We start from the raw sequence: 288,358 nt of genomic DNA, 5'->3' as shown, positions 1-288,358 counted from the left end.
TATATTTGACTGTAGAGGTTAAAGACAGGGTTGTGAGGGTTTTATTTTATTTTTTATGTTGAATTAGACTAGTTTAAAAATATTCCCTTAACGTTCAAGACATTTATAGCAAATTATTAGATTGAAATCTAATATAGTTTTACAAATAAATGCAAAAGTGTAAGTGCAAAGGTTGTCCCTGTAACGTCAGGCATTTTGCAAGGTTTGGGAGAGAAAAAGAGGGATTATAGAGTGGATAATGTCCATACATCAGAAATGCCATGTGCACAAGGGTGACCTTGTTTCTCAAGCTGAGAATAAAAAGAAAAATGGCTCTCCCTTTTCTAATGCCTTTTTTAGGGATAGATGAGGTCTTTTGTGTGCTTTTTGAGATGGAGTTGGCCTGGAGATTTTGCTGAAACCTAGCAAACCCACTTTGGATGCGTGTGCCGGATGTCTGCATGTTGCCCGCTGTCAACTTTATTTTATTGGTTTAGTCTAAAAAATTCATTAGGTACTTACATACATTAAAGCACAAAATTCTCGGCCGGATTTAGTTTGAGGCTATGTCATTATTGAGACGCTGCTGATGTTCGCTATAAAAGGTATTTTGACAGAGACTTTTTATACTATCTTGAATTCATGACTCTTCAGGATGTGTTAAACAGCACTAAATAAATCACATTTACAGTACACTGCATTGGGTGATTGTTCTTCTGTAGTCAGTCTGTTATCTAGACAGCCCACAACTCATCCGGATCCCTGTGCCGCTTCAAAGCAGTGAACTGCAAGCCTTCATCTCTCTCTTTCTCTCTCTCTCTCTCTCTATCTTTTTGTATGTGTGTGTGTGTCCAGGTGACCGCTGTGCCATTGACCCCTCAGGGAACCATAAGAAGGACAGAGAGCCAAGACACTCTCTTTGTTTTGCCTGCAGGCTATGCCAGTAATGAATGCTGACAAAACTCATAAATTCCTAATAGTGGGGCATGGCCGGTTCTATTTTTCTCATAGATCAGCACAGTGTTGATGCCAAAATGCAAAGAGTGTTAACAAGTTATTTTGTCCCACAACTGAAAGAGGCACAAAAACGCCTCGGATGCACAAAGAGCAGGAAGGCTTTAGAGCGTTGCGTCATCCTCAATCACAAAACCCGGAATGAAATATGAAGCAGAAAATCATGGGAATACTCTGCGAGTGTTGTGTCCAACAAGTTCATAGAAGGTTCAGCTTTTCACAGTATGCTGTCACAATGCTCCACAAATGTTATATAATATGGATTGACTATGGAGTGTTTTTTGAAATGCAATACAGCAATTCTGCTTGGATGTCATACAATTATTGACATCAGCAGCAGTTTGCGATTGTGTGGTAAAGGTCTTACCCTTAAACAAAAGTAATTTATCACAGTTCACTTATTCTATAGGTTACAATCTGGGGATTGTTTTAAGTAGCCCTATAGAAAGTGGTCAAATTAATAATTTCTCATTCTCAGGCATTCCTCGTTTGGCCTCGCAACTCTTATTGAGCATTTTAGTTAGAAATATTTGAGTTTGAAGTAATATCATTAACCAGAAATTACATGTTGCAGCAAAATATTACATAAAAAAACACACAAAAGAGCTGAGATTAGTACAAAAGACTAGAGACTAATTTCAGATATTTAGCCATGAGCCATTTCATAACCCACCTTTACTTGTTCCAGCTCTTGTAGTTTTTTTTACAGAAATGAATTAAATTCCCTTAATTGCCTTCGCTATCAAACACGATCTTGGCACATGATGAGTTATTTTAAACTAGCCTGATCTGGCAACCCTTTTGTTAACTGTCTGTCTGATGCTCCTTCTCTTTCCAAGAGCATGAGGCAGAGTGAGATCTGCCTCATGGACCCTCTAAAAGTTTAGTGTTTATCACAACAATAATGATTCTCTATAGAGTGAGCTGGAAAAGTGAACACGCTGCATTTGAAATGACAATGTTTTACAAAATTCCAGGTTTTGTTCAGAGAACATTATGCTAACCTTACGAATAAATGTCTACCAATACGCAAGATTTGTAATTAGTGAAGTTTATTATTAATTATGTTTGAATTTTTTACATTTTTTTATGTCACGAGAAAAGTGCAAGAAAACATGGAAGTCTGTCTAGCTAAGTGTTGTTATTGATTTGATACCACAGTTTATTTCTTGAATCGGATAGTTTAAAAGGTGTTGGTTAATTTTGGATAACAGCAGCATGGCAAATAACAGGCTTTTATAAGAATGTACTAGTTCTAATAGGTTTTTAATGGCAACAATGAACACGAAGACAATTTTTCCACATGGTGAAGTTTCCCATGGAAAGATATGCAATGAATAGAAAACATGCTGCTGAAGTAAATGTTTGACTTCAAGGTAGTAGTTGCTTTACATCTGGCCACCGTACTAGTGAATATTTCCATGCCATATATATATACAGTATATATATATATATATATATATATATATATATATATATATATATATATATACAGTACAGACCAAAAGTTTGGACACACCTTCTCATTCAAAGAATTTTCTTTATTTTCATGACTATGAAAATTGTAGAGTCACACTGAAGGCATCAAGGGCTATTTGACCAAGAAGGAGAGTGATGGGGTGCTGCGCCAGATGACCTGGCCTCCACAGTCACCGGACCTGAACCCAATCGAGATGGTTTAGGGGTGAGCTGGACCGCAGAGTGAAGGCAAAGGGCCAACAAGTGCTAAGCATCTCTGGGAACTCCTTCAAGACTGTTGGAAGACCATTTCAGGTGACTACCTCTTGAAGCTCATCAAGAGAATGCCAAGAGTGTGCAAAGCAGTAATCAAAGCAAAAGGTGGCTACTTTGAAGAACCTAGAATATGATATTTTCAGTTGTTTCACACTTTTTGTTATGTATATAATTCCATATATAATTCCACATGTGTTAATTCATAGTTTTGATGCCTTCAGTGTGAATCTACAATTTTCATAGTCATGAAAATAAAGAAAACTCTTTGAATGAGAAGGTGTGTCCAAACTTTTGGTCTGTACTGTATATATATATATATATATATATATATATATATATATATATATATATATATATATATATATATATATATACACACACACACACACACACATTCACTTCCAGTAATCCAGACACAGATAACAGATGTCTTTTTCCTGGGTGATGCTTGAATGCTTCGATGACGTTGTAGGTGTGTCATATTTCCCTGAAGTTAATCCAAAATATGACTTTATTACAAGAAATCAAGGACAAAGGAAAGACTTGTGATGCATTTTTTTTCATTGCCTCTAACAGCCAAAAGCTGCTTTGAGGAAAAAACTAGAAATATTTTATGAGCACAGCCTCAGCATCAAAAGTCATATTAGTAGCATCTGCAGAATGATAACCCTGTAATATCTCAATTCTGGCAACGTCCTCTGATATGTCCTTTTAGACTTCTTTTGGCCATCTAGACCGCTTGTTGTTTTGTGTATGTATGAGTTATTCTATTAATTTACTGCTGCCAGAATGCAGATGTTCTTTGCTTATCAAACTCCCATAAGCCGTCACCAACAACAGTTAGTCTTGTGATTACTAATATTTAATACTGTAGTTTAATAGCTTTCATAGGTTAACCTTGCTTTTTGTATTTACTATGTATACATTTTTTTAAATATATTTTACCATTTGAAATGATTTCACAATTATTATTTTTGTATTAGTCATAGAATGTCTTCACAGTATCTTTTTTTATATCTATCTTATTTTATTTCAATCACCACCGCAACCGTTACACAATGTCCAGGTCAAATTTGACCCCTTTTGGCATTTGTCAGCAGTAAACTTTCATTAAGTGCCATTTTTCTAAGAGTGAAATTTCCCAATATGTGCTCAAATAAAACAGGTTACAGCTGGGTTAGGTTACAAATCTTTGCACATTAAAGCTGGTTTTCTTCTCTTTGATAAATTCTTATCTATCAAATGGACCCACCAGCATGAATTTAAAAAATTGAAAACAGTACCGGTAGTTTTCTGTAATCTTGAAACATCATGCTATGTCTGTGTATATTTTTATAGAACAATCGTGACAGAGCTCAAGGGGAACCTTGACACTGTCACAAGAACTACCTTCGTTCCCACCACATTTGCTCAGATTCCTACTGAGACAGGCACCTGTTGGTCATTTTCTCCCTCCCTTCCCTTTTGCTTCAACCTCTTTAACTGCCAGCGACAATATTTAATGCATAATTTCAAACATGATGTTTTTATTAGCATATTATATCATTATAACAAGGTGAAAAATGTAGGGCTATTTAAAAAAAAAACTCTCTTTCTTTCTTTCTTTCTTTCTTCTAAATTATATTTTAATGTTTTAATTAAAACTTTAATAAGGAAAAAGAAAAAAACACAAATACATACAGAAAACCATAAAATAAACACAATAATAAAAAAAAAATGCAATTATAAAGCACCTGATATACAGTATGCTAATGCAGTATGCATTAATTATATTGTATTAATTTAGCTTCATAATAAGTTATATATAAAATGAGTGGGTCCTAGTAATGTGCTATTGATGTGTGCTTTTTATTTATTATTGTTTCCTTACAAATCACTGTAAATGAAGAAAAACTTAGTCATAACTTTAATGCACACACACACACACACACACACACACACACACACACACACACATATATATATATATATATATATATATATATATATATATATATATATATATATATATATACATAATGGTTATGGCTGTATTAATGATAAATAGCATGCAATTTCATTTCATTTTTAGAAATGTTTAAATAATTTTGTGTGATATTTTTGTTGTTAATAATAACAAACTAAATAGAAGCAGCTGATGTAATGTTAATATTTTTTGCTTCATTTTTATAATTGTAATTCCATTAAAATGTTTGTTTGTTTAAAAAAACTTACATAATTGAATCATTGTGCAGGTTTTTAATGCAAAAAGATTGTATTGCTAGCAGCTTGTAAACGATTCCACGAAATATAGTGTGAATTGTAAAAATGTATTTCATATAAATCACTTGAGTCTACATAGACATGCCTTATACTCTTTTTTCTTTTCTTTTTTTTTTTTTAATAACATGACAATGCTCAAACAAATGTACATGACTTGTAAATGATTAGGCTAAGGGTGGCAGCTTAGTGGTCTTAGATCATGTTACATCTTCATTTCTATGAAATCCATCACAGTAAATGACCCATGTGATTGTAAACCCTCATCAGAACAGCAGAGTAAATCCGCAGTGCTGTTAATACGCATCAAGAGCCAAAGTTACTTGTGCTTCCAAATTGATTTGTGTTTTCATTTGTGCAGAACTAATGGGAAAATGCACCCAGACAATACTATTGACTAGAGCAGGCTGGTCTCCCCGATTCAACTAATCAAATATCAAATACTTGTGTGTATGAGTCTAATTGGCGACCTGAGCTCATGTGAATGGCAATCAATCAGGACTGAGTACTCTAATCGAAATGTAGATCACAATGCGAACAACAACAACAACAATAGTAAAAATAATAATAATAATAATAATAATAATAATAATAATAATAATAATAACCATTAGCATTATTTCTTTGCCAAGAATAACAAACAAGGAGTATTTCGACTGGTCTTCCAATTGCATTTAGTTTAATTTCTTCTTTATAAAAGTAACAAAATGCAGGGTTCTATTCTCTACAGTGTGTGGGAGTATCCTGTCGCTTTCAACAAGAACGCAACTTGAGTAACAGCTCCCCCTTGTGAGTGAGTGTATACTATAGAAAATGACATGCCACAGGCTAATGTGCACAGGTGGGATATAAATGAGATTAGTTAAGATTAGTTTTACTATGTTTAATTAGTTCATTCATGTTTTTCATTCCACTGCTCAGTGGCAGGTTAAATTAAAGCTGAGAGACACTTTAAGAGGCCGTCAGCAGTGAATAATCAATAATCAGAAGCAGTTCTAGGTCAGAGACACCTGCTGATTAGATTTTGTGTGTAGTGTGTAGTAATTCAGAGTGATCACAATTTATCTTCATTCTGATGTTTGATGTGAACATGAAACACTTGACCTGTATCTGCATGATTGTAGGCATTGTGCTGCTCTTACATGACTGGCTGACTGGATAAATGCATAAAGGAGCAGGTGTACCAGGATAGCAGCAGATCTATGACGAAGCCTCCATAGATCAGAACCGGTCTGTCCAGCAGAATTGAATTAAGAAATTAGAAATTGAGCTAAAGTCAACATCTTGCACACATTGTCATGTTGCTCAAACCATTCCTGGATTATTTTTGCACTGTGGCAGTGTGCATAATGCTGCTGAAAGAATCATGGCTATTAGGGGTTACTGTTGTTGATGAATAGGTGTGCTTGGTCTGCAACAATTTCTAAGTAGGTGGTATGTGTCAAATTAGCATCCACATGAATGCCAGGATCCAAAGTGTCCCAGAAGAACATCGATCAGAGAATTACACTGCATCTGCAGGCTTGCCTTCTTCCCATATAGCTTTCTGGTAAGCAACTCACACACAGGATGTAAAAGAAAACATAATTCATCAGGTCAGGTCATCTTTGTACATAGCTCACGTCTACTGTTGGAATCAGAATGGGCACTCTGAATGGGCGCAGCAAGCTGTGATCCATTGTATGATCTGACACCTTTCTATCTCTTTTAGTAAATTGTGTTACAGTAGCTCTTTTGTGGAATGGGATCACACCAGACACACTTACTTTTTGCTCCCCACATGCATCAATCATCCTGTCGCCTGTTCATAAGGTGTCCTTGCTTGCGATAATAACCACTACTGGAAACACACTACAAGACCTGCTGTTTGGGAAATGATCTAGCCCATTTATTTAGACAAGAACAAATTGGCCCTTGTAAAAAAACATGTTCCTTTAGCATTTTTCCTGTTTCCAACACATCAAACTCTAGAACTGTCTATTTGCCAGCTAATAATCATCTAATTGCAAAACACAACAGCAATTTTGGGGCCCTGCACTGATGCTTCGGGCAAGGAGGCCGGGTGTGCAGTCTGCATTCGATTTCATCTTAAAGGTGGTCACTGGAGTTAAGGTTAGGACTCTTCCTTTTAAAACTTAGGCGAATCAAGCTCTTTTTAGACCTTGTATTGTACACAAGGAAATTCTTCTTCTTCTTTCGGTTTCTCCCATTATGGGTCACCACAGCATATCATCCGTCTCCATACCCCTTGTCCTCTACATCTGCCTCTTTCAAACCAACTACCTGCATGTCTTCCCTCACCACATCCATAAATCTCCTCCTTGATCTTCCTCTTTTTCTTCTTCCAGGTGGCTCCATCCTCAGCATTCTCCTACCGATATACCTCATGTCCCTCCTCTGTCCTCGTCTGACCTCAACCTGTCCAACCTGTCCATCACCACTGCAAACAGGAAAGGGCTCAGAGCCGATCCTTGATGCAGTCCAACCTCCACGTTGAACCAGTCTGTCGGCGCTACTGCACACGTCACCCCTGTCACACTGTCCTCATACATGTCCTGCACCACCCTTACATACTTCTCTGACACATGTGACTTCCTCATACAATAACACAACTCCTCTCTTGGCTACCATCTCGTAAGCTTTCTCTAAATCCACAAACACACAAAGCAACTCCTTCTGACTTTCTCTATACTTCTCGATCAACATTCTCAAAGCAAATAATGCATCTGTAGTGCTCTTCCTCAGCATGAAACCACACTGTTGCTCACAGATGGTCACCTCTTCTCTCAGTCTGGCTTCCACTACTCTTTCCCATAACTTCATGGTGTAACTGATCAACTTTATTCCCCTGTAGTTACTGCAGGTCTGCACATCTCCCTTATTCTTCAAGATTTGTACCCGCACACTCTTTTCCATTCCTCAGGCATCTTCTCACCTTCCAAAATCTTGTTAAACAACCTAGTTAAAAACTCCATTGCCATCTTTCCTAAATATCTCCATGCTTCTACCGGTATGTCATCTGGTCCAACCGACTTTCCACACTTCATCCTCTTAATCGCTGCTCTCACTTCCTCCTTACTAATCCTATATGCTTCCTGCTTCACCATCTCCACATCATCCAACCTTCTCTCTCTCTTATTTTTCTCATTTTTCAGCTGCTAAAAAATACTCCCTTCACCTTCTCAACATACTCTTCTCACTAGTCAACACATTTCCATCTTCATCCTTTACCGCTCTAACTTGCAGCACATCCTTCCCAGCTCGGTCCCTCTGCCTGACCAATCAGTACAAATCCTTTTCTCCTTCTTTAGTGTCCAAATTTTCATGCAGCTCATCATATGCCTTTTCCTTGGCTTTCCTTTTCATCTCCTTGTACTCCTGCCTACTTTTCTCATCTCTCTGCCGATCCCAATTCTGTTTTGCCAACCTCTTTCTCCTTATGCTCTCCTGCATTTTTTGTCAGGTTGAAATGTATTTGGACTAGGCTTGTTTCAGTGAACTAAAATTGCCACAGGATACAAATACATTTTGTACAACTGTAAGCTTTCAAATATATACACCCACACCCACACCCACACACACACACACACACACACACACACACACCACTAAGGCACCCTAAAGACTGAAACCTTTAAGCCCTGTCTCATGGAATACTTTCAAGACTTGACGTTGTTAATAAGCCCTAAAAGTGATCATTTGTTTTAGTCCCTCACAAGACATTCCTCTATATTTCAAATTGGCTCTTTCAACATAGCACTTCCCACTCACTATGCAGAAATGCAAGATACAAAAAAAAGAGTCCCAAATGTTATCTGTGAAATTTCTTTTTCCATTCCGATTCAATAGAAGGTCAGATATTTTGTTTCGGCAAAACAACAAAAGACCACACTAACAAACATGAATGAAACACAATAAGGAAAGCATGTATTGGCACATCATATCACATAATGTAGAATGTATTGTAAATTATAGACTACATTGATTTCCACTAAAATTCAAATATCCCTATGTTTCAGTCTCTTCAATGTTGCATTCAAATCACACTGTTCTGTACTAAATAGGGACCCAGAACATATAGCACATGAACGCGATAGATATTTTTTAGCAATACATATAGAGGTAAGGTAATCAAGATTGATCCTTGTTGTTCCCATTTAATAAACAGCATGCTACAGTTTAGCAAAAGATAATTTTATAAGAATTGCATGCTGTCCTGTAGTTAAAACATTAAAATGTTTTTTTGTTGCAGTGAATAAACACTTTCTACTTTTCTACTTTAACATTCTAATAACATGCCATTTGGGACAAAGCCCAATGTTGACAATTTATTTATTTATAATGACATTATTGTATTACATTTTATGTGTGCTGATTTCAAGAATATGATTCATCCTGCAGCACCATATCCACAGAACATCATTACCATGACTGTGCATGAACAGTAAGGTGCCATGCACTATGACATTATAATACATGAGTCATAGACATGTGTGTGACACACATACACACACACACACACACACACACACACACACACACACACACACACACACACACACACACAAACAAACAAACACATATATATACATACACATTCTCATTTTCTCATTATGATTGCAATTTATGTGTATAGGTGTGTATACAATTCACTCATTCCCTTGTATACAATTCACTCATGAATATCACACATGGTGTGTCACATGACTGTATTTTGTGGCCGTTCAGTTGTGTAGTTGCAGCTGTACACAATCCTGATCTTACAAGACACAGACAAGAAGCTCTATGTTTAACCACACAATCACATGTAAATGCACATACTCACAAACACATACACTATATGAACAAAAGTTTGTTGACAACTGACCATAACATTCGTATGTGATTTTTAAAAATCCTTAAAATCCTTCACTCCAACGCATTGTCAAGCTGAAACGGGTTTGGGTCTAGTTCAAGTGAAGAAAAAAGTTTATGCAATTGCACACAAAGACATTGTCAGGGACCCACCTGCCACGCCCCCCTCAGTAGCTGTCACTCTGCCTTCGCTCTGCCAGCTTTGATTCCCAACAGCTGTGACTCGTTAAGGATAGGACTATATAAACTCACGTTCTCGAGTCACAGGCTGTCGGTTCTTGAAGGTCATGCTGGTGATCCCGTGGATCCTCAACCGCCAGCCTTCCCCTCTGGTTCTGTCTCCTGACTCCGTCTCTGAGGATTACTCGTTTGTGTTGGAGTTTACTTTCGCTTTGGATTACCCTTTTCCATTGGATATTACTTTTCTTTTCCATTGGGTATTGCTTTCCTTTGAGGATTACTCGTCCCGTGGCTCTTCATGACTTGTGTATATGTTTTGGGTAAATAAAGAATGATTGAGTTACTTGTGCTTCCGCGTCATGATCGCAACCCTGACAACTGTGTGCCGCCAACTTTATGGTAAAGGAAGAACCATGTACAGAATGGCTGGAAAAGTCAGGAGTCCATAAACGTTTGCCTATATATTGTACCTTAAGACAGAGAGCCTCAAGTAGCTGAGAAAAAAAATGATATCAAGTCAATTTATACATTTATTGTAGATCACACTCATATTTTCTTTTTTAAAGTTGAAATACAATTAATTCACCAGAGCCCCTTTGTGTAAACATGTTACACTGCAAACGACAGACACAAACCGCATTCAGTATGACAGGGCCATGGATGTACTAATTCTTGATGTTGTTGCAGTTAATAATAAAAGGTGTATAGCGATGGTGATGAAGATTTCACAACAGAAGTTTATACTCAATAAAATATAACTTACAAATTTTAAACAAACCCAAAGAACAAGTGTTATAGCAAAAACCTTTTGGAATAGTGAAATTACAGTTTTAAATCAGTATACAGTATAAGTTGTAGAATTTATAATGCAGAGAAGAAAAATGTATGAATTAGATCTTGAAATAACTTCAAATAACTGGAAGTGTATAAGTTCAAACTCTAGGACTTACACTAAGTCGTACACTATAGCTACAAGTGTATTATAAGAACAAGTCAGAACGCTGTTGTGTTTCTGTATGTAGACTATTGTGACTGTGTTTTTAGCTGCTGGTGAGCAGGGGGTGAGGGGAAGTGGGGAAAGTGTGGGCACTTTGCTCGGCAAATAATTCACACACATCTCACAGTAGGATTGGAGTTCATATATAAAAAAGACATCCCAAATACAACCTTTTTAATAGTAAATCAATGTATACAATGACCACAAAGAAATGATAACATTTAAACCTATAAAAATAAAAAACCCTGATCCCTGAGTGTACCTATTATTCATTAAGCATTAGTGTGGAGTAATACATCACAAGCAGGAATAAAATAGTTTTTTATTTCATGTAAAGTTTGGTCATACATTACCCACAATGCCGTCTGATTACCTGCTGATAGCGGCGCTAGTAGGATTTTGCTACCAACAGAGAGCAGCAGCATTTTAGTCCATTCCTCTAGTCCCACCTTTTATGTAAATCCTGCTCAAACAGATTATGTTTCAAAGCTTCACCTTTCACGCTGATACCGTCGTCATGGCCCATCACGCTCGTCATCTCATACACGACTAGAACCTTGCTGAGCTGAATCTCTCCCATAGCTCACCCACGTTGCCTACCTGCACTGCATTCTGAAACTCTGAATCCAATATGTGTTGTCAGATTTCTCATTAAAATGACACAGCTGAGAAAATGGTGAGCAAAAAACGAAGCACTTTTGTTTCTAGGTGTACTTGTTCAATTATATTTGAGATTGTTGACATTTACATTATTTGGCAGATGCCCTTATGCAGAGCGACTTACTTATCTCATTCATACAACTGATCTGCTACAGGGTTAAGGGCCCTGCGTAATGAGTGGCGGCTTGGTGTGACTGGGATTTAAACTCATAACCTTCAGATCCAAAGTCCAATGCCTTAACCGCAAAGCTACCACCTCCCCATTGGGGACCCTCATTTTACGGTTACAATGTCAACGTCATTGTAACTGCACTAACAATATCCCTGTGTGAATTCAGAGGGGCAGATAAGCAATAATTTCTTAGTATAATAACAGAGATATAGACAGAATTGCTAATCGCATTACAAACCATCAGGCATCTAGCTTTAGAATTGTACTTTACCTCACTTGCAAGTAAAAAAAAAAATTAAAATCTAATGATTGCACTTTTTGCTTCCTGCCCAACTTGTCCATTCCACTATCCAAACTTGGTTCCAGGAACAGATAAGGAATGTGTCCTTTTTTTTTTTTTTTAGTATCCTTTTCACTCAAAAATTCAATAATATGCTTAGGGAAACTAATGGTTTCTCAGCAGAGAAAATATTGACAAGTATATTTTAGTAGGCAATGATATGGGTTGTAAAACAGTGACAGATTTAATGATCACCGGTGCATATATTCGACTGAAAGGACACTTCAATGTGAGGATAGAAGGAAGTTTAGTAATGTAATATAAAATAACATAAATCATTTTGATGACCCGTTTACCTTGTGCAATGGTACTAATATAAATTATGTCCAAGGAAAGCAAGTAAAGCTTGCACGCGTAGGCTATATAGCACGACACATGGCTCGAGGCAACATTATAACGAGACATGACATGCCAAGAAAATTAACGACTCTGCTTTTAACTACTCAAGGTGATGGCTCTGGCACATCCATTTGTGCATTCGTCTTTTTCACTTCTTCCTGATACCTTTTCTACCATTTAAAATGTCTTCGTTATCTTTGAGTGATGAAATAATGACATTCAAATAAAGACAGATAGAGAAAGAATTGGCTGTGTTTGTTTTTTTATTGGTATAATTTGCATCTGAAAATGAATTCTTTGTATCTTTATTATAATACAGAATTGGCACTATGTTTTTTTCCCAGGGCATTATTTCTGTGCAAAATTATTTGCATAATATTAATTACCCAGCATTCTGTCATAATGTATGAGCTTAAGTGAACATCTGTGCTTTTTTTTTTTTTTTTTATATTTGAGAACAAGTACAGTAACTGCCTGGGGGGTCAATCCCTCGCCTATGACTATAAAGATGGCTAAACTTTCAATGAATGTTTGCTTTTTTACATTCATCAACCTGCAAATATATAACTTGGGCATTTAGGATTACAGAAGCTTAGTAAAGTATTGTTGATTGGCAGTTTATCATGATACACTGTCTCACATATAAACAAGAGTTGCTCAACACCTGACCATAAGATTCTTATTTGCTTCTTGAACATTCTGTTCCACATCTGATGATTATTTGCTGTTATAATAACCTCCACTCTTCTGGGAAGATGTTCCACTATATTTCAAAGTGTGGTTGATGAGATTCGTGCACATTTCTACTCATTCAGCTAAAACGGTGTTAGTAAAGTCAGGTATTGATGTAGGGTGAGAATGTCTGGGATGCATTCAACAATCTAATTCATCCCAAAATTGTGCTCAATAGGGTTGAGGTCAAAGCTCTATTGTAGGCCATTCAAGAGCTCTTACTCCAACCCATGTAAACCATATCTTCATGGAGCTGGCTTTATACACAGGGGCATTGCCATGCTGGAACAGGTTTGGGTCTCTGAGTTAAATGGAAAATTTAATGCTACAGCATGCAATGGCATCATATACAATTGTGTGCCTCCAAATCTGTGGTAAGAATTTAGGGGAGGAAAAAAACAAAATGCTGGTAAAGTCAGGCATCGTAATACTTTTTCTATATAGTATAAGTAAAAAAGAAAACATGATAACAAAATGTTAGCTATTTCCAAAATTATGTGAGCCCAAAATGTTTTAATCATCTTACACAAATCCCATTGAGCCATGTCTTTAATAAACTTTATAACTAATAAAAAAGTGACCTTTCCACCTTTTACGAACCTCAATATACAATTACTATGCAATACATATTAGGTGACACAAGCAGTTATAATATACTGATTTTTATCTGATGCATTACTGAGAAACATCCTAAGCTAATCCATAATTTCACTTGTATGAGTATTAAATTATCCTTTACTGTAAATGTGCAAAATCATAAATGTCTTTCTGGAGTTAAAAAGTCAGAGTAAACATTAATTAATAAAATGGACTAAATTTTCGAATTAGATAATAAACCAAAATCTATAATAGCAAATTTTATTGGTCTATTATTTACCGAACATTCTCTCAACTTTATTTCATAATGTAATTAATTAAAAATGTTGACTTTTAAGCAAATTCTCTAGCACTGTGTTATAAAGGATTTATGCAACCCTAATGCTCGTTCCAAATTTCATATAAATGTTTAATTCAAAGAGTATTTATATATATTGTGTATTTTTATGTACATACTTAGTTATTGTACTTGGAGCCTAAAAGCATTTACTCTTAAATCAGGTCCAGTAATAGACTCCTGTCTGAAATGTTTTAATGCCTTGTGGTTTATTACACCATGTCTGGCAGAGATAAACATTAGCTTCATGGCTCACAAAGTGGAACGGCAGTCCTCTGTCAATTTGGTGGTAACAAGTTCTTTCTCATTCCCCCTCGAGACCATTTTATCTTTTTTCTTCTTTACTCAGCTGCCACTCATATCAGGCAGGGGGTAGTGGAGAATGGGTTGGTACTAATCTATTTGTGGGACAATACTGGCAATAAAACCAGCTCAAATTGTCATGGATTAACCCACCTCTGCTCATTATAGCGAAGTCTTCTTGTGGGAGCGCAGAAATTTGACCTAAGACAGAGATAATTTAAGGTGCTGACGGAGCCCAAGTGAGTTATATTCTTATCTAATTGGCACCAGGTGACCTACATCATCCCTCAAGGTTCGACTCGATGGCACTGCAGTTAGTTCAGAGAAGCACACAAGTCTAGAACACAAAAACAGCATGCATTGTAGGTGAGAATGGTGTGCATTTCATTATAACATAATTTTATATATCTATATGTGCATATCCTTTACAGAATTACATTCACTCACTGGCAAATGTTAAGCTTTAATGGTCTTAACAAAAAAAAATGACTGGTCAAAAAATTGCCACGAATTAAACAAGTGCACTCGTAAAACCTCCTGTGCCACCATTTACTGGTTTACTTTTTGCTGCAGCGAAGTGTTTAAGGGGGAAAAAAAATAAAAACATGGAAAACTTCAAAAGTTACTGATTCAAACGTTTGTTGTAAATGTTAAACTGCAGAAAACAAACATGAGTCTGGTCATATAATTTTCCTAAAAATATTGATAGTTTGGTCATTATTTGGTTTAACCATGATGCAGCCTATCAAAGGTCTGATAAGCTCATAATTGGAACCAAAATGGATGGAGCAGGCAGAGATCAACAATATTTGCTAAATTCTTGTTATTTTCGGACTATTTCTACATATTTTTCTAATTGCTTGCATAAAGAGCAGTTTCCGATACACTTGAACATTAAGTGAAGAAATCCAGAGATAGAGATTGGGACTTGTGAATTGGTTTCACTTTGGAACTCTGGATTGACATGAGTCAAGAATGTATATTTCTTTGTATGCAGGTGATGCTGCAATATTAAGAAATACTGTTAGAACCTGGTACGGAGTTTATGAATTGACTCAAAACGTCTTAGACATATGCATTCAGAGATGGCAAAATACGAGGGGCTTTCAAGTCAAACTGGGACTTCCGAGATTATAAAATAAAAGATTTCAAGGAGTGGAAACTGCATTTATTTTTCAACCTACTCCCCTGCTACATTTAGACATTTATCCCAGCAGTTAACTAATGCTTGAAAGATTCGGCCAAGAAAGATTTGTCAGTATGCCGAACCATCATAGAACAGTCTGCTTCACTTCATCAATAGTGATGGAATGCTAACCTCCAAGGAACTCGTTGATTATCCAGGATCAGGTGTTCCACACACTGAATGTTCACAGGAAAGACTGCTGTGGGCTGGAAACCATCATGACTATTACCATGTTATTCAGTGTGTGTGTGTGTAAGCCAGCACCTGTCTATAAAGAAATGGTCACAAAATATTGTTATTGTACACATTTTTAAAAAAGGAAAGAAAGCAGGATGAGATCAGTGTATTAGAACTGTTTATTAGAATTGAAAACATGAACCAAAACTGTTATTAATCGTTTGTTTGAATAATACATTTCTACTTTCTGACATAAAGACTCCAAGACTCTAAGACATTTTTACTTCCACAGCATTTTTATTCAATATTCCAGTTCATGTTGGCCATTAACAGGATTAAGGCAACATACTGTAACATCTTTAACATCAATTTTAGGAATTAATGAGTAATAGCTTATGAAGTTTTTGAAAACAGGATAGTATGAGAATGGTAAAATTGAATTCAAATGAAAATAGAGGCCATCTAGCTTGTCTTAGGATAAGATGCTGCTCTCTCTTTCTTTCTCTTTGACCTACAGAACATTTCCTCTAAGGTTTGCTTAATGGTCAACAAACCTTTTTTCTCAATGTCAGGCTAGAAAAGAAAGCAATTGGATACATATCAGCAGGGGAGCTCTGAGATAGAGAGAGCACACCACCAACCACCTTCTCAGAGGTACCATCTTCAAACATGAAGGGCAAACTGGGGTCAGGATGTTTGAGAGTAGGTGGTGTGGTTAATGTTTGCCTGAGAGCTATGAAGTGTAGCACTGTTCAAGACATTGATTTTGCATAAATCCTACCAGGACCTTGCTCACTTTCTAAAAAGGAAAAGTCAGTGTACTGTCTGCTGAGATTAGCTAAAATGAAATGATACAGAATATAGAATATACAAAGCAAATGCTCATATTGACTTGTTTTTTTTTTTTTTTCAGGTACAAAAGGTACAAAAATCTTCCATAAAAATGTACAATGTGAATGCATCTTCTACTGGACTCTAACTCTGGGGCTCAAGGAGACATTACTTCTTACTAATAGATACAAAGATTTTTTTGATCATCTGATAAAAGTGGAATGGAATTCAGATGGGGTAATTCGGCCCTCCTGTCATTTTCGATTTGGTACACTGTTCGAGTTCATGACACTTCAGATTGCTCAGAAAGGCTGTATGAGGCCTCCATACCTAATGAGTGCAAAGCAGAGAATTTAATTTGCTTTCTGCAAAGAAAACTTGTGTTGTGTAATTATCTGAGAGCCAGAAAAACTTTATCAAATGGCAAAGCATGACATTTTTGAGAAATGATAATTAGACGGTAATGTTAGCTTTTTCTAGTGGGTGAAGTTTACACAGCATCTGACACTCGGCCATTCAGACACGGGTTAGAGAAGGTGCCTGTGAATATACTTAGATGTGTGCAGTGTGTCAAGATGGGCTTTTGTATGAGATCAAGTTAATGGTGAAAAAAGCAAATAAATAAAACAAATGCACAGTAACACATCACTGACTTAACTAAACATTCATTGGGCTAGGTACTATTAAAATTAAATAAACCTGTTACATTATTGTAATATGTGTGTTTAAAATGTAAAACATATTAAATACTATTGATATTTATATACATTTATAGGACTTTGCTAAAATTAATTGTATGACATTTATGGCATTTGGCAGACGTCCTTATTGAGAGCGACTTCATCAATAAATACATTGGATTCTGGTTCACTAGGATACAGACTAAGACTACCATTAGTCTAAAGCAAAAATCGTTAGAGATTTGGCTGTTCAAAACATCGTCAAATTTCATTCCATCACCTCTGTGCCAGGATAGAGAAAAGTTTGGAAGCAAGTTTTCCTTGTACCCAGAGGGATAATGGAACTAGTTGAGCAGTGACTGAGGATCAGAGGAAGAATCGTGCAGTATGGGCTGAGTGGTACAGGTGAGCGGTACAGGTGTGCTGGTTCATTTTTGGCTTTGTAAGCAAGCATCAGTGGTTTAAAACTGTTGGCTGTTACAGGAAGGCAGTCTAGAGAAAGTAGTTAGTGGTGTGGGAGAACTAAGGAAGGTAGAACACAAACCATATGGCTATGTACTTCATGTATCCTGATTCTCATGATATTCCCTTTCATGTATACCTTTTTTTTAATCAAACTATAGGAAATTTGTGTATGTACAGTATATATCTGGCAACAAAATTCAATTATATAAAAATTTATTATTTTATAGGATTGTACTATAAACAGCAGTAGAGCAGTGCATTGGTTCTTAGAACAATATTAGCAAACACTATGGATAGTAGGATATTTAACTTTTTTCAGCATCTCATCTTCATGTATACCTTTTTTTGTTGAACTATAGAAAGTTTGTGTAAATGTATTTAAAATGTAAAGAAGTATAAAGATATAATATAAAGATATATTTGACAACAAAATACAATTATTTAAATATTAATCATTTTATATGATTGTACTGTAGTACAGCAGTAGAGCAGGAAAATATTATCAAACACTATACATAATAGGATATTTAACTTTTTTCAGCATCTCATGAGGATTCATACATAAGAAGATGGCAGTGAGTGCACAATGCGAGGCCCAGAGTCTCTCCAGAGTACATATGTTTACACATATGATCCGAGAGAGGAAAGGGAGTCCAAAAACAGTCAGAGGTCAAGAGCCGAAGAACAGAGCAATAGAGGAAAATCCAATCCGAAATCGATGGCAGGCAAAAATTTAAAGAAACTGGGAGATCCGAAACCAAAGCAAAAACTTTTCATGAGGGGAAAAGATAGGCTGGAAGGTCTTAAATGGAGGGCAAAACCATACAAGGCAATCTGGCAGCAAGCGCATGCAGTCTGAGTTTATTTATACAGAAACAAGATGGACGCGGACGTTGTTCTTGCGACTGGCTGACAGTACCCCCCTCCAGGGCGGCTCCAGAAGGCCTACCAGGTTGCTCCAGGTGGTCCCGGTAGGAACAAGTAATGAGGTCAGGGTCCAGAATATGGCGGGCAGGTGCCCAGGAGTGTTCTTCCGGGCCGTAACAGGTCTGAGGCGGGAGACATGGAAGGTTAGGTGGATGCGTAAAACTTTGGGGAACTTGAGACATACTGTCACGGGGTTTATGACCTTGAAAATGGGGAATGGACCCATGAAACGAGGGGCAAGCTTCATGCACATGGCGTTGAGGGGAGGCCCTTCCTTGAGCCTTTTAGTCTGGCCATTGGACTGAGGATGAAACTTGGAGGAGAGGCTGACAGAAATCCCCAGAAGACGGCAGGACTCCTTCCAAAAATGGGCAGAGAATTGGGGGGCCCGATCAGACACAATGTCCCGAGGTAAACCATGCAGGCGGAAGACATGTTGGAGCAGGAGCTGGGCAGTTTCTTTGGCAGAGGGAAGCTTGAGTAGGGGAATTCATTGACCCATCTTAGAAAACCTATCGACCCCTGTGGCAGGCAGCACTCAGGGACAGGTTGACCGACAGTGGCCCGCTGGACATTCTTCTTGATTTTCAAATTAAGTGCTTTCAAGATTAAGTGATTTCAAGACTCGACGACTGCAACTCTCTGCTGGCAGGTCTTCCCCTGAACGCTATCTGTCCACTGCAAATGATCCAAAACGTAGCTGCACGGCTTGTGTTCAATCAGCCCAAGTTCTCCCACACCACCCCACTGCTGCGCTCCCTTCACTGGCTACCAGTAGCTGCACGTATCAGATTCAAAACACTAATGCTTGCCTACAAGGCCAAAAATGGACCAGCGCCATCTTACCTTAGTGACCTATTCACATCTTGCACTGCACCACGCTGTCTAAAATCCTCCAGCACTGCTCAACTGGTTTCACCACCTCTCAGAATGAGAGGTAAATACACTTCAAGGCTCTTCTCTGTTCTGGCACCAAGGTGGTGGAATGAACTTCCCCTAGATGTCCGTACAGCGGAGTCCCTGACTATCTTCAAGCAAAGACTGAAGACCTACCTCTTCCTGAAACACTTAAATTAGCACTTTCCAAGTTCGTAGAATTCTAGGGTTATAATAATACAGTGGAACCTCGGGTTACGAATTTAATTCGTTCTGGTACTTTATTCGTAACCTGAAAAGTTCGTATCCCGATACAAATTTCCCCATAATAATGAACAGAAACTTCGGTAATTTGTTCTGGACAACCAAAAATATTACTTAAATAAAAATAAAGCTAATATTCACTAATATTATTTACTTTTAACATGTTATATTAAAATCATACCACATAAAAACATACAAAAGAGGAAAAGATCTTTACCGGTACTTTCCTTTGAGAAGACTCGCTGCAGGAGGCGGCGTTCGTAGAAGGGGAGGAGGGAGAGTTATTGTTTGAAGGAGAATCTTATTATATTATATTATTTATATATTATTATATATTATATTATAGAATATTAAAGACAGTGTTATTAACACGAACGCTGAGACAATTGTTGCATTAGAGGGAAAATGAGAGCTGTTTCTTTAAGGCTACTATCAGTTGGTATTGAAGTCCAGAGTGAAATTCATTATGGGAATTGTACTTCGGAAAAGACTGTAACCCTGCTAATCTATCTTCATAAAAACAAGTAAAGTGGTTATGCATCGGCTAATGTTGTCCATCTCATCATTCCACGAGCATCAACTAACGAGTTGTTACGCTGCTGCCGGGAAAAGTTCAAGCGGATAAGTAACACGATGCTCTCGCTAGGGACACAGGACGCTAACTGATGTGACGAGCTGCATGGATAGAGCAAAAACAACCGACTTGCCTGCGATTTTTTGGTGAGCGACGTTCATATCCCGATATATTGTTCGTAACCAGGGGCAAAAATTTTGATGAACTGCGATTCGTAACCTGAATTATACGTATGCCGGGGCGTTCGTAACCCGAGGTTCCACTGTATAAAGTTTGTAATATGGCGTACCAGTGTAGATCATTACTAGAGATTCAAAGCACTTTTGTACGTCGCTCTGGATAAGGGCGTCTGCCAAATTTCTTTCTCGTCGGGGGAGTGCAAGCGGCACAAGGCATCAGGATTCCCATTTCGAGACCCCGGCCAGTAGGACAGGGAGATGTGAAACCCCCCAAAGAACAGTCCCCATCATTCTTGGCCTTGGGCTTCGGCGTTTGGCTGTCCACAGATATTCCAAATTCCGATGATCGGTCCAGGCAAGGAATGAAACTTCGGACCCCTCCAGCCAATGACGCCACTCCTCTAAGGCCAACTTGACCGCCATGAGCTCTCGCTCTTCAACAGGGTGGTTTTGGTCAGCTGGAAAGAAAACGCACAGGTACAGGTGGTTGTTCTGGAAACCTCTCTGGGACAGAAGGGCACTTACCCCCAGGTCAGAGGCATCCACCTCTACCATGAATTGAGGGGTTGGATCCGGAAGAGACAGGGCTGGGGCTGAGGTGAAGAGACTCTTAAGTTTGGTAAAGGTTCAGTCTCTGGGTTCTAGTTGTAGGCCTGACGTATGGAGGTGAGTAGGTGAAGGGGGGTCTCAACGGAGCTATAGACCCTGATGTACCGCTGATAGAAACTGGAGAACCCCAAGAACCTTTGCAATTGCTTTCGGGTGGTGGGTTGGGGCCAGTCCTTTACCAGCTGAATCCTGTCTTGGTCCATCTGGAAATTATCGGCCGAAAAGACAAATCCAATGAAGGAGGTGCTGGATACATGGAAATCGCATTTCTCCACCTTTACATATAATTCATTCTGGAGGATCTGCCTAAATACCGAACACACATGCTGGAAAACATCTGGGGCAATGGGTACTGGTTTTTGACTGTTAACCCCCGATAGTCGATGCAAGGACAGAGGCTCTTGTTCTTCTTTTCCACAAAGAAAAACCCAGCACCTGCTGGACAGGGCGACAGGTGAATAATGCCAGCAGCAAATAAGTCCTGAATGTATTGGGTCATGGCTGCCCGCTCGGGTGCTGAGAGATGATTGAGCCGGCTACGGGGTGGCATGGGTCCCGGCAGGAGATCAATGGCACAATTGTAAGGCCGGTGAGAAGGCAAGGAAGAGACCAGAGCAGCCCAAGGCAGTAGTAGGCATGAGGAACAGAAGTGAAGTCGGGGGGAATCTCCGGAGAGCACGAGTCCGGTATAGAGGAAGATGGAGTAAGGCAGTGGAATTGGCAATAAGTTCCTCATTCGAGAACCCGACCACTGGACCAGTCTAGGTGAGGGTTGCGCTTGCGGAGCCTGAGGAAAAAGAGGGTTAGTTTGGCAAGTGGCCCTGTCTATGGGTGCCAATCCAGGGCCCGGACCTGGAGGATTTTCAGTAATGGCTTAGTCTCCAGCCCCAGCTGGTGGGCAAGGTCTAAATCCATGAATTCAGTGTCCGCCCCAGAGTCCACAAAGGCTGCCAGCGAAAATTCCTGAGTACCAGAATGGATACAGATTCGAAATAAGGGCTTGGAAGGGATTGATAGAATGTGGCTTACCATGGCCCCCTCCCTTTTGCCCTTTTGCTGGACACAACACAGCCATGTGCCACAATAGAGACAGAGCCCCTGGGAATGGCATCTCTCCTTCTCCGTCTGGTGGGCCAGAGGCGGGTGGTAGATCTGCTCCAGATGGAGCAGATCAATCTTGCTAAGCAATGTTCCCGTATTCGTCAGTAAATCCGAGTGGCCAGGGCGATTAAGGCATCCCCAAATGAAGGTGTTATATAGAGCAGTGCGATCGCACCCACTGTCAGTTGTGTCAGTGCGGAAATCTGCAGCGTACTTGGCCACTGAAGGCTCACCCTGCGAGGAAGAGAGCAGCAAGTGTGCGGCATCCTGTCAAAGGGTGGCTGAACTAAAAACCTTGCGGAGTTCCTCAGAGAAGGTAATGAAGGTAGAGCAATGCAAGAACTGATTCTCCCACTCGGCAGTAGCCCACCACAAGGCCCATCTGGAGAGCAAGGAGATGACATAGGCCACCTTAGCCTGCTCAGTGGAAAAAGAGAACAGTTGGAGAGTAAAAATCAGGCTACATTGTGCCAGGAAGGACCAACAAAGTTCAGGTTCTCCCTAGAAGCGAGCCGGCGGAAACAAGGTGTGGCTCCTGGGGAGAAAAAATGGCCGAAGTTATTTCCTGAAAAAACGCCCGAAGTTCTTTCCTGAAGCCGCTGCTCATGGGTGGCAGAGACCTGGACCAGGGCATAAAGGGTTTAAAGGGCATTAAGGGTTTTAAGGGCATTAAGGGAGAGGAAAGCGAGTCCGAAAACAGTCCTAGGTCAAGAGCTGGAGAACAGAGCACTCTTTGTGGTTCTGGGCCCGCTCTCGCTGAAGCACACTGGTTCCTTTGGGCTTACAAAGGAACTCAACCCAAAGTGGGGCAGCCACTTGGTCCTATGGAGTTTCCCTCCATGACATCTGCAACATTGCTGGCTGGTCTACCCCACTGACCTTGGCAGGTTTTATAACCTTGACCTCCTTGCCACTCCTGGCCCCTCTGTTCTTCGACCCAGCTGTGCTCTTACACACTAGACAAGGATTGGTCAGTTTGGACTCTCATTCCCAATGCGTTGTTGACGCTGCACGAGTTCCTGTAGAGAACGTCTCCAGGTTATGTATGTAAGCCTGGATCCCTGAGAGAACAAGACACTGTGTCTCCAGGCCACACTGCATCTCTGCAGTGCTTTCTTCCTTTTTCAGAAGCTAGCGCTGGCTTCACTGCATATGCTTTCATTGCTTCCTGGTCACCCTGCCGGTGACGCCTCGCTTTCCATTGGATGGATTACACACGTGATGCAGAACGTGGACAACGTTGAAGCGTTCCCAAATCGTTTCATTTCCTCAGGGAAACAGGGTTACATACTTAACCTGGAGACGTTGGGTCTTCTTTTTCTTGAAATGAAAATCGAAACTGTATTGTTGTAAACCACATTAAGATTTTATCATCACCATCTTTCAATTTATGACAACTAATCAGTGGTGAGGATTAAGATCACAAGTTTGTCAATGCTATCCCTGTGGTGCATAAGCATGAATTTAAAAAGCAATGCAAAAATCAACAAAATAAATACTGGCTTGGTTATTTCAATTCCTTGGTGTGTATATTCTTATTAAACTTTGCTACACCACTGCTAAAATTACAAACAAATTTTTCCATGATCCTCAGTCAGAAAAAAATCTACAAACCTAGTCAACTGATTTATCATTTAAATTCTCTGTCTTTTGTATTGCAGTCCACTGACTACTGATCAAACTGATACAACTTTTTGACCTTTCTTCAATTAGCATATACAAAGAAAGTGATGAATGTGTAAGCATTAGCGAGTAAAAACAATGTAAATTGTTTCTAATTGGTGATTTGTTAAGTTAATAAATATCTTAACATGATGTTTAGGGATTGAAGTGGCTCCAAGTTAGAAGGTCATCGATAGGCCAAGGGCTGGGCCATGATGGAGTTACATGTTACTTTAAAAAAATAAAGATAAATGGGTTCTGTTGCTATTGATTTATTAAATGAAAATAATTTTTTTTTAATTTTAAGATAATAGTGGCAGATGAGTAAAGGTTGGTTAATAAAAAAGAAGGGCGTTACCTAGATACCTAGAAAAAAGAGTATAAAATGACTGTGCATGTCTGTGTTTTTAGGAATTCTTTGACATCACAACTCTGAATTCTATACTTAGTCTATTATTTTTGCTTGGTGTTTTAACTTTGTTACAAAATGTATTAATTCTGTTTTCAATTCACCATGACAACAGTTTTTTTCAGTTTGTCTATACTATAGCATACCTTGAGATAATCCTAGGCTAAAATACTTTGTAGATCACCCAACCTTGCTTACTTTTCACTCTCATCATGCGTCACTCTTTGATTGTCTGATTTGATCGTTTTTTAATAAACCCAACATTTCCACTGAAACCCTGGGAGATCTCTTGACAGTGCTGATTCTTAGCCAAAGTGTATTATTTTTTATCTATTCCCCAAACTAATATTCTTGCAGCAGGAACATAACTCTAAAATAGTTTCAGAGTGCATTTCTTTTTATTTTTGGGAGGGGGTGCAAAATTTCAGGTACAGTGACTGACACTTTGCACTTAAATTGGATGACAGGTGGAAGGTTGTTAAAATGGAAAAAAGCTATCAGGCCATGGTACATTTCAAATTCAAATTAGAAGTAGTAAAACTATGTAATGGTAGTATGACACTACTTCCAATTTACATTCCAAATTTGCTGTCTCTCATGCGTGGTGATGTGTTTAATAATAAAAATGTGAAATTCGGCACAGCGAGTTCAGTTGCTGCCTCACAGCTCCAGGGTCTCTGGTTTGACCCTTAGCTTGGGTTACTGTGTACATGGAGGTTCACATGTTCTCTCCTAATCTACATGAGGTTTGTCTGAACTTTCCTTTTTGTCTCTACCTTTTACATCAGCTTAAGTGTACGATATTCTGGCAGCCCATCCAGGATATATTTATCCCTTGTAACCCAGTGTTTCCAGGATAGACTCCTGATCCTGAACCCTGACTAGGACACAGGGGTAACTAAATAAAGGAAGTTTCTTTTTAGATAATGCATTTTCATTTGATACAGTAGTTTACATGTGATCGATGCTATACGCCTTTAGATTGTCAAAATATAAGGCTTTTAATTGGTTTAACAATAAATTATTAGACACGAAATGTGAGTATTCTAAAAGATAAAGTATAGGATAGGTTTCACATCATACCTAAAATTATCATGAGTTCTATTTTTGTGTACTATGTAATTATAGTCTACTATAGAAACATGAATTTAACTATATATACGTAGCTATTTCCAAACCAGTTCACTGAAGTAAAAAATGAAAGAAGGAAATGGCAGGATGTGTATTTGTTTAATTCTTGCTCATTATTTAAGCAATGATTTCATTGTTCAGCTTTACTATTTAAAGCTTTGTGTTTACCCATTTTGGAATTGGCCCTTATTGCCAAGGAGTGTATATTCTATATTAGCAAATTTCCTGTTTTTTTATTCCAAGAAACTGATTTGGAAGCACTGAAAAGCTCACAAGCTTGTGAACTGAAAATATAGACGATGACCACCTTTTCATCACCAGATGAAAGCCACTTGAGTGCCTTTAAATAGGAACCTGTGGTAAATAATTCCCTTTAAAATCCATGTCTCCGTTGCTCTTTCTCTTTGTTATGGATTTTTTTACTACATAGAATTTTGGATGCTGTTCAGTTTAACAATTTCTTAATTGAAATACACTTGATATGCATTAAAGCAAAATATGACCCTGAGCTGTCATTCATGCCATTCCCATCTAAAACTTCATTTCCCAAAATTCTATGCCATCATTCACAAAGAAACAAGCAATTTTGAGGACTGTAGACACAGTAGTCATTCAAGGAAAGACATGAAGCAGGTGAAAGTCACATCATGTTTACTTTCCTTTGGCATCAGTGCCCATCAGTGCCAACAGCAAAGAATTGGCAAAAACCAGTTGGTGCTCCCATCTACTATCTGGAGAAGTCTGTAATTTTTGGAAATATTTAAATATTTGGCTATGGCAGGAGGCAAGTTGTTTGCTGAAAGGTGGAGAGCAGTACAGTGATGAATGTCTGCAGGCAACAGTGAAGCATGATATTTCCTCACAGAGCCCTTATCCCAAAATCATTGAATCTGTCTGGGATTACATGAAGAGACAGAAGGATTTGAAGCAGCCAACATCCACAGAAGATCTTTGGTTAGATCTCCAAGATGTTTGGAACAACTCATTGTTGAATACTTTCAAAAACTGTGTGCAAGTGCACTTAAAAGAACTGATGCTGTTTTGGAGGCAATGAGTGATCACACCAAATATACATTTATTTTGGATTTCTCTGAAAAATTCATTATTATCTGGACCTTTAAAATATTCTTTAAAATATTTGTACTATTTTATAGTACTTTTTTACACCTGTCTAAAACTACTGCACATATATACACACTATTGTGTTGCATTGGCTAGTTTTTCCATGCAAGATTTGACAGGCACCTTTTACTACTTTAATCATTAGAATTAACCTTGCTATTGGTGCAATAGAGAGTGGAAATGTGCTTTTTCCACTATAAATGTCAGAATTATTTGAAAGGAGCTTTTCCTGGAAAATGATAGGCCTGTTCAAATGTGTCTCCAATTGAAAATGGCTATAAAAATGAAAAATAAATCAAGGTTTTGTGGGGTGTCCAATCTTATGTGCAAAGGTCTTGTGCAGTTGCAGACTTCCCTTTTCACCAATTAAAATATAAAGTGTATTTCAATAATTTGAAAAGAGTCGATAATGGGAAATAGGACATACTGAATAAATTGAATCATTATTGCAATGCAACATTTCTGCATTATACATCTATGTTCAAGATACACTATATGAACTAAATTATTGGAACACCACCATATTTCCTCAAATTTTTACCACAAAGGCACACTATTGTAAAGGATGTCTCTGGGTTTGAGTACCATTAAATTTTTTCTTTACTTGAACTAGGAGACCCAAACCTGTTCCCAGCAGGGCAATGGTCCATGCACAATACAATATGGTTTACAGGGGTTGGAGTAAAAGACCTTGAGTGGCCTGTTATAGAACTCTGGCCTCGACCCTTTTGAACTCTCAAACACAAATCTCCACAAGCACACTCCAAAATCTAGTGGAACATCTTCCCAAAAGCGTAGAGCTTAATATAACAGCAAATTTGTTTTGAGATATTTAAAAAGCACATACAACCCAGTCAGCAAACAAATTTGGCCCAGATTTGGCATTCATCTGGCACAGCTGGCATTCATCCGGCACTGGCATACAGCATGTGGGCCAAACATGGCCGGGTTTGGCAGAGGTGGTACCGTTTTTAAGGCGGCTCACAAGACATGAGCCAGATGTCATTTAGGACCAGTTATGGGTCTGGAATCCAAACCTGGTCCACACTAGGACCATAATTCATTGCGGTATGTGGGCCAAGCAAAAGCTGGTTGTGTGGGCAGGAGCTGGGCCAGAGAAAAATTGCTATGTGGGAATGTGGCAAAACATTGTTTATTTCTTCTCCACTAACGAAAACAGATTGCAAAAAAGCCATCACTAGGTTATGTATGTAACCCTAATTACATACCCTGTATGTAACCCTAGTCGAAAAAACACTTTGGGAATGCCTCGCTCTAAATCACGTGTAAAATCTGGCCAATAGGCAGTCATGACGTCATTGGGGGGCGACATCATGCAAACCAGGAAGCTACAAAATGGGAGCGACATTAGCATCTGAAAAAGGAAAGCGCCGCAGGGATGCAGGGAGTGTGGCACGGAGACGCAGCATCCCTCAGGGAACTAGGGTTACATACGTTACCTAGAGATGTTACATACGTAACCTAGTGATGTTACCTTTCAGGAACTTGATTGACACAATTATATAAGTATACAGTACATATATGTGTGTGTCCTGAGAAGTTAGGACATGACTAATCATGAGCCAAACTATGTGTGCACACATTTGGAAAACCAACCAATGACAGGACGAAAGCATAGACAGAACCAAAACAAAACCACATGACAAAACAAGCTCAAACTGATGGATGGCAAAAAAGTAAGCTCAAAGAACACTTAATACACTGGTAAACTCAGATGCGGTTGTTTGCAACACAAGGAACACAGGTTGGTGTGATTCTTATGATATCCAGAGAAAATTATATCGCTAATTATGATTTCTGACAGAATTTTAAACTAGGTCAAGTTGTTTCTTTTTTTCTATTGCAAAAGGCCATAAAACAATATTTAAGGCTTGTAAAATAAATAAGTAACTGCAGTATCTTAAATAATTCAGCTTGAGTTGATGATGTGTTTGAGAAAGAGAAGGAGCAAGCACATGGTGGACAACTGCTGTTCATGTTTCCCTCAGCAGAGGATGTCAACCCTTAAATGAGATTCTGCATTTCTAGCTGACCTTGGTATCTTTTCTTTTTCCAGTAAATACCAGCTGGCACAGTCCACATGCTGCACTGCCTTCCATCTGTTAGACATTTCTTCTACTGTAAAGGTTTGATTATGACGGAAGATCAAAACTTTATAAACTACCAATCATTTGTAAATTAGCTACACTGAAAGGCTGAATTGCATTAAAGTGATTTCAGAGACATGATCTACACATTTTTATACCATGATTTGTCTAAATACCAAATATTTATTGGTGTGTGTGTGTGTGTGTGTGTGTGTGTGTGTGTGTGTGTGTAAGCACATACATAGTGCATTGTTATATATTAACACGCATCTGTATAAACAATTGTAACCATGGTAACATACAGTTACAGCTGCAAACAGGATAAGGCAGCTACTACTGGCACAAGGTATTAACACCAACAGCTTTATTATTAGTAGAGGCGTGGCACAGATTCACATAATCCACCAATGTTCTCTCTCTCTCTCTCTCTCTCTCTCTCTCTCTCTTAGTACTATTTATAGAACTATTAAGAAATGTACTGTATATGAGATATGGTATCATAAAGAAAATAAAACATTATTTTTATGTATTCAGTTTTGCACTGCATACATCAGTTAAAGTTTTAAGTATAAGCAGGCATTAATAACCTACATCACAATCGTAGTCATGGATTCTGCCTTACATATAAACTTTTTTTTGTTCTTAAAACTGTTTTTATTAGTGCTACCTAGTTACAACAGTACTTCATTCATGAAGCAGCATGCATGAATCCCGTTGTCATCCTTTATCATTTGAAAAACCAAAGAACCCAAAAGAGACAGATGGTTCTGGCCCTGTAGAAATAGATGTAAAAAAAAAATTAATAAATAAATAAGGAATAAGTAGTATAAAAAAATTAACTGGACTTATACTCACCCGCCGGTCACATGTAGTTAATTATACGGATAGTCAAATTAAAAAATCCCCTGTTTCACTACTTTCATCACAACAATCTGTTTGGAAATGCTGAAAGAAATGAGGCTAATGACTGCTATTTTAGTAGAAGAAAAAAGTCCTTATAACTACAGTTTGCATCATCTGTTGCACACTGTCAGTGAGTAGACATCAAACAAGGAAAAGCCCCTGATTTCCACTGTTAATTATGATTGAATCTTTGATGTGTTAGGGCTGTTTTCAGGCCTGTCCAATTATTCAGAAGTGTTAACAAAGATTGATAGCATCATGAATTTTGCTAAGTACCTATGTGTTGCATTTAAAAACTTGTTGACCTTGGTTAAAAAAATGTTCTTAAGAATCTAAATAGAAATGCATATAAAGGATCATAAAACATTCTGCACGTTAAAGTAGAGCAGAATCCAAATCCTATCTTGTTAGGCATTTTTTCAAGAGACTTCATTCTGTTATTTCATTATTTAAATGTTTCACTTATGTGACAAATTTATGTGTGTGTGTTTGCATACAAAAGTATGTATATCCACTACCATCTGTCAAACACTACAGGAGTCTTTGCTGGTGCACTAGCAGACCCAAGAACAGTTTTTTCAAATCAGCTGTCAGCCTGAATTGAACTCTCAACTCTGAAGATGCTGAAGTGTACATAACCATAATGACCCGATCTGTACAAAAAAACCAAATAATAATCCATACTCTGCATTGAAATTCCTGTTTGCACTCTGTTGGCTCTTGTCAATTGCTCTACCATATTACTTACCTTATACAGGTAGTCCCAGAGTTGCAATGGTTAAGTTTTTCAATCTTAAAATGCCAATAGCTATACAAAAACAATTGTAAAAATATAGAAATTTTCAGGCTGCATTTTAAGTTTCATATGATACATTGGAAAGCTGCCAGGATGTACGCATCTCCTGCCTTGTGTGATGCCTTACTCTCACCAGCGGTCGAAATTAAATGCACTAAATGGGTATATGTATATACATACTGCACTTTTATCTGTATTTTATATATATATATATATATATATATATATATATATATATATATATATATATATATATATATATATACAGTGCCCTCCACAATTATTGGAACCCCTGTTTAAGATGTGGTCGTGGACTTCAAAAAATTCTCCTTTTTTTTAAAACATAGAACCCAAATGCAAAAAAAGAGAAAAATCCAACCTTTTATTTAAGTACATTACTTTGGTGGTAAAAAAATCACACATTCAGAAAAAAAAAAAAAATTGAAATCATGTGTGCCACAATTATTGGCACCCCTGATGTTAATACTTTGTACAACCTCCTTTTGCCAACAAGACAGCACTTAATCTCCTCCTATAACATTTCACAAGATTGGAGAACACAGAGAGAGGGATTTTTGACCATTCTTCTTTGCACAATCTTTCTAGATCATCCAGTGTCCTGGGTCCTCTCTTATGCACTCTTCTCTTCAGCTCAGGTTTTCGATTGGGTTGAGGTCTGGGGACTGAGATGGCCATGGGAGGACCTTGAGTTTGTGACTGCTGAACCACTTTTGTGTAGATTTTGCCACATGTTTTGGATCATTATCCTGCTGAAAGACCCAATGACGACCCATCTTCAGCTTTCTGGCAGAGGCCATCAGGTTTTTATTTAAAATATCCTGGTACTTCAAAGCGTTCATAATGCCATGCACCCTAACAAGGTTCCCAGGGCCTTTGGAAGAGAAACAGGCCCACAGCATCACAGATCCTCCACCATACTTCACGGTGGGCATGAGGTGCTTTTCGGCATACTCATCTTTTGTTTTACGCCAGACCCACTTAGAGTGTTTGTTGCCAAAAAGCTCAATCTTAGTCTCATCTGACCAAAGCACACGATCCCAGTTGAAGTCCCAGTACCGCTTAGCAAACTCCAGACGTTTACGTTTGTGAGTGTTAGTGAGAAAAGGCTTTTTCCTTGCATGCCTCCCAAACAGCTTGTTGGCATGTAGAGAGCGTCTGATGGTTGTTTTGGAGACTCTGTGACCCCAAGATGCCACTCTTTGATGCAATTCTGTGACGGTGAGCTTGGGAAATTTTTTTACTTCTCTTACCATCCTCCTCACTGTGCGTTGTGGCAAGATAAACTTGGGACCTCTTCCAGCCTTGTTTGTCACTGTTCCAGTTGTTTTAAACTTCTTAATGATTCCTCTGACTGTATATACCGGCAAGTTAAGGCGAGTGGCTATTTTCTTGTAGCCATTGCCTGACTTATGAAGGTCGACACACATCTGCCTTACTTGAATGGTGTGTTCTCTTGTCTTTGCCATGTTGACAAATGGGTAAGAGAATTAGGCCTCTGTGTCACGTCATATTTATACCCCAGGAAACAGGAAATCATGAATTACTAATTAAAAGTCCCTAGATACCCTGACCAACCTTAGCAACTACAGAAAAATATATATAAAAAAAAAAAACAATTAAATTTTTCAGAGGAATTGTTAGGGGTGCCAATAATTGTGGGACACATGATTTCAAGTTTTTTTTTTTTCTAAATGTATGATTTTTTTTACCACCAAAGTTATGTATTAAAATGAAAGGTTGGATTTTTCTCTTTTTTTGCATTTGGGTTCTATGTTGTTTTAAAAAAAAGGAGAATTTTTAGAAGTCCACGACCACATCTTAAACAGGGGTGCCAATAATTGTGGAGGGCACTGTATATATATATATATATATATATATATATATATATATATATATATATATATATATATATATATATATAATACAGATATATTATATACTGAACAATTAAAAATAACAATGAATCTAATCTAAGATATTTTGTCCTCTTCTGGATTAATAAAACATTTAGCATTGATAATTATACACTGAATTGATTAAGTTTTAAGTAAAAAATGAAAAATGTTAAGTATTAATATGTGCATGGTGATCCAGAAACTGTATGTCTAGAACTAAATCTGATAACTTACATGAACCAAGGTGCAAACTTAAATGATGCAGCGCAAATTCAACTGATTGATAAAACTGCTCATACACTGCAATTTTTACATTGTCGATTGCTTTGTTAATCCATAATTAGACCAGTATATACTATCTCCTGCACCCTACATCTAAGTCTGCAATGTTACAGAGAATGTATGAAGCCAAGTTCGGATGTATTATAACGCAATAGTTTCCAAGGTTCAGCCACTGGGATCTCATGCCTAACAGCTCTATCACATTACATCCACCAATGAAGTATTGATCTGAGTCTGTCTGAGTGTAGAGCATTAACTTGTAAAGCTGTTTATTGTAACCTTGCATTGTACAGACAAATATGATAGATGTCTGTGTAATGCAAGGATTTTTTTTTATTAATTGCTTTCCCAATCTTGAAGTTCTCTATGTCTGGTCAGTAGAGTGAGATTTAACATGGTCACATTGATAAAGACAAAGGAAAGAACTAAGCCAAAGCTAGCCAAAACACTCCTATCAGCAAGAATGTCTCCAGGTTATGTATGTAACTCTGGTACCCTAAGGAAACAAGACGCTGCATCAACCACGCTTTGGGAACGCAGCCAAAAGTTCCTGACACAGGATGCTCTGGGGAACTCGCCGGGAGCTGGTCCATTCACCCTGCCACGCTCAGTGCTTCAGGGCACGGCCAGCTCCAGTGAGCACCCTCCTCGATTTCCGCCTGGTATTGTAGCGGACTTGGAGGGCTTCCCAGTAGGCTCCTAGAGCTGCACCAGGGTGTAGCTCTGGCTCTAGGCTAACCAGAGGTCAGACCTGGTTGCCCTTCTCTAATACCCTCCCTGGAAGATTCCTCTCAAGTGGGATCGTCTCTCTCAGGCTGGGGGCACAATAGTCCACCCCCGCCCATAGCTGTGCAGACTGGGGCCACTGATGGGGGCCCTGAGATAGGAACCTGGGATCTCTCCAAACATCCAAGGCACGGGTCGGGGTCAGCATCTTAAAACTGAATCTCAATAGTGAGTGGTTCAGCTGACATAGATCTATGTCAGCTGAACCGCTCTGTTTCTGAACCTTACAATTTCCTTACAATTTCAATTTACTCTGTTTCTGAACCTTACAATTTCAGGATTGTGCTAGCTTGTTTTTGAGGCTGCGCACACCGAGCAGCCCCATGAGAGCTGTGTGGGAGAAACCGCTGAAATGCTGCCAACTGCTAACTGAAACCTCTAGATGACCGCATTAACAAAGTTGTCGAATAAGCCAGTCAGCACCAAAGGGGTGTCGAGCAACATGGCCCTATCCCTAGGCCCTTTTTCCCTCTTTCCCTGTCAGAAAGATCTGAAAGTGTGAGCCATAAGTGTCTTTCAGTCAAGACGAGGGCAGCCATAGACCGACCAATGGCCACAGTGGTCTCTTTAGGGGCCCTAAGGGCCAGAGCCACCATACGGCAGAGCAGCTAGATCTCTTGGCTGCCTGAGATGCCACCCACATCTAGCAACAATGCCATGGTGTACAGGCACACCTGCTGAGGTGTAAGTCTTGCCCACCAGCACCGAAGTATTTCGAAGCGGCTTGGTAGGCATTATCAGAGTTTTCAGGGAAAAAGAAACACCCGGGCCGACAGTGTTGGAGAACACAGAAGTCTTAGGATTAAAGAGGCAGGCTGAAAAAGGCTTAGCCCAGGAAAAAAAAGGCAAACCTGATGTGGAAGCTGTGATGCAGAAAGCGCTTGTCAAGCTTACTAGACTGGCGAACTTTCTGCTCATCGGCCAGCCAATCCAAGTCTAGCTTGGCTACAGCACAGGTAACAACCTCCAATAGCTCCTTAAACCCCAGCTCGCAGAGCGTGCCCCCCCTCCTCAGAGGAAGAGAGGCAGAGCTGAATGCTCTCATTGCAAGCGTAAGAAACGGCCAAAAGGTGTGCTTCCCAGACTTGCGAGTGAGTGCTGGACCAGGCAGATCGGGTAGGTACAAGCCTGTTTCTAGACCCTTTGCCAGGTCCATCTGCGAGCCCCAGGAGCTAGCGTGCTGCCCGCCTCGGCAAGTGCAGGGCCAGAACCACAAGAAGCAGGGGCACCCTCCTTGAAGAGTGCCCACTGGTAGCAGATCGTTCGCATAGACATGCGAGCGCAATCTGAGCAGTCGGCTCCCTCGAGAACCGACTTAGCATGCTTTGCTCCCAGGCAAGCCAAACACAGGCTTATAGATATCGATATACACACATAGAGTGCTTCATGCACAAACAAAAGCCAGTGCCGGCTTCAGGCCATGTGCTTTTTATTGCTACCTGGTTCGTGACATCACCCCGCCGGTGACGGCGCACTTTTTATTAGACTGATTACACACGTGATTCAGAGCATGGACAGCGTGGAAGTGTTCCCAAAGCGTTGTTGACACAGCTCAAGTTCCTGAAAGAGAACTACATATTTAGTGAGACCTTCCTCCTGAACAACATTATAGGTGAACACCACAATCAGTCTTTGGTTAGAAACACACAAATGCTTGTTGCCGGCTTGTTTAGTGCATTGTTTAGCAATGCAGGAGCAGCAGTAAACTTCCTTGATGAAGAAGAAGATACATTTCTGAAGCTTTCCATACTTTGAAGTCAATTGGGGATTGGTTGGATCCACATCATCACCATTCACTCTCACCTTACTGTATATTATGGTCTACTCTATACTTTCTTGTTCACTGTCATGGTAACAATGATTCCTCCAATTCTCTTTTTTTTGGCTAATCAGCAAAATCACAACTGTAATTTCCTCAGTGTCACAAATTACCATACAAAAATATGTCCAGGAGGCATTAACATTGGTGTATTACTGTGTACAAACAAGATTCTGGATGTTTCTCTAGTTTGAGAATACAAAGATGATAGACATAGAAAGCCTAAATCAATTATTACCAGAGTTGGAAAGCAACGAATTACATTTACTTGCATTGTTGTAATTGAGTAGGGTTCTCTTTGGGTTTTTTTTTTCTTCCTAAAGTAGTTTTTAAAATCTGTATTTTTACTTTTACTTAAGTATGTTTTGTTTGAAGAATTGTGCTTAACCAAATTTTAAATCATATCCATTACTGAGTAAAATTTTTAAAAATAATCCAAGGGGGAAAAAAATCGCTCCTTCGGAAACCACTGTATGATTGATTGCTGCACGAAGACCAAACATGCTAAAATCACAAGAAATGAAATTGAGATGGACAAGACACACACCAATGATGCAGACCCAGCTAAAATCGAAATGTCGTCAAATCAAAAGGTGTTCAGTGTGTGCGCTTACTGTCTGAATTATGAATCTGCAATCTCTAATTATTATAAATGACTTTATAACAAGAGATTTTTTGTTGCAAAAATACAAAACTCACATTAGACTTTATCTTTTTTTTTTTTTTTGTTATTGCACTTTGATTTGTAAAGGTGTTACTTCAATTAAAAACAACTAGTTTGAGATTTATATGCCCTAGTCCTTTTTGAGCTACACTAGAATCCCCACCAAACATTTACCTAAGTAGAATTTTAGACTAGTATCTTTACTTATTATTAAGTAAAATTTAATTGAAGTAACAATAGTTTTACTTGAATAGAATAATTTATTAATCTTTCCACCAGTATTACATATATCAAGGAATATCAAGTACTACTGCAGTGCAAAGTGAAATGCAAATTAAATGGCAGCAATTAAAGGTTGTTTTAAAGCAGAGATTCCTGATGCTTTTTTCAGTCATAGCCTGTTGCCCTTAGATATTTATTTGGAGCAGATTTTTATCGTTTTAGAGCGATATTAGTATTATTGTTATAATAAAAAGGCAATACAATTTACATACAGTACATGGATCAAGCTTCAATCACATTGCAGTGTTTTGCTGCAATGATTGCTTGGATTTCAATCAGGTTGGGTGTGCTCGAATCTGCATCTTTGAAATCAAGAACACATTCAAGTAATTTTATTGAATTGAAATTCAGCAGTGGATGATGACTTAGACCTTAGAACTACACATAAAAATGCAGACTGTGCAGCGACATCAGTGTGAATTACATCCTCATCGTCTGGTTAAGGTCTGAAAACGTACACTACACTTTATTTGCACAGTGTTTATAATTTCAACAGTGTATGCAAATGGGAAGAGTATGACTCTCTTCATTACTTCTTGTGGACACTGAAGGTAACTGTTAATGCCTTATGGACTAGCTAAGATATTTCAGTCTTCCAAGGCTTCCTTATTAAAGCATTGCATTATATGCTGAATAGATTTGTAATTGGTAATTATCAACATTATTGTTTTTTCCCCTTCCAAGACTGAACATATCCTCCTAAAGCACAGGCACTAGAAAAATTTCAATTAAGTCAAATTATACCTTTTGCCTACTGTGATTGCCAGTATTTTGGTAATACACTGGTTATCAACTCTGATATTTAAAATGTGGACTGGATATGGTTCTTTAGAGCTACTGATTATACAGTAGATCCTCACATCGCATCTGAGCTTCCAGTTTTACATTAGTCAAAAACTATTACAGTGGTAGAAGTGGTAGGGGTTGAAAGTGTGAAAGTTCACACCAGCTCCCACCTGCTCCCACAGTAAGCTATCAGCATGCATAGAGTTTGTGTTCGTAAAGAAACCAAGCGGAGAATTGAAATTTGGACGAGAAGCTAATGACAAAAGAAAACATGCATGAGAAAAAGGTAGTAAATATAAATGAACACCTCTGACGAAAAAACTGTATTCCAATGGAATCAGCAATTACATTGTGAAATAGATGAGGATGTGTTGTAGCAGCAGGTATCTAGCGGTGCTTTATTCGAACATTTCCAAATGTCTGTATTTGATCAATATGCACAGCAGGGGCAAGCGTTGTCATTACAAGCAAAATCAAAAACCTAACAAGAGTTTCAGGAACATAGACTGTACATTAAAATCGATGTACGCATAATCAGCAACATTATAATGAATAGCTGAAGCAAAGGAAAATAATTATAGGCCAGATCTAGAGAAAAAAGCTTGGGAAATGGAAATAGGGCTCTTTGTCAGCAGTATGACATGACCTTTGTGCAGCAATGGCTCATTGTTCTTATTCTTTTGATTAAGGCAGTTTGATTTGTAATGTATGTGATAATAAAATAAAGGGATGATACCCTGACTGGGATAAATTTGTTAATTAAATAATTAAATGAGATGAACTTTTCGCACTAATGAGGACTCATTACACACACTTAACTGAAATGGCAAAATCTGTAATTCAGACTTTAACAATGGCTCTATAATCACGAAGAAAACAGACCTGAAAATAATTGTGTAATTCACCCTGGAGACTTGTGTTCAATTAGGTTAATGTAATTTGAGTGATCGCTAGTATTACATGTCACATTATAAAATGTTGACCTGTTGTTTTCCTACTTGATTATAAAATCCAGCTTTTACAACAACACGCATTTGGAAACCTGCCAAGAAATACATCAATATAATTTAGTTTATAATCGTGTTCAGTATAAATAGACTTTGAGCTATATAATTATGCAGTGCATACCAGCTTGATTTTCCGACTGACTTTTCAAGCTATAATAAACCACTTAATATTTTATGCCTTTTATTATAAAAACGCCGTCACATGACGTAGAGAGGTATGGATAAACCATATAAGACATGATCACTAATGCACATGCTTTTGCATGTATTATATAATATGTAATATATATGTATGTATATATATATAAATAAATAAGTGTACTGAATATTGTACTGAAATCATGAATAAAACATGAACATATAAATAAATCAATGTCTAAGGAAACATCAGAGTAACTATGCTATAGCTTTGAACTATAATCAGTATCACCTACATTTTATTTGCCAGTTGGCACTTTATAAGCTAACAAAAAGTAATTACAACTTTCCATGCATATGCTAATAAAATGTACTTTCATGACCAACAGAAGTAATTCTACCTTTGTGAAAAAATACAGGAAGTGCTTGGCAGTGCAGACACTTTAGTACCATAGTTATGCATACTGTGACTTTTTTCTGCATATAAAGTATATAATAGAAAGTCGTCTAGGAAAGACTGTCATGGCACCATAATCATTGTTAATAAACATCATATTGATTATTGTTTGGCCTTAGCTATAGTTAATACTACATACCATACAGTATATTCATTTTCACTTCCACTTAATAATAACTATTGGAATTATAACACTGAACTATTAGTTAATTAACTGACCATTCAAAATATCTTGCAGTATTAACCATAGCCTTAAGGACAGGTCAGCGGCGAATAGCCATTCAGCTGATTTAAGTTAACAAAAAAAAAAAATATATATATATATATATATATATATATATATATATATATATATATATATATATATATATATATATATATACAATTTAAAAATGTATCACTCTGTACAAATGTGCTAAGCAGAAACATATCTCAGAATGCACAACACATTAAAGCTTGAAGCTGATGGGCTAGGTTTCACACTAGGTTCTGTTCCTGTCAGCCAAGAAAAAGGCCTGGCAATCTTTTCTTCTTCTTGGATGAAAGGACTGAAACCTTATGTGGTCTGGTTATACGAAAAAACTGGCAGTGAAGTGTAATGTATATATATTACGGGCCATGTTGTGTAATTTATATATATATATATATATATATATATATATATATATATATATATATATATATATATATATATATATTCTGGGGCAATGTTGCATGTTTGTCAATGTACCTAAATCACAATGTCAATTAATTAACATACAGGGTATGTAATACATCGATCAGGCATAACATAATGACCACCTGCCTAATATTGTGTTGGTCCCTCTTTTGCTGCCAAATCAGTCCTAACCCATTAAGCATTAACAACATTATCTTCGTCAGCTTTTTGAGCTATATAACTCATTTGTTGGATCGGACCACACGGGCCAGCCTTTCGTTCCTCACGTGCATCAATGATCCTTGGCCGCCCATAACCCTCTCATGGTATTCTAAGCACTGCAGTTTTGGAGATGCTCTCACCCAGTCGTCTAACAGTCAAAATTTAGCCCTTGTCAAACTCACTTAAAGCTTTACACTTGCCCATTTTTCCTGCTTCTGGCACATCAACTTTGAGGACAAAACGTTCACTTGCTGCCTAATATATCCCACCCAATAACAGGTGTCATGATGAGATTTTCGATGTTATTTATTCACCTGTAATATTGTTATAATATCAACTCATGCTTGATCAGTGTAGATTCAGTTTGTGCACCACATAACCATCTCTCCACGCTTTTGTTTAATGTTTTATCCACTTCCTGTTTATTAAGTGACATCTGATTGTGGAACTGAAATAAATTGACACTGCTTCTGTTTCTGTAAATGCATTTGTAATAGAATAGATATTCTATTACATAGAATATGTCATAAAATTACATATAATATCAAAATGGCATCGGGGTATAAAAATTTTTTTTGTTGTTGTTTAGGAAGTGGGAAGTGTCAGAACATGTCAATATGCAAATTAAAGTGGTGTGCACTATTTCGAACAGCTCGTGGTCAGCGGCACATTTAATCGAACGCCTCTACACATAATGGTTATGCAAATATTTACTGATTTCATTGAACTATTGCAATAATTGCAACATTCCATTCTTGCAGTGGAATAAAGTATGAGTATTGCAGGATGTGCAATAAAAGACATCTTTTATGGTTTCTCAGAGAGGTAATTCTACTTCTACCGGTCAAGTATGTGCACTGGCTTTAGAATATGTTTTACTTACCATTTGATATAGTATCTTTTATTAAATTGAATGATTATGCAGTACTACTAGCTCAAAGTAAAGAACGAGTTCATCTGATACTTATATCTAGGTCTAGACAATACTCTGTTACGATTTTTCCATATTTATACTTTACTGGAATATTATTACTTATACATTTCCAAGATACAAAACACATTTTAACTCCTTACATTTATATAGACCTTTATAGTACTCTTTACAAATCGAAAAGGCATTGACAGAGGAGATCCTCTCTCACCAATACAAAGACTTGCTATATACTATATGAAAATAAAATGGGGTCATTAGAACAAGTTAATCATCAAAAATCATCCTAAAACACCATCTACAGTGACCTGCTTATGCTACACAATGTAGAACTAGAGATATCCATGTGCATTAAAATATGGATAAGACACCACACTGCAGTGCTGAGGATGAGCACCTCTGGCCTTGCCTCCAAACAAGTAACAAGTAAAATGTTTCACCATGTTGGCGTAAGCAGAAATGACGCAATTCTTTTTGCCTTAGCAGTATGAACTCCATCTAATTTGAAAAGCACACTGACGTACCTTTGCTAACAATATCGGGCTATATTTAACAACGTTAGCCTGATTTTTCCTTTTTTCTTTTGTTTTGCTAATGCCAGTTAGCATCAGTTCAAGTAAATTGGCTAAGCCAAAGCCAAGTAAAGGTATAACTAATGACTAAAACTGCAAACAATTAACAAATAATAAACAAGCTAGTTTTTTTTAATTATGTAAATATGACATTCACTTGTTAACTTAGAATTTCATCAGAAAAAAAACTAAAAAAATATATATAATTGAGTACACTGTAATGTCGCAATTTTATTTATTTTCTTACTTTCATTACATTCTGGTTGGTTATTTAGCTGAGATGGTTCATAGAAATCGTCTCATAAGCTGGTGATTCTAAACAAAACATCAGTTTACAGTCAAATTACATTCGTTTGTCTGTGAACTAGAAATTCAGTGAAAAAATAAATAAAGAGATGCTAAAAAATGCAGGATACGAATAGTTACATCACAAGATAAAACATTTTATGAAACGTGAAAAAAACAAACAAACACCTATCATACAGATTCTTTCTCACAGTCTTATTGCTCAATCTAAACAGAGAAATCTTACCAACAGTGCTGCATAAAGGGGTTATAAATGAATTATAACAATTTTTAAACCCAGATGAATGCTATACCATTATGTGCCAGACCTTTTCAAAACTAAAGGGTTAATCACAGTCACAAATATAAATTATATTAATTAAATAATTAAGTGAAAGACAGAACAATGTCGTTTTTTTCTATGTTTTCCTTTAATAATATGCCACACAATTAATACTGATTTAAATGGAAACACTTTCTTTAATTATACAGTACAGACTAAAAGTTTGGACACACCTTCTCATTCAAAGAGTTTTCTTTATTTTCATGACTATGAAAATTGTAGATTCACACTGAAGGCATCAAAACTATGAATTAACACATGTGGAATTATATACATAACAAAAAAGTGTAAAACAACTGAAAAATGTCATATTGTAGGTTCTTCAAAGTAGCCACCTTTTGCTTTGATTACTGCTTTGCACACTCTTGGCATTCTCTTGATGAGCTTCAAGAGGTAGTCACCTGAAATGGTCTTCCAACAGTCTTGAAGGAGTTCCCCGAGAGATGCTTGGCACTTGTTGGCCCTCTTACCTTCACTCTGCGGTCCAGCTCACCCCTAAACCATCTCGATTGGGTTCAGGTCCGGTGACTGTGGAGGCCAGGTCATCTGGCGCAGTACCCCATCACTCTCCTTCTTGGTCAAATAGCCCTTGATGCCTTCAGTGTGACTCTACAATTTTCATAGTCATGAAAATAAAGAAAATTCTTTGAATAAGAAGGTGTGTCCAAACTTTTGGTCTGTACTGTATTTGCTAATTTCCTTGCAATATGTTAAAGCAAGCACTCTTCATTTTTATTACAATATTTTTTGGCACATAACATTATCCTTAGGAAATGACTGCCTTCACAGGAAAGACTTTCAAGTAATTTCTCATCATTTTATACACTTTCATGCATTGCCCTGTTTTGCTGTCTGCATAAGACTCGGTTAAATGCCTTAGTGCTAATCAGTCTAGTGTGATATGTTTTCTCTGGAAAAATATACCACAGTAGACTTTTCGATTTCCATGTACAGTATTTGGTTGGCAATTTATTTGATAATGAAAGTATTACTGTGCAGATCATATAGACTCCAAGTTTTTTTTTTTGCATTTATTGACATTGTCAATATCACTGTATGATTAATAATTGTTTCGGAAACACTCTGGCACTAGTGCAGAATTTTAACTGCTGAGTTCCTGCTTCCCCCAAACTATGACAAATGAGTTGAACACTCTTTTGACTAAAATTGCATAGCTTGTAATATTACCCAATTTTTTTTTTTTGTTTTTTTTTTGTTTATTTTTTTTTTTTGTGCACACTCAGCAAATGTAAACTTTGAACCAAAACGTTTATGAGGTATCAGTACATGGAAGTATCCTCTAGGATGCTGTCCCCATTAATTACACAATTATTAACAGCTTATGTGGTAAGCTTCACCTGGATAATGAGCAAGGAAATATGTGCTAGTGAACATTTTGCCTTGAAGTTTCCATTACTGCATACTTACAACCTACCTATGAGTAATGTTATTGCTGATCACTTATTTGCAATTCACGATGGCATGTATTCTGTTTTATAGAATACTTATACTACACTGAATCACTGTCAGATTCATTTCTGTTTTCGCTCGCTTCTAATGAAAACACTTTTCTTACATTTTATTACCAAATGAACAAATGAAAAGAAAAAAAAAACCACAACATTTCTGCCCTCTACAGAAGAGAAAATCTAATTACAAATGGCCTGGTACATTACACCCAATCCTACAAACTGTAATTATTAATATTCAGTAAATAAAGTACACCACTGTGCAACAATAAATTGGTCAGTCAGTACTTATAGTTACTTGTCATCAAGGAAAATACATAAAATACACAAAATACAAAATACAGATTTTTGATGCTATAAATACATGTTCATTTCTTTTTGTAGTACATAAAATAGTCTTCAGTAGGAAGTCTGTAACACTGAATATTCATCCTGACCTGCATAAATAAATGCTGCAAATAGTCAATAACAATTTGAGTGAAAACAAAACAGTGATCTTTATAGCACAGCTGTGTACACTGTAAATCAAGTTTAAGTATTCGCTGAAGCAGAAGTGGTTTGAATCCTTGTACAAAGCAGGTTTGCCAGTCTTGGTCCTCAGGTGTTGCTTCATTAGAAGCAGTTTTAATATTTTTCCACACAATTGAGAAAAAAAGTGTTGCAAATGTGTGTTAAAGCAAGATCTTACACCGAAAAGGATTAAGGAGTGGTGCTGGTCAGGATTAAACATAGGATTTGTCTTAAACCAGATGCCATTGTCTTTTTTTTCTTCTTCTTCTTTTTTCGGCTTCTCTTATTAGTGGTCGCCACAGTGGATCATCCATCTCCATTCCCCTCTGTCCTCTACATATGCCTCTTTCAACCAAACTACCTGCATGTCTTCCCTCACCACATCCATAAACCTCCTCCTTGGCCTTTCTCTTTTCCTCCTTCCTGGTGGCTCCATCTTTAGTATTCTCCTACTGATATACCCCATGTCCCTCCTCTGCACATGTCCAAACCTTCTCAGTCTCGCCTCTCTCACTTTGTCTCCAAAACGTACTCCTGATATTTTACATAAAATGGCTGATGAAGGCTGTGGAAAGCAGATCGTCAATTAAGAGCAAATGTATTTACTAAGATGTTGTTGACACTGGATCAGTATCAGACAATAGTTCCACTATGTAGTATTGTATTGAATAAATGGAACGGATGGCCAACATCAGACACGTGGCTGAACCGCTAAGATCTAACCAGCAGATGGAAGCAAATACTTGCATGTCAAATAGTGAACCCAAGCCTTGCTTTTTGACATTGCTTCATGCTGTTTTTATATATACATATTTTACAACATATAAATCTGCCAATAAATCACAGATAAATGTGCTATAAAATTATTTTAAAAAGTTACATTATTATTAAATAAAATTTTTGCCAATTTGGGTTCATTATATGAATTTCAATATCCAAAACTGCTTTCCTCTTTTCCTGCTCCATATAATTTCACATAGATTTTATGAGAGTGTGCAGGTAGAAACTGTTGCTGAAAAGCAAAAATTAACTGCATTGCTCCTGCTCTCCTCTGTGAAAAAAGCAAGAAAATGTAATTCCACCTTACATTGCATTACACTCACATCAGTGATTGCAATTGTGTTATAGTGAAATGCAATCACTTTTATCATATCCCCAAGCTGCACTGTGGGGTGTGGCTATAATCAGAGAAGCGCCTTAAAGGTGTTATTTTCAAGGAGAGATTGCTGTCCATATTACGGAAAGCTCTTTACAGGTTGTTCATCCCTCTCACTGCGGGATGTTTATGGATGTTTATCAGATTTCCGAGACTTTTTATGAAAGCTGGTTTCGTCCCAAAAAAAAGCAGAGAGTAGCTTCGCCTATATGGGTTCACTCAGAAAAGATGAAAAGATACCAAGAGTGTGTTTGTCTTCGATAAAAATATAGTTTATAGAATTTGAACATTTGAAACAATAAAACTTTCTTTCGGCTTCTCCCATTAGGAGTCGCCACAGCGGATCATCCGCATGTTTGATTTGGCACATGTTTTATGCTGGATGCCCTTCCTAATGCAACCCTCCCCATTTATCCGGGCTTGGGACCAGCACTGAGAGTGGCTGGGGTAGGTTCCCTGACCGGGGATCGAACCCGGGCCGCAGCGGTGAGAGCGCCGCATCCTAACCACTAGACCACTAGGGAAAATTTGAAACAATATTATTAGGTAATTCTGTATTGCATATTGTTTGTTTTTTCATTCTACAAAATAGCAGAAAATAGTACAGTAAAGATAACCCTTGTAGGGTGTGTGGGGAGTGGGTTTTATATCTTGGTGCAGACCAAATGGCTTCACGCAATGAGAATATTTGAAGGTTTTGTCCTTGTTGAGCCTTGACATTTGGCAGGTCCCCATGAGGAAACCTTTCTTTGTTAAATAAACTGCAACTAATTAACTCGATTTATAATAATGTCAGTGGAAGGTCCTCACAAGGTTGGTAAGGCAAATGTGTGTGTGTGTGTGTGTGTGTGTGTATATGTGTGCACGCAAGCCAGGTAGCAGTTGATAGTCTAAAGTTCACCTAAGCTATATCAAGGCCAGCAACTGGCCCCTTGAGGATATGGCTCTGACACAAGGTTAATACTTAGCAATAGAATGGAAGAATTCTATACCTACATAAGATCCAAATCACAAGAGAAATGGAAACAGTTCTGCGAACAGAAAATCTCTGTTTTGCAATATAGTGCCTGGATTTGAACCTTATTGAAAGCCAGGAGTTTGAAATATACAGAGCAGTCTGCCTGAACAAAGCTGGGAATATAAAAGAGCACTTCAACTGGGGGATGCTTGAGCATAATATCAAGCTGCATGAATGTTCAAGATCCCTTTATAAGTGTCTTTTAACCTTGGAAAGCTTTGTGTATAAGGAGAGATGATGACATATTCCAGATCTGCTATTTGTGATCATTATGCATTCTTTATTTATTTTTTGGTCCGTAATCCATGAGTCAGTAAATGGGTTTTGTCTGAGAAAATAGCATGTTCCTGTCCAGGTGAATGTTCACAAACCATACTATTCCAAAAAATAACTATTTACATTATAGTTTATGTACGAATTTTCTTTGTAAAACTTCCAGTCCCCATGTTTTCCTTAAATCAATTTCATTGACGATCTTTATCCTCCTTGATCATAAAAACATAACATAAATGAGGTTGAAATGTACACATTGTACTTTAACATATAATAACTAGAAACATTTATATTATTTACTAGCTGTGTTTTTCTCCCCTTTCTTTCTTATAAAGCACAGAAAATCTAAATGATTTCCAGCAGCTGCAAAGGGAGATGATCTGCAAATACCACTGCAAAACATCCTGCAAAAAAAAAACTGAAAAGAATCAAGCAAGCTTTCAAGACTTGGCAAAGGGCTTTGGCAGTTTCACAGTGTACCCGTTTCAACTTCCGATCACATTATTACATCTACTGTATTTCAATAACTTGCTCATGAACGATGGCAGTGGCTTAGGCATACTTCTTAAATAGAAGCCACTTTGTCAATCTAATCCTGTGTATGTTCAACAAGCTACTGCCACAATGAACAAGCTTTTTATGGTGTCAACAGGAATTTTTTTTAATAACAAATGTGCATGGATTTCTGAGTTGGTGGATTGTATTGAATTTTACATAACCCTGTATTTATCTATTCTTTTAAAGATGTTGTTGGGGTTGTTATGCATTTCATTTGAATAGGATTATATCACACATTTAGAAACATTACATGCTTACGAAACAAAAAATCAGTCTACACTTCGGTGAAATTCTTTGAATAGATAATTTTAATTAAAAAGTGTTAACATTAAGATGTGAGACACTTCTATCACCAGCCATTAAATATTCAAAATGGAAAATGCTCATACGTGTGCATGTTTTCTTTTCTTTCCTTAGACCAGCAAAACTTTACTTTTTTATTTTAAGAACTATACTGTATTAAAAACACTATCTTCCTTCAGCATGTAGTGTTGCTGCCTCATTGATCCCAAGTCCAGCTGCAGATTTTCTGGATGTCATGATGGACTGGTGTGTGTTCCCACCTCAGACTCAGTGTTCCTCTGATAGGTTCATGATCTTGACCTGGATAAGGTGTGTGAAAAAACCTTGATAAACATGTTCTGATTTGCATTTGGTAACCTGTAGCCACTTGATAATAAATTGCATATAGTACTCAAGAAAAAAAGCATGTCATTGCATAACCAAGCTGCTGTACAATTCAATAACATTTCAATTGTGCATGATTTCCGATCATTTAAAAATAGCGAAATGAACAAAAATGCACATAATTTTCCACATAAAAAAAATGTAGTGGTGCTTGGACTATTTGGAGCCTCTGATCTATGAGGGTAACATTGTTCTTTACTGGCCAGGTCTCATGGAGGTCTCCTAAGGCCGGGGCCCTTTTAGAGCTGGAGACAAAAGAGAGTATCAGTTCATTCATTCGTGAGAGACTATTTACACACTGAAAGATGAGATGAAGAGAAAGAAGAAACAAATCCTTCAACACTACCATTTTCTTTGTATGTGTCTAGTCTGCTAAAGTACCAGTTTTAGACCAGCACGAATCCCATTCTGGCCCAGACCGTTTTTAGGTGCTATGTGCTGGTTAAACTGGTCAGACAATATGGCGATGCTAGATCACTAGCACAACCTAACTGGTAAAGCATCTCACAAACAGGTTACTCGAAGATTCGTCGTTTTAAAAACACAGTGGCCATAAAAAAAATAACACAAAACAATATTAATCCACAAAGCCATTGGTATTTATGTGCATCTAATAGCCTGCTGTATTCAAAACAACAGAGCTCGTGCATCCATCTTCGTCTGGAAACCCACTCAGCCTGTTTGGGATGGACAGGTTTTTCCCAAGCTTCCCTGTTTAACAACAGGGTTTTGCATTTGTAAGTGCACTATGTAGTGAGGATAAGACATTATTCCTTTTTCTCTGTAGTGCAGGAGAGGAAGGGAACAATGAGCTGTTTGGAAGTGGTGCCCCTTCTGTGGACAGTTTCCCAAGCTTCCCAACGGATGAATGATTGGGCGGATTGGATTCTAAAAAAAAAAAAAAAAGTGCGTGCGCGCGTGCGCGTCTACGTGTGTGCGTGCGCGCGCGTCTCCTTGTGTGAGCGCGTGTGTAAATATATAAATATATATATATATATATATATATATATATATATATATATATATATATATATATATATATATACACCTATATGTGTCCGTGCGCGCGCGCTACGAAAAGCAGCCTGCCCTGCTTGCGAGTGTGCGTGCGTGCGTGCGCGCGCGCGCTTTTACTTCTTGCTTCCTATAAGCCGCAACGCCGCCGCTGCTTCTTTCCAGCAAACGTTTCATCGCTTCCACACAACTCCCGAGTTCATCTCGCGCTCGTTACAGGATTATTGCACTCCCTAGTCGCATGCATGCAGGAAAAGCGAGTCATGGCAATGTTTCCGAGCAAGGAGATCATCGTGATGCTTCTTTGCCTTGGCAGTGCAGGTAAGAATCGCTTTAAATGAAAGAAAAAAAAAAAGAAGAAGAAGATGCGCAATGTTCTTGTTCACTGTACGTGAAGAGAAAATGTGGCGCGATGCATCGCTGTTTTGCGTTTAAACAACAAACCAATACGTTAAGTGATCTACCCGAGCTTGATGGATGTAGAGGAGAGTGGAAGGTGCACGAGCGGACCTGTTTGAACGTGCGTGTGTGTGTCACACACCACACACACACACACGGACTGCATCCACATCGCACTAGCTTAGGTTCATCCAGCTAGCTGGGGCGCTCAGTGTGATGCTGGAGGGTTCAGATGATTTCTGATGTTCAGCAAGAAAACGGGGTATTGCGATGGACGTTATCTCTGTACTTAGCACTGGGTTTGCACACAGGTCTGCCAAAAAAAGCCTCATTTTCCCCTCTTTATACAGACATTTTCTCTGAATAATCCCTGTTTTTTTGTAAACCGTGACCAGATAAATGCTCTTACCTTGTAGCCAACTTTGGGTTCGTTATTCTGAATTATATTTGGAAGTATAATATAGTATACAAATGATCCTACTTGAACCATCTTCCTTTCTATTATCCCAACAGCGTATTTGTTTTTTATTTATTCATTTTGTTGTTGTTTATTTGTGTGTTAAGATAGTCCGAGTGTGTGTTTGTGTTTAAATAGCAGTAGCTACTCGGGTGTCGCGCGCACGAGTAGGATGATGATGATGATAATGAGGAGAAGGGTGAAGATGCAGGTGACAATTTAGACGAGGTCCCGCTCGCGGCACGCGCGCTCACCAGCCAATCACAGGTCGCAAGATTTGGGCGGGAACGATCGCCTACTCGTCACGTGGCCGGCACGTGATGCTGGTGAGACTATAAATCTAGTTGAGAGAGTACTGATGATTTTCAGTCGTGCTCAATAAAACCAAAATAAACAAAGTTTGAATAGTGAACAATTAAAACATGAGAATTGAATTAACATTAAAACATGAGTTTTACGGCTCATGAAATTGTTGCTTTAAGTAAATACCTTGTTGCAGATTGCATATGAATCTTTAAGCTTTAATGTCGGACAAGATTGATTTTGTAATGATATCTTTGAGCTCCATTCCCCACGATTCTGTTGGACTACGTCTGTGCAGGTGACCTCACATGTCAACCTTCAACTTGCTAATGCTAATAACTCCATTGAAACCATTGCAGCTTGCTATCTCAGATCAACAGCTACCCAAGCAAAGACCACATAGCTTTTATGTTTCGACATGTTGGCGATAAAAATCAATGCAGTTCGGTGCAGAGACTCCCAATGGGAGTGAAGACAGTAGAATGCATCTGAAATGCATCTGAGTTTTAGAATCAGTTGTAATTGTGAACATTAAAAGCTAAACGTACATTAGCATTCAAACATGAATCCTGTCAAGTCAAGTCAAGTTTATTTCTATAGCGCTTTTCACAACAGACATTGTCTCAAAGCAGCTTTACAGAAATTAACAGTTAAGGTGAATGGTGTGCATTTATCCCTGATGAGCAGTCATGGCGACTGTGGCATTGAAAAACTCCCTTAGATGTTATGAGGAAGAAACCTTGAGAGGAACCAAACTCAAAAGGGGAACCCATCCTCATTTGGGTGACATGAAGAGTGTGATTATAATCTTTAATCAATACAGAACACTGGAGAGTGAGAACTAACATGAGCACTGGCATTTAAGATTATAAGTAATGTTCTTTCTATCCTGTGATACAGAGCATCAGTTTATACCTTAATGAATGCTTGCTTGAAGTAAAACTCCATCTTCATTGAAAATGGCATATTAATGTTTAATGTTTAAAGGCGGCCAATATTGATTTTGTAATGCTGTTCGGAGCTGCCTCATAAGTTACACTTCTTTTATTGATAAGTTGCAGGTGATCTACGTCTGTTTTTGTGACCTCACACTTTGCTCAAATATGTAAGGCTGTAAAGCTTCAAATTGCTAACACTAATACTGTAACTCCATCGAATCCATGAGCTTGCTTTCTTACAGGTCGCCAGTTACCCGAGCAGAGTCTCTGTCAGGCGACAAAGCGAGCGGAGAGCATTCATTTTCAACGTGTTGGTGATCGCCGTCATTGCAAAATGGGAGAGTTTAGAATAGTTTGACTTTAGAGAGCAGTTTGGTTCAGAGACTGGGAGTGGTAGTGAAGACAGTAGAATGCATGTGATCAGTCTCAATCAGTTTCCAGAATTAGTTTGAATAGTGAAAATGAAAGAAAAACCATACATGCATCGGTTTGCACCTTGTGAAATGCTCACTCGAGGGAAAAACTTTATTGCAAAATGCATATTAATTAAGCTTTAATGTCAGCCAAGATTGATTTTGTAACGACATTCTGAGACGACTTTCATAGTTTACCTTTCTTTAATCGATAAGTTAGTTTATTTTTACTTCAGTTTCCGTTCTCCACGATGCAGTTGTGCTCTTTTTATGACTTCACACTTGGCTCAAACCGGTCAGACTGTAAAGCTTCAACTTGCTTAATAATAATAACTCTATTGGAACTATAAAATGGCTACACTGCATTCTGCATTTAACTTTGAATCCAGTTGAAAAAGTTTGACTTTATGGAGTGATTTGTTGCAAAGACTAGCAGTGGGAGTGAAAATAGAAGCGTGCATGTGATCAGCTTAAGAATTAGTCTCCAGAATCAGTTTTTAATAGTGAACATTGAGGCATTACCAGTCGTTAACATTAAAACATGAATCCTATGATACAGTGCATCAGTTTACACCTCATTAAATGCTTGCTTAAAGGAAAATTCCATACTGATTGTAGCATGCAGATTAATCTTCAAGCTTTAATGGTGGCCAAGATGAGCTGACTTTAAAGTTTACTTTTCTTTCTTTGATAAGATTCACTTTGGGTTACATTACGCTTGTTTTTGTTATCGCACACTTTACTCAAACAGGTCAAGCTCTAAAGTATGGCTGCGGAAATTGCATACAAGAATATCTGTGAAAACTAAACCCATTTAATGCATTTAATTGCCATGTTACATCAGAATGCTAATCATATATATATATATATATATATATATATATATATATATATATATATATATATATATATATATATATATATAAAAAGTAACAATTGCGGGAATGGCGAGATAAAAAAAAGGCGGAATGAGGCAAACTGCTTCCATAGTGCTTACCTGTCTAGAGTGCTCCAGAGATTGGGGTGGTGCGTCATTAATAATGGTCTGTCGGGAAACACAGTGCCTCGATGCATTTTTCTATTCTAATTACTTGAGATATTCAAGGAATCATTTTAGCCCTACTCCAAAGCTTCAACTTGCAAATAACTCCATTTAAACCGTGGGGCTTGCTACTGTATCTCACAGGGCATCATTTCCCCAAGCAGATTCTCTGTCATGAGCTATGCTCACACAAACAGCGATAAAGCGTCCAGAAGGCATTCATTTTCAACATGTTTATTGCAAAATGAGAAAGATGAGAAAAGATTGACTGTATGGAGCGGTTTGGTGCAAAGACTATCAGTGTTTCGGGGCTTTTTTAGATTTGTTGAGCGCTGGTGGTGTCACCCACAGATAAAAGTAGGAACATCTACTGTCAGGGACTGGTGACTGGAAGCGATAAAATCACTGCATGTGTGAACTGTATGAAATAGCTACATGACATTCTGCATTCAACCATGAATCCTGTGTTCCCTGTTAGATTTCTCATTAATGTGAAATTGCTGGAACATGGTGTGAGAAGCAGCTCATCTTTTGTTTTTGTTCTCAAGAGCAAACAGCAAAGGCTAATAATTGGAATAATGATAAGATCTCACCGACCAACGAATTAACACTAAAGACGTTACAGTTTCAACACCAGGATGATATTTTTCTTTCACCATTACATTTAAGGAATAAAGTTAGGATTTTTTTGAGCACGCAGATCTACGATACATGAATATGTGCAATGAAATTGTCCCTATTTTTCTTTTTTTTTTTTTTTCTTAGCATCATGGCATGAAAGGTGGAAGGTAGTTATGTGATTGCTTTTCCCAGAGCTTTAAGGATGAGTCATCTCGGTGATGTAATTCTGTAAATTACCGGTGAGTTGTTGTGGGGCTTTTAATTAGCTCTGATAGAGGCTGTGCCTTCTGACCATGGGCCTTTCCTGATGCAAAACAGTGACCTTTGTCTAGATCTCTTATCCCTGATACAGAAAACTAACGACTGAATTATGTGAAAGCATCTCAGCATAAAGATGGTATAGTAAGTTTTCTATTGAACACTGTCTGAATTCCTTTTAAGATCATTTTTACCTTTATGGCACTTTTGGGAACAGATGGGCAAATGTGTTCTGCTTGTTATAATTGCACAGTCTCGGCTATCCTCGACTCCGTATTCAGAAAGGCATATACAATTTACACACAGGATGACGTCTGAAACAGATCTGTGTCTAATTAACGAAGATGTTTTACGAGATTTAAATGAACTGCCATTTGAGTGTGAACAATGAATCAGCATCAGCTGTGTGGACGTAAGCGCCCACCCACTGCTCCCTTATTTATGACATATGCAAATAAGATATCATATACTGTACAACTAATTTGCAGATCACCTCAAATTTTAGCAGCCTTTGTTATGGTGAGCCAGTTATTCAACATCTGGCAAAAAAAGAAGAAGTGGAGTAAAATGTGTTACTGTGAAGCTGAGTTAAGTGGTGCTTGTGTCCAGGGTTAGTGGAAGGTACCATACAAGTTAAGCACAACATGAAATAAAACAATAGAGAAATAGATATTGTAATGGGTTTTGTGTTTTGCAACGTTTTACAGAAATGAATATCGGATAGCACTGTTGGTTATGGCAGCGTGTTTTGTGTTGGGATATTTGCGAGCAATGTGTTAATAACACTCTCCAACCCGATTATCAAACGACAACTGAGTGAATCTCATTTTAAAGAATGGCACTCCATTGTTCTTGTGCAGTTCCAGAGATTTGTTCCAGAGAGTTTTTGCTTGCAGCTTCAAATTTGTAGTTTACTTTCCTCAGGTTTAAGTTTGCCATTCTTGTGCAAACCTCTAGGAAACAGGGTTTAACAGCACTTTATTGTCATTGGTTAGTGGGATTTGGATTAACAGTTTCTGCAAAGACAGACTTCTGCGAATTTTGGAGAGCAGTCTTAATGCATAGTTATAGAGTTTGTCATTTGCAGTGGAAATTACTTACTGACTTACAATATTAGTTTGGAATTAATGTATAAGGTTCAGGTAGTCACCTACGACTCATTACTTAGTGAATTAAAGGCTTAATGAACAGCTCCTGGACGTCGAGACTTCCGTGGCGTGAATTTCTCGATTAAGCAGCTCATTAATATGATCAATATATTTTACTAAAACGTGAGTGATTATTTGTATACGACTGTTAGTTAATGATCCAGTTTACAAAAATTTGGTGGTTAAAAAAAAAAACAGTTCACCGGGTTAAAGAGGTGAAAAAACCTTGCTAGCAAATTTAGATTTCCTCACACAGTGAATGTAACACTATGCAAGTCTAGATTTGGACAAAATTGAAAATATAAAAAGAAATCACTCCCACCCACATGGTGTGTTTCACATTTTGGAAATAGATCACGTTCGAATTTTCATTTCATATTATTTTTTTGGAAGTACTGTCTTCTAAAACAAATGGTAGGTGTAGATGTCAGAGTCTTTTCTTAGAGCTGTCATCAGATGTCAGAGCTCTAGAAGGCAAGGTCAACTATATCTATAACCAAAAGACTTTGAGGGGAAAGATTCTGTCACTCAGATAAAGACATATATGATGTATTAGAATAAGATTAACATAAACATAATAATTTCCTATTGGGAGAAGAAATGTGAGTGAGCATTTCTGTGATATAAAACGTATATTATGCTTGTCATAAATATTAAATCAGTGGTGAAAAATGTACAACATGACTGTTATTATACATCAAGAATGACGTATATGGTTTTATTTGCAACCGTTATCAATAATGTAATATAATATAATTTACCCAAAGCGCACAAGTGACTTAAGCAAAGGCAAAGACTCAAGATATTGTCTCCTTGTTGAAGATTCTTACCTGTAGCATAAGCATAGCGTACCGTTAGCATAGGATGAGGAGCAGAGCTTAGAGGCATGCGATGAAACGCCATCTAGTTGAGCAGTAAAGCAGAAAAATTACAGTATAGATTTCATTCTCTCTCAGCAGCACTTCAATTTTCGTTAAGCTACATAGCTCACAATAATCACTTTCTAAGTTGTCCAGAGTGCCACAGAGAGCTTTGTAATCTCACTCTGAAGAACTGTACAAGAAGCTCACTGATGGATCAGAACAGAGAAAACGCTTTCCTTTTCAATAATTGCTTGCATTTTGCAAGTAGGCTAGCATTGTATGGTTGCTTGCTAGCTTGGTACTGTGCTCTGAACTTGTATACTATACACACATCGATACACACATCGTTTTATAATTTAATACACACCACGTGTTTTTTTTCCTCCATAAAATGCACCCCTTGTAGTAGAAAAAACTGAGAGACCTACCAGAATGAAAAACAAATACAGCATGATATATTTATAGAACATTTTACCGATGGCAACAGTCTGCTGGAGTACAGCCTTAACCATAATGCATTTAAAACACTGAGAGTACATTTATAATTCGTTTATGGATACATTTTTTGTACTCACGGCTGGATCACATCCATCTTTGATTTCTTTTAAATAATGAATTCTAAAAAAACGAGTAGTTCCAAATCTGAAATTATCCGTGCATGACCACCTGAATGGAACCGCAGTAATGGGTAAGTAAGTATTACAGTACCTCTAACTACATTTGCAAGCTAGTTTACTGTAAGTGAAAGGGAGTGTGAGTGTGAGAGAACGTGTGAGTGTGATTTTTAATGGATATTGATGTATTTTCCAGCGTACTTGGACACAAGTAAAAAGGAAAAACAAAAAGTGCGTAACAAACCAAAACGTGTCTCACCTTTTCAACTTAGTGCGGTGGCCTGGAAAATGGTGAAGTTTTGATGTTTTGTGCTCGATATAGTTGCGAAATGGAACCGACTTAAATGAGTTTCCTCTTTTTTTTCGTTCGCATTTTTGAAATCCGGTTAGCGCTAAAAGCGAGAAGAGATAAAATTGCATTTAAATATTCGATTCCAAGAGTGGCGCAGGAGCATCTGGGAGATTTTGAGAGTCAATATCAGATTACAAACGGAATTGATTATGCTAATGTCCGGTTTCACTATTGCATGCAGATAATAGCGCTGTTAGGGGGAAAAAAAACATACTGGTTGAGTAGCTTGGGGGGATGGGAAGTAAAGTGTGACTTGACACTATGGGATAGAACTTGCGAAGTATGAGCGAAAAATCTGTTTAAAAAAAGACTTTTCTACAAGCAATTTGTACAGATGAATCATGAACAATACAATCAAGGTTTGGAACAGTATGTTCAGAAATGTCAGTTTTGATTTTGTGAATTCAGTGAGCATGCTCCAGGCATGGTCTTGTCTAGCATAGGGAAGCATTAATCAAGGTTAATAGACATCTATAGCAGCCACAGCTGAATTCATGCAGGTAGTCAGTGAACTTCCCAACAACGGGCTGCTCCATAGCTTCCTCCTACCAGTAAAATATTATTAGTGTCCAAGTGGATGTCTTATTGTACCTCACCCACCTAGGAGAACCTTGCTAAACATCTCAAGATCCAAACACAGGGATAAAGGGAATGAGTGGATTATTTCCATTTTCAGGCAAACAGAAATTAAATAAAAACAAGGTCTCTACTCTGGCATAAGATTGAAGTGATGGCCATAATGTCAGTAGCTTCCATCAGTGACCATGCGTAATCTTTATTTTATTATTATTGGTTGAAGGAAGCCTTTCTGTTTCTAGATCAGAATAGATAAAGTCTTGAAGTGTAATTTGTAGAGAAGGGGTTGGACATAAGCGTAAGCTTTATAAAGACATCCAAATCAGTAAACAAATGTGAACCAGGTCAAGCAATCAAATGTCCAGAAAAGTAAAAAGTATAAACAAAATAATCTAGAAATATTACATAGAAATATTAAACTAATCATTTAATTATCCCCAAGCTAATTTGTTTTTTTCTTTTTCTTTTTTCTCCAAAGCCTGAAAGGTGCATCAGCCTGGTTGCAATGTTTTAGCTATGCACCAAACACACTCGTAGATGCATGCATACATACAAAATACATAAATATCAAGATCATTAAAAGTCACACAAAGTTATTTGAAAAAACGCAAAAAATAAAGCAAAAAAATATTTATCATGTAACGTGTACACTGTTTAATGTGTACACTAACAGACAATTTTTTTGCTTTTTGTGTAAATTGTATTTATAAAATCTTTTTTAAATAATTTTCTGTGTAATTGCAAACATACTTTGTCTATCAAATGTGTGCTTTGTGTTTACATTTTTATCAAATATTGCCTCCAACAATTTTTTGAGCTTTATAGAAAAAAAATGTTGAAACATCAGACTTAGATCTTTCTCACTGTTGCCACAAAGTTAAAAGCACACAATTGTTTTGGATGTGGTAGCAGTACATTTTTGATTGGAAAAATGAAAATAACCAAACCTATTCCAGCATGACAGTGTGCCTGTGCACAAAGCGAGATCTATGAAGATATGGTTTACTTGGGTTGAAATGGAAGATCTTGATTGGCATGTGTATAGAGCGCTGACCTCAACCGTTTCCATTTCTTTTTATGGCATTTAGCAGACGCTCTTATCCAGAGCGACTTACAAAAGTGCTTTGAGCCTCTATCAATGAACAAATCATCACTGGTTCGCTAGATTAAAAACTTAAGATAACTTAAGTTTAAGTTTTTAACTTAAGACAACTCTGTTTTATTAACAAAAACAGAACGGGAAAAGTGCTAGTTTAAGTGTTTCAGGAGAAGGGAAGGTCTTCACCTGTCGCTTGAAGAAGCCAGTAACTCCGCTGTTCGGACATCTATGGGAAGTTCATTTTACCACCTCTGTGCCAGAACAGAGAAGAGCTGTCAGGTCAAGTTTATTTCTATAGCGCTTTTCACAACAGACATTGTCTTAAAGCAGCTCTACAGAATTTTAAGAGTTAAGGTGAATGGTGTGCATTTACCCCTGATGAGCAAGACGTGGTGACTGTGACTGGGAAGGAAAAACTCCCCTAGATGTTATGAGGAAGTACCCTTGAGAGGAACCAGATTCAAAAGGGGCACCTATCCTCATTTGGGTGACACCAAGAGTGTGATTACAATTTTAAATAATACAGAAGTATTATTAACTAACATGAGCACTGGAATGTAAGATTATGAGTAGGGATGCACAGAATATTCGGCCACCGAAAACTTTCGGCCGAAAATGGCCCAAAAGTGCATTTTCGGTTTTCGTCCGAAAGACTTTGAACACCGAAAAAACACGGCCGAAACAGTGTGTTGTGATGACGCAAACAGAAACCGCTGCCTGCACATGCTTGTCGGCGTGGACGTATTTCAGTATATCTGAGAAAGACCCACGGATAGCGATTTGCAAAACATGTAATGCCGAAATTTCAAGAGGGGGTGCGTCTGCAAAGACTTTCTCCACGTCGGGTTTAATTTATCACCTGAAATCCAAACATCCCGATCGCTATGCTGAATATGAGAGGAACACGGCACAGAAAAGCAAAACCCGTCCAAGCATGCGCACTCCGTCTGTGGTGGACGTTTTTGAAAAGGCAGGAAGTTTAACAATGATATTGTTGTATTTTTATGAAAGAACATGTTTAATTTTACAACCTTTCAGCAGGCCAGAGGGCCTGTACATTATTATTTAATTAATGCATTTAAGTTAAACATTTAGGTTTGAATTTTAATTTATTTTATCCTGTGCATTGTTGCAATGTGCTATAAATAAATATTTTCATAATTTGTAATTGATTTATTCTTCTGTTGTGTTCTTATTCTAATTGAAATGCCTTGATTTTAGTAAGTTTAGTACACAGTCATAGCCATAAATGCAATGGTAATAATAATTGGCATTATTTCTTTCGGTGTTTCGGTTTTCGGCCTTGCTTTCCTCTTTTTCGGTTTTCGGTTTCGGCCACGAATTTTTATTTCGGTGCATCCCTAATTATGAGTAATGTTCTTTTACTGGCTTTTGTGGTTATAAAACAAGGAACTACTGAGCAACTCATAAAATAGCTCAACATTTGCGATCATCATAGATCCAACACCAGCTTCTCCATGCCAGAGCTTTTAAACACTCAAAGAGGTCCAATGTCAAAACTCCACATGAAGTGGGATCCATTTGGCACGGGTACGTCTCTAGATGGTTCGGGATGTTTGCGGGGTCGGCATCTACTTCTTTAAAGGTCCACAATCTTCATGAGGTGGGACGTGACTGGGGCTGGAGCAACCTCATGATGCCATGGGATGGTTAGAGAAAGAGAAGCAGTGGAGAGAAATTAGCATAGCTGCTGTTCATGAGCCTCTGTGTGTCTGAGCCCCGAACACTGTCAGGAAGACTATTCCAAAGTTTAGGAGCTAAATGCTCTACCACCTTTAGTGGACTTTGCTATTCTAGTAACTACTAGAAGTCCGGAGTTTTGAGATCTCAGGGAGCGTGACAGATTGGAGCGTGTTAGAAAACTGGATAGATACATGGGAGCCAAACCATTTAGTGTTTTGAAGTATACTTACCTCCTACCCTAAGAGGAGGTGGGACCAGTCGAACAGTGCTAGAGGATCTCAGGTAGCGTAGTGCAGGGCGAGGAGTGATGAGGTCTTGGAGGTAAAAAGGCGCTGGTCCATTTTTGGCTTTGTAGGCAAGCATCAGTGTTTTGAATCTGATGTGTGCAGCTACGGGAAGCCACTGAACAACTTTGGGTATGAATTGTAACTCTGACTGCACCCCTCACCTTGGATCATTACAAATCTTTACAACTAGACTCGAAAATTCAAATGAATCTTTAAATGGAATGTTCAAAAAAAGCTCATATGACACTCATGGTCATGTGTTCACAAATGTTTGTCTATACAGTGTATTTTAAATTCTGGAGCATATATGTCTGCTAGGTATCTTTAAATAAAAATGTAATAGCCCAAACAAGCAATTTTTGTCTGGCCTAATGATTCATCCAGCCCTATTATGATTTAGATGTTATCTGATCACCATTTGTGGATAAATTGGGTTGCATTAATGTTAATCATTAGCATGTCACAAATCAAAAACATACAGAACAACTCCTCTACAACTGTGATGCTATACAAAGTAATAAACAGCCAGTTTATATATTGTATGTCTTGGTTGGTTAAGTGTGATGGAAAATCAAAAATAGCCCTGATTCACAATAGTTCCCTTTAAAGAATCTTTTAGTTCCTCAAAAGGTTTCGAATTTGTTGGAGATGTTCAAATGTGTAGTCCTAGTCTGCTTTCATCCATGTAACTTCTATTGGACCAATCTTGGAGACTTCCTGTTAGACCTAGGACAATCTAGATAATGCTGCAGTATAAAAGTGCATGCTGCCATGTCACACATCTTAGTTCCTGTTCTTGACTTCCTCCTAATGTTAGACCTTTTCGTCACAGCTAGCTCGTGGAAGGTTTGTGGAGGCCATGGTATTAAAAATGGAAGATTCGCATCATAGTTAGTATTATTCACATGAATATTTCATTGTAGTTGCTTATTTTTTGTTTTGGTATCATATATCAGTTTTGCTGTGAGTAGCTCATTTTTGCAGATTGCTGTCTGAGGTAGTTTGAGCACCCCTCTGAAGCGTGAATCCACAGAGTGCGTAGGAACACGAATTTTCCTGGCTTGACGGACTGTCCAGTCCAGCCCAGCCAAGCCTTGGCTGACTCTGTAATGATGCCGGGAATTTTTATTTTTCAACTAAGTACTGACAGTGTCGTTGGAGGAATCTGATGCCATGGAGAAGCTTCTGTGAGGAGGCAAAAAAACTATATGTGCTGACAGTATCAGTAAACAGTGCAGGGTAGCCATTGTTGTGCTGTCCATACCTAAAACAGTGGTATAAATTCATCATGGTCAGAGAATATTTATTGTCTGTTTATTGTGGACTATTTATTATAAGTATTAAAATATATATGTAATGTGTAGAGCTAACATAAAAATATAAAAAGAAAACAAAACAGAGAATAGCCTTACTTCTGAGAGTTATAGGGTGAACAGTTCACGAACTGGGTAAGTGAAGACCTTTGTGATGCTCTTGGCATTTTCTGGGATATTTTTGTGTAAATGGCCTCCGTGGGGGGAAGGCTGGTGTCGGTGATGTGCAGGGCGGTTCGCACTATTCATTGATGAGCTCATGTGCGAGCGGCGTCGCAGCTGCCGAAGCACAGCATGATGCAGCATGTCAGGATGATCTCCACTGTGCAGCTGATGGATGAGGAGTGGATTACTGCACTGTCCTAATAAAGTGCATAAACATCAATCTGGTGCCTTCTATGTGGCGGTGATGACACGGCCAGAATTCTGGAAACGTCATACGCACACAATATGAAAGCATTTTTTTCAATATGTTTCTGTTGTGTTCTCTTTTTTCTGTATGTTTCTGTTATGTTTTTCTCATCACAACAGCTTTTATGGGATGAATACTGAGGTTTTAAGAGATATTTAATCCAGACATGGTTGCTTAAGATGGTTTTCTTGCTTTTCCAGACATTGAAGCTGTAGAATGTAGAATTCAGGGTTATTATTTTATAATATTCTCAAGTATTTTCAGTAACGTTTAGTAATGTTAACTCCTCGAATGGTGTGCTTCCTTGAATTATCCCAACCCCCTCACCCCACCCCCCCTTGATTTATAGTTGCCTTTGCTTTCCCTCCCCTCCACAACTACCACTGGGATCTTAAATCACATAAATAGAAGTGCCTTAAGTTGTTACAGACCTTCTGTGGATGAAGCGCTCCATCCTATATGTTTAGGATTGAACAGATAAAATAGCCCCAAACATATACAAATATAGGTATGCATTTCTAGTGGTTGTTGTTTCTTTTCTTTTTTCCTTCTTTTTTTAATTTTCTTCTTTCTTTTATTTTGTTATTCTCAAGACAGGACCAGGAAGTGAAAATAAGCATCACAGTAAGAACCAAGTGTCTACTGCTGGTACAAACAAAAGCAAAATGATCATCATGTCACACTGTAGGATCTCAGTCGTTAAAATGTCAGACTGTACTGAGGTCAAAAACTGATGCACACAAGAAAAAGACCCTTCCGGAGTTTTATGTCATCAGTCCGTGACATGTTCAGACCTGCGTTCTCTCGCTAAAGTTAGCTAGTGATCTGTAGCATTCATTTTGTGCATGGCATGCATTGATAACCAAAACGTCATACACACTCTTTTTCCCCTCCATAACTCAGTAAGTTTCTCTTCTTTCTGTACTGTCCACCTGACTCGTTTCGACATTTTCCCTGAGGCGGTTTGAAGTTGTCATGCTAATTGCGTCATCAGGTTTTCCGCTCCTATTGGTTTTTGGTTTGACGGTCGTCACACAGAAGGAAAGTTTCTGAAATCTTCTTAAACTGCCAGAATTTTATCAGAGGAAAAAATGTGAACATGTCAAACTAGCAATCAAAGACTACAGATTTTAGCCTAGGAATATAGGAATCTTCTGGGATTTCTCAGACGAACGAATCGTGGCTAAAATCATACAGTGTGCACCTGGCTTTGGTTATCAACATTTTAAATATGTTTACCAGTTACATTTCTAAAAACATGTATTAATGTCCCCCTCTACTGTCCTAACACCACCTGTATAGATCTGCTAAGGGAGAGTCTCTCTTACTCCACCTTCTTCAGCATCAGTATGGTTCTTAATCTCTATGTTTGAACATGCTTGCCAGAATATGTCTTTGTAGTCACTCAGCAGAATTGTAACATATCTAGTCCACCAAGTCCAAACCTCTCTACGCTCCATTTCCATAATTAAACTCTTGCGATCTCCATCACAAGAGTCGTCAGGGCTGAAATATGCTTTTCCTGGCTTCTGGTATAAATAAATCCTAATATATAAGAATATTTCTGACATTAAACAGATATATATAAGAGAAATGCATTACACTAATACAAATCTACTGGAAATATTTCTCACTATCTCTCAAAATAGTGGTTTTGTAAAATTATGACCCATACTCTGGTTATTTTGTCCAGTTATTGATTTTTTGAGTCCTCAAGAGTGCTAGGGTGGAAATTACAGACCAGATGGAAAGCATAGACCACAGATGATTTGTGGACAGTGTGTTGTCTGCATATTTAAGATGAAAACAATCCTGTACTTGTTTCTCTTTTACCTAGTTAATATCCTTAATAACCTGTGGAACCTTAATTACCTGCTCTCTGACTTCAGAGCAGAGCAACACATTTGTTGATGCACTTAGATTCCCTTGCCCCTGGTACAGAATAGATAAAGAGAGGATGATGGCGTATTACATACGAGCTCACACGCCTAGCATATAGTCTTGCATCTCTATATTGGCTCTCCTTTCAGTGATACTGACAGCAAAGGCATAAGCTAACAGCAGCGTTTGTTTAACTGCTGCCGTAGATGTGTTGCAATGCCTAATTACCCTTAATCATTTTGCTATTTTCCATTTCCAGTCCGTAGTCATTCCGTCTTTTTCATCAACAGAAAAGGAAGGCGCACAGGATCACTTTGACAAATGTATTGTCATACATCGATTTCCTTCCCTGTAAACTGTAGCCCTAATGTTACTCAACGACAAGTTAAATTACTAAAGACTCCACATTTATATCTGTTTTTTTCTCCCTCATTGGCTTTAATGTTCTTCTCGATTTAATGGACTTTATTTACAATCCTGCACCACAAGACAATGATGGTCATTTTGCCAAGTAACAACTTGCAGTCTGAATTATATAAAATAAGACCATCAAGGGTATGAGAATAATAAGGAGATCTTTGCCAAGCATGTGATAAATTATAGACGCTGTAAAAGACCAGGGTAAAATAGGATTATAATAAGGTATATGTAAGAATGTAATTGCTTCTTGTCTTATGTACTATTGTGTGTATGATTTCCTGACATGGCTGTAACTAGAGTAGGTCTATAGTAGTTTTGATCGATTTGCCCAGGATAAGTGATCTGTGTCAAAGTCACATACTGTAGATGGGAGTGTTTTCACAATATGCCTAATATTTAATGCATGCTTTCATTATAACAAGGTGTAATATCATCATTTTACATTGCATGACTCTAATATGTATGTGGGCCAAATCAAGTTCAAATACAAGTTAAAGTAGGCTTTATTGTCATTTTAACCATAAACAGTTTAGTACACAGTAAAACAAAAGGTTTCCCTAAGACCAAGGTGCTACAGCAAATAACATACATTAGCAAAAGAGACACAATGAACACAGAACTACACATAACTCTAAACTAACAACACAAAGTGCACATGCTCAACGTTTATTGCAAAAATGTAAGGGGGAAAAAGACGAGACAAAGACATGAGACAAAGAAAAAATCTCTGTGGTGTGAAGTGTCTTTCTTTAGAAAGAATTGTCTGCTGTGTTTTGTTTTTTGAAAGAAGACAGAAGAGTGAGTGCTTCACTGAGCTACTCCATATACTAACAAAACACGGCGTTATAACAGAATCTTTACCAATACGTCAATTCTGACAGGATTTAGATTACCTAAAGCTATTTATACAGTTCCAGTTATAGTAGGTAAAAGATGGCGCAATCTTTCCAGAGAGGGGAGTGAGGAGTCTATAAAAAGTGACTTATATGATAGATTTGCATGCAATGAAAAAGCCCAGAAATACTCTGCTAATAATTATATTACCTCCAACGCCTCATGAAAAGCAATCACCTGAATAGCGGTTTCGGATCTGCCTGACTCATCCCAACGCCCTACCTCTGGATCGGGTAATCTTTATTTGAAGACCACTCTTTGCAGCTGGGGATGGTTCCACATCAACAACCTAAAGATCCATGAAATTTCTGAGCATCTCAAGAACTTTGAGAATGGATTTGGAATGTAATTAAAATAAACAGTCTACTACAATGGCTCAGGACCACAGGTTGCATTAACCTTAACAAAGATTAACTGTAATAAATGGACATTCGGAGCCACCCAGATGAGGATGGGCTCCCTTTGAGTCTGGTTCCTCTTAAGGTTTCTTCCTCATGCCATCTCAGGGAGTTTTTTCCTTGCCTTAGTCACCAGCGGCTTGCTCATTAGGGGCAACCTTACAATTATAAGGAACAAACTTAAACATTTTTTATCATTGCTTCATCTGTGTAAAGCTACTTTTAGACAATGTCATTTTAATTTTTGGCTGCATTTTATATAAAAATCTATATAAAAAACAGTTTACATGTTTTAAAAAAATACATATTAAAATAATGTAATACATAAAAAAAAAAATACAAGAAGCTAGGCAAGTTTTTGTACAACTTCCACTTCAGATCATTATTATGCAAGTCATAAGGACACCATAATTCTCATACCTTCTTATTAAGTCAATATAAAACCACTATGTTAAAGTGGTGTGTATATATAACACTTTAGAGTGTTTCATTAGAGCCAGATGCTGCTGAGGCTGATTGAGTGGAAAATTCCTCACTGTAGTGTGTCCCAATTATCTTCCTACATAGAAGAATATTTTCAGTATTGTGACTACATGACTACAAACATTTTTCAAAAATAACGTTTTTCTTTGACAAAAGAAGAACGTATAGAAATCATTTTCATGACTGGATTGGGATGCTGTTGCAAGGGGGCAGTAGTCTTTAACCCATAACAAGAAACATCCCGACAAGCTAAAAAAGATAGATAGGACCAGCCGAGAAGCGTTTGTCCACGGACATGTCCACAAAATCACAACACTGTGGTGATGCCATACATAGTAAGTCCTGCAGACTTTTTTGAATACCCGGTCGCTACTTTCCTGTGAATTAGGGGAGCTGATGTAGATAGAAAGTTAATCTGATTGGTATTGGCTGCAAAACAAAAGAAATTCCGAAATCCGGAAAAAAACAACATTGTTTTCCTTCTTTTGCAATCGAAGGTCAATTAACCATAGATGGCACAGCTAATAGAAATACAGTAGGTTGACAAGAGCTTTCACGTTACTGCAATCACTGCTCGCTGCTCTGCAATCTGCTCGGATTGTTCAGGGCTAATAATCTCGAGGGGTTTCGGATCATAGAGCGCAGTCACGTCTGCATCGAAGCAGGGTTCTCTATTAATGCATATAAAGGGCACTTACGAGAACTGTTCTTGGAAATGATGACAGCATGCCTGTGGTATGGTGGATTTACTCTATTTTATCAGAGATATTTTACATATTATTACCTGTTTTTTTCTGTGTCCGTTGTACGCATTAGATTTCTGTCCTATTTTCAGGGTGAAATTAAATCCCATACAAATTACTTTTTTTTTTTACTAGGGGTACCAATAATACTAGAGTTAACCATACAAAAATGTGTACATACCAATTTTCTACCGAAGCTCCTTCAAATATAAGCGTGTCTAATAGATTATTTGGCTTTGTTTTCGTCCAGATTTGGTGTCACCGGGTCAATCCAGAAAACATCACAATGAAAATGGACGAAATCCAGCTCTTTCCACTTTCTTTTTTCTTGGTGTTCTGTCCTCTCTTATTTTGTCTTTCATCAAGGATAAAATCCAGTATGACTCAGTGACCTCCACTGTCTGAAAAGCGTCACGCTTGCTCGGCCAACAGAAGCCGGATGTGTCATGAACCCCACTGTGTTATCTTTGTACTTGCTCGGATGTTACATACGGAGAATGAGGCAAATGGCTGCTGACAGCCAGGCCATCTCATTTCAAATGATGTGTTCATTAGACAAGTAGTCATTAATTTCTCAGAAAAAAAATAAATGTACCGATGAAAATTTTTCACATTTTATGTTGAAGAAAGACACATCACCCTTTTAGATAAATTGGTGGTTCAAGAGGACAGCATGACATAAATGTTTAATTTAGTTGCTGTGATTCACCAAACCATATAAGGTGATTAAAACTTGTTCAGACAGGCAGAGTCTGTGTGAACAGTACAATTTAGCAGAAGGGTTTATTCTCTTTAAAAGAGTGACATTTATTTAGAAAATAAGAGCAAATGAGGGAATATTTTTATATGATGCCAGTATAGTGGCCATTAGGTCTTAATTCAATGATCTAATCTGAATGAAAACTACTATTATTATTATTATCCATAGGCTATTATTTACTAGTCAGCAGTGTGGGACTGTTTTAAAGTTTTTATTAAGGATGTTTGAATAGCAGTTTGGTTAGCTAAGATTTTAAGAAGAGTATGGTAATGTCAAGATGGGGTACATAAACAGGAAGAGGGGGTATGGTAATCTCAAGAGGGAAAATACAGGTATTCCTCGACTTACGATGGAGAAGCGTTCCAATGACTCCATCTTACTCAAAAAATATCCTAAGTCAAGACAAGGCCTAACCGACCCAGGAGTCTTGGTGATTAGTACGGGGTAGCAATGGGGGAGGGAGTAAAGTAATCTAAAAAGGGGGTGCAGTTATGTCAAGAGGGGGAAGAGTAACATCAAGAGATTGTACAGTAAAATCAAGAGGAAATAAAATCATGTCAAAATGGGGTACAGTACAATAAGGCCCACATTTCCTCATTCAATATTTTGAGTTATCTGAGATCACTGATGCACTTTTTGTGACATGGTCTGTGGACTGATGCACCACCTGAAAGTGCAATGTCCAGCATACAGCATAGCAACAAAGCATAAAAGTAGCCAAACTAACATGCCAACTCCATCTGTCTCTATGGTATTTGTAAAGGCAATGGAATTTGCAAACGACCGTGCCAAAGCCTGTGGCTTACTAAGAAAATAATGAAATTCATTGCCTTTGACCAGCCTTTCTTTGTGGCTTTTTTTGTTTTGTTTGTTTGTTTGTTTTTGTTTTTACAGAAATAACTCAGTATTTAGATAATTGGTTACAATTTTGTATTATTTTCAATTAATTTTTATTTGTATAGAAGTTATTGACATTTTCTTAAAGCAGCTTTAAAAAGATTAAAAGGTAATAAAGCTGTATAAGTCTGGTTCAAATAAGTTGCTTATAATTTTGAGTTCCCATATCCCTAATGAGTGAGCCAGTGGCAACTGTGGCATGGAAAATCTCCATGAGATGGCATGTGAGCGGTAACCCATCCTCATCTGGGTGCCAATAAATGTCCATTCATTACAGTTCCATTATTGGTAAGGTTTTGCTGTTTAGTAATAAGTACTTAAATGCAGAACTGTTCATGCAAATAGAGGTCCTGAGCAATTGTAGTAGTTTTGATATTATTACGGTCTAAATCCATCCTCAAAGTTCGTGAGTTGCTTCATGGATCTTTAGGTTATCGATGTGAAACCATCCCCAGCTGCAAAGAGTGGTCTTTTTAATTGAAGAGAATGAAGAGGATGAATTAGGGAAAAAAGGGATAGGAACACTGGCCACTGGTACCTCAGGATTACCCGGCAGAGAGAGAGAGAGAGAGAGAGAGAGAGAGAGAGAGAGAGAGAAGAGGGATGACGAGAAGAGAGAAATAAAAATTGATAAGTATTCATGAAATGAATCATAGATGGTACATAAAGAATATTTCTAATGAAGAATATAGTACGCAATAAAATACATATATTTGAATTGTTATATTTTGTTATTGGTATTTTTGACGTCATTTAGTAATCACAGAATACATTTTGTACATTGCTTGTACTTTTTCAGCTGCTGATTATTCCACTAATGAAAACGATTAAAAAGCATAATATTTAAACAATTATATAAAAGGTTATTTTTAAAGTTATGTTTTTTCCCTTTTTTCAGCTTAGTGTATCCAGAATTTTTGGTCAAATAATTTCAGCACGGTGCATCACTACAAACTAATTTTCTAGCTATAGCTCATGCTAATTGTTCTGAATCCCACCACCTGCCGCACTACACCCATCGACTTTTACTTGTTAGATTAATTTGCACAGATGGCAGGGACATGTGGAAACACTGACAAAACTGGGCAAAATAAAACTCAGCCTTGTATAACTAACATAACTCATTTAACATATGGGGAGAAAATAATTACGTTAGCCGTACTTGAGTAATATTTTATGTGCGAGCTAAAATAAAAACACCATAGATCATAAACAAACAGGGCCGATGATTTGCTGACTCCATCTCTGCCCATCCCTTTTCAGTTTGTTAGTTCTGCCAGGTCCCCTGTGAATTAGGGGGGGGGGAGCTGAATGCTTTGTGCCCGTAGTTGTGTAGATATAGCATAAACTCTTAAAGTATATATTTTTTTTTTTGCAAACGTAAATGTGTGCTTTTAGAGATTACCAAAATCCATTGTGTTGTTTCAAGCCTGAAGATTTTGTAAAATTGGAAGAGAATGTACTATAGCTCTTTAATAATAAACCCCAACAGAGTCCTGTCATAACAAAGACTCTATGCCACTTGACTATTCAGTGAGTACCATGAAACAAGGAGATATTATAGACTCATTATTTTAATTGAAAAAAAAATCTCAAATGAATTAAGCTATGAAAAAGACAAAAGGGAGTATTATTATGATTATATTAAGCAGACACTGAAATTACAATGGTGACAAGATTGCTATTCATTTATATGTCTAATTGTCTAATTATGTAACTAATATAACTATTGTAATATAATATATATATATATATATATATATATATATATATATATATATATATATATATATATATATATATATATATACAATGTATATATATATATATATATATATATATATATATATATATATATATATATATATATATATATATTATGGCTATGTTAACAGTGAATAAGCACTGTATTATTCCACATTCAGTAAAGAAAAATTGCTACGTCATGCTGTAGTAAGTACAAAGAGCACAGCTTGCATTTCTCTATATGCTTTAGCTGCCTTCAGGCTGCTGCTCTGTAAATACTCAGTGACGGAACAGGGTCACTTTGCCACTTTTTTCATCTTCCGAGACATGATTGTGTGTGGCTGAATAGCAAATCTAATGCCTCTTTCATATTAATGGAGGGTTGGGAGAAGTTATTTTCTGTATGACTTTGCTAGCTTTTGGTCTTGCTTTAATGATAGAGCACATTGTTCGTAGTTCTTACATCATAATGGTTTAGCTGACCACTAGCATCATGCACTTAGGAGCGTAAAGCCCACTTTAATAGCTTGGAAGGAAGAACAGTTTTTCAAAAAAACTCCAGTGTAGCATAGGGAAAAGGAAGGGACACTATAAAAACGATAAACTATTCCCATATCCAAGAAGTCCAGTCATGTTTTTTCCGTAAAGTATTTGTATATACACTGTTTTAGTATGAGTGTTAATACAAATACAAGTTTCTTTAGTGTTTTTTTATTTCTCAGTTACAATAAAGAGTGGCTCCAGAGTCCTGGGTTTGATAATGATCACAGATTTCTTTGTGGAGTTTCTGTGGATGTTCTCTTCATGTCCTTGTGGGTTGCCTGCACATTCCCCACTTTCCTTCCACCTCTAAAAAACATGTCGGTAGGAGGATTGGTTTAGAGAAATTGCCCCGGGTATGAATAAAGCGGTCGCTGAAAGTGAGTTAGTGACTGTGTAAGCTGCACCCCCTGTATATTCTAGACACAATATTTGGTCTTCTGCTATGTGCAAATTAGACTGCGATCCATTAATGAAAGGTTTATAAATAATAAATGAATCAGTTTCCATACTTGGCACTGGGATGTCACTACTATTTCAAGGTGGTTACCATGGGATAGTAGTGACACCCTAGTGCCAAGTATAGAAACCGATTCATGTATTATTTATAAATTTTTACAATGCTTGACCAGGTTTCCATTCTTTACATCTTCTCAAAGGTGTTTTATCCATTAGATTATACAGTTGTATACAACCTTTTTTTTATTTAGTTTGTATGGTTGTTCAATTATGTGTGGCAGGTAAATTTTTACATTGTAATATTTTCCATAATATACAGTACAATTATAGACATAACTAAAATATTTGTTTTAATTTTCATCATACATGAAGTTCTACCAATATCTTAAATATCTACTTAGCCCAAAATGTGGAAAAGGAATAAAATCCTATTGAAAGATTCCATTTGATTCAGTTTTGTTTGAATGAGTTCTTTAGACCTCAGTGCACATTGTCAAAGTAAATTTACTGAAAAAAAATTACATTGGAATTATTCATTTCAAATTCATAAATTTAACCCTATAAACAGTATTTATCTGTAATGAACGTGCCAAAGGCAAAGATGGCAAGGAAATACTCTGAGACAATTTGAGGAAGAAACCTTGAGAGGAATCAGAGTTTATAGGAACCCATTCTCCTTTTAGTGATACCATTTATCAACTGTTTAATAATGGAGACTTAAGTGCAAATTTGTACAACAATTGTTCTTATTAGTTGTAGTTCAGAGCCAATCTTCATGGTATCTGTCTGGTAACATCCACTGACCTACATTGAGTCACCCTCAGTATTAAAACTCAAGTATTTTGACAGCCTGTATTTGATAACATCAAAACATTTCCTATATTGACTTGGACCTGTCTTCGAATTACAGCCATTTTTACTTGCATGTGTCTTAGTCTTAGTCATTAGTAATGATAAATACTGTATTGGTTTTGATAAATAAAGTTTGGCCAAAACTTTAAAAGTTATTTATTCTTCCAAAAAACCCAGCTGACTCCCTGTCACACTGCACAAATAAAGCCAGCTAGTTCAAGTAAAGGCTTGACTACAAAAAAAAAGATTTTGACTTGGTTTTGCTTGTATTTGTACTCAGCCTTGACAGTTCCCTTTGAGACTTGGTCTTGACTCAATCTCGGCCAGTCCTAATCCTGGATTTATCTTGACTTTGCAGTGGTGCTGTAGACTGCTGACTACTGACTTCTGTTGAATTCTTGATTTGTCCAATAAATAGATCTAATGATATTTGAGAATACATTGTTCCAATGAGATAATTATTGCAGTTGTCTGTATTTTGATATTTTACTACTAGATGGAAAGCATTTTTGCAGATGACAGGTGCACAAAGCAGCACACGATTACTTGCTTGTCTGGCTACCAGTTCGGGTTAAATTGGCTGGAAAACGAAAAGCTGTGCTTACAGCATGAGCCAAACACATGTAAAGGACATCTTCTCATATATAATTTGATAGATTAAATAAACAGTACATTTTTTAAAACTGTAACAGCAGAAAGAATGAACTGACAAGCAGCATAATACTAAGATGCAATCTATACAAAAAAGAATTAATGTAATGTGTCATGAAAGATGCTTAAATTCTATTCAGCATTATCAACATGTCCTGCATGTCAGCACCTTCTGAGATTCGCACTGAATCTCCGTAATGGTGTCGAAAGAGCAACCTTAAAGCTGGATCTTCACCTTTGGGAAGATGGCGAAGTCCACAGGAACCTAATCTGGCGAGTAGGGTGTGTGCGGAATGTGATCATGTGGATTGTTCTCCGACGATCATCATGCACAAGTTGCCAAATGCTTTCGACATTTTCGGGGGTTGAGCTTATTGAAGATCTTCCTGATCTCTCGTTGTCTTCTACTGATATTCCTCCCCTCTTGAAGCATTGGGTCAACACCTCAAACGACTCATTGCAGCATCGCCGTATGTCAAACAGAGGCCATGTCAAACGTCTCAACATGCCGGATTTGCCCATTTGCCACGTGGTCAGAATAGCATCATTAGTGTCAAAGCTTTTGATACCACCTTGTGTATATATATATATATATATATATATATATATATATATATATATATATATATATATATATATATACACACACACACACACACACACACACACACACACACACACACACACACGTATTTATTTTATTTCATTACTTCATTTTGCCTGCCTGGTCTTCTGTGATGTGAAATAATCTCAAAACTCTTGTATTTCCCTACTGATTCATTTGCCAGGAGTTTATGGTATCAGGAAAAGCTGAATTACATCGACCCTTCCAAGTTTGTGCCAAGTCTCTGAGCATTATGGTGTTGCATTCAGTCATGATTGCCACTTAATAATAATAATAAAAATCCCAGTGCTGTTATTTATAGACACGTTAATGAAAACTTGCTTCATTGCCAACATGCGGAGAAGACAGTGAGAAACAGAAATCAGACATGGTTGCGCTGTATAAGAGGCTTTCTCAATATTAGGACTACAGCTGGCTTGTTTTCAGTGAACTGAATGCTAATATGTGGACTCGACACTGCATTTAGCTTTGTAATCATATAGATTAGGGGTGAGAGACAGGCAGCTCAATGGTTATTCCACAAATGTAATTGGTATGGTGTTCTTTCACTTCTAAAGGGCTAGTGGTTATATATGAGATTGGGATGGCTTTCCTCTTTGTACCTTTTTGAATGAGCAGCCAAATTTTGGCAGGACTATTAATAATTAGCTGCCTGTAGTTGGCATGCTGAGGAAAAGTGTCTCTCCACCATCTGTTGTCCTGTCAGATATGACACAAGCCTCTCTTGGAAGCTTTTCCCTGAACAGTCAATATTATGCCGGCTTTGCTTCATTCTGCTGTACGCTGATGTTCAAGACAACATTTTCGACTGGAAGTATTTCAGGAAACAATTGGGCTTTAATATTTGACAGTGTGCATGTAAACATGAGTTTGCTTCAAAGACATCAAAAAGCCTTTTTTTTGTGAGGTTACCGAAGATAGTAGTTGTGTTTTTCTGTGATTTGGTTTAGTCAGTGTTTTTTTGCTGTATTGTGTGAGAAATGGCCATGGCTTTATTTCAGATCTTCCATGGTCTATTTTCTTCGGTGTTTTCGGGTGAATTGAGGTGAAAAGGTTGCTGTGTGCAGGTTGATGACACGGTCATGATCTCTGTGTCGAGATAGGTGACAGTGATTTACAGAAGATATTCTTGAACTTATAGCAAAGCATTGAGGGATTAGAGCGTGTCCCCAAAAAGCTTAGATATGAATGGTGTCCTTTAGTGACTCTCTTTCATCCAGGCATCAATGGCCATTTTAAGTGCTTTCCTGCTGATCAGTGACGTGAGGCCCTTGTCTTTCGGCGGGTTTTTTAAGTAGTACAGTGAGCACTGTAGTAGGAAGTCTGGGCTTTTTGAAGGATCTGCACCATATTTATTATGCCGTTAAGTGATGTGGGCCACCATATCCGTGGTGCGGAAATTTTGTTGTTTGTTGTAATTGGTTTGGCAGAATTCAGCAAAGTCTACTAACTCTTTTGTCCTATTCTCTCCCTTATTTGATCTTTTCAATTTTTCCCATATCGTGCAGTGGCTACCCACCAGGAAAGGTGAAGCCGAAAATGCTTTCGCAGAGACACATGGAGCCAGCCAACTGCATCTTTCTTGAACTGCTGCTCACGCTGTACCAAAGGGCAGCATAACAGTAAAAGACACGGACGAGTATTCCGTCTTCCACATACATAAGCTCACAGACACCTTCAAAAGATTGGTGTTGTGTGTGTAAAATGGGTGAGAGTGTGCCATCTCTCCTCCCTGAGAGTACTGACAATTTTGCTCTCTTGACTCCCAGTCATAAAACACTACCAGTCGACTCCTAGGCACAGATGACTGTAAAAATGTAATATCCAGGACAATATGGTGAACTCTTTTTTTTGTTATGTGTCTTGGGAGTTTCCTACTGTATGTCTGTGTTTTTTAGTGAAAATTGACAACTTATTTAAAGGCAGAGGTGTGATTGCAATGAGTTCCATTAAGTGAATTTGAGAAGAAATAAGTGCTTATCTTGAGATCACATGACGAGCTTATGGGGTGTGAACGATGGTAGCGGTACACTACAAATGTAGGAAAGGTGAATGTATTCTGCAGGATGTGTGACAATGAATGCTGCCACAGGGTACTGGTGTAGCACTGCTCAATTTAAAAACTTGTGCTAACGACGTGGAACACGTCAGAGTAGACTGAATTTCACGCTTTACTTGTTCTTCACCGACTAATTAAAGAAGTCATGGATGAATGAAGTGTCGAACAGGCAGATGGGGGAGAAACAGATGTTATACTGATTGGTGTGGTTCTTTTTGGTGGCAAAACTGGATAAAAGACTTAGCCTTAATGTCATTGATACACACCTTTGTTCGATAACTAGCTATTATTTAAATAGATCAATAAGGAGAATCTTAGAAATTCAATAAGAATCACCATTTCAAGCACATACACAGAGCATCATCCTAGTCCTTCTGTTAAAACTACGTGCCAATATTAAGCACAGATTGCAGTCTGTGTATATATATATATATATATATATATATATATATATATATATATATATATATATGTGTGTGTGTGTGTGTGTGTCTTGACGGCATGACTCAGAGTCTTTTTTCATGAAGGTAAACATGTTGTCTCATCACGTTTTTTTATATATATATAATTTATTTATTGATAAGAAATCGGGAAATCTTCTTGACACCCTTAGGCACTGTGCTTCTCACTGATATATAAGTTTGATTGCAGGGGTTTGTGGACTGTCTAGTATTTCATTCTGTGGGTGGAGATTCGTTTTTTACTCATCACGTTAAAAGAAACATTGGTCCGCTGTACATCTTCAGATAAGAGCATATAATGCAGCTTAATGAAAACAGTAATCAATGATGGATTTGCCCGATTAGATTTCTGTTTCAAATGTCTTCCATCAATCTTGATGACCTTTATCTTGGCACTCAGTACAGTGTACAGTACAACATATTTGAAATGCCTTTCGGAGGAGTTATAAAGCAGAAGATCCATTTCACAAATTGACCCACAAGTTATTTTGTCACTCTGTTGACTACAGTAGTTCTTATGAGCATATATATGTATTTGGGCAAGATACGTATTCATTTTTATAAAATAAAAGGTATGACAGTTATATTTTTTTTTATACAGGTTTTTTTTTTGTATTTAGTTATATTTTTTGGCGATTAGTATCATATTTCATTCGATAAACTTAAAGGTGCACATAAAAAAACAGCAAAAATTAATCTTCACATCACTGCAGCTCATCTTCATTAGCTGGGGCTAGGTGGTAAATCAGTATAATATTGATTATATTGTGATAAATGTTTTCCCAATACACATTTCTTAGATATTGTTTAATTACAAATTACATTTTACATAATGTAGGTCATATACTTAACAAAAAACTTTTTTGTTTTTGTGGCCATGAGAGAAAAGCATTGCTAGACTTGTGCAGACAGTGCACTAGCTAAATGATATATAATTAATATAAGCATCATGTGTTATCGCTAGAAGAATTCTGAGGATGGAGCCACCAGGAATTTGATGGAACCACTCAATTTGAATTTGCATTTATGGAAGGAGGAAAAGAGGAAGACCAAGGATGAGGTTTATGGATGTGGTGAGGGAAGACATGCAGGCAGTTGGTTTTAAAGAGGCAGATGTAGAGGACAGAGGGGTATGGAGACGGATGATCCGCTGTTGCGACCCCTAATGGGAGCAGCCGAAATAATAAGAAGAAGAATGTAAGCATCAAGTGTCATAGAAATGTCCTCAAGTCCACCGCTTAGGCCTATCAGTAACTGCTTTAATCCGATCGGGGTCTTGGAAGCAAGGAAACTAGAAATACTAGCTGTGAGGTGAGAATACACCCTAGATGGGATACCAGGCCATCGCAGGGCATAAGGTATACAGATATTCACACGCTCATTCACACATAGGGACAATATAGCAGTGTTAATCTGCCTACCAGCATGTTTTCTGAGAACCTAGGGTTCTTAAAACCGATGCAAAAAAAGGTGACGCAAGCACTATATTCGGCACTACCGTGACATCATGTAGTTTACTAATAAACTAAGAAATAATACATTAGCAGAAATTGTGTCATTGTAGCACATAAATTGTATCAGTATATCATTCCTAACGTATTCAATACGTCCTTGGTTAAAATGTCACCATTTCTTTAAAATCATCCACAAAGTTAATCAGCATCTAATCATTTATTCAAGTGTCAGATAGATTAATATGCAACTAAGGAACATGCTCATCACACCGATAAAGAACAATCAAACACTTTAGACTCTGATTAGACTTGGAGTCCTGTGGGGATGCTGCAGCTGTGCCAGATCAGCTAGTTTCATTCCTCTCACTTATCTGTAGAGACACAGACTCATGCTAAGACTAGGTAAAGTGCTTTAACTTTGGCGGTTTGATCAACAGTGTTAAAATCCTCTCTTTTATTATGTGTATCAGACACATGATAAAATAAAGCACATGTTTACCTCACACTTCGAGGAAAGTGATAACTACCGTCTGCTACATACTGTATGTACGTTTAGAAATGACAGAGGAGAGAGTAATGTCATTCTGTTTGAGTCCTAAACATGGACGACATTCACATCAACAAAATTCAAACTTGCCATCTCTACACAATGAATGTATGCTTTTCTGTTGCACCAACAGGGAGCCTGAAACAACCATCTTTTTTCATTACCACCATATTTTTCACATACCATAAAAAAGAATTCAACTGTGTTGAGCAAATTGGATAAAAGGAAGTATAAAGTCATAGGCCTTTTGGGCTTTGTGGTTTTAATTTGTCTATTAATGCCTAAGTAGCAGCTCAGTTAAACCTAATCCTCTCCCTTTCATGCATCTCTGTGGATTTGGATCAGCAGTTTATCTACAGTTGAACTTTCTGCCTTCTAGTGTGTTCCCTCGCATTTCACTCCCTCTCTTCACACAGCTGAGTGACTGTACTCAGAACCGGCATTCATGTGTTAAAGCTTTCGGTTATCCCTTAAAAGATGGGACTTAATTTTCTTGTTTGATAAGAGCTTTGTTTTCTTCTAGAATTTCGGTGTATGTTGTCGTTCATTTTTACTTTGTTTAGATTTTTTTCCTTCATTGGCCCACAGCATTAATTTCAGCATACACTGAATTTCAGATCTGTTTATTTTAACCTTGGGTATGCCTCAGAACACATTAATATTTAGAATTTCCAGAGTGCAAATGTTGTGGCATAAAAATTACATGGCCAAGGGTTAGCACTAGAGAACAGAACAAAAATTCCTTCAGAGCTACAGTATAAGTAGAAAGTAGGGAACATAGTTGGTTGACAGCAATGGTAGTGATACGTCCACATAATGAGGCACTAATGGCTCTTTGACCACAGCAAGTGAGAAATGCCCTATGGCAAGTAGTTTCAATTGTCATGCAAATCAAATCTGATGGGGATAAAAACAGTCTGTTTATATAAGTAGGACATTCTTCATCTTTGATTCATTAATTTTGGCCTTTAGAAAAAAAGGACAAAAAGTTACACAAACTGTGTACTATGCACATTCATTTTCTCACTTTATCTCTTGCTCACACTCTCTTGCTTGCTCGATTGCTAACAGAACACCTACACTCCCACATGGCTCAGACCAATACGAGTAAAACACTACATTATTCTTGTGCTGATATTAACCAAAGAAAAATCACATTAAAGCAAAAAAAAAGCAAAAAAAAAGAAAATGCTGTTAAATGATTTTAAAAGTTTAATCTTTGTGGCCCAGCAGGCATTGTTGCCATCTCACAGCTCCAGAATACTCGGTTTATTTTGAACTTGGGTTACTGTCTGTTTGGAGTTTCCCCTGAGTTTTGTGGTTTCCTCCCACCTCCTAAAAATGTGTGGATTGGTTACACCCCAAGGCATGAATGAAAGTGTGAAATGAATGTGTGAGTGAGTGAGTGTGTGTGTGTGTGTGTGTGTGTGTGTGTGTGTGTGTGTGTGTGTGTGTGTGTGTGTGTGTGGTGCCCTATGATAGACTGGCGCCTCATACAGAGTGTACTCCCTATTCCTCTATGAATACGGGGTGCACATCTGTTTAATTTCTTATTAGAACTCTTGGCAGAAAGGTTCACAGGGTATCTGATTAAGCCTAAGGGTGTGCATCAGGGATGAAAACATGTGGGATGCAACAAAAAAGTGAGCAGGAGGCTTGCATTTCCACAGTTACACAGCAGCTGAATACGAAGCTCACAGAATTAACAAAGACAGCATACAGCATGTCATTCATTCCAGCATCTTTGGAGTTTGTTCATATTTTTGGAAATCGAACAAATTAAAAAATTGGAGGCAAGTACAAACAAAAATAATAACTATGTGAGTAGAATTAGCAAAACAATTTTTTTTTTGCTTCGACCAATTATGAACTCAAGTGTAAAATTTTCAGAGACAGAATCCACAAAATATAAGGAAAATGCTTTTTTTTTTTCTTCTAGACTTTACTGGTGACATTTGTGATTGAGATCCTTTTTAATAAAAAATAAATAAATAAATAAATAAAAGAAATGTTCTGGTACAGGCCAGATTCACTTCAGGTTTAAAACTGAATACACATTGGGATATTTGGACTATAAACAGCATTTGGCATACATGCCCTAATACTACAACAACCAGGCATAAGTTTATGGCCATTAATCAGGCATAGTTTAATGACCACCTGCCTAATATGGTGTTGGTCCTCTTTTGGCTGCCAAAATAGCATTAACAGCATTAACATCTATAGCATTTTAAGGTACAGTTACTCGTCTGTTGGATCCCTTCGCTCCCCACATGCATCAATGAGCCTCTGCCACCCACGACCCTGTCGCCTGTTCACCACTGTACCTTCATTGGACCACTTTCGATAGATACTGTCCCCTGCCCACAGGGAACAGCCCACAAGAGCTGCAGTTTTGGAGATGCTCTGACCCAGTCGTCTAGCAGTCACAATTTGTTCTTGTCAAACTCACTCAAATCCTCCAATTGCCCATTTTTCCTGTTTATATCACATCGACTTTGAGGACAAAATATTCACTTGCTGCCTTATTTATCCCACCCACTCACAGATGTCATGATGAAGAGATACTCAGTGTTATTTACTTAACCAGCCATAATGTTATAATGTCTAAATGTTATGCCTGATTAGTGTATATGGCCAGATTTGGTTCTTTGCTCTTTAAGTAACCTCCACTCTCCTGGGAAGGCTTTTTACTAGATTTTCGAGCATGGCTGAGAGAACCGATGTGGTAAAATGAGAAGGCCTGGGGTACAGTTAGTTATCTAGCTTATCTCAAAGCATGATCATTGAGGCTGAGGTCATGGTCCAGTGCAGGTCTCTCAAGTTTCCTGCTCAATCATACAGTATGTTCATTGCGCATGCTTTATGCACAGGGTCCTTGTTATGTCTAAAGAGGTTGGGCTTCTTAGTTCCACTGAAAGAAAATTATAAAGCTATAGCATACATAGCTTTCTATACAACTGTGCCCTCCTACAGTATCTTTGTGGCATTAGATTGGGGATATTCCACTAGATTTTGGAGTGTAGCTGTGGAGAGTTGTGCTCATTCAGCCATTAGAGCATTAGTAAAGTCAGTTACTGATATAGGAAGAGGAGGCCTGAGGTGTGGTCAGCATTCCAGTTCATTCCAAATGTGTTCAAAGGGGTCAGAGCTCTACAGCAGACCATCTATGAAGCTTACTTTGTGCACAGGGGGCATTATCATTCTCAAATAGGTATGGGTATCATAATTCAAGTGAAAGGAAAAGCATCCTTTACAACCTTGTTGTAACAGTTGGGGGGAATGTTACATATAGCTCTAAAAGTAAGGTGTGCTTATATGTTTGTCTATAGCGTGTATATTTCTTTATATGGTAAACCCTTAGGGAACTTTGTGACAAATGTAAGAAAATTTGTGATCTGAAGCCAAATTTTTTTTTATTAAATCTAGTCTGAAATTCATTTAGATCGTGGTTTTGATTACTACGTTTCATTCTCAGAAACCATTTAGGGAATAGTTTCTTGATGGAGGAGAATTCGCATTATATGCAGGATGAGTCATGAAAGGGCACAGCTCTCTTAGACAAAGGAGATTGTTCTAAAAGATGTTAGAACACAAAGGAGATATCCTGAAGACAAAATGCTTTCACTAATGCTTCTTGTGAGTTTTTTTACCAGCAGATCAAAGTTGCATTGTTCATGCACATCTTTAGTCTTCCTAGAAGTGGTTCGATATTGTCAGTTATCAGCAGTGGCAACAAGGGGAAATGTTTGAGTAAAGTATTTATTAACATTGCTGTATGAATTACGGATACGGGTTTTACAAGAGGACAGAATGAATATGATTTGTTTAAAATATAATGTTGCTTAATACACAACTTCCACATTATATAAAACAATACATGCACTTTTAATTAATAATAATTTTGAGATACTGTAGATAGATAACGGCACATTCTCTAGTATAAGAGCATTATGCCTCTTTCCGTAAGGTCTAACAAAGTTAGAAAAGCGTATAGTAGAGGGATCCTGGAAATGCTCTATACAGAACATTTCAAACATTTTTTTTAAGATTGCACATCATAGGACTTGATTTTATGGACTGTTTTCATATTGATTTGGCTGCATATTTGTCAAGACTTAACCTCCTGGCAGAGACAACCAGGTTTTGGCCTGGTGTTTAGCAGAAGTCATTAGAATTAGCAGACTAGCAGCAAATAGTTGTAAAGCCTTAATAATCCTTCACCATATTCTACAATCTGTACACATGCTTCATCTTGTACGACGGCATTCATGGCCGAATTATATCTAGTTCTGGTCTCATCTGGTATGACTCCCTGAAGACCAAGATCATTTCAGATTAATGAGAATTCTTTTTTTTAGAAGTACAATAATTAGTTTTAAATTGGTTTTTGGGAGCATATTGTGGTAGTATTGCCACTTCACAGCTCCAGGGTCCCTCGGTTTGATCAGATTGAACTCAGGTTACTGTTTGGGATTGTGTTTCTTCTCCATATGTCTTATCTTTGTCCCATATGTTTGTGTGGGCTACCTCTAGGTTCCTCCTACTTGATGGTAGGCGTATCGTCTATGTCAGGGATGGGCAAACTTTTTGACTCACGGGCCACAATGGGTTCTAAAATTTGACAGAAGGGCCGGGTCATACATATACATATATACAGTGAGGAAAATAAGTATTAACACCCTGCTATCTTGCAAGTATATATATATATATATATATATATATATATATATATATATATATATATATATATATATATACACACATAAAACATTAGAGATTTGGCAAATTCAGTTTCATTAAGTGCCAAAAGATCAACAATTTGTTGATTTTTTTTTTTTTGTGCCAGTGCATCAATAAACACAGCAGAAAAACTCAAGTTCAGTTTCAGTAGGAACAGTGTTGTTGAACTCCTTATTTTGCCAGTTCATCAATGTCTGGAGTAAGTTTTGTTGTGGCCTTTCTCAGGATAGATCCGAGGTGTTTGTCAGTGTCAGGCCGATGACGCAGAAGCGGAAGCGGAAATAACTCAATCATCGTCTTTATTAAGCAATTACACAACAGCCGAACAGCCATGGAACCACCAGCATGACATTCAAGAACCGATAGCCTGTGACTCGAGAACATGAGTTTATATAGTCTAAACCTAGATGAGCCACAGCTGTCGGTCGTCAAGGCAGGCACGGGATCACGAGGCAGCATGACTGCTACCAAGGGGGGCGTGGCAGGGTGAATCCCTGACAGCGGCTGCGGGAGGCGTGGCAGGGGGATCCCTGACAGCGGCCGAGGGAGGCGTGGCAGGGGGATCCCTGACAGTCAGAAACTGTCGCAGTTTTTATAGAGTATCTATTAAACTCTCTTAAGATAAGAAGAGAGTATTGCACACGAACAACGTCAACTGAGCTGAAGTGCGACATTTTTAGGGGAAACGTGGGCATAACAGGGGAAAGGTAAATTGAACAATGTTTACCCGTAACTATTTTAATATAATTTGGTCACATTCGGCGGGCCGGATTAATAAACCCAACGGGCCGTGTGTGGCCCGCGGGCCGTAGTTTGCCCATGTCTGGTCTATGTTATATTGTCTCTGCGTGTGAATGCATTGTGTCACGTGATGGACTAGCATCTAATCATGCTTTGCACAGCGTTCCTCGGAATCTACAGCAATGTTTACCAGGATGGAGTGTATACTGAAGGCAAATGTATGAGTTCTTTAGGGCACCAGTAGTTTTGCCACATTTAAATTATGAAAACACTAGAATTGGATTGTTACCTAATTTTAACTTTAGTTAATTAATTACTTTAAAATTTCTAACTTTTTTTGAAGGGTGTTTGTTAATATTAGACAGTTCAAGAACAAGGCAGAGATCATACAAGATTCATATTTCAAATGGCTCATTTATATTGTGAAGAAAAAGGTAATGAGTAACCTGAGTGATTATTTGTACTAGCACACTCTTGAGTGATGGTTAACTGCAACGGTTGACAGGTTAGATAGTCCAAAATATTAAAAGTAAATGTCATACAATATCTTGACACTATGATATCATGTAGTGACATATTTTGCACAAGCCTAATGAAGACCGTCTCTGGGTTACGTATGTAACCCTGGTTCCCAGAGGGAATGAGACGCTGCATCAACAGCGCTTTGGGAATGCCTCTGCGTGACCATTCTCTGAACCACTCGTGTTCAATACAGTTCCCAGACTGACCAGTCTCTGCCTACTGTGGAAGAGCACAGCTAGGTCGAAGGACAAAGGGACCAGGAGTGGCACTGAGGTCGAGGTTATAGAACCTGACAAAGGTCAACAGGGTGGACCAGTCTGCAGCGTTGCAAATGTCTTGCAGAGAAACTCCAGTGGACCAAGCCTAAGAGGTTGCCACACTCTGGGTCGAGTGCGCTCTGACTCCGAAAGAAGTGGGACAACCATAGGGCTTGTAGGAGGATGAAATGGCATCCACAATTTATCTGCGGAGCGTCTGCTTGTTTGCAGGGAGACCTTTTTTCAGAGGGCTGTAGCAGACGAACAGTTGTTTCGACATTCTCCACCCACTCGTTCTGTGGACCTATTCGTCCAGTGCTCACACAGTCGGTTCAGCTTTTTCTGGTCTGGGACATGAAAAGGAGGAGGAAAGAATGCCTGGAGCAAAACAGGTCATGGGATGACTGAGGATACCTTGGGAACATACCCCGTTTTAGGGTTAAGAAAGGCACTGGCCATGCTTGGAGTGAACTCCAGGAAAAAGAGGGCCACAGAGAGGACATGAAGCTCTCCCACTCTTTTGAGAGAGGAAATGGCCAGGAGGAACATAGTTTAAAACTGTGAAAAACTTCGGGAAACGGCTTGAAGGGAGCTGCCTAAGAGAGAAGATCTCTCCCGAGAGGAATCTCCCAGGGAGGGTGTTCGATAGGGTTCCAGCACGGGGCTACCAGGAGGAGACAGACAAGCTTCCCGATGAACTCTCTGCAGAACTCCCATAGCGCAACGGGGGAGAAAGCGTACACGTGTAGCCTTGGCCATGCCTGCACCATAGCGTCAACCCCAGAGGAGCTGGGTGAGTGAGGGAAAACCAGAGGGGACAGTGCAAGGTTTTTCGTGTCAAAAATAGGTCCACTTGTGCTCTGTAAAACTTTCTCCATATCTGCTCCACCACCTCCGGGTGTAGCCTTTACTCCCCAGGCTTCGGCCTTTGCCCTGAAAGGGCGTCTGCTTCCTGATTAAAACACCCCGAGATGTATACTGCCCTCACCGAGAGCAGCTTTTTTTTGGCCCAAAGGTGGATCTCTCATTGCCAGCTTGAAAATGAGATGAGAGCACAGACCCCCTTGGTGGTTGATCTAAGAGACCACAGATGTGTTGTCCCTCCGGGTCAGTACATGATGGCCCCTTAGGTCGGAGAGGAAATGCTTCAATGCTAGAAGCATGGCCAGCATTTCCAGGCAGTTGATGTACCACAAGAGGTGCGGCCCTTCCCACAGACCTTGGGCGGAGTGGCCACTTATGACCCGTGAGCCAACCTGTGAGGGAGGCATTTGTCATTAAAGTTGCGCGACGACAAGGAACCCCCAGACTTGTAACAGAAACTAGTGTACTCTCCACATTTCTAGGGCCCATAAGGCTTGCCACATGACCTTGATTGTGTGGAGTGGGTTGCGCTCTGGAAAACTCCACCACCACTGCAGGGGTCTCATGTATAGGAGGCCAAGTGGCACCACATTGGATGCAGCTGCTATTAGACCCAGCAGTTTTTAGAACTGCTATACAATAAGTGACGGCCTTCTCTCACTCTCTTGATGGCCATGAGGATAGATTTGACTTGAGCAGGAGACAACTGTGCCCACATAGTGGTCGAAATCCCACACCACACCTAGGTAGGGGGTCTTTTGTACAAGGAGGAACACACAGCTTGAAAGACCGCTTGTGTTTAGTTTGCTTTTCCATTTTCCTTCTTTTTTTACCGACTTACCAGTACTAATCTGCGGCAAAAAACAGACACAAACAAAGCGCTACCTGAACAAACAGAAGCTAGCGCCATCTCCACTGCATGTGCTTTTATAGCTTATTGCTTTTATAGCTTATGGTTAGGCTGATGACACACCTGGTTCAAAGCGTGGTCACGCTGATGCTTCCCAAAGTGTTGTTGACGCAGCTCGAGTTCTTGAACGGGAAAGACCACCATATTTTATGGCTTTTTCTGAGGCGACCTAACACAATTTTATGCTAGAGTCTTTTTTTTCTTGTAAATCTTTTTTCTGTTATCTGGTCTCAATCAACTTAACTAGTTCACTTAACGTTATTGAATTATTTGAGTTGCTACTTTTAAGCCTTCTCAAAAATGGGAAAATTGGACTGGGCAGCAAATTTTCATGTGAGTGGTATGTGAACATTTCTTGATTAATGATATTTAATTTAATTAACCACCTTAAGGAATGTTACACTATATGGTCAGAAGTTTGTGGACACATGACTTTCACAAGCATATGTGTTTTTAAGAGCATTTCTGATGTTTGGAACTGATGTCGGACAAGAAAGCCTGGGGCACTGTGACTGCTCGCTCGCTCGCTCTTTCTTTCTTTCTTTCTTTCTTTCTTTCTTTCTTTCTTTCTTTCTTTCTTTCTTTCTTTCTTTCTTTCTCTCTTTCTCTCTTTCTTTCTTTAAAATTAATGCTCGGCTTGGGTTTTTTTTAGCATGACTGAACACATATACATTGGAGTGCTCATGTTGACTGGGTGTCACTCTTAGTCTTGCTTGTAACTCCGGAATTGACTGTACATGCACTTATCGAACCGATGGTCTCAAATGAATACATTTTATTACATAAAAAAATGCAACCTGAGCTCCACTAGCGCACAGGCATTTCTGTTGAGTGCAGGTAAAGCCTAACTGGTGAAAAAGTAGGATTGTGTTCTCTTATTGAATCTCTCTAAGTGCTTCATTCTGTGCGCTTCTTCTGTTCTTTGCTACCTGCTCCTTAAATGGTCTCATTAGAGTGAGGAAAGCGAATTACTGTCTGAACACTCAGAGAGCTTTTTCATCTGCAGGCAGATGCTGATGGCTTCTCTGTGTAAATTGCCTGTATGTGGTCAGATGTGGCCGCTGTCAGAGCTTTGCAACTTACCGAGGAGCTGAGCAGTTTTAACTGGGCGTTAGGGAATCGTATCTGGAGTTGTTGTTGTGTGTTTGTGTGTGTACAGCAGTAAAAAAAAAAATCACTAGCTGAGCCATCCAGGACAAGCCTGAGCGATTTAGCTTTTCATTAGTCCTTTAGACTTGCTTAATTATGCTTAGTGAGCTTCACAGTGGTGTCACGTACTGTACCTCAGTGCTGTTAATATAGCATTAATATATACTTCCGAATCCCTAAACCTGTTTCCCTACACACATCAACCACTGAGTGATCCGAAAAATCCGTGGGCAAATTAGCGTGCACTTTTGACAGATTATTTTTTGCAGAAAGCAAGTTTGTAAAAACACTGACAAAACCAAGCGAAGTAAAAGTGCACTGCAAAAACGTTATGTAACTTTCCTGTCTACTACTTTCAGTCATCTCGTGAATAAACATAATGAAAGACAATTAAGACCCTAACCAGATTCAAGCCAGAACTTGTGCATAATCAATACTTTCTTGATTGCTTATCAATATAAACAGTGATTAATGATTTCATCATCTAGAATCAATAGCCTAAGTGATGTCGGGAATATAAATATTTCCCATATGTCAGGATTGAGGAGTATGGGGAAGGGGGAAGGGAAAACATTTTTTTTCAACTGGAGAGTCAGGAACTGCTTGCTAGCAGTGACAATTGCGAAACCTCAGGAGTATTTCCATAGTGATGAAAAAAATGTAAAAATACCTCAAAAATGAAAACAATTTACTTGCTTTTCATTATAACCATTATTATTTTTATTTTGAAGTGATTTATAAAGTGCTTTTGACACTTTGTTTTATTTTTTATTTTGTCCTCATTTTAAGGAGAGTTATTGTACCCTACAATTTTTGGTAATATTTTGGCATTCCAAATAAACAGTTATTGTTAATACAGTTAATTTTAGCTACATATAGCACATGTCTGTTGTAAGCTATGCTCATCTTGCCTTGATCGATTTTTTTGCATTTTGTATAGCGCAAATTCATAATGAAGTGTAAAAGAAAGCAAGGGCTCATTGTAAGTCCCAAGAGCTCTGGAAGGACATGAGATGGGGGAAGGGGCTGAGGCTTTCAGTCGGTGTCAGTTAATATTAGAGAGTTTAAGAACACTGCACAGTTTATACATGATTCATATTTCAAATGGCGGAGGAAAAACGTGATGGGTAACTTGAGTTATTACTTGTAATAGCAAGTGATGGTTAATTAAAGGTCGACAGGTTAGATAGTCCAAAATAGTCAGAGTAAATATTATACAATATCGTGATGCTATATCATGTAGTGACATATTTTGCACAAGCCTAATGAAGACGCACCACCATATTTCATGGCTTTTTCTGAGGTGACCTAACAATTTTATGCTCGAGCCTTTATCAGGAGAGCATAAGGACTACCACTATGCAGTGATTTTTCTTGTAAATCTTTGTAATTATTTTTTTGTTTGTTTTTTTGTTATCCGGTCTCAATTTAACCTCACGTTAGTGAATTATTTGAGTTTTACTCATTTTACTATTTTTAAGCCTTCTCATAAATGGGAAAATTGGACTGGGCAGCAACTTTCTCATGTAAGTGATGGTTGAACATTTGTTGGTTATGATATTCATTTCATTAACCACCTCATGGAATGGTACACTATATGGTCAGAAGTTTGTGGACACATGACATTCACAAGCATATGGACTTTTAAACATCCTATTCCCAGAATCTTCAATCATATATATTGGTTTTATATTAGATTTGCAATGTGGCTGTTGGGATTTTGTCTATCAGCCTCAAGTGCATTTGTGAGGTTTGGAACTGAGGTCAGACAAGAAAGCCTGAGCTGGTGTGACTGCTCCCGTTCCTATTTTCTTTCTTTCTTTCTTTCTTTCTTTCTTTCTTTCTTTCTTTCTTTCTTTCTTTCTTTCTTTCTTTCTGTTTAAATATTCATGCTCAAGTTTATTAAGCGTAACTGAACACATCTACATCGGAGTGATAATGTTGGCTGGGTGTCACTTTCAGTGTCTTTGCCTACCCTCTCTCTGCTCTCATCCATGGTGGGCTCTTCTAGCCTTATTTCCTATTCATACTCACTTTTACGAGCGGAGAGGGACCAAGGGGAAAAAAGGGAGGGAGGTTTCCATGGCAACGGGCAGCAGGGCTCGTCACTGTGGTTGGAGGCACGTGATCTGCAAACAAATGCACGCCCGAGTTAACAACCGCTGGCAGATTAACCACGCACATCAGTCCCATACGCAGCTGCGCCTCTCGGTTATATAACCGTACACCGTTTCATTTAGTCGGGTGAGGAGTGGAGGATGAGTCGTCTTAAGACTGGTGTTCTAAATTTCAGTTGACCAATCAAAGGACAGAAAAAGAGGGCCACAGTTAATAACTGTAAAGTTTGGGGTTAATCTATAGTTTCATGCATACACTGCTTCTCCAATCACGATTAAAGATTAAGTTTACAATTCAGCTTCGCAAAAAACAAGCTTTTGTCAGCATAAGCTCAGCAGAACTGGTTTAATTATCTTTTTTGAGAAACAGACCATACTCTCCGCAGGCTTCTTGTAAGCTGCTCATTATATCCTTTATGCAGTGGCAACACTTCTGGAGAGGTGCAGCCTGTAAACACACACACTAAGATAATCAGCTTAGACTAGACCAGGAGCTAGTGTAATGTGACAGGTGTCTTACACATTCAACAACAACAACAAAAAAAACTATATTTGATAGCCGGGGCTGAATGAAGAAACCCGATGTCATAACTCATTCGAACGCAGTGCTTCAATACCTTAGAGATAACAGACACGAGCAGCATGAATGTGCCAGAATGTGTCTCAGGAAAAAAAGCTACTTAATTAGTATCAGTGTTTGAACTTCCAGTCTGAGAGAGAATTTGTATATGAGAGTTCATGTAATACTTACAAACAGGTATGATTTCTGAGTAAATGCTGGTTGTAGATGTAGGATATTTAGAGATGTGCATTAACAAAATCTTTTGGTAAATAATCAGGTTTAAAATTATATCAAAATAGAGAGGATTTAATACCTGACTGAGTTTGCTTGGAAATCAATCTAAGCTTAACAGTCTCACAGTCTGAGCTCGTCATAGGTTAAACAAAAGATTAGACCTTATTTGCATTGCAAAATGAACATAAAACGCCAGAGAGCGGCGACAACTGTCTGAAAGGAACATAGAAAAATTAATAGGACAATGCAGCCGAGATCACGTTGTCCTCGGAATGAACTATTAACCTTTTCTCATATTCCAGACGCAGGCTAAAATGAGTCAGTATCTACCATTTGCTCATGTGAAGTATAATTGGAGGGCTGTTGCCCTGTTATTTCGAGTTGGTTCTGAAAAAACAGGACTATGCAATAGCCTGGAAACTGGCAAGAGGGAAAAAAACTGAAACACAACAAGCTCTTTTTACAAAATGTGCCCCCTATGCACTGCTTTGGAAGCTCCACGACCTTTGACCCCACACTGGGGGAGTGCTGGACACGTCATCAAGAGCATTAACATACACTGCACACCATTGAGAGCGCAACACTCGATTTCATGTTGCCAAGCAACAGGGCCGTCGTAGAGGGAATGTGGCGAATTGGGTCTTAAGGAAGGCTTCGCTTTCACAGGAAGGTAACGTACGTAGATGAGCACGACGAACATCTCGTTGTCAAGGAGGAAACATGGCTTATTGGACTTTGACTTAACATGCTTTAGGTACTCATCCACATGGGTGTTGATGTGTTCAGATCTCAGTACGTGCATGTATATATGCATGTAATATATATATATATATATATATATATATATATATATATATATATATATATATATATATATATAAATGTATATGTGTACACACACCGCTTATTTGTCATAGTTATGTGCATGTAAAGCTCACTGGGAATCACAGATCAGCTTTTTGTTCTGCCTATTGATCAGAAACGTTGGCTCTTGGATTCCTATTGAACTTCCTTGACACACTTTAAGCGCCTTGATCTTTTCACTACTTTGCTATAGATTTCCTATCAACTTACTTTTTTGAATTTAAAATAGTACAACTGTAAACATACGACAGAAGGAATATTATCTGGCGATATCGAGCCAAACGCAATATATACAAGTTGTTAGTGTAAAAGTCCAATATTGTTTAACTTCAGTTATTTTGCATGCATGATTTTTTTACAATGTGTAAATAAGAACTATGTTCTGTACATGTGTAATGTGTTAGAAATAAAACAAATAAGGACATTCTGAATTATAAGCATTTAATATTACCACTTTCTTCTTCTTTCGGCTGCTCCCGTTATGGGTCGCCACAGCGGATCATCTGTCTTCAATTTAATGTAACCACCTATAACAAATAAAAGATATACATTTATATCTGTTCCTCTTGCTGAAAATAAGCCCTCAAAAATGTAGATCTTAGCAGTGGATGCAATCTAATTGCATTTGTGGCATTTTGGCAGATGCCTTTATCCAAATATTTTGTTTAAACAAAGGGCCTCGCTCAAGGGCCCTGCACCGGCAACTTGATGGTACCGGAGCTTGAAATCATGACCTTCGGATCAGCAGCCACTTCCCACAATACACCTGATTATGCATTTATTTATATATATATATATATATATATATACATTGTTGTCTAGCACTGCCTTAATCCTCCTGAACATGGAATTCACCAAAGCTGCACAATTTGTTGCTGAGATCCTCTTCCACTCCTTCATAATGAATCTTAAGCTGCTGAATGTTAGACACATGGCACTTCTCCACCTTCTGCTTGAGGATGACCCACAGGTGCTCAATAGGGTTAAGGTCTGGAGACATAATTGGCCACTCCATCACCTTTCACAGTTGTCAGCTTGATGTTATGTTTGGGGTTGTTATTATGTTGAAAACCTGCCATTCGGCTCAGTTTCTGAAGGGATGGCGTCATGTTCTGCTTTAGAATGTCACAGTACATGTTGGAATCCATGTTTCCATCAATGAAAGGCAGCTCTCCAGAACCAGCAGCACTCATTCAGCCTCAGACCATTATGCTACCACCACCATGCTTGACTGCAGGCAAGACACAATTTTCTTGGTTATAACACTGATTATCTATTATTCATGGCACCTGTTAGTGGGTAGGATATGTTAGAGAGCAAGTGAACATTTTTTCCTCAAAGTTGACGTGTTAGAAGCAGGAAAAATGGGCAAGTGTAAGGATTTGAGTGAGTTTGACAAGAGGCAAATTGTGATAGTTAGACGACTGGGTCAGAGCATCTCCAAAACTGCAGCTCTTGTGGGATGTTTCCAGTCTGCAGTGGTCAGTATCAATTATAAGTGGTCCAAGTAAGGAACAGTGGTGAACCGGTGACAGGGTCATGGGCAGCCAAGGCTTATTGATGCACGTGGGGATGAGTGGACAGAAGAGTTAATGTAGCTAAAATTGCTGAAGAAGTTAATGCTGAAGGGGTCAGGAGTGTTTTGCAGCAAAAGGAGTCCAACACCATATTAGGCAGGCGGTCATAATGTTATGCCTGATTGGTGTGTATATGGGCAACCCAGTGTTTGTGAGAATATTTTTAAACAAACCAGATTTGTGGTGTACAAAAGGTTGGCGACCCCTGTATTTTGTTTTCTTTCTATGTTATTGTCTTTTAAATATATATATATATATATATATATATATATATATATATATTATGTATATATCTTTCAAAAGTATTCCGAACGACTTCTGAACTTTATAACTGAATGAAAATGTGGTTTTTAGTTTCCAGTATCTCCCTCTATGCAAATAGAGGATATTGTAATCCACCATGTCCCAAATAATTATGCAAATTTCATTTTATTCCTTGTTTGTTTGTTTTTTTTTCCGAAACAGGATTTTTTTCTATTCTAAATAGTCATTATATTATAATGTAGATGTTATTACATGGTACTGATAACGAATGATAATTATATTTTGAAAAGAACACAAAATTGATTGTTCCAAGTAATTATAGCAGAATGCAGTTTGAAAACATTCAATGCGTCATAATGAATTTAATTTGTCATATTTGCAGCACGGACAGTTTTTTTTATATTAAAATACACAATAAAAATTTAGAATAAAGAGTAAAAAAAAAAACATTTACAGTACAGGTGCCATGAGTTATTTTTATTCACAGAGCTGCTGTTTGTGGAAATACTGCTGTCTAACAACATAAACCTAAAGGTCAGGAGAGGATGATAGCCGAACTATGATTTTTTAAAAATTTTCTTTTAATTTCTAGAACAGCCAAGGTATAAATGGTGTTTTGCAGCATGGAATGGTTCCTTATCTTACATAAAATAATTTCATTTCAGAAGGCACAATTCTATCTATCTGTCTGTCTGTCTGCCTGTCTGTCTGTCTGTCTGTCTGTCTGTCTGTCTGTCTGTCTGTCTATCTATCTATCTATCTATCTATCTATCTATCTATCTATCTAGTAGGCGAAAAAAAAATGTGTTTGGGAACCGTAAACTTTTTAGCCCAGTACAAATGCTTTATTTTGTACGATTTGTTAAGAAGTGAACTTTTAGCATTCGGAGGAACAAGTATCAAGAGCTTCTTGGGATTCCATAGACATCAACAGATAGTTGTTTTTTTCAAAAATGGTTGCTGCTTTATTTAAGATTTTTTTTTTTTTTTTTATAGCTGCCCTTTCAATGCAGTTAATGTCTGACAGAAACTTACTTTAACAAGCCTTTATTTGGTAAAAACCCCTCCATGATTTGAATCACAATTCGATGATCTCCTGTGAAATGTCAAGACATCGCACTTGTTTCACACATTTTAACTTCAGATAGGTCTTTCTACCTCATTGCATGAGAACTGTGACTCGTTTAATAATGTGGAACAAGCTCTTTAAGGAGGCTTCGCTTTGATTAAGATCAACAGGCATGCTATTTATCAAATCTGTCTGAGATGTATGTTATCTAAAAACTAAAACGTGAGATGTCCATTATTTTAATTGGAATCTTCCCAATGTTTAACCTGCATAATAATTTGGATAATAGTGAATATACATTCTTTATGTTTTGTTTTTTTTTGTAATCTGACCTAGGTTGACCAGTTTCAGAAGCAGCAGTAAACAAGCAGGAAGGGGCTCAGCATCAGCCAATTATGGGAGATTTCAAATGAAATCCACTTTGTTTGTTTGTAATCATTAAGGAACTCCAGCACGTCCGTACGGATTAATTCTCAGAAGTCCATCAGTCACCTGTGGCTAGACAGTCTGATGAGTTTTTTTGCAGCCTATTTAGATGAGCACAAAAATATTCAAATTTAAGGGAGGGCTGGCAAACACAGTGTCTACAATATGCATTTGCAACTCAGGTTTCCTTTCAATATATTTGCAGTAAATTTCAGGCGCATAAAAAAGCTTTTTTTTACCTGCACAAGTGAAACAGAAATGGTCCTTGGTTTATATTATGGTGTTTCAAAATGCAAAGTTAAACATTTCTTTACTAATAAATGCAACCCGAGTTTCCTGCTTATAGCAGTTGCTGAATAACAAGGACACAGTGGTGTTGATGCGAAGCACCACTCAGCTCCTCAGGTCTGAGCTGCACATTGGGGTGCCTATGTCTGGGTGAGATAAATGAGGCCGGGCTGGGCTCAAATATGCAACAGCAACCTTGTAATAAGAGTGAAATAATTGAAATATTGGCAACTGGTATGTCTTTCTGGATATATTTCAGTGCTGCTGAATTCTAAATCTCATTCACAGGTTAAAATCACAGGTGCTGAACAACTTATTTCAGTATAACAGTGTTCATAATTTTTTATTCTTTATATTCCAAATTGAAGATTATATGTTTGTAGATAGTCAAAGACTTTGATCATTAGTACTCAGATTGAGTAAATGCTGTTGCTAGTAACAAGGAAAAGATCAGTCAGTGTTTGAGTGGGTGAGTTTGTCATTGAGCGAGTGATTCAGTTAATTGTTGGGTGGGTGAGTCAGTAAGCCAGTAAATGAGTGAGTGAATGGAGAACTTGATGAAGAAACTCATAAGTCACTGAGCTAGTGAGTAGGTGAGAGAACTAAGTGAGTGGGTGAATCACTGAGCTGATCAGTGTGTGAGTGAGTGAGAATAGTAAGCAAATAAGTTGGTGGGTCTCTCAGCCCTCGATTGGGTGAGTAACCAGAGAGTGAGTGAGTCACTGAGCGAGTGAGTGAGTGAGTCACTGGGCCAGTGAGTGGGTGAGTTACTATGCCAAAGAGTAAGTGAGTCACTGGGCCAGAGAGTGAGTGAGTCACTGGGCCAGTGAGTGAGTGAGTCACTGGGCCAGTGAGTGAGTGAGTGAGTGAGCCAGTGAGTGGGTGAGTCGCTGAGCCAGTGAGTGAGTGAGTCACTGGGCCAGAGAGTGAGTGAAACACTGAGCCATTCAGTGGGTGAGTTACTGAGCCAGTAAATGGGTGAGTCACTGAGTCAGTAAGTGGGTGAGTTAACTAGTGAGTGGGTGAGTGAGACATTGAGTGAATGAGTGAGACATTGAGTGAATGAGTAAGACATTGAGTGGATGAGTGGGGCAGGGAATGGGTGAGTGAGTCAGTGAGAGTGTAAGTCACTAAATGAGAGATGCATCAAGTGAATATGTGAGCGAGTTGGCGCAAGACACCAAACCCCCTCTATGCAACAGTGTAACAGCACATTACAATTGCAGTTAATGGAAAACTCTGTTGAACCTTGAAGAGCCAACCCATAACAGATCCTCCACTTTCACTGCTAACAAAAGAAGATGCATAACAAAACTGTACACTAATGAGATAGGAATTTTTTTTTTTACTTATTCACCCACTCAGTACAACTAGCTTTTTTTAACCTTACTTAGAAGCAGATATTCTAATTTCACCATCACTCTCAGCATTATTGACAAATACCTCCATGCCATGTTGTGGCATTTACAGTTAATTGAACTGAGATTTGTTTAGTTTATGAGCGTCAAACTTGGCAAGTCACTTAGAATCAGGTTCTATCATTTCCATATCCATTATAAAATAAAACGTCCAGGTTTAAATGAAGTAGGCTTCCAGAAATAATTAATGACAATCTAAGATGACTGTGTTTTTCCAGAGGCCTTCATATATTAATTTAGCTGAGGCAGTACTATGTGTTTGACTAATACCTCTGTGTCAATACAAAATAAATAGCTTTTCAAAAAAAAAAAACACCTCCACCACATTAGCAGTAGTATTGACTGAATGTGCTGATTTAATTGTAGCTGGCCCAGCTTTCCCTTCATATGCTTTATTAAATTACTCTCAAAGTCTAAAAGCCACTGAGCACCCACCTGGGCACAGATCATGTTCCCCCATTGTTCCTCTTTACTTATTTCACAAATGTCTCTTTGGGTCAAAAAAAGAAATGAAAAATGTTACGCTGTCTGCACCGGTTTGAGCCAGGCTGGCCTGGATTTTATTTTGCTTTGATTGAAAAATTGATCTGCATTTGCTCTTGCCTTGCTTTATATTTCTCTGCAGTATGTCTTTCATTGGAGAGCCTGCAGGCGTTTACTAAAAGCCAATGCAATTCATTCATCATTTCCATCATGCGTTCTGCTGTTATTTATTCATTTCTTTCCTTGTTCCCAGATTTATTTTCTCAATTTAGACCTTTTTAACGAAACATTCCTATTTTCAACTGATATAAATGCAGCATGGGGCAATAGCAGTTAGTGTTGCTGCCCCAAGGTTTCAAGGTCCCCGGTTTAATTTTGAAAGTCTTGCATGTTTTTCCTGTGTGTGGGTTTAATGTGCGTTTTTACGTTTCTTCCTACCTACTGAAAAACATGCTAGTAGGTACATTGGCTTTTCTAAATTGCCCCTGGGTAGACTTGTGTGTGTGTGTGTGTGTGTGTGTGTGTGTGTGTGTGTGTGTGTGTGTGTGTGTGTGTGCCCTGTAATGGACAATCTAGGGCGTATCTTCGCCTCATGCAAAATGTTCCCAGAATAGTCTTCAGATCGACCTTGACCTGGATAAAGTTTTTTCAGAATATGAATGAATGCAATAATGTTCCATAAATGTTGTACATTGTCGCTGTACATTTTCACTATTCAGTGCCATCAAATTTATGCTTTTTCCCCAATTGGTTTGACATTTTCATTTATGCTTCTCAGTCAAATTACAGGTTTTATACAACACCACTGAAAATAAAACACATTATTGACTCATTGTAAATGACACGTTTCCTCAACAATAAATATTGCACTACAGATGTTACATGATATGACATGGTTACACAGCCTTCATTATTCTAAAATCATGTGTAGGTTATTAAAAATTGATGACACAGTGACTTAATTATATCAGAGAGCATTTGTCATGTTTGCTGATGTGTTCTGCATGATTGACTTCAATACCCTTGACACTTCTGTGGAAATGTGATTGGGCAATCTGACCAATCAAGTCCAGTAAGCGCAATTAGACAATGGCGACTTCGTTCCAGAAAACTCGCAAAAAAACAGGTTTTCACAAATGTTTCTGTTCTGAATACATTCTCATATATTTTAACAGAATTATATGAAAATATATATTTTATTTTTGGCTACTGTCTAACATTGGGCTTCATTTATCAATATTTTATTTATTTATTTATTTATTTATTTATTTATTTATTTATTTATTTTCTTGCTAAAGATGTGTGTACATTTTTAAATAAGCCAACCTGAGCCAAGTTTTTCAGCTTGATTTACAAAAGTTCAGTTACATATGCATATGGCAAAGCCCACAAAACTCCAAAAAAGGCAGAGCTAACAGCTGAAATCATACGTAAATTGCAGCATTTCGAAAAAGGCCCAAACCCGAATGACAGAAACGGTGAATTAGATGTGAATTGAGTGACGTAAAAAGAAAATGGTGTGACATGAAAGCATGAAATCTGCTGCAGTCGGGTTTATGCCGAACACAACACACATCACACGGAAGAAATGCGCGTGTCATAGGAAGACTGATGATCAATCACTAAACAACAGCGAAACAAACTAAACACAACCAGCACTTGAGTCCTTTCTCTTTTTATACGGCAAAATCATCGAATTCTAAATGTACGACTGGTCATGTTTGCCCTGATTCTTTCTTTTTTATATTTTAATATTTATTGGTTGTATAAAATTGCTTGTGTGTACTTCATCTACACTTAAAAGCGCAGTAACTCATGTATATGATTCGAAGCCAATTAGTCGAGGCTTACATTAGCCAGTCTTCTTCCACGCACATTTAACACACACTCAGGACCACAAGCACGAGACTAGAATAAATCCTTTTGTATCCAGTTTGATTAAAGAGGCTCATTATCTGGCTGTCTGCCTGCAAAGGTTATGTTTGGTAAAAAGCCAATTTACCAACTACAGTCAGTCCGTCTAAACCTTTGCTTTGTGAAGTTTTTGGATAGTGACCTGCCACTGCAAATAGACATTTATGCTCCACCACATCATCATCAAAACAGAGAGGGGGCGCACACACGTTCTGTCACTAAGACATGAATGTAATTATTTTGTACATTTTCTGTCAAATAAGCAGATTGAGCTTTAAATGTAGAATAAACCACAGAATGTAGTTGTCTTCTTTTGTGCATTGAGAGGCAAATTCTACAACTTTTCACCAAGAATAATATTTCAGTTCAGGAAAATCCGTGGTGCTCTGAGCTATATATGGCAGAAAATGTCAGATTTTGATTACGTCAAAGGTTTTCCCAGACCACCGTACAATTATGTAAAAAACACCACTTATGTAAAATCTGTTCTCCTTTCCACAGTGTCTCTACAAGTGAGCATTACGCCCGCACAAGGAGAAGTCAGTGTCGGAGAGTCCAAGTTCTTTTTGTGTGAAGGTAATTTTGTACTTCCTCCTTACCACTGACAAGTTTTCTGGTTTTAGTTCTGGGACATGGGACATGTTTTGATAAATTGTATATTTGTATATTATGTAGCTAATGTTGCTAATAGTGTAAAGAGTTAAATGCACTAGCGCTCCTTAGACATACATGTTAGTCAATATATATGTCTATGGGCTATGCTTGTGCTAGGAACTCAATTACTTATCTAGAATTCCTGTGTGGCTTCAGTTCAAGTGAAGTTCATTTGAACTTACGCAGTGCTTTTCTCTTTGGTTGTTGGATTTTGATTTTGGCCATGCAAAAACTAATTTCTCATAGGATATAAGGGAATCTTGAACAGCGTGTCAATTCGGAGGACGCGATTGCCGAATCTGCAAGTTCCATGTATTATTATTTATTTTCTGCCTATTTGGCCACTTTTTGGCAGGAACTATATGACGATGTATTCATTGATAGAGACTTCAAAGCACTATTGTACGTGACTCGATGAAGAGCATCCGCTAAATGCCGTAAATGTAAATATGACTTTGAGCTCTATCTTTCCACACTGAAAACAAATGAGGGACTTAAACACAACTATTACAATTTTCTCAAGAAGACATGGCAATAGGATAAGAGTAGAGAGGGTATAAACTTTAAAATAGGATGAACAGGAGTTTATTGTTAACATTTTTATATTTCATTTAGTTTTGCCCTTCAAAAGCTACATAAGATCTTTTCAGTATCTCACAAAAGTGAGTACACCCCTCACATTTCAGCAACCATTTTAGTATATTTTTATAAGTGACAATACTGTAGAAATTATACTTGAGATATATTTTATAGTCAATGTGCAGCTTGTATAGTAAGACAGTACAGATTTACTGTCCTCTAAAAAAAACTCAACTTACAGACATTAATGTCTAAATAGCTGGCAACAAAAGTGAGTACACCCTAATTGAACATGTGAATTGAAAAAAATTGTGTCCAAAGTGTCAGTATTTTGTGTGAGCACCACTGTTATCCAGCACTACCTTAATCCTCCTGGGCATGGAATTCACCAGAGCTGCACAGATTGTTGCTGGGACCCTCTGCCACTCCTCCACAATTACATCACAGAGCTGCTGGATGTTAGATACTTTACTGTCCTGTCAAGAAGACAAAAATATTATAACAGGGTGTACTCACTTTTTTTGCCAGCTTTTTTTTGACAATAGTTGCTGTATGTTGAATTATTTTTAGAGGACAGTAAATCTATACTTCTATATAAGCTGCACATTGACTACTCTAAAGTATTTCCAAGTTGAATGATATAGTATTTTCCCTTGAGAGGATATACTACAATGGTTGCTAAGATACTATATATGCTTCCCAGAAGACAAGAAAATAACAATTTACACCCAAAAAAAATTTCTTTATTAGTATCCTTTGCAGGTTCTGCAAAAGCGTACAGAATACAACCACCGCTCTTTTTAATATAGGTAAAATATGGTGAAATCTTTCAATACGTTTCAGAATGGAGGACTAGAATTTAAATCCTAGAGAAACTCCGGTAATAATGACATGATCCCACCTCCTCATGTAAAACTAGTTCTGTTTCAGCTGAAGTGAACTTTGGGCTGCCCTTTGTCTCCCGGTGGCATTGCAGCTCTCACTGTCTTGCTTCAGTGAAAGCAGCCGCACTGATAATTGCTCTCCTTAACTGAACTATTAACGAAGCTTGTGTCTTCCAGTTCAGTGATTCAGTGCTGTGCTAACCAGAGATATAAAATATTCTTTGCCTTCAGGCGTGATTTACTCCCATTTTTATGCTTTTCTGACATGCAGATGTTCCGGCAACATTTGCTTTAGACGAATATTTATAATCGAGTTTAATATCGGATGATGAATTCCTTTGTGTTCTTCTTGTTGTGTTTACGGGTCGGAACATCACGTCCTTTATTATGCTGTAGTTGTCGGTGCAGTGAAGGGAATCGACTGGTTCTCACCGAACGGCGAGAAGATTGAATCCAACAGGCAGGACATCACAGTGATCCGTAACGACGAGACATCCTCTACGCTCACTATCTACAACGCTGTCGTCGACAACGTCGGCACGTACAAGTGTGTGGCCACCAGCGGAGACCAGCAAGCCGAGGCCACAGTGAACGTGAAGATATACCGTACGGCCAGATCGATTTATTTTTTTCACGCTCTCTTCAATCTATAGTCAAGATTTTAACCCTTTATTTTTTTTATCTACTTTGGATAGAACTACATCCTCAGGAAACACCCTTTGGACATTGCTGTATTGTAAAATGTATTTTATAATCCTCACAATGAATAATTTTGCTCGCTTAGTATTATCAACAATATTAATAGAAATAGATAAACAAATCCTCTCAGCTGGTTGGGGATTCGCCTGATAACAGATAACAGTGTGTGTGTGTGTGTGTGTGTGTGTGTGTGTGTGTGTGTGTGTATATACAGTTGGGAATTTACATATGCGATGAGTGGCAGGAAAATTACTTTTTCACTTCATTTCACTTTTTTTATTTAAACAGTCCAATTTAATAACGTAATCTTTTTAAATGTTATTTCTACGATACCAAAAAGCGATAGGTACAACTTTTTTCATTGCACAGTACAGGTACTCGGCAGTTCAGCATCTACCAGAAGTGCAAATAGCAGCACTGTGCAAAGTAACAGTGCAATTAAATATGTAAATATTCAGACTGTATATACGATAAATATATAACAAAGCTATGAAGTGAATATGTGCAGTAGCTATTGAGCAAGTTCAATTATAAATGGTTTATTACACCTTAAACCTTAAAACCTTAAACCTTAAAACCTTAAAAAATAAACAATTTTATATATAAACATTTGTATATAAAATATGTGCAAGATTATTCAAATATTTGTACAGCAATACATGTAACGTGTATGTAAGTAAAATGATAACTATAAGTCAACAAAATCTTTTTTTTTTTTTTTTTTTTTTTTGGAGTCTACAAAATATCTGCATACTCATATACAGTACATACAATTGTATATGATGGATCTTGGATTCTGTAGCATGAACTTTCCCTTCACTTCAGCTAGGAGGCTCAAACCCATTCTAGACTGACAATGTGCACAAAAGGAGTTCCATAAAGACATGGTTTACATGGGCTGGAGAGGATAATCTTAAGTGGCCTGCTTTAGAGCTCTGAGCTCTGACCCCATACTGAACATCTTTAGTACAATGTACACTAAAAGAACAAAAGTACTGGGACACCTGACTTTACCAGCAATATATTATTTTTCCCCACACTGTTACCACAAAGCTGGAGGCACTCAATTGTAAAGGATGTCTTCAGATGTGGTAGCATTACATTTTCCTAGTCTAATTTTCACTTTAACTGGGAGACTTAATCCTGTTTCAGCACAGTGTGCCCCATTACAAAAAGCATGTAGCCTACAATAGAGCTCTGACCTCAGCCCCATTGAACACCTTTGGAACACTGACCGCAGTCCAGGGCTCCTAACAATACATCAGTAGCTGACTTTACTAACACCCTTGTGGCTGAATGAGCACAAATATCCACAACCACACTCCAAAATCTAATGGAACATCTTCCCAGAAGATTTGAGGTTATTTAAACAGCAAATGCGAACGAAGCAGTGTGCAAGTAGTGTTTTTTTCTCTTTTTTTTTTATTTAACTGCCACATTAAACAAGAAACAAAATTGCCCTTACAGCGGATGATTAAATTTGATGATTATAGCCCAATATACATCTATGTACACACCTAATTATTATTATTTAAAAATAACAACTAGGCATCAATGCATAATAAATATTTACATTTAAAGCTTATAGCTTGACATACTTGTGTGGATTTTTTCTCATGCAGAAAAGATTACCTTCAAAAACGCCACATCACCGCAAGAGTTCACCCAGGGGGATGATGCTATCATTGTGTGCGATGTGATTAGCTCGCCACCACCCACTGTCATGTGGAAATACAAAAGGGCAAAAATCCAGTTTGACAAAGATGGTACGACTCTCTTTCTTTCTTTCTTTCTTTCTTTCTTTCTTTCTTTCTTTCTTTCTTTCTAACTTCTGCAATAATATCTATTGACTGCATTTGTAATGTTATGTATAATACCTTTAGGATCTATGTTTGTCCATTTACCAGTCATCAGGGAAAGCAGCTGAGCTCTCTATTGCCAAGCACTGAATAGACGCCTGTTTTGTTCCAAACCAGTGAACCAGAACAGATAACAAAGCCAATAACGAATTATTGACAGAGAGCATAATTCGTGGCATGACTTATATTCTCTTGAAATAAGCTGTCAATCCAATTTAATTTACAAAGCAAATAGGACTATTTCGACTTGTGTGTAAAATCTTCTCTTACAGTTCGCTTCAAGATGTTGGACAACAACCACCTGCAGATCAGAGGGATCAGAAAGGCAGATGAAGGCGTGTACACCTGCGAGGGCCGCATTATGGCTCGAGGCGAGATTGACTTCCGTGATATCAGAGTTGTAGTGAACGGTGAGCCCTCCGTGCTTTTATTTGCACTTTAAAAGGTTTCGCGGTTTCGGGCTAAATTGCTGTTTGTCACATTCGGGTGCCACGCTGTTCCACCCAGACGCTCATTATAGTGATTTGGTCTGAATGAAGTAATTTACTGCTGAGTTTTCGATATAAAAAACGACAATAAACATTGACCAGAACACACAGAAAAAGGAAAATACCATCTACTTTTTACCATCTACTATATGGACAAAACTTTGTGGACGTCTGACTTTTTTGTGGACGTCTGTTTTTTTAAGATTTTATTACACATTCAGTACACATTTACTGTAATAATATGCTCCGCTCTTTCGGGAAGATTTTCCACTAGATTTTGGAGTGTGCACCACAAGGGTGTTGGTAAAGCCAGGTACTGATGTAGGGTGAGGAGGCCTGTGCAGTCAGCGTTCCAGTTCATCCCAAAGTTGAGTGTTGAGTAAGGTTGAAGCCTGTAGAAGGCCACTTGCTTTGTGCACAGTGTCACATTGTTCTGGAACATGTTTGGGTCTGCTCGTTCATTTGAAGTAAAATTCCTGTAAAAATATGTCACATATGGCTATATGGCACATAAAGCTAGCTGTCCCAATTCTTTTGTCCATGTAGCATTTATTAAATGTTTGCAAAGGCTGTTTTGTTTCAATTTGAGATTCAATTTCATCCAAATGCGAAAGGGAGTCAAGCTTTTCATCTTTTTTTTATTTTTCTTTCTAACATTATAGCTGTGAGAGACTACTTTTCAAAATCCCATTCCTATCCACTACACATACACAATCATATTTATGGGCCACATTAGAATGAAAGTATTTTAAAAGGTGTCACTAAACACACATCACACAAAAAGACATTTAGCGGAAGCTCATATCTGTACACCTTTTGCTTTCTAGATTTCTGTTGAAGCTAAGTGAGGAGAGTCACTATTGCTGTAAATTCCTTTAGAAAGTCTGAAAACGGAGCTGTAACCTGATATTATAAAATAAACAATAACAAATAAAAACTATTATTTTTTTTTTACTCCTGCAAGCTTTATATTGGTTTTATTTATGGTTTACTGGTATAATATGCTATAGTGTTGCAAAATACAAATGCACAAATTGAACAGAAATAATGGTCAATTATTGCAAAATATCTAAATGCTGCAGCACTCGTTCGTCTGTTTTTTTAAGCCGGTTTCTGCACCTGACGCACAGCACAATGACTCAACTTCTTTGATGGACCTTTGCGAGGGCTGTTTCGAGTAGAACCCGTCTTTGAAAACCTCTGTGTGACACTGGCCACTGCACTGTAACTCAGTTTCAGGGTGTTACTGATCTTATAGCCTCACCATATTTGTGGAGAGCAACAATTCTAATTCTCAAATCTTTAGAGTTCTTTGCCATGAGGTGCCATGTTGAACATCCAGTGGTCAGTATGATAGAATTGTACTCAAAGCACCAAATTTTTACTGCTCTAATACAAGATTTTTTAATTCCATTAATTGAATTATAATTTGTATGGCTGTATTTAAACCCATGACCTTCCGATCAGAAGTCTCACATCTTATTCACTGAGCTACCACTTCCCTAGATTGTGTATTGCTTCATGGCACTTGGTGGTGGTGGACGAAGTACACAAACAATGTAGTTGAGTTAAAGTAGAAATACAGTAGGAAAAATATTACTTCAGTTAAAGTAAAAGTGCTCCCTTTAAACTTTGCCTATTTGTACTATAATATGACTATAATGTCCTATTATCATTTTTGTCACAAGTCTCTTAATCAGCTCAGTTTATGTTAAAAGACTCTAATGTTACTCTTAGCACAGCGATCTATTAATAGAATGATATTATTTAGTCAAACAAACTGATTGATATCTATTAAAATGATCATGAGCCCAAAACTTCTCAGAGTCAGAAGTTTCTTCTATCCTTTATTACGCACAAAGGTTCTGCTTGCTGTTGATTTGATGCTGAACTGTATGTTGGTGTTTAGTAGATACCACCAAGTGCCAATCAAAACAAGTTAAAAACTCATAAATAAAAAGGAACGATTGATTTTACAAAATGTAGTCGAGTAAAAAGTAAGATATTCGAAATGTAGTGAAGTTAAAGTGAAAGTCCTCCCAGATGGAAATACGTCAGTAAAGTATAGATAAGTGGAAAAGCTGGATATGAATTTCTTCAGTCCTTTGATGTCTAGCCTTAATTCACAGTTTAAAGAATTGCAATTAATCCAGAATACTGTATAATTTTCTTTTTTTATACTGTTGATCAGTGTGCACAAATTGATGACTTAAGGTCATGGAATCATAATGTGTCTGTGTAACATAATCTGTTGAATATGATGTTCTGTCCTGTAAAAACAGTTTTGAAGGGTAAGATGACTAAAAACTTATTTGCTACATTTTATATTGTTCGTAAGTTTGTGCGTTTTAACCTCTGTTTGGACAAAATGTGAAATCTGCATTTTTTTTTACATTTATTTCTATTATATTCAAATAGTTTTTATTAGAGCTGTCAATTGAATCATATATTTAATTGTGATTAATCACATGATTGTCATGAGATAATAGCAACTTAATTGCACAAATTTTATCTGTTCTAAATGAACCTTAAATTAATACTTTTCAAGTTTTTAATACTCTTTTCCACATGGGCATGGACTTCATGCAAATGTATGTTTGGAAATATTGAAATCATACTCAAGATAGAGCAAGAAGGCAAAATATATTTTTGTACATTTTTTAAAGTAATTATGGTGTTAAAAAATTAGGTGAATCATCAGGACACCAAACGGAACTTTTGCTATGTTTCCACACGGACGGTTTTAAATGCCGGATGTGTGCACATTAGCAGATTTTGTGCTTGATTTGAGACTTGGTGCATCAGTAAAACAAATGTTTAGTGATTAAAAAAAATATATATATATGTTTATATATTTTTTTGTATCAGAGTCAAGAAAGGATGTCGTGTATAAACGTGTGTTGCGTTGAAGGTTTCAACTTTGCCTCTTTCATATTTTTTATATTTTTAATAAAAATGGTCAAACAGAAATGTACTGTATGCTGCATTGAGTTAGGGTTAATAGAATAAGTGCCGTTAAAATGAATTAAAAATAATTTGTGTGCATAATAAAGACACACCTCGTTTTAAAGTGTGTAACTCGTACGCAATCCTTGAATATTGCCTTAGTCTGTAGTTATGTCTGATGTCTAAAAGCGTTAGATGTGTGCAATTTTAGTTTCAAATCCTTTTTGCTTATGCACTAGACTCTGAAAACAGCTCTGAGAAAACGCAATAATAATGGATTATCACTATGTTCAGCATTAAAAAAATTCTTCTTCCTTCTTTCCATCAGTCGTTCCCACTATCAGAGTACGACAAGCAGAGGTGAACGCCACTGCCGACATCAGCCACTCTGCCATGCTGGCCTGCGACGCAGACGGCTTCCCCGAACCCACAATTACATGGACACGGTAAGCTCGTCTTCACCATCTAGCAATGAAAGAGGGCTATTCATAAGCCCCCATCCAGCTTTCCAGCCACTTCTCCCCGTGTCGGGCGTGTGTTCTGATTAAGAGATCAAAGGACAGCAGAGAAATCCTCTGAATAAAAGTAAAGAACATTTGTGCACAACACGGTCGAGGGCAAGCCGGAGCACATCATTAGTAGTTTTGAAGGATGCCTATTCTCCTGGCAGCTCTCATCTCCTGAGTGGGGCTCCCTGGGGAGGTTGCGAGGGAAGTGTAAAAATCTGGCCCACAGTTTTCTGATGGGGGTTGTGTTATGTTTATTGCCTATTTGATGATGGGCGATGGGTGTGTTTCTATTGCCAAGAAATGACTGCCCAATCCCAAAGCTCTTGTTTCTACAAAAAAATAAATAAAAGGAATGCTGTTATTTCATGCGACTAGAAAACCTTTTTTTTTTTTTTTTTAATAAAACCAAATGCTGAAAATTCTCAGAGGATCTTTTCAGCTGGTTTTGTTTTTTGGCTGTGCATTAAGATAGTATATCCAATAGTTCTCTCAGGAGCGAGGTTCTTCTGGAGACCGGGGATAAGTACAGCTTCAATGAAGACGGCTCGGAGATCACGATAATGGATGTGAGGAAGCTGGATGAGGGCGATTACACCTGCATTGCCAGGAACAAAGCTGGGACGAGCGAAGAAGAAGCCAGCCTCCGAGTTTTTGGTAACTATTTACATTTCACAAAAAAACAAAAAAACTTTTTTATCAAGTGGGAAAAACAATTCTAACTCTCAAATTGTGTGTCGTTAGTAAAACCCAAAATCACATACTTGGAAAACCAAACCACGACGGAGATGGAGGAGCAGATCAGGTTGACGTGCGAGGCCACCGGAGACCCAACGCCAAGCATTACATGGAGCTTCGGTGCTCACGTCTTTGCCGAGGGAGAACAGGTACTTCAGTCTTTGTTCTGCCAGTGTTTGATAAAGTCCCAGAGCTAGCGTAGCCATCTTTCATCTCTAAGGTGAAAATGCATGTACAATGCTGAGGATGGAGCTGCCTATGGCTGTTTTACACATAAGATTTGTTTCTGTCTACAGGAGCATCTAAAGAGGATTTATCAGGTATGAGATCAGAGCAGCAGGTACAGTAAGTCGAATCTCTAGAAAGCCGACCAAAATCATTCGCGCCGTTCCATTAATCCGCGTAATCTGATAACTATCAGACAAGGCGCCTGCAACAGTTATTTCCTCCTACTAAAATTTATTTTGAACTAAAGCCTTGATTCTATCAGGGGATTATGGCATGAAAATTAAAAAAGATATATATGCAAAAGGCCTTTCTATTTCAGCAGCCTTTACAGTAGTTTTGTTGCTGCACTCACATTCAGTTTGAAATACGAAGTGCCTCAATAGTGTGGCACTTGAAATTCTTTTGTGCCATCACCGGGTCAATATGACTTACCTAATGCTTTTATTCTTTTTGCAAATCCGTCCTCATTTTTCAATCCGTCGTCATTTCCATCATGCAGACATGTGCATGTTCATTGGATGTCGTTTAGACGAGTGGCTCAACCATTTTTTATTTCTTCAATCATACTGTGTTGACACAGGGCATACCATGGTCCTAGTGAAAAGAAAAATAATTAGCAGTGGTGCTATTTATTTATTTAGCAATTTGCCGGTTCGATCCTTTTTTTCCTCCATGCTACAACAGTGTTTGGATTTTGAAATGAGCTTTAAAAAAGATATCTGCGAAAGGCAAGTGGCCATCTCGCTGCTAATTATTTTTGCTGAATATGTCACTCCTCTGTGGTCTCTAAAGCTCGCCATCCAAACTACACACACCACCTACACAGTCAGTAAAAAAGCAGTGCTGCCTGCTGAAGCACTCATCATCAGCCACTTTGCTGGAAAAATGAAGCATTATTCTCTCAGCGTGATTTCAGTGGCTCGGCTCATGTCGAAACTCGGTGCAAAGTAACGCAGCTTCCTTCCCGGATTTTCTCCTAAGTAATATGACGTGCATGTGAAATGGATTTTTATGATGGTCTTTTAAAACTGTCTGAAAGCTCTGCATGATGCATGCGATTGCCTGTTCGCTCAGCTTTAAAAAAAAAGAAAAAAGAAAATGAAAGAAGAAAAAATTCAAACGCCTGGGTACACTTTTGCACAAAAATGACCTGTCAGATGTCCTTTGATTTTTTTTTTTCCTTTTCTTTTTCATCCTTTTCACCTTTTTTTAAAAATAGATATTCATCTTTTCCTCTAGGAGACCTCTTGCTCATAGCTCATCAGCTGTATTTGTGCTATTTGGTGCAATAAATGAGATGGTTTATAACTCTGTCGTATTTTTCCAGCTCTAGCCTGGTTAACAAGGGTGCCTGACAAATGAGAGGGTTGTAAAGGCAGTAGGCTTGAAGTTCTGGGGCAATAAAGCCTGGAGTGTATGCATCAGGAGCCAGAGGAAAACCGGGTTTCTGTATGTGAACAAGACCTAATACATAAGACACTTTCTCCTGTTTTCATTTCCCCCCTCCTATCTGTGCTTCTCTCCTCTGTGTCAACTTTTCCATGACTCACCTGTAAAACAGATTAGTGCCTGAAGTCAGACACATGGCATTAAATATTAAATCTAGCCAGAGATGGAGATAGCTCTGAAAAGAGAGAGACGTTTAAATTATGCCTTTGAAAAGAGCAAGTCTCAGAAATGATATTTCACTAGCTCCAAGGTACTGTAGTTCCTGAGGGTTTTTTTTTTTTTTTTTGGGCAACAGATATAGTCTGGGATAAGCGTCTCATTGAACAGCCCATGTCATCAGCAGATTCAATGAAAGCTTAGATTATTCTTGTCATGGATTGGTCGGTCTTTCCGAGCACTTACATCCATGTTCGAATGCTGAGAACAGTTCGAAGTGAGAAGATATCCACTCACTCTGGTCTGTCTGATGAAATAAAGTTATTGATCCAGTTCTTCCTCTGCTCCTGACAGCCACTCTGCAGTGTGCAATATTTCCTGCACCTCAGAAGCCAACCCCCACATCACTCGGAATGCACAAATGCATCTCTGCTTTCATACGAGATGATTGATGATGCTTTCCACATCTGCATGCAAGCTTTCTGAGCATCCCTGATTTTCTTTCCTTCCTCGTTAAATCTCACACAGAGGATCTTTCCTTTGCCGTGCACTTGCACCGATTTCATATTTCATGCTTGTTTACAGATGTCTTTGTGAAGCCCAGATGGCGCTGTCTGTTCCTTTAATTAATTTGTATTTTCTGTACATTATTGAAGAACTGCAACTGAGGTCCCACCCAGTTTGCCAAAACACCCTCATAAGGGTCACGCACAGGGATCCTCTAACAAGCTGTAATGTAATGAACTGTTGCTATTTTACATGCCAAAGGTCTCGTGCATAAACTGAAAGGGATGTTAATTTATTAATTTGCTTTTAATGTAATTTGTCTATGACAGGGTTGGGGTGTGTAGGTTGTCTTTTCTAGGAATTTGTACAAAAATACAAATTGGATGGGATTACACACACTTTCGAACTCAAAACTAGAGGCAAATTAGCATAACCAGTCTCTCTACTAGGGATGTGCATCGGCCGATGCATAGCCAACGATACGATACATTATAGATACACATGAAGCAGCTACTGATGCGATATGACGCTATAGGATTCACTCTTTTTAGATAGTGCACAAAAATAAATAGAAAAAAGATTAAATGAACCAGACTTTCTTTTCCTGTTCTGTCTCCAGGAAGATGCAGCTCTACCTCTGCCATGTTAATCTCTATTCTATGTGACACTCAGGACATGCCTCGGTCTCCGTAGTGCGATACGTACTATTCAGATAGCACAGTGGTGCTGAGAGAGCGTGCTGGAGAAGCAGTTTAGTGAGAAGAAATCAATCTACATATAAAAAATTGGTCAAAAATTATTGGTCACTTTCTAAATAACTATAGCGATGTATCGTGATACAAATGCTAACTTGAATCAGATGCAGTTTTTTAAAATCAATGAATCACACAACTTTTATGCCGATGCACCGATGCGAATCAGTGAATCTTACCATCCCTACTCTCTACTGACATATTTTTGGGAGGCCGAAGAAAACCTGAGAACCTGTAGAATACGTGATGGTGTGTTCTAAGTATACTAGTTCTAGTTTAGTGATTGTGATTGTACCATGTGCCACATTAAATATTCTTACATTCTCCAATCTTCCACGTTCTCACACTCTGTGAGACGATCCTAATACGATTTCTGGAACAGACTGTGCGATAACGTGTTTTTCAAATCAGATGAAACGATACAGACCGATTTTATGTTAGGGAAAGCATAAAAATAGTTTCCTACGCTCAGAATAGTGAATAAGCTCCGTGAACAGGGTGTTTGCATGATCATTTGCTACAGCAGCTATTAGTGGTATAATGGTACACAGACGTCACGGTTCAGTACGTACTTCATTTTGTCACAGTTAAGGTTAATTTTTGTACGGTTGGGGGAAGAAATGAAAAACATAAAACTGCTTGTAGTTTTTTTTATTAACGCTTTTGATTAACATTTGTGATCATCAACAGTTTACATTTTTAAAACAATTTTAATAAAATGCCTGCTTGGTTAAAGAATATATAAAATTATATTTTATAATATTTTATAAATTAAATATATAAAATTAAATGAAATACATCCAATTAATGCAATAGATTTTTTTATTATATTTATTAAACTGAGTAATCGATTCAATTGCCACAAATTAATTTGATTAAGTAAAATTTAAAAAAACCTTATTTGGCATGTGTTTTACATTTAAATATTACATTTTAAAATGTTCTACTTATTTGTTAAAAAATGCTGAAATTAGTAGAACAGTTGTGTTCATTCCTTCCATCTTTTATTCATTCACTCCCTCGATATGCAGAGTGTAGCCACAGTAACACTGCACTAACGCTTGTTTCTTTTTATACCCTTGGCATTGTTGTGTATGTTTTCAAGTTTAATAATCATAAGAAAAATGTGCTTAAAGTGGGAGGCAGAGACTAAACTAACTTGCAGTCTGCTACTTAATACGTTCCTGAGGGAACTCATGTTTTAAACTATGTTCCAAACGTAAAAAGTATTGTATTAGCGGAATGAAACGCCTGTACAGAAGAAGTTCAGTACGAATACGTGTACCGTTTTGCCCTTAGAAACAATACATCTGAAGACTTGTTTAAGTCGGAATTTTTATTTGCCACGTACACGATCATTTGCAGTACAACAAGAACTGCTATTGTCAGGTCTGAGATATAAAAATTTAAAAAGTAGAATAAAAATAGTTGTAATGGTTGATTACAACTAGAATAATGGTTTATAATAAAATCAAATGGCAATGAATAAAATAATAATAATAATCTAGCTTTATATATTCTAAATTATATAAAAAGAATCCGTGATCAGCCTTTACATACTCCAGTGTGTTCGATATTTTTTTTACGTTTATTTTCATGTTTCTTTCGTGTCCCTTTTGCTCATGTATGATGAGACCTTATAGCGACGTTCAGTTTGCTGCTACAATTTAACAAACTGTTCATCTTTTAAAACCATTATATTTAGTTTTATGCTTGCATTCCGTGATATGTTTGGGGCTGTCTCGTGAGTTTTGTGTAATCATATCAATCTCTTGTTGGAAGATTTTAGACAGTGTCGTAGCAGCAGTCATATTCAAGATTTAATCAAAATTTTCCGACGCAGCCGGAATTTTGTCATCAGTTGTCATTGGTCGCAGCTGCACTAAATTGGCTATCGGTGAGCACGTCACTACCAACGAAAGATTTGCCTTCAGGATATGTGGTGGTGCCTGTGACAGCAAAATCAGGCTGGAATATCTCACAGCCAAATCTGGGGTAGCAATTATACTTGCGAATAGTCCAACCCTTGAATTTAAACAGGTTATTCTAATTAACTTACTACTCCTAATGGGAGCAGCCGAAAGAAGAAGAAGAAGAAGAAGAAGAAGATATTAGCTCTAAATAGTTTTTTTTTTTCTGGTTAGATCTTACACTGTATATGTGGAGTTTCTGTTCATTTCCTCTAGTTCACATGGGTTTTTCTCAGACTTCTCTGACTTTCTTTAAAAAGAAAACACTAGTAATGCTAAATAGGCCCTAGGTGTGACTGAGTGTGTGTGTGTGTGTGTGTGTGTGTGTGTGTGCGTGCGTATGGTACACCTTGCAATGGACTGGCATCCCATTAAGGATGAATTAAGGATGTCTTGCCCCTACTGTTACTGGGATAGGCTCCAAAAACACTTAAACCCAGACCGGTACAGAGTGGTTACTAAAAATACACTTTAAACTCATTTAACATGAAGCCATATTACTGTATTATTTATGGACTTAATAATAAACTACTAGAATTTTATTTGACGCTCACTGTCAGTATAGACTTATATACCGCCTGTATAGATTTGCAAATATAAAAAAAAATTAAAATAGGAAAACTTTACCTAGTTCCTTAACCTTTATATAAACAGTATTAAAGGGTTCATTACTAACTAAAATACTAACTGCGTTGACAACGCTTTGAGAATGCTTTCGTGTTGTCCACGCTCTGAATCACATATGTAAAACGCGCTAGTTCCTGGGGTTCGCAAATGGACCTCGCAGAGGGTTTTGTGACGGGCTTGTCCTTTTCTCCAACCTCACCTGCTCGGTCCAGGCATCGGAAGCACGCTTTTTGGAGTTCGAATTTGGTTTTCAAAGCCACTTAAGAGACTGGTTCGAAGCCCCGGGAAGTGACAGATCTGAAGACATTTTCAATAAGAGGGCTTCGACCAAAAAGTCCTGACACGGTACGTTCTCATTATACGATGCCTGCCCTGCCCTGGCAACCCCAGGAAACTGGTCTGTTAACCCTGCTAAGAAATGTGCTTTAGGGCACAGCCAGCTCCAGCGAACACTCTTCTCGGTTTCTGCCCGGCATCGTAGCGAACCTGGAGAGCTCACGGCCTCCTTTGAGGCCAATAGAGCTGCACCAGGGCGTAGCCTCTCGCCATACCAGAGGTCAGTCTCGAAAGACTGATACACTTAAGGGACTACCTAGCAACTTGGGAAGTTCTGCCAGAGATGTCTCAGTGGGTCCTGCGGACTGTAGATAGAGGCTACAAGATTAAGTTTGGGTCTCGTCTGCCACGGTTCTACAGGGTTAGTCCCACCCAGGTGGAAACCGAGCAGACTCTGGTCATGGCATAAGTAGTAAACGCTCTCCTGAGGAAGGAGTCCATTGAGGTGGTCTCTCCATCAGACAGAGAGTCCGGGTTCTACAGCCGGTAATTCATAGTTCCCACAAAGGACAGAGGGTTGCATCCTATTTAAGATCTATGTTAGCTGACCCGCTCACTTATGAGACTCAGGTTTAAGATGCTGACCATCAAGCAGGTGGTGTCTCAGATCAGATCCGAGGACTGGTTTATGATGGTAGATCTAAAGGATGCATGTATCCATCCTCCCTTCTCACAGGAAGCCGGAGAGTAGCAATATCGGGTCCTTCCTTTTGAGCTTGCCCTTACTAACCCTCTTACCTTTCCTCCCCGACCTCAGAAGTCACCACGTGTTAATCCGTTCGGACAACACCTCAGTGGTCTCGTACATCAACCGCCAGGAGGGTCTGCGCTTACTCTTCCTGTACAGGCTGGCAAGCCAAATCCTCCTGTGCTCTCCTTGAGAGCAGCATACATCCCAGGCGGCCTGAACAAAGCAGCAGATGCCCTGTCAAGACAGGGGTTTAGACCCGGAGAATGGCGGCTCCACTCTCATGTGGTGGAGCAGATCTGGGGAAAATTCAGCAGGGCTTAACTAGACCTGTTTGTGTCTCAAGAGACGTTGCACCGTCCTCTCTGGGTCTCCCTTACTTTTACAGCCTCTCTAAGGCTGGATGCCATGTCTCGGGTGTGGCTAAGGCTATGACTGTACACCTTTCCTCCATCGCACTGCCTCCGGGAGTTCTGAAAAGAGAGTGCGCCAGGATGGAGTCTGTCTCCTTTTGGTGGCTCCAAGGTGGCCAGGCAGACCATGCTTTGCGAACTATCTGCTAGCCCTATTCAAACACCCTCCCTGGGAGATTCCACAGTTGTGGAGGTTGTGGCTGTGGCCCCTGAGGGGGCACAGCTCCGAGGTTCCAGTCTTGCCACCGAGGTGGTAGAGACCGTTCTCCATTTCTAAGCTCCTTTCACGAGGAGGTAATATGCCGCAAGATGGGTCCTGTTCAATGTGTGGTGCGAGCAGCACCATTTGGATCCAGTTAACTGCCCGGTTGGTTCAGTGCTGGAAATTCTTCAAAAACGGTTCGCCTAAGGGTTGGCTTCATCCAACCTCAAAGTCCACGTGTCCCCCCGCCTTGGCGGGGCAATCACTCGGCAGAGACTCAAGGATGAACGGTGCTGGGTGGGACCTGGAGGATCTATCTAAGCGCCCTTTTGAGTCATTGGCCGAGGCTTCTTAGAGGCACCTCACAGTCAAGACTGTGTTCCTCTTGGCTATTTGCTTTCTTAAGAGAGTAGGGGATCTACACACCTGGACATAATTGTTGGTACCCTTTGGTCAATGAAAGAAAAACTCACAATGCTCACAGAAAAAAAACTTTAATATTACTTTTGTCAGATTAAATACAAATTCTATGAATGTTAACCAATGAAAGTCAGACATTGCTTTTCAACCATGCTTCAACGGAATTATCTAAAAAAAGAAACTCATGGAACAGGCCTGGAAAAAATTATGGTACCCCTAACTTAATATTTTGTTGCACAACCTTTCGAGGCAATCACTGCAATCAGACGATTCCTGTAACTGTTACATCTGCACCTCTGGCAGGTATTTTGGCCCACTCCTCATGAGCAAACTGCTCCAGTTGTTTCCGGTTTGAAGGGTGTCTTTTCCAGACGGCATGTTTCAGCTCCTTCCAAAGATGCTCAATAGGATTGAGGTCAGGGCTCATAGAAGGCCACTTTAGAATAGTCCAATGTTTTCCTCTTAGCCATTCTTGGGTGTTTTAGCTGTGTGTTTTGGGCCATTGTCCTGTTGCAAGACCCATGACCTGCGACTGAAACCAAGCTTTCTGACACTGGCCAGCACATTTCTCTCTAGAAACCCTTGATAGTCTTCAGATTTCATTATTCCTTGCACAGATTCAAGACACCCTGTGCCAGATGCAGCAAAGCAGCCCCAGAACAAAACAGAGCCTCCTCCATGTTTTACAATAGGGACAGTGTTCTTTTCTTGATATGCTTCATTTTTCTGTCTGTGAACATAGAGCTGATGTGCCTTGGCAAAAGATTTCCATTTTTGTCTCATCTGTTCATAGTACATTCTCCCAGAAGCTTTGGCATATTCCAGTCTTTTTTATGATTTGTTCTCAACAATGGTGTCCTCCTTGGTCGTCTCCCATGTCGTCTAAATGCCACAAATGTAAATGTAGTCCACTTTGGCTCAAACAAAGACGGATGGTGCGATCTGACACTGATGTTCCTTGAGCATGGAGTTCACCTTGGATCTCTTTAGAAGTCTTTCTGGGCTCTTTTGTTACCATTCGGATTGTCCGTCTCTTTGATTTGTCATCAATTTTCCTCCTGCGGCCACGTCCAGGTAGGTTGGCTACAGTCCCATGGAGCTTAAATTTCTGAATAATATGTGCAACTGTAGTCACAGGAACATCCAACTGTTTGGAGATGGTCTTATAGCCTTTACCTTTATCATGTTTGTCTATAATTTTCTTTCTAATCTCCTGAGACAACTCTTTCCTTCGCTTCCTCTGGTCCATGTTGAGTGTAGTACACACCATGTCACCAGATAACACAGTGACTACCTGGAGCCTTTTATATAGGCCCACTGACTGATTACAAGATTGTAGACACATGTGATGCTAATTAGTGGACACACCTTGAATTAACATTTCCCTTTGGTCACATTATTTTCAGTCTTTTCTAGGGGTACCATCATTTTTGTTCAGGCCTGTTCCATGAGTTTATTTTTTTTTAAATAATTCCGTTGAAGCATGGTTGAAAAGCAATGTCTGACTTTCATTGGTTAACATTCATATAGTTTTTATTTATTATTACTTTTGTCAGATTTTTACTGTGACCATTGTGAGTTTTTCTTTCATTGACCGAAGGGTACCACCAACAAGTTTGTCCACGTGTGTACAGGCCCTCTCAGTGGCTCCTTCTTTTCTGGAGTTTACTCCAGGCATGGCCAGTGCCTTAGTGTACCCCAGAACAGGTAACATCCCCAAGGTGCCCTTAGTCGTCCCACCACCTGTTAGGCTCCAGGCATTCTATCCTCTTCCCTTCCAGGCCCCAGAGCAGGAGAAGCTGAACCAGCCACTTACGTCCACAGGACAAGTTCATGGAGGAAGTCAGAACATCTGATTCTCTGCTATGGCCCTCCGAGGAGAGCTTCCCTGCGAACAAGCAGACTTTGAGCAGGTGGATTGCCGGTTATCACATTTTCCTATGAGTCCTCTGGTCACCTCGCTTCATTCGGGGTCAGAACACCCTCGACCAGAGTGTGGCAGCCTCTAAGCCTTTGTCCTCTGGAGTGGGCTGGTCCACCCTGCTGACCTTTTGTTAGGTTTTATAACCTTGACCTCAGTGCTACTCCTGGCCCCTCCGTCCTTCAACCAAGCTGTGCCCACACACACTAAGCAGGGACTGGTCTGTCTGGACACTCTTTTCCAAAGCGTTGTTCACACAGCTCGAGTTCTTGAAAGGGAACGTCTCTAGGTTAGATATGTAACCCTAGTTACCTGAAGGAACGAGTTGCTGCGTCTCCATGCCACACTGTTTCACTCCATGCCATGTGCTTTTTATAGCTTCTTGATCATGAAGTCACCCCGCCGGTGACGCAGCGCTTTCCATTGGACAGATTACACACGTGATTTAGAGTGTGGACAGCACGGAAGCATTCCCAAAACGTTGTTGACGCAGCGTCTTGTTCCCTCAAGGAACTAGGGTTACATACACAACCTAGAGACGTTTACATTCAACATAAAGCTGAATTATCTTTTTTTGAGTGGTGACGCTTTGCACCATCCTGTATTGATTATTGTTCTTGAAGACTCCTGGATGTTTTTAAGACCTTTCTTATAATAATAATGTGTGTCCTATAAATGTACCCAAATGTTTTGCCTTTTGTATCCATGTCATCTGTATGGCATGCTGAGATTAATGATTATTTTTTATTTTTTTGCATGTGTAGGCTTTAGCCTTAATATTTATTTTGTCTACATTATTTACAGATGTATTTTAGGAATTTTGCACATATATTTCCTTAAAAAAATATCATATGCGTTAGTCAGGTTAGAAACAAGACAGTAGATACTGCTCGGGATCTCGGCTCTTTTTCTCAGGATGTGCTTTGTGGCATGAAATTCACACACAAGTAGCAGCCCCAGATTGCCATTATCATAACAAGCTTGCTTTATAGGGGACCATGCCATCCTTTAATTTGCGATCGGAATTTAGATTGTCCCCGTCGTCATACGTGTATCACAGACCATTTGCAATGGGAGTAAATGAAACGCATTTGTGCTCGGGCATTGTTTTTCAATTCCATTCTTTTAACCCATATTATAACATTCACCTGCCTTTGATTCTTTGGATTTGTATCATGAGTAAAAATAAATAAATACATATGCGAATATGAGAAAAACAGGGTTTTGTACGTTTTAATAATACTTTTAATTAAAAATGTTTGTTAGGAACGGTTTATGTTTTTTTTTTTATCCAAATGTTTCTAAGGCAAAGTAAAACAAAATTATAATTAATAATAATATTAGAAAGTTAGATTATAATGTTAATATTTTTCTTTCTTTTTGGCATTTGTTGTTGTTTTTAATTTAATCATTATTTTAATCATTAACAATTTTTCTAGATTGATTTACTGAAATGTTCTATGTCAGTGTTTTTTTTTTTTTTTTTACTTGGGTTGTATGCTCTAACGATGACTGACGATCCATTTTTAAAAACACTGCCTGTTTGTGTTGTCATGTTGTCTGTCTTTGTTTTCTGCAGGCATCTTGGACTCGACCTGAACAACACAAGGTATAGCTTCTATACCCTCAACTCCTCATACACAAGCTAGGCTAGGGTTCAGTATAAGACAATTCTTTCTTTACACTGTGGATATTTGGAACAGTTTCACGTGGATTGAATACAAGAAAAAAAAGAGTTTGCTATAAATCTGCCTTTTTATTTGTTTTATTTTTTTCAAGAACCTAAAGAGTGCTATTTGATCTGAATATTTTATGTTTTTGTGATTCCCCTTTGCAAAATACTTTTTATATCCTAAAACATTTTTTCCAGCAAGGCAAGGCAATTGTGGTACAACCAACAGCATTCGCAATGGCTAATGGCTGGTCTGCATTATTAACTAGGCTTCTCGGCTAAAAACTATGGCCATGAAACATTAATATGCCACTGTTCTCACATTACAAATGAATAACTAGAGCTTTATGTCTGAGAAGAATGGAAGATACAGCGCAATGAATACAGTGGGCTGGAGCTCCTCGCTCCCTTGTGTGGTCTAGCAGCGTGTTAGACAAGTGGCTTGAGGGTCAGGGGTCATGCCGTGGCCACTCCGAGAAACAACAGGAAGCAGACTGGCCAGCGCTCAGCTTTCCCATTAGGGGGTAGATTGAATTATGTTGCACAGAGCAGATGGGGAGGCTGCTGATCTCCAGCTAAAAAGAGACTCTGCATTATGTAAGTGCAACTGTCTCTAGAGACAGCAGTGGCGTAATGAAAGGCCCAGACACACCTCTTAAATAGAGCTGTCTCCACGGACTGTTGCAGCTGGGTAATAGAGAAAGAGAGAAATGTGGCATAGAAGCATAATGTAAAACATCAATGAAGTGCTATGATTTTAGTATTTTTAATGTTTTACAGCCTGAGATTTAAGTTTGTGCTTAAGTTGTTTTTGTATCTTACCTAAAAAAACTATTCACCTGGTTTTCACCAGATCTCTTCTCTTTTATTGGTTAATTCTATTTTAATAGTTGTAATAGTCATACTATCCATATAGTACTTTTTCCCTGGGATAAATGACATTGACTACTTTAATGAAAAACTTAAGACAAAAGACAAAGATTTTCCATATTTTCCAGAATATTTTGTGCCATGTTTGCACTGATAAAATGTTGCCTACGCCTGGATAGCTTTAATGATATTTGCTAGATTCTCCAGCTTCTCATCTTGTGATTTTTATTTATGGGTGGTGCCCATGATTAATATCAAATTCCTTAATAATCTCTCGTCATATGAAACATATGGATTTGTTTCTGCTCTGGATGAAAAACTACTCTGGTTTGCAGCACTTTAGAATCCCTCTGGAATATCAGTAAAAGGAAAAGGAAAAATTGCGTTCTAAAAGAGAGAAAGGGCAAGCCGGTTAACATCTCTCTAAGGGATGCATTTGGCTCTGGGGATAAACTTCAGCCAAACTGTTATGCTAAGTACGTTTTAATGGTTTTAGTCAAGGTGTTTGATTTACCTCACCATCAATAAAGCATTCATGTGTATTACCATCTACCAACTTTATTGCCATATTGCCACAACCAAAGATATTGCAACGCTCTCACTCTGGACTCATCCTAAATCAAAATTCATCAGCCTTTGTTTCTTGCGGCAGGAACTGTGGACTGCATTGAAAACCCTTTTGCACTCTAATCTCCTAGTGTTCCTGCTTGTGCTGCCACTGCTAGCACATTTCTAGATTTATCTTACACAATAGCTATCAAGTGCACAAATGAGCATGGCAGTGTTGACCACAACACAATGAAAAGACCATCTATTTTGGCTGGTTTGGTTCATCCTTTCCTCAAAGCCATTGTTTCTTTTAGAGTATAATGCTATAATAGTTACATGCTAATAGTTTAATCCTAAAAGCTTAAATATGAAAAAAGAGCTATTAGGGGTATAATAACTGTTTTCTAAAAGGATTCATAATGTTTTCCGCTTGAACTTCCACATCAGCTTGTGTGTTTCCTAGTGATTAATTATTACTGTGAAACGGTGACATTTTCAATGCAAGGTTATTGCGATTTCAAACTTCAACACCCCTAGTCATAACGCCTGCACAGTGTTTGGAGGCCTGTTTACTTTCTGAGACAGAAATTGAAATGCTGACTACATCTCATTGAAATTCAAAAAAAAAAAAAAAAAAAACTCAGTGCTAAAAGAAATCACAAGTGTGGGATGTTGGACCGTGTGTGTATGCATGTCGTGACGCACACAAAGCGAGCCCTAAGTGGATCGGGTCTGCTGAGTGCACACGACTCTAAAACGATTCCCTAAGTTACGCTTTGCATTATTGATGGGTCCTGCTTACACCCTCCACCTACCCAGTCGTATTTAGATCTGCCTCTTGCACCCTGTCAGTGCTTACTTCTTTTCAGGGCACCTTTATTCTGACACTTAGGGCATTGAGCAATAACAAAGCAACTCAGGTTTCTGTCATAGCACCTACTTGATGAAACAATTTTCGTAAAGCACGCCGGTTTGGGGTTCAGATACTGACAAGATTGTTGTGTACACGTCCCGCCATAAAAATACGAACACTTGTACCCCTGCACGTTCATGCAATTAATTATCCAATCATCCACATCAGGCCATAAGCTTAAGATGTTAACATCAACATCAGAATTGGAGATTCTTTTGTGTGTGTTTTGTGTCATATGGGCCAGTTTGAGTGTTTTTAGACAAAATTGCCGTTGTCATGTGCAGTAGTATCTAGAGGTTAGAGAATGGTGTGGAAATAAAACACCAGTGAGGGTGGAAATACCTGTATCTCTGGTGTGTGAGGATGTGGAGGAAGACTCAGGAGACTGGCAGAACATTAACTGAGCTTCAGGGCTGCCGTTTATTTAGGCCGTGCTTTTCAGCACGCTTGCAACAAAACACTACACAAAAGTAAAACAGCTCAGCCGGAATAAGCTCACAGCTTACACTCTGCCAAGTTCAAGTTCACACTCTGACTGTGGTGGTGTGTGTTTGTGTGTTGCAAAAACCTTACAGCCTCTCTTTTTCCTTGCTTACAGCAGTTACTGAAAGCACAAAAAGATCGAAATGAGTAAACTTTGCCCGAAATAAGACACGGGTGATATTAATTACATGTTGCTTTTCGGTTCACTTGCTTCCTTTCCTGTTCACAGCTGAAGCTCCACCATGCTAGGCTAGTTTGAGCTGACAGAAAGAATAATCTAAATAAGTGCCCTTTACAACCATGGTGAGAAAAAAAACATCAGAACCACACAACATGTAAAACCTAGAGGGGAATGAGATATTCTGTAACAGCAGAAGCCCACATTGGATTTAAATGCTGCCAGCCAAGAACAGGAGTCTGATCTGGGTGGTTTTGCATGGACAATTACATGAATAATCAGGTTTGCTGGTGTTCTAATTAAAGTGTCTAGTGAGTGAAGAGGAAATAAGATTTGATCAATATGCTTGTATACGTGTGTCTGCAGAGTGAAGACGGCAATGTGGTGGCACGCAGTGACGCTCGTGTCTCCTCTCTGACGCTGAAGTACGTCCAGTACACTGACGCTGGACAGTATCTCTGCATGGCCAGCAACGCTGTAGGCCAGAGCTCCCAGTCCACGTTCCTTGAAGTGCGCTGTAAGTTTTGACATTTACGGAATGTAGTAGATGCCCTTTTATATAGCGAGGTACAAAAGTGATTTGAGTCTTTATCAATGAATAAATCAACACTGGTTCACTACATTACAGACTTAACATACAATCAGTTTAAAACTCTGTTGAGAGGATTTATAGCACACTTTAATAAATACAGTGAGGAAAATAAGTATTTGAACACCCTGCTATTTTGCAAGTTCTCCCATTTAGAAATCATGGAGGGGTCTGAAATTGTCATCGTAGGTGCATGTCCACTGTGAGAGACATAATCTGAAAAAAAATCCAGAAATCACAATATATGATTTTTAAACTATTTATTTGTATGATACAGCTACAAATAAGTATTTGAACACCTGTCTATCAGCTAGAATTCTGACCCTCAAAGACCTGTTAGTCTGCCTTTAAAATGTCCACCTCAACTACATTTATTATCCTAAATTAGATGCACCTTTTTGAGGTTGTTAGCTGCATAAAGACACCTGTCCACCCCATACAATCAGTAAGAAACCAACTACTAACATGGCCAAGACCAAAGAGCTGTCCAAAGACACTAGAGACAAAATTGTACACCTCCACAAGGCTGGAAAGGGCTACGGGGAAATTGCCAAGCAGCTTGGTGAAAAAAGGTCCACTGTTGGAGCAATCATTAGAAAATGGAAGAAGCTAAACATGACTGTCAATCTCCCTCGGACTGAGGCTCCATGCAAGATCTCACCTCGTGGGGTCTCGAAGATCCTAAGGAAGGTGAGAAATCAGCCCAGAACTACACGGGAGGAGCTGGTCAATGACCTGAAAAGAGCTGGGACCACCGTTTCCAAGGGTACTGTTGGTAATACACTAAGACGTCATGGTTTGAAATCATGCATGGCACGGAAGGTTCCCCTGCTTAAACCAGCACATGTCCAGGCACGTCTTAAGTTTGCCAATGACCATTTGGATGATCCAGAGAAGTCATGGGAGAAAGTCATGTGGTCAGATGAGACCAAAATAGAACTTTTGGGTCATAATTCCACTAAATGTGTTTGGAGGAAGAAGAATGATGAGTACCATCCCAAGAACATCATCCCTACTGTGAAGCATGGGGTGGTAGCATCATGCTTGGGGGTTGTTTTTTTTTCGCACATGGGACAGGGCAACTGCACTGTATAAAGGAGAGGATGACCGGGGCCATGTATTGCGAGATTTTGGGGAACAACCTCCTTCTCTCAGTTAGAGCATTGAAGATGGGTCGAGGCTGGGTCTTCCAACATGACAATGCCCGGAAGCACACAGCAAGGATAACCAAGGAGTGGCTCTGTAAGAAGCATATCAAGGTTCTGGACTGGCCTAGCCAGTCTCCAGACCTAAACCCAATAGAGAATCTTTGAAGGGAGCTCAAACTCCGTGTTTCTCAGCGACAGGCCAGAAACCTGACTGATCTAGAGAAGATCTGTGTGGAGGAGTGGGCCAAATCCCTCCTGCAGTGTGTGCAAACCTGGTGAAAAACTACAGGAAACATTTGACCTCTGTAATTGCAAACAAAGGCTACTGTACCAAATATTAACATTGACTTTCTCAGGTGTTCAAATACTTATTTGCAGCTGTATCATACAAATAAATAGTTAAAAAATCATGCATTGTGATTTCATTTTTTTTTTTTTTTTAGATTATGTCTCTCACAGTGGACATGCACCTATGATGACAATTTTAGACCCCTCCATGATTTTAAGTGGGAGAACTTGCAAAATAGCAGGGTGTTCAAATACTTATTTTTCTCACTGTATATAAACAAAGACAAAACAAATTAGGAAACAAAGTGCTAGTTTAAGTGTTTCAGGAAGAGGTAGGTCTTCACCCATCATTTGAAGGCATTGACTCAGCTATTCGGACATCTAGGGAAAGTATATTTTAGTACTTCGGGGCATGAACAGAGATGAGTCTTGATGTATATTTACCTTTTACCCTGAGAGAAGGTGGGACCAAAGGACGAATTGCGTTCAGAGGTAGACCTGCCAGCAGAGAGTTTCAGTAGTCCAGTCTCGAAATGACAAGCAAAATGGCAGTTGATTGTCCATTGTTACCCCTAGGTTGTCTGAAGGGGAGATCAAAGAGTTTTGAAGCGATTTCCCAGAAATTTAACACCTGCTATGATATGTCCACCAGGCATTTTAAAGTTAAAGCAGAAGCCGTGGTATCTGAGGGAGGGAAGGAAAAGATGAATTGAGTGTCAACATTGCAGTAGTAAGAAAAACCATGTGAGGATAAGATTTCACTAAAAGAGCGAGTATACAGGGAGTGCAGAATTATTAGGCAAATGAGTATTTTGACCACATCATCCTCGTTATGCATGTTGTCTTACTCCAAGCTGTATAGGCTGGAAAGCCTACTACCAATTAAGCATATTAGGTGATGTGCATCTCTGTAATGAGAAGGGGTGTGGTCTAATGACATCAACACCCTATATCAGGTGTGCATAATTATTAGGCAACTTCCTTTCCTTTGGCAAAATGGGTCAAAAGAAGGACTTGACAGGCTCAGAAAAGCCAAAAATAGTGAGATATATTGCAGAGGATGCAGCAGTCTTAAAATAGCCAAGCTTCTGAGCGTGATCATCGAACAATCAAGCGTTTCATTCAAAATAGTCAACAGGGTCGCAAGAAGCGTGTGGAAAAACCAAGGCGCAAAATAACTGCCCGTGAACTGAGAAAAGTCAAGCGTGCAGCTGCCAAGATGCCACTTGCCACCAGTTTGGCCATATTTCAGAGCTGCAACATCACTGGGTGCCCAAAAGCACAAGGTGTGCAATACTCAGAGACATGGCCAAGGTAAGAAAGGCAGAAAGTCGACCACCACTGAACAAGACACACAAGCTGAAACGTCAAGACTGGGCCAAGAAATATCTCAAGACTGATTTTCTAAGGTTTTATGGACTGATGAAATGAGAGTGAGTCTTGATGGGCCAGATGGATGGGCCCGTGGCTGGATTGGTAAAGGGCAGAGAGCTCCAGTCCGACTCAGACGCCAGCAAGGTGGAGGTGGAGTACTGGTTTGGGCTGGTATCATCAAAGATGAGCTTGTGGGGCCTTTTCGGGTTGAGGATGGAGTCAAGCTGAACTCCCAGTCCTACTGCCAGTTTCTGGAAGACACCTTCTTCAAGCAGTGGTACAGGAAGAAGTCTGCATCCTTCAAGAAAAACATGATTTTCATGCAGGACAATGCTCCATCACACACGCCCAAGTACTCCACAGCGTGGCTGGCAAGAAAGGGTATAAAGAAGAAAATCTAATGATATGGCCTCCTTGTTCACCTGATCTGAACCCCATTGAGAACCTGTGGTCCATCATCAAATGTGCGATTTACAAGGAGGAAAACAGTACACCTCTCTGAACAGTGTCTGGGAGGCTGTGGTTGCTGCTGCACGCAATGTTGATGGTGAACAGATCAAAACACTGACAGAATCCATGGATGGCAGGCTTTTGAGTGTCCTTGCAAAGAAAGGTGGCTATATTGGTCACTGATTTGTTTTGTTTGGTTTTGAATGTCAGAAATGTATATTTGTGAATGTTGAGATGTTATATTGGTTTCACTGGTAAAAATAAATAATTGAAATGGGTATGAATTTGTTTTTTGTTAAGTTGCCTAATAATTATGCACAGTAATAGTCACCTGCACACACAGATATCCCCCTAAAATAGCTAAAACTAAAAACTACTTCCAAAAATATTCAGCTTTGATATTAATGAGTTTTTTGTGTTCATTGAGAACATGGTTGTTGTTCAAATTAAATCCTCAAATAAAATTAATCCTCAAAAATACAACTTGCCTAATAATTCTGCACTCCCTGTAGAGGGAGAAAAGGACAGGGCCAAGTGTTGAGCCTTGTGGGACACTAGTGGAGAGTTTGTGTTGGGCAGATGTTGATCCCCTCCATGTTACCTGGTATGAGGGAAGCAACTATTCTAATGCTGTTTAGCGAATTCCAAGTTTCCTGAGAGTCGACTTGTGGTTGACCTCATCAGATCTTGCTAAAAGTTCAAGCAGGATGAGGACAGATGATAGCTTGGTCTAGCAGCATGTAGTTTGTCACAGAGACAGCCGAATAAGCAGTCTTTTTAGTGCCATTTTGAAGCCAGACCAGTTGGTATCTTAGAGGTTGTTCTTTGAGAGATGGACAGACAGTAGGCTATGAACAATGCATTCCAAAGTTTAGAACGAAAGGGAAGATAGAAAGATCTTGGTTCCTTTTTATATTCTCCAAATATTTAGCATCATTTATATTCTATAATGCCATTTTAGTGTTCTTTGTAACAGCAGTTTATTCTGTGCTATATTTGACAAGGCCAAAGTTTTCCTCTCACACTACAGCCACCACTACAAGTGTACCAGTATTAACACCAGCATTTTATTTCCAAAGCACTTTGATTTTTTGTAATCCTTTAACCATAAATTCAAAGATTTATGTTACGTACATGATTTTAGTGTGTATAATAATATTTAGGCTGTTCATTGGCCACATAGAGCTTTTTTTTTTTTGTCTACCGACAAAAGACATTCGTTTAAAGTTGACATGATTTATTGGCTGACATGTTTTTGATTTATTGAGGGTTTGAAGTAAAAGCATTTCAGCTCAACTGCCTATTCAAATAAACTACTTTATATATGAATAAAACATTAATTTAAATTAAATTTAGGTTGTAAGTTTTATAGCTGCACCTAAATTAAAATATCAAAGTCTTAGGGCTATGGATTATTATTATATATATATATATATATATATATATATATATATATATATATATATATATATATATATATATATATATATACAGTCGGACCCACTTATCTCGACCTCGGTTAACTTGCCAACCCTATTAAGTCGACGTTTTTTGAAGTGGAACCGGCAAAGTCTCGCTTTGTCTTAGCATTTTTTATCGGTTATGTCGATTTTTTTATGTCGCCGAACCCTAATATCTCGAGCACAAGGGGGGCAAATTTGCCACTTAACGTCGGTTATGTCAGGAATCCCCTGCCACGCCCCCTTCGGTGGCGGCATTCCCTGAAGCACCCTGCTTCTTCTCCGTGCGGGCGAGCTCCTCGCACTCAGGCTGATCACACACACCTGACTCTCATTCACTCACTCATCCCATCTCCTATTTAAGCCCCTCACCTCCACACACTCGCGGTCCGTTATTGTTTGTGCATAATCGTATTTGTTTAATGGCGGTCTGTGTAATCGCGTATACATATCCCGCTACGTACCCTTCTTCTCGGACTCCGCATTCTCTCAACGGCACCCCGGATTACCCCGATCCTGCTGTTTTCCATGTTCACGCTGTCTGCACCATGTTTATCCGTTGCTGCCCTGCGCTGCGCTTTCCATAGCGTGGATCCGTGGATTCTCTACACAAACTGTCTCTGCTTTCACAGAACTTCCACTGGATATTACTGCTTTGCTGTATTACTGTATTGGTGGATTATCTCCTGAGTATTCTCAATAAACTTTGTTTGCGTTTACTTCGGCTTCCGCCTCCTTATCCGCATTACAGGTCATCTCGATCCGCATGACTAATCAAACAAATCGCGGGAACGCTGTTGTGTAAAAACACCTCCAAAAACACGTGCATGCACATTCTCATTTATTAACGTCATGTACATAAAGAAATTTTAAGCACGTTAATATATTGTCGCCATATTGGTTTTCGTTTATCTCGATCATCGGTTATCTCAACGCTTTTTGGCATCCCCTAGGCCGGTGACATAACCGGGTTCCACTGTATATATATTTTTTGTCATGTACAGGTAAGAATGGGGAAAGTGTGATAAGTGACTGATTGCTGTGTATATTCTGCAAATTGTCATTATAACCACTCCAATATGTTTAGTATTGTCATCTGAATTACCCTCTATGTGTTTTTTTGGTTGTTTTTTTTTAGCAAAAAAGCGTACCAAACACAATCCATATGCTGCTCTTTTGCTACATTATGTTAACTTCTTCAAAACATTTACTCGCAAACTGGCTTGATGACTTGCAAATTAATTTAACTGCGCAACTTACAATCTCTGCTGAATATAACAATAGAAAGCCATATTTGTAATGCTTTTAATGTCTATAATGGAAACTATAAATGGTCCCTGTGGTCACTATTGGTAATTTGTTGCCTTCTGTTGGTATGATTTTATACTTAATGGATAGCATTAATGGCCAATGGAACATCTTTGGTATCTACTAGGCACCATTAGGGACTTTTAGGACATCATGAAGCATTCATAGAAGAATATGGTTTCTTTGGTTTGATGATAACGATTTAAAGATCATTTTTTTAAGATTTATGAAATGCATTACTTTAAATATTTTTTCAACAATCAAGTAAACTTAAAAGCTTAAGGTTTTTAATCTCCTCATCTTGACATGGCTGCCTCAAAGCTCTTTTAATAGAAATGTTATTTTCTTCACGTTAAATTCCTGCTTGTGAGACTTTCTGTGTAGATTTGATAACTTTAGCTTGTGGGATATGACATGCACTGGCAGTAAATGTACGCCACATTTTGTATACTAAATCAAATGTAAAATTATGCATTTAACACCTTTACTATAATGATTTTTATCACCAGGATTTCAACAGTTTTTAATTTGGTCGTGTGGGAGTTTATTTTTTTTCTTTTTCAGTGGTTAAATTAACCCCGGTCCCATGCAGTACATTCACCCACACTGTACTTTCTTTATTGGCTGGTGCTAAAATCATTTTGTCTTTTTCTACATCGTTTACTTAAAGTGCAGGTTGTGCACTCCTCTTATCACACATCCATAGCCTCTATATTGTTTTGCAAGTAGCTCCATGAATCATAGTGCGAGTGTTTTGCTTGCATTACCTTTCTTTCATTGTGCCTAAAACACTAAATTAATATTACTTATTTCATAATCTCTGTTTTCTTTATTGTAAAAAAAAAAAAAAAAAAAATCTTCACACATGCCAGATAGCTCCCCGCTCTGCAAATATCTCTCTGCTTCATGAGAAGAAGGTGTGAATTACTGCCTATTAAGTAAAACTAGGGCTTTTTACATATGTAAAATCTATAAATGATTATTATTAATATTTAATCGTTTGCGTTATTTCAGCAAAACAATTATATCTGTATGAAGCAATTTAGACATTTGAGTAGACAGAGTTCTAAATCTGTTGATCCTCAAACTTGTTCAACATGTATCTAGTAAAAAAAATTCTAGATATTGCATGTTAACAAATGTTGCATTTTAGTTGACAAATGTTTGAGGACAGCTGACTACAAGATTCTTGTAGTCAGCTGATGCGTATTCATTTTGAACATCCTATTTCACGTTTATCGCCCATTTGCTATTACAGTAACCTTCACCTTGAGAAGATGTTCCACTAGATTTTAAAGTGTGATTGTGAACATTTATGTTCATTCCGCCTCAGAGGCCTAAGTGAAGCGAGGTACTGATCTAGAGTAAGGAGGCCTGGGGTGCAGTCAAAGGTGTACAGTAGGGTTAAGATCAGAGCTGCAAAGGGGCATTATCACTCTGGAACATTTAGTTCAAGTGAAGGGAACATTTAATGTTACCACATTCAAAAACATCCTATGCAATCGTGTGCCTCCAACTTTTGATAACCTTGGGATAACAGTTCAGGAAAGAACCACATGTAGCTGGAAAGGTCTGGTGTCTCTGTACTTTTGTCAATATAGGGTTTTTCTAAAGTGGTTATTATGACAACTAATAACTGTCTGAGTAAACAAATCACATATCAGATATTCTTGGAGTGCCTTTTTGCGAATTTAGATCCAATTGCTATGCCTGCTTGAAAGTAAATAGGCAAAAGAATTCTATATGAAAATCCCTTAACATAGGAACATATTGCAAGTGGTGCCTTTATGGCAATAATCAGCTCTAAGCTCTATTTATAAGCTTCTTTCAAATTAGATTGAAACACATGTTGAGCAATGACTGTTTTATCAAACAACATACCTGACTACTAAACTCTCTTTTCTTCTTCTTCTTTTGGCTGCTTCAATTAGGGGTCACCACAGCAGATCATCTCTCTCTATACGACTCTGTCCTTTACATCTGCTTGTTTGAAACCAACTACCGTACCTGCATGTCTTCCCTCACCACATCCATAAACCCCCTCCTTGGCCTTCCTCTTTTCCTCCTTCCTGTTGGCTTCATCCTCAGCATTCTCCTACCGATATACCACATGACCCTCCTCTGCACATGTCCAAACCATCTCAATAACACCTCCCTCAGCTTGTCTTCAAAAAGTTCTCCATGCACTGTACCTCTAATAAACTAATTTCTAATCTTATCTATCCTCATCACTCCCAACGGCAATCTCAGCATCTTCTGCTACCTCCAGCTCCACCTCCTGTCTTTTACTTAATGCCACTGTCTCTAAACCATACAACATCGCAGGTCTCATCACAGTCCTATAAACTTTCCCTTTCACTCTCGAAGATACCCTTCTATCACAAATCACTCCTGTCACTCTTCTCCACCCACTCCGCCCTGCCTGCACTCTTTTCTTCACTTCTCTAACACACTTTCCATTACTTTGCACTGTTGACCCCAGGTACCTGAACTCCTCCACCTTCTCCACCTTTTTCTCCCTGCATCCGCGCCAGTCCACTGCCCTCCCTCTCATTCACACACATGTACTCCGTCTTACTCCTACTGACTTTCATTCCCCTTCTCTACACCTCTCCAGGCTCTTCTTAACCTGCTCTCTACTCTCACCACAATTCACAATATCATCTGCAAACATCATAGTCAAACATCAAACTCTCTTTTAATTTAGTTTAAAGTTCCCATTTTGCATTAATTAACTATTCGCTGCTTGAGCTTGGCCTAAGAGATGATTATTATAATTTTTCTTTTTTTTTTTTTACAAACTTGGTACGTTCTATTAGATGGAAAGGATTTATGAATTTCCAAATACTACTGCAACATTGCAGTCAATAAAGGAAATAACACACCAGCATGGGTCATTAGAAATCTCAAGCAAGTTATTAATTAGTTTATTTACCAGATAAGTAAGCCACTGTAAGATGTAACAGCTGGCCAAGTTACCAGTTTGACCAGCTTCACCCCTGAATTGTTAGTAGAAAGCTGTTTGGATTGTGCCAGGTCGATTTGCTTTAAGATTGTTAGATGAAAGAAAGGTTTTGCTGTTACGGTTTAACGCTTTCGACTTTTAAACTCGATTAAATTTGTGCTTCTGTTTTTCCAATCTTGGCAACATTAGCAAGCTTCACATACATATCATATCATATGTTTACTGTATATGGACACATTGAAACAATAAAAGCTAACAATATCTTACGTATAGACAAATTTCACTCACTTCAAGGTGTGATATTGAGTCACACTCCCAGTGGAAGATTTTATATAAATAGCTAAGCTGATCAGACAGCAAATTAAAATACGGCACTTTTGCCAAGGATAAAAATCTGCTGCTGTTGTAGAATTTGTTTAATCGGATTTTATGCCTGAATTAATGTAAACCTTATTCATATTTAAAACAAGATATCATCTTGCCTGAATTATAAATTACAATGCAATAAGCAATAGGCTTCGGCTTGTTTGTCACGGTGTGCGAACAGTTTTTATTTAAGGCGTTCGGTTGAACAAGATTTCAGACTGAGCGATACAAAAAAAAAGCCACAATTGATACCTCTTTAAAGAGTGTTTCATCGTGCGTGCAAACACATGTCGATTCTCCCACTGCGCATATTGTTGTTTGTGTCTTTTATGCTAATCGGTGCGCATGCTGTACAAATAATTGCCTGTGTATTTGTTTGCAGATTTGTGTTGACATCCCATCGTGTATTAATGTAGTCTAACTGATATGATCGCGCGACTTCGAAATGCTGAGACGCAGTGATGGTGTCGCGGGGCAGATCGAGGAACGCCAACATGTCATATTTGCAAATGACATGCACAGTAGCTTGATTTTACGATTTTGCGATATCTTTGCAAGCCTCTGCATGCCCTTCAAAAGGATGAGGAGGTGGAGGAGGAGAAAAAAGTACTTAAGAGCCTCCCAAGTGTGGTCTGCTTTTATGTTTAAGAATGACCAGATGTGTTCAGCCACATGATCCCCACACTCTCCCGCCCACCGTTCACTTTAGCCTGCCCTCGTAGTCATCTGCTGTTTACTTCCTGGAGGATTCACTGACCTTCTCTTTTGATTTCAAAGCAGTAAAGTACATAAATGACTTATGTATTAGCTTGGGAGCATTAACAACTTTTATGTGTAGCACAGGCAAAACCTGTTGGATGTCAGTGTGAGTGAATTCTGGCAAACAGATAAATAAAGGCAGTTCTGGCCAGAGGTGTAAAGAGTACCTGAAAATCACTTATGTAAAAGTCTAGATACCTTAATAAAACTTACTCCTGTACAAGTCACCAAATCCAATTTGACTTGAGTAAAAGTCTTTAAGTATCTGATTTGAACACTTGAGTATTTCAATCATTTTGAACATAGATTTAAAGATGCACTAGTCCTCAACACCAAAACACATGTTAGAAAAAAGTCAAAAACAGTTGAATTCCATTGATAAATAAAAATTTGAGCTGACTGACTGATTGTAAAATGTAATTGGTGGCATTGTCAATTAACATATAGTGGAGTAAAAAGTACAACCATTTAATCATAAAGGTAGTTGAGTATGGATTAAAAGTTGCTTATGTTTTTAAAATTAGAAAGTAGACATTAAATTACTTAAGTACAGTAACAAAGTACATTTACTCAAATACTTTGCACGACTGGTTCTAGCCTAAATCAAGCCTTTATGTCTGTGATATATTGTACTTTGACACTTCAACTTTAATCGCAAACGGTGCTGAAATGTATTTTCTTCATTATTTATTATAATTTCCTAAGGTTCCCTGGTGGTCTAGTGGTTAGGATGCGGCGCTCTCACCGCTGCGGCCCAGGTTCAATCCTTGGTCAGGGAACCGACCCTAGCCACTCTTAGTGCCAGTCCCAAGCCCGGATAAATGGGGAGGGTTGCGTTAGGGAGGGCATCCAGCGTAAAAACGTGCCAAATCAAACATGCGGATGATCCGCTGTGGCGACCCCTGACGGGAGGCGCCGAAAGAAAGTTTATTTATTATTTCCTGCATAAACTATGCTGGATGTGGAGCCAATTTAACAATCATACAAGCAAAAAACATACATCATTCAGTCTAAAAACATGCTAGATAGGTGGAATTTCTTTACCCAGTAAATGTCAGGTCTTGATTAAGTTGTGGGATTGCTCCTGTATGTGCTGCAGCTTAATCATTTCAGCTTGTGATAATATACCTGCTGTCAAAATGAAATTTTGTTGAAATTAATATTTTATATATATATATATATATATATATATACACATTTTTGTATTCCTTTTTCCTTTTGGCTGTAAGCAGATTGCAACTTTATTTGTGCCTGTAGCGAATTTAGCTCACAAAAAGGGAAATATGAGTAATTATTACGGATTATACTATTATATTATTACGGATTACTGTTTACTGATAAATGTTTAAATTAAGTTGTTGAAGTAACGGTAATGGAATTAACGTTACAATTATTTGGTCTGTTCATCCACCAAACAGACAGTATAATCCTTTAATAATTTTACATTCTACAAGTCTAAAAGACACTAGCCAGACGCTACATGCCACTCAAAAGAGTAGCATATTTCAGTTCAGGGAAATTTGCAGTCTTTCCAGAGCACCAGACTTCTTTTGTGGAATCATATAGTGAAATTTTGAATGGGATATATTATTTTTATTACCCAGAATCCCTATTGATGTCTTTCTGCTTTGGCATTAGAAATCAAATGCAAATCTAAAATAAAGATAGAATGTGACAAGGACAGATTTATTTTTCATATTTACTAAGGATAGTAAACATGATCTTATTTATGCTCGTATTCTTTTTTTTCTAAATATTTAAGGCAGGACATCTGAATATAATAAATAAAAAGAACAACAGGGTTGCATTTATAACCACTCATAAAAGATTCAGCATTTCAAAGGATTTCCCATGGTTCATTTTCATTTTGATTTAAATGACTCTTTTTTTCTCCATTCATTGGTTATTTCCACTGTGTTTTCTTTTTCCGTTTCTGCCAGACGCGCCAAAAATCCTGGGCCCAGTAGCAGTCTACACGTGGGAGGGCAATCCTGCCAACATCAGCTGCGAGATCCTGGCTCACCCCAGTGATGTGTCTATCATGTGGCTGCGAGATGGACTCCAGCTGCCCAACGCCAACTCAACCAATGTCAAAATCTTTACCACCCCCAATGCCAGCTATCTGCAGGTAAAAGGAACATCTCTGCTTCACCAAGCTGAATCCTCTGCACATAAAACATTTAATAAATGCTATACTCGGCTGTATTGTGTTTTCTCGGAGGCGGCATCGCCGATGAATTATTGAACACAGAATGCACATAGTGAGCCGTAAATATAGGTAATGGAACGGCTGATTAGGATCCCTAAGGTTAATGCATGCGCTCTTAATCCACCACAGGTTAACCCGGACTCCCAGAACGACTTTGGCAGCTACAACTGCACTGCATCTAATGAGATCGGGACCGAGTCCAAAGAATTCATCCTGATTCAGGCTGGTCCGTCTGTTCTCTCTTTGACATGACCTTTACAATGAACTTCTGTGTTTCCCACACGGGGTCTTTAAATGGTTACAGATTGTTCCATCGTTTGTTTTTACTTCTTCGTTTGCTTACAGTTTCTCTGTTTGCATCTCTCAGGAAGTGTATTTTAAGTGTCCTAAATTGATGGTTACGATGTGCTTGACCGTAGGCAGTTGTGTTTTGCTCTCTGTGTTGTAGACGTTCCCTCGGCTCCCATTCTCACCGAGGTGAAACCCTACTCCAGCACGGCCGAGGTGCAGTTTGATGAACCTGATTCTTCTGGAGGAGTTCCCGTGCTCAAGTACCGTGCCGAGTGGAGAGCAACGAGTAAAAACAACTGGGTCCAGCGTGTCTATGAAGTCCGAGACGGTATGTCAAATGTTCACCATATTTACACTACCATCATCATCATCAGTAGCCACTGTGAAGCCACTGCAGCTTGCTTTAGGCTTCTAATTGCTCTGCGATGCATTCTATAGCTGGGATTGGGTATTGCCCAGAGTGAAGCTGCAATACAATGTTCTATGAGTGTTTTATAAAATTATTTATCACCACATCACTATTGAATTTTCTAATCTGATTTGTCAGAACGTGTTTATTAATTTGATACATTAACAGCTCTGACAATAGTTTCGAATGTGAATCAAATCACAGGTTTAATTTCTTTAATTGTGTGAAGTAACTGCCAATTCACTGGGATTTTCTGTCGGTACACTAAATGGATTAGGAAAACGTGTTAGTTAGCGAAGGGAAAGAAAATACAGTCATTGATATTGTGAAGTGTTCAGAAACATTTATTTAATGAAGTTAAGTAAGAATGTTTGGGGGGTCAGCGCTTTTTCAGGGTCATTTACATTAATCGCATTTTAAGACCCATTCACCGGCAATAAACTTTTGCTTCTGTTTTCCTGTTTAACTTGAAATGGCTACCAGACACATCTGGATTATGTAAAACTAATCAGGCTGCATCCTGAATTGCTTTCCTAGCAAGCTAAGAAAAGACGGTGAGCAGAAAGAGGCCAGAGAGTGAAATTGAAGATGTAGTGGCTCATCTGCTCTTAATGACGTTGTTCCGAAGAAATGCCACAAAGCTGCCGGCATGTGCAGATATTTCAGGCATCTAAAGTCTGATCACACACATTTAAACCCGAAATGCTAAATAAGTCGCTGATAAAATCTCTAAAAACTGCCGATTTGTTCTGCCATTTGAAAAAAATACCACCCAGTTGAATAAATGGGGAGTGTACAAGTACATTCAAGTCTTTTTAGCCAGCCATCGAGAAGCTGGATTTTTTCCTAAACAACAAAAGATTTTTGACTGTGATTGTATTAGAATTTCTGTGTGATGAAAAATGGTGTGTAGACACATTTATATATTATTACAGAAAATAGAACGAACACATAAATTTTGATGCTTGTTTACAGGATTTGTTTTGTTAAATTACTGCAATAACTTCATCATACTTTGTTTCTTGAGTTATAAATTCATCTGGAGTCTAAGTGGAGTTTATAATTATTCAACAAATAGTCAATTTCAAAGTATTTTTTTATGTGTTTTGTTAAATCTTTTTCTATTGCTCCACATTCCCCAACCATGACTTTCACTGGATCTAAAGCTGTTGGTGGCTAAAAGCAATTAAAAGGATTTGCTATTATAATAATTATAGTATGAAAATTGTACTACCTAAAACATATTACTACTCACTGTGATTAAATGATTATTTTTAACCAGATAAATTACTGCTAAATACTGATGGAATGACTTGCAAAGCTTTGATTTCTTCATTGAGATTATTTGCCATGACTTGTTAAACTCCTTTCTTGACCTGCAACTATTTGAATTACCCAGTCAAATATCCTGGCAATCTAAACGAGAACGAATTACAGAATATTTACTTTATTAAAAAAAAATAGATTTTTTAAAATGTTATATATATATCTATATTCTGGTACAGCAAATTCATGTTTTAATTAACTTTTGAAATTATTATTGTGAATGGTATAAAAATAGAGCCACTTTTGCCCACTAAATCAGATGAAAATTAAATTTATGCTATTTTGGCGCTACTGGTGTGTATTATTGGTCTCCCAACTAGAAAGCAATTTATAGCATTAGCATCGATTTATTGTTTTTTGTCCAGACTGCCTGAAATGTTTTTTCAAATGCATCTTCTATTGATGTGAAGTATGCTGTTATTGTAGAATACCTTACTTTTGCTCTGTGTGCAGGCGATGGGATTCTTCTTCACTGAGGGTCTAATATTAGATTGATCCCAAACCTTGTTTTCTTTCTTCTATCCCCATTTTTTTCTTCTTCTTTTTTTTTATAAACCAATAAAAACATTGTGTGCTTACTTCTAGATTCTGCTAGGAATTAAAAAAATATTCTGTCTCAATGACAGTCGCTTTGTTTGGCAACAGTGGCGATAAATAAAAAAGGGAAAGCACACAAGTCTGTTATCGCAGTATATACGGTACTGTGCAGTATGTGTGTTTTGGCTTTTTTTGCTTTTTCTTCTGTCTGTCTAGTATATTAAGGTTCTTCTGTGTAATTCTTAGCCTTTCTTTATACAGTGAGGAAAATAAGTATTTGAACACCCTGCTATTTTGCAAGTTCTCCCCCTTAGAAATCATGGAGGGGTCTGAAATTGTCATCGTAGGTGCATGTCTACTGTGAGAGACATAATCTAAAAAAAAATCCAGAAATCACAATATATGATTTTTAAACTATTTATTTGTATGATACAGCTGCAAATAAGTATTTGAACACCCTGCTATTTTGCAAGTTCTCCCCTTAGAAATCATGGAGGGTCTGAAATTGTCATCGTAGGTGCATGTCTACTGTGAGAGACATAATCTAAAAAAATCCAGAAATCACAATATATGATTTTTAAACTATTTATTTGTATGATACAGCTGCAAATAAGTATTTGAACACCCTGCTATTTTGCAAGTTCTCCCCTTAGAAATCATGGAGGGTCTGAAATTGTCATCGTAGGTGCATGTCTACTGTGAGAGACATAATCTAAAAAAATCCAGAAATCACAATATATGATTTTTAAACTATTTATTTGTATGATACAGCTGCAAATAAGTATTTGAACACCTGTCTATCAGATAGAATTCTGACCCTCAAAGACCTGTTAGTCTGCCTTTAAAATGTCCACCTCCACTACATTTATTATCCTAAATTAGATGCACCTGTTTGAGGTTGTTAGCTGCATAAAGACACCTGTCCACCCCATACAATCAGTAAGAATCCAACTACTAACATGGCCAAGACCAAAGAGCTGTCCAAAGACACTAGAGACAAAATTGTACACCTCCACAAGGCTGGAAAGGGCTACGGGGAAATTGCCAAGCAGCTTGGTGAAAAAGGTCCACTGTTGGAGCAATCATTAGAAAATGGAAGAAGCTAAACATGACTGTCAATCTCCCTCGGACTGGGGCTCCATGCAAGATCTCACCTCGTGGGGTCTCAGTGATCCTAAGGAAGGTAAGAAATCAGCCCAGAACTACATGGGAGGAGCTGGTCAATGACCTGAAAAGAGCTGGGACCACCGTTTCCAAGGTTACTGTTGGTAATACACTAAGACGTCATGGTTTGAAATCATGCATGGCACGGAAGGTTCCCCTGCTTAAACCAGCACATGTCCAGACACGTCTTAAGTTTGCCAATGACCATTTGGATGATCCAGAGAAGTCATAGGAGAAAGTCATGTGGTCAGATGAGACCAAAATAGAACTTTTGGGTCATCATTGGACTAAACGTGTTTGTAGGAAGAAGAATGATGAGTACCATCCCAAGAACACCATCCCTACTGTGAAGGATCAGGTGTTCAAATACTTATTTGCAGCTGTATCATACAAATAAATACAGTGGAACCCGGTTATGTCGATGTCCTAGGGGGACGCCAAAAAGCATCAAGGTAACCGATGATCGAGATAAACGAAAACAATATGGCGGCAATATATTAACGTGTTGAAATTTCTTTATGTACATGATGTGCGTTAATAAATGAGAATGTGCATGCACGTGTTTCTGGAGGGTTTTTTACACAACAGCGTTGCCGCGATTTGTTTGATGAAGGCATGCTATAAAAATGTACATACGTTTGTTAACAACAAAAGGCATAAGTGCACCTACTAACAGCAGAGATTTACCAGTATACAATACAACACCTGTAGTATCTGTAAGGTTTGATTTTTCCGCCACTTTCGCGAGTTCTTCTGCGGCTGCACAGTGCCGTCTCACATTTAGTCCACATGTGGAAAAAAGAAAATAAACAGTAACTAAGTTTCTGAAAACTTATGACCATCAGGCTGAAGTAATCCGCACAAACACACAAAACAAAGTGTCCGAAAAACTTACGTCCGCGATGCCGAGGGGAGATAAGCCGAGCGAGAGAGAGAGAGTTTGTAAATGGAAAAATAGGAAATTAAAAATACCGCGACCGGCACGGCGCGAAGCCGGAAAAACCGGAAGATCCAAAACCGAACCCGAAACCAAAAGCGAGGGACAGAAGTCTCAAGCGTGAGCGGCCGAAGGGGCATGGCAGGTGCTTTCGGCCGCTTTCTCTGAAGCTCCGGCTTCAACTCCTTACCGAGAGCCGTGCTCCTTACCCTGCTCGCTCGGTAAGGAGTTGCATTTAACAAAAAATGCATATGTGCACTTACTAACAGCAGAGATTCACCAGTATACAATACAACACCTGTAGTATCTGTAAGGTTTGATTTTTCCGCCACTTTCGCGAGTTCTTCTGCGGCTGCACAGTGCCGTCTCACATTTAGTCCACATGTGGAAAAAAGAAAATAAACAGTAACTAAGTTTCTGAAAACTTATGACCATCAGGCTGAAGTAATCCGCACAAACACACAAAACAAAGTGTCCGAAAAACTTACGTCCGCGATGCCGAGGGGAGATAAGCCGAGCGAGAGAGAGAGAGAGAGAGAGAGAGAGAGAGTTTGTAAATGGAAAAATAGGAAATTAAAAATACCGCGACCGGCACGGCGCGAAGCCGGAAAAACCGGAAGATCCAAAACCGAACCCGAAACCAAAAACGAGGGACAGAAGTCTCAAACGTGAACGGCCGAAGGGGGCATGGCAGGTGCTTTCTCGGCCGCTTTCTCTGAAGCTCCCGGCTTCAACTCCTTACCGAGAGAGCCGTGCTCCTTACCCTGCTCGCTCGGTAAGGAGTTGAAGCCGGGAGCGCCGCGCTCCCCTTCATCGCATAACATTTAACAAAAAAATGCATATGTGCACTTACTAACAGCAGAGATTCACCAGTATACAATACAACACCTGTAGTATCTGTAAGGTTTGATTTTTCCGCCACTTTCGCGAGTTCTTCTGCGGCTGCACAGCGCCGATCGACATAACTGACGTTAAAATTTCTAATTTTCCCCCCCTTGTGCTCGAGATATTAGGGTTCGGCGACATAAAAAAAGGCGACATAACCGATAAAAAATGCGTAGACAAAGCGAGAATTTGGCGGTTCCACTTCAAAAACGTCGACTTAATAGGGTTGTCGAGGTAACCGAGGGCGAGATAACCCGGTTCCACTGTAGTTAAAAATCATACATTGTGATTTTTGGATTTTATTTTTATTTTTTATTATGTCTCTCACAGTGGACATGCACCGAAGATGACAATTTCAGACCCCTCCATGATTTCTAAGTGGGAAAACTTGCAAAACAGCAGGGTGTTCAAATACTTATTTTCCTCTCTGTATGTAAGAGTATCAAAATCCCTCTCCAAAATAAGTATTGTTTACCAGCTAACTAGTTTCATTCGATTGAAGAACATGACAGATAGATACACTATATAGACAAACGTTTGTTGACACCTGACCATAAGATGCTCCACTTCATCTAGGTGTGTTCTTGTGGAGATTTGTGTTCATTCAGGGCAGATTGTCCACTCTGACCCATGTAAACCATATCTTTATGGAACTAGCTTTGTTCACAGGGGCATTGTCACTTAGGTCCAGGTTTGGTCCTCCTCTATACATCCTAATCAATTGTGTACCTCCAAATTTGTCTGAACAGTTTGAGGAAGAACTGCATACGGCTTGAAAAGTCAGGTGTCTCAATACTTGTGCTCGTAAAGTGTATCTAGATCTATAAATAAAATAAATAAAAAACCCACAAATAATCATACATAACTTTAAACTTGCCACTTATTTAACATTTGTTTTAATTCAATGATAAAACCATCCAAAAGTTAATTTAGTTTCCAGTCCATTATTTGACTGTCATAGATATATTAAGATGTCAAGTTTGAGCTGTCAGTCATGTTCATTACAGTTTGAGTGATCGCCAGTAGGCTAAGATGTTCAGCTCCTTTGAGAGGTTCCCCTAATCATCATATGGAATCGCTGCTCAAGGAACAAAACAAAGAAGCTCGGAGCATGATCGATGAAAAATAACGCATGCGAGGCAATGACTTTATGAAGATGATTATTGATTACCGAGCTTCTATTTGCATTCTAGAATCTCTACTACTACGAGGCGAAGTAGTACGTGCTGTAACATCTTAAAGTCGTTGATTATGTTTTATGAGGTGACTCTTATCTTGACACTCGATTACTTTGTCTTTGCTTGATGTTTTTGTTAACCCGAAATCCAATTTGTTCCTGTAGGGCTGAAAGCGGTCACAATCACGGGCTTAAAACCAGACACGAAGTACGAAGTCAAGATGTCTGCTATCAACGGCAAAGGAGAAGGCGAGAGCAGCTCTTTGGTCGCCTTCAAGACAGAGCCTGTTCGTGAGTAGTGTCGCTTTCCATGCTATTTCCTGCTTTCTATTAAGCTCAAGATGTTCCATCGTCACTTTAAAATGCACCCCGGCTGCGGGAAGCGGCAAGTCGACATCGAGTCTCAGTGGGACGGCTTTCAGAGCAGCAAGTTTCTCACACTAATTAGAATGCTCGAGCACGAGATTCATACTACACTCTTCGTCTGTGCTTTAGATGTAGAAGTGCCAGACTTGATGATATGAGCCAGTTTTTTTTATGGTTCACATGGGAAATTTGCTTAGCAGCATGGTTCAGAAACAAGCATATCAGATAATGGCCATTGGGACAAACAACTAAACACCAAAACCAGCTTAAATTACAATACAGAGACTAAAGTACAATCAAAAGTACAAGTTCATTGATTTATCTTCAGTAAGGTCAAGGTCTTGGTGGATCCGTGTCTTGGTGGATTGCTCTCTGGCTATTTTTCTCCCAACAGAGTTTTAGATGTTTGCCTGTGTCTTAATGAACCAGTATTATATATTGAATATATTGATGGAGCAATTTATAAATCGCTCAGGATAAAAATGTACTGTAAATGTTACAACAGGGAGAAACATACCTTGAAAGGAGGACCATGCGCACATACATACACGTTCAACCATTTACATTAAACATCTACTGCATTTGAAGATGTGCAAGGAAAGTGGAAAATCCAAAGGGGAACCCATATTGACCCTAGAATAATTTGGGAGTTGCACACAGACAAGGATTTTGGAGTTACAAAAAAATGAATAAATAAAATAAAATGCTTTTTGTGTAGGATCAGAGTGTATGCCAAATTAAGAAAGATTATTGCTCCTTCCACTGATATGTTTTGAAAATCATCTCCATCGTTGAGGAGAGATCTTCATGTAATAGACGATGCATCTCGTAAACTATTTTGTGCCTTGTTATAGACCCTAAATTTAAAAATTCTCACTTTAGTACACCAATTATGGGTCTCATTAATCAGTTTAAAAAAGGTTGTAAATCCTGATATGATGGTAAATGCCAGCCATGCATAAATCACCAGATTTACATTTGATGATACACACAAGTATGGAAAACGCAGAAGTTGACATTATTTAGTCAAATCTATGTGATAGATAGATAGATAGATAGATAGATAGATAGATAGATAGATAGATAGATAGATAGATAGATAGATAGATAGATAGATAGATAGATAGATAGATAGATAGATAGATAGAGTGAGGAAAATAAGTATTTGAACACCCTGCTATTTTGCAAGTTCTCCCACTTAGAAATCATGGAGGGGTCTGAAATTGTCATCGTAGGTGCATGTCCACTGTGAGAGACATAATCTAAAAAAAAAATCCAGAAATCACAATGTGTAATTTTTTAACTATTTATTTGTATGATACAGCTGCAAATAAGTATTTGAACACCTGAGAAAGTCAATGTTAATATTTGGTACAGTAGCCTTTTTTTGCAATTACAGAGGTCAAACTTTTCCTGTAGTTTTTCACCAGGTTTGCACACACTGCAGGAGGGATTTTGACCCACTCCTCTACACAGATAGATCAGTCAGGTTTCTGGCCTGTCGCTGAGAAACACGGAGTTTGAGCTCCCTCCAAAGATTTTCTATTGGGTTTAGGTCTGGAGACTGGCTAGGCCATGCCAGAACCTTGATATGCTTCTTACAGAGCCACTCCTTGGTTATCCTGGCTGTGTGTTTCGGGTCATTGTCATGTTGGAAGACCCAGCCTCGACCCATCTTCAATGCTCTAACCGAGGGAAGGAGGTTGTTCCCCAAAATCTCGCAATACATGGCCCCGGTCATCCTCTCCTTAATACAGTGCAGTCGCCCTGTCCCATGTGCAGAAAAACACCCCCAAAGCATGATGTTACCACCCCCATGCTTCACAGTAGGGATGGTGGATCATCCAAATGGTCATTGGCAAACTTAAGACGTGTCTGGACATGTGCTGGTTTAAGCAGGGGAACCTTCCGTGCCATGCATGATTTCAAACCATGACGTCTTAGTGTATTACCAACAGTACCCTTGGAAACGGTGGTCCCAGCTCTTTTCAGGTCATTGACCAGCTCCTCCCGTGTAGTTCTGGGCTGATTTCTCACCTTCCTTAGGATCATTGAGACCCCACGAGGTGAGATCTTGCATGGAGCCCCAGTCCGAGGGAGATTGACAGTCATGTTTTGCTTCTTCCATTTTCTAATGATTGCTCCAACAGTGGACATTTTTTCACCAAGCTGCTTGGCAATTTCCCCGTAGCCCTTTCCAGCCTTGTGGAGGTGTACAATTTTGTCTCTAGTGTCTTTGGACAGCTCTTTGGTCTTGGCCATGTTAGTAGTTGGATTCTTACTGATTGTATGGGGTGGACAGGTGTCTTTATGCAGCTAAAGACCTCAAAAAGGTGCATCTAATTTAGGATAATAAATGTAGTGGAGGTGGACATTTTCAAGGCAGACTAACAGGTCTTTGAGGGTCAGAATTCTAGCTGATAGACAGGTGTTCAAATACTTATTTGTAGCTGTATCATACAAATAAATAGTTTAAAAATCATATATTGTGATTTCTGTTTTTTTTTTTTTTTTAGATTATGTCTCTCACAGTGGACATGCACCTACGATGACAATTTTAGACCCCTGCATGATTTCTAAGTGGGAGAACTTGCAAAATAGCAGGGTGTTCAAATACTTATTTTCCTCACTGTAGATAGATAGATAGATAGATAGATAGATAGATAGATAGATAGATAGATAGATAGATAGATAGATAGATAGATAGATAGATAGATAGATAGATAGATTTTTATCTGTTTTAAATGTACCTTAAATTAATACTTTTCAAAAATGGATGCTTTATTCAAATGTATGAATATTATTAGTGAAACCAGACTCAACATAGAGCGTGAAGACAAACAATTCTTGTAAATGTTTTCAATTAATTATGGTGTTTTAAATTACGTAAATCATCAGGACACCAAAACGAACTTTTGTTATGTTTCCACGCGGACGGTTTTAAATGGCGTATGTGTGCATCATGGCGGATTTAGTGCTTGTTTTGAGACTTGGCGCATCAGTAAAACAAATGTTGAAAATATTTTTGGTGTTTATTTCTTTTATATATATATATATATATATATATATATATATATATATATATATATATATATATATATATATATATATATATATATCTGAGTACAGAAATGATCTTGTGAATAAATGTGTGTTGTTTTGAAGGTTTTACTTTGCGTATTTTATATATTTTTATTTTTTATTAAAATGGTTAAACAGAAATGCATGCTGCATTAATCGCGCGTTAATAAAATTAGTGCCGGTCAAATTAATTTTACGTTAATAAGTTATTAACATGTTCATTTTGACAGCTCTTATCTGTTATATACAAACACACACACACACACTCACACATACACACACAGTGACAAAATTTTGAGACACCTGACTTTTCACGCCACATGTTACCACACAGTCTTTGGATGCTGTAGCATAAAATTCTCTCTTCACTCCAAATAAGAGACCCAAACCTGTTTTAGCATGACAAAGTCTCTGTGCACAAAGCACATGTTCATGAAGATATGATTAACATGGTTTGGAGTGGATGGTCTTGAGTGCTCTTATGTAGCTCTGAGCTTAACCCCAATGAATATCTTGGAGATGAATTGGAACACTGACTGTACCACTGACCTCCTCAGCCTACATCAGCACTCGACTTCACTAATGCCCTTGTGGCTGAGTGAGCACAAATCTCCACAGCCACACTCCAACACCTAGTGGAAGCAAATGGGGACTAAATGTGGAATTGGATTTTATTTTCTAATCATTTAAACAGGTGTCCACAACATTATGTCCATATAGTGTGTGTGTATATGTATTTAGGACTCATTGAAATAACCTTTTTTTTTTCTTTTTTTTTTAGGTGCTTTTCTTGTAATTTTAGATGCCATGGCACATTTTACTATATATAACTCTATTTCTTTTTTATTCAACAACTTGTTTGTCATAATTTATTGCCTTTATTTTTTTAATACTCAATATTTTTTTGTTAAACATAGAACTATTGTGAAATTACGAATAGCTTTTAAGTTTCATTAATGTTGTCTGACAAAATAATCTTAATGTTAAATTCAGCAAATGAAATGATTTGAAGTTAGTCAGTAGTTATTGTTTTTAGGTGAAAATATACTGTACACACAGTCAAGAGAAGGATACAAACATTTTTTACATATACCAAATTTCTTGTGTAAATACTCATACTTGCATATAAATTTATATTGATAAATGCGGCCAGGTGTTCACATAAACGATATTTTTCACCTTACCTTGTTCATTCATTTATCTTCAGCACCTGATTTATTCTTCTCAGGGTGAAGGTAGACCTGTAATCACTCCTAGGGGCAAATTAGAGTAGTCAGTTCACCTACTGGTGGGTTTTTGGGAAGTAGGAGGATATCGGGGGCAACCCGTGCAGACACAGGAAAACATGGGAAAGTCTGCAAGCAGTAACTCGAGCCTAAGACCAAACATGAGTCACAGAACTGTGCTGCTTTAACTTTCAGGGTGCCATGACAAGCTAGAATACTACTGATAAAATAAAATAAAAATAAATTTATTGAAAAAAAAAAGAGTGTAATTCCTTTTTAACAGTAAAAAACTTTATAGTTGACATTCAAGATTGGATTAATGATTTTAAAATATTTCGAGTCCTCAGTATAACTTGATAATTTCTATGCAGTTTTTGCTGTTGTGTAGTGTATTTGAAAAAAAAATAAAAATCAGTCACAAATAATAATTTTCTGACACATCTAAATGCCTGCATTGGATATTCCTGCTAAGCAAATTCACGGATGAATAATACATCAGTGTTCGTGCAAATGTGCAGCTGTTCTCCACATGAGTTTCTCACATTTTGCTTATGAAACCCATCCCAAAAAACAAAAAAAAAAAAACATGATATCTCTTTTTTTTTTTTTTTTTTCTTCGACAAATAGGTGTATATGTTTTTGGACCGTGTAGTCATGTGCCCTGAAGGTTATGGCTTGCTTGCGCCCCCTGGTGGCTGTGTGTATGTGTGTTTGGTTTGTGGTTTCATAAACAATTAGAAAATATGTCATTAAATGCAGCGAGCTGTGCGATGATGTTTCTATTAATTCACACTCTCCCAGATGGGCTGGTTATATGCATTACAGTTTATACCAAACTTCATATCAGTGTTTCATGATGGACAGCAAGTGCATATTGCCCCTATATCTAAACTAAAGTGTTGGAGGTACCAGACCATAGTCGATAAAAAAACATTTAATGTTTTCTTTTGTTTTGTTCCATATTATTTGTTTCCCATCCACTTTTTCTCTTTGGATTACACAGGCTACTGTTTCATACGTAAGTCATTTACAAACCCGTGAATCGGAAACCGCATTGATGTACATGAATAAAATTTATCTTCAGGATACACTTGATTTCCACTCCAGTAAGAACAGTTTTTTGTTCTTTATACTTGGTTTTTATACCTCCAGAGTTAAGCTTTTCTACATTAACTGAGTTTATGAAATGTGTCATGTTTATGCTCCCAGATGGCAGTTTTTCATTTTGTTCCCCCGACAAGACAGGTTTGTTTAGTCATCACATAAAGTTTTTTTTTCTCTCTTTTTTTTATCTATGCAGGCAAAAATCTGAATAAATTAAATACTGAAAAAACTAATAATTGATCAACTGTGGGAAAAAACTGTAATTATATAACTGTTAAAATTAGATGTGAATTCAGGGTCAAGGAATGAATGAAAGCAGCATCTTGATATCCATTAAAACAGCGTAATAACAGAATTATGACAGTATCAACACAAATTCTTCACATCTTTAGTTCATTCTGTAATTAAGTATCATGCTGTGTATGAATCAAGGTGTAGATCTTTGAAAGTCTCCTAGTTCAGATCCCCTGCTGTGACAAGCTAATCAAAAGTTTAGAACTGCAAACATTTGTTTTTTTCTGTGGAAGTATTGTGTAAGCACAACATGGAGTTTCTGCCATATTCAGTATCTAGAGATCAGGTGAAATCAAATTCCTTGAATAATAAGGCAGCAAGTGTTACTTTTGAAATTCTTACCCATTAATGAGTTGTTTATGATTGCGAATTAGACAGCACAAAACAGGTGTTATGTTTTGTAGTGGTGCTTAACGCAAGCACTCGTGACTAGCGCAGTGGACTCTGGTCTCATTTCACATTCTTCTTTTTGAAAGAAGCTATTCTGTCAGATCAGAAAGGGTATATAGAATAAAAAAAAAAGGAATTAAAAAAATGTGTTTATTTTTGAGTTTTCATGTCACTTATGCTGTAGTTCAGGGGTGTCCAATCTTTTCCACAAAGGGCCCGTGTGTGTGTGCAGGTTTCTACTCCAACCAAGAACCAAGTCCACACCAAATTCTACCTGTTAAAATCTAATGATTTTCATTTTCATTGTGGCCCTTGATTGAGAAATTGACTTTATGCCAGCATTATTTTAGCAAGTAGCAGTATTTTAGCAATACTCAAGGTAACAGCACTCAGCACTAACCTGGCAGTAGTCAGTTTAGGTATTGAAAATTGAGAATTCTACATATATAGAGTGTAGATTTTATAGTTTTGAAACTATAAGTTAAGAATTAAGGCACTTTATTGAAATGTTAATAAAATAATGATATTTTTAGTGTCAGATGAACAGAAGGGGAAGTGGGCAAGAGGAAACTCAGTCAATGAAGCAGTCAAATTAAACTGAGCATGACAAGAAATGTGAGAGAAAAATTTAAGGACATATTCAGCTTAATAAAACATGCAACCAAAAGAAATAAGCGCCAGTAGCCTACTAAACATTTATAGCTTTAATTTTTTAACAGGAAATATAGGGAGGAAGCTTTATCTAAACACTGAGCAAGAATCATGCAAGTATCAAGCACTAAAATAAATTCAAGCAAATACTTTACCTTAAGTAGTAAAAAATAGTTGGAAAAAAATATATATATATTATATAACAGTTCTTTAGATTCGAACCGTTAAGAAGAAGACACTGACAAGGGTTCTTTTGGGGTATGTAAAAAGTACATTTAGTAAATAATGCAAGGTCTCGTAAGATTATTGGTACATGCAAAATATTATGGAGGGACTTTGGATAGTGCAGAGAATAAAAAGCAGGGAAAGTTTCATTTGGGGTGAACTCTTACAACTGCTGAGGTGTGTAATTGGGTTCTGAGAGCTCTGTGGAATGCGCTGACTGACTGCAGTTAAAACAAGCTTGCCCCTTCTCATCCAATTCTGAAAGTTTTGGCAAAGTTTAATTGTTAATATTAAGCATTCGTGTAGATTATGTGTAGTGAGAGTTGCTAATTTGCCATTAAGACTAATAGCAGATCATGCGTATTCATGATCCGCATGTTTGATTTGGCACATGTTTTTACGCTGGATGCTCTTCCTAAGGCAACCCTCCTCATTTATCCGGGCTTGGGACCGGCACTAAGAGTGCACTGGCTTGTGCAACCATAATGGCTGGGGGTTCGGTTCCCTGACCGGGGATTGAACCCGGGCCGTAGCGGTGAGAGCGCTGCATTCTAACCACTAGACCACCAGGGAGCCAGTTGCCATTAAGACTAACTAAAGTAAATTAATGAAACAAATCTAAATATTAGTTGTTAATTCTAAATATTTGAACAATTATTTAAATTGAGATCAAACTATTTGAGCCTCAAAAACAGAGAAGCATGACCCACCCTGTGAAAGTTTCCACTTGGAGACTGGCTCTGAGATGGAGCTTAAATGACAAACAAATGTTAATGGATATATCGCAATCCGTTACCGCTGCCTTGCTTCAAAGATGCTGCCATTTTATTTCCATGTTTATTGTCACATGTATAACCTTTTTGCAAAAATTTGTATTTGAATTCAGTAGAGCTGACTATCCCGGACTTAATTATATATTTTTATCTAATGTTTAGCCTGTTACTCAATAATATTTTGTGTATTTGTGTGATCCATGTCTTTGTGTAATTGTGTTAACTGGCTCTAACACCTTGACCTTGTGTTTTTTTGTCCATAATCATGTCATCTGTTATGTTTTCTTTTGTTGTTTTTTCCATGTGACTTCCAATTTCCTTTCAACCAATCATGTGTGTGTGTACGGTGCACCTTTTGTCACGTGGCTTGCATGGTGCCACGGATGTCGTCCACTCTGATGAACAGAAGGTAATTGCTCTACTCTCGATCTGCAGCTCTTACAAGTAGGATTAGTCAAGGCAAAAATCGGTGAAATTTCCTAAAGTTGTTCCCTCATGAACCCCCCACCCCTCACTCCGGTACCTTATAGACGAACTGAAACTCCTCAAATTACTTCAAGAGATTTGTCCAGCCCCCAGGTTTTTTTTTTTTTTGACACACTTCCCTTAAGCGAGCACTGTTTTCTGACTTCTTTGAATATTATCTGAGGAGAACATGGGGGCTGAGATAAAAAGAATTATCGTTGTCTTTCCAACCATGAAAAAAGCATCTTCAAAAGCTCTACAGCTGAAAACAATTCCCCAGAGGCATTGCCATGTAGATGACCCAGGAATATCCTCTCTCCTTTTTACTGCTGCTATAAACATTGTGGCAGCCAGAGTTTGAGAGATGATACATATTGGTATCTATTCATCCTGGGCTGTAACGCAGGCTTGCAGAATATAACGCTTGTTAATCGTTATTTCAGTTTTGGTCTTGGCAATACTGATATCTCACAAGACCTCAGCATGCAAATGAGCCCTTAACCAAATCAATAATACAGTCTAACTTGGCCAATGTGTTTCGATATTTCGCAAGTATATAATTCGATTTTGCTTCTGTTTTGCAGTCCTGCTAATTATGGCTTTAATAATAATAATAATAATAATAATAATAATAATAATAATAATAATAATAATGTGTATGGTACCTTTCATATATAAAATACAGCTCAAAGTGCTCCAAACAAAACATAAAAAGTAGCAAACAGAAAAAAAATATTATTATAAGAAATCAAAAGCAATAAACTGTTAGAATGCAAATTTAATAATATGACAAAAAATAAGAAAATTAATAAAAATTTGAAAAAAAGTGTTTTTATATATATATATATATATATATATATATATATATATATATATATATATATATATATATATATATATATATACACACATGTATATGTATGTATGTATGTATATATGCATACTGTATATATAAAATCAAATAAAATCCAGAAGCTAACTTATAAAAAGCATTTAAGCTAACTTAAAAGGTTTTTTTAGGCCTGTGCCAAAATTTTTCAAATAAGCTTCCAGCTTTCTGGGGCATAATGGCTGAAATCTGCTTACCTGATCTCTTACTGTTACCTTACAACATATCAGAAACTCAGCATTGGAAGAGCTTAGACAGCGATTCTGATTATATTTCTATAAACATTGTGAGATATATAGTGGCTAAGTCATTACTAGTTATACTGAAGGTTTGCATAGGTCACTTGATAACAGTTGAAGTAAAATTGTGCAAGATTACTGTATAGCTCCATAAATACAGTATTAAGGATTGTTTTTAGTTTTTTTCATATACCATAAACACAATATCCCAACCAGGCTTTTTTGCTTTTATAACTTAATGAATATACAGTATAATTGGAGGCATTTGTGCATATACTGTAAGTGTTAAATAGTTTTTTGAGATTTTATAGTTTTTTTAATCATTTGTCTGAGCAGCTTTTAATTATCTCATTTATTTAATTGAGTTAAGGGTGAAAGGCTTTGCTCCCCAAGCATTTATGACCTTTCAGTCAGAACTACTTTGGTTTCCCATTAAAATTCTTCAGAATAATAAACGATAGAAATTGTGATCATGTTTTTGATACAGTTGTCATGAAATCCACTGGAATTGTACTTAAACGACAGGAATTCATTAAAAATGGAACGTAACTTATTAGCGCAGGAAAGTTATGATAGACATGCCTCTTCGGATACCATTGTTATTTAAACAGATCATTTGAAACTGAAAAGATTTTCATTCACTATGTATGTAACACATTCACTTGTGAATTAAAATTTCAGTTTATTTTTCTCTAAACCTGCCATATTAATAGGAATAGTGCATTAATAACAATAGGACATTTGATTTCTGCTTTTATTTTGGATATTGAGCTCTTTTTTAAAAAAACTAATAACTTAAACCTTTAATTAGGTTGCAAATGCATCAGTACTAATTAGTACTAGATATTTGGTCATAGTAAATCCGGACCTGTATACAGTACACGGCTGAAAGACAAAAGTGTTTCATTAAAACATCATTTAAGTGCACGGGTTTGATTATAACGGTTCATTTACGTCCGCGCTGCAGATTTAACATGGTTCATTTCACCATTACCTTCGCAACATTGATTCAGCTTGATGTTTTTAACTGTGATCCATTATGAAGCATTCTTTTTTTTCCATTGGTTGTTGTTTTTGTCTTTACATAGAAATGCAGATGTGATTTAGAGTGTACTTTGACTGTATCTTAAGCGTATTATTACAGAAAAAAAATTCACAGCTACTGTAAATTTGTGTCACAGATCTTTTTTTTTTATATCTTCACTATTACATCAGCGTAGACATCAATGTCTTGAACCAATGAACACCTAATTTTCCAAAGTCTTTTATTTGTTTAGCAAAATCGCAAGCCTTAAATTAACATCTACAGCATTTAACTAACACCCATTGGTTATGCAAGTCCAGCTGGAGATGTATAAATAGCGTAGGCGTTCGTTCACACTGGGAGTGTTAATGCTGTAATAATTAATTCAGCACTGCAGGTATTTACTCAACACTAGGGATTTTGTCTTGTAAACAGGATCTACTTCTAAAAGTGCAGAAGATATCAGAAAACCACTCTAAAAGCAGCACGATTGTGTCCGAAGTGAAATGTTTTTTTTTTTTCTTTTCTTTTTTAAACAAGCATAGCTAATCACTGCACTAATGTGGCATAAAAGGCCTTCATTTTTCAATGCTGTCAGTCCGCGTATAGTCTTTACACACGAAGCTCCCTGCTAATTTTGTCGAATGCCATTCTTTAATGTCTAACCAATGTAGGGAATTACATTAGCATCCATGGTTCATTATTCTCTAAAGGATTATGAAAAATGGTCCATGAAGCAGAGGTTATGTTGCTTTTTTCTCACCATTGCACCCAATGCAACATGGCATCTGCAAAAAAAAGCGAGAGTGCTTGACTTTTAGATTTCTTAAAAAATGACACATTTGTAATTGTATATTTTGGATGTCTTTATCTTTCAATGCACTTTATAGGAGGCATTATCTGTGTGGTGGTTTGGGAAAACTTTATTCTATCAAAAATTCTAGCAAAATTTTCCATCAAATTTGTTTGCCCTTTTTTTGTCCACAAGAAACCTTAAATAACAGTTTATTTGTCTAAGAATGTTTAAAACCATGCCATCTGCCAAGTGTAATTTCACACATCTCTAATGTCACGTTTTGAAGGCTACATAAGTAATGAAACTACGAATTGAGCTCAATAAATTCAGTTTGTAATCATATCATAGCTGCCAACTTCAAATGTGACTCTAGTCTGTAACCAGAATATACATGTAAACCAAATTTAACCTCAGGAAAAACTCCTTTTTTATACAGTAGGAGCCAAAAGAATGAGACTACATTAAAATGGACAGTTTTTCCATTTAAAATTGTAAATTAACATGAAAATTTTTAAAATATATGTTCAAGAAAATAAATATTTAAACTGAACGTTTATTTTAACATTTAAGATTTCTCACTATTGTTTTGGTCCCTGTTTAATTGCAAGCAGATTTGTGATACTGAACGCTAACTGCCTTTAAAAACAAAAATCTCTCGTGTCTAATCTTTTATTGAAGCGTGCGTTTAGATGGCACTCCGATGGATTCGATTTCAATTGGATTATAAGGTTTTGCACAAACTTGGGGAGTCTGTTTCAATTTGACTGAACAGCCAGATAAATACGGCCAAATTTCAAAATATGCAATGAAGTTGTTGTCATTAATATCATTTGTAATGAAAGTTGAAAATCAGAAATAAATGCTATCAGACATCTGGATGTCATGGTATATAGTAGAAAATGTTAGAACATCCTCGGCTGCAGAGTTGCCTCTACACTGCCACACTCATAAAAAGCTTGTAAACAGCGGTCTATTCATTATTTGTATTTCTTATAGCAGTGCACTTTATAGCTTAGAGTGTACTGGGCACAGTAAAAGTTTAGCACACATTAGTGATTTAGTAATAAATATTATCTCCAAATTATTGTCAGAAACATATGCTTAGAAATGATTTCAATGTCGGTCGTTTGCTACTTCACACTGAAATTGAGGTTTTGGCTTCGTGTTTGCTCACTGTATTATCGGTGTGTGTTTCCAGGGGAGCCCAGTCCCCCTAAACTGGAGGGAGCACTACAGTCCAAAGGCAATGCACTTAGAGTTAAATGGATCAAGCAGGATGATGGAGGTTCACCCATCACACACTACCTCATTCGGTACAAAGCTGTAAGTATTTCCAGGTTTTGAAAAAGGAGTTACAAAAAAGAATAGCCGAAGAGCTGGGAAACTAATAACAGAGTGCAAGGAACCACATTTTTGTCAAAGTATGTAGAGGTATAATAGAGATTAAACTAATTTAAAGTTTGCAAATCCCCAATGAACTTTTCACCCAGATGGAGTTTAATAATACCAAGATCACGAAAATGTTACATGCACAGAGTGCACAAAGTAATGACATTTTACGATGCTAAAGGCTGTTGATTATTTTCTAATAACAGCACAGCCTGAAAGTTTTGTTTTCTTCTATACCACAGCAATTTGCCAGTGATTTCAATTTTTAGTAACTCATCGTAGCAGTGGTGGACAGTAAGGGAGTATTTTTTCTTCATTACTGTACTTAAGTAGATTCAAGTACAAAATTTACTACCCTACTTTTGTATGTGTAATAGTACTTTTTACTCGTCCACATTTCAGAAAAAAAACATGCTGTTTCTCTTTACTTTAAAGCGTACTTATAAATTGTGTTAAATAAAAACCTGTTTTAAGACCTCAAGAGAAAACCCATGGTTCAGCCAAGATTTTGCCTGGAGTAAGAGTCTCACTGTCTATAACGGTACAAAAACTGTTCTTTAATTAGGTATGATGTGCAAGAGAATGGAACGCTGAATTGCACAAATATATGTTTTGTATATCAGTACTTTCAATATACAAGATATATAGGAGATTTGTACTATAAACAGTCGTTCCCTCACAAAGCTTTTTTCTTCCTCTTAAAGTAAAACAAGAAAAATGCTGTTTGTGGTCAAAAAAAAAAAAAAAGGAAACCAAAACATTTTGTTACAGCTTTACATATGAATCTTAAAACAAGGGTTGGTACTGAAGACTCCTTCCAAACATGCTAAATAAACATCACATCAAAGAAACCTCACAATATCACTATTCTTTAAATATTCTTTAAATATACTTTTTGCATTCACTACACTTTTTAAAGAAAATCACTTTATTTCAAAAGTCATTTTTAGAAGTCCATGTGTAACTAATATTATTAGAGCTACACTAAATTTTATTTTAAAATATATTAAAATTTACATTTTTTTTTAATAAGCCTTGCAAATGAAAGTCTAACTTACAGAAAATTAATCAACACTCCTGACAATTCGAAACTGAGCATTTCAAAAACGTTGATTAAAAACTTAGATGATAAGAAGAATTTCATACATGCTAAAATAATGTGCATACATTTTAAGCACATAACTTCCACATGGTTCAGGCCAATGTGAATTATCTGAAATACTTTTGGGTCTGCATGCTGTTTTTAATATAGAGAAAGGATTTGGCCTGGAAAGATGAGTTCCGTGTCCCAAGCACAAGTGGACACGTCCTGCTCAGCGGCCTGGACTGGAACACCGAGTATGACGTGACGGTGGTGGCAGAGAATCAACAGGGCAGATCACAGCCTGGTTCACTGAACTTCCGCACATCCTCTGAGCCCTCCACCACTCCTGGTGAGTTCCTCCTTTTCTTGCACCCCAAATCCCCCCCTCCATCCATCCATCCATCCATCCATCTATCAGTCCATTTATTCCTTGCTGACACATACTGACGCACAACATTAACAGCTGACTCAGAACTGTTATAGCACAAGATACGTGAATGCAGTGAGAAATCGCCTTTTTTCACACTCACCCTTCGGCCACTTGCATTATGATGCATGCTGAGTCACGGCAAGCAACTGTTTGTTTGTTACTTTGGTGTTTGGGCATTACTTTGAATAAAAACAGCGAATGTTTGCAGAGAAAGAATATTTTCGCTTTGATATCAGAGTTTTTCAAACTCAAGAGGGGCATCAAGCCATTGTAGAGGTCTCGCAATGGTGTTCTTCCATCACTGACCTTGCGCATGATAATAATGCCAGAAGCTCTGGCACTATTATAGCTGTCTGAGTCACTGTCCCTGTTGCACCGTTGGTCACTCTTATTTCTTACCAGCCACATTAAGGAAGACCAGAGAAGATGAAGCTCTGCTCCGCTTTGAGACCAGACCAGGTCATTACCAAGAGTCATTTTTGTGTCAAAGCTGAGCTTTCGAGCAATAAAGTGAACAGTGTTGAGTGAGTTCAGGCTGATCAGACGAGCAGAGGTCACAGTTGGACTCACTTGACTCATTTCAACCTAATGAGCATCTGGTATAGCACAGTCCTAAGAGCATTTCTTATTAACAGTCTGGGATAGCTTGGTAGACGTAGGAAACTTGGATGGGCACATCCTGTGGCCCGGCAGGATGAATGTGGGTGGGATCCAAAGCCTGTTTGTTTCGCTCTTATACCCCTCATGCTTGTGCTGCTGAGCTGCATGCCAATAAGAGACACTTGCAGCCAAATGCCTGTTGGTGCCTCCACAGGGGTGTCCATGGAAATTAGATTTCTGAAACTGTTTTCTGGTTGGTAGTGTATTCCTTTAAGATAAAGCACAGGTTTAAAAGAGAAGGTTTGTCATTGAAAGTGTTTTAGAGTGAGGTTTAGAGTGCTTGTCTAATCTATCATATATTTATGTAACACCAGATATCTATATATACTATACTTTACTGCAGTCCTCCTGCATTATTTCTACAGAATATAAGTGTGGTAGCCTGGGAAAACCCATTGGGAAATTTTGACATTTTCTACTGCGAAGAAAAGTTTTGAATTCTGTAGATTCTCCTGAAGGCTGGAGATTTTGTTTGTTTGTTTGGTTTTTTTTTAGGTCAGTTTAGTTTTTTGCCACAGTTTTCTCTGACTTCAGCATTATTTTGCCCAATGTATTTTAAGATTCACAATATATTGATTAAATATGCGTTCCATTTAATATGTACGTAATAAATAAAACGTTTAAAATATGACAATACTTGCATTTATTAACAGCATTCAGCTAATTTTACATCCACATTTTCTTTACTATTGATATTGATTCGATTATGTATTAAACACACTATATGGCAACAGGTTTGTGAACACCTGACCATCACACTCACATGCGGTTCTTCCACAAGCACACAATAGTCTAGATTGTCTTTGTATGCTACAAAGCTACATTTACACATTTCCATCACTAGAGAACTGTTTCAGCTTGAAAATGTCCTTGTGCACAAAGGGAGTTATGTCCATAAAGCACATATGAGTGTTGTGGTCACGTGTTCACAAATGTTTTGCTCTATAGTGTATGATGTTTATATAAAGTTGAGTATTTTATATGAAGTAAAACATTTCGGCTATGTACGTGATCATGTTTCATGAACTCCAAGTTCTAAAGAGAAAGGCAGATATCACTGTCACATGAAAAGTCACCATGTATTGAAAGGGCATTCAGACCTCTGTCCATTATTGGGGGTGAGGTAGAACCCAAATTAACCCAACCTAAACCTGATTATGGCTAATTTGAGTTGTTTTTACTTATAATTTATAATGAAAAATGCATTGGGTTTTTCCAGACCACCACATTTACATGCTTAGTAGAGACTTCGCAACCACATTATAATGAACCTCCAGTGTTTTATTGTGTTTCCATTGAACTAGTAATCCTGGTATTGTATTAACATGTAACAGGAATACTGAGCACCAATGTATAATTTAAATGAATTACAACCTATATATTGTACATATTTCATACTTAATATTTCACTTCAGCAATTAGTGTCTACAAAAGTGCATTAAAATCTGTCCCTAGTCTAATCCCTGTTTCACCCAGGAAGCAAGTCAAACCAGATATAACATATCGCATTGTATTTAACACAACGTAGATTCCTACAGACCCTGATAACCCGGTGAAGCCATGGGTTAAGAGTATAGACATGTTGTGGAGATTGTAGTAAATACTAAAATTAATTAAATACGACAGCAGATCAATAAAACCATTTGCTATTACAGATGATCAGACGATTATTAATAGGAATACTGTACATATACATACATGCAGAGCAGATTTGGGCAGGCATGAAAAAATGCTGTAAAGTAGGAATAATATCAAACATGAAGGTATTAATAGTTTATTTTTATCAATTAACAAAATGAAAGTAAATGAACAAAAAAGAAATCCAAATCAAATCAATATTTGGTGTGAACACGTTTTGTCAAAAAAAGCATCAATTCTTCTAGGTACACTTGCGTACAGTTTTTGAGGTTCATTGGAGGGTAGGTTGTTTTAGATATCTTCGAGAACTTACCACAGATCTTCTGTGGATGTAGGCTGCCTGAAGATAGTTAAGAACCTTGCAAGGCCTGTTCAGAGTTGAACCCTTCTGGGAAAACCTCTGTATGACCCTGGCCACTGTACTGTAACTCAGATTCAGGATGTTACCAATCTTCTTATAACGGAGGCCAAATCCTCTTAAATCCTCAGAGTTTTTTGCCATGAGGTGCCATGTTGAACATCTAGTGATCAGTATGAGAGAATTGTACTCAAAGCACCAAATTGTAAATGCTCTAATACAAATTTGTTTGGTCCTGTCAAGCAGACAAAGAAATTTACATGATGAATAGGACATTGTTACATGACATACAGTTGTTATTACTTTGGGTGTCCTTATTTTGTTGCCTGTATTTTTGACAATAATGGCTGTATGTTGAGTTATTTCCAGAGGACAATAAATCTATACTTCTATACAAGCTGCACATTGACTACTTTAAAGTATATCCAGGTTTTATTTCTATTGTATTGTCCTCTGAGAAGCTCTACTAAAATTGTTGCAGAAATGTGAGGGGTGGTCTCACCTATACTCACATATATACATAGATGAAACTGTAATTCATTGTTTAGAAAGTGGCAATTTTATAGGACAGTTATAATTATATGTATGTGTCCTGGGTGAAACTTGAACTAACGTGCTTTACAATAAGGATTAACGCGTATTGTTAGTTTACTCCTTAATCACAAATTGAATCTTAAATCCGTGAACTGATTTCGCTTCAGATTTCTGTTTTATGAACCACATCTCGTTAGGATTTCGGTGGAACAGGGCTCAGGTGCCGCAGTCATCTATCATGTTCAGCCCTCTACTCCCTCTCTAGAGCGCTATTCCTCACTCGCAGGCCTGGATGAGTTCATCACTGCTGAAATCTGTGTTATTTCCATTTCTAACCCAGATTTAGGTTATGAAGATCTTGATTCTGTTGTTTTTGTCTTTGCCATTGGCCTTTGTCTCTTTTCTGTTTTATGTCTAATCGGGTAAGTGTTTATTTATTTGTTTGTTTTGTACTCTGAACTTAATTTTTTCTTATTTATTTCCATTTCTATTTTCAGATATAATCACTTTATAAATGACCCTGCCTGCTTTTTTTAGATAATGATCCGAATAACACATTCAGCATCCAGGTTTGTATGTGATGAACACTGCTCTGAAGGATTGTATATTGATTAACAGAGCATTAACCATTTCAATCACTCACTACCCTGACGCGCGCCCGCTTTCTACTCTGCGGCTTTTTTCATTCCGCTTTCCTCCACATCATCATTTCACTTTTTGGTTAAATCCCGAGCTTTATTTCTGTGGTTTTGACTGTTATTTCTCTTGTTTCTTCTCTCTTTTCCCTCCCATTTCCCTCTTCCTTTCTCTGTTTGTCGTGTGTCATTGTGCCTGGTCTTGGATATGGATGGATCATCACATTCCCACACATGCAATATATTTTTCTACAATATCCTTGTACCTTTTATGTTTTTTTTTCCCTCCTGTGCAATCTCAATGTATATGTTTCTCTGTGTCTCTGCCACGTTTGTATGCGTGTGTGTGCGCGTGTGTGGGTGGGTGTTCTTCAGTCACACTCGGCAGCTCCTCAGTGATGTGCACCTTCTTGCCGATGGTGCTCTCACTGTTCCTGCTGTCAATGCTTTGATTAGCGTTATGAGCGAGAGGTGTTTTTGTGTTCAGGGCATCCTGGCTGGATCGTTCGCTAATGATTTGATGATCTTTGCCGATACAACTGAGCTTGGAGTGTGGATTAACATAATTAACAAAACAGACAACTCAGTATCTATTGATCATGTCTATATTATAGAGCACAATATTTTTTTTTTCTTTTCTGTTCTTTTCTCAGCCGAGTGCACTGTACAGCCAAGAAGGAATGGAAAGCACTAAACTAGGTTTATATGCAGCAAAATCTGGTTCTGCTTATCTGTACATATTCAACTAATTTTCTAACTGCTGAAACACTGTATAAATTGTACATTATATGATCTTTAAAGACAGACTTTATAACACCGAAACATTTGCGGAGATCTGCAACTCAGACTGTTATTCTGCGAATCTATAAGAGTAACAACAAAAACACTGGCATGTACCCTCTAGGCATGTGCATATCTGGATTTATTAAATACTTTTTTTATAAATGTATATATAAATTAGTTGCCTGCATTATCATTTCCTATTCATTTAGCGCCATCTATATAATCTCACAGTACAACGGCATGTTCGCTTTTACAGCGGTTTGTTGATGTTCTTTTGTACCTGCAAATGCATTTATGACAGCTGACATCATCGTCATGTTAGTTGTTGCTGATGTTTGCTGGTGAGTACACCGTTTTGTGAAATAGAACTCTAACACCTTAAATGTATATGTGCAGTATATGTGACATTTTCTTTATTAATCTCATATATTCTTATCTGACCATAAAATGGTTTGTCTGCTGCTTCTTTCTTTCAGAATCCTTTATTTATTTTAGATTTCTTTTGTAAACATGATAGCGAATGCGTTTGTGTTTTAGTCAAGTGCAGGACCTATTTGCAACCTTTTTTTGCACCAACAGTATGTAAAGTATACAGAAAAAACATATTCATTGAAGCATTAAGACAAAATTACTGCTAAAAAGTTTCCATACGGATAGCATGGGGATTTCTTTTCTCAGACAAGTTGGTGTTATATTGCTATAAAAGCAAAATTTGACATCGCAGAACAGATGATCCGATATTGACATTTGCTTTCATGTAGGAAGTAAAGTAACAGCCATCTGCCTTAATGCCGAATTAGAATTAGCTTGGACGCATATTGAAAAAAAAAAAGAAGAAAATACAGCTAATGATGAGTCAGTATACATGATCTGCAGATTTTTGTTTGTTTGTTCATGTCATTGAAAATTTTCCAGAACAGCTTGTTCACCAACCAGAGTATAACTTCAGAAAGGCTATAACAAGAGCAACCTGAGACAGGGAGTGCTGTTGCCTCTGACCTTTGAGTGTTCTCTCAAAGACACACTGTACCAAAACTTAAGTTAGCAATACGGCATGTTCAGCCTAGGCATAAACCGGTCATGAATACTAAGAAATATATAGTACTTGATTTAATGTAAAGCGATTAGCAAACAGTTTAAGATTCAGAGGCAAAAAACTGAAGGCAAATTAGCTTCACCTCTGTGTCAGAAAGTGTCATTTTTTAGTGTGGTAAAATCTGATTTAAACTGGTGTCACATTAGGCCAAATTAAATAATGATGTTATAGCAACTGATTTATATTCACTGTAGTGTGAGTATTAGATATTAATTATTTATATTCTTTTCCTAGTAATTGCTTTTTTCTGGTTGTAAAATAATCTTTAGCCAGTTTGCTTAGTCTCTCTCTTTCTCACTCTTTTTCACTCTCTCTCTCTCTCTCTCTCTCTCTCTCTCTCTCTCTCTCTCTATCTCTATCTGCCATTATCTTTCCTGTCTCTCTGTCTCCCCCAGACTTCATGGAGGACAGCCCAGGCCTGAGCACAGGGCTGATTGTTGGGATCCTAATCCTGGTGTGTGTGGTCCTGTTGTTGGTCGTGGACGCCACCTGCTGCTTTGTCAACAAGTGTGGCCTGCTAATGTGCCTCTGTGGCAAACCCGGGACCGGTCCGAAGGGCAAGGATGTAGAATCAGCAAAAACTGCATTTGCGTAAGGAGATTGAGTGTTTATTTATGACACTGTGTATCCTGAATTGTGTAGCATTACATTGCATAAAATCAAGAGTCGAGAGCTTCAGAATGTGGAAAACTAGCGATCCCTTGGTTGTTGCTGTTAGAGCAATTCAAAAAGGTCTGATTTCCTCTAAAAACCTGAGCATGAGGAGCAGGATTCTGGAAAACAACAGCGACCATGGTAAGGCAAACATGACAGTTGAGTCTTTATACAAGTGCTAATTAGCTGTTAATGTGAAACAGGTGCACAAACAATCACGTCACATGGTTTGGTGAGGAGAAGTGGCTGATGGGAAACGTAGTTCATGCCCATCATCCTGACGATCATAGTGAAAGGAAAATAGCTGAGAACCTGCATTTGAGGCATTTTTTTCCAAAATTTACAATTTATGTTTATGAAATACTTCAAGGTCATAATTTAGTTTGAAGTCAGCATCAACTGAAAAGTGGTCTGCATCTGCATGATATGCATTGCGCTGCTGCCACACGATCGGCTAATTGATTGATTGGTTAATTGCAGGCATAAAGGTGTTCCATTAAATTAAATGGTGAGTATATGTCTTGCAAGCACAAAATGAAAGTAATAAAGGTACCTTTTTATTTTTTGTCTGGACTGATATTCAGCAGCACATAGTCCTAGTCTGTGATTGGGACTTTTTTTTTAATCATTTTAGAATTAAATCCAGAGCTTTGTTTTTTTTTAATCGTACCATGCAACCAGTCGTCATAGAGGATCTTCATTACATACACATTTCAGTTCTAGTACTTTATTGCAATGTCAATACATAAGTACTGGGAACTGATTATACATCTTGTATACTATTTTGAGACAGCAAACATAAAGTCAATTATAAAAGCCATATATTAAACTAATCATTAAACAGTCACAAATATTAAAGGTGAAGAGATACAGTATGTCAGTCATAATAGCAGTTATTGCTCATTTATGCAGAGGCATGGGGTCAAACAGCAGCACTAACTACTAGTACAAAGGAAGGAGACATTGTGAATGAGCCCTGTCACGCTTCCAAGCGTCTTTACAACCAGCGGGTACATTTTTTGATATCCTGTAGCAAATGAAGTGCAAGCTTATGAATGCTAATCGCTCTTTAGAATAAGAAAGTAATTAGTAACAGCGAAAGGAAGTTAAAGATCCATTCAAGAGTTCAGCATTTATACATTTGAAAGATTTGACTCATAGGGTAGGGAATGGTTGCTTATACAAACTATCATTTCTAATATTTACTTGGTAAGGACGTTGGCTTATATTTAATTGTAGATGGATTGACTCTCTCACATGGACTTTCTGATGTCTCACACACAATACACCATGTAGCAGGCTACCATTAGGACCACTCAGAGACCCTGCTATTTGTTTGTGCTTTAGCATCTGACAACTTTGGTTGTTTTGTCTCTTAGGATATTGTTTATTCTACTGAAAGTGCCCCTGGTAAGGTATGAGCAGATGACACTAGTTCTGGCAATGCTACAGTGTACAATAAAAAAAAAAAAAAACAGTAATATTATTTTGTAACTTTATTTTGTGCATCTTTACTTCATCTTTGGCACACTTATTGGAAACAGCACATGGACACTACTTCTTGTTTTCTTTTTAAATGGCAGCCCCAGAGATACCTAATGCAGTCTGACTAAACCTTCAGCTTTAAAACCATTTAACTGCAGAAAATTACCTTTCAATCAATTCAAAACTGTATTAAAGACATTATTAAATATGCCGCACAACGGTCTTTAAAAATCATTCAAGCACTGTTTACTCTTATGTATTACAATTTAGGTGGAGGGAATGAAAAGGCTTGTCAATGTTAAATTTTGAAGCAGATTAAGAGCAAAGAAAAAGAGACGAGTCAGATACAGAGTCTGATGTACAGACAGCTGGGGGAAAAAGAGGAGAGAGGAGATATAAGACATTGACAGGCTGTGAAGAGAAGACAGAGCGTGCATTCAATTTAAACTATTTTATGTCTCCAGTCTAAAGAGCTTGACGTTTTTTGTTGGGTTTTTTTATTTGTATTTATTTGTATTTTTTTCCCATTACCACCCCAAACAGAACATTTTCATTTCCGTGGTGATTTCCATCATCACTCAACACTTTGTTTCTCATTACTATATTTTTCATATGGGATTTTATATGCTGGACAATATTTAACCCTATGGTATAATATTGACAGATGCACTTCAGAAAAAAATGCAAATCTGCAGGCTAATGTTAGTTTCCAGTCTGCCACTGATTACCTTATCGGAATTACATGTCAGTTTGGGGGTGGCTATAATCAAGTTATTCAGCTAACTGAACATAAAGTTAACATAATAGCATTGCAGCAGGGACAATGTCCATAGTTAAAAGTGCTGTACTAACATTTTGTTGTGCTGAATTAATTAGAAATTGTTGTTACTGGTCATGACAGTTTAGTACCACATCATGGTTTTGACATTTCTTTGCTACTGTGTCACTGGAAAGATGGAAATATCTCAGTCTACTCTGAATTGTGTTATACATCCGTCAGTAATTGCCATCTCCAGATTGCACACTGTCTGACAGGTCTGAGCCTGGCCACGTCAGGTTGCCTGCCTCAACATGTTTAAACGAGTTACCTTTATTACCACAGCGTTGTTCATTTCTCGTTTCTGATTGGTCAGAAAGTGTTAATTAATTTCCTACAGCTGCTCTAAAAGCAGTGGCTGCTATAAATATATGCTTAGGTTTATATTCGTTTACTCTTTTAAATATGTAATGTTATTTTTATACAATGTCCCAAAAGTCTTCATACACAGGTGACATTTAATCTTTTTAGATTTTTTTTTTTTTTTAATAAAATGTAACAACACATCCTGTATATGATTGTAGTTTGAAATTGTATCACACATGGAGTGTGAAAAAAGTGTCGTTTGAAGTACTTGCCATGTTTCCTGTTAAAGTCCATTGCAACCTTATTTCATAAGGATGATTTCAATACATTCTTCTTATGTCAATGGCTTTGTCACTTGTAAAGTCTATCTAAAAAATAGATAAGACAATATAGATTGATATAATAAAAAATATAAGCTAAATATCAAAATTATTTGGAAGACAATTAGCTAAAATCATCACCTACAGAGACTTTTGATACGCTTGTATTACAACAACTCATCTACAGAGAACATTGTAAAATGTGCTGTTATTTACCAAAGTAAATGTTGCACTGTTGCAAAACAAAAGTGTCTTATGAAACTTTTATGGAAGTTTCCAGTATGGTGGCTTAAAGCTTAAGTTAAAGCTGTAGGCTTTTTGAAATGGGAAATGAATGAATGTGTAACAAAAGTAGTTATAAATAGATACAAATAAATATGCCATATCAATCCTTAATAAAAATTGGTTAATGTTGGACTTTTGTTGTGATATAAGAGGAATAAAGCACTGATGTTAAAAAATGATGACGTGGCTGGCAATAGTAAATGTGCTTTACATTGGGCTTCACTACAGCACCACATTGTTGAGTATTTTTCTGTAACAGCATCCCTGTGGGCTTTTATTCCTCACGTATCTACTCCGGTGGATTTAAAATTAAGCTTGTACTTTAGATTTTACTTAACAGATATTAAAACTTACTTACATGCTTGTACCACCTTCTTCTTCTTTCGGCTGCTCCCATTAGGGGTCGCCACAGCGGATCATCCGTCTCCATACCACCCTGTCCTCTACATCTGCCTCTTTCACACCAACTACCTGTATGTCTTCCCTCACCACATCCATGAACCTCCTCCTTGGCCTTCCTCTTTTCCTCCTACCTGGTGGCTCCATCTTCAGCATTCTTCTACCAATATAATTCATGTCCCTTCTCTGCACATGCTTGTACCACCATGTTCCAAAATCTGATAAGACTTCTTTTATTACCTTAAAATAGCTGTTTAGTGAATAAAATGGTGTGGTTAGTCCTGATTTGATTTAATTCTCTTTTTTTTTCCAATATAATTTATGCTTAGTCATTTTGTCTCATGAAACCAATCAAGTCAATGAGTGCTTGAAAAATATGCCGTCATACGTCGCTCTGATTCTCTACTAAAAATTTCCTCTCCAATGTTTCATTGAAGAGTTTTAAAAGAAAACATTCATCCAGGAAATTCTGATGCCATTTGGGAGATCTGTTAGCATAAAGTAATTCTTGGGACAGACTGTCTAGCTATATCAATTGAAACACGATCATTCTGTTGCACATGTGTGGCTTCAGGTTAGAAGATTTTATCACTCCAAATCCCAGTTAATTCAATCACAGCGTAAACCTTGTTCTAAGAGCCAGCAAAGAGTCTGGAATATGTCACCAGAGAAAATTAATAGAATAATTACAAATGGAATAATTGCACCAGCAAAATATTTAGAGTATAAATACAAAGTGACAATATAGTAAATGGAATGTATAATTTTTTAAGGCGAATGCCTTTTTTTCTCGTTCCAGTTGCTTATCTTGTGCTGATAAAGTTGTAAAATTGCAAAAAAAAAAAAAAAAGGAAATCTATATTCCATTCAAATAGATAAGCTGTTGTAAATCTCATGTATCTTTTATCACAGGAACGACGACTCCAAAGAGCCCATTGTAGAAATGACGAATGAGGATGGGCTCACAGCCAATCACGACGTAGGGGGGCACACAGAGCCAAACGAGACCACGCCCCTAACTGAGCCAGAGTAAGTGTGTTATGTATGAGGGGATGCACACCACAGCGATTTAGGGCTATAACTGAATATGGTGATGTGTCCTGAACAAAAACACTATATAGACAAAAGTTTGTGGACACTGGATTATAAGATTCATATGCACATTTTGAACATCCCATTCCACATTTAGTCCCCATTTGCTGTTGTAATGAGACAACATCCACTTTTCAGGGTAAATGTTTCACTAGATTTTGGAATGTCAAACAATAAGGTTGAGGTCAGAGCTTTATAGCAGGCCACCCAAGATCTTCTACTTCGCCCCATGTAAACCATATCTATATGAAGCTGACTTTGTGCGCAGGTGTATTGTCATGCTGGAACAGGTTTGAGCCATATTCAAATGAACTGAAAGTTTTGACATTGGACCTCCTGGAGTGTTTAAAGGCTCTGGCATGGAGAAGCTGGTGTTGGATCTGTGATGATCACAAATGTTGAACTAGCTGAGTAGCTCCTAGTTTTATAACCACAAATGACTGTATAAGACTGTAGAAAGAACATTACTGGGGGGAGAACATTACTCATAATCTTACACTGTGCTCATGTTAGTTCTCACTCTCCAGTGTTCTGTATTGTTTAAAGACTATAATTACACTCTTGATGTCACCCAAATGAGGATGGGTTCCCCTTTTAAATCTGGTTTCTTTCAAGGTTTCTTCCTCATAACATCTAAGGGAGTTTTTTCTTGCCATAGGCGCCATGACTTGCACATCAGGGATAAATACACACCATTCACCTTAACTGTTGGTTTCTGTAAAGCTGCTTTGAGACGATGTCTGTTGTGAAAAGCGCTATAGAAATAAACTTGACTTGACTAGACTAACTGAAAGTGCTACCACATTCAAAAACATCCTTCACAAGTGTGTGCCTTCAACTTTTTGGTAACAGTTTTGGAAAGAAGTACATATGACAGGAAAGGTCAGGTGTCCCAATACTTTTGTTTTAAAGTGTATGAATACACATACTAACAATAGCCAGTTTTAGAACAAAACAAAAGCGTTTGTGGGTGTGTAATGTAGATGTCTATGTGTGCAAGGTAATTAGTTTAATGTAACTCCGTTTTCTCTCTCTGCCTCCTAACAGGCGACAGACAGAAGTCACGTCTACAGTGGTGGACTTGCCCCTGTCCTTGGCCACCAACTCAGACACGGTCACTGACACATTTGACCTGAGTCAGAGCAGCCCTGTTAGTGAGAGCACCACACTCACCTCCAGCCTCACAGCTCCTCCCTCTGAGCCCAAATCCACCCCGAAAACCTCCAGACCCTTAGACAGTTCCCTCCCCTCATCAGACCCTCCCTTAGTCGATCTGGCTGATTCTCAGGGCAGTATGCATTCAGATGGTCAGATTAAATCTGTAGAACTCGACACGCAGCCTCTAGCTTCTCTTACTCTTAGCACTGAGAAGGAAGCTGGAGATCTGGAGGCAGAGCCAATGCTTTTAGGAAGCCCGTGTGAGACCAGCACGATTGTCCCTAATCCGCAAGCCAGTGGTGGCCCTTTCTCCTCAGAGGATCTTGAGCTCCAAATAGATGGAGGTGCCTCACAAACACATTTCCCACAGGGCGGCTTACACTCTCTTGCTACAGTTGCCTCCGCAGACCCACCAGCTCCACAAAACGAGTACGAATCTCTCTAATTAATCGCCAAGTACATAGACGTTAATATTTTATTCGGTGTTGTCATTTCCTGTAAGTTTTCATACTTATTTCTAATGAATAAATCTCACAGGAAAATCCTGGAGAATGAGGAAATTAAAGCCGAGGACGGAGAGCTGAAGAAGATCCAGCCAGAAGCCCAGGCAGAACCAAACGCGGTGCTGCAAACGCACACCGTTGAGAGCAAGGCATGATCCGACAAGCCCAAAGACGAAGCGCGGCAACGTCACGATGAACACGCAAACCGTTCTCTCTTACAGTGCCCTTAATGATTTTTTGTTTCTGAAACAGAAAAGTGTATCAGAAGCTTGTACATTTCTAAGACTGAGATTTGGTGTACATGATGTACGTATGCTTTTTTTTTTTTTTTTTTTATTTTCACATTCGTTCTGGTTAAATGAAGCAAAACCTCACAGCGTTTCTGTTGCTCTTTTTACGTGAGTTGGCTGCACATTTCAAGTGTTTATGAAAACCAGGCATCTCGCATTCAGGTGAATCACAGCACATATTCGCTGCTAGTTTATATCGTATCTTTATTTTATTTACACATTTCTTTGTCGAAATGGAAATTATGACTATTTTTTAATCCCAGTTTTCCGAGGGCTAGTCTCGTTTAATAGTTCGATCAAAAATCTTGTTTACGCTCTGTTGCTTTTTTCTTCTTTCTTGTTTGTATTTGTTTGTTAACTGATGTTTGAAGATATATATTGGAAAAACCCACTTGACTTCATAATGCAGTTAAACACAGTGACCAAGTAGTATTCTAATCACCAGGTTAATTCATATTGTTATTTCACATCTATAGGAATATAATTGTTATTTTTTATTATTCTCTGAGAACTGAAATTGAATTTTTTGTTTGTTTGTTTGTTTTTTCTTCAAAACATTGCTTTGTGAAAACTTTGAACAGAAATATGACCATTTTTGTACCGTGTCCCTCCGGGTGAAACGTTTGTATTACTCAGCTGACTGTAAGCTTGTGCACTGTGTTTGTGTATTCTGTATGTTTTTTTTTTTTTGATTTAATTTAATTTTTTTGAGAATGTCCGCATAGCTTAATGGTAAAAGGTAGGCAATTTTTATTTGGATATATAATGATGTAAATTCGATAGCCGACATCCATCTGTGTAAAAGAGGATCGCTATGACACTCCTATCATTTCAAGTGTTCTTGATTCTCCACTACCAATTGCATGAAAGTCTGCTTTGCCCATCACTGATGTTCCAGGAAAAGTGTAGGGCACAGATGGCAGATTTGATCTATACGTGCATGCCCAGAGCCGTGTGTAGGTTGACTTTTTGGTGTTCAGCGTGCTATATATTTCCATCCAGCAGCAGATATTCAGTCTCTGGGGTACAAATAACAAAAGTGTAATTATCTGTGCTCAAGAAATATATATATACATACTTTATATATATATATATTTTCTTTTATTATTTTACCCACTTTCAATATACTCAGCCAGTCTAACCAAACAGTGTGCCGTGTATTTCTGAGATGGATTCTTATGAGGAAGTAAGGACAGTAGGACAGTGAGTAAAACTGTGCTTTAATCTGTTATGCATAAAAACATGTCATAAGTTGTGTTGTTCTAACACATTTTGATTAAACTAAAATGCAAGGCTATTTTCTCTGATTGTATTTTCTTGTGGTCAGTCTATATATTTTTGTGATGCATAAGACACGAGGTTCCTGATAACAACAAAATAATCTAGAACTGTAAAGGAAAGCATGTCAAATGCTCTGTATATCATCTCAGACTATAGTTTTGATACTGAGTTTTTCATGGTATGCTGCTTTTAAACCCAAATTTCTTCAACAAAAAAATTTGTGGATTGTTCCCTTTATGGCCAGCAGATGTCACTGGTATGCTTTGTGAAACCATAATTGGTACAACTGCTTTCAACAGTTGGAAGACCCTTCTTCTGAGACCTCTTGATAAACTTCTCAAACATTTTTTTACTTACAGTATGTGATATACTGTAAGGTCCAGGCACCCATTTATACAGATTTATACTAAAATTATACTAAAATTCTAGTAAAAATACAGCAAAATTATTTAAATATGATTAATAAAAATGTTTAATCTAGTAGAGTAGAACCAGCAGGACACAGGTCAAATTGTACTTTATTTATAGGTCTATTGTTGCATACTTGTAGGTCTACATGGGTTCTAGATTTTAACAAATTTAATGCAACTGGTTAACAGATTAAAAGCTATAGGAACTGAATATTATAATAGATATACTTATGATCTCTCTCTCTATATATATATTATAATACATATAATATATGCACACACAGACATATTTATATATGTACATAAAATCACAAACCCCCCGTACAAGCTTCCTTATTTATACATTTTTCTCCAAATTCATACTTTGACTTAATTTAAAATGAATTGTAAATAGTTATATATGTACATAAAATTACACACCCTGGTACATGCTTCCTTATTCTTGCATTTTTCTTCAAATTTATACTCTGACTCAATTTGAAATGAATTGTACCTACACTGATAAACAGATCATTTAACCTTGCGTAGTTATGACAGAAAAGACTTTAAACCTTTGGAAATACAGTGTCTTTGCATAAGTCATAGGATTTCTTATACAGTTCTATTTCTCATGAGCTGTGTAGCATAATTGCTGTTTGAGATCAGTGAAGTGAGGCGTGGGATTGTCTTCTCCGAAACGAGCAAAAAGAAAATAGGTCTACTGGGTGTTTTCTTCTGCATCAGAGATTTCGGGCTGAGAGGGTTGAAGGAGGCCACTGCTGTCTACTGTGACCACTCACACACTGCATCTCTGGCCTTAAAGAAGCACCATATCTGCTATAGAATGTAGGATATTTCCAAATGTTAGACAGCATTTTATTCGAGTTTCATCAATATGCACTCATGCAGTCGGCAGAAAGAGGTTGTGCTTCTTTGTTCTTGTAAGCAAATCTTCAAAGTAACAAGTGAAAGAGTCTGAAAATATATATGTCACACTATATGTGTACTCCTGCTGCCTGATGCGATGCCAGTACCCGATCTTGACACAGTTCTCCTGCCGTTTTTCTGCTTGAAGCTTCTAGACTTGTGACTCAGTTTCTGCTTCTGGTGATGCTCCTACAAGGATAATCTAAAAATTGCTCTTCCTGAACACAGTTTATATCCAAGTCTCAATCTCAACCATTCCTCAGGTAATATTTTAACTGGAAAGAATAGACTGGTGAGAACTGATACTCATCCAAATCATCCAAACAACTAGTTGACTTCAGAGTATATAATCCTGGACAGGTTAGGATTTATTTTCACACCACTCACTGTCATTCACAAGAGCCTTGGTTCCCTATTGAGCCTGGTTTTATTCAGGGTTTCTTTTCATTGTTAACTTTGGCTTGAGCTTTTGGGATCTAAATGTACATCCAGATTTAAATCCAGTCTCGTCTTAGTTAGTAGCCCAGATAAAACCCTTCAGAGAACTGCTGAACCATCAATTATAAAAGTCATCATTAACCAAAATTCGGTGTATAGCCATTCCATGTTTTGTGAAAGTAGGAAAAAACGTGAACACAGGGACAAATATGTGGACCTCCACACTGTGTGTAACCAGAGCCCATGATTAAACTGGGATTTCTGAACTCTATATCTGCTGCATCACTGTGCCATCTAGAAAGTAGAGAGGGTGTGTCTCAATCAGCTGACTTGTTAAGAAGTTAACTAGACTTTTATTGTCATTCCAACCATATACAGTACAGTACACAGTGAAACGAAACAACGTTCCCTCAGGATCAAAGTGCACTGATCAAGTGGTCAACCATTTTAGGGCTGTTTCAATTAATTGTTTAGTAAATAAAAAACCCACATTGCACCACAAAAACCATCGAGCGTTGATTCTCAGTATGTTTCCTTAACTGGATATGATGTCATATTCTGTGAAGCTTCTACACATGTTGGTTCTTACCAGTGTAAGAACAAGTGTATATGATAAGAGGAAGCTGGTTGCAAAAACCCAGGATTTTGTCCTTCCTATGGGAGTTTTTATGGAATTGGGAGGAGGACACCACAGACCAAAGGCCATAAAGTGATAAACTTAGACATACACTGTAGACAAACTTCTAAAAACAATGAGTTTTAAATGTAGAAGTGATGTATATTGGGTGCATCTCTAAAGCTATGAGTGTCTATGGCTGTTTTTTAATCAAAATAAATAGCATATAATAGAAATGTGTCCTAGAATGTGTAGGAAGTGGTAGCTCAGTGGATAAAATGTTAAACGTCTGATCAGAAGGTTATGGTTTCAAATTCCATAACAAACAAGATGCCATTTCTGGGTCCTTGAGCAAGGCCCTTAACACTTGATTGCTCAGATGTATTACTGAGAAGTCTCTCTGGATAAAGGACGTCTGTCAAATGCCATATACGTAACTCAAATTGATTGGAAGTTATCTATATTTGGTTCATCTCTAGATGATATGAGGGTCCATGTTCTTTTTTTTTTACCAAAAAAAGAATATCATATAATAGAAATGTGTCTTAACACACAGTGAGTGAAGATTATGGAGTGTTTGGAGGTATACAGTAGTTGGTGCATCTCTTGTGAGTGTCCATGTTTTTTTTGTTTTCGTTATAATAGAGAAGGAATAACATATAATGGAAATGTATATTGAGTGATTTTTGACCTCAGGTAAAGATTGGGAATTATATTCAGTGTAGTTGCTCACACACAAATCCAAGCGTCTACGTTTAAAGAGCCATCAGTCCCGCGAGACGACTCCGACGTCTCGAAGTTGTGACGTCACTCGGAGCCGCTGGTTGGCCGGCCGAGGACGCGACTCTGTGCGCGTGAAGCGGGTTCTGTTGAATCCAGCTCGCTCGCGCGCTGCGCTCAGGACGCTCTTTATGAACAGCTGTTGAATCACGCGCGGACAACCGGGTAAGCCGGAGTTACACTCCTTCTTTACTCAATACTTTTACGCGTTGATTGTTCAGAAGCTAGAGATTAGATCAACAAACTGCCATGAGACATTTCAGTGATTGGACACGTTTTCCGCTCGGCATTTCAAAAACATATCCAGCAAGTGCAATTTTTTTACTTTTTTTTTTTTTTTTTTTTCAAAACTGTCAACAGCAAACAAGCATCGCATCAAATAAAAATGAAGTCGATAGTATCTAAAAGAAAAACGCATGCATTTATTTCTTTATATTTTTTTCTTGCAACTTGTCACTCAGGTGCCATCACTGGGCTCGTGCGTGCTCGCGTGTGCCAGGTGAGCTTGTTGATTCAGTGTTGCTGATCTAATCTGGTGTCTAATCGGGTGTCGTTGATCAGATTACGACCTTCATTACGATCTCGGATCTCGGTTTTGATTAGTAATGAGTACGCGTGCGGTGTGTGAAGCGTACAACATGAATGGCACGTTTCCGTCGGTGGCATGGCATGCAAAGTGTTGCTTCTCCAGGCATGCATTCTGGATACGAGATGTTATTTCCGAGATGAGATCGGATACTTTTACAGCGTTCTGATCGACCTAGAGAGAAGGTTACAAAATAAAGAAATAAAAACATGTTACTGATTCCAGTTTGCACGTGCTAAAAAGATTACATTCAGGGTATTAAAGCTGTAATGATCATCTGCCATTACAAAGTCGTCTGTGCTTCTGTTATGCATATCAATTATGAGACGTGTTTAAGGCAGTTATAGCACTTCAGATGCACGTAATGAAGCGGGCCAGTGTTTCGGACATCTGTTGATTTGCAGAGTCACTGGTTTACTCTTTCCTAAAGCATTGTCCTCATTTAACCTCAGTGTTTTTATTTGTAACATAATGCAATTATTCAAAGGTCTGCTAACACATGCATACCTTTAGAGTACATGTTGTTCCTCCAGTTACGTGTGTAATTGTTCATTAACTTGTGTAACTGTTCATAAACCGGTTTTGAAAACAAGAGCTCTTTTAATCCTTTCCGATATATCACTCATGGCATTCAAATGTTTACCTAAACACTGAATGTAACTACGATTTAACAACAAAAAAACATTGATTTATTTTTGTTTAGTCATTTGTGTGAGGATTTTGGAGAGAGTGGTTAACATTGCTTATCCTTTCTGCTCTCAGATTAGAAAACCTAAGAAGCAAGAGGAGAAAGCTGTGACATGGTTTGTTTAATGCTGCTATGATGGATTTGACTAAAATGGGTGTGATTCATCTCCAAAACCCGGGGCACCCCACGACTCTGTTGCAGAAAGCTAACCAGATGCGTCTTTCTGGGACATTGTGCGATGTGGTCATTATGGTCGACAGCCAGGAGTTCCATGCCCACAGAACTGTCCTTGCGTGTGTCAGCAAAATGTTTGAGATCCTTTTCCACCGAAATAGCCAACACTACACTCTGGATTTCCTCTCACCAAAGACCTTCCAGCAGATCCTGGAATATGCCTACACTGCCACACTCCAGGCTAAACTTGAAGATTTAGACGACCTGCTATATGCTGCAGAGATTCTGGAGATTGAGTATTTAGAGGAGCAGTGTCTGAAGATCTTGGAGACCATCCAGTCTTCTGAAGAGAATGACATGGACATAAACACGAACGAGAATGGCACAGAAGATGATGATGAGCGTCGGATGAAGTATTTAAAGAGCACTTTGATCTCCAAAAAGCATTCCATACAAGAGGGCAGCTACAGCTCTGCTGGCCGCCATCGACTGGCCCTGGGCAATATGGTTGACAAAAAGCCATTAATGTCAGAGCCACTGGGCCTTAATACTATCAGCCCCACAAGAGCTGCTGTTGAAAGTCTGATGAGCATCGGCCAGTCTCTCTTTGCCGGGACTGTGCAACATGGCATCGGTTTCCCCCAAGAAAATTCTTCTCCATTGCTGGAAAAGATTAAGACTGAAATGATGCAAGTGGATGAGGAGGATAGCCACGAGGGAAGCTCTTCCAGAAATGGAGATGGGATAAGTGAGTCCAAACAGCACAGAGGCACGCCGGGAACCCCCACTAGAGGCACCGTCATCACTAGTGCTCGGGAACTCCATTCCACCGATGGTGTTCCTGAATCACATGGAGATGCCAGCCAAGTGGGACCAGCAAGCGTTGCCAGTCTAGCTGAGAGACATCTTGCAGCATTGTACAACCATAAGAATGAAAGCATGTTGCCCATATCTGTATCCATGGCTTCATCTCTGCACATGCCGCCCACCATTGCAATGTCTGCAGACTTTGGCGCTTATGGCGGGCTCTTCCACCAGAGCTTCATTCAGCGGGAGTTCTTCAGCAAACTGAGCAATTGCACAGCAGGGGCAAAGCACGAGGGCCAGCGGGAACGCTGCAGTGTGTGTGACATAGAGCTGCTGGACAACGAGACGGCAGAGCAACACAGGTGGGGCAAAATCTGTCTGTCTGTCTGTCTGTCTGTCTGTCTGTCTGTCTGTCTGTCTGTCTGTCTGTCTGTCTGTCTATCTATCTGTCTGTCTGTCTGTCTGTCTGTCTATCAACTATGCAAGCAAAGTGTGTCTAAGGCCAATAGAGAATGAGCCACTGTGTGCAACTTCCTGTTTCTCTGGAACTTTGTAAAATATACTTAAATTTAAGTTAATTACATCCAGCATCTTTACAGAATTTCACTGTAGTAACTTCCTGAATGCCATCTAACATCCACTTCACTATTTATCCATCTGTCAGTCCATCCATCCATCCATCCATCCATCCATCCATCCATCCATCCATCAATTTTTATATGTACACTGATGAATGGCTTCCAGAAATGCTTCTGTCCAAACCCACTGCTTACCTACTAAATCTGAGTTAGTGATGATTCACTTTGATTTGAGGTCTGGGATCCTGATCAAGTGATCAACAGCATGTGGTGGGAGCACATAGAAGCCTTTATTCTCATCCTAAAGCAACTCCTCCTCTGCAGGAAACACAAGTTGTTTGGTGCAGCTAACCCTAACCACAGCTCTCTTTTTTTTAGAGAGCCCAGTGACAGAGACTGTGTTTGATTTTAGCTGAAATAAGCCAATGCGATTTGTTTGTGACAAAGCCCATGGCGGTCATTAAAATATGCTAACATTATGAGACAAAGCTAAATTTGGCAACTCAATTTGACTCGCCACGAGAAACAGCTTAGATATTGGGGAATTAAAAAGTGGCCTTTGCATACAGGTTGCAAATCGTACGCAGACGCAACAGCACAGAAAGGCAGAGTGGCTCTTATTATGTCTTGTTATTTCAGACAATACAAGACACTACAGATATAACAAAATAAAAACAACACATATATTACATTAAGCCATTGCCAGTGGTTTGTTGCACTCCTTAAGTATGTTTGTATTAAAAAACAAAACAAAGTTTCATCTAATTAAAAAGTCTTCTATTTGCATACTCAATTATACAAAAAAAATTCAAATTCAAATATTGATCTGGTTGTGAAGACACTTTCAAGAGAAAGACTTTTTGCAGAAATGTTTGTCAGAATCTCTGTTGCATAATCAGTAAGGGTGTGAGTTTAAGTATAAATTAACTAACAATAATCAACAATTTGCAAATTTTAATTACATTTATCATAAAGTAGGAAACCCAATTATAGTTGCCAGATGTTCTTTTTCAACCAGTAATGTCTTTCCTAAAATGTTTATTATTATTATTATTTTTTTTTATTTTTTTTTGTGAAAAATAAAAAAACAGCATGGATCAATTCAACAAATAATATCACCTAGTACTGCAGGTGCCATATGAGCTCAGCTGTAACGTTACAAAATCAGAGCATTTCTAATTATTATTAAAAAATAACTGATAATGATAATAAGTGAATTAAACACTTAATTGAAAATTGTCAAAAACAGTTTTTAAACAGCTCATATTTCCGGAAAAAACACCATTTTTTTATTTGTCAAGTCAAGTCAAGTTTATTTCTATAGCGGTTTTCACAACAGACATTGTCTCAAAGCAGCTTTACAGAAATCAACAGTCAAGGTGAATGGTGTGGATTTATCCCTGATGAGCAGCCATGGCGAATTTGCTATAACTTGTTTTAAGAAGCATTGCTGCATAGCTGCCTTAGACTTTAGAGTTCTATTTGGGGGAATGAGCACATTCATTAATTTTTTAAATGGAAAAAATTTATATTTTATCGTTCATAGTACTTTTGGCAATTACTAAAATATTGTCTTGTCTGTTAGGTACTCATTATGCCAAAATTGATTAAATTCAAAGGTTTTAGTGCTAGCGCTAACCTCTAATGTTTGCATAATTTTGGATTTGGGTGATAGTAATCTGGTTTAACCCCTGCCATTCAAAGAGAAGACAGTGTGATATCACTATTCATCAGCAAGCCTGACAGCCCGACTGGGAGTAACCCTCCGGGAAGAGAGAGAGAGAGAGAGAGAGAGAGAGAGACACAGAGAGAGACAGAGAGAGACAGAGAGTAAGTGTTTGTGTGTGTGTGTGTGTCTGTGTATTGTACTACACCTGATACTCCCTTTATTTATTACTACAAACAAGCTGAACCCAGTGACACCTGGCCAAGTTTCTGGACTCCTGCCATCAAAAAACAAAAGCAAAAGTATTTGTAAGAAATATCTGCTCTGATATATCTGCTTCATGTATTTCATAATGTTAAAAATCTTCATCTCGGGGAACCTGATTTGAACAACCCTAATAAAAAACCTTCTGACGTCTGATATTATGACTAATGGTAACCTTGAAATGCCATCTGATGTGCATACAGTTGTAAAAGAGGTGAGGTGAAAAAAGACCACTGCAAAAGAGTTATGCACTCTGATCACCTCATGCTTCACATCATCAGTAATGGCTGGATGTGATAGTAGATTATTAATAACGCATTAATAAGTAAGCAATACAACTGTTAGTTTTGAGCAATGCATTTACATTGACATTCATTCATTCTGAAGACTTTTGTCCGGAGGAATAAGACAAACGATTAATCATAAGGTGGCAATAAACACGAGCAGCGTTCATTGTACAAGATTTCAGTTATTGTTCAAAAAGGTAAATATTTAGGACTGAAAGGGATAAAAGATAATAAGTACATTTAGATGCTCACAGAAAACAAAAGAGTTTTCAGTTGGTTCTTGAAGATTGTGAAGGACTCGGCTGTCCGGATGGAGGTAGGTCTTTCCACCAACAGTGAAAGTAAATGCTTATCTAATAATAGCAATGATGAGGGGCAACCTATTACACACTAAAGTGTGTTACACAACTAAAGATGATTTCACATTTGAATTCATCTTCATGGTGTTCCTCCATGTCGCATTTTCCGACATTTGGTCATTGTCGGATGACCAAAAATAGTAGGAAAAAAGTTTTTTCCAATTAAAACAAGTTTCTGTAATCTGTACTTTTGTGAAGTTTATATTTTAATTGTACAGTGCATTAGTGTTTAGTCTTTCTGTTTTACCTCCAGTGCTTTTTTATTTATTTTATTTCTGTTCTTTACACCCATGTCGGTATTTCACATGCACAATCTCAGGTCCTGCTTATGATGTGGTATGGCTTTCACTGATAATCTACACGAATCAACAGCCTGTGGTACTAAGAAATCAGCCCTAACCTTGCTACTGTGTGTTATACGATTCATTAAAAAAAGTCAGAGAATACAATATGGAAAAAATAACCTTATTGGAAAACATAATGTTGCAGTTAATGCTTTTTATCTTGATGTATACGTGATTTGTCCCTTGTACTAGATCTGCCTTTCCACTGAGTGGGTTTAATGTAACTAAGCTGTGTACTCACAATACACTCTAAGCAGCCAAACAGATAAGTGGTGTGTGTGTGTGTGTGTGTGTGTGTGTGTGTGTGTGTGTGCGCATGTGTACGTATAGGGATTCTAGGAACTCAAGAGTTATGGAATCTCTTGTTTTGCAGCCGATTTGTGAAATAAGAGAGAGAACAGCTAATGATCAAAGCAAATATTAACTGGTTATAAATAGTCAAATAGTATAAATAGATATTTGTGTTGAGTTGATTGGATTTAGATTTAGTGCGGCCAGTTTGATTAATCAGTAATCACAAAGTAAGCAACCGCATGACTGAAGCTCTTTTCTATTCTGGTTGCTGGCTTTTGTTCATGCTGAAACATACCCGTGTTCTCGGACCCCCTCGGGGGCCTGAGAGATGGTCCCTTGTCTTTTTAACTGCATCTTTTGTTTTCAGTCTTTTGTTTATTCGATCTATGCATCTGTGCACTAGAATAACAGCTCTAAACCTAAATCTAAGGTGCTATCTCAAAATCTGTAGATAGAATTTTGTTTTTCACAGACTGTAGGTGAGGACACATTGCTTAACTCATACTAAGAACATAATGGCACAGGTATTAGTATAAGTAGACAGTCTTAATAGGGATGCGCACTGAGAGCTCAACAATACCCTTCAAGTCATTAGTGGTTTGGCCTTACAAACCTGTAAAAGATGTACCTTAAAAAAATCCTGTAGTGGGGGAGGCTTTGCTTTGTCATGCTTCATTAGTAGCCCAATCCCTGCCTGTCCAGAGACTATGGGTATTGAATGATCTTTAAATCTCTGTCATCTATAAGAACCTCCGGAATCCTGTTGGTCAAGGCTTTAAGTCCTCCTGTATCACATTGTTCCACCCCAGAGCATATTATCAGTCACACACAGGATGCTTTCAAGCCTTATCTCAACTGAAAAGCATTACAGGTCAACTCCTTTGGGGTCAGGTCAAACCACTGACCTCTGGCCCTCCTACAGTGGGTTTTTGTCCCTTTTCTAGAATTGTTTCTTATGTTCAAACCCTCTTTTGTGTGATTCTGTGTGTGTGTGTGTGTGTGTGTGTGTGTGTGTGTGTGTGTGTGTGTGTGTGTGTGCGTGCGTGCGTGCGTGTGTGTGCGTGCGTGTGTATGTTTGGAGGTAGCTGTGGGGGGAAATTCAAGTCTTAGATTGTAAATAAAAACTTAAAAACAAAATTTAAATTGTTTTAATGGCTTTCAAATTAAATGCCTCTTATAGACACTAGTATTTTATAGGTACATGTGTCCATGCATACAGTTAGAACGATTCAAATAACAAACAAAATCGAAAGCATGTTACGTTAAATGTCATGTAAATCGATACAGAAACTGGACAGCAAAACCCTTAGATTAAAGAAAATAAGCTGTTTAGAAAAACCTTGTCTGGTTCCTCTCAATGTTCCTCTCCTTGCCGCATTTGCCACTGTCTTGCCCATCAGGAACAACAATTATAAGGAACATACTTTTATCCTTTTTATCTCTTATCTCTGTAAAGCTGCTTTGACACAATGTCCACTGTTAAAAGTCCTGTACAAATAAAAATTAATTTAATTAAATTGAATTGAGCAGTTAGTATGGAATCATCACTGGAATTATGGAGGGCACGAGTGTCAGAGCTGTCCACGTCACACCTTCTGACCAATCAGAGAATTCACTATTGTTATTCAAATATAATACACCTGCTAGACTGAAAATGCTAGAATTCTAAAGGATAATAAAACATTCTAGATGCTTCATGTGGATTTGCTGGAAGTGTCAAAGAGTCCAGGTTTAATATTAAGATTATGATTTAGGCCAGGGTTATGGTTAGGATTGACGTCATTTTTTTCATTTGTTATTGTTGTTTGTTTGTTTTTCTGTTATTTCACAGTCTAATTCGTGAATTAATGCAGCAGCTCATAAAAATTAAAGTAATGATCTGGCTTTTAAAACCCATCTGATTTTCTTTAATCCAAATTCGATTTTATTGACTTTTATGCTGAACGCTAGTCAGGGGGTTTATGATCTTCATTAGAAGTTAATGTGCATCTTTAAGAAGAGCATTTACAGTTTTACAGTAAAGAAAATAAATAAGGCCATCGATTGTTTCACATAAACCACAGTCGAATGTGGCAGTTTTTTATACTGAATACTCAATTATTAAACAAACCAAAATCACCAAAATATTGAGTTTATTTCCAAGTCAACCAATAAAATGGTTCTTGGGATAATTTCCTTTAAAATAGACATTCTCAAGGGCTTCAACACCCCGTCTATGGGACTTAATTACTTATCAAATGTGATTGGTCTTACACTGCTACAATGGACTGCTACATTGTTGGGATTTGATGTGTACAGAATATTTCTTTCTCTAGGTTCTGATAAATATGAAGTATATTCTCTCGAATGAGAATATACAATTTATATAGCATGAAAAGCTGCTTACAGAGATGACTCATTTTATTTTTAAAAACATGCCTGTCGTTCTACCTTTAAAAAAAGATTAGCACGTCTGTGGCCTGTTTTTTGCTATGAGCTGTTGTGCTTTCACTTCATTTTGCACAAAGGAGACATTATTCTAATTTGGTTGAAGTCTTTATTTTTTTTATGTTTAACCACAGTGTGACTTCATGTAGTTTTGGAGGTATACAGTATGATGTTTCCTGATAGCTGTGTAGTCCTGATTGTTAAAATTTTTTTTTATTAATTAGCCTAATAGTGAATATATTTTTTGTATGTTATCGATGCTTGCAAATTAACTTAAAGATTTTTCAGTTTTTGAATGTTAAGTTAGAGAAGCAAAATCATTGGTGGCTGCAAACATACTGATCTCACTTGACTGATTAGCAACTAAGGGTAAAAAGTAATAATTTGCACACTTGCCTCGGGTGTCTATGTTAGTGATTTGTCCACCCCTGTCCAACAGTGTCTACAGACGAAGGCTATTCTAGGCAAAAGGTCTCAAGTTCTTCTATTCAAAGTACCTGTTCTTCCATCTTTATTAACCCAGCATTGTGTAGGTGTTTTGTTTCAGCATAAATCTTTATGAGGTTTATGGATAACACAAAGCTAATGTTTTGGAACATGATGTAAAAGTGAGTTTTCACACTAAAACTTACATTCAAGGCCTCTAGAAGGACAGTTCAGGGAAGGACAACCAGTGGACCGACTACATGGTCATGGACATCCAAGGCTCAATGATTCACATGGGGAGTGATCGCTATCCCGCCCTGTCCAATCTCACAGAAAAGCTGCAGTAGCAAAGATTGCTACAAAGGTTCATGCTGGCCATGATAAAGAGTATGACTAAAAAGTCAGAACACACAAAGAATTACAGCTTGCTGCGTATGAAGCTGTGTAACCTCAGATCAGTCAGAGCACCCATACTGCGTCCTGTCCACTGCCAAAAACACCTACAAGGAGCCCATGACTGAACCATGGAGCAATGAAAAAATGTAGCCTGGTCTACTCCTGTTTTCTTTAACATCATGTGGACCGACATGTTTGTTTTTTGTACATCACCTACCTAGGGAAGAGATGGCACCAGCAAGCACTATGGAAAGAAGGAAAACTGGCAGAGGCAGTGTGATCCTCTGGGCAATGTTTTGTTGGCAAACCATGGGTTTAGGCATTCGTGTGGATATTATATTGATGCACACCACCTACCCAACCATTGTTGTAGACCAATTATGCTCTTTCATGGTAATAATATTCCCAACGGCAGTTTTTCAGCATAATAATGCTCAACGCCACACAGAAAAAAGTTTCAGGAATGGTTTAAGGCACATGTTGACCTGAGCACTTGTGGGATGTGTTGTACAAACATGTCTGATCCAAGGAGGCTTCACCTTACAACTTATATAATACAACAATATAGTTAAATTTGTGTCTAATCTGTTTGTAGCAGATGCCAAAGCACACCTTTAAAGGTCTTGCAGAGGCCTACACACATATATCCATATATATTGGATGTTCACAGTAATAGGCAGGTGGTATTAATCTGTATTACAGTGACAGAATCAATTAATGTAATAAACATATAAGCTGTAAATCAACATAACTGACCACAAATCTAAAGATCTGACCTTTTGCTGGTTTTTGCAAGCCTCTCTATGTTTACAGTAGAGAGGGGTTGTGTTTAATAGTATATTTGCTTGATGAAAATTGCATTAGCATGGTCCTTGGTTGCTTTATTTTAAGATTTCTGCTACAGTTTTCGGAAATGCCTTTCTTACAGCACTCTCATTGGTAATTCAGTAGAGCTGTAGTATCCCTCAGCACACATCACTTCTGGAATTGCTCTCTCAGTGGGAAAGGTGCTCCAACAGGGCCCGGCCTGCCATTAATCAAAGCCACTTTCTAGTGGCCCACTCCAGAAACACAAGCTCTCGGCCCTGTCTCAAACAGACAGTTCAACGATTTGTCTCCTTAGAAAAAGTAGACATTTTAATGTCTGAATTTTAATGGGAATGTGTAACAACTGCCTGTAGAGACTAATGGACCATTATCTTTTCACATTTGTTTTTCTCAGTCCAGCTGGAATTGTTTTTCCCCCCGAGTGATTGAACGAACAGTCAGCACCATGTGTATTCATAAGCTTTGTACTCTCCTTCTTACATTTACACTTGGATTGTTTTTTTTAATTTAAATAATATTTTAGCAGCATTTGTGGATCTCCATTCCAGGTAACTGACCCTTCATTGTAGTTTTTTAATGACTAGTGCTGAGTGAAAAATATATAGAAGTAGAATTGGTTTCTGCCCAGGATGCTGTGCACAAGTGGTATCTGTCTGTGTTTTTGAACATTGATTAACTGGCATTAGATGTATTTTGCTTAAGCTGACCCTTGCAGAGTTTTTCTAAGCCTTTAAACTGCTGTGCTCTGGGTGGCTGTTTAGAAATTGTTTATAAGTGGAAGTGTCAAACAAACTACTTTGTAACACAGTCAATGGCAATCAAATCTTTTGGATATTTTACAATATTTAAGAGTTGTTCCTGTAATGGTTTGATTTATAATGTTTAGTAAATGTAGAAAAAAATATTAATAACATTATAAATCAGGCCATCAGGCAAGAGGCTATTTTGTCTAATAGGTGTTTTTTAGTCACACTACAGATTTTGCTTTAAAGTTAATACTAGCACTGTCTATAAGTATTTCATCTGTAGGCTTCACAGGTTTGCCCTTTAAATGGGTCTACCTTTAATAAAGCACTCATTCTGAGTCTTGTTTGGATCTGAGAACAACCAGTTAATCAGAGTTACATTTTGTTATCTTGTAATATTAAGTTTGGGCCGTGCCAATAAAAGGGATTAAAGTGTAATAAACCACAAAAACATCAAGGTGTTGAAAACCCCTTTGACTGGCAATGTACATAAGAAGTAGTAATTGGTAGCCAGAGTGTATAAAAAAGGTGACATTTTAAGAACTAAATATTAATTTGTTAATTACATATGCTTAGGTTCTACTAATTGCTTCAAGTCATTGTCTACCTGGGCTGAGTAATAGTAATTTTTATTTTTTTTTAGAAACAAAGGGAGTTTTGTCACATTACTGCATGCTGTGCATGTCTGTCAGTGGTCTGGGGCTACTGATTATATGGCACTAATAATCTAGCAAGAATAAAGGTTACGGCCACAGCCTGCTGCTCGGATATGTGGCGCACGCGCCTGCAGTGTGTCTGGGTGTGTGGCTGGAATTCATATTAAAGGGCTGCAGTAGGGGGGTGGCAAGTCATTGATATGTATAGCATGACTCAGATAAACAGACCATGCTACCGAGGATTTCAGCAGCATTAAACACATTCAATTGGAAACAAATATTTGAACAAATGAGGCAGATTTGAAATTGTCTGGACATGAACATAGACCTGGTGTTGTTTTTCTTTACAGGCTTCCGAAGCTGTAGCCACTCTATTAAAATGGACTGTACATATTTGTTCAGGCTCACTCTAAAGCATGTGTTTAATTTTTCATAAATCTCGCTATTCCTCTCAAACCATCAAGTCACTCTGTTTGGATGGTTAATACTTTATTAGGCTGCAAAGATGGCCGTGGAGGAATCCATTTCTCCATGGGTTAAGTTGTAGCTTTATCAAGTCACATTTTATATGTAGATGTTGTGCAGGTGAACAGGCATATGTAATTGAAACAAATTTTCAGGAACAAAATTATCAAATTATCCGTGCTGGCTGCAAGGCAGATAAAATATTTTATATATTACTTTATTAATATTGATACATGCATGCTTATATAAATGCATTTATTGAAATATGCAATCCTTTTTATTGCAAGCTAATTCACAGGGATTTACCTGGTATTTATATATAAATACATATAAACAGTTCTAACCTATCAGATGAAAGCTTCAAAGTAGGAAGTGTGAAGACTAACATGTCCTTTTTTTAAGAAATGTAAAGCCACCCAATGCATTTTTCCAGGCATCAGTTACCGCTGATGCTATGTCACAGTTCAACAATGCGACACTCGGAGGAAACCCCTAACTGCTATCTTTTGCATGCATGAGTTTACAGACACAATTGGCTATTGTTTCTGAGATTGACAGGGAAGAGTGTTACACAATCAGCCACCCACCCCCCTCACTCAGAAAACTATAGTGAATTAGTTATATAAATGAAAATTGCCTATATTTGAGAAAATGTCTTACTAATATTTTGATTGTGAAAATCATTTATGCAGTTACAGGCATATTTGAAACATTGCATTGACTTGCTGGTAATTCTCACAGTCTTCACAATAGAGCAACTTTCTTAGAAGAATGTAATAATCTATGTGATAGAATGTTTATTTTATTTTGCCTCCTAGGCATTTACTTCTTTGAGACATACATTTTGCTTTAAGGTTCTTTCTGCAAGAAGACAAATACCAAAATATCTACTGTAAACATGCTAAATTGCATAGACATTTCAGTCTCAATTTGCCGTTCCAGTGATTAATGCAAACCTTGACGCTCCGTTTGCTATAGTTTAAAGCTCAAGTACTATTCCAAACATATTTCACAGACAAGTCGTTTGTAAACAACAAGCTTCAGCATGAACTCAGTAGCTACAAATAATTCATTTTCATTCAAATCATCTATTACATTTCTACAGTGTGCTCATATACATACATTTAAGGAATTTGTGTCCTTCTGAGCATGTTTGCCTCTGAATGCTTTCCCAATAATATTACTACAGCGACTGTAAGGCAAAATGTCTTGTTTTTTTCTTCTTTCCACAGGAAACTGCATAGTGACATGAAAACCTTTGGCTGTGAGTTCTGCGGAAAACACTTTTTGGATAGCTTACGGCTGAGGATGCACATGCTGTCACACTCAGGTACAGATCATGATTATGTATAATAAATTATAATGATACTAATATTAACATTCCCAATCTCCATCATCAAATGACCAGCTGTTAGATGTGTGCTTTAGTTTTCTGTAGTTCCCAATACTGTAAAGTATTTACACAAGATAGAACCTTGCACTTTGATCACACTGGTGGCATGTACTGTATTAGTCACTGGTCAGTTCCATCCACCTTCATTTCTGGTAAACCTCCACTGGTTTGTTCATTGAGAAATTGGCAGAAGCCCAAGTAACGCAACTGGCACAGATTCAAACAAAAATAAATGTTGGATCTTTTTATTTTATTAAATAAATCGAAAAAAATGTACATGAATATATATATATATAAATTCATAATTCATTCTTTTAGTGAATTGCATCAGACTGTGTGAAATTACATTTATTGAAATTGTTTATTGTGCTTATTATTGTTAATAATTATTTGTATTTTTATTGGTATTTTATGAGGAAGTCAGGTGTGTCAGAAGTATTTGAGGGTGGTGCAGGACAGGTATGAGGAAAGTCTGACAGCAGTGAAGTGTGCAGTAGGAACGACAGACTGGTTTAAGGTGAAGGTTAAATTGCATCAAGGATCGGCTCTGAGCCCTTTCCTGTTTCCACTGGTGATGGACAGGTTGATGGATGAGTTTAGACAGGAGTCTCTGTGGACTATGATGTTTGCAGATGATATTGAGATTTGTGGTGAGAGTAGGGAGCAGGTTGAGAAGTGCCTGGAAAGGTGGAGGTACACGCTGGAGAGAAGGGGAATGAAAGTCAGTAGGAGTAAGACAGAGTACATGTTTGTGAATAAGAGGGAGGGCAGAGGAGCGGTGTGGTTGCAGGGAGAAGAGGTGGAAAAAGTGGAGGAGTTTAGGTACTTGGGGTCAACAGTGCAAAGTAATGGAGAGTGTGTTAGAGAAGTGAAAGGAAGACTGCAGGCTGGGTGGAGTGGGTGGAGAAGAGTGGCAGGAGTGATTTGTGATAGAAGGATATCTGTGAGAGTGAAAGGGAAAGTTTATAGGACTGTGGTGAAACCTGCAATGTTGTAAGGTTTAGAGACTGTGGCATTAAATAAAAGACAGGAGGCTGGAGCTGGAGGTAGCAGAGCTGACGATGCTGAGAAGGAGGAAAAGAGGAAGGCCAAAAATGAGATTCATGGATGTGGTAAAGCAGCACATGCAGGTAGTTGGTTTGAAAGAGGCAGATTTAGAGGACTGAGTAGTATGGAGACGGATGATCTGCTGTGACGACCCCTAATGAGAGCTACAGAAATAAGAGGAAGAAGAAGAAGTTTATTGTGCTTAATATTATTTTGTTGAAGGATCTTATAGGACAGCCTCAAAGACTGGATTCAATGCACATTCTTCCTGTTCACTTGCAAGCCTACTTTTTTAATATTCTTGTCAGGCCCAACACTTTTGTTTTTAGCCATTTGTGATATTTTCTAATTAGATTTGTTCTGTTTCCCTAAAATATGACAGTTTATTTACCTCTTGCACCTGCCCATGTACACCATAAGTGCATTACTGCAAAGAATTAGAAATATGTGAGGAATTTGCTGTCAGAATTCCAGTCTAAGATCTCTCTGTGAGTTTCCACGTCCCCTCCCATTTCTTGCTCTTTCTCTCTCTATCTGTCTGGCTGTCTGAGGGAGCACTGTTGCTTTGAGATCGTTGGCGGTACGCCAGTTCTTCCCTCGCTCTGATGACATCATCAGCTGCCTGCAGGTCTGGATGTTCTGCCAGCATTCCGCCGCGTTTATGATTGCTCGCAGATGTGTGTCCAGGAACATACTGTACCCAAATCCCTAAATTAATCAAACTTGAGTGCTCTCCAAGCCACTGCTCTCCGAAACGGCATTAGAACTGAAGCAGGAGGAAGGTGGAGAGTGGAGGAGGAGGAGGAGGAGGCTTAAGTATACAAAAACAAAACCAGAAAGCGGGAGGGGAAAAACAAAAAGACAGAAAAGGGGACAGCAGGCCTTCTGAGAATTGCTTCACTTGATAACAGTGGGTTTGGCTGAGTGCTGCTACAGCATGATGCAATGGATCAGCGTATGTGTACACGCCAAGAATATTAAATGGATATGTTAAAAGATGTGTCACTTTGTGTTCCCATGCCGGTCTCCATCTGTTTTTAATTAACTGGCCATTGGTCCTTTATCACAAAACAAGGACTGCAGTGATGTGCAGGTCTGAAACGTATAAAATAAAGATATGGATCTATGGATTATACAATACACAGAGGGCCTAAAAAGTCAAGAAAAAAAATCTCAGTCACTATAACTAACAGCTGAAATAGAAGGTGGAAAAGTATGCTCAAGTATTGAATCTCTAATATAAAAGATTTATTCTAGAATTTAGTTTAAATGTGTTTATATAAGAAACAAAAATTTTGGCTTTAATAGTTTTATGTGTACATCAGCGGTGGGCCGTGCATTTGGTACCTGGGCCTTCAGTGAGGACTTAATCTTACCATCTCTTAATACCACCATCACGTCGCAATTTCTAGAAACCATCAATGCTATACAAAAACAATGCGTGGCATTACAAAGAGAGAAGCATTTCACATATGGAGGGTGAATACCATTTTACTAAAGCAAGAAAACCAGTTAAGACTCCAAACCTACACTACAACCGCAACTGTGCCACCTACATCATCTGGAGCAGTTCAGAATCAATATTTGTCTAATAACATGACAAAAACATAAAAATGTAAATAAAATGCAACCTACTCACCAGAGATACAGACTCATAATTTGCACCGCCCCTCAGAGGCTGTAAACCAGTGGTACCGCTCATATTCACTGGTCTGGAAGTGGTGAACAAACCCTTTCCCGGCTGAGACAAGCTAGCTAGCTTCAGGGTTGGCTGACCTCTCTTCACGATGTCGAATTTGGCTGTAACAGTTTCCCTCTGACCAACTAATCAGAGGACAGAAAAATGCTGACGCTATTCTGGGCCAGCTAGCTGGCCCTGTGAGGCGAATATGAAATCTGATTGTTTAAAGAAACAGAGCTAATTCTTAAGGAGACTATGGTAAAAGAGCCAGCAGTACAGACTTTGAAGGCCCTGGGCAGATTAGATTGACATGGCAGCACATAGAGGCTGAAATCTGATTGGACCAAAAAAATCTAACAGCCACATACATGCACCAAAGCAGTGCAGCCAATAGAAACGCTACGATTTGAAGAGAATAAACTGTTGGGAATAAATTAATACAATTTTATGGAACAAATATTGCAATTTAGGTTGTAAATATAAGTCAGTGCTTCTGATAGTGTTTAGGCCAGCAGAGAAGGCTTTGCTCGCCCCGACCGCCTGCCACTGGCATACATATATATTTATATTTCTTTGAGAAATCTTTTTTTTTGCAATGCTGCTGCTGGCTTCTCAGAATTTCATTATTAAATTAATTGCTCCGTATTATGGTATTATGTGGCGAGTTATTTTCTCCTCAAAATAATATTCCTTGAGAGAGAATAGGAGGCTGCTGTTATTTCAAATGACCCCTTTAAATGTGTGGTGTTACTTAAAGACAGATGGTTCTTTTAAACTAATTTGTTTGCTTCACATTCAAAATAGAGTCAAACTTTCACTTATTTGCACCCTGGCAACTCTTTGTTTTGTGTGTGTCAAGATAAAAACAGGATAGAAGTTTGTGGATAATGAGGCAGTGGGGTTATGATTATTTCAGAGCCAAAAGTTACTCATGCTGTTTTAGCCAATGCAATTATTGTGCAATAGCTATATAAATCTAAAAGGTATACTATAATAAGATTTTAATGCTTCAGAATCCTTATTATTTTCTCAAAGTGGCCGAAATGTCACACGTTAATTATGTTTGTAAAACTAAGTAGTAATCTTATCCCTGAAAACTTTTCCATTCTTGGTGCACTATTCAGATTTACCGTCTCTAAATCCTGGTGATTTTCAAGTAGCAGCTTTCTCCTGTGGCCTGATTTGGTATTCAGCACATGCCAAACTGCTATTTTTTCACACCAGACAAAGTGTTTTGATGGAAGGTGATTGCACCCAAGTCTGGAAGGTGCTTTGGGGGATTTTTGTCTTTTTTATGGACAGTAGTGCACTGTGCGTTGTTTACAGAAGCCTGTTTTATTTTGGAATTGCTTAATCACTTCAGGGAACAGGGTGGGGCAAAAACATGTGAGAATGTGTATGAGTCCAAACAGGAGTATTGCGTGCCACGTGTATGCAGATATACGCGTCCTTCTTTTGTTTGCGAAATTACAGCAGGTTCAGTCGCACACAGCTCCGTTTGTGCCAGGGCCGTTTAAGTTATTAATACGCTGGTGAAAAGGGAACATCCACAGTTCAAGCTGAGTATGTTTTGCTTGTTGTTTGTGAGGAGTTGAAAAGCACACATGCAGCTGTGGTTTGCGCCTTTTTTTTTTTTTTCCTGGAGGCAGAAGCACAAGAATGAAATGTAAAAGGGAATGTGGATGGGAGGCTAAATTTAGGCACTAGCTGGCTGGCTTCCTCAAGCTTGTGGGTGTTTTAATGACTCATAATAAAGCTATTTAGAAGCAGCTCAGTGAAATTAGATACTTGACAAGCTTCGGGTCATTATAGATTCAGATTCTATTGACTTTGTTTTTGATGAAAGTTAGTGGGATGCTGCTGGGCAGGATTGGAGATGGTGGAAGTCCCTATTTGAATTGCCTTTGTGCTGTTTCTCACTACTGAAGGAGTTGACTATGGGTATTAGACAGAACTCTTCATGAAGATTTACTTCAATTTTTTTCCCCTCTGTAATTAAAATGTTGTCTAAACCCGTAAAGATGCCACACTAATCTATAATGATGAGGAGCCATTAGTATTGATTCACACGACGAAGCAGAACTATATCCGTTTCTGCAATTCTGTGATCTGAATTGTGCATTTGGCCATGTGAGCCTTGCTGTTTATCTCATACCAAAGTCTCACACTACAACCAAAACCATGGTTGAATAAGCATTCATTTGTGAAGCAAAATATGGTCTTTTTGCATTCACACGGGTTTTCACAGACTCCCACAGCCCAATAAAGAACACACTTGCGGTGTGCTTGATTCAGCGGAACACACCACATTCTTAAAATTAGGGATATTTCATGGCCTACTTCACTGTTTGTGTGGTAGACTAGGCCAATGCTACAGGTGTCTGGGACATCTTTTAATAGACCCCTCTACAGCACATGCAGGTTTGAGAGAATGAGACACATCATTATTAGATTGCACCAGATTTCTTTCACTACATTTAAAACCCAATCCTTACATAGCTGTGAGTCAAATGAGTTGCAGTGTACATGGCACAAGGGTGTGGAGCTGTACATTATATTATGAGCCTACAGTGACGACAATAAGATATGAAGTGCTTTTACATTTACGGCTTTTTGCAGATGCTTTAATGTGTGGAGTGGTTGACACAAAGCTGCTGGAAGACATTAAACCCGAATTATGTATACATTTTTCGTGACCAAGATATATTTTTTTCGTCATGTACTTTCACATATTCATGTAAGAAAGCAAAGATATTTAACTTATTGTAGAATTTCCTGTTTAATAGTTTTGTTTCATTGAACTAAACTTGACCTTTCTGCAAACACAGTTAAAAATGTATTCAGTCTAATGCCAACATTTCTTGAAAATGTTTTATCTAAGTTATCTAAGATTTTATTAGGTTTTTGGACAGTCACATGGCATAATGATATGGAATAAATTCAGCTTGTAATCAAATGTCTGTAATGCCCCTGCTCTATCATATCACAGAAAAGTTGAAATAACTAAATATATAATGTAAAAAAATATTATGAACAGTACAACAATTTTTTTCAAGTTTTGGATATAAATAGAGATGTAGGCACAGAATCTTACATACATTGTTTGGGGCACTTTCTTTGCCAGAACATTTCAGGTTGAGATATAGCAAAAAAAAATCACATTTTAGCTCAGAACAAACAAACGTTTTAACACCTACAGCAGAAAAAGTGAATGGCTTTCCTCAGGCTGCCACAGTGCAACTAACTCAAGTGGTTTGTAGTCTCCAGCAAAACACACTCATACTAATAGATAAAGGTCTAAAAGTACTATGTATCCAAACCCTACAGATTGAGAGTAGTTAATAAACTGAACTAGTAGAGCAAAAGCAATAACTCTTGAAATTTCTTTTGGTGAATGAAATGTTTTATTGCAAATGCAGTTTAGTTCTGACTTTCTTAAGAACCCTTTGCACTGAAATAGGATGGGAACCTGCAGCTGTCATAAATCAGAGCAAGCAGATGCACACAGATGTAGCTTCATATTCCTGAGGATGTGCATCTGTCTGATCGTTTTCAGCTAGTTGTAGGCTTTAATTAACATAAAGTAAAAGAGAGCTGACAACTTCTCTGGTTCGGAAAAGCCTTTGTGTTACTGATTTCTCTCTCTCTCTTTCTCTCTCTCTCTCTTTGAATGTGTGTGTGTGTGTGTGTGTGTGTGTGTGTGTGTGTGTGTGTGTGTGTGTGTGTGTGTGTGTTGAATAAAGAATACTGACATCTTGGTGAACAATCTCATGTTTCACCTTTTTGATGTTTCACAAGCAGATAGCTTTAGAGTGAGTATATGTGTTATTTGGTGTACATATGTATAAACATGCTTTGTCTTGGTTAAGTTCACAGCCAGACTGAAGATGGTAACACTGGCATGATGCTTTCATAAAAAAAGTAAAATGTTTAGGGAACACATCTACATCTTTACAGTCTTGAACATTATAACCATATAAGGCTGCACATGCATCAAAAAGAAATGTAGTCTACACTATATAGGCTACTGTATAGCCTTGAATAGGACATTTTAGTCAGGAAATAAACAGTAGGTAATGTATTTTTTTGCAAGTACATGCAATTTCTAAAAAAAAATGGAAAGACCCTAAATTATAATGTATTTTCTTAATTTTCTTAATCTATTCCTATGATTTTTTATTACTATGCCAGACGGCACATTAGCAGCAGTGTTGCTCTGTGAAAGATTTTTTTGTTTCTTATTAAAAGATGAAAAAGTTTAATTAATGTTTTAGATTTGAATATGTGTCTAGAATTCACAAATGCCAGGTTGACTGTGTTACTGGTGTGCTAATTACTTAGCACAGATAGATAGCTAGATGTGTGAAATGTGGTAAAGCTGTCTTTCAGGGAAAATATTCCACAAAAACACTTCATGTATTAAAACACCTGATCTTTTTGAATATCCCATTCCACATTTAGTCTCCATTTGCTGTTATAATAACCTCCACTCTTCTGGGAAGATGTTCCGCAAGAATTTGGTTAGTCAATTCAGAAACTGATGTAGGGTGCAGAGGCCTGGGGTGCAATCATTTACATTTACATTTGTGGTATTTAGCAGATGCCCTTATCCAGAGCGACGTACAAAAGTGCTTTGAGTCTCTAGTAATGAATAAAACTACACTGGTACGCAAGATTCTAAACTTAATATAAATATAACTCGAATTCTACAAACTTGGAAAGTGCTAGTTGTAATCAGTGTTCTAATTCAATCTAACAGTGTTTTATAGGGTTGAGGTCAAAACTTTATAGCAGGCCACCAAAGATCTTCCACTTTGACCATTGTAAACCATATCTTGATTAAACCACAACTTGATTTAAGCACAGGGGCATTTTCATGATGGCGCAGGTTCGGGTTTCCTAGTTCAAGTGAAGAGAACATATAATGTTACCACATACAGAGACATCATATGAAATTGTGTGCCTTTAAATTTGTAACTCTTTGGGGAAGAACCTCATGTGCCTAAAAAAGTCAGATGTCCCAATACTTTTGTCAATATGAGGCATATTTATGGTACATTGTCTGTGTTGTAGATGGACCAAAAGCGCTGGTGTGTGATCAGTGTGGAGCTCAGTTCTCTAAAGAGGATGCCTTGGAAACTCATCGGAAGACACACACAGGTAATAATTTCCCTTCTGCCACCACATTTAAAGATTTACCAGCCTACCTATGCTATTTACCTACATTAAGGAGATAAGAAATAGGAAAGCATGCTAAATAAGATTGTCCAAAGGAAAGCTGTGGGAAGTAAATTGAGGCTTTGGACATTTTCATTTTATCTATCCATCAAGGGCATAAGCAAAATCAAAACACTAGTGTGGTCCACATTTTTAAAATGTGACCCACTTCTTATTCATTATCCCACAATGCCCAGTGTGTGCTACATCGGCTGCTAATTTCTAATGTCTGTTATGTTACATTTCCATTCTTCTATTATCTGCTCTCATTCAAATTAGGTCGTTTAGTTTTAAGTTTAAAACTTAAACTTTCAAACTTTCTTGAACTATTTCCCTCACTTTGTGCATGAGATCATCATCCTTTACTTCACTTCTCTCACTGAAAATACTTTGTGGGGTATATTAGCCAACACTATTGTAACTAGCAATTTGATTGGCTAGCAACATCATGAGTACTTTTGCATAAAAATAACATGAACTGTAACATATTTTGTTCTAACTTAAAATGTAAACTTATATCATTGTAATGGCACATTAATAAGTAATGGTCTTTATTAAGTACATCACATACTTCTCTGCAAAAAGTTAATGTCTGGTGTCACATAGTAAGAGCTGAATGATAAAGGAGAGCTGGAATTCTTCAAATCTTCAGCTGGTCTGGGGTCAGATGAGAACCAATCATCACTGCGGATTAGGTTGTCTTGAACAGCTTTAGACAATTTTTACACTTCATCACATAAGATGGATGGATAGATACATAGATAGAAAGAAAATACTTTCATAAACTATAAGGTCTGTGTCTCACCAAGCCCTCCATCACTGCTCATCAATATGCTTCTTTTTAATTGTGTAAATGTAAATATTAGTTATTCATTTTAGGATTTATTTTTTTATGCAGACACCTTTTTCTTTTCTTCATCTATTTTTTCTTTGTTTTTTAGTGCTTTTCAAGTTTGTTTATTTTGGTGAATCAATCCTAGGTCATTCTGGGTCATGCTTGTGTGTGGTACAGTGACACGCTGTCCTTCTTATGTAAATAGGTTATCAGCTTTGTCAGCTTTGCAGACAAGCACATCACACACACACACACACACACACACACACACACACACACACACACACACACACACACACACACACACACACAATGTGAAATGCTCAAAGCACTACAATAGTCCTTGAACCTAAAGGGCTGACCTCTAGTTATCTGTGTTATATGAGAAGCATCGCTCAGCCAGTCTGCTGGTACCGAGAGACAGACAGTAGACTATGTGCCATTACAGGTGTTCCAGACTGCACTAATTAATATGCTCTCTGGGTATAAAAGTGCTCAATCGGGCTAATGATCCACATGTTCAAGCTATATAAAGGGTGAGTCCTAATTAAAGCAAGCTGCCATCATTTTTTATGAGCATGAAGTTGAAAAGCTAATCATCCTTACTATTAACGCATTAGAGGAGATTTCATTTGTAACAAGCTCACTTTTTAAGTTGGACATTTATACCCAAACACTTTTATTTTTTTTTGCCCTTGACTGTTTGTATGTGTACAGTGAGATCAGGGTGCAATACCTATCACCTGTGCTCCATGGGGAGAAATACGATAACCCTTTTAAAAACTTTGGCATGTAACTGTAACTCTTGTGACACACACTTTATCAATAGTTAATGCCTGTGGACATTGGGTGGTGCTCAGAAGTTTCTATCTGCTGTCCCAAACATGGAAACCTCAAGTGCTCTGTTTCACCTTGGCTTCAGATCCAGCACACCAGGCCACATTAAAAAAGACTTCTATATTGTGTTGGTACACACATATGTTGCCATTAACGGAAAGGGTTTTGTCTGCTGCAGTTCTTGAGTGAGATTTCTCCGCTTCAACATGCTGCTAGAAATGCTATTATAATTGGAGACAATCTAAGGATCCACATATTTTTTTTTTCTTTTCTGAAGAGCTCTAAATAAAACACTCGTCTATCCACCTCCATCAGGAATGATGCAAGAAAGCCGGAGGTGAACATCGCACTAAAGCTTTGAAAGTTTAGTCTATAAAACAGAGCGAGGGAGTGAAAATGGTGGCAGGAGAGCTGATTTTGGTGCTAGCACAGACAGAGAAAAACAACATCATGTGCCGATGTTTACACTCTGCCAGAGCACTGTCACAAACTCAGAGCTGACCTACTTACGGGCTGTCTTAAAATAAAACTACAGCTAACGTCTCAGGACCGGGCACTCTTGAAAGCAGGCCAGGGCATCACTGTCTCTCGTTTTACTTATCTACATCACAACGTGTGCTGTATCACATCACCCACGGAGAAAAACATTTAGGGCAGCATGACTTGACTTCATTGAATTGGGCCACTGAATAAACAGTGGTTAAACATGAGCAATGTATCTTGTCATGTTAATTATTAAACAGGCTGTTCCTCACTCGGGTAGATTAGCCCAACAGCTTCTCTCACTCACAGAGATGAGGGGTCAAATGAGGTATCTGTCAATGCCAATATTAAAGCATAGTCTCACTGGATACCAAATTCTAAAAGTGTACATTAAGATCTCTTTCCTTTCTATGTATAATTGTTTTAACTTACGTTTATATTGAGTTTAACCTCCTTCAGTGATTTTTCTTTATTTTTATTATTTTCAACATTTGTCCATTAATACTGAAGACATTCAAACTATGAAAAAACACATATAGAAATATGTAGTAAACAAAAAAATGTTAAGCAAACCAGAAGATTTTTGATATTTCAGATTGTCCAAAGTAGCTACATTTAGCTTTGACCACAGCTTGGCAAACTCAAGAAACTTGTCAAGACTTAGTTTGTGATATTTCATGTCTTCTTACTTTGTTTTGGACCATCAGTTGTCTTGTGTGGAGGAAAGGGTGAGAGCAGAGTCGATAGCCCTATTAGTGCTACTGTACAAATCCATATTATGGTATGAAACACTCAGTTAAGTAAAAAGAAATGACAGTCCATCAATACGTTAGGAAATGAAGGTCAGTCAAATCTCATGTCATACAGTATTGTAACATTAAATGTATCCCAAAAACCATCAAATGGTATGATAAAACAGGCTCTTATGAGGAACGTCCCAGAAGAGGAAGACAAGAGCTACCTTTGCTGCAGAGGATTTATGGAGTTTATTAGAATTACCAGCTTTAGGACCTGCTGATTAGAATAAAAGCTTCTCAGAGTTCAAAGCGCAGACATATTTCAACATCCACTGTTAAGAAGAGACTACGTGAGTCAGGCCTTAATGGTTGAATTGTGGCAAAGAAACCATTACCTCAGAAGAACAGCAAACTGAAGAGACATGCTCAAAGAGTGGACACTAGATCAGTGGAAAACTGTCCTTTGATCGGATGGGAACATGTTTGTTAGACGTACAAAGAGTGAACAGATGATTCCTGAATGTGTGGTTCCCACTGTGAAGCATGGAGGAGGAGGTGTGATGGTGTGAGGATGCTTTGCTGGTGACACTGTGATTTTTTTTCAAAATTGAGGGCAAAATTAACCAGCATAGCTACCACAGTATTTTGCAGAGACATGCCATCCGATGTGGCTTGCAGGTAGTGGGAACCTAATTTGTTTTCCAACAGGACAATGACCCCAAACACACTTCTAGGTTATGTAAGAGCTATTTGTTCAAGAAGAAAAGTGAGTTATTGCTGCTTTAGATGACCTGGCCATCAAAATCAACCAATGTAAATCTAGGTGAGATAGTTTGGTATGAGTTGGACCAGAGAGTGAAGAAAAAGCAGCCAACAAGCACTCAACACCTCTGGGAACTCCTCAAGGTTGTTAAAAAATTATTCCAGGTGACTATCTTGTGAGGCTGACTGAGAGAAGGCCAAAGGTGTGCAAAGCTATCATCAAAGCAAAATTGAAATAAAAAATGAAGAATTTAACATATAAAACATATTCTGCAGTTATTTTGCATGTTTTTGTTTATTACCGGTACATATTTGCATAAATGTTCGTCCAATGCATTCAGTATTACTGGAAATAAAAAAATAATAAAAAAGAAACAACTGAAGGAAAATATATTTACATAATATAATTATGAAATTACACATAAGCCATTTATGTACATATATACAAAAAATATATATTGCCCTGGGTTCACAGAATAGACTCTAGCTCTGCAGCCCTATAAGGGATAATGTGGGTAATGAATGATTAAATTGGTAATTGAAAGAAAGAAAGAAAGAAAGAAAGAAAGAAAGAAAGAAAGAAAGAAAGAAAGAAAGAAGGAAAAACAAATGTTACTTTATTACTAATGTTGATGAATGTGTATTCATTGTTAATGAAAGAAAGAAAGAAATGAAATAAATATTTTCTTAAATCTTTTAAATCTTTCACAATGACAATACACATTTATCAACATAGTGATTTGTTCATTCATTCGTCTTCATTAACCACGTTATCCTTGTCAGGATTGTGGATCTGGAGTCTATTCCAAGTGCCTGGGGCAATATTCCCTGGATCAGACATTAGACCATCACAGGGTCCCATACACACACAGTCCTACACTCATTGATACACTAAGGTCAATTTATTGTAGACTGTCCAACTATAATGCCAGCATGTTTTTAAAATGTGTTTTAAAACTTGAAGACTTGAACATGTTATTAGTTTTATACAGTGGCATATAGAGTTTAATATACAGATGGGCGATAATTTCAAGAAATAGCTGGTGGCTCTGCTTAGCTGTGAGAGGCATTTAGCTGGCATGGTTTAGGTTTTAAAGTTTTTTTATAATGCTATGATGAATCATGTATCTCCTGCAGAGAGAGGTCTCTGTCTGGATGACTCCTCCTCCACTCAGAGGACACAATGGCTACTGAATGATTTGAAGAGGATGCAAATGATCATATGCCAGGGCCTTTGTAGTCTTTTCCAGCATTGAAGTAAATCATAAGCCAGGGACTATGTAAAGTTTTTGAAAATCTCAATCCAATTGAACATTGATGTGTAGACATCACAGCTCTCCATAACCATCATTAAAACACCACTTGATGGAACATATTTTAGTAGAATGGCTCTTCAGAACAGTTTCAAAGATTTTGTGCCATATTGCATGGATACTGTCGATCTATGTTGGTTTTTCCTTTAATTTGTCAATCATCTATAGTGGCCATGTACTAAGTGACCAAATTCCTGAGTTGATTTTCTTTAGTTAGAGGTTTAAAATTATTTATATGCTGTGCATTTCATTGCAAATTCTTTCTTATCTGTTTATTTTTCCCACCACCATGATATTCATGACACTTGAGACCTGTCTCTCCATCTTTAGATGAGCAAAGCAGCATGTAATTAGATTCCCGAGTTGGTGGAAACAGACAGTTATAAGGTCTTTATTAAATAAATATTGATTGCCTTTGTTTATTTCACAGTGTAAATAAGGCTCCAATTGGCAGGGTGCGAATAATTTTGTTTATACTGGGAGAAAGACACAACTAACTATGATTGCAGGGATTAATTATCACACTTAAACTGAAAAGAGAGACATGAATACACCCAGCTGCTTATCAGAACAGCTTGAGAATTTTGAAGAAACATTTCTGAAAGAAAAAAAAGCACCAGGATATTTTTGGTGTCTGTTGCTTTCGCTCTGCTTCTAGGAAGATCGTAAAGACAAGCCTTTTCTCTCTAACCAATAAAATGGAACCTTAATTAAGTGAATTTGTCTGAAAAAAGGAGCAGCTTGCAGTTTCACAGTTTCACCTATGTACTGCAGATGAGTAGGACCTCTTATGCCCCAGATGATACACCCGCAAGCAGGTGAAGCACCTCCAGCTATGTCTCGGTTGTGTGTCTGGTGACATTCACAGATGGAGATTTGTGGCCTCTGTGTCACGTTTATTTATGCAACCTTTATGTCTGCTTTCTCTTCAACCAAGTATATGGCAGAATCATGTCAAGACTTCTTTAAACTAGTAGCCTTGATGAACCAACTGTTTTACATTTTACTATTTCCTTTCCGTTCCATATGCGTTCCACAATGGAAGCTTCTCGATTTTCTCAAAATCGCAGTGATATCTGTACAGTGTACATTTGTGGAAATATAAATTATTCTGGCCTGATTAATAAATGCCATTTATTCATCAGTATTCCATTTTGTATAGAATGTGACACAAGTTGTTTATACATTATACATTATATATCATTCCCTGTCCACCTAAAGTGTGGGAACAGGATTAGGTCTGTAACTTCTGCACCAGTTCAGGCCTATTGTGTCCCTTCTCTTCAGGGGTCATGGGATCATCTGACCAGTGTGAAAAGCAAATTCTCTCTCTTTTGTACAGCAAGGCAAGCAATGAGAACGACTTGCTACAGCTGCGTTTTCAATTTAGCCTGGAGAAAATAGAAAAGAAAGCTGTATTAAGGATTAGCTTTGGCCCCTTAGGATTGATCACACTTCAAATCAATTCCCGAACAAACTAACATCTAATGATGCTCATACAATCACCTAATAGTACTGGTGCTTAGGGTACTGGATGGATTTTTATTAGAATGTTTCTTGCATATTTAAATGTAGATTTAACCAAGATTGGGTTTTTTTCTGTTCCTCTGTTTATCCTGTCTTTTATATTGTATTCAATAAAACTTAATTCAATTGATTTACATTTCAATTCAATATCATTTGTCTAGCACTTTTAAGAGTATTTATTGCCACAGAGCAGCTCTTCGGCTGATTGAATCCGTAATGATGAAGCCAGGTGATGATGCCAAAGAAAGACACCCCGAAACAACATTGTATCCGTATCTAATTAAGAGGCTATAGAGAAAAAAAAACAGTGACTAGCTGGTCATATAAATTTTTGAATAAGCACTATTTTTCTGAAACAACAACAAAAAATAAAACATAAAGGCCAGGAATAAATAGAAACTGGAGTTACTGCCCAGATTTTATATTCCTGGGGAAAAAAACATATTTCAGAAATTGTGCAGAAACAAACATGACACTGAAATAATCCCATGGTTACTTTAAATAATCACAGAATGACTCAGTGTGTGTGTTTGTGTGTGTGTGTGTGTGTGTGTGTGTGTGTGTGTGTGTGAGAGAGAGAGAGAGAGAAGGAGAGAGGAGAGGTGTTTGTTACTGATGCTGTGTGATAGGGTCATGTGAGGTCTGCGGTCTGCCAGAGATTTCACACAACACTCCCCCTGCTGGCCTGCATAAAGAATCAGTGCATTCACTAGAGCCAGTGCATGATCGAACTAGTTCCTTATACAAATAGTTATGAACAGTTCATATTAGCATGCATGTCTTTAGAGGCCTTACTGAATATAGCACAGGTGGCATTTAATTGTTATAAACCGTCTTAGTATCTTTTTCATGTCTAAGTTCATTTTCTGATGTACTTTTTTTTTTTTTTTGTGAAAGAGCTCTTTATTCTTTTTTTTTTTGCACCCAGGTTTTGATTCCAAGAAGTAATTATTCACACAGAATGTAATGAATATAATGAATGCATAAAAGGCAAAGGCTCTTTCTGACGTGCTTGTGTGTTTTTGATAATCTACCAAGCACCTGTTTCCTGTGACCTGGGGCTCATTATGAGCTGTGAAAGGCAGCTTGTTATGCTGGAATACTGATGTCCTGCAGAGAATTTTCTCTCCTTTTATTTTCCATTTGTTCTCTTCTTCTGCTCTTTCTCTGCATCTCCCTTTTTCTATAACTGTTCAGAGATATTGTTACTGTTCTCGTAACAAGGCATCAGGTGGAACAGGTTGTATGTTTTCCATTTCCATTGCACTGATCATTTCTTTTTTTGTTTATTGATGATATAACCAATTCTGTTTTCTGCATTGTTATTTTTCTATCCCGTATTGGCATTCTCCACATTTTTTCCTGATTAGCTGTAATTGTACACAATTTTACATGTTTCTGTGACTGTCTTAGAGAAAAGAAAGAAAGAAAGAAAAACACCCTGTGAAAAAAGTCTTATTGTCTTGTTTGATGAGATGCTGCTGAGAGTTCTTTTGTGGGACAGAAAAGCTTTCTCAGCAGATCCATGTTTTAAAAGAAGTATCCAGAGAGTGTGAAAGAGCTGGACCTATGACACAGGGAATAATAGAATGGGTCATTGGGACATTCAGGCTGATGGTTCCTTCACTGTCCAGATGGCCATTTGAATAAATCATAGATAGAGGAACAATGCATTCTTGCAATAGGGCTTTAGGCGTGACCATTTGGGCTCAGGAATGACTCTTAACTCTTTAAATTATTAATAGGGTAAATTGGTCAACATTTGGCCTGATATGAATGGGCTCTAAAGAGGTTGTGGGAGCATGCAAAAAAAAAAATAGGGTAGTATCTGTGTCGCAAGCTTCCACAGCCTTTAAATCAAAATTAAATAAACTCAATGTATTATGAAGTAAAAGTCTGCAGTGGCTCAGTTTCTAAACATGTTTCAAATGCAGAATTCACACATCTTTGCTAAATCGAGCTATTTCTTGACACATATTGTTTTTTTGAACTTTAGAGGGAATAAATCAGTCAGTTTAGATAAGGCGCCACAGTGATTGAATGGCGTGTGGTGAAGTTAAGCAGCTCGCTGTGTGTTTACTCTCGGTGTATCCATCCTGGTTACGTTAATAGAATTCCAGAACATCTCTCTGACAGCTCTTGCTCTCCATATGAATCATCTGTATCTCATTCCCCACACTAATTCCAATTTAATTGCCTATTGCCCACAGGCACTTCAATGGCAGTAACAAATGGTTTGATTTTGGAGTCCTCATCAGACGGCATTTTAAATGCAACATGCTAACCCCACTTGAATGCACAATGAAGCTGTGGCACAAGCTCCTGTATACTAATCACTCCCTCTCTTATACTCAGCCTTTCTCCTTTCCTCATATCTGATTAAAATGGATTTGTAGAACTGGGAAGGAGCAGGCAGGCTGTCTCCACTGTTGTAACTAATCATCAACCAAAGAAAGGAGCAGTTTGTTCCCATATTTGTATTTGATCATCTCTCTCTCTCTCTCTCTCTCTCTCTCTCTCTCTCTCTCTCTCTTAAATGTAATAATAATGTGATGCTGATACTGCATTTCACCACTGAAAAAGCTTAGTATAATAATGATTAGGCATTATTGAAAGATTAAATGAGATTGAAAAAAAAATGTAGCCGAGAAAAAGAATGAAAACAATAACACGTTCCAGATTTATATCTGAGATATAATTTGAGGTCCTGAGTTGTTGTCTTGTCTTGTGTGCCGTTACCTGTCTAATCACACTCAGCCAATGCTAGCCTGTCTCAATTTACTGTGTGCAGTGGTATTTGAGTAAAGCCAGTAGCAGGATTCCAGTGTGCGCTCTTCAATTCAGTGACACCCCACTCCTTATTGTCTATGCTCAGCAAGGGTCATCCAGGTCCCCCACATACACATTCCTTTAATCTGTCTCCTGCTTCCCCTGACCTCTTACCCCACCGTAGCTCATGCCATAAAATCTCAAACCTTCTAGCAGCACATATTCTTTCCATCCCTTTTTTATCATGAACAAATAATAGTCAAATATATTATGATACTATGCATGTCAAAATCATTTGTATGACAGTTTACACCAGATGTAGATGTTTGTTAGTCTTTAACTGGTGTACAGGGTTTCACTAAAGTAATATAGACAGTTAACAGAACAGCCAGCAGAAACAATTATTTTGTCAAACAAATAAGGAGCAGAAGTGTAACTGGGCATGCATTTATATAACTTGCCAGCAATTACACTTTTTTTTGGATCAGTTTAAATCCATATAAAATGGTTATAAACAGTCACATCCTCACTGGCAACAAACCAATCTGGTTTTTTTTTCAGAATGAAAGGTCTCCAAATGTAAAACACTATTGCAAGCTACTATTATGCCCAGTAAAACACATTCAGAAAGAATTTATGACTGAATCCCAAACCATATAAAGTAAATTTGAAAAGTTGTAAACTGAATGGAAATATCAGTGGTGTAATGAGTAGCAAGTAGTAGGCAGTTTGAATCACAGCCATTGTACTTTTTGCAACTTGTAAAATTACTTTATTGTTCACATCATTGTGACACTTACAGAATCAGGCGAAAGAGCATATACTGTACTTTTGAACTGAGATTGTCTTTTTGTTTTAATCACCTAGTAAGTTCTCAAGCAAACAGCCTGGCCTAAATGCCCCTTGTCTGTGTGTGTGTGTGTGTGTGTGTGTGTGTACTTACATACTGTACATATATACAAACATATACAGCGGATCATCCGTCTCCACATTACTCTGACCTCTACACCTGCCTGTCCATTAACCTCCTCCTTGGCCTTCCTTTTTTCCTACTTCCTGGTGGCTCCATCCTTAGCATTCTCCTACCGATATACCCATATCCCTCATGTTTGAGCACAGGCAAAAGAAACAAAACACAGGGCTTAAATAACTTTCATCTGATATTTCCAAGCTTGAAATACGAAACTACAGAGAAACTCACCATGTGTCTTTTTGCACTTGCAGCTATCCAGAGTTCTCTAGCTCAACAACTTTTTAACTGGGCTATGACAAATTCTACAAAAAAGTAAAAATTACTTATTTTTGTGGACTAGTTTCTTTTCTTAATTAGAGCATATGTAAGGCCTTACAAATTAAATGTCCTGAATGATTTTTTTTTCTTTTATGGTATATTGGTGGACTCTCCATTACTGGACTCTCACTCCTATACTGCCATGCCTTTGCTGTAAAGCATTTTTATATTGTAGGAAAAAAATATTAACATTTTTGTTTGTTCTTTTTAAAAATCTCTTTATTGTTGTGTTAGCTGTTATTAGATTAGATTAAACTTTATTGTCATTGTGCAAGGCACATGTGCAGAGCCAATGAAATGCAGTTAGCATCTAACCAGAAGTGCATAAGTGGCCTATATACAATAAATAACGGTAAGATAAATAGGGTATGAGGTCCATATGTACAGGGATGAGGGTGATTAATGTACAGAAGGTGCAGTAAGTAATAATATATGGTATATATTGTAATATACAATATAATGTGCAAAGATAATGCATAGATAGATGTCAGAAGATAATAGCATGATAGTTATGTACAAATATGAATGGATGTATGATGCAGTATATATATATAGTATAAATATGGGTGAAATGTGCAATAGTGCAAATGAGTTATGGCTGTTGCAAAAAAAGAAATGTGTAGTGGATAAGCAGTGCAAAATACACAGAAAGTGACAATGCAGTATTGAATCAGCTGTTCAGTGCAGTAACAGCCACAAGAAAAATGCTCGATGGGAGAAGGGTGCATAGTCCATTGGGGTGAGAGGTATCTTTGATTATGCCCTTTGCCTTTTGCAGACAGCGGTTATTGTAAATGTTCCCCAAAGTGGATATCTGAGTGCCGATAATTCGTTGGGCAGTTTTCACCACCCTCTGAAGGGCTTTACGGTCCAAAGCAGTGCAGCTGCTGTACCACACTGAGATGCAGTTAGTGAGGATGCTCTCAATGGTACAGCTGTAAAAGTTCTCTAGTACCCTGTAGCACAGGCAGGACTTTTTAAGTCTCCTCAGAAAAAAACAGGTGCTGAACAGGATAGAAGAGTTCAGAGACCAGGTGAGATCCTCAGATATGTGGACTCCAAGGAACTTAAAGCTGGGTACATGCTCAACAGCACCACCGTGGTGCCATCTGCAAACTTAACAATGCTATTATATTAATGATAACATATTTGAATGAGCATGTTAACATGAGCATAGTAATTACCTAGAACAGCTGCTAGACATGAAATTCCAGAAAGAGGAATGTGAAGGGATGTAGAAATAGCGATAAAATACAGCACATTGTGGAACACAAACTGTCATATAACTGTAAATCTAGTACAAACAGTCACAATGTTATTGCCAGCACAATAAGGCACTTAACACAAAAACGGACTTAGCCGGGTAAAAAAGCATATTAGTTTCGTGCTCAATACATAGATAAAATGCTATCCAAAGACTTTTTTTTAAATGTGTGAGGTTTTATTACCGGATAGAGAGTGAGAAAGAGAGAGAGAGAGAGAGAGAGAGAGAGAGAGAGAGAGAGAGAGAGACTCTAAGTACTTAAAGTCATTTCTCCCATGAATTGAAGTACTTGCTTATTATTATCCAGTCTGTTAATTCACTTTCAGGATAATTTATGTTAGCCTAGATGGAATTTAGTGAACTGGATATCTGGGCAAGCATTACATGGGACTGTGCAGCACATTGAAGCTTTTAAAGCATTACATAATAAACCTATTATTTTATTCACCCCATATTGTGAACAACATACTGTATGCACAAACTAGACAAATAATAGTAAGTGAAGTGCATGTTGTGTATATGTGTATATTTATATTGGCAAAATAAAAATTATGCGTCACTGGGACCTCCCCTGTTGGGTAGTGAACTGAACAAAAGGGTTGAAGTGTAGAGGAAAACAGGAAGCAGTGTAAAGCAGAGGGAAGAGCTACTGTATCTCCTGCAAGTGTGGAGTGTTGACACTTATCTTGTGTGAGTGGCTAGCTCCATTAACAGGCCCATTCACCTCACCTTAAGCAACTGTGTCAGCTTCTTCAGAACCATTAAACCTCTGCTGGGAGTGTGCTGAGTGGAGAGCAACAGAGATATATAAAGAGTCTGAGAAACACATTGTGCCCTCTCAGGAGCCAGAGAGATGGTATAAATAGATAGAGTTGCAGAGGTAAATTATTCCTAAAGACACAAGCAAGACACAAGCAAGTAGAAATAGCTTTGTACTTGTCCTGTTTTCCCCTTCTTTTTCTGGTTACAACAGCGTTTAACAGAAGTGTTTTTTTTTATTTCACTATAAATTTAGCATCATGGGCCCTAAGAAGTGTAGTGAAAAGATGGTTGTAAAATGAATAACCATTGAAATGAAGAAAGAAATTGTAGAAAAGCATGAACGTGGTGTACGCACACGAGATCTTTGTCTGCAATATGGCATGTCTAGTTCAACAGTGAGTACAATCAAAAAGAACAAAAAGTTATTTATTTCTTTATGTTTATAATTTATTAGCTTTTATGTTTATATTTTGTTGTTTACACAAAGTATATTTGTGTGTTAAATTAGGCATAAAATATTTTTTAAGGGCTAAAATAAGCGATCGCCTGAGGTCTGGGAACGGATTAATTGCTTTTACAGTAATTATTATGGGAAAATTAACATGCGAGTACAAGGGTATGGGAACACGAGCGAACAAATATTAGGAACGAATTATTCTTGTAAACCGGGGGAAACTGTATATTTTAGACATAGTAAGTTAATACTCTGATAATAAGTAAAGTTTTAATGGATATAAAAAATAGTTATGCAAGTATTCATTCTTTCTTATTTGATGGTTTTTTTTTTTCATTATCTGCTTCTTCTACCTTATTCTTCAGTCTTAACTATCTGAAGCCTTAAACAGGGAAAAAAATCGAAATACAAGAGAACGAATGCATAGGCTGAGAGAGTGCTTTCTAGCCAATATTTGCACAAAACTCCCATTACTGCCAGGTTGTATGTTGATAGAGAACAGAAGCTGATTTTTATGTGTCTCGGGTTCCATTGTGGCTTTTTCTCCTCCCTTGTTTCTCTGAGCTCTGAGGCAAATGCTGATTGATTGACTGGAAAGTCAATCCTGGCCTACTGTTTATAAGCCACCTCTGGGAATTGACATAGATTTTAAATTAGAGACAGCTTTACTTTAAGCAAGAGATGCCAGATTGCACAGTTTATACAAAGGAAAGGGAGACACATAGTGCTTTTCCATTGGCAAATACCAGACCTGATGCTGATGCCTAAGGTGAGACCATTCTATGTTTTTCCACCGTGAAAGTGCCAGTTCTTGGATCTGTTGAAAATGTTGATAGTCAGGTTTTATTATGCCATATGACAGTCACATGGTGATTTTTTTAATGAAAGCTAATAAACATGTAAACATTGCAGGGATTTTTTATTGTAAAAATGCATGAAACACCTGTGATACAAGTATTAATTTATCTGTAATTTCAACAAAATTAATAGGGTGTATAATGCTTAGGATTATGCTATCGTGAATTGCTAGCATTTCTGCCTTATTGTTCCGCAGACCTTGATTTGATCCTAAACTAGAATTTCTTTGCATGCTTTTCTTCTATGTGACTGGGTTTACTCTGGGTTTTCTGATTTCTTTTCACCTATAATATACATGCAAGGTTGTTTGCTCTAAATTTTATTTCCTTATAAATAAATACAGAAATATAGAGGGTGCCCTGTACCGTCATCTCATCTGCATCTTACCTCAAGCCCAGTATTCCCAAGATAGGCTTCAGCACAACACAGACCAGGATAAAACTGTGTCTTAACATAAATGAATGAATGAATGAATGAATGAATGAATGAGTGAATGACTGGATGGTAAATTCAAACATGAAAATTGTAAAGCCGTCCAAAGTTTTTACTACATTTAATTAATTTTTGGGTTCGTAACACTGGGTCGTATTTTGTCATACCATTTATAACATTTATAAGAATAACATTCAATGTATTTATAACAATTAAACACCAAAAGAATGTTTATCTTTTCTTCATTCCTCGCTTCACTTCTGTCTGTCTCTCTATCCATCGCATTTTCATTTTCTTTCTCTCTCTCTTGCTGAACTAGGCTCAGACATGGCTGTGTTTTGTTTGCTGTGTGGAAAACGCTTCCAGACTCAGAAGGCTCTGCAGGGCCACATGGAGGTCCATGCTGGTGTACGTAGTTACATTTGCAGTGACTGTGATCGAACTTTTCCCAGCCACACGGCTCTCAAACGTCACCTCCGCTCCCACACAGGTAAGTCTTTATCTACCTGGTTAAGAGAGTTTGGGCTAATTGGATTTAATTTAGCTTTTTCATTTTGATTTTTCATTTTAGAAACCCTATTTTCAAAATCCGGGGGTCAATCCACAGAAAGATCATCTCAGGCAAAAAACATCTATTTTCACAGTTATTTTTATTACTTTTCTATGGGCTGTTGTAGCCATATAACAAGTAACTCAAAGAACTGTTCCCTGGTCCTTCTGAAATGGGTGGTCTTTGTTTGATTTAACCAAACAGCACCACAAGCTACATTAGTGTGAAAGCAGCCTATCTTGTGCTGGCCTGCCTGAAAATTGTCAATCTCATTCCACATATGTCCAGAAGGTCCTGTTTAGCTATGACAACTCTTGGGAGTTTATTAATGGAAATAGAGTGTAGATTGGTTTAGTCTTGGCAGACAAAATCTGCTGCACTTGGCACCTGATTACTTTATTCACGATATGCAGAGTACATAGATATAGAAACAAACTTGATAGGCCTTCGCACTAGCATCAAGAGATCCAATCAACATGTGGATAAAGTTTCATGGCTGAACTAGACATCTTTATGGCTTCAGTGATGGTACCACAGAAAAATAATAAAAAAAATATGGCTGCCATTTAGTAAACCCAACTGCACAAAAGTGACATATAGCATTGCACCACAATTTCAAAAACATTTTCTACTCAAGATTATGAGTCCCACCCCACACAATCTAAGAATTGGTAATGAGTGCTGAATTACTCTACTCACCTGCCTCTGCCAAATTTTTCTGAGACTTGGAATCGACTGCATGCCTGAACTGGAGAAAGCAAAATGCAAAGAGTTGTATTAAATGCATTTGCAAGCCTCATCTTAAATTATACAATTGTAGAATGCAGAGAATTTGTTGTGGTTGATAGTGTGCTGGTGGCAATACATAAGGTTTAAAGTGCACATCTGGCCATGTCACTGATAAGCCATGTGTATGTGTGTCTGATTCAGAAGCCTCTCTCCTCTCTACATTCTGCACATGTAGTGTCTTCTCATTAATATGCCATTCCTGTTCCCTCTCCGTTTCACTGGCAGGCCATTTGCAGACAGTGGCGGCTGTCTAATGTTCACAGCTGTGTTTGATAGGGCAGACAGAGACAAGCGAGCTGGATTGTTTATGGCACAGAAAGCTCTCTGAAGCTCCTTTTAGCTCGTCTTTCATGCCTTTTAATGTCATTTTGTCAGACCATTTGGAGTTTTTTTTTAATGGATGTCTATTTTACTTTGAATTCTACAAACAGTTATATGGTTATGTATTACCGACTTAAACAAAGACACTGACAGTTTGCAGTTTATGCCACAGCAGCCATGATTGGCTACCTACCCTAGAAAAGATCAATACAGTAAATGTAAAGTCTAATAAACTAGAAAAGAGTTCTGTGTATGTGCTGGGTAATTGACATTACTAGTGTATGTTGAATCTTCCCAGGGCTGAGCGTTAGCACATTAGCATGCCTGCGGCGATGCGAGTCTGGCCGACCGGCTGCCCGCCTCAGCTCCATTAACTTTAATGACAGACAGGCTGCGGGGCTTTTTGCAAGGTGCATCTGATCAGTTGATGCAGGTACCTAAAGACTGCTGCTCTATATATCATCATATATCTGGTCTCTTAGGGCTTCAGCATGCCCTTCCTCTTCACTCTGATAAAAAACCCATTCATTTCAGACTGCCACGATTACTAAGAGTGGAATTGAATGTGAATAGTATGCCTTGATGTGCTTTGGGAATTTTTTTTCCGCATTGTCTCTTAAGATGGGGGATTACACTGAAGCATGACAGTACATAAAAAGAAATGCAATTTATTTCGAGGCATGGCTGCCACTTGGACAGGGAGATAATGAAAAGCATGGGTCACTGCTGATGGCTTAAAGCGTGGCCGGCTGTGCTGAGATGCATTAAATATTGGGTGCTTTATAAGCTTGACCGCATCCCATGCTGCTGTCGAAGAAAATTATAAGCTGTTAGCCGGCGCATAAAGGCAATTAGCAGCCAGCCAAAGCTAGTCAACACTTATTGTAGTCAACTATCACATCGATTATTGTCAGTAAAAAAGCAACCGCTCAACAAGCCACATATGATATTGAAGCTCAAAGGGGGGTTCTGGTTCAATGGAACTATTTTAACTGCTTTATTGTGTAGCATGCATATGAGTGAGTATGATGTCTTTGTGGAACAGGTGACCACCCATATGAGTGCGAGTTCTGTGGCAGCTGTTTTCGAGATGAGAGCACTCTGAAGGGCCACAAACGCATCCACACTGGAGAGAAACCGTATGAATGCAACAGCTGTGGCAAGAAGTTCAGCCTCAAACACCAGCTGGAGACACACTACCGCGTACACACAGGTCAGAGCTCCAAGTCCTCACACAAACTCTGTGCACAAGTAAAACACTTCAATTCCTTATAAATGACTCTTATTGAAGAAAATGTATAAGAAACCAGTGGTGGGCAAAATACTTGAGTTGCACTTAAGTTAAAGTAGAGATAGACTAGGTAAAATATTACTCCAGTAAAAGTAAAAGTGCTCTCTCTAAATTTTAAATTAAGTAAAAGTAGAAAAGTATTTTCCTTCAAATATACTTAGACACAAAATGAACTTACATTTTTGTTACAAGACGCTTGCTTAATCAACTATGTGAAAAGACTTAGTTACTCAGTTACTTGTGTTACTCAAAGCACATCAAGCTTTTATTAAAATGATTATATAGTAAAACACTGATATCTTTCAAAATGATCATAAGCCCAAAACCTTCTTTTTAACTAAGACTTTTGTTCGTGCTAAGTAGATACCACCAAGCGGGAATCAAAACAAGTTAAAAACAGAGCGTGTGCTCTACCCTGATTGGTGAATTGCTGTGTGCTTAACTACTTAAGTTTTTTGACTTTGAAGAGTAGTGAATTTAAAGTAAAAGTCTCCCTGAATGGAAATACTTCAGTAAAGTGCAGTACCGAAAAAGCTACTTAAGTACAGTAACAAATTACATTTACTTTCTTACTGTCCACCACTGTGAGAAACTGATTTGGGAAGTCAGGAACATTATATAAAAATATATAGATAAAGAAAATATAAATAATATTTAAGTCATGAAAAGATTGAAAATTGATTGAAATATATTTATGATATTTGGTAGCATAGCAAGTGTATTTGTAAGAAAAGCTGTGGGGGAAAACTGATTTACTGATTAAAACCCCTTTAGAATGGTTTGGGATGCTACGGATTAAATTTCATGGCTCTGTGATGGCTGTGTGATCTTGGGTGGCATATTAAACTGTGGTTGAGGTGGAATTACAGGCTGATTGCTGCTTCAATTCGCTCTTCAATAAGGCAAACGCTAAGCCACCCTATCAGGTTGCCAGTCAAATAATTGACTTCTTTTTTGTCAAACAAGGCCACGGCTCTGGACTAGGTGCATGTAGATAATGAGAGCAGAGAGGAGCTCCCAGCCAAAGGCCAGTAGTCCAGTTGATAGCCAACAATGGAATCAGTGGCATTTACAACCATTGTCAATGACAGATCACAAATCACTAGTTTTCTGCTGACAATGACAGGCTGTTAACATTGTTACCCATTAGATTTTCACTGCACAAAATGTAATACACACCCTGTTAATATATAAATTAATAAAAAAAGCATTTTTGCACATGATTCTCTACTAATTTTTATGTTTTTTACAGCCACATACACAAGTACACATTTCTGATTTTGAATTATTCATATATAAAAAAATGTCAATAGCCTCCACATACACACACACACACCCACGCACGCACACACCCACACACATTACTTGATGTAGTGTTGATATGCCCCAAAGTGGCGTTGTGACTGACTTACAATATGTATTACTGTGATAGCCTTACGCTTTTCCATATGATCCTCAGGTGAGAAGCCATTTGAGTGCAAGATGTGCCACCAGCGCTCACGAGACTACTCAGCCATGATCAAACACCTACGCACCCACAATGGAGCTTCACCCTACCAGTGTACCATCTGCCAAGAGTATTGCCCTAGCCTTTCGGCCATGCAGAAGCACATGAAAAGCCACAAGCCTGAGGATGTTCCTCCAGACTGGAGGATTGAGAAGACCTATCTGTACCTATGCTATGTGTAAGACAGCCGAAGAAAGAAAAAAAGGAAAGAAGAAAACTGCTGGCTCATTCACTCATTTTGCTCCCAGCCTGGGCCAAAGATGGAAAAGGAAAGTGATCAAAGCTGTTGTGTAGAATTACATTTGTATTTTCTTTTTATTGCCATTTCATATGCACATGTTCAAATTCATCTCTAGGAACAGTACACTGTTCTTGCTTTGCTAAATGGAATGTAATGACATAAAAGTGGAAGAACCCAATCAAACAAATATGATATTTCATGATATTATAGCCTAGAACACTTCTCAGTAACAAAATCCAAAATTCTACTTGTTATACTTAAAGTAAATCACATACTTTTTGTATTTACAGCAAAATATAAAACACTAAATATTTATACAAACCTTAAAAAAAAATTTGTTTAATGTTTTTGAAAAAAAAATAATGTGGAAACCAGCTAAATTAAATCAAACTCTAAATAATCCAAATTGAATAAAAAATTATTTGTCAGATGCCCTCATGCAGAGTAATTTACAGTTATACAGATGAGCAAATGACCTTTTTCAAGAGCATAGCAGTGGCATCTTTGGGGTGCTGGGATTTGAACCCATGACCTTTCAAGTAGAAGTCCAACATCTTATCCACTGTGCTACCACTGAGCTTGGCTGTATTCAGCAGTACAAGGCTGTCACACTGCTCATGTTAAGAGTCAGAAGCACTTATTAGTGACCATTTGATCATAGACAAACTCAAATTCTACTACATTATGGTCACAAAATATCGAGGATGTTCAGGGATGTGTTCAAAAAATGACTACACTGTGCACTTTCACCACTGTGGTGATGTCATAACTAAAATGTACAGCATAGTCATGACTTCAGACAGGGTTTGCTTTTTATTAGCTGTCCAACATTCTCCTACCATTAGAATTAGTGTAACAGGGTTAATTGTAAAATTTTTTAAAGTGCATATGTTGTTATGTGATAAAGTGGTACAGTATCAGTGGATAAAGACTCATTTAGGACTGCACAGGTTAAGTTTTTTTTTTTGGACCATACATAAATATTTTGACTTCTGCAATGACGTGTCAATTTGATATTAATTATAGAGAAGGCTGATTTAAAAAAATGGGGTAATTAAAACACATATAAAATGTAAAAGATCAAAGTAACCTAACTAGAGACTAATAAAGAATATGCAGTATTCAGCTCTACAGATGTTACCTTCTCATGGTTCATTTCCTTTTTCCGTTTTTTTCTTTTCACTTGAATTACTTGATTGTCTTGAGTTGACCTTGAGTGCTCGATTTATTTTTATATTGTACCACAGCACTGGCGCATGCACTGGTGATTGTTCAGAAGATGTTGATGAATTTTCTAGAACAGTAGCTTTGAGAGATGTGTCAGCTGCAAGGCGAATCACAGGTTTTTACTAATTAGTTTGCGCTAATGCACTATTGTTTCTATAGTAACTATGAATACAGCGACTCGTGTGGCAGATTCTCTATATATACCGACAAAAAATGTTCTGTGGAAGGAGACTCCAGTGTCACAGCTTTGTAACAGTCAGAGCTAAGCTTTCCGAAATGCTGCAGTTCTTGTCAAAGTAACTAACCAGTGAGAGAAAAGAATTAGGGAGCAACTTTTCATAATAGCATATAATTTGATAACAGGGAAAGAAAAACGTCATCACAGAGGTTCTACAGCATTAACTGTGAGAACCTAGGAATAAAAAGTATGATTCTTTAGTAAATTTAAATATAAATTGCTGTGATATATGGGTAAATATAATTTTTTTTTTTAATTATAAAAAATTCAGGACAAGTTGTTTTTGGAAAATAATCAACATTTATTTTCCTATAACCAGACAATGGTTCAGTGAGCCATAACAAAATCATAATCACCTGCACTCAGTGAGAGCTGCACAAAGATACTCTTTGCATTAATATCAGGTTTAGCATTGCGCAAATGTATGCTTTCAGCCCTCCGTGTGCTACCTCCTCATAGCTCTTTATTTTGCACAAAAGCACATATGATTTGTGTTTATAAATTTGCATAATTTTAAAAATAATTTGTAGTTTTTCTTAATTCTCAGAGATTTTCATTTACTTGACTGACATTGTATTTTACACTCCGTATCTGATTTACCATTTGTAAAAATGAACAGAACCGAATCCTGATCTTTTGTTTTCAAAGGATTTTCTAAAATGTTTGAGAGCTATGGTTTAAGGGTAAAGCTTAAGAATAGAAGTGTTGTCTTTTTCTGTGAAAGTGATTGTACATGCAGTGCTGCAACATACATAAAGTGGGTGTAATGCTACTCATGGGGGTGTGTGTGTGTGGGGGATTTACATGAGAAAGCAAAAAAAAAAAAAAACCCTCAACAAAACAGAAACAAGAGCCAAATGTGGCACTTTGATAAGAAATTAAAAAAATGTTGTATTTTTGTATTCTGTAATGTGCAAAATCTGTCCACTTGTTTATAGTTGAGTAAGTCGAGTACTTTTACAGTAACTTTTGCATTGTGTTCGTTTTTTGGTGATACTTCTCGTGCCTCTTTTACACTGTTGACGATGTTCAGTAGTAGGTGTTTGTAAAGCTTGTGCTGTGGTCACTGCTGCTGGGTGTCGGTTTTTCATTAACGATTATCTGCCAAGACCTGCAGGCCTACTAGTATCACAAAGCACAAAATACCTAATAGAAAAGGCAGAAAGGTGTTTTTTCCCTGTTTGCTTGCATTGTGGTCACAGCAAATTCACTGTGAGATCCAAAACACATTATATGCAGTTATATGCAGGTTTGCGTGCGTGTGCGCGTGTGCGTGTGTGCGTGTGTGCGTGTGTGTGTGGTCAATGTGAGTCAACAGAATTACTGTGGTCAACTTGTTCATTGTGTAAATGCTTACTTATAAGGAAAGAAAACAATCTTCCATAAATCCGCAAAAGATTTCATTTAAATTTAGTTTTTGAACAAATTCAAAACAAACTCATTTTGTTGCTACATAGAAAGCTGATAATGCAAGTGTCCAGAAATTCTGATGGAAATGCACGACTTAAATGTGGCGTTGGAAACAGGAACGCCATTCATCTCTTTTTTTACACATCCAAATCGTAAGCATAAAACAAATTGTGGCAAAGCAGTCAATATCAATTGCTACTGAACATTGTGTAAATTTAGTTACTTTTGTCTGTAATGAGCCTTTTCTCCTAGGCTTTTAGGCAAAGGGTAATAAAATACACTGTGAAAAATATTTGTCGGCCTAGACTTTACAGAAAACTTTAATTTTACACATGGTCTTATGCAACAAATGTGAGTAATATGTGATCACATGTGAAGGTACCTTGACCCTGTTAAATGGTATGTGAAAAATATGACATAATTAAAATAATGTGATCACATACAAGATTAACAGCAAAGTTAAATGATTGTAGGAATAATCAAATATAAAAAAGAATGATGTGAAAAAATACATGTGGTGTAAAATGTGTGATATGTAAAGCGTATATTAACAAGAAATTTGTGTGGCTTTTCTGTAATGAACAAACTTTGTTGTAGGGTTTGCAATAAATCCCTTATTCACAGCACAGAATTGACAAAGTGGCATCCTTGTGTCACTGTGTTTTATTTTGCCTCAACCTTGAAGCAGCCATTTCCTTCAGTGCTCCCATATCTGTGCCATTCACATCAAATTTGATACATATTCATAAAATATGATAAAGCACTGAGAATCCACATTGGACCAAATTAAAAATCTTTTTTTTTCCAGATATACATTATTTTCTTGTAGTAGCATTGTAATTTTATGTTCAAATGATTTACATTGATTGTCTGTTAGTTCGTTGTATTGTCTACCTCAGCACCAGTTCTTTATATAACCGTAAAAGGTGCCCAATTACAGCTGATCTGTTTTGATCTCGTTTTCACAATTGTGCATATTTGTATTTTTTTTTATTTTATTTTAGCATTTGGAGGTTATTTCTATTTTGGATTGTTTCTTCTCAGTATTTTCAGCATAAAGTTGATTGTCTTTTTGAACTGTGTGATGGCAGTGATGCAGATTGAGGTGTATTCCTTTCTCCTCTCTGTGTGTGGGCTCAAGCACAGCTCTGTGTTATTCTTAATGTTGTCTGGGGTGTGGAAAAATAATAAAGATCTAAAAGAGACTGTGTGCAGCATGTGTTTCTTTACAGTGGGTTGCATTTGAAATATATTAACTAAACTGTTTCTAGGATATTCTATGCCCTCTTGTGGCATAAATCTGTATTTATTTTATATATTAATGTATAGTCAAGTCAAGTCAAGTCAAGTTTATTTCTATAGCGCTTTTTACAACAGACATTGTCTCAAAGCAGCTTTACAGAAATCAACAGTTAAGGTGAATGGTGTGCATTTATCCCTGATGAGCAGCCGTGGCGACTGTGGCAAGGAAAAACTCCCTTAGATGTTATGAGGAAGAAACCTTGAGAGGAACCAGACTCAAAAGGGGAACCCATCCTCATTTGGGTGACATCAAGAGTTTGATCATAAATCTTTCAACAATACTGAACACTGGAGAGTGAGAACTAACATGAGCACTGGAGTATAAGATTATAAGTAAATGTTCTTTTAACAGTCTTTGGTATAAAAGTAGGAGCTACTGAGCTCAATAATAACTTTGTAGGCTGATATGGCCCTTTACATATTTCATAATGAAATTAGTGTATACATTTATTCCCCAAGATATCGTAAAGACCAGGCATCTTCAACTGATATAATGTTGCTTTTAGATGCTGCTGTGAAGTGGTTGATGGAAGGGTTAATGGGCGTTTTTCCAGTAAAGTAGTATTTTCTGGACATGGTTATAGATTAAAATAAAAAGTGCTACTACAGTACAAAGTACTGAAAACATTTCAGGTGTAGGTAATGAGATATTGCACAGGACTGACTAAGATTTTTGCACCCACAAATGGAGAATATACAGATGATAGATTCCCTTGGCCGAAGGAGGAAAAGGAGAGGAGGAAGACGTCTACAGAGACGGCAGTAAAAGGAGCAGTGCAGGAGAGTGGAGGTTCGGGTTGGTATATTAAATGTTGGTACTATGACGGGTAAAGGGAGAGAGATAGCTGATATGATGGAGAGGAGAAAGGTAGATATGCTGTGTGTTCAGGAGACCAAGTGGAAAGGGAGTAAGGCCAGGAACATTGGAGGTGGATTTAAACTGTTTTATCATGGTGTGGATGGGAAGAGAAATGGTGTAGGGGTGATTCTGAAGGAAGAGTACAGTAAGAGTGTAGTGGAGGTGAAGAGAGTTTCTGATAGGGTGATGATTGTGAAGGTGGAAGTTGAAGGATGATGATAAATGTCATCAGTGCCTATGCTCCACAAGTTGGCTGTGAGATGGAGGAAAAGGAAAGATTCTGGAGTGAATTAGATGACGTGGTAGATGGTGTACCTAGGAAAGAACGATTGGTGATTGGGGCAGACTTTAATGGGCATGTAGGTGAAGGGAACAGAGGTGATGAGGAGGTGATGGGTAGGTATGGTTTTAAGGAGAGGAATGTGGAAGGGCAGATGGTGGTAGATTTTGCTAAAAGGATGGAAATGGCAGTGGTGAACACGTATTTTAAGAAGAAGGAGGATCATAGGGTGACGATAGAGTGGAGGAAGGTGCACACAGGTGGACTATGTGCTATGCAGGAGATGCAACCTGAAGGAGATTGGAGACTGTAAGGTGTTGGCGGGGACAGTGTAGCTAGACAGCATCGGATGGTGGTCTGTAGGATGGTTTTGGAGGCGAAGAAGAAGAGGAGGAATGTAAGGATTGAAAGAAGAATAAGATGGTGGAAACTGAAGGAGGAAGAGTGTAGTGTGAGGTTCAGGGAAGAGGTCAGACAGGGGCTCGGTGGTGGTGAAGAGGTGCCGGATGATTGGGGAACTACTGCAGGAGTGATGAGGGAGGCAGCTAGAAAAGTACTTGGTGTGACATCTGGAAATAGAAAGCAAGACAAGGAGACGTGGTGGTGGAATGAGGAAGTGCAGGAGAGCATTAGGGGAAAGAGGTTGGCAAAACAGAAGTGGGATCGACAGAGTGATGAGAAAAGTAGGCAGGAGTACAAGGAGATGCGGCAGCAGGTAAAAAGGGAATGTGGCGAAAGCCAAGGAAAAGGCATATGAGGAGCTGTATAAGAGGTTGGACACTAAGGAAGGAGAAAAGGAGTTATACCGATTGGCCAGGCAGAGGGACCGAGCTGGGAAGGATGTACTGCAAGTTAGAGCAATAAAGGATGGAGAGGGAAATGTGTTGACTAGTGAGGAGAGTGTGTTGAGAAGGTGGAGGGAGTATTTTGAGCAGTAGGATTAGTAAGGAGGAAGTGAGAGCAGCGATTAAGAGGATGAAGAATGGAAAGTCGGTTGGACCAGATGACATACCGGTAGAGGCGTGAGATGTTTAGGAGAGATGGCAGTGGAGTTTTTAACCAGATTGTTTAACAGGATTCTGGAAGGGGAGAGGATGCCTGAGGAATGGAGAAGGAGTGTGCTGGTACCGATCTTTAAGCATAAGGGAGATGTGCAGACCTGCAGTAACTACAGGGGAATTAAGTTGATCAGTCACACCATGAAGTTATGGGAAAGAGTAGTGGAAGCCTGGCTGAGAGAAGAGGTGACCATCTGTGAGCAACAGTATGGTTTCATGCCGAGGAAGAGCACCACAGATGCCTTATTTGCTTTGAGGATGTTGATAGAGAAGTATAGAGAAGGACAGAAGGAATTGCATTGTGTATTTGTGGATTTAGAGAAAGCGTCGACAGAGTGCCAAGAGAGGAGTTGTGGTATTGTATGAGGAAGTCAGGTGTGTCAGAGAAGTATGTAAGGGTGGTGCAGGACATGTATGAGGACAGTGTGACGGCAGTGAAGTGTGCAGTAGGTACGACAGACTGGTTCAGAGTGAAGGTTGGACTGCATCAAGGATCGGCCCTGAGCCCTTTCCTGTTTGCAGTGGTGATGGACAGGTTGACGGACGAGGTCAGACAGGAGTCTCCTGGACTATGATGTTTGCAGATGATATTGTGATTTGTGGTGAGAGTAGAGAGCAGGTTGATAAGAGCCTGGAGAGGTGGAGATATGCGCTGGAGAGAAGGGGAATGAAAGTCAGTAGGAGTAAGACAGAGTACATGTGTGTGAATGAGAGGGAGGGCAGTGGGTGATGCGGTTGCAGGGAGAAGAGGTGGAGAAGGTGGAGGAGTTCAGGTACCTGGGGTCAACAGTGCAAAGTAATGGAGAGTGTGTTAGAGAAGTAAAGAAAAGAGTGCAGGCAGGGTGGAGTGGGTGGAGAAGAGTGACAGGAGTGATTTGTGATAGTAGGGTATCTGCAAGAATGAAAGGAAAGTTTATAGGACTGTGGTGAGACCTGCGATGTTGTATGGATTAGAGACAGTGGCATTGAGTAAAAGGCAGGAGGCAGAGCTGGAGGTAGCAGAGCTGAAGATGTTAAGGTTTTCGTTGGGAGTGACGAGGATGGACAAGATTAGAAATTAGTTTAGAGGGACAGCACATGTAGGATGTTTTGGTGACAAGGTGAGGGAGGCGAGATTGAGATGGTTTGGACATGCGCAGAGAAGGGACATGAATTATATTGGTAGAAGAATGCTGAAGATGGAGCCACCAGGTAGGAGGAAAAGAGGAAGGCCAAGGAGGAGGTTCATGGATGTGGTGAGGGAAGACATGCAGGTAGTTGGTGTGAAAGAGGCAGATGTAGAGGACAGGGTGGTATGGAGACGGATGATCCGCTGTGGCGACCCCTAATGGGAGCAGCCGAAAGAAGAAGAAGAAGAAGAAGAAGAAGAAGAAGAAGATTTCCTTCAATAATAATTTAACAAATACAAAAAAAAGGTTTTATTTATTTATTTATAAACAAAAAGATAGTTAATCTGTTAATACAAAACAAATAAAGACTACATACAAATGCAGAAATGTATTGATCACCTTGAACCATATTAGGGCTCTGGCTGTATTATTATTAAACAGATAAATTTGATACAAACTTAATTATATTAGCACATTGGAACATTTGGTTACAACCAAATGATGCATAAATATAGGCACAAAGTGCTCTTAAAACAGTATGTTTGCTGCAATTTAAAATGTACATGAACGTGCTTGATTACGCATTGAAATGTTTTTACATAAAAATTACATCGTCTCATTTTCCTTACATTAAACAACCACACAGAAAGTGGTAATTTGTGGTTAAATACCTCCCTCTATCGGGTGTACTGTATACTGCACTATTATAACTTTATTGGATGATTTATTTATTTATTTATTTTTTTCGTTTATTAGAGGAAATATTTTTTCACCCTAATTTTTGGCATAACTAGTTGATTTCCTTCAAGAGGACTAAAACACCAAGGTGTTCAATAGTACCATAAGGAATAGAATAAGTAGAAAATGAGTATAGGTTATTGAGTATTAAATTACTACAGGAAGGATTTAGTGGCACTAAACCAACTAAGGGCTTCACACGTCAAGGAGAGCCTTCAAAGAGCTAACTACCCTATTGAAATCAATAGACTAAAGTGTTGTCAACTGTCATCCCCCCGCCAAAGGGAATGAATCAAAAAGCAGGGAGTATCCTGTATCCTGCCCGGTCATGCCACCTCTGTTCGAGAAGGACTGTCTGACAAGGATGCAAGGGCAATGCAAACGCTGACCTCCTCGATTTGGACATGGAGGACAAGGTTGAGGAAGAAAATTGTCCCTTCCTGGACCAACAAATGAGACTCCCCAGCATGGGCGACTAGGCCTCGCAGGCAGACAGTAACCTGCACAAGGTATGCAAGCAAGCCACGGCAGAACTAGGCTTAGGGTGGTCTGTGGCCCAAGACTCGAAAAGAGCAAAAAGTGACCTTTAGAAAAATGCTTCTGCCTGCTTAACCCACAGCAAGACAACTTCTGCCCATCGTCCATATATCAGAGGATGTACAAATGCGCAGCACAGTCAGTGTGCTCACTGAACACTATGACTTTCCTATCCACAACCCGGCACTCTGTAACAAGATATGTGTGGTAAATGACTTAATTCTGCACTCTTCCGAGGTGCAGTTCACCTGTCGGCCTTGGGTCACGCACAGAAAGCGAAGGTGATGGATGAAATTTACGACCTCGCTACTGTTTGGTCCGGCTCTCAAGAAGATGAGAGAAACCAGCATCCTCAGGAAACAAGAGGATGAAGCTTTTAGCCTCTGTTTAGCACGCAAGCAAACACCGCGACCACTCTTTTAGCCAGCTCCACAGGGCTTTGCTGCAGCCACGGCAGCGAGAGGGAGACCAATGGGGGCAAGGAGTGTAAGACCTGATCCCAGCACCAGCTAGCTTCTGAGATTGGATGGCTCTGGATAATGGGGAAATCATTCATTTTTGGTCGCTGTGGCTAGAAACCATCGCCACACCCCGAGGAATCAAAGAAAAAGTGTGCGGCTTGACATGCAAATGTTTCCCTATCCTCGGCTCTCCATCCACAACAAGAAGGAGAAGGGAATCTGTAAGGATTCCGTAAGGGACTTCGCATTATGTTCTCCTTGAGTTCGGTGGAATAAAGGAAACTGTTCAGTGTCACCAATTACTCACACAATGTGTTCAGATGCATTTCAGTTCAGAAGTGTAGGCAATAAAAAGTACAGTATCGCATCCAAGCCACGGGTTGAGGGCGATATGCACCCCAGGTTGGAAAAACACAATAAATTTGGCACTGTTGCATCTAGGCGGATAGCCAAGGGCAATAGTTTGCATAAATTCCCAAAAAATATCAAGCACCCCCCTAGTCTCACTGCTGGAGGAAGTGCATGCGCTTACAGCTGAACCCAGTGCTGCCAACGCATGACCGCAGAGGAACAGGGGGCCTCTTCATGCACATATTCTCAACTGGTGTGCATGTGTTTTGATACCGTGGGTATTAAACACCATTTTACGGATGTACAGACTAAAATTTGCCATGAAACCACCCAGATTCAACTGGGTGTGAGTTTTGATGGCTGAGGGGGAGGTGGCTAGTGTCCTAATTGCCGAGATCGACTCTTCGGGCAAACGGGCAATCAGAGTTGTGCTGGAAAGCTGTCAGGGCTTTTATTACGATTACTTTGTGATCCTGAAGAGATGGAGCACATCTCTTTGTCCAATCTTAGACCTGAGTGTGTTAAACAAGCATCTAAGAAAATACTCATTCAAAATGTTGACACAAAGTTCTTTATTGATCAATCCGTTTAAACGATTTGTTTGTAATGAACGATTTGTCAGATGTGTATTTTCACATAGACATTTACCCGTCTCACAGAAAATATCGGAGATTTGCATACACATTATCTGTGTAAAGCTGCTTTGAGACAATGTTCATTGTTAAAAGCGCTATACAAATAAAAATGTATTTAATTGAATTGAATACCGAGGCACTGCTTAAGAGTTTAAAAACCATTCCATTCGGAATGTCTCTAGTTCCAAGGACTTTCAGCAAATGTGTACAAGCGGCTTTATTCCCGTTGTGTCAATGTAATACAAATATTGTCTTAGATTGACGATTATCTGATATGCTCTTTATCAAGAGAGCAAGCAATCAGAGATGCAAAGGGTGTGGTAATGCATCTCTACAACTTGGGATTCAGAATTAGCATTCAAAAACATTTAGATATTCTTGCAATGCACAGAATTTCTGGGGCTCAGTAAAGATTTCCTCTCCTATCGAGTCACAGTAACAAAGACGAGAATTGCGTCTTTTACACAGTGTCTCTCCTGGTTTCATACAGGGAGATTGGTCCTGCTCAGGGTGTGCTTAAAAATGCTGGGTTTAATGGCTTCGGTAATTTCACAGGTTAAAATTTTATTTGTCAGTACACATACATACAGAGTACGACACGCAGTGAAATGCTTTAAACGACCGTCCGACATTTAAGCATGAAAAAAGGAATGGAATCTAAGGATCAAAAATTAAGTATATAAATATAAAAGAATAAACTATAGAAAATATAGAAAATATATGTATTTACATGAATCTTGACGGGGATGGCAGATATTGACAATATAAATTGATTGATTTAGTGTGTGATTGCCTTAAAGTGTCCATTTGCAGTATGGTGTGGTATAAAGTCACACTTTGCTGTGCAAGTATAGAGTTAAAGTGACAGTCCAGGATTAAGGTGTTATATAATAGTGCAAGACAGAGTGAAGACAGAGAGAGAGGTCAGAACACAACCCTGGGGACCTCCAAATTAAAGGTGAGCATGAAGGGAATTATAGTGTTGAACACTGAACTATAGTCCGCAAACAGCATTTTTGCATAATTCCCTTTTCTGTAGTACAGGTGGCTCATCGTTTTGTGACAAAGATGAACAATGGCATCCTCAGTAGAGCGGGGCTGGTGGTACATGAACTGTAAAAGATCCGGTGTGTCTGGTATTGATACAGTGATGAAGTCTCTGATCAGTCTTTAAAATGCTGTTCAACTCTCTGCCAAAGTGGCCATAGTTAAATCACTTCATCACTACTGAAGTCAGGGCTACAGGGCGGTAGTTGTTGAGGTGGTTTTCTGTACTGTATCATCCCCTAGTTTCCCGCAATGAATCCCACAACCGCTTCCGTAAACATGTTGATGTCATCAGAGCTGCGCCTGAATATGTCCCAGCCTGTGTCATCTAAAACGTCCAGCCGAGCGGCCACTGATTGGTCAGTCCAGCGAGCGACCTCCCTCTAAATCGGATCTTCCTGTTTTAGCCTTTGTTTGTATACAGGCATGAAGATGGTCCTTGTAGTTGTACTTGAAAGGTGTGTAGTAGTGGTCCAGTGTCCTTTCGCCCCTGGTTGGGCAGATGATGTGCTGCAGGAGGTTTGGCAATGCGCGCTTGAGGTTGGCACTGTTAAAGTATCCCACCACAATAAACGCAGTGTTCTGATGCTGTGTTTAGTTTAGCGTTAGTGTCCCTCTTAAACTTGACCCTTGCTCCGAGGTCGTCAAGCTTGTTTTCCAGAGACTGAATGTTGGCTAACAGGATACTAGGTAAGAAAGCGCTTTGTGCGCATGCCCTCAGCCTGTTCCTGATGTCGGCTCGTTTGCCTTGTGTATGCCTGTACAGGTTGTGTCCTTTGTGCTTCCTCAGGATCTCGCTTGGCCAGCATGGGTCCGGGTTTAAAAACGGCAAAAAGTGAGTAGATTATACACCAACAGATATAAGAGTGGCTCTTTCATATGTGATGATGACCATCTAATATATAGAGAATGGTATCTATGAAAATAAATCTATAAAATAAACAAAAAAAGACAAAGTGTAGCCGGAGCAGTCACCACGGAAGCCGACCTCACCGCAATCTTGAATCTCCTGAAAACACAAATCTTCTGTAGTGCATCTGGGACTTCTCATGATGAGGCATTTTCAGCGATGAAGCACTCTGACATTGGAAAAGCCCTGCGATATAATCATAGTTACTATGACAATGGACGAGTCCTTAAAAGGCTGGGGACCGACTCTAATGGGCAGAGCTGTGAATAGAATTTGGCCCTAAGCTTAATTTTTCCCACTCTATTTAGATTGTCACTAATTCTAATAGATCCACGTTGGTCATCCAGGCACTGGGTTTGTTGAGTTGTGCTACACTACTGTTGCAGCTAGCGATGCATCCGGAAGATAAATTGACGATGGAGATTAATCATCTTTAGCCGTTTTAGGCATATTTATTAAACTGCTGTCGACACATCAGTCTCACGGTCAGAGCAGCTCACACACACACACACACACACACACTGAGAAGAACCGTAACTCATAGGGGACAAACATTAACGCAAACGCGTTTCACAATAGTTAACACTTTAATGCCCCCTAGTGGCTTACTCATATTCACAACACAGAAGAACTATACAGCATTACATTACATACAACTGAGGACATTATAAACATATTTTAACAACCCCACTTATACTCAGGTTGCTATATAACAAAAATAGAAGATATAATAAATGTGGACCCTTGTCATACACATATTAATCTCTAAAAAGAACACCTGCAAACCTATTTAGTTTTAACTTAGTTACAGGTATGGTCATTACATCAGCAATCATGTTATCAGTAGAACAATACATCAAAGTTACTCTTCCTTCATTCACAATAGACCTGATAAAGTGATACTTTATGTCTATGTGTTTACATCTCCGTCTGCTTATAGGGTTTTTGGCAAGAGCAATTGTTCCCTGATTGTCCTCATGTACTACAGTTTGTGCATACTTGTAGTTATCTATACCCTCCAGTAAATGCTCTAGGTATAAACACTCTTGTATGGTTGAAACAAGTGCCATATATTCTGCTTCACATGTGGAAAGTGCAACAGTTGGCTGCTTTCTAGTCTTCCATGATACTAGAGAGTTGTTTTGGCTTAAACTCCCACAGTATCCGGTAGTGCATCTATCACTGGTATCAGCTGCCCAGTCAGCATCACTGTAGGCTTGTATACCTAATTTCTCACAGTCATTTCTTCTTAAACTTAACCCATTTTCTGCTGTACCTTTGAGATACCGAAACACATGTTTCACAGTGACCCATTGTTCTTCTGTAGGTTCAACAAAATACTGTGATAATCTGCTCACAACAAAACTCAAATCTGGTCTGGTACAAACAGTCAGGTATATAAGACTTCCCACAGCTTCTCTGTAAATATTTACATCTTTCCTGCATTTCAGTATACTCCAATTTCTGTTCACATGGTGTTTCTCTGATCCTACAATCTTGCATATTAAAACGCTGTAGTATCTTGTTAGTGTATTTTTCCTGTCATTTTTATACACCCATCTGACAAATTAAAATCAATACCCAGAAAATGTTTCAGTTTACCCAGATCTTTCATTTTAAACTTTTCTGCAAGCATCTCTTTCACTTCTTTCAGTCTCTCTTGATTGCTTGCAGCAATAATTAAGTCATCAACCCATGTAATTATGATCACTTTTTCTTCTTTTAACTCTTTGGCATAAACGCAGTGGTCGGCTGTGTTTTGTGCGGATCCATTCTCAGAAAGACAATCGTGTAAAATCTTATTCCAGTTTTTCCCGGATTGTTTCAAACCGTAAAGTGATTTCTCTAGTTTGTAAACTATACCCTCTTTCTCTTGGTAACCCTCTGGTGGATTGATGTAGATCTCATGTCTATGGGAGCATGCAAGTATGCGGTTTTCATGTCCATTTGATGCAGGAGTAAATTTTCTTGTGCAGCTTTCTGTAGCACCACCCTTACACTTGTCAAGTCCGCAGTGGGCGAAAATTTCTCTCCATAGTTCAATTCAATTCAATTCATTTTTATTTGTATAGCACTTTTAACAATGAACATTGTCTCAAAGCAGCTTTACACAGATAATGTGGTGATTAAAAGTAAATATGTTCGTTGTAAGTAAGTTTGTCCCTCATGAGCAACTGTGGCAAGGAAAAACTCACCGAGATGGCATAAGGAAGAAATCTTGAGAGGAACCAGACTCAAGAGGGAACCCATCCTCATCTGGGTTGCACCGAATGTCCATTTGAAGCAGATATACAATGTTGCGGGGTACGGTGATGATGATCAGAAGCGAACTGTATTCCTGGGTCAGTGTAGCAGACTGTTGACATTAACTACAGTCCAATCCATCCTCAAAGCGCCTGTTCGTACTCCGGAATTTCATGGAACCACCCAAGGCGTTGATGAGAAACCGTCCCAAGCTGCACAGAGTGGCCTCCAGTCGAAAAGAACACTATCCAGAGGCAGGCCTGGACGAAGTGGGAAGATCCACGGAGGGGAGAGGGGCAGAAACAGTGGTCACTGGAGCCACAGGAGCATGTTTAACTCGACCGAGAGAGAGAGAGAGAGAGAGAGAGAGAGAGAGAGAGAGAGAGAGAGAGAGAGAAGAGGGTGACAGGAAGAGAAGAATATGGATTATTAAGTGTCCTTATTGTTGTACAAAAGTTAATGTCACTGTGCAGTTTGGACTCCGGCAAGACTCGCTATGGCAGCATAACTAAAACGGAGAACCAGAAGGTAACACAGACATGAGGGATCTCTGGGATAAGAGACGACCCACCACACCACCGTCAACAAACCTGAGTGAACATGTCAATGTGAGGGGATGACAGCATACAAATATCCCAGTTTACCAAACACTCTTTATCCATGTTCCCTTCAGATCTGAGCCTTTACCTAAGAAAAAAATTTACTGATTAAAGGCTTGACTAAATAAATAGGTTTTAAACCTCAACTTGAACACTGAGACTGTGTCTAAGTCCCGAACACTGGTTGGAAGGCTGTTCCATAACTGTGGGGCTTTATAAGAGAAAGATCTGCCCCCTGCTGTAGTCTTCATTATTTGAGGAACCAACAGATAGCCTGCACCTTTTGATCTAAGTAGGCGTGGAGGATCATACTGGTACAGAAGTTCACTCAGATACTGCGGTGCGAGACCATTAAGTGCTTTATACGTCAGTAGTAGTATTTTATAATCAAGGCGAGATTTAATTGGGAGCCAGTGTAGACTGATTAAAACAGGGGTGATGTGGTCATATTTCCTAGATCTATGGAGGACTCTTGCTGCTGCATTCTGGACTAACTGAAGCTTATTTATGCACTTATTTGCACACCCAGACAGTAAAGCATTACAGTAGTCTAATCTAGAAGTAACAAAAGCATGAACTAGTTTTTCTGCATCCTGTAACGACATCATATTTCTAATTTTAGCAATATTTCAAAGGTGAAAGAAGGCGATCCTGCTGATATTATTCACGTGAGCCTCAAAGGAAAGACTAGGGTCAATAATCACACCAAGGTCTTTGACAGCCGTACATGCTGAAACAGAAACACCATCCAGAGATGCTACGTAATCGGAAAGTTTACTTCTAGCTGCATGTGGTCCTAGTAAAAGTACTTCCGTCTTATCTGAGTTGAGCAGAAGAAAGTTATCAAGCATCCACTGTCTAATGTCCATTACACACTTCTCAACATTGTTAAGCTGATCTCTTTGCTGAAATATACAGCTGTATGTCATCAGCATAGCAATGGAAGTGAATCCCATGTTTATGAATAATTTCACCAAGAGGCAGCATATATAAAGAGAAAGAAGACAGATAAAGAGAAGGCCTAAGACAGATCCTTGAGGAACACCAAACTTTACCTTATAGAGTGTATCAACAAACTGATAGCGATCAGTCAAATAAGACCTTAGCCAAGAGAAAACTGTTCCCTTTATTCCAACAACGTTCTCATGTCTAGCAAGTAGTATAGTGTGATCAATGGTGTCAAAAGCTGCACTAAGGTCGAGCAAAACAAGTAAGGAGACAAAACCCTGATCAGAGGCCAATAACAGGTCATTTACCACCTTAACTAGCACCGTCTCTGTGCTATGATGAGGCCGAAATCCTGACTGATACATTTCAAAAATGTTATTCATAAGTAGGTGTTAGCATAACTGCTGTGCTACAACCTTTTTTTAAATTTTGGATATAAAGGGGAGAATTAATATTGGTCTGTAGTTGGACAGCTGACATGGGTCAAGGTTAGGTTTTTTAATAAGGGGGTGGATAACTGCCAGTTTGAAGGATTTTGGTAAATAACCAATGCTAATGGAAGAGTTTATTATTTTTAAAACAGGTTCAATTACTTCTGGAGTTATCTGTTTAAAGAAACTTGTAGGCAAGGGATCGAGAATGCAGGTTGATGATTTTGATGAGGAAATTAATGAAATTAAGTCATTCTCATGAATAGGAGTGAAGCTTTGTAGTTGATTGTCTGCTATAATTATGCTGCTGTCTACAGTGTTACTTGTAAAATAATTTGGATTAATATTAACCGTCTGGATTTCTTGCCTGATGTTTTAAATTTTATTATTAAAAAAGTTCATGAAATCATTACTACCTAATGATGGTGTGCATGTTAGCGCAGTGCTTTTATTCCCTGTTAATTTGCTACCATGCTGAATAAAAATCTAGGATTATGCTTGTTATTTTCTATGAGGGTGAAGAAATATGCTGATCTAGTAGCACTAAGAGATTTTCTATCATTTAGGAGGCTCTCCTTCCATGCTATTTGAAATACTGTTAATTTTGTTTGACGCCATTTAGGTTCTAATTTTTGAGTGGTCTGTTTTAAGGTGTGTGTATGATCATTATACCACTGTGCTAATTTTTTCTCCCTGATCATTTTGGTCTTAAGGGGAGCTACATCATCTAGAGTGTAACGTAAAGTTGATTCTAGGTGTTCAGTGGCCCAGTCGAGCTCTGCGGTCTCAGACGGAGATTTATCTAATAATCGTAATTTCTGGGAGATTATTGATAAAACGCGCTGCTGTAGCTAACGTGAAAGTACGCTTAACACGGTAACGTGGTGAGGTAGTAATGCAATGGCTGAGGCAGATTTTAAAAGAGATGAGATAATGGTCTGAAATAGCTTCAGACTGTGGAATTATTACTAAGTTTTTTATTTTTAATCCAAATGTTAACAACAAATCTAGAGTGTGTCCACCACTATGAGTGGGTCCTATAACATTCTGATAAATTCCAACTGACTCTAGAATGGACACAACTGCTGCTCTTAAGGAGTCTTCCTGATTATCAAAATGAATATTAAAGTCACCAATAATTAATGCTTTGTCTAAAGAAGTAGCTAAATTTGTGATGAAATCTGCAAATTCTATGAGAAAATTAGAGTAGGGCCCTGGGGGTCTATAAATAATAATTAGTGGAAGTGACTGACTGGACCTGCTTTCGGACACTGAATATTTTATGCTGGTGTAAAGAACTTCAAATGTTTTACATTTGTGTTTAGTCTTTTGTGTGAAGTTTAGATTATTATTATAAATAGCTGCGACTCCACCTCCTCTGCCATTCAGACGGGGTTGGTGTATGTAACTATACCCAGGAGGACTCGCTTCATTTAATGCTACGTATTCATTCGGTTTAATCCAAGTTTAGGTCAAACACATTATATTAAACTCCTGGTCGGTAATAATTTCGTTTATAGTAACGCTTTTGACGTGAGAGATCTAATATTCAACAATCCTATTTTTAGATCAGAGGTGCTGGCTGTGCGTTCAGTCCTATTTAATTTAATGTTAATCAGGTTACTAAAACAGACTTTCTGATAATTCCTATATTTTGGTTTCGCTTGGGGGACAGACACAGTCTCAATATGGTGGATCCTGAGTGACGACTCTGTGCAGCTAGCAGACGGTCGGTTTAGCCTGTCTGTCTGCTCCCTGGCCTTGGCTCTAGACAGTCACTTGTTAACTAGTGCTGTTCTGAGACTATTACCTATACTACAAGAAATGAGAGCAGCACCTTCCTGAGTGGGATGGATACCGTCCCGCCCTAACAGGGGAGTCTTGCCCTCAAAAATACTCCAATTATTAATGAAGCCCACATTGTTTTTGGAGCACCACTCGGACATCCAGCAATTCAGCGACCATAACCTGCTGTAGGCTACATCGCCACGTCGCATTGGGATGGGGCCAGAGCATGTTACTGCATCGGACATTGCCTTCACTAATTTACACATCTCTATAATATTACTCTTAGTAACCTCTGACTGTCGAAGGCGTATATCATTAGCTCCTGTGTGAAAAACTATCTTAGAGAACCTGTGCTTTCCTAAGAATCTAAGCTGACCTGCTATGTCCGGTGCTCTGGCTCCCGGTATACACATAACCTGTGCTGCTGGAGCCCCTAAAGGTCTAGCTAATTTCACATAGTCTATTCCCATTCTCTGGTTGTAACCTTAGGCCACTAACCTGGCTTTGTATTTGTCTTTTCCATCTACATCAGTCTTTATAGAGTAGACCCATCTACCCCCGACTGTTTTCTTGCCTATTGGCAGTGTTGTCGGGGTAAACGTTTTGTTCTCGTTTAGAGACTGGATTTCTTCATCCATGGCTTTTATCCATTCTTTTGAGTTAGTTGACCTCATTGCTCCCTCAAAAGTCTTTGGAATGCCACACACCACTCTGCAGCAATAATCTATTGTGATATTCACCTCATCATTATCACTGTCTTCAGTTACGAAGTCATCCAAGTAACTCAGTGTTTTTCTCTCTCTGGTTGGATATCTCCTACTCTCGGGTTCACCATTTGTCACATTTTGTGAATGATTGCGGTCACTAGATCTGGTTGCTTCACTTAGACTATCACTATTTGTACTTCTACTCTGTACACTTGGCTCTGGAGCATTTTCTGTACTCCTACTCTGTGTAGTCTCACCAGTCTTGGGTTTTACTCCAAAATAAACATCACTTAGACCTCGCTCACCCGTCTGTGTCTGTTTTTCGGCAGCCGCTTTGCTCACAAATTTTACTAGTCTGTGTTTTTGTAGTTTCCGGGAGTGTACTTTCCAGGAGTGGTCTCCCATTGTGCAACACCGAGCAAAGTTAGAAAAGGAAAGGTGGGTTACTTAACGTAATCCCATGTTCTTTGATAACAGAGTAAGGTGTTTCACCAACATGTCCCTCCTTGCACAGGGACGGGAAGAAATCTCGCTACAATGACGTTGTAAGGGGTCAACCTGAGGGGTAAAGTGGGGCAGAACCTGGTCACGTCCAAAGCGATTCCCATTGTGAAACACCTCACTCTGTTATCAAAGAACCTGGGATTATGTTAAGTAACCCATAATTTTGTTTCAATGCTTCCCTTGTCAATGAAGCATACTCTGTTCATAATCTGTGTGGAACATCAAAAACAGTTATTGATGGGTGTGAATTCGAGGTGGACAACACATTCCTGGCACTTAGCTTTTTGTGTACAGTTCAATCCGCAAGTCATGCAGTTTCGCACCACCTGTATTCTTATTATATTCTTTCACCACAGCAGGGCAGCAGACTTTAGTGACCCACTTTTGTTTGCCATCCTATCTATCCACTATGGTCACTCAATAGTTATAATAAAACATCATAATAAGCAAGGTGGTTTCTTTAACCATTGTCATCTTCTGTTCCAAACATCCATAATCTGTTTAGCATCCCACTTCTACTTAGCATCCCACATAAAGTTGGCACCTGTATGTGCACATCTAAAACAGTAATTAATAGTCATCCAATTCAGCCAAATGCCTAATGCGCACTTCCACCCCAATTTTTTATTAATTTAAGCACAGGTATATCAAGTGATGCAGGACACGTACTAAGGAAAAGATTACTCAGTTGTTGGTGCCAAAAAGGCATAGGGAAACTTTGTTGCACTTGGCTTATCATAATCAAAAGGTTGACCATCTTTACCAGGATAAAACACCATTTATTAGCTTGTTTTTATTTGACAAGCATTTGCAATGATATTCACTGGTGGTGTGAATGATGTTGAAAATGCCAGTTAGTGAATCCACTAGCCAGCTAAAAAAAAAAGGCATAGTGGAAAAAAGTCATAGTGCTAAAGTGGCAGTTAGTGCCTGCTTCACCCATCCACTAATTCTAGCCATTGACGTCAGCTCTGCATCAGTATGATATGAAGGAAGAGAGATGCTCCCTCTATTCCTCTTGGGGATTTCTCACTGGAGCAGACACATGAAACACTCCAACACACCCTTGACCATTTGAATTCATTGGAATCCCGACATTGCAAACATTGACTCCATTTTTTCACCTTTGCATTTGGGTGAATTAGAGCCCCAGCAATGTCCGAGCATCCCATGGATGGAATTCTCTGTTTACACATTGCATATGCTGATGCTTATTTTAATGACATGATCATTACAGTAATGATTACCAGCAGCATTTACATCAACTGAGAGCTGTCCAGAGATCATTAACACACATCCAAATTCACTCTACAGTCCTCAAGGACAGTGCTGTGAAGCTCATTTTGCCTCCCTCATGTTGCCTGAAAATTAATGAGTGGGAATTGGACTGGAATTTATGACAACTGCAAGCACAAATTCTCGTCTTGCCTTGTGGATAAACTCTTTGTACCAGCAGTCTTTCTGACTCTTGCAACTGATTAATGGTTCAGACACAGTGAGCAGTTGAGGAGAAATCATCTTTAAAGCCCATGCTGACCAGTGGTACTACACAAAACCTGGCAATTGGCTATGGCTTGCTATCTGAGACCTCAGAGATTTGCATTCATGCCATAAATTCAGGTATGCAGACCCTTTTAAAATTCTCACACAAATCAGTAATGAAATATATGTAAGTTGGAATTAGTATGCCACTGTAGCACTGCTTCCTTATTACATGTATTCCAATTAAAAACAGTTGTGCCCAGCTTTCTCAGACTGGATGTGCCACCAGCTATCCAGGTATGTTGAATTTAAATAGTTCATGCTCACGATATTTTTGACCCCAACATAAATGTTATGCCAATTATCCTGAATGCCTAAAATCATGACCCAGAGAAGAAGGTTTCTTAGAGCTCTTGGGGAAATAGGGGGTAGGGGCTCTCTAACTCACTCATTTTCCAGCACAGTGGCCCCCAAACATGGCCACCACAGAGTTCATCTTCCACAACTCACACACTACACTTTTTTAAGTTCTATGTTTTCAGCATGAAGTACAAATTCACAACTCAAAAAGCAGGCCATTACCACAATAATACAGCCAAAAACCATAACCATAAGCCGGGCTCACCAAGCACATAAAAAAAGCTAATGATACTAAAATTGAACTTAAATGTTAACATACTACATAAATTATTTGTATTTTTTAGGTTTTAAGCCTAACATGATTTTGCCAGTGTTTTATTAAGTTCTTTATTATTAAATAGAAAATGTTTAAACAATCAACAAAAAATACTGTACTTCCATGTATTACACTTGTAATTGTTTTGACAATGTCAAGGCAAAAAAATGTGCACTTTCTTATACTGCTGGTCAATCTAAAGATCATTAAAATACTAATATTTGCATTGGTAAAGTATATTTGTATGTTATCCACTTATACAATCAAAAACTAAACAGATACATATCAAAACAGTTTGTTTTTTAAACAAGCTCGATTACTGCCACAGTGGTTTACTCACATGGGGCAGATATCTCTAATAAGAAAACATGTTTGGAGACAATCTTTCCAAGTTTCAAAAACTTTTTTACTATGACATACCAATATTCTTGTAGACCCTCAACATTTTATGTCTGGAAGAAATAACACCTCAATTAATTCTTAAAGACAGATATTTCACTAATCCCAAACCGCTCAAATTCTTCATCCCCCATGCACCCTGTCCCTTGTAAACAGTGGTAGTTAATACCCTTGGTCTCATATTAAGCAATTTGTTTTCTTAAAATGTTAACATCAATTAGGATATAAATAGTGGACACATTTATTTAAAATTTGTTTATATGTTTAATTGCCATAAAAAAATTTTCAGACAGCATAATTCTATTGGTACCATTCAAGCATTCAACTTTTGGAAAGCAACACTGGTTCAGGTAAACATGAAAAGTGTTATTTCTCTAGACATTTAATGTGTACTGACAGCAAATTGGGACTGGGAAAGCTAATGAATGAAGCATTGTTTTTGAAAGCCTATCTCCAGACATGCCAATTAGAGTAAACCACTGTGACTAATTATGTTCCAGAAAAATATTTACATGATCATTAATTATTAAAATGAACCATGCATTTGTCTCCTAATTGATGGCAACTCAACTTGTTTGAAAAACAGTTTTACAATATGAGGCATAAGAGTATTAATAATACAGCTGCTCTGAGCAGGCAAAGTTGTTAGATAGATAAATAAATTATCTGCTAAAATTTAAATGTATTAATAGTTAAATGAGGATAGATTTGATTGATTGATTCATAAGAAAAAGTTACAGTCATGTAACAATAAAAATTGTACAACTGTACATTTTTCCATTACACCCAATGCCCTACTTTTTTTCGCTACTTTTCCCCCATTTAAAATCCAAACTTAAATGCTAATGTAAATAAATACATTTATCTTAATTTAATTTTTATTTTTCTGCAAATGTTTATTTTAAACCCATGGTATAGGACTTAAACCGCACACTACTACATTAAATAGTATTGAAGATTATTATATATAGACAGTATATTATCTATGTATATAAATAAACTGATCAGGCCACCTCCCTTATTGTCCCCCTTTTGCTGCCAGAACATTCCTGATCCCTTTAAGCATTAACAGTATTAACATTAGCTACAGGAGCTTGTCTGTTGGATCGGACCACACAAGCCAGTCTGCGGTCCCCGAATCAATGGCCATGGCTGCCCATAACCCTGTTGCTGATTCACCACTGTTCCTGGCATCGACCACTTGTGACATTTACTGACCACTGCAGACCAAAAAAACCCCACAAGAGTTGCAGTTTTGGAGATGCTTTGATCCAGTCGTCTAGCCATCATAATTTGGCCCTTGTCAAACTCACTCAAATCCTTACACTTGCCCATTTTTTTTGTTTCCTAACACATAAACTTTGTAGACAAATTGTTTACCTGCTACCTAATATATCCCACCCACTAACAGATGCCATGATGAAGAGAGTATTATTCACTTCACTGGTCATAATTGATTCGCCTGATCAGTGTATATATATAATTTTTTTATTTAAAGTAGCTATAGTGACACAGCATGCTTTAATTAAAACCAATTTTTTTTTACATTTAAAGAGAACATACCTGTACAGTATATGGTGCAAGTGATGGTCCAATTTGCCAATAAATTCACAGAATTTGCAAGCAGCAAGATTTCTTAACCTCTCTTTTACTCTGATGAATTTAGTTTGATCCAAGACATTTATGGACGATGTGGTCAGTATGGCCTTCCATTGCTCAAGACAAAACTAATTATTAAAAATATTGTCATATCTATAAACAGTTCTGCACCCCTAGATACTTGAACACTGGGTTGCAAGACTTCCCACCAATACCAAACCTACGTTTAGTTAAACATCCCACAGCTATGGAACTATTTAGTTTAGTTCCTAGGCATTATGGCATACCTGTTTATTTTTATTAATTGACGGCCTTTTGGCAACAGCTTAGTATTATGTTAACCATATCCTAAGTGGACTGTTTGCATTGTAACAGAATAGTTCCTAAAAAAATATTAGATTGTTTAGTCTCCTATGGCTTGATAGTTATGATTTATTTAACAAAGTTCTACTATCTGAAAATATAAGATATAATAATTACCATTACATATTGGAAGATTTTAAATGTAATGGAACTTATATATTTTAATAAGATATAAATTTATTTAAAATAAGAACATTTTAAAGAATAAAATGTTCATCATCAAAGGGACACTCTCATTAAATATTAATACTAACAGCACCAATGTTGATAGTTCTCTTAGCACTACTTAGTAACTACTGTTCATCATTTTTCCCCTCACCACTAGAACAGTATAAATACATGCAAAATGATAGCGTTAACATGTTGCTTTTGACACATAGGAACAATTTATGATCTTCGGTTAGTGTTGTGTTCCCTCGCAGAATAGTATTTTTGGCATTGTAAGGTGCATCATTTACTCATAGTTCTTTATTTTACAGAAAAATGCAAAATGCAGGAGAGAACAGAAACTCAAGCAATTTGTTACTTAGTTTACCAAAGTCTTTAAATGACAAGCTCTGGTTGTTGCAGGTCTTGGTTGGGGTTTTCCTTTATGTGAACAGCTTGATGATATTCACATTTTTGAAAAAGAGGGCTTTTAGAGAAGAAACTCGATACATTTTATTTGCACAAACCCTATTTGTGGACTCTGCTCTTATGCTGTTAACTGATTTGCTTTCGATTGGAAATTACTTCCAGTATGTCATTCACATAATTCCTTGTAGTATCATTTGTACAATTTTGACCTTGCTTACCTGTTGCACACCTCTGACTCTGGTGGCTATGTGTCTGGAACGCTATGTGGCTATATGCATGCCTTTGAGACATGCTGACATCTCCACAAGCAGGACCAGATTATATGGGATTTTAATTATATGGAGTATCAGCTCTATAATTCCACTGTTCAGCTTAATAGGATACTGGGCAGTAGCCCCACCTGCTTCTAGGTTCTCCAATGTGGTGTGTTATGCAGAGCTAATGTTGGGGGAAGCATGGCAGGCACATGGACGTGCTATCATTTTTATTATTCTTTTCCTATTGTTGATCATTATTATTGTCTTCACCTACATCAAGATAATGATTGCAGCCAGAGCTGCTTCCAATGAGAAAAGGAAGTCAACCAGTAAGAGTTTAAAAACCGTGCTGCTTCATGCATTTCAGTTGCTTCTGTGCATGATCCAATTTTTAAACCCATATATAGAAATGGCATATTGGAAGGTTGAAGAAAATATTTTTCGGAATGTGAAATATTCTGTGTTCATTGTTTTTATGATTGCCCCTCGTTGTCTCAGTCCATTAATTTATGGTCTCAGAGATGAAAATTTCTTTCATGTTTTAAGACATTATGCTATGTGTGGTACCAACGGCCTTTTCTCAACCTTGCTTGAAATCAAACAATTGCAAATTAGACCGATTTTAAATCATTAAAAATGTATTAGACATAAATAAGTAAGCAAGTATTGTGTAATTTTTATATGGTGTGCTGTAACGATATGACTTAATAATTACAGGTCTCAAATCCTTACTTGTACAATAATTTTCTGACTAACTTTCCATGCAAACACTAAAATATATATATATATATATATATATATATATATATATATATATATATATATATATATATATATATATATATATACAGTACAGACCAAAAGTTTGGACACACCTTCTCATTCAAAGAGTTTTCTTTATTTTCATGACTATAAAAATTGTAGATTCACACTGAAGGCATCAAAACTATGAATTAACACATGTGGAATTATATATGGAATTATATACATAACAAAAAGTGTGAAACAACTGAAAATGTCATATTCTAGGTTCTTCAAAGTAGCCACCTTTTGCTTTGATTACTGCTTTGCACACTCTTGGCATTCTCTTGATGAGCTTCAAGAGGTAGTCACCTGAAATGGTCTTCCAACAGTCTTGAAGGAGTTCCCCGAGAGATGCTTGGCACTTGTTGGCCCTTTTGCCTTCACTCTGCGGTCCAGCTCACCCTAAACCATCTCGATTGGGTTCAGGTCCGGTGACTGTGGAGGCCAGGTCATCTGGCGCAGCACCCCATCACTCTCCTTCTTGGTCAAATAGCCCTTGATGCCTTCAGTGTGACTCTACAATTTTCATAGTCATGAAAATAAAGAAAACTATTTGAATGAGAAGGTGTGTCCAAACTTTTGGTCTGTACTGTGTGTATATATATATATATATATATATATATATATATATATATATATATATATATATATATATATATATTTTTTTTTTTTTTTTTTTCCTTAGACATTTTGATAAAGGCATTTTTATATTTATGTTTATAATAGTATGAATGTTTAATGTCAAATGTTATTGCACAGTGACAATTTATTTGATTGAATATCATAGTCATTTAACAATATGTGTCCTGTATGTTGTTGATGTTTGTATGTTATGTATTGAGGAATGCCTTTAAGATATTTTTACATGCTTTAATAGAAATGTACGAAAATCAAAAACGTTAATTTTGCTCTTTCCAAATCAAATATGTGTAATAAAAACAAATCAAATATGTGTAATAAAATCTAATTCTCATATATAGAGTGCACCCATAAAAATCTGACCTTCATTTAATTGTATATTAATTTGCATTATTACATGTTATAAAGAAAGCTTTAATTTCGTTTCTTCATTTAACAAAGAGCCCATTGATGCACCTCTGCCTACAAAACATGGCCATCATGAACTTCCACTGACTGCACACACCAGGACTCATTTATCACCACACACTTAGCACATTTTCTAAATATCAATGTAGTTATTTTTTTTTATGGTATTTTTCATTCTGCTCTGTTTACTATCTTACAAAGTCCAGACTTTGTTTATGATTTCTAATTCAGGTTTTGACTCAATTTCACCTTAATATTTTGTAATCATAGACTTTTCCCTTCAAATACTGTTTGTACATTATACTTTTTTAAATTCAATAAACACAGCCACACTTATCTTTTCATCCTGATACAGTTGGTGTTGTGTACCTTTTGTTTATAATGAATTTAAAATTTACCTATACAACATGGTGTCACAACATGACAATAGGGCACTAACTGTAGAGCTTAGGCAATTATAGAAGTGATTCAGAAAGGCTGCCTATTTTTGAAAAATCACCTGTCACATTTGTGGGAGAGCGAGTGGGAGGGAGGAAAAAGGATAGCCACAACAGGTCGGTTCACAGGCGTCACCGCCGTTCTTTATTTAATTTTTTATCTATGTCACACTGGTGTCTGGTCGCTCAGTGCTCACGCGGCACTACTGGCGCGCACACACACACACACCTCTGCTCCCTCGGCTTTTATGCGCCTCCTGATCACTGAAACGAGAGCACAGACATCAGGTTTTATTAGTTGCAGGTGAGGCAAATCCCCGCTTACCTGCGTCCTGCCTCGGCCCCCATTCACAAACCGACGCTCGGCCACACCCCTGCTGCCACAACATTCTTTAAATTATTGTATTTACTTTTTAAAACTGTTTTTTTTCCTTCTGGGCAGGTATACTGTGCAGAGTTATTAGGCATTTTTGTGTTTGAAATAATATATACACGCATGAGCCCCGTCAGACTGGTCGTGGGGGGGGTGTAGGAACCATTTATACTGCCTCTCTTAATGTCAGTCAGATATTAGGATTCAGCTTTAAATCATTTGAAGTGCTCGTTCTTCAAGTTGTACTTTCAGACAGACATAGAAAACTCGCTCTGGTCACCGTGTACAGACCCCCAGGGCCCTACGCTGATTTTCTGCAAGAGTTTGCTTGTTTTCTTTCAGATCTCTTGATCAATTTTGATAAAGTGCTGCTTGAAGGAGATTTTAATATTCATGTAGATGATGTAAACGATGCTCTAGGATTATCATTCTCTTAACTCTTTTGGGGTTAAACAAAACGTCACCAGACCAACTCATCGCTTTAACCACACATTAGACTTAATAATATCACACGGAGCAGACGTCACTGATATAGATATTTTACCTCAGAGTAATGACATCACAGACAATTACCTCATACTGTACACACTACCGGTAGAGCAGATTAGCCGTGTTGCACCACGTTATCGACTGGGTAGGACTATTGTTCCAACCACTAAGGACAGATTCATAAATAACCTGCCTGATTTATCTCAATTTCACATTAAACCCATAACTGATAATAATCTTGATGAAATGACTAACAACATAGACCTTATCCTCACTAGCACATTAGACACCATTGCTCCCATCCGGTTAAAAAAGGTTAGAGAACAAGCACCTGCACCTTGGTATAATAGTCATACGCATGCCCTCAAGAGAACAGCCCATAATCTGGAGAGAAAATGGAGGAAAACTAAATTGGAGGTATTTAGAATTGCGTATAAAGACAGTATGCTCAGCTACAGACAGGCGCTAAAAGCTGCTAGAGCTGAACACCTGAGCAAACTCATAGAAAACAACAAAAACAATCCCAGGTTCCTTTTCAGTACTGTAGCTAAACTAACTACAAATCAGGGCTCTGAAAATTGTGTTCCATCACAGTTTAGTAGTGAGGACTTTATGAATTTCTTCACTGAAAAAATAGATAACATTAGAAAAACAATTGTGGCAGTTCAACCTCTGACAGCATCTCCTGAGACAGTGTTACCTTCAACTCCACAACTACACTGTTTTACATGTATAGGACAGGAAGAGCTGTATAATGTTATTACCAAAGCTAAATCAACAACATGTCAGTTAGATCCAATTCCTACTAAATTACTGAAGGAAGTGTTATATACAACTGGTGAACCTCTTCTGAATATTATTAACTCTTCACTATCGTTAGGACATGTCCCTAAATCCCTCAAGTTAGCAGTTATTAAGCCCCTCATTAAAAAACCTAATCTGGATCCAAACACGCTATCGAATTATAGACCAATTTCAAATCTCCCATTTATGTCTAAGATTTTAGAAAAGATTGTCGCTGCACAGTTATGTTCCTACCTGCAAGAAAACAATATCTTTGAAGAATTTCAGTCAGGTTTTAGGCCCCATCATAGCACAGAAACTGCTCTAGTTAAAATAACTAATGACCTGTTTTTAGCTTCAGACCAAGGCTTCATCTCGCTGTTGGTTTTACTAGATCTTAGTGCTGCATTCGACACTATAGACCATGATCTCCTCCTAGATCGCTTACAAAATTACATCGGCATTCAGGGACAGGCATTAAGCTGGTTTAAATCCTACCTGTCCGATCGTTACCATTTCGTAGATTTAAATGGAGAGCTATCCAGGCTAATGCAAGTAAATTATGGCGTGCCGCAAGGTTCAGTTCTAGGACCCTGCTCTTCACAATATACATGCTTCCGTTAGGAAATATTATTAGAAGGCATGGAATTAGCTTCCATTGTTATGCTGATGATACTCAGCTATATATCTCATCTAAACCAGGCGATACAGCTCAATTAACCCGGATAACTGAGTGTGTTAAGGAAATAAGAGATTGGATGACCCATAACTTTCTACTTTTAAATTCTGATAAGACTGAGATTTTGCTCATCGGCCCAAAAACTAGTATACAGACGCTCCAGCATCTCAACCTGCATTTAGACGGATGTTCTGTAACCACTAGTTCAACGGTAAAAGACCTGGGTGTTATTTTAGACAGCGACCTGTCTTTTAAAAATCATATCAACCAAGTTACAAAAACAGCCTTCTTTCACCTTAGAAATATTTCTAAGTTAAGAAACATGTTGTCTATATCCGATGCAGAGAAGCTCGTCCATGCTCATGACCTCCAGAATAGACTACTGTAATGCATTACTAGGTGGATGTCCTGTGTCATTAATAAACAAGCTTCAGTTAGTCCAGAATGCAGCAGCCAGAGTTCTTACAAGGTCAAGAAAATATGATCACATAACCCCGATCTTATCGTCCCTACATTGGCTTCCTGTTAAGTTTCGAATAGACTACAAACTATTACTTCTCACTTATAAAGCACTAAATGGTTTGGGTCCCATGTATCTATCCAGTCTTTTAACACGCTACAATCCGCCACGCTCCCTGAGATCTCAAAACTCTGGGCTTCTAGTTGTTCGTAGAATAGCAAAGTCCACTAAAGGTGGTAGAGCATTTTCACATTTAGCTCCTAAACTCTGGAATAGTCTTCCTGACAGTGTTCGGGGCTCAGACACACTCCCAGTTTAAGTGTAGATTAAAACATATCTTTTAGCAAAGCCTACACATAACACACATCACATATCATAACCTTGTGCTCCAGAACATCTGATCACATGCACATTATCAACTTGTGCTGTTAATATCATGAACAGCAGCTACGCTAATTCTTTCTCTCCCCATCTCGAGACACCCTGAGGTTTGGCCAGCTCCAGTCACCTCCCACCTCGTGATGATTACGGACCTTTGAAGAAGTAGATGCCGAACTCGCAAACATCCCGAACCATCTAAAGACGTTCCAGTGCCATTTGGATCCCTCTACATGTGTGAGGATGGGTTCCCCTTTTGAGTCTGGTTCCTCTCAAGGTTTCTTCCTCATAACATCTAAGGGAGTTTTTCCTTGCCACAGTCGCCACGGCTTGCTCATCAGGGACAAATTCACACCATTCACCATCACTGTTGATTTGTGTAAAGCTGCTTTGAGACAATGTCTGTTGTGAAAAGCGCTATACAAATAAACTTGACTTGACAATTAAGTTACATGCAATGTGAATAATGTGAAAACAAAAAGACAAATGAAGTTTTCTCTACTCTCTACTGCGCGGTGGTAGCGACACTGGCTTCTGCACAGAGAGAAGGTAAGCGCAGGAGGGATGCAGGGAATGTGGCACAAAGACGCAGCATCTCATTCCCTCTGGGAACTAGGGTTACATACGTAATGTTTAATCACGCCACACTGACCAGACCCTGCCTAATGTGTGAGGGCCTCGACACCTTCACGCAGGACAGAGGAGCCCAGAGTGTCTCTGAGGTCGAGGTCATAAAACCTGACGAAGGGTCGATAAATCCGCAGCGTCACAGATGTCCCGGAGCGACACTCCAGCGGACCAGGCCGTAGAGGCCGCCACACTCCTGACTCCCAGGGGAGTGGGGAGGCCAGACTCATAAACCGATAAGATGGCATCCACTACCCACCTGCTTAACGTCTGCTTATTGGCCGGGAAACCTTTCCGTTTCGTATACAGAAACACTCTGGCCATGCCAGGGGCAAATTCCAGGCAGGACAGGGTCACAGACAAAGCCTGCAGATCCCTGATCCTCTTCAGGGAGGAGATCGCCTGGAAAAAGCCGGTCTTGACAGACAGGTACCTAAGGGCCACATTGGCCAAGGGCTCGAAAGGGGGCTCGGCTAGAGCCACCAACACAACTGCCAAGTTCCAGACAGGCACTCTGGGTCATGTCCCAGGCATCAGTCTCCGGGCATCATGGAGAAAATGTGTCACCAGAGGATGCCTACCCAGCGACTGCCCTGCAGGCGGGGTGATATATGCCGCAATGGTGGACACGTAAACCTTCAGGGTTGAAGGGGTTAACCCTGTGGCAAACTGTTCCTGTAAGAACTCCAGAACTGAACCACTCGTGCAGTTAACCAGGTGCTCACACCATGACGTGAACAGGCAGCGTACAACCTCCTGGAGGGAGCTTTGGAATGGAGTCAAACCAGGTCCGCAAACTATGGCTTGCCCGGCCATCGAGGTGCCACCAGAAGGAGACGGACTTCTTCCCAGTGAACTCTCTCCAGAACAGCAGCCTCGGCCACAACTGTACCATGGCATCCGGCTCTAACAGAGCTGGGTGAGAGAGAGAGAGAACCAGAGGGGACAGTACAAAGTCTCCCGGTGAGACCGGAGACCTCCTGGTGGTTGATGTACGAGACCACCGCTGTATTGTCTGTGCGGACCAGCACATGGTGGCCCCTTAGGTCTGGGAGAAAGTGTTTTAACCCCAAAAATACCGGCATCATCTCCAGGCAATTTATGTTCCACAAAAGACGTGGCCCGCTCCACAGACCTAAAACGAGCGTTCACGCACTTTGTAAAGGTATGGGGCAAGAGTACTAGGCCAAACAGGAAGAGCCAATATAGATAAGCTTCTCCCCCGAAAGCAAACCTCAGGAACCTCCTGTGTGTGGCAATGAATGGCAATGTGGAAATATGCATCCTTCAGATCTATCGTGACAAACCAGTCCTCGGACCTGATCTGAGACACGACCTCTTTGAGAGTCCGCTGGAGGGGGGCTGAAGCATGTCTCGTGGCAGGGCTAACTGACCGGCCTCCTAATGGTGCTGGGGAGGGACGGGCACCGTATCTTGAGGTGTACACCATCCCCCCAACCGTAGGCTGTCAGAACCTATGCACCAAAGCCCTTTTGCTGGAGGCAAGGGTGACCTTCAGGTCAGCCTGCTCCTTTTTGGGCTTAGAGCGTTACCGGGGGCCCTTAGGCCCTGCCCGTGGGGATCGGGTGGCAACGCACTGTTTCTGGGCTTTGCGGTGCCCAGAAGGACCTGGCTGGGGCTGCCAAACAGCCCCATGAGATCGGTGAGACTTTTTTTAGACTCCTGGAATCTGTTCACGACCACCATTACAGTATCGCCAAACAGTCCAGGAGGAGTCATTGGGGCATTTAACAGCACAGATATATCCTTATCTGGGAGGTCAGATAAGGTGAGCCACAGACGCACTGCTTCTGCTTCTCGACCAGCCAAGCTAAATCCAGCTTGGACACGGCCCGTGTTACCTCCTCAAGGAGTCCACAGGCTCGTAGAATCCATCATGTCATCCTTTTCACTCCAGGAGAAGAAGCAACCGTCGGGCCTGCTTCCTCGAGAAAGCAGGTGCTAGATTCTGCAGGGGAGGCTGGAGAGGACTCACCCGACTCCAAACCTTCTGCTAAATCGGCCTACGAGCCCCACGAACGCCGGCGCCACTTTGCCTCGGCGAAGCGTGCGCATAGCCATGCGGCTACAAGGTGAACAATCGTCTCCCTCGAGAGCCAATTGAACATGCTCCACTCCCAAGCAAACAATGCACCGATCGCACGTATCCTTACCCGTAATGAAATGGGGACACGGATGAACACACTCACGATATTTTTGTCAGCTAGCCATCACTCGATCAGAATCACACAAACAGCGCTTACCTGATTGAGCAGAAGCCAGCATCGCTACCACGGCGCAGCCATTTTGTAGGTTCCTGGTTTATGCGACGTCGCCTGCTGATGACGTCACGACTCGCCTATTGGTCAGATTTCATACGTGGTTCAGAGCGCGGACAACGCGGGGGCGTTCCCAAATCGTTGTGATGCAGCTCGAAGTTCCCAAATGGGGAAACGGACATGCGTTAATAAACTGTCAAAGAAAAAAAGACACAAAAAAGGTCTCAATTTGGTGCTTTTTTAGATGCAGATGTTTGCCAAATCTCTGGCAAATTACTGGATAAAGGCACCTGTCAGATGCAAGAAGTTTGTTTATATATATCAGCTTAGCATCAGTGAGAAAAAGAGGATGGGGAGTGCTCAGCACCTTCACCTCTAATCTTTGAGCCTATTTTTTTATTATTAAGGATAGGATATACCAAGTGATGCAGGACATGGAAACTAGGAAGTGATGACTATTTGTTGATAACAAAAAGGCATAGGGAACTTTTGTTCCACTGGGTGATTATCATCCCATGGCTTAATATATGGGCCAGAATAAAACACAAAATAATCTAATAGCTTGTTTCCATTGGGCAGGCATTTGAAGTCATGTTCCCAAAAGTGCTGATGAATCCCTTACCCTTAATCAGGGCCCCTTTTTAAAGAATTAGCATGGACCTCGTTGGAAACATGCATGTTTGATATTGCTGTGTATTAATCCTTTGTGGATCATGCAATGTAATACCTGGAAACTCTTCCTCTCTGTAATATTTCCACTAAAGATCCCAAAAGAGATCCTGACTGTCAGTCGAAGGCACACGTACTTCTGGCAATCCCACTTCCGCTTCCAGTGCTGTGCCGTCTCGCCACCAGCGCGCCGGCCATCTTCCCAGTGTATAAATAGATGCAAGCTCCTTTTATCTCTCACCAGATTCTCTCTTTGGCTTCAAGTTGGTTTCTAAGACCTTCCTGCCATTTTCCTTGTGAAATACTTTATTTTCATTTTTGTTTCTCTCGTTTTTTTCGGATTCCCTTTTTCCCAGATTCGGCCAGTTGTTTATTGTGCTTTTTTGCCAGTGTTCAGACATTTTGTTTTCAGACAGCTTCCTGTTTCTTCTGTTCTGGGTCTCTAAGTTGTAATTATTATTATTTTTCGTTTTTCTTGGTGCTCTTTTTGGCGGGTTCATAAGTTTTCGGACATTTGGGATTTTTTTTTCTTCTTTTCTAAATAAAGCCTGTTGAACTTAAGCCTGCATCCTTCCACTCACCGTATCTTATAGAACAATCTGGCCAAATATGGACCCCGCGGATCTGGACCCCCCTTCTCCGGCAAACTTTGGAAGATTTTTGACTCTGCCTCTCCCCGTCACGATGCGGCTTGCTTGCTGTTTTCTGCCATTTAAGGTAGGCATTCGGTGGCTGAATTCGCCGCTGAGTTTTGCACCGCCGCCACGGATATCGAATAACCCCACTGCCCTCTATGATGCCTTCTATCGGGGGTTTGGCCGCTAAGGTTAAAGATGAGTTAGCCACCCGGAAACTCACACCTGACACAGATGGCCTCATTAAACTCACAACCCGAATAGACAGATGCCTGCAGAAGCGTAGTGCGGAGCGCACTGTCCGCCACAATACCGCCATCGAACACCCCCTCGCAACACTATAGTTCCAGAGCCCCACTCTTCACCCCATCCTATGGAAATTGACCGACAACACATCCAGAGGCGTCGCTCCAGAGGCTTGTGTCTGTACTGCAGGGAGGCTGGACACATGCCCTCTCCAAATCACTCTTGGACATCTGCATACTCTCTGGGGGGCAGGAGCACCAGTTTGCGGATTTAGTGGATTCAGGGGCGGACTTAAAATTTCTAGATCAGGATCTAGTTCAGCAGTTAATGATTGAGACCGAACCATTGCCAGCCATTTTATCAAGCGACCTGTCGCATAAAACCCCTCCAAGTCACCATTGCCGATCAACATAAGGAGTGGCTATCCTTTTTGTTTATTTCGTCCCTGTCACACCACTGTCATGCTCGGCTTTCCCTGGCTGCAGAAACACAACTCCTGCCTAAACTGGTCTATGGGTAAAATCTTAGAGTGGGGACCCTTCTGCCATTCCCACTGTTTAGCTCAGCCATCTGCCTCTGTTTCCCTGGAGACCTTGGACCTTTGTTCCATCCTCTCATTTACCACGACCTAGGACTAGTATTCAGCAAGGCAAATCTCAGAAACTTAAGAAAAGGTAGGAGACTGAAAAACAAACACATGAAACAGGCCACACGACTTAAACAAACAAGCCAAAAGACTGACACAAAAGGGGAACGTCTCTAGCAGTGTTGTGCTAGTTACTAAAAAATAGTAACCAGTTACAGTTACTCGTTACTTCATTCAAAAAGTAACTCTGTTGATTACTTACACCAAAAAGTAATGCGTTACTGTTAAAAGTAGCTTTTTAGTTACTTTTTTAAAGAACCTTCTTTAATGTTCCCATTAATGCCCTTTTATGCGTTATGATCTATACAAACACAAAACTGACTTAAACACAAAGTCATTTTTAAACACTTTTATTAAAGTCAGACCAACACAAACTGAATATATCACAAGGATTTCTGAAATAAATAACAAAACAAGCTGAATAATATATTCACAAACAAAAACTAAAGTGGCTTCTGCTGTTGTGTTGAGCTCTTAAAAATTCCTTTCACAGCTGAAGTATGAAAACTATCAACAATGTAGAACAGAACACCGGGTTAGCTTCTAGCTTCTAGCATGGAGTTCCTGAAGGAGCTTCAACAGATTGGAGTTGCTGTTTATCGCAGTAGATACAAGCTTCGAACCAGAAAGACACAGCTTACATTTGCTTTAAAAGTTTTGTCTTTATACTCAACTAAAGTGAACTAATGAGCATATTTCCACTTTGAGAAACTCGTCTTGCTCTCGCCTTGACTCGCCATTACTGCCGCACAGACCTGAATAAACAGAGACACAGTGCATCTTCTTCTGGTTTACAGTGGTTTATCCACCAATCCTACAATGCGACGCTGCTGTAAGCAAGTTAGGCTGTAGTCTACACTTCAGCCGAAATGAATTCATTTAAACGGTAACGCACCATACGGTAGCAGTAACAAAGTTACTTAATTTTTAAAAGTAACACATTACAGTATTAGTTACTGTAAAAAGTTAATGCCCAACACTGCAAACATCTGTGGGCACCCTACAATTTTCTAACAGGACAATAACCCCAAGCACACAGCCAAGATAACAAAGGAGTGGCCATGAGACAACTCTGTGAATGTCCTTAAGTGGTCCATCTAGAGCCCAGACTTGAACCCAATTAAACATCTCTGGAGAGTTCTGAAAATGGCTGTGCACCGATGCTCCCTATACAACCTGATGGAGCTTGAGAGGTTTTGCAAAGAAAAATGGGAGAAACTGCCCAAAAATAGGTGTGCCAAGCTTGTAGCATTAAACTCAAAAAGATTTGAGGCTGTAATTGGTGCCAAAGGTGCTTCCAAAAAGTATTAAGCAAAGGCTGTGAATACTTATATACATTCAAACACACTTCTTTTACAATGTTATTATCAGGTATTGTATGTACAATTTTAAGGAAAATGTATTTATGTAATATTTGTTAAATGCACATGAATATACTACACAAGCCTTATGTTGGTTTCCTTGAACTAAAGCATTACAAAAAGTTTTCTTTTTTATTAAGCTCTTATTTGATGGCTATAAAATGTTCAAACAATCAACTAAAATAGGTCTAATGATTAATTAAACAACTAATATACTAAGATTTGGATTAGTATTAGTGAAGTAATATTTGTTGCATACAGTTTGAGCATACAGTTGGAAAAAGAATGGAAACATTATTTGTCAGTGAATTATTAAATTCAAAAATGTCCCCTATATAAAACAGCTGCACTGTACAAAAAAAGGCAATCAAGATAACTTGCAATTTGGATTTAGCACTATGTAGAAAACGTTTAACTGCTACACGTAATGTATATAAGCAACGTGGTACTTTATCCCTGAAAAGGCTGCTCATTTCAAACATGACAAGAGTTTTTATTAAACTTCACACAGTTATGGAACCATATAATTTCATGTCTAGCAATTATGTCATACCATTTTTTATGCATGGATATTTTTATGTATGGTCAACAGCTCATCTTTAAATTGACCATATCCTAAGGGAACTGTCTGCATTCCTTAAGTACTTTCAAAAACCCTAAGGGTACGCACTAAAATAAACCGTTTGCATTTGTATGTAAATTCCTATCTAGACGCACAACAAGTTGAAATTAGAAAAAAAAATTAAATATGTTATGGTAGTAATTGTATGTTTGTAATTTTTTTTTTTATACATTATATATATATATATATATATATATATATATATATATATATATATATATATATATAAGAACAAATGCAATTAAGAATAAAATGTTCCACATCAAATGGGCCCCCCTTATTAAATATTCATATTTAAAAGCATGTGATAATCTTAGGATTGCTTAGTAACTACTGTTACATAATTTTCCCCTCACCATTAGAACAGTATAAATACTTGCAAAATAATTGCATTAACATTCAATGCTTCAGACCCTTTTTAACAATATACGTCGTTTGGTAACTCGTTCCCCCACCCAAGAGTATTTTTGGCATTGTAAACTTTTTCTCATACATACAGAAAAATGCAAAGAGAAGGAGAGAACGTTAGCTCAAGCAATAATTTGTTGCTTAATTTTTCAAAGAATACCTATGAGAAACTCTGGTTGTTGCAGGTCTTGTTTGGGGTTTTCCTTTATGTAAACTGCTTAATGATATTCACATTTTTGAAAAAGAGGGCTTTTAGAGAAGAAACTCGATACATTTTGTTTGCACAAACCCTATTTGTGGACTCTGCTCTTATGCTGTTAAGTGATTTGCTTTCGATTGGAAATTACTTCCAGTATGTCATTCACATAATACCTTGTAGTATCATTTGTGCAATTTCGACCTTGCTTACCTGTTGCACACCTCTGACTTTGGTAGCTATGTGTCTGGAACGCTATGTGGCTATATGCATGCCTTTGAGACATGCTGACATCTCCACAAGCAGGACCAGATTATATGGGCTTTTAATTATATGGAGTATCAGCTCTATAATTCCATTGTACAATCTTATAGGATACTGGGGAGTAGCTGCACCTGCTTCCAAGTTCTCCTATGTGGTGTGTACTGCAGAGCTAATGCTAGAGGAAGCATGGCAGGTACATGGACGTGCTATCACTTTTATTATTGTTTTCCTTTTATTGATCATTATTATACTCTTTACCTACATCAAGATAATGATTGCAGCCAGAACCGCTTCAAATGAGAAAAGAAAGTCAACCAGTAAGAGTTTAAAAACTGTGCTGCTTCATGCATTTCAGTTGTTTCTGTGCATGATACAATTTTTAAACCTATATATAGAAATGGCATTTTGGAAGGTTGAGGAAAATATTTTTCGAAATGTAAGATATTCTCTGTTTATTGTTTTTTTGATTTCACCACGGTGCCTCAGTCCATTGATTTATGGTCTCAGAGATGAAAAGTTTTTCCTTGTTTTAAGACATTATGCTATGTGTGGTTCTGACTGCCTTTTCTCATCATTGCTTAAAATCAAACAAATAAAAATAAGACCGCTTTAAAAACAATACCAAACGTAAACAAGTATGCAAGTATTGTACATTTTAAATTGGTTGATTTAAATATACACCTTAATTAACGTGCCAAGAATAATAATTAAATACCAAATATTTTTACATCCTAGATTTAACAAATATTTTACATTGGTGTGAATAGTGAATTTAGTGTTGCAGCAATCAAATTTAAAGTTACCTTATTTTTTCAATAAAATGCATTAAAGATATATTACAAATTTGACGTTTTTTATGTTCTTTTATGGGTTATGAGATTAACTTAATGGATCTTCAGGCTGTTAATGTCCTCACCTGCACAGAGTAATCTACAGTTAAAGACTTCATCTAGAGGTAGTGGATCGGGACATATCAGGCCAATGCCCTTTTAAAAAGAACAAAGGGACAGGATCACTAGTCACTGGTACCTGAGAAGCATGTTCAACTTGACGAAGAGGAATGAAAAGAGAGAGAGAGAGAGAGAGAGAGAGAGAGAGAGAGAGAGAGAGAGAAGAAGAAGAAGAGGAGGAAGAGAAGTGAAGAGAGAGACATGGATTATTAATTTTCTTTATTGTTGCATACAAGTTAAAGACAATGTGATCAGGGTGCAAGTAGAGACTCTGGCAAGATTATCTATATAGTCTTAACTAAAAGGGAGAGCCAGAAGGTAAGACAGACATAAGGGATCTGTGGGATTAAAGATGGCCTACCATACCACTATCAACAAATCTGAGTGAACGGGTGAGAAGTGAGTGACAACAGTTTAAATCCAGATCTGTTCCTTTAACTGAAATAAACCTATTGACAAAAGTCAATAGGTTGAAAAAAATGGATTAATTTAATGTTTTCAACCTAGAACAGAACAATGAGACTATGTGTGAGACCTGAAAACTAATCGGAAGGCTGTTCCATGAATGTGCACTTTTGAAAAAGAAAGCTCTTACTCCTACTGTAGTATGTACCTTTCAGTGCTGTATACTTCTATAAGTAGTAGTACATTAAAATTAGTGTGAACATTAATTGGAACCAAATGTAGATTTTATAAATACTGTGTTTCAATTTGGTACCATTTTGCATTCTTTGTACATATCTCATATATTGTACACATATATTTTATGTTTCTACATATATTGTGCCTTACACACACCTTACACATTCTATATTTTTATTTTTCACTTTAAAAATATGTATAGTTACTGTACTTCTTATTTTATTTTTTACTGTACTGTATTACTGTACATTTTACTCAAAAGCTTCTGCACATTTTCACTGCCCATGGCCTATATATTCATCTGCTGTACATCTTTAACTGCACTTGTCAGTTTGCACAAAGCTATTGTACTATTTGCATTGTGGAAATTTGCTAAACCTAAATGTGAATACAACTGTAATGGGATGGTAAAGTGTAGATCCAACCATGCAGTAAAAAAACACGGCCAATGAGTAAGTGGGCAAACATAGTTTATATAAGTGAATAATAAGTTAATGAGTGTAATTAGTAAATTTTTTTATTTGATAGCTCCAAGACTCTCTGTGCTTTAAGGCAGGCTGTCATGGATTGTTGTGTGATCCCAACCTATGATGTGCAGTAGATGATGGTTGTTGTAGTCCTGTGCTGCTACCAGTGCTAACTTGATAGAGGCACATGACAACCACACCACCAAAACAAGTTTTAGAAAAACTTGGAAAACCTCAGGAATAACTGTACTTAAGGAGTTGGGGTGGGACTAGTCATGGATTGCTGTAATTTATTATGTTTTTTATTAGAATATTTTATTGACCCCACAGGAAAATTGTTATTTCTTCACATATACCTGCGAAGTAGGAAGCTGGGGTCAGAGAGCAGGGTTAGCCATGATAAAGTGCCCCTGGAGCACAAAGGATTAAGGGCCTTGCTCAAGGATGCTAAATACCCAAAAGACATCATAGAGACAGGGAACCCAGTTAGTCTTTAGTCTGACTTGCAAGCAAGTCTCCAACAACAACAACTGAAGAAAATGTTTGACACCGCCTACATGTTTATCCCAGGACTGACATAGGCATAGGGATTCAGGGCCTCCATCCGTACCTTATTGTTTAATTGCTAAATAAAACAGTAAGAGCATTTATTAGCGCAAAGAGCATCACATGATTTTGAACATTTCACTTGTAGTGCCCTAAAAGTGTAATAGGTGTGCAAATCAGATTGTAACTGATCCACGTTAGTAAATTTTAATTTAGCCCGCTACATTGCCTTGAACAAAGTGGTCATGAGTGGCAAAAGATGGTATTTCTTGATAATAATGCCATTGAGAATTTATTAGTCTTATGTAAGAATAGAGCATTTCATTCTTCCTCTCCACAAAGAAGAAGCCAGCCCCAACTAAGAGGGTGGATGGAACTCCTGCCTAAGGTGTCCAGACTTGAAAACTTCTTACTTTACATGAGCAATGACTTTTTAATGTCATTGTACTATTCTATTCTATTCTATTCTATTCTATTCTATTCTATTCTATTCTACAGTTATCAACCTGAATGACCATTTCCAAGAGGGCCTTTATTGTGGGTCTCAGGTGTCAGGTAGCAAGCTTATCCTTGACTTGCTCAATGAGACCCTGCTTCAACATCAAAAGCACTTCTGAATTCAAACTATTTAAAGTAGACAGGGTGTGAAATTCTATTGTATGATCAGTCACTTATGTACCTCTTTTAGATATTAAACATTTAGGTTGCTTCTTTCTAACGCCTCTCTATGTAGAAAAAAGGTGTGGCTTTTTTCTTGCCTTTTTAAGTTACGAAATAATGAGATCTAATCAGAAATGTTGTTTTAGATTTATTGAAATACAAAAACATATGTGCTTACAGGCAGTCTGACCTGAGTGAGACACACATTAACAACGCTTAGGTTTATGGCACAAATATTAACTACTGTAGATAAACATTGCATATACATACATTGTGGAGAGATCATTAGCTTGACAATATCTTTTCACCTTAAATATTTAAATATTTTGTAGTGTACGAATACTGTACTACAGTCATTTTGAATCCATTTTAACATGTACTGTAAAATAGGGTTAGACATAACAGGGTTAGGGTTTGTAAGACATAACTGTATACATTTTTTGTTATACCAGCTGAGCATATTTTAGAAACATTAAAAAGGTAAGGAGCTAAAAAGCCAAAATGAAAATTAAATTCAGAAAGTGATTTACATCCACAAAAAACTAATTGAAGTATGTCATGGCAACAAAATTCAATCATATTAGTCCCTTTCAAAATTATTTAGGAGAACTATGTTTGCTCTTAGAGTCATTGGTGTCTTATTATGTTTTGACTCCAGGTGAAAATTGTATTTCTAAATTTCTCTTAATATCTTCAGTGCTCAATGACAATCATAACAGTTACAAATACTTCTTTACAAATTATAAATACTATTTTTGGTTAAATTGAATGCAACATAAAGCTTTTTAAATTGGCAGGTAATTGTCCAATCGCACACAGCCATATGAAAGGACCACTTATAGACCCCAATTACGTCATGGCGAAAATATGGCGGTAATATTTTTTTCCCATTTTTTCTGAGAATAAGACAGAAAATATACGGGCAGGGTTAGGATTATACCATAATTGTCAGAAAGTTCAGGTTTTAGGATTCAAGGCGAATGCGAAGAGTGCAGGGCCAGAAAAGCGAGCGTGGGGAGCCGATTCAGGGAGCCGTTTCAGGAAAGCCGATGTGCACGGAGGGCGAGGATGCCGAGCCGGAAGTCAGAGCGCATTGAGCGCGAGCAGGGCAGAGCCGAGCCGGGAACCAGATCGCGTTGAGCGCAAGCCGGAAGTCAGAACACGAGCAGAACTGAGCCGGAAGTCGGAGTGCGTTAAGCGTGAGCAGAGCCGAGCCGAGCTGGAAACCGGAGCATGTTGAGCGCAAGCAGAGCAGAGCCGTAAAGCTGAGGGGAAAGTCGGGAAAACAGGCGCGGTCGGGAAGCCGAGGGAGAGAATGGTCAAGCGGAAACAAGTCAGTAACAGAAAGAAAATCTAAACAGAGAATTACGCTGGAGAGTAATCAGGGCAAGCCTAAAGACAATCTGGCACTGACTGAAGGATTCTGGCAGCAGGTTGGAAGGGGGCGGTTACTCGGTGATGGAGGCAGCAATGCCAGAAGTGCTCAAGCGGGCTGACAGTGATAAATGTGAGTGTCTCTAATTAATGCAGTATCCTTAATTACCTGGAAGAACATATTATTTTCACTGGAAGGAACCACTGACAATCATTTAAAATAGCAAATAGCTTACCGAATATAAAACAAAACAAAAAAAAGAATAAAATCTCCTGCTTAAATGTTAAGTAATATTGCTTGAGGATTAAACATAACAAACAAGATCAAACAATACAGTGACTGTGGTATCAATTGGCAGAAATAATACTTTGGCAGGGGCACCAAAAATACTTCCTGTTGAAATACATTATATAATGTCAGGAAGCCACCAGTCACACCTCCCTCCAATGTTCACACTCTTACTCAGCCTCTCCCTCCTACTTATCACTCACACCTGTTCTCCTCCTACTAATCACCTACACCTGTTCCCCATTTACCTGTCCCCTTTATAAGGTCCCTATTCCCCTTCACTCACTGTCCGATCTACCAGTTATGAGTATTAATCACCTGGACTTCCTGGTGCTCTGGTTCCCTGTGCCTCCATGCCTCCATGCCTCCATGCACCCATGCCTCCATGCACCCATACGCTTCCATGCGCCCATACGCTTCCATGCGCCCATACGCTTCCATGCGCCCATACGCTTCCATGCTCCTGGCTACGCTTCTAAGGAACATTCAGTTAAGTGTGCCATTTTGCTTCAGTCACTTCTCAAACTCTCCAGTGTGTGTATGTTTAGACCAACAAAAGACAATTTATTTGATGCCTGGTCAATCCGTGACAGAAGATCGGACCTTAAAAAATATACCTTGATGGATCCCCAACCAGCTCCAATCAAAGATCCATTTGAGGTACTCATCGCCTCTCTCCACTAGGCATTCGCACCAGCTCCAGCTCACACTAGCACAGCTGCACCGCTTGCCTCCTTCAGCCCAATGGCACTTCTAGCTTTCTACTCCGACGAACTGGCCGAGTGCAGCGACTTCCTGCGACACGTCAACCTCTACGTCGAGATGCAACCGTTGGGACATCATCGGGGCATAATCCGTTTTCACCATGCACTTCGCTGAGGTGTTTTCTGTTGAAATGTCTGAACACCACTACAGCCTCCACCGCTCTGGGAAGGCCCCAGACTGTATTGCAGACGTCTGGGGCGCCCGAGTACCTTATGCGCAGGCTATCCAGAGTTTTGTCAGGAGCCTGGGTTCCAGTTTGGCTGTCCCTGCAGTCTCTAGTCTCCAAGCCCTATGGGAGCATCGCCCAGCTGTTGTTCCTTGCTGGGGGTGCCGTTTAGTTCTGGAGTTCCACTGGGGCTATTGCTTCACCTGGGGTTTTCTCTGGGGATGCTGCTCCACCCTTGAGCCCCGTCGATCCACCCCCGGGCACCAATGAGAGTGTAGCACTGCCACTGGGCACTGATGAGGGCGTCGCACCACCTCAGAGTCCGCTCCAGAGTCCCGCCCCAGACCTTCGCCGAGGTTTTCTTGGCTTCAAAGGTGTTCCACCCGTACAAGTTCTGTGGTGTCCGCCACTGGCACCCGACCTTCCTCATGCCCCAGGTTTTGCATGCCTGTCCAAGACTTCTCTCCTCCAGACCGCCTCCACCCACCCTGGATGGGTTGCAATGCCTTCCACGGAGTGCCCTGGTCCACCTGTCAAAGGTGAGATTAGGGCATCAGAAGCCAACCCTGGAGGAGGGGGTAATATCAGGAAGCCACCAGTCACACTTTCATCCAATGCTCACACTCTCACTGAGCCTCTCCCTCCTACTAATAACCTACACCTGTTCCCCATTTACCTGTCCCCTTTAAAAGGTTCCTATTCCCCTTTACTCACTGTCCGATCTACCAGTTACGACTATAGATCACCTGGACTTCCTACCTCTCTGGGTCCCTGTGCTTTCAGGCTCCGGGCTACACTTTTAAGGAGCACACAGACTTGTTTTTACTTGGGACTTATTTCTCTTATCCTTTGAACCTGGGTTTTTGTACTTGCTGTTTTCTAATTCAGACATTTTTTAACTGTTGTACACCACTGACTTTGGTGGCTGTGTGTCTGGAATGCTATGTGGCAATATGCATACCATTGAGACATGCTGCCATCTCTACCAACAGGACCCAAAAGTATGGACTTATTATCATATGGAGTATTAGCTCTATAATTCCAGTGTTTTATGTCATAGGATTTTGAGCAGCAGCAGCTGTATGTAACATAGAAACAATGTTATTCAAAGAATGGCAGAAACAGGGTCGTGCTGTATTTAAAAAAAATGTAATTCACTTTCAGTTTGTCAAAAATGTGTTACCTTCTATGTCTGAGCTCACACAAGCAAGACACAGCTACAATGGAACTGTGTAATCATCACAGATGAGACCAATATAAGTGGTGTAAAGGCAAAAAAAGGTAACTTGGTAGGTTAAACTCTCCAGAAAACTGATTGCCTCTCTTCAGCCTTCTGCTAGCTTTTACATCTGTATTGTTGGGAGTACAAATAAAGGCAAAATGGCGAGGCAGGCAAGATCGAATTCCGAGGGAGCCGGCTGCGGGCGCGCGCATGCTGCACACATTCAGTACGTGCTGCACTCATTGCGCCATATACTCCGTGCCCAGAGAGTGATCTTTGAGGAGGGTGCTCTCCCTTGCGGCTCTGGGTTGTAGTGGGTGGTAGTGGTGGTAGTGGGTTGAAAGAGAGCAGTTATTGGGCGATGCCTCTGGTTGGAAAGAGACGCTGTCTGCACCTACTCCTGCACCTATGTCACAACCTCCATGTCTGGGTCAATGCCCCAGGCAGAAGTATACGCTGGCCAGCTATCTCTCCCCGGTGTTCCCGGGTTCCAGGTCCCCGTGTAACGCTTACGACGGATGCATCCCTCATGGGTTGGGAAGCGGCGACTAATAATTTATGAATCTTTAGAATATTGTAAAGAGGAAGATATGAGACACCAGCCCTAACAACATAGAAGAACTTAAGGCCGCTATCAGAGCAACCTGGGCTTCCATAACACGTCCGCAGCACTCACATTTTGTGTGTGTGTGTTGTATTGTGTAGCATTTTATCATTTATTATATTTACCTATTTATTTTGACAGACATGCAGCGTGCAGTAGTTTATAGTAACTCAAGCAGTTATTCATTTAATGTTGCACTGTACTTGTTTGAGAAGATTTTGTTGATGGAGTTACTGACTGGAATTTTTGTCTATATATAAACTGCTTGATGATATTCACATTTATGAAAAAGGAGATATTTAGGGAAGAAACTCGATATGTTTTGTTTGCACAGGAGCTGATTGTGGATACGGCACTTATTTTTTTCTATACTATGCTTGGTGTTTTTAGTTATTTTCAGTACACTGTGCATATGGGTGTTTTGTACTTTCTTGTTCTTAATACAGACTTTTTTCACCTGTTGTACACCTCTGCTCGGCTTTCTCTGGCTGCAGAAACACAACCCATGCCTAGACTGGTCCATGGGTAAAGTGTTAGAGTGGGGACCCTTCTGCCATTCCCACTTTTTAGCTCAGCCATCTGCCTCTGTTTCCCCAGAGACCTTGGACCTCAACTCCATCCTCTCAGTTTACCTCAACCTAGGACTAGTATTCAGCAAGGTAAATCCCAGAAACTTAAGAAAAATGAGGAGCCTGAAAAACAAACACATGAAACAGGACACATGACTTAAACAAACAAGCCAAAAGACTGACACAAAAGGGGAATGTTTTTAGGTTATGTATGTAAACCTAGTTCCCTAAGGGAAGGAGATGCTGCGTCATAACGCTTTTGGTCAAAATTGGACTGATTAAAAAAAAGGCGGGGTGACCAGGAAGTAAAAAACACACATGGAGTAAGCCAGTGCAAGCTTCTGTAAAAGAGAAGAAAGCGCTGCAGGGTTCCTCAGGGAAATAGGGTTACCTACATAACCTAGAGACGTTCCCTTTCAGGAACTTGAGCTGCATCAGAATGCTTTGGGAACGAGTGTCCAATCAAGCCAAACTGACCAGTCCCTGACTAGTGTGTATGAGCACAGCTAGGTCGGAGGACAGAGGGGCAAAGAGTGGCACTGAGGTTGTAAAACGGGGTGGACCAGCCCACAGCAGTGCAGATGACTTTCTCCAGGGACCCGTCCTGTGGCACAGCCGGTTCAGTTTCTCCTTGTCTGCAGCCTGAAATGAAGGAGGGTAGAATGCCTGTAACCTCACAGGTCGTGGGACGACCGAGGGTATCTTGGGGATGTAACCTGTTCTAGGGTACAAAAAGGCACTGGCCATACCTGGAGAGACTCCAGAAGTAGGGGGCCACAGAAAGGGCCTGCAGATCTCCAAATCTCTTGAGAGAGCAAATGGCCAACAAGAATCTGGTCTTGATGGAGAGGTGCCTCCAAGATGCCTCGGCCAGGAGCTCAAAGGAGGCTCAGACAGAGCCCCCAACACGACAGCCAAGTCCCATCCAGGCACTTTAGGTCGAATCAGGGGCATCAGGTTGCAGCAGACCTTCCTAATGGCTGTAAGGATGGAGACAATGCGGGCAGGGAAAAGCTGCATGCGCAAAGTAGTCGAATCCAATATGACACCGAGATGGCTGGTTCTCTGTAATGGACCAAGCACAGGCGAAAACGCAAAACCTTCATGTGAGCGAGATAGACATCTTGATGCCAGACTGCTAACTGCTCTGATTAAGCCAATATTAACCAATGGTCGATATAGTGAAGTCTCGGGGAGACCAGAGCCGCATCAACACATTTTGTAAATGTGCGGGGTGTGAGGGCAAGGCCAAATGGAATAACCAGATACCCATAAGCTTTGACCCCGAAAGTGAACCTTAGTAATTTCCTGTGAGAAGGAAGGATGGATACATGAAAGTATGCATCCTGTCAATCTACCGTGGAAATCCAGCTATTGGATATGATTTAAGGCATGATCTACTTGATGGTCAGCATCTTGAACCTGTGATGGTTCAGCTGACGTAGATCCAAAATAGGACGCAACCCACTGTCTTTTTCGGGAACTATGAAGTAGTGGCTGTAGAACCTGGACTCTCGTTCTGACGGAGGGACCACCTCAATGACCTCCTTTCTCAGGAGAGTGTTTACTTCTCGTTCCATGACCAGGGCGGCCATGGACCGGCCAATGGCCCTAGCAGTCTCTTTAGTGGCTCTGAGAGCCAGGTCCACCGTCCAGTGGAGCTCGTGAACTTTCCACATCCAGTTTATGCAGCCGGTCAGCCTGATACGTCTGCAGGACCGTCATGGTGTGAAGGGACGCAGCATCTTGAACTGCCTAGGCGTAAGCCTTACCCATGAGCACCGGCGTATTACGGGGTAATGTCGGGGGTCTTCAGGAAGGAGGGGATCCCGGGAAAGAGATAGTTCGCAAGCATCTCTTCAACCCCTGTTCTTTCCGCCCCATGACGTGTGAATACAGCGTCGACAGGGGCTGAAGTGGCTGGCTAAGAAAGGTTTGACCATGACTGTGACACCTGACTGTGCAGGTCGGGAAAGAATGGAAGACCCCGATGTGGAGGTTGCAACACTGGCATCAAAAAGCTCACGTGAAAATATTGTCCGACATTAAACCGATCCGTGAAAATATTGTACGACATTAATATAGTCCGTGGTGCAAAAAAGGTTGGGGACCACTGGTCTAGGTGACATTTGGTTTTTAGGTCGTATACTGTCCCAAGAAAGTGTTTGCAAAGCTTTTATCACTTTGAATTTACAAGTGTTTATGATGGTTTGGGTATTTAAGGAATTTTGGTAATACCCTCAGGGAAGCATTCTGTAGTCAGAACTTCCCACACAGCCTATTTGTGTCTCTATTGCCAGGTATAGTGATTCTTTAACAATTCTTTAGTAAACTGCATTGCTAAAATATTTGGTTTTATGCTGATCGTTATTTAACTTTCTTCTATTATTTGTTTCAGATGTGACGTTTGTTTATTGATTTTTGCCTGGCAAATAAATGTAAAATTCTTCCTGAAATAATTTATATCTAGTTGATTATGTAGTCCATGACCAGGATAGTACGAACTGAAGGGCTCATGAACGGATGGAGCATAGAGCACAACGTCTGGGACCTTCTGATTTTTAACTATTACTGACTTAGCAAGTTATAACTAAGTGGCTAAATACATTATTCTTAATGCATGAGCAATCATTGAGCGGCCTACTTAAAGAATATTAGTTTACCGTTATATCCTCTGACTAAGGTACAGTCTGGTGAGTTTGTGTCGGTGAGCATGTGTAGCGGCTATCACTGACTTAGCAAGTTATGACAAAGTACTGTAATTTCCGGACTATAAAGCGCACCCATATATTAGCCGCACCCACTGAATTTTACAAATATTTTAATTTTTAACACAAATAAGCCACAGGTGTCTACACTAATGTACTTTACACAGGCTTTAATGAAAGACACGTTACACACGGTAATAGCGGTATTTTGGGAATAGCCTAGCACTGCATTTTTCCGCTATTACTGCGTGTGTTCAAGACGAGGATTATGTCCTTATTATTTTCTGATGCTCATTTCTAAGTTTCTTTGACTAAACCGTAACGCTGTAGCCAAGAAAAATAAAAAAGCACGAGTTTTGGAAACCTGTATGTGCTTATATGATTTCTGTTGCAACTGAAGTTAGCGAGCTATCCCTTCACCCTGACTCAACGCGTTACAACGGCTTGTATCTAAACAGTAGCCGACCAAGAAAGAATGACTTTCTTCCTCCTTTCTTTCACAACTATTTCTCTCGGGAGTTTATCTTTTGGCATCGTTGTGCGTTTAAAAATCACCTGATGGAAGTTTTTTCTCCCGAAGCCGTGCAGCTCAGAACACAGGTGAGGTGCATTTTTTTATTTTTTTTTTTTGTTTCCGTTCGGAAATTTCATTGGTCTAATGTTATGGGGTTCAGTTTTTTGGCTTGAAGTTTGTGAAACCAGGAAAAACCCAGGAAAGATTCATAAATTAGCCGCTTTGTTGTTTAAGCCGTGGGGTTCAAAACGTGGGAAAAAAGTAGCGGCTTATAGTCCGAAAAATACGGTAACTAAATCATTAGTTCTTTATGAATGAGCAAGCATTGAGCGGCCTACTTAAAAAATATTAGGTTACTGTTATACATACCCTCTGACTAAGTTTCGGACTGACCAATGTGCCTCCGTGAGCAGTCGTTAGCCAAGCACAAGGCTCTAATCGACTCCAGGTCCATAATGAATGAGTAATTGAAAAGACGGAATGCTTAGAATGATCTATTCAAATTAAAGAAGAAGTACAACCAATAAGGTGATCAGCTTGGATTAAAGATATTTAAGTTAAATCTTTATTATAAATTGGAGTGAGATTAGAGGTTGAAATTGGATTCATGTAACAAAGTGCAATCCATTTGAGTAATCTTTTACAGCCACGCGAGAAGGACTAACACGCAGCATACCTTCGCTCATATCAGTGGATTCAGTCATTGGGCCAATCGGTGGGCACCCTACAATTTTCTAAACAGGACAATGACCCTAAGCACACAGCCAAAATAACAAAGGAGTGGCTATAAGGCGACTCTGTGAACCTGATTAAACATCTCTGGAGAGTTCTGAAAATGGCTGTGCACTGATGCTCCCTATACAACCTGATGGAGCTTAAGAGGTTTTGCTAAGAAAAATGGGAGAAACTGTCAGCCAGCAGCGCGGGCACTTCCGGTGCTTCCACTTCCGGGGTAGCGCGAACCCGCAATCGTCCAGGCCGCCATCTTGCCATCACATAAATAGACACGGCTTTCTCACGCGCGCTGCCAGATTGTCTCGTTGGCTTCCGTGTTTTTTTTCTTTGAGACGTCCCTGTCCCTTGGTTTTGTTTTTCCCCGTTTTTGCTTTCAGTTTCGGATCTTCCGGTTTTCGTTTTCCTCTTTGTTTTTTCCGCGATTTCGTGCCGCGCCGCCGTCGCGGCTTTGCTCTGTTTTTTTTACTTTTTTTCCCTGTTCTTTCCTTTTCATTCTCTCATTCCGGTCGGGTGTCTTTTGTTTTGTCTCTCTCCGTTTATGTGCGTTTTCTCGGTGGACTATTTCCCCTGGAGGACTATACGTTTTTGCTCGGTTGTTGTGGATTACTTTCACAGGGGACCATAAGTTTTCGGACACCTTGCTTTTGTGTGGATTACCTTTCACAGGGGATCATAAGTTTTTGGACACGTGTTTTTGTGTGGTTTTTTTTGTGTTATTTATCTTACCCTGAGGACCGTAAGTTTTTGGACACTTTGTTTTATGTGCTTGCTGGATTATTTCACATTAAAAACTTCTGTTTAGCTTTATTGCTGCGTCCTGCATTTGGGTCCTACTTTTGCACCCCTGACAGTACAATCTGGCCAGACATGGACCCAGCGGACGATGTGCAGTCTCAGCTTTCCTCTTTGGTGCAGCTCACCACCTCTCATCACCAGCAGATACAGGAACTGGCAAGTGCAATTCGTGAACTAGCTCTCCAGCGCAACCCAGCCCCTGTAGCCCAGGCGCCTGTTTCGGAGAACACCACTGCTCATGCCGCCGCGTCAGCCGCCCCGGCGCCCGTCCCGCCAACAGCACCTAGGCGTGGGGTTCATCTGCCGACTCCCGAGCGATTCGCAGGACAACCAGGGGAGTGCCGTCCGTTCTTGTTGAGCTGCGAAATAACTTTTCAGCTTCAGGCTTCTTCTTTTCCAGATGAGCTCACCAAGGTGGCCTATGTGATCTCCTGCTTCGGTAAGGCCAAACGGTGGGCCACGGCAGAGTGGGAACGCCGTTCCTCGGTCTGTGCTTCCTATCGTGCGTTCTCTGAGGAGCTACGCAAGATCTTCGATTCAGCCACCCCCCGGCAGGACGCTGCCCGGTCGTTGTTCCAGACCATTCAAGACGGGCGATCTGTCGCGGAATACGCCATGGATTTCCGCACCGCTGCGGCCGAGAGTGAGTGGGATGCCACGGCGCTTTACGATGTCTTTCTTAGGGGGCTCAACGCGGAGATCAAGAATGAGCTTGCGGCCAGGGATCTTCCAGAGGATCTGGACTCCCTGATCAGCCTGGCCACCCGAATCGACCGGCGGATGAGGGAATTCCGCTCGGACGGGGGTTCCGTGGGACCTGGCAGCCCGCCTCCCTCTGACCCATCTCACTTCAGTACCTCGTCTAGTCTGCCTCCGCAACCCATGGAGATTGGCCGCCGCCACCTCTCCACTAGTGAAAAGGAGAGGCGTCGCTCACAGGGACTCTGCTTGTATTGTGGCAAGGCGGGACACATGGCCGCCACCTGTCCAGCAAAAGAGAGGGCTCGGCCAAGGACTCCCAGCCCCCTCTAGGCCGTTGCTCAAGGTTCAAGTCGATGTCCGGGGCCGCAGTCGTGAATTGGCAGTGTTTGTTGACTCCGGGGCGGACGCCGAGTTTTTGGACGAAGAGCTCGCTCGTCAACTGGGCGTCGAGTCCGAACCTCTTCCTGTACCGCTCCTGGTCCGCGCTTTTGACGGCCATATTCTCCATCGGGTCACCCACCGCACCAAGCCTCTCCTCGTTTCCATCGCTGAACAGCATCGCGAATGGTTATCGTTCCTCATCATCCCATCACCGCGAGCGCCGGCCATGTTCGGTTTCCCGTGGTTGCAGAGGCACAACCCTCGCCTGGACTGGACCAGTGGCCGGGTGTTGGAGTGGGGGATTTCGTGTCATGCCAGCTGCCTCTCCTCGGTTCCCCAGACTCCTAGTCGTTCTGGTGGGAATCCACCTCCGACCTCGGTTCTGTCCCTGCGGAGTACCATGATTTGGGCGTCGTTTTCAGTAAAGCTAGAGCCCTGTCTTTACCGCCCCACCGTCCTTATGATTGCGGTATTGACCTGTTGCCGGGAACGGCTCCTCCCCGAGGCCGCCTCTACCACCTGACTGGTCCTGAAAGGGAAGCTATGGCAGACTACATCCGGGAGTCCCTCACTTCTGGGATCATCCGCCCTTCCTCCTCCCCGGCGGGGGCAGGTTTCTTTTTTGTGGAAAAGAAGGACAAGAGCCTCCGCCCCTGCATCGACTACCGAGGGCTTAACTCCATCACCATTAAGAACCGGTACCCCTTGCCCTTGATGTCCACGGCTTTTGAGCTCCTCCAGGGAGCCACCGTCTTTACCAAACTTGACCTTCGCAACGCCTACCACCTGGTTCGCATCCGTGAGGGGGATGAATGGAAGACGGCCTTTAACACCCCAGTAGGCCATTACGAGTACCTGGTCATGCCGTTTGGCCTCACCAACGCCCCTGCTGTTTTCCAGGCTCTGGTCAACGACGTTCTTCGGGACATGCTTCATCGGTTTGTGTTTGTCTACCTGGACGACATTCTGATCTACTCCCGCTCCCGCACTGTGCTCACCCGTCTACTTCAGAGCCGGTTGTATGTGAAGGCCAAGAAATGTGAATTCCATGTGTCCAGCACTTCTTTTTTGGGCTTCATCTTGTCGGCAGGGAGTGTTCAGATGGATCCGGCCCGGATCCGCGCCGTAGAGGAGTGGCCCGAACCGGAGAATCGCAAACAACTGCAAAGGTTCCTAGGTTTTGCTAATTTTTACCGCAAGTTCATCCGCGGTTTTAGCACCATCGCGGCGCCACTACACCGACTCACCTCTACTCGTCAACCTTTCACCTGGAATTCCGAGGCGGAGCAGGCCTTTCTGGAGCTCAAGACCCGGTTCACGTCTGCACCTGTTCTTACCCTGCCTGACCCATGCCGGCAATTTGTTGTGGAGGTTGATGCCTCGGACAAGGGTGTTGGGGCCATTCTGTCTCAGAGGGGTGCCACAGACAACCGCCTCCATCCGTGCGCCTTCTTTTCACGCCGACTATGTCCCACGGAACGGAACTACGCCATCGGGGATCGCGAGCTGCTGGCCGTCAAGCTGGCGCTCGAGGAATGGCGTCATTGGTTGGAGGGTGCCGAACACCCGTTCGTTGTGTGGACGGACCATCGCAACCTGGAGTATCTGCGCGCAGCCAAGCGCCTCAACCCCCGGCAGGCCAGGTGGGGGCTGTTTTTTGGGCGTTTTTGCTTTACGCTCTCCTACCGTCCGGGCTCCAAGAACTGCAAACCGGATGCCCTGTCCCGACTGGGTTCCTGCGGCGAGGAGGAGGGCGAAGAACCGTGTCACATCCTACCCCCATCCGTTTCCGTCCGGGTCCTTCGTTTGGACATTGAACGCCGGGTGCACAGGGCTACTTCGGGACAACCCACCCCTGCCGGCTGTCCGGAGGGCAGGCTCTACGTTCCGGACCAGCTCCGTTCACGGGTTCTCCAGTGGTGCCACTGCTCTCGACTTTTCTGCCACCCAGGAACCCCTCGCACCTTGGCCCTTCTGCGGCAACGTTTTTGGTGGCCCACTATTAGGGAAGACATTTGTCAGTTCGTGGCCGCCTGTCCTGTTTGCGCCCAGCACAAGAGCTCCAGATGCCCCCCGGCGGGTCTCCTCCGCCCACTTCCCGTTCCACACCGCCCATGGTCCCATATAGCCCTTGACTTCGTTACCGGTCTGCCTCCCTCTGCTGGCCATACCGCCATTCTTTCTGTGATAGATCGGTTTTCTAAGATGGCTCATTTCATACCACTCCCTAAACTGCCCTCAGCCAAGGAAACCGCCCAGCTTCTGCTGCAGCACGTGTTCGGCTTCATGGTCTCCCTAGTATCATCGTCTCGGATCGGGGTCCGCAGTCCACTGCCAATTTTTGGAAGGAGTTCTGCCGCCTCCTGGGTATCTCGGTCAGCTTGTCCTCCGGGTTCCACCCGCAAACCAACGGGCAGGCTGAAAGGTTGAACCAGGACCTGGAGACAGCCCTTCGCATCCTTTGCACTGACGACAACGCTTCCTGGGCTTCGCAACTGATATGGGCCAAATATGCCCATAACACTCTGCCGTCCTCAGCCACTGGCCTCTCCCCGTTCCAAGCCGCTTATGGCTATCACCCGCCCATCTTTTCGTCTCAGGAAATTGAGTCCTCAGTGCCCTCTGCCGGTGCCTTGGTCAGGCGCTGCCGCCGTGCCTGGAGGAAGACCCGGGTGGCTCTCCTCAGGTCTTCCCGCTGCTATGCCCGCTGGGCCAACCGCAGGCGCCGACCGGCGCCCGTTTACCGCCCCGGCCAGAGGGTTTGGCTCTCTACCAAGGACCTGCCACTAAGGGTCGCATGCAGGAAGCTGGCCCCTCGTTTTATTGGACCTTTCCCTATATCCAAGGTACTCAATCCTGCGGCCGTCCGCCTTTGCCTTCCCAGAGTCTTCCGTGTCCATCCCAGCGCTGGGGTCGGCGCTTGCAGTACCTTGTGGACTGGGATGGCTACGGCCCTGAGGAGCGCTCGTGGGTCCCTGCGCCACATTTTGGCTCCCGGCCTTATTTCCTGTTTCCACCGTAATCATCCGGGCCAGCCTGGTGGGCCATCTGGAGCCGGCCTGAGGGGGGGGTACTGTCAGCCAGCAGCGCGGGCACTTCCGGTGCTTCCACTTCCGGGGTAGCGAACCCGCCATCGTCGAGGCCGCCATCTTGCCATCACATAAATAGACACGGCTTTCTCACGCGCGCTGCCAGATTGTCTCGTTGGCTTCCGTGTTTTTTTTTCTTTGAGACGTCCCTGTCCCTCGGTTTTGTTTTTCCCCGTTTTTGCTTTCAGTTTCGGATCTTCGGTTTCGTTTTCCTCTTTGTTTTTCCATGATTTCGCGCGCCGTCGCGGCTTTGCTCTGTTTTTTTTCTTTTTTTTCCCTGTTCTTTCCTTTTCATTTTCATCTTATTCTTCTTTCAGTCCTCACTCTCCTCCTCTTCTTCTTTGCCTCCAAAACCATCCTACAGACCACCATCCGATGCTGTCTAGCTACACTGTCCCCTGCCAACACCTTACAGTCTCCAATCTCCTTCAGGTTGCATCTCCTGCATAGCACATAGTCCACCTGTGTGCACCTTCCTCCACTCTTATCGTCACCCTATGATCCTCCTTCTTCTTAAAATAAGTGTTCACCACTGCCATTTCCATCCTTTTAGCAAAATCTACCACCATTTGCCCTTCCACATTCCTCTCCTTAAAAACATACCTACCCATCACCTCCTCATCACCTCTGTTCCCTTCACCTACATGCTCATTAAGTCTGCCCCTATCACCAATCGTTCTTTCCTAGGTACACCATCTACCACTTCATCTAATTTACTCCAGAATTTTTCCTTCTCCTCCATCTCACAGCCAACTTGTGGAGCATAAGCACTGATGACATTTATCATCATCCCTTCAACTTCCACCTTCACGATCATCACCCTATCAGAAACTCTTACTTTTACTCTTACTGCACTCTTCCTTCAGAATCACCCCTACACCATTTCTCTTTCCATCCACACCATGATAAAACAGTTTAAATCCACCTCCAATGTTCCTGGCCTTACTCCCTTTCCACTTGGTCTCCTGAACACACAGCATATCTTATATATATCATATATATTCTTCTCTCCATCATATCAGCTACCTCTCTTCCTTTACCCGTCATAGTACCAACATTTAAAGTACCAACCCGAACTTCCACTCTCCTCCACTTCTCCTTTCCCTGCCATCTCTGTAGACGTCTTCCTCCTCTCCTTCTCCTCCTTCGGCCAACAGTAGCCCAATTTCCACCGGTACCCTGTCGGCTAACGATACCTGTGGCGGTCGTTGTTAACCCGGGCCTCGACCGATCCGGTATGAAATTCTCATTTGTGATCCGCATATTTGATTTGGCCCATGTTTTACGCTGGATGCCCTTCCTAACGCAACCCTCCCCATTTACCCGGGCATGGGACCGGCACTAAGAGTGCACTGGCTTGTGCATCCATAATGGCTGGGTTAAAACTATAATATAACACAATTTGGAAAAAGTGAAGCACTGTGAATACTTTCCAGATGAACATAAATACCCACTGATTTTGACTTGCATTAACTTGCCTGTATTTATGTAATATTTGTTAAATGCTAATAAATATACTACACAAGCCTTATGTTGGTATCCTTGAACTGAAGAATTACAAAAAGATTTATTTTTATTAAGCGTTTATTCAATGGCTATAAAATGTGTAAACAATCTACTAAAATACCGTACTTCCACTTGCAAAAAAACAAACAACAACAACAAAAAAAGAATATTTTAGAGGAAGTTGACAATTTTAGTTGAAAATTTTCAATTGCTTTTTGGCACTGCTGGTTAAGCTAAAGGTCTAATGATTAATTAAATAACTAATATAATAAGATTTGTATTAGTATTAGTAAAGTAATATTTGTATGTTATCCTTTTATGCAATCAAATAACAGTCCCACTTGAAACAGCTTGTTGGTTATCACTAATTAGGATCCAAACTAATGGAACATTTTAATAATTAATGATAGTTATTTTCATAAACCATAATTGGCCACAGTGGTTTACTCAGAGTAGTCACATTGGGCCAATTTAATCTCTAATGAGAACGCTTGTTTAGAGACAGTCTTTAAAAAGTTAAAAACTTGGTAGAGAATTTTAAAGTGACAATGCTATATCCACCCTGGAGCCTTCCCCTACGTGACATGCCCAAAAATCTTAGGCCTTCAAAATTTAATGTACAGTGGAAATAAGACCATCATTCCTAAGAGTATAATTAACCACAATGGTTTATGGCAGGGGTATGGTCACAGTATACGAAACACAATTTAGGCACCAGCTAGGATTTAATGATCTTTTGGAAAGCAATACTGGCTCAGATAAACATGAAAAAACATTATTTTCTCTAGACATTTAATGTGCTTTGACTGCAGCAAATTGGGAAAGGGAAAGCCAGTGAATGTGGAATTGTTGTTTTTAACAACATTAAAGAATTTCAAAATTTATTATTCATATACACTGGCGATCAAAATTAGAGAACAATTCATAGACAATTTAACAATTCTGAAAAGTCATCTTCACTGCTCAAGAGTTGAAGGAGTTTTTGTCTTGTCTACACCTTGCTACCAGAACACCTTTTCCACAAATTAACTAAGGCATTTAAAAAAAAAACATTATTTTGCAGAAAACACACTGATCAAAATGAGAGAACAACAATGACTGTAGCATGTAAAAAGATTACAACAAAATTTTCTGAAGGTTACAATAGTCAGCAATTAGTAGGAAGTGTACAGGCCTCTGCTCTGAATGACTTCAGCACATCTGTAGCCACAGGGCAGCACTAGTCTCTAACACTGCTCTGGTGTGATTTTGGTCCACTCTTCTTCCAGTCTCCTCCACAGTTCGGTGACTGTAGTGGGTTTCTTGGCCATAACTTTGTCACCAAGGATTTTCCAGAGGTTCTATATTGGGTTGAGATCAAGACTCTGGGCAGGCCATGCCATTATTTCAATGTTTTCAGTTTCAAGGAACTGCTTTACCCGTTTTGCTGTGTGACATGGAGCATTGTTCTACATGAACACTGCAGGCTGATTGAGTGATGAACGCATGAAAGGACCCATATGTTGTTAAAGAAGGTTCTGATAAACATTTGCATTCACTCTGCCATGTAGCTGTATAAGAGGCCCAACTCCTGCTGCAGAAAACATGCCCCAAACCATGACACTTCCTCCTCCACTTTTCACTGACTTCTTTACACACTTTGGGTTCAGTCTTTCTCCAGTTTGTCGCAGAACATAATGTTTCCCATCTGACCCAAATAAATTAAACTTGCTTTCATCACTGAAGTGAACTTTGGACCAGTTCTCCTCTGTCCACACAACTCGCACAACATAGCCTTTTGATTCTTTCTGCTAATAAGAGGTTTGGTCACTGCAGAGTGGGCTTTCAGTCCAAAAGCTCTTAAACATCGAGACACTGTATGACGAGACTGATCCTTACTCTGTTCAGTGCTGTACTGGTGAGCAATTCCAGCTGCAGTGTGGAAACGATTGCCCATTGAGATCCTCCACAGTATCCTGTCCTCTCTTGTATTTGTCTTCCATAGACGACCAGCCTTCTTGGCGGACTTGAATGAGTTTGTGATGTTGTAAATATTCAATATTCTTGAAATCACAGATTTGGAACGACCAACTTGTCTTGCTATGGCTGATGGCGTCGTCCCTTTGGCCTTCATCTGGACAAACTGCTGCCGGAGGCTTTCAGTCACTTTAGAACGGCCCACCTGCTCATTTTGATCAGCGTGTTTTCTGCAAAATAATGTTTTTTTTTTAAATGCCTTAGTTAATTTGTGGAAAGGGTGTTCTTGTAAAATGGTATAGACAGGACAAAAACTCCTTCAACTGTTAAGCAGTGAAGATGACATTATTTCAGAATTGTTCAATTGTTTATAAATTGTTCTCTAATTTTGATCGCCAGTGTATTTTGCTCTGTTTTAGACACTTACAGACTATATGGTCAGTAAGAACTTCAGTTTCTAATGATAAACCTTGTCAAATCTGTGTAAAATCCCTGTGCCACTAGACATACCAGTTTGCCATCTTTCCCATTGAGTTGTTTGGGATTTCAGTGATCTGAGACGGACTCCTTCACTCACACAATTCATATACCACTCCTTATTTTGATGACATAATCATTTATAGTATTGCATGGCAGCAGCATTTACAGCACCAGAGGGTTGTTCTGAGATTTACTGTACAGACCTCTGAAAAGTGTATATGCAAGCGCAAATTTCTGCCCAGTGGATAGACTTTCTGTACCAGCACCCCTTTTTACTCTCCTTCCATTGATAAGTACTTCAGACACAGTGAGCAGGAGTGGCTTCCATGCTGATCACATACCTTTTCAATTTAGCGATCAGCTATGGTTTCCTACCCGAGACCTCAGAGTCACATTCATGCCAAAAACTCTATGCTGAGAATGCTGACCCGTTTAAAATTCTCAGACAAATGGATAAGTAGTAATGTCAAAACTCAAAACTTCTAGTACTTCCTAGAATAGCAAAGTACACTAAAGGCGGTAAAGCATTTTCACATTTAGCTCCCAAACTTTGGAATAGTCTTCCTAACAGTGTTCGGGGTTCAGATACACTCTCCCAGTTTAAGTTGTAAGGATGGTCAGATCTGTTCATGGTACCAGACCCCGAGAACTGCCATGCAACTTCATGAGACCAGACCCCGAGAACTACCATGCAACAAAACAATAAACGTTCTAATCTGAAAGAGGATCTCTTTGATCTGAGGAGAGAAAGCCATTTGTTCAGCTGCCCAGTCACCCATCCTTGAGCCCCCTCTTCCCTCCTGGGGAGATGGCCGGCTCATGAAAAGGTGACTGAGAAGGTCCCGGAATTCAAGCTACTTTACTTGCATAATGTAATAATTACAATTTAGTAATGTATACATTTTACCTTCACATGTTTAGTATCATTTTAAAGGTCTTGGTGTGATTGGAAATATGATCTCAGTCCCATATCAGTAAAACAGACCTCAGGTTTGGGGAAATTCTCTCCTACTGACATAAGGGTTGCCCCGGAGAACATCCTGACCAGGTGGTCTAGGTGACAATTAGGTTTTAGGTCACATCCTTTCCCAAGAAAGGGTGTGCAAAGCTTTATCACTTGAATTTACAAGTGTTTACGATGGTTTGGGTATTTAAGGAAATTTGACGAAACACTCAGGGAAGCATTAGATAGTCAGAACTTCCCACACAGTCTCTGTGTGTCTCTTGCCAGGTATAGTGAACAATTCTTTAGTAAACTACATTGATAAATTATTTGGTTTAATGTTAATCATGTTATGTAACTTTCTTCTATTATTTGTTTTAAATGTAACATTTGTTTATTGATTATTACCTGGCAAATAAATGTAAAATTCTTGATTAACTCTGAAATTTCCTAAAATCATTTATATCTAGTTGATTATGTAGTCTGGCGTCACCGCAAATCTGTGACCAGGATAGTACAAACTGAAGGCTCATGAACAGATGGAGCATAGAGCACAACGTCTGAGACCTTCTGATTTCTGACTATCTCTGACTTTAGCAAGTTATAAATAAGTGACTAAAAAAAGTATTCTTTATGCATGAGCAAGCATTGGCGGCCTACTTAAAGAATATTAGTTTACCGTTATATCCTCTGACTAAGGGACAGTCTGGCAAGTTTGTGTCCGTGAGCATGTGTAGCGGCTATCACTAACTTAGCAAGTTATGACCAAGTAACTAAATCAATGAATATTAGTTTACTGTTATATCCTCTGACTAATATTCGGGTTGGCCAATGTGCCTCCGTGAGCAGGTATAGTTAGCCGAGCACAAAGTTCTAAGCGACTCCAGAACCATAATAAATGATTAATTGAAAAGACTGAATGCTTAGAATAATTTACTAAAATTAAAGAAGAAGTACAACCAATAAATTGATCAGCTTAAATTAGAGCTATTCAAGTTAAATCTTTATTATAAATTGGAGTCAGATTAGAGGTTAAAATTGGATTAATATAACAATATACAATCTATTTAAGTAATCTTTTACAGCCGCACTAGAAGGACCAACACGCAGAATACCCTCACCCACACCAGTGGATTCCGTCATTGGGCCATTGGCTGGGCACCCTACAGATTGGTGACCTCGACGTGATCTCCCAGTCTCAGGCGAGTGACGTCTTTCAGCGCGACATTTCAGATTCAACAGAACATGAGGTTTGAGTGTCTCCTTCTCCATCTCCAACTGAACTGGTAAGTTCGTTTTGGTTATCTTTTGTTTCAAAAGTCTTTAGGGAAAGAAAAGATGCACCCAATATAGACACATTTATAGAACGGGTCGACATACCCAGGTGATAGACCGGAGACCGTAGAAATCCGGTATAATCTAAGATTATTAAAAACATGGATTATCAGGGCGGGAATATGATGAGTGGAGACAAGGGAGTAATGGAGGCTGTTGCCGTACGGATTAAGAATGCGCTTCTGCGTTTACACAGCAAAGGAGTGGATCTGGAATGGAATAATGACAAACTTTTACTGTGGTACTCCACAGTGGGGAAAAAACTGGAGTCGAAAAAAATGGTATCATAAGACTTCGACTGCAATTCTTTATTTGCTCCATAAGAACAACAAAAATATTATGAAACAAAACATGCGCGCCATTGCAAGCATTAAAGAGCTTGAGAAAGCGCGATCAGTTGAAGCAGCTTCGAGCGCAGGTCGAAGCATCTGCGTACGATAAGCAAACCTGGGCAAGACAGGGAGCTGTAATGGAAACAAAAATCAAGAGGCTTGAAAACAAGCTTCAGTTGGACAAAGAATATACCACAGTGCTGGAAGGCTGCTGTAATTCTGCTGGGCTTCCAATACCTGCACTTAGATCAGCCGCGATAAATTCTAAACTCGAAAGCGAAATTCACAGCGATAGTGATGAGAATGATGTTATCGCGTGCAGTAGCCGAGCCCTAAAAATAAGCCAGACTGTGCGCAGTTCTTCCCCAGAACCGGTGAATAACCAGTATAATCATCATCTCAATAACACAGAGTTAAGACGCCGCAGCCCAGTAATGACCCGAACTAGATCTGGAAGTGTTCGAAAAACGCTCAAATCAGTATAATCATCATCTCAATAACACAGAGTTAAGACGCCGCAGCCCAGTAATGACCCGAACCAGATCTGAAAGTGTTCGGAAAACGCTCAAAGTAGCGGTGTTGAAAACATTGACAAATGCGGATGACGAAGTTACTACTATCAGCCGCCCGTTAACTTGTGAAGAATGTACCAAGCATAAAGAAGTTGTGGGCATAATGCCACGGAAAGGCCCTTTCCAACCCTACTGGGACAACTTAATGCTGCAGGCATCGGTATATAATTTAGAGGTAAGGGATGTGTGGCAGGTAGCCCTACTCACAATGCCTGAAGAGCTGAAATCGAAAATGCCTTTCGAGTTAAGATCTGGAGAAATCGTGGTTAAACAGGAAGGTGAAGATGAGAATGATGTGTATGAGAGGTTAAAGGAAGCGTTATTAGAGCTAAGGGGGCCAGCGCAAGCTGAATGGAATAGAATCCTAGAGATAAAACAGGCTAACAAAGAGCCATTTGAAACATTTGCAGAACGCCTATGGGTGACATTTAAAGAATATTCGGGATTGGAAGACGCACAGCGTGATCAGGAAGTTTTACAGTTTTTTTCTGATTGCTTAAGCACATTTTTTGTAACTATTGGCTATTTTTGCAAAACTCTACACACAAATAAGAAAACCTTCCCAGTTATCAAAACATTGTAGTTCTCTTGCAAAACACCTTCGTAAAAATGGTGTTTTCGTATCAAACAGTAAACACAAGCCATCATCTACTAAGCACACAATGTGCCAACTACACACTGATGGTATGAATACAAAACACATCTGGCTTTTGCTTTCTCTGTGTACAGATGTCAATTTGAGGTCATACTTTTGTCATAGTGTCATGTAAACATACAAGGATCCAAACTTCAAGTATTGGTGTTTATTCACACTCATCAAAACCAAGACAAAGTCAGAACACAAAATAGTAATTTCACAAAAAAAAAGAAAAAAAAAAGACAATCAGCCTACATCATGTCGTCTTTCTGGGTCCGGCCACAAAATTTCGTCCACATCGCATGCAATATCCTCCAGTCCAAGGCACCGGGGAAAATATCTCCTTGAATGCCGTATCCAGGCCTGACATGATGCCTGGTCAATATCTCCACATGCCTCCTCCATTGCCTGTAAAAGGGCTACCTGTTGATGAGGATGACGGTCGTACACTTTCCAGCGCCAGGCAGAGAAGAACTCCTCGATGGGATTTAAGAATGGAGAGTATGGAGGGAGGTTGAGTGCCATGAAGGATGGGTGGTCTGTAAACCAGTTGGACCAAAGCAGCCCTATGGAAACTAACATTGTCCCATATGATGACATATCGGTATGCTCTGGTCTCTGAACAGTTAGCATGTCATGTAAGGTGTCCAGGAATGCAATAATGTGTGCAGTGTTGTATGGGCCTATGGTTGCATGATGGTGAACAACACCATTTTGGCTTATAGCTGCACACATGGTTATGTTACCACCACGTTGTCCTGGGACATTGATGATGGCACGGTGTCCAGTAATGTTCCTGCCACGTCTCCTGGTTTTACTGAGGTTAAAACCGGCCTCATCTACAAAAAGTAGCTCATGTCCCATTGCATCTGCTTCTAGTTCCATCACTCTCTGGACAAGACAAAACAAATGCAACACATCAGGCCCATGCACAGCACTACAGTATGCACTTCCAAATTCAGAACCAATGACACTATAGCTTACCTGCACATAGTCATATCGCAGTTGCTTTACACGTTCTGTGTTTCTCTCGAAAGGAACTCTGTAAATTTGCTTCATTCTTATTCTGTGGCGCAAGTACACGACTTAATGCAGAAATGCTTACACTGTGTATATTTTGAAAGATGGTGTCATTATCAATTATGCGCTGCTGTATTTCGCAGTCTTATTGCATTATTGGCAATCACCATGTTCACTATATGGGTCTCTTGCTCTGGAGTGAACATTCTTCCTCTGCCCCAACATCTGGACGTCTAGCAATTCTGTAAAGTAACAATTTCAGTATTTTTGCATGTATGGTACTGTTGTGTTTCTCATTAGAGTATGGCAGTGCTACAAAGTACTTACCGATTCTCATTTGAAATGTCCTAATGATGCTTGCCACAGTGTAGCGGCTCAAATTAGGCTGAACCCGTTGGCCAGCTTCCTCAGGGTCATCCCATGGTTGATGACATGGTCCACTATTGTAGCTCTGATGTCATCAGTTATTCTATTTCTTACTCTTCTTACCCTTCCTCTTTCCCTCCTCGTCCTCTTCTTGCTCCTCCTTGTCCTCTTCCTCTAACTTCCTCTAACCCTATCGCTTCTTCACCTCCACGTCCTTTCCCTCAGCCTCCTCGGCCTCGTCTTGCTCCTCCTTGTCCTCTTCCTCTAACTTCCTCTAACCCTCTCGCTTCTTCACCTCCACGTCCTCTCCCTCGGCCTCCTCGGCCTCTTCTTGCTCCTCCTTGTCCTTTTCCTCTAACTTCCTCTAACCCTCTCGCTTCTTCACCTCCACGTCCTCTCCCTCGGCCTCCTCGGCCTCTTCTTGCTCCTCCTTGTCCTCTTCCTCTAACTTCCTCTAATCCTCTCGCTTCTTCACCTCCACGTCCTCTTCCTCCAACTTCTTCACCTCCACGTCCTCTCCCTCGGCCTCCTCTGATTCTCACTCTTCTCACTCTTACTGCTCCTTCCATTGTACTCCACACAGACAGCTTACCTGTGGCTTATTTATAGTGCTTAGGCTGATTGCGAAATAAACTAATTATCTAAAACAGTTTTCACATGTGAAAGTGTGCCAGACAGTTGGCAAAATAGTGTTAATGATAGCCATACATGTGTATAATTTTGCTAGGAGTGTGTTGGAAATTTGGTAATTGAGTGTAAGCAGTGAGTTGTGTTTAAAGTTCTGCAAAAAGAGTGTTGTGCAGTGAATTGTGCCTACAGTTTTGCAAAGTGTGTGTTACAAAATTGCAAACTGAGTGCAAAGCAGTGTTTGTGCTTTTAGTTTTGCAAACTCAGTGAGTGGTTTTGCTATACGTATTAATAGTTTTAGAAATTGTGCTACAAGAATCACGATTAGCACTTAAGCATTCAGAAAAAACTGTAATACAACTCCTGAAAAACAATGCAGGCCCTCACATTCAGCAGGCCTTAATGCATGGTGCTGATCCACCAGAAAATACCTACCGGTCACTGGTGGAGTGGGCTTCCAGAATTGAATCCAGAATTAAACAAAATAAAACACGCTCCATTGCGGCAACACAGTGGGTAACTGAAGGTAGACAAGATAAGCAAATTGAGCAAAACCCAAAATTCCAGTCACACTGTACTTTTTGCAAGAAAAATAATCATACAATCAATCAAAGACTGCTTTAAATTAAGAGGTTGGGGTTCTAACCAAAACTCCCACTCTAAAGCAGACAATGGAATACTGAAGCAATTAGAAGCTTTGATTATAAAACAAACAGAAAACAACCCAAAACAAAGTGAAGAGCAGACACAAAAACCAAAATAGTCCGTACAGCAATCTACAGCTAGAACTCGCTAACCTGTTAGCAAAATATAACAATCCCCAATAGGGATGCGTGGCCTCTGTTCAAATAGGGGGCATTATCAAAAGCGGCAATCGAATCAAAAAAAGAGCTAGTGTTGGAGGCCGGCTAGCTAACGTCCTTGTTGATTCCGGTGCTGCATGCTCCTGCACGAATATTCCTTTACCGCTCAGCACACACCAAATTCAGATCAAAGACATAGGGGACACTGTAATGACAGCAACCCAAACACAGCCAGTACAGCTTGACCTAGGCATGGCAGTGTTACAAGAGCCATCTTGGTATTTACCAGACAACAGTGTGAGGGTACTGTGTTAGGAATGAACATCATGCAAAAACATGGCGTTGAAATTCGCTGTTTTGAAAAACAAATTGAACTGCAAACTAACAAAACAGCCAAAAATCCTTTATCACAAGGCAACCTTAGCATCATGTCCATGCATAACACAGACCGATTCCGGCATTTCATCGACAAACATAGTAATGTTTGGGCTAATCATGAACACGACTGCGGTCTCATTGATTTTAAAGTTTGCATTGAGGGAGATCCAACTTCCCCACAAAGGCAATATCGTATCAATCCAGAGACAGAAGCCGCCGTGCATGAGATTGTAAAACAAGTTGAAATAAGGAGCATAATTCGGCGGTGCAGTTCTACTACCAACTCTCCGTGCTTACCAGCCAACGGAACATGGCGACTTTGCATTGATTACCAGCGTCTCAATAAAGTTTTGCCGAAAGCAACACCAATTGTGGCAAACCCAGCTACTACTTTATCTCAAGTATCAACAAATGCCTCATGGTTTACGGTGCTCCCTGAACTCCTTGCTTTGTTGGAAGCAATGAAAGCACACACAGGGGCACTCTGTGTGTATACTGATAGCCGCTACGCATTTGGTGTTGTCAATGATTTTATGGCTCAGTGGCAACTCAGAAAATTCCGTACGTCTGCAGGAACGCAAATAAAACATTTCAACACCAAAACAAAAATATGGCAAGTCATAAAAGCGCGTGATACCCCCATTTCCGTTGTCAAGGTACGAGCCCACATCACCAAGCATACTAACGAACATGAGCAAAACAACAACATCGTTGACCAACTGGCTAAATTAGCTGCAGTAGAAGGCAACAGTTGGCAGTGCAATGAGCCATCTGCTTCTACCGTGAGTGCAATACAGCTTTCTCCTATAGATCTCAAACAGTACCAAAAAGACTTGTGGGTCTCTGACGGAGATCTCGTACCGCATTTAAAGCATGATCAAATGGTTGATGTTATTGAAGGTATTGTACTGAGAGACGGAAAATTTGTCATTCCTAAAGCCCTACAAAAGCCAGTAATTAAGATGTATCATGAGTATGCTCACATATCACCAGCAAAAACATTGCAACTGATACAAAGACAGTTTTGGTGGCAGGGAATGACAGCAGATATTGAGAGATGGTGCAACACCTGTCTGGTATGTGCTACAGTTAATCAGGGCAGGCAAGGCCAAACAAACCTACTCAGGCCTAAACCACATAAACCACCCTGCGAAAACCTGCAATTAGATTTCATTGGTCCGCTACCCAGTGCCAAAGGGGGATACCGCTATTGCCTCATGATAATTGATCAATTTTCACAATGGGTTGAAGCAATTCCCACTCGCAATAACACAGCGAACACAGGGGCACATGTGAAAGCGAACCAAATCATCCCTCTCACAGGCCATATGAAATTAAAGCTGTTTGCAACAGTTGTGTGGCTGTGACCATCAAAGGAAAGATGAGATGTCCCATGTCCCAATGCAAACCGTTCAAAGATTTATTAATTAACTGTGATATTTGTGTTATGTCTATTTTTCAGGACAGTAACAGCAATCCCATGGATGCCAGATGTCTGAACAGTGTCAGGTCCCACCTGCATTGAATTGGGACAACGGGTTACACTCACACACACCCAAAATTTGGGAGATGGGTATGGAAATATACTAAGGGGCCATCCAAATCGTACCCTGCAATTACATATTAAGATATAGTTACATGGCCTCCCGGTGTAGCACCGGATCCAAATTGTGCAACACAAATTTGCTGTAACACAAGTTCCACTCATCTTCCGGTCAGAATCATAACAGGATATACAGGTGCATCATTATACTTACATACATAACTGCCATAACCCTTAGTCCTTTGCAGGTACCAGCTTTGCATTGACTATAATATCACTGAACCTTGGACAAAAATCACTATCTAATGATGGCCCCTCAGGGACTGCCCTGAGTTTGCCGCAAGGGGCCAGGGGAGAAACTGTAAGGATGGTCAGATCTGTTCATGGTACCAGACCCCGAGAACTGCCATGCAACTTCATGAGACCAGACCCCGAGAACTACCATGCAACAAAACAATAAGCGTTCTAATCAGAAAGCGGATCTCTTTGATCTGAGGAGAGAAAGCCATTTGTTCAGCTGCCCAGTCACCCATCCTTGAGCCCCCCTCTTCCCTCCTGGGGAGATGGCCGGATCATGAAAAGGTGACTGAGAAGGTCCCGGAATTCAAGCTACTTTACTTGCATAATGTAATAATTACAATTTAGTAATGTATACATTTTACCTTCACATGTTTAGTATCATTTTAAAGGTCTTGGTGTGATTGGAAATATGATCTCAGTCCCATATCAGTAAAACAGACCTCAGGTTTGGGGAAATTCTCTCCTACTGACATAAGGGTTGCCCCAGAGAACATCCTGACCAGGTGCTCTAGGTGACAATTAAGTTTTAGGCAAAGCTTTATCACTTGAATTTACAAGTGTTTACGATGGTTTGGGTAACAATTAGGTGACAATTAGGTTTTAGGCAAAGCTTTATCACTTGAATTTACAAGTGTTTACGATGGTTTGGGTATTTAAGGAAATTTGACGAAACACTCAGGGAAGCATTCGATAGTCAGAACTTCCCACACTGTCTCTGTGTGTCTCTTGCCAGGTATAGTGAACAATTCTTTAGTAAACTACATTGATAAATTATTTGGTTTAATGTTGATCATGTTATGTAACTTTCTTCTATTATTTGTTTTAAATGTAACATTTGTTTATTGATTATTACTTGGCAAATAAATGTAAAATTCTTGATTAACTCTGAAATTTCCTAAAATCATTTATATCTAGTTGATTATGTAGTCTGGCGTTACCGCAAATCTTTGACCAGGATAGTACAAACTGAAGGCTCATGAACGGATGGAGCATAGAGCACAACGTCTGAGACCTTCTGATTTCTGACTATCTCTGACTTTAGCAAGTTATAACTAAGTGACTAAAAAAAGTATTCTTTATGCATGAGCAAGCATTGGCGGCCTACTTAAAGAATATTAGTTTACCGTTATATCCTCTGACTAAGGGACAGTCTGGCGAGTTTGTGTCCGTGAGCATGTGTAGCGGCTATCACTGACTTAGCAAGTTATGACCAAGTAACTAAATCAATGAATATTAGTTTACCGTTATATCCTCTGACTAAGATTCGGATTGGCCAATGTGCCTCCGTGAGCAGGTATAGTTAGCCGAGCACAAAGTTCTAAGCGACTCCAGAACCATGATAAATGATTAATTGAAAAGACGGAATGCTTAGAATAATTTACTAAAATTAAAGAAGAAGTACAACCAATAAGTTGATCAGCTTAAATTAGAGCTATTCAAGTTAAATCTTTATTATAAATTGGAGTCAGATTAGAGGTTAAAATTGGATTAATATAACAATATACAATCTATTTAAGTAATCTTTTACAGCCACGCTAGAAGGACCAACACGCAGAATACCTTCACCCACACCAGTGGATTCCGTCATTGGGCCATTGGGTGGGCACCCTACAAAGTGCAGATTAAAAACATATCTTTTTAGCAAAGCCTACACATAACACACATCACATCATAACCTTGTGCTCCAGAACATCTGATCACATGCACATTATCAACTTGTGCTGTTAATATCATGAACAGCAGCTATGCTAATTGCTCTCCACTGCTTCTCTTTCTCTCCCCATCCCGAGGCTTCCTGAGGTTTGGCCAGCTCCAGTCACGTCCCACCTCGTGAAGATTATGGACTTTGAAGAAGTAGATGCCGAACTCGCAAATATTCTGAACCACCTAGAGATGTACCAGTGCCAATTGGATCCCACTACATGTGTGGAGTTTTGACATTGGACCTCCGGGAGTGTTTAAAAGCTCTGGCATGGAGAAGCTGTTGCTGGATCTGTGATGATCACAAATGTTGAGCTCAGTAGCTCCTACTTTTATACCAGAGACTGTAGAAGGAACATTTACTTATAATCTTATACTCCTGTACTCATGCTAGTTCTCACTCTCCAGTGTTCTGTATTGTTGAAAGATTTATGTTCAAACTCTTGATGTCACCCAAATAAATATGGGTTCCCCTTTTGAGTCTGGTTCCTCTCAAGGTTTCTTCCTCATAACATCTAAGGGAGTTTTTCCTTGCCACAGTCGCCATGTCTTGCTCATCAGGGATAAATGCACACCATTCACCTTGACTGTTAATTTCTGTAAAGCTGCTTTGAGACAATGTCTGTTGTGAAAAGCGCTGTAGAAATAAACTTGACTTGACTTGACATGTGAGCAAATTCTAATTGCCACGCCACTAAAGTATTGCTCCCTCTTTACAATGTCCTGAAAAACCAGTTGTGCCCATCTTACTTATCATGGATGTGCCACCAGCTATCTAGGTATAATAAATGAATAAAATGGTTCTGCCCACATAATAGTGTTGGGTTCCTTCTTATAACATCCATCATTTAAACTAATTACTAAAACTTATTAAAATATTGCAATATCTCTACAAAGTCCTGAACCACTAGACACATGAATACTGGGTTGAATGAGTTCCTACTGTTACCACACCTAATTGGAATAAAACTTTGCAGAGCTATGAACTAATTAGTTTACCAATGGGTCCGTCTAGGCATTGGACATACTGGTTTATTTCCATGTATTAAAAGCCTTTTGTTAAGTTAATAATATTCTAAGGGGACAACTTGCATTAATAAAATAAGGAGGTCAGAGTTTTGCACAGGCCATGACTATTTGCACCTTTGGGGGATACTGTCATGCTTGAACAGTTATGAACTAGGCTTTTTAGTTCTAGTAAAGGTAAAAAGGTAGACAACTAAGGCCATCGGCCGGTCTATGGCCACCCTAGTAGCCACCTAGAGGCATCTCTGGCCTACCCTGTACGAAATACCGGACAGGGACAAGGTCGTGCTGCTGGTTGCCCCACTGTCTCCTTCGGGCCTGTTCGGCGACACCATTGATTTGGTAGTCGACAGGATCCAGGAGTCCAAGAGACAATAGGCAGCGTTCCAGCTGTATCTCCCACGCCGCTCTCATGGGGCTGCTCGGTGTGCAGCCCCAACCCAACCCAGCACTTTGTACCACCAAGTGCAGAGACAGAGCATCCCCCTGTGATTCCGCACAGTGCCCTGGGTCAAAGCCCCATGAAGTGACAGATCTGAGAACTGTTATTTCCAAGAAGAGGTCCTGACCCGACCTTTGGAGGGATAACCAGGGGCGTGTAGCACTGCTTTTTTTCGGTGCACTGAGCCATGAAATGTGCTTTAGGACACAGCCAGCTCCACCAAGCTCCCATCTCCAGCATTGTTGCGGACCAGGGGGTCTTGTTTCTAGAAGTGCTCATTAATGGGTATTAAAGTGATTATATTTATTAAAAGGGTGTCCACTATATAAAACAGCTGCACTGTACACAAAATGGCAATCAAGATAACTTGCAATTTGGATTTAGCACTATGTAGAAAACTTTTAACTGCTACACATAATGTATACAAGCAACGTGGTACTTTATCCCTGAAAACGGTGCACATTTCAAACATGACAGAGTCTTTATTAAACTTCCCACAGTTATGGAACTATATAATTTCATGTCTAGCAATTATGCCATACCAATATTTTCATGTATTGACAACAGCTCATTTTTTAATTAACCATATCCTAAGGGAACTGTCTGCATTCCTCAAGTACTTTCAAAGACCCAATGCGTATGCACTGAAATAAACAGTTTGCATTTGTATGTAAATTCCTATCTAGACGCACAACACGTTGAAATTAGAAAATAAAAAAAATCTAAATTTAATGGTAGTAATTGTATGTTTGTAATAGTTTTTTAAATATAAGAACAAATGCAATTAAGAATAAAATGTTCCACATCAAATTGGCACCCTCATTAAATATTCATATTTAAAAGCATGTGATAATCTTAGGATTGCTTAGTAACTACTGTTACATAATTTCCCCCCCTCACCATTAGAACAGTATAAATACTTGCAAAATAATTGCATTAACATTTAATGCTTCAGACCCTTTTTAAAAATATACGTTGTTTAGTAACCCGTTCCCCCACCCAAGAGTATTTTTGGCATTGTAATCTTTTTCTCATATTTCTTTATTTAACAGAAAAATGCAAAGAGAAGGAGAGAACGTTAGCTCAAGCAATAATTTGTTGCTTAATTTTTCAAAGAATACCTATGAGAAACTCTGGTTGTTGCAGGTCTTGGTTGGGGTTTTCCTTTATGTAAACTGCTTAATGATATTCACATTTTTGAAAAAGAGGAGTTTTAGAGAAGAAACTCGATATATTTTGTTTGCACAAACCCTATTTGTGGACTCTGCTCTTATGCTGTTAACTGATTTGCTTTCGGTCGGAAATTACTTCCAGTATGTAATTCACAAAATTCCTTGCAGTATCATTTGTGCAATTTCAACCTTGCTTACCTGTTGCACACCGCTGACTTTGGTGGCTATGTGTCTGGAACGCTATGTGGCTATATGCATGCCTTTGAGACATGCTGACATCTCCACAAGCAGGACCAGATTATATGGGCTTTTAATTATATGGAGTATCAGCTCTATAATTCCATTGTACAATCTTATAGGATACTGGGGAGTAGCTGCACCTGCTTCCAAGTTCTCCTATGTGGTGTGTACTGCAGAGCTAATGTTAGAGGAAGCATGGCAGGCACATGGACGTGCTATCACTTTTATTATTGTTTTCCTTTTATTGATCATTATTATATTCTTTACTTACATCAAGATAATGATTGCAGCCAGATCCGCTTCAAATGAGAAAAGAAAGTCAACCAGTAAGAGTTTAAAAACTGTGCTGCTTCATGCATTTCAGTTGTTTCTGTGCATGATACAATTTTTAAACCTATATATAGAAATGGCATTTTGGAAGGTTGAGGAAAATATTTTTCGAAATGTAAGATATTCTCTGTTTATTGTTTTTCTGATTTCACCACGATGCATCAGTCCATTGATTTATGGTCTCAGAGATGAAAGGTTTTTCCTTGTTTTAAGACATTATGCTATGTGTGGTTCTGATTGCCTTTTCTCTTCATTGCTTGAAATCAAACAAATAAAAATAAGACCGACTTAAAAACAACACCAAACGTAAACAAGTATACAAGTATTGTACATTTTGAATTGGTTGATTTAATATACATAAATACATCAAATACATAATACATCTTAATTAACATGCCAAGTATAATAATTAAATACCAAATATTTTTACATCCTAGGTTTGACAAATATTTTACATTGGTGTGAATAGTGAATTTAGTGTTGCAGCATTTAAATTTAAAGTTACCTTATTTTTTCAATAAATGCATTAAAGATATATTACAAATTGGACATGTTTTTTATGTACTATTGTAAATAAAAAGTGGGTTTATGAGATTAAAAGATTATTGCATTCTATTTTTATTCATATTTTACACTGTGTCCCAACTTTCATGGAATTCAGGTTGTAGTTTTATCATTGCTGAGATGTGATTTTAAATGCAGAACTGTTCAATTAGTTTATAAGCAGATTGCTTATATTAATTACAGTCCAAATCCATGTTTATTGTTCTTAAGTTGCTCAGTTACTTAATGGATCTTTAGGCTGTTAATGTGGAACCATCCTCACCTGCACAGAGTAGTCTACAGTTAAATACTTTATCAAGAGGTAGTGGATCAGGACATATCAGGCCAATGCCCTTTTAAAAAGAACAAAGGGACAGGATCACTAGTCACTGGTACCTGAGAAGCATGTTCAACTTGACGAAGAGGAATGAAGAGAGAGAGAGAGAGAGAGAGAGAGAGAGAGAAGAAGAAGAAGAGGAGGAAGAGAAGTAAGAGAGAGACATGGATTATTAATTTTCTTTATTGTTGCATAAAAGTTAAAGACACTGTCCAATGTGATCAGGGTGCAAGTAGGGACTCTGGCAAGATTATTTATATCAGGGGTCAGCAACCTTATGGGTACTGATTAATGTGAAGGGCTAACAGTTTGATACACACAGTTTTCAGTTTGATCTGAAATAATACATTTGCTTAATTTACCATTTATTATATGTTATCATTAATAATTAATGATATTCATCAATGTGAAGACACTGATCATGTTAATGATTTCTCATAATAATTATCAACAATGATTTAAATGTAGGAAACAGCTATTTTTAGAAAAGGCCCGCAGGCTACTCATGTGGTCCTTGCGGGCTACCTGGTGCCTACGGGCACCACGTTGGTGACCCCTAATCTATATAGTAATAACTAAAAGGGCGAGCCAGAAGGTAAGACAGACATGAGTGATCTGTGGGATTAAAGATGGCCTACCACACCACTATCAACAAATCTGAGTAAACGGGTGAGAAGTGAGTGACAACAGTTTAAATCCAGATCTGTTCCTTTAACTAAGGAAAACCTATTGACAAAAGGCTTAACTAATTAAATGTTTTCAACCTAGAACAGAACAATGAGACTGTGTGTGAGACCTGAACACTATTCGGAAGGCTGTTCAATGAATGTGCACTTTTGAAAAAGAAAGCTCTTACTGCTGCTGTAGTATGTACCTTTCAGTGTTGTATACTATTATAAGTAGTAGTACATTATAATTAGTGTGACATTTAATTGGAAACAAATGTAGATAAATACTGTGTTTCAATTTGGTACCATTTTACATTCTTTGTACATATCTCATTTATTGTACACTTATATATTTTATGTTTCTACATATATTGAGCCTTACACACACCTTACACATTCTATATTTTCATTTTTCACTTTAAACATATGTATATTGTTACTGTACTTTTTATTTTATTTTTTACTGTACTGTATTACTGTACATTTTACTCAAAAGCTTCTGCATATGTTCACTGCCCATGGCCTATATATTCATCTGCTGTACATTTTTAACTGCACTTGTCAGTTTGCACAAAGCTATTGTACTATTTGCATTGTGGAAATATATGGAAATTAGATAAACCTAAATGTGAATACAACTGTAATGGGATGATAAAGTGATAAAGTGATGATAAAGATCCAACCATGCAGTAAAAACCCTGCCAGCCAATGAGTGAGTGGGCAAACATAGTTTATATAAGTGAATAATAAGTTAATAAGTGTGATTAGTAAAGAATTTTATTTGATAGCTCCAAGACCCTCTGTGCTTCAAGGCAGGCTGTCATGGATTTTTG

At 38.8% G+C, this 288,358-nt stretch overlaps 5 protein-coding genes and 1 long non-coding RNA gene across 10 annotated transcripts; 5 read left to right on the top strand and 1 right to left on the bottom strand.

Moving 5' to 3' along the window:
• Positions 1 to 46,914: 46,914 nt before the first annotated feature.
• Positions 46,915 to 48,210, bottom strand: LOC124394521. The gene is made up of 2 exons (XR_006927511.1): positions 47,663 to 48,210; positions 46,915 to 47,561 (listed from the first exon to the last, which is right to left on the bottom strand). It is a non-coding gene; the product is annotated as an uncharacterized LOC124394521 (long non-coding RNA).
• A 172-nt stretch (positions 48,211 to 48,382) lies between these two features.
• ncam1b (neural cell adhesion molecule 1b) lies at positions 48,383 to 169,466 on the top strand. Of its 5 annotated transcripts, XM_046862755.1 has the most exons (22): positions 48,384 to 48,651; positions 97,903 to 97,977; positions 99,915 to 100,124; positions 101,840 to 101,983; positions 102,349 to 102,486; positions 105,839 to 105,956; positions 106,504 to 106,673; positions 106,761 to 106,903; positions 107,051 to 107,074; positions 118,003 to 118,032; positions 121,455 to 121,605; positions 133,736 to 133,923; positions 134,134 to 134,230; positions 134,453 to 134,623; positions 140,896 to 141,021; positions 149,247 to 149,249; positions 153,452 to 153,576; positions 154,895 to 155,075; positions 161,256 to 161,451; positions 166,039 to 166,155; positions 167,266 to 167,805; positions 167,914 to 169,466. In XM_046862755.1, exons 1-22 carry the CDS (start codon positions 48,576 to 48,578, stop codon positions 168,032 to 168,034), a joined length of 3,144 nt encoding a protein of 1,047 aa, XP_046718711.1. In that variant the 5' UTR covers positions 48,384 to 48,575; the 3' UTR covers positions 168,035 to 169,466. The 5 variants fall into 5 exon arrangements, with proteins under 5 accessions (XP_046718713.1, XP_046718714.1, XP_046718715.1 ...); XM_046862757.1 differs by lacking the exon at positions 107,051 to 107,074 and having other exon boundaries at positions 48,383 to 48,651; XM_046862756.1 differs by lacking the exon at positions 149,247 to 149,249.
• A 3,169-nt stretch (positions 169,467 to 172,635) lies between these two features.
• zbtb16b (zinc finger and BTB domain containing 16b) lies at positions 172,636 to 217,032 on the top strand. The gene is made up of 7 exons (XM_046862765.1): positions 172,636 to 172,765; positions 173,949 to 175,217; positions 185,824 to 185,921; positions 193,786 to 193,872; positions 208,573 to 208,743; positions 210,959 to 211,126; positions 212,664 to 217,032. Exons 2-7 carry the CDS (start codon positions 174,007 to 174,009, stop codon positions 212,891 to 212,893), a joined length of 1,965 nt encoding a protein of 654 aa, XP_046718721.1. The 5' UTR covers positions 172,636 to 172,765; positions 173,949 to 174,006; the 3' UTR covers positions 212,894 to 217,032.
• Positions 217,033 to 237,063: 20,031 nt separating this feature from the next.
• LOC124394858 (odorant receptor 131-2-like) lies at positions 237,064 to 238,321 on the top strand. The gene is made up of 2 exons (XM_046863340.1): positions 237,064 to 237,143; positions 237,385 to 238,321. Exons 1-2 carry the CDS (start codon positions 237,064 to 237,066, stop codon positions 238,319 to 238,321), a joined length of 1,017 nt encoding a protein of 338 aa, XP_046719296.1.
• A 12,404-nt stretch (positions 238,322 to 250,725) lies between these two features.
• On the top strand, positions 250,726 to 251,703 carry LOC124394857 (odorant receptor 131-2-like). The gene has a single exon (XM_046863339.1). It carries the CDS (start codon positions 250,726 to 250,728, stop codon positions 251,701 to 251,703), a length of 978 nt encoding a protein of 325 aa, XP_046719295.1.
• A 33,588-nt stretch (positions 251,704 to 285,291) lies between these two features.
• On the top strand, positions 285,292 to 286,269 carry LOC124394855 (odorant receptor 131-2-like). The gene has a single exon (XM_046863337.1). The coding sequence runs from the start codon at positions 285,292 to 285,294 to the stop codon at positions 286,267 to 286,269; it is 978 nt and encodes a 325-aa protein (XP_046719293.1).
• Positions 286,270 to 288,358: the final 2,089 nt, after the last annotated feature.

Source organism: Silurus meridionalis, chromosome 12, assembly GCF_014805685.1.
Source record: "Silurus meridionalis isolate SWU-2019-XX chromosome 12, ASM1480568v1, whole genome shotgun sequence".
NCBI lineage: Eukaryota > Metazoa > Chordata > Actinopteri > Siluriformes > Siluridae > Silurus > Silurus meridionalis.
This window is presented reverse-complemented; position numbering and strand designations above follow the sequence as displayed.

What these genes read in the sequence shown, in the direction of transcription:
- LOC124394858 (XM_046863340.1), top strand. Translation starts at nt 237,064, where the DNA reads ATGTTCATCATCAAAGGGACACTCTCATTAAATATTAATACTAACAGC. An exon ending in AGTTCTCTTAGCACTACTTA is followed by an intron (nt 237,144 to 237,384) that starts GTAACTACTGTT and finishes TTTGTTACTTAG; the next exon opens with TTTACCAAAGTCTTTAAATG.
- ncam1b (XM_046862755.1), top strand. Translation starts at nt 48,576, where the DNA reads ATGCAGGAAAAGCGAGTCATGGCAATGTTTCCGAGCAAGGAGATCATC. An exon ending in CAAGTTCTTTTTGTGTGAAG is followed by an intron (nt 97,978 to 99,914) that starts GTAATTTTGTAC and finishes ATTATGCTGTAG; the next exon opens with TTGTCGGTGCAGTGAAGGGA. An exon ending in TCTTTGCCGAGGGAGAACAG is followed by an intron (nt 106,904 to 107,050) that starts GTACTTCAGTCT and finishes TTCTGTCTACAG; the next exon opens with GAGCATCTAAAGAGGATTTA.
- zbtb16b (XM_046862765.1), top strand. Translation starts at nt 174,007, where the DNA reads ATGATGGATTTGACTAAAATGGGTGTGATTCATCTCCAAAACCCGGGG. An exon ending in GAGACGGCAGAGCAACACAG is followed by an intron (nt 175,218 to 185,823) that starts GTGGGGCAAAAT and finishes TTCTTTCCACAG; the next exon opens with GAAACTGCATAGTGACATGA. An exon ending in TCACCTCCGCTCCCACACAG is followed by an intron (nt 208,744 to 210,958) that starts GTAAGTCTTTAT and finishes TTTGTGGAACAG; the next exon opens with GTGACCACCCATATGAGTGC.
- LOC124394855 (XM_046863337.1), top strand. Translation starts at nt 285,292, where the DNA reads ATGCAAAGAGAAGGAGAGAACGTTAGCTCAAGCAATAATTTGTTGCTT.
- LOC124394857 (XM_046863339.1), top strand. Translation starts at nt 250,726, where the DNA reads ATGCAAAGAGAAGGAGAGAACGTTAGCTCAAGCAATAATTTGTTGCTT.